Source organism: Mesoplodon mirus, assembly GCF_964341445.2.
Source record: "Mesoplodon mirus genome assembly, chromosome: 17".
NCBI lineage: Eukaryota > Metazoa > Chordata > Mammalia > Artiodactyla > Ziphiidae > Mesoplodon > Mesoplodon mirus.
Window position 1 is genome coordinate 71,144,906 of NC_138993.1, and position 288,358 is coordinate 71,433,263.

Here is a 288,358-nt window from a genome sequence, read left to right on the forward strand (position 1 = left end):
TTGGTAGATTTGTTTATTGATTTGGTTGCTCTCTTCCTTTTTTATTTTTTTTATATATAGATATATATATATATTTTTTTCCTTTTATCTCTTTTTTTGAGTGTGTATGTGTATGCTTCTGTGTGTGATTTTGTCTGTATAGCTTTGCTTTTACCATTTGTCCTAGGGTACTGTCTGTCCATTTTTTTTTCTCTTTTTATTAATTTTAATTTTTTTTATTTTTAATAATTTTTAAAATTTTTTATTTTAATATCTTTATTTTATATTCTTTCTTTCTTTCTTTTTTCTAGCTTTTCTTCTGAGTCATGTGGCTGACAGGTTCTTGGTGCTCCAGCCAGGTGTCAGGCCTGTGCCTCTCAGGTGGGAGAGCAAAGGTCAGGACATTGGTCCACCAGAGACTTCTGAGTGCCACATAATATCAAATGGCAAAAGCTCTCCCAGGGATCTCCATCTTAGTGCTAAGACCTATCTCCACTCAATGACCAGCAAGCTATAGTACTGGACACCATATGCCAAACAACTAGTGAGACAGGAACACAACCCCACCCATTAGCAGAGAGGCTGCCTAAAATCATAATTAGGTCACAGGCACCCCAAAACACACCACCAGACATGGTCCTGCCCACCAGAAAGTCAAGATCCAGCCTCATCCACCAGAACACAGGTACCAGTCCCCTCGACCAGGAAGCCTACACAACCCACTGAATCAACCTTAGCCACTGGGGACAGACACAAAAAGCAATGGGAACTATGAACCTGCAGCCTGCGAAAAGGAGACCCCAAGCACAGTAAGTTAAGCAAAATGAGAAGACAGAGAAACACACAGCAGATGAGGGAGCAAGGTAAAAAACCACCAGACCAAACATATGAAGAGGAAAGAGGCAGTCTACCTGAAAAAAAATTCAGACTAATGATAGTAAAGATGATCCAAAATCTTGGAAAGAGAATGGAGAAAATACAAGAAACATTTAACAAGGGCCTAGAAGAACTAAAGAGCAAACGAACAATGATGAACAGCACAATAAATGAAATTAAAAATTCTCTAGAAGGAAGCAATAGCAGAAAAACTGAGGCAGAAGAATGGATAAGTATCCTGGAAGATAAAATAGTCGAAATAACTGCTGCAGAGCAGAATAAAGTAAAAAGAATGAAAAGAATTGAGGACAGGCTCAGAGACCACTGGGACAACATTAAATGCACAAACATTCGAATTATAGGGGTACCAGAAGAAGAAGAGAAAAAGAAAGGGACTGAGAAAATATTTGAAGAGATTATAGGTGAATACTTCCCTAATATGGGAAAGGAAATATCAATCAAGTCCAGAAAGCACAGAGGATCCCATTCAGGATAAAACCAAGGAGAAACACACCAAGTCACATGTTAATCAAACTAACAAAAATTAAATACAAAGAAAAAATATTAAAAGCAGCAAGGGAAAAACAACAAATAAGATACAAGGGAATCCCCATAAGGTTAACAGCTGATCTTTCAGCAGAAACTCTACAAGCCAGAAGAGAGAGGCAGAACATATTTAAAGTGATGAAGGAGAAAAACCTACAACCAAGATTACTCTACTCAGCAAGGATCTCATTCAGATTCTGTAGATTCTTGTCTGTAAATTAAAACCTTTACAGACAGGCAAAAGCTAGGAGAATTCAACACCACCCAACCAGCTTTACAACAGATGTTAAGGAACTTCTCTGGGCAGGAAACACAAAAGAAGGAAAAGACCTACAGTAACAAACAAAGACAATTAAGAAAATGGCAATAGGAACATGCATAATGATAATTACCTAAAATGTAAATGGATTAAATGCTCCCACCAAAAGACATAGACTGGCTGAATGAATACAAAAACAAGACCCGTGTATATGCTGTCTACAAGAGACCCACTTCAGACCTAGGGACACATACAGGCTGAAAGTGATGGGATGGAAAAAAATATACCACACAAATGGAAATCAAAAGAAAGCTGGAGTAACAATTCTCATATCAGACAAAATAGATTTTAAAATAAAGACTATTACAAGAGACAAAGAAGGACACTACATAATAATCAAGGGGTCAATCCCAAAAGAAGATATAATAATTGTCAATATTTATGCACCCAACATAGAATCACCTCAATACATAAGGCAAATGTTAGCAGCCATAATAGGGGAAATTGATACAATCATAGTAAGGGACTACAACAACCCACTTTCACCAATGGACAGATCATCCAAAATGAAAATAAATAAGGAAACACAAGCTTTAAATGACACATTAAACAAGATGGACTTAATTGATATCTATAGGACATTCCATCCAAAAACAACAGAATACACTTTCTTCTCAAATGCTCATGGAACACTCTCCAGGATAGATCATATCTTTGGTCATAAATCAAGCCTTGGTAAATTTAAGAAAATTGAAATTGTATCAAGTATCTTTTCTGACCACAACATTCTGAGACTAAATATCAATTACAGGAAAAAATCTGTAAAAAATACAAACACATGGAGGCTAAAGAATACACTTTAAACAAACACATGAAAGGGTGGTCAACATCACTAATCATTAGAGAAATGCAAATAAAAACTACAATGAGGTATCACCTCACACCTATCAGAATGGCCATCATCAAAAAATCTACAAACAATAAATGCTGGAGAGGGTGTGGAATAAAAAGGAACCCTCTTGCACTGTTGGTGGGAATGTAAATTGATACAGCCACTATGGAGAACAGTATGGAGGTTCCTTAAGAAACTAAAAATAGAACTACCTATGACCCAGCAATCCCACTAGTGGCATATACCCTGAGAAAACCATGATTCAAAAGGAGTCACATACCACAATGTTCATTGCAGCTCTATTTACAATAGCCATGTCATGGAAACAACCTAAATGTCCATCGACAGATGAATGGATACAGATGATGTGGCACATATATACAATGGAATATTACTCAGCCATAAAAAGAAATGAAATTGTGTTATTTGTAGTGAGGTGGATGGACCTAGAGTGTGTCATACAGAGTGAAGTAAGTCAGAAAGAGAAAAACAAGTACCATATGCTAACACATATATATGGAATCTAAAAGAAAAAAAATGGTTCTGAAGAACCTAGGGGCAGGAGAGGAATAAAGATGCTGATGTAGAGAATGGACTTGAGGAGACGGGAAGTGGGAAGGGTAAGCTGGGATGAAGTGAGAGAGTGGCATGGACATATATACGCTACCAAATGTAAAATAGATAGCTAGTGGGAAGCAGCTGCATAGCACAGGGAGATCAGCTCAGTGCTTTGTGACCACCTAGAGGGGTGGGATACAGAAGGTGGGAGGGAGATATAAGAGAGGGGAGATATGGGGATATATATATATGTATAGCTGATTCACTTTTTTATAAAGCAGAAACTAACACACCATTGTAAAGCAAATATACTCCAATAAAGATGTTAAAAAAAAGACCCTATTTCCAATTAAGATCACTTTCATAAATACTGGGAGTTTAGGATTTGAATCTATCCTTTAGGGGAAATGCAGTTCAACCCACAGCACCCTGAAAGCTTTTAATTTCTACTTTATTCCTAGGTTTTCTGATATTTTGAAATTCTTTATTCTAGATGTTTTTCTGCATAATTTTATTCAGTAACATTTATGTAATTTGAAAAGGTCTATGCCATTTTAAATCTGAGAAATTCTCTCATATTTCTTTGATAATTTCTTCTACTCCATTTTGACTTTCTTCTTTCTGGAACTCACATTAATTGGATCATCAGTCTTTATGAGTTATTTCATTTGTCTTTTTTCCTCATATTTTATGTATCCTTTTTATTGAACAAATCAAAGACTATCTCTAAACTCTATATTCTAGAATGTGTCATGAAATTTTGTTTATGTTTATCTTTAGTTTTCAAGAGATTTTGTTTTTCTCTTTTTTGATACCACTCTGATTTTAATTTATGAATATGTAATCACATTTTCCATGGAAAATATTATTTTGAACACTTTTTGCTTTCATTTTTGTATCTTTTTCTTAATTATATCACTAGAAATTTATTGTTTACCTAAGACTTATGTCTCCCTATTGCAGGCTCTCTTTAAAGATATGTCCAAATTTGTTTTCCTATAGATATTGTTGATTTAAAAAAAACACACAACCTAAAATTGAGAGTTATGTTTTATTTGTTGGATTTTCTGAGTACTTCATGCCCAGCAGACAGGACTCTCAGATGGCTCTGAGGGACAGCTCCGAAGAGGGGAGGGAGGAGCTATGATGTATAGGAGTTGGTGTAACAAAAACCGTGCAGTCTAAACATCAAAAGATTACAGTTAATTAAAGAAAACCAGATATCTCAAGATAAAGAATTTAACACTTTTCTATGTAGGGAAAGATGCAAAATCTGGGCTTATCGAAATCATTCCTTTGATATGCACCTCAGCTATCTAGGGCTAGTATCCCATGCTTTTTCATCCTGAGTCCCCTCAGGGCTCACCTTTGTGGTGGAACTGTAGTGGCTGATGGCTTGATGGCCGCAACATCCTTTGTTCACTGATATGGCAGGTGGCATTCTTAGTTCACAACATTTTAAAATGTGGCCATAGAATATTGTAAGCTAGTAACTCAGTGAAGGTGGACAAGGTACATCATTGAACAGAACCAGACATTCTGCTGGAGACTACTCATATGCAAGAATAGAAAAGCTTTATTGTGGGGTGTCCAGCTACGTATTGTAATTGTCTTTTGACATTTCCTTCAATTTCTTTCCAAAGCAAACCTCCCTTTTAGCCTTGGGTGTGATCACCTGGCTATACTACTTCAGCTTAGTATTGAGAAAATGTGATCTGGTTTGAGATACTAAATGTCCTCCACACGATCCTTCATTTGCATCTTATATATGGGAGCCACACCTCACTGAGGTTCTGGCACCTTGCTGAGAGATTGGATCATATTAAGATCAGCTTACCCTCATTAATCAATGATTACCCCTCAGCTTTCCTTCTTACTAAAATTTTGGTAATTTCTTTTCTGCTGAAGTGTGCCCTGTTCTTTTGCTGATATGGGATTATATAAATTTTATTTTATTTTTAAAATTTAAACTTAGTTTCAGGAGGGAACATTATAAATATCTGTGGTAAACTTGCCATATGTCTCCTAAGAAGACTTTTAAAATTTCGAGCCGGATGCCGTCATCTTCCTGAAGAATTGTTGTCAGAAATTAGTTTCTGGGTGAAAATATTCGAAGAAGACAGTTACTCAGAAAAAGTAAAAGAAAAACTCTATGATGTCTGTCACCAAGGCAAACAATACTTTCTATGAAACTAAGAAACTATGGTCACAGAACAAAGAAGGAATAAATTTTTCAGAGATGATATTTATACACAACTATCCCTGGAAGCCAACAATATAAGTATTTTATTCTACTCTACTTTTTTCTTTATTTTTGAGTTTACTCATGTTTTCCCCTTCTCCCCTTTTCCATTTTTTTCTCTATTTTACCCTATAAGCTCTAGCATCTCACCAACTATTCTCGTTTTGTCTTTCATCTTAATTCTCCTTCAATAGGACCAGAGAACAAATTGCAACTTACTGAGATTTAGTGAAAATAGCCATGTTGGTTTTGGCTCTTCCAACTGGGTTGTCCATGACACTGCCTTATGCTAACTGGACTAAAAATAAAATCTGCCTAAAATATTGTCATGACACATTTTTGTAACATCTAGGAGATGCGCATACTTTTTAATAAATATACAACAATTATTTGATTGATTTTATGGGCAGCTAAATTTATAGATTTATAAATACTAGAGCAAAATCTACATAAAGAAAATACATATATGTATGGTCTTTGAAATATTATTTGTTCATTCTGCTTCAATATCATCTTAATTTTCACATTTTTGCTTTCCAGTTTTATTATTACACCATTTTAAAAATTTTATGTTTATGATCTGTATGTTTACTTGTGAGATACCTCAAATATTGTTTGGGGGTTGTGTTAGTTGGGGTTTCTCCAGAGAAACAGAACCAATGGGAGATATACAGAAGAGACTTATGATAAGAATTGGCTCACATAATTATGGAGACTTAGAAGTCCCACCATCTACTCTCTGCAAGCTGGAGAACAAGGAGAGCCAGTGGTGTAATTCAGTCTGAAGACCTGCAAACTGGGAGTCTAATGGTCCTCATCTGAGTCCAGAGGCTCAAGAATCAGGACCATCAATGTCTGACAGCAAGAAAAGATGAATGTCTCCACTCAAGCAGAGAGAGTAAATTTACTCTTCCTTTGCCATGTGGTTCTATTCAGGTCCTCAGTGGGCTGGATGGTCCCTACCCCACTGATGAGGGTGACCTTCTATACTCTACTGATTCAGATGCTAATCTCTTCCACAAACACCTTAACAAACATGCCCAGAAATAATATTTTATCAACTATCTGGGCATCCCTTACCTCATCAAATTGATGAATAAAATTAACTATCACAGGGGTTCAGACATAAAATAAATAGATTAAAATGTATTGAATCTTGAAGAAACATTTATTGTATAATGATTATGGAACACACCCTATTTGAATACTGAGGATAAATTTGCTAATAAGTAATCTCCCTGCATAAATAACAACTTAGTAAGGAAGATGGAAATAAACAGTCAACATGAATAGTATGTTAATGCCTTCTGAATTTGTATGTACAAATTGCAGGGTTAAATGTGGTATTCTGAAATAGCCCATCCTCCCTAAATCAAAGGCAAACAGGAATAGAATTATGGGTGGAGATGGGAGACAGACCATCTCTCATAACATTTTTCAAAGAAGAACCTAAACTTGCTATATTTAATTTCTCTGTCTGGACACCCTCCCATTTGACCATTTAAAAAAATATTGATGTATAGTTGATTTACAATGTTGTGTTAGTTTCTGCTGTACAGCAAAGTGAATCAGTTATACACATACATATCCACTCTTTTTTAGATTCTTTTCCCATATAGGTCATTAGAGAGTATTGACAAGAGTTCCCTGTGCTGTACAGTGGGTCCTTATTAGTTATCTATTTTATATATAGTAGTGTGTATATGTCAATCCCAATCTCCCAATTTATCCCTCCCCCAACATTCTCCCCTGGTAACCATAAGTTTGTTTTCTACATCTGTGACTCTATTTCTGTTTTGTAAATCAGTTTATTTGTACCATTTTTTTTTAGATTCCACACATAAGCAATATCATATGATATATGTCTTTCTCTGTTTGATTTACTTCACTCAGTAAAACAATCTCTAGGTCCATCCCTGTTGCCATAAATGGCATTATTTCATTCTTTTTATGGCTGAGTAATGTTTCATTGTATATATATATATATATATACTACATCTTCTTTATCCATTCCTCTGTTGATGGACATTTAGGTTGCTTCCATGTCTTGGCTTTTGTAAATAGTGCTGCAATGAACATTGGGGCACATGTATTGTTTTGAATTATGGTTTTCTCTGGATATATGCCCAGTAGTGGGATTGCTGGGTTGTATGGTAGTTCTATTTTTAGTTTTTTTAAGGAACTTCCATACTGTTCTCCATAGTGGCTGCATCAATTTACATTCCCACCAACAATGCAAGAGGGTTCCCTTTTCTCCACACCCTCTCCAGCATTTATTGTTTGTAGACTTTTTGATGATGGCCATTCTGACCGGTGTGAGGTGATACCTCACTGTAGTTTTGACTTGCATGTCTCTAATGATTAATGATGCTGAGCATCCTTTCATGTGCTTTTTTGCCATTTGTACGTCTTCTTTGCAGAACCAGCCCAACCCTACTCATTATTCATGGATTGGCTCAATTGCCTTCCTTCCAGGAACCACCATCATTTTTACCATCACCAACACCATTACCCACATCGTCACAAAAACACCTCTGTCGCCAAAACCAATGTGCACCCTCCTCCCTCAGGCTTGAAAAAGTATGCTTTCTATTCTGTTATAAAAGTGGGCAATTTTCTTCTATATGTAAAACATATCTGTTTTTAGTCTTATTATTTCTTTATACTACAACGGACATTTTGTATCATTGTATTCCAGGCAAGCCATAGCGCATGGTAGGCATACAGAGTATAGTTTTCCATAATAGTATCCTCCTATTTATAAAAAAAAATAAACCTTCACAAAGAGGTGAAAAACTCATTTGGCAATTAGTATGATGCAGGTTGGAACAAAATATACACATCTTACTGTCACTGTGTCTGCTTTGGATTATAATTTATACATGGCCTTGGTTTCATAGTAAGGTTGGAATATTAGCCTACTAATATCATATATATCTTTTCATACTAACTCATTATAAGAATAATAAGTTCTTATTAAATGATTAGTGGTAGTGAATGTTACAGTAGCACTGTGGAAGTGGGGAGATTCAGGAAACTTTTGATGCATATCTAAGATTTTATTTTATTTTATTTCATTTTATTTATTTTATTTTATTTTATTTTAGCATTGAAGAAACTAAATCAGCAGCATAAAAATAGTGCCTCTGAATATAGGCCTCATTTTATAGGAAAACATTTCTTATTGAAACACACACAAACACAATGTATACTCATTTGCTTATAGTAAAATCACTCTCAATTTTTTGCATAGGACTTATAATTTTCTGGATTTGAGATATAATGAGGAAACTTGGCAATGATCAAATACTGTGAGACTTACTATGCCTTATATATGTTAAATTTCATAGTTTCATCTATAAGCAAAGTGCACGACTAAAGCAACTAAAGGGTGATATAAATGTATGTAATTTAGACAAAATAGTGCATGTTGCTAGAGAAATCCTGCAGGTGCAAAGAATTTAAGCAGGAACTTTGTAGGAAAACTAATAGTTGGATTTTTCAAATCCTTTTGGAAACATCTGTGGAAAGAAATATTGGGACTTTTAATGAAACAGTATGAGTGTACATGAGAGTCCTGGCAGTCTGAGATGATGGTAGACTACTTCCCCCCCAGAAAAGAAAAATGCAGGAGCAGACACTTTTTGTAACCCATCCACTGAGCTGGAAGTGCCCAAGACTCCCAATAACCTCTGTTTGACTTGTCACTTGCAAGACAAATTTGCTCATATTTCATGACTGTCAGAATCCCTTTTTGGCAACTGTATCAGTAATTAGCTATGCCTTGTTAGTGCTCAAGGCATGTGTATCTGTCACATTGATAAAAAGTCTAGTTATTATTATTTTTTTAAATTTCAACTAACATGTTAGCCTCTCAGCATTATAATGCCAACAAAGGGCCACAATATTGATCAAACCCTCATTGATGACCTTTACAAATACTTACATTATTCAAGAAAATAAGAACTAGTGTGCTGTGCCGCCCGAAGGACTATTACAATTTGAGAAGAAAGTAATCTCGGTAGTTAATATTTCAAATCATTGGGGAGCATTTTCATAAATTCTTTGGCTAACTTTTCTAATAGAGTCAAGCAATGTGAACTATCTTCTCTAGAGTTTCCTTTGAAATTTTAGTCAATTAAATGTATTCATACCTTGTTTATTATAAAAAACTAAGGGGTAATTACACTAGTTTCAGTCCCACTCAGGGGAGGGGGAGTCAGTTCAGATGTTTGTAAGTAGACCAAGTAAAAAAGCAGACATAGAATTACATAGATCAGAGATTTTCAACATTGGATCATCAACAAAATCAAATGCAGTGTTGTCTTTATTTAATAAAAATTCTTAGGCCCAAACTGAATGAAACAAAATATCTTAAGAGAAAATATATCATAAACAAAGTTGAAAAAGCAAGAAATAGTCTCGGGTGAAGTGTTTGGAAAAAATATATAAGGTGATATTATCATGAACAGTTCAGCAATATTTAATTAAAACATAAAGACACAAGCTGCTACAAATCAATGAGACTAATATTAAAAATCAGCATGATATATGAAAAGGAAATGAACAAGAACTATTAATGGCCAATGAATATATAAAATTATATTGAACATCTTTTGTGATCAAGATAAATCAAAACAAAATAAGAATGGAATTTTCCCTTTTCTCATAGATTTATAAAATTAAGTAAAATTTTAAAAGATTGCCAGTAACTCTGGCCATGGTTCATGAAATTTAACAGCATCATCAACTATTGGTGAGATTGTTCGCTTTGTCAACTTTGAGGAGAGACGTAAAAATATCCACCAGCAAATATGGTATCATCATAAAACAAACATGCCTCCCACATCTTCTGCTATGCCTTGTACTCCTAGAATAGTGACTAACACTAACGAGCACATGGTTGATTCTCAAATATAATCAGTTCAATCAGATACTAACTATGTACATTCTCTACCCCAGGTATCGCACTTCTAAAATCAATCGCATAGAAACACATAACACGAATGGCTAAAAGTGCACTAGGATGTTCATTGAAACACTGCTTTTTGAAAAGAAAGACAATTTAAATGTGAATCAATGAAAAAGAACAAGAAAGAACTAAATCTCCTATGCTTTGGTTATACTTAGGTTATTAAATTAAAGTTAACAGAACAAAGCAAATTGTAAATTTGTGTATAGTGTATGGATTCTCTAGAATGTTTAGTTAGGTAGGAAAATAGCTAGGAGTTGGACAGGTCTGTGGATGTATTTTAGAATTTGGGGAGAATATCTAAACTCAGACACAGAATACCAGTCAGATGAAAATACGTGAATGAATGATTAAATTCAGAAAACCTAGGAAAAGAAAATAATAATAATAACACATTACTTTACTTGGCAGTACAAATATTCAAGTACTTATAGTATGTAAATATTTGCTATTTATATATTTTAAAAATGTCTTTAAAATGGATTGTTTTAGGCAGGATGTGGGGAATTTAGAAAAAAATGAGCCCTCAGCCACTGTAACAGGTGGTTAAAAGGTCTTGTCTATAATTAATTGTATCAAGAAATTGCTACCTAAGTATATTATTAAGAAAAATGCAAGTAAATAGCAAAAGAAATGTCTAAAAGAAGAGAAAGGCTCAGAACAGAAAGTATAGCCTAGACAGGTTTTAGAGAAAGAGGCTGTAAATTTAAACCTTTAGCACAACCAATTTTTAGATTCTTTTCAGTTTGAAAATAAGTACAATTTGTGTTTCTGTATTTTTTTCCTTTGCTATTTTTTTTTGTGTGTGTGGTGGGGGCTAGGGGCTAGGTGAAATATTTTTAATATTTCATTAGAAGATTTGGTAAAATTATTCAACTACCTGTCCTGCATCATCATTATTTTTTCTATGATTTTTACACATGAAAAGAGGAGTTTGTTGTATAAGCATGTCGAGGGGCATATGAAAGAAAAGATTATAGAAAAGAAGGTAAATACCATTGTGGTATAGGAGGGAATAACACACAGTGAATAATTTTTCTCTTTTGAAGTCAGGAAAATATCATTTTTAATGCCTGAGCAGTGTTACATATAATATATTTTAGATATGATTTGAGAAAATAAACTGTTCAATTTTGCCCATGAATTTTATTCTCTTATCATATCAAAATATATGCTAGCAACAGTTTGGGTAATAAGTTCACATTCTCTTATTATTTGAAAAGAAACAGAAACTATTTCCTTTAGTTCAGCACACAGTAAGAAAGCTTTCTGTGCCAAGATAGCTTTTACTTAAGGTAAATTACACTTTCAGCCAGAATACATTAAATATCTATCATCAAGTAATGTTATTTTTAGCACATATATTATGAATAATTTCTCATGAGCTATACAAACTTAGATGATTCTATTAATCAACTTGAACCTCAATTAAATGTTGATAAAATTGGAATTATACAAGGAAAATTTGAGTTGATCATTTGAACTTATGACTTCATCATAAATTAGCATGCAATGGTATCTAGATACATAAAGTATAATGTCACTAATTCATTAGAAATGCAAAAAAAACCCCACCAAAATATGATTTGGCTTTAATAACTGACTAGGTTATAAAACGAATTTTTAAATATTTTCAAATGCAGTCTAAAATAATTGTTTTCCTTTGTCTGGTAATAGTAGACAAAAATTTCTTAAACATATATTTTCTAAGATATTTGTACAATGCTAATTTTTCTTTTTGTTTCAAGTGAAAGAAACCAAAGAGACAATCCCACTCAAATCATAATCAATTCACACTGACATGATGCCCTCAACATTAGCCATGCCATATGCTTGGCTGTAAAATGGAGTAATTAGTGTGTGCCTCCTGAACAGTAGCTTGCTAATTTACTATGAACATATTAATACACATTAACAGAAAATCACAGAAATCTGCAAATATATGTATCCACTTTTTTTAACTGAGCATATTCATCACTCCTCCTAGCTTTCTCATGTCCCTTTGTGATTCTCCTTCCCACAGTTGCTCCTGCCTCCTGGCCATCCATGCAATGCACTGATTTGCATTCTTTCACTCTAGGTAGCTTGTATTTTCTAGACTTTTATTGAAATGAAATCACACAATATGTATTCTTCTTTCTGGCTTCTTTCTCTCAGCATAATTATTTTGAGACTTGCCCATGTTGTGTGTAACAACAGTGATCTTTTTATTGCTAAGTAGTACTCCACCATACTGTGTGTTTTTCAATTCACCTAATAATGGATGTTAGGGATGATACTAAAACATCTTCTAGGAACATTTGTGAACAAGTCTTTATATCGATGTAAGTTGTCATTTATCGTGGACAACAAAATGCTGGAAATGCTGGAAATGAAATGCTTGCATCAAATGTCAGGAGGATGCTAAACTTATTAAAAAATTTTAAAACTACCAAACTATATTCCTTAGTGTACCATTTTTATATTCCCATCATCATTGTATGACTGTTCTAGTTACTCAACAGCATGACAAAAACTTAAGATAGTCAGACTTTTAAATTTCAAGACATTCTAATAGGTGGATATCTCATTGTAGGTTTAATATATTTGCAAACAACTAAAGAATAATGATATTAAGCATCTTTTCATATGCTTATCTATTCTTTGGTTAAATATGTGTTCAATCCTTTTTCCATGTTTAGTTGGATTTCTTGTTTAATGATTGGGCTTGTGAGTATTTTATATACTGTGTGTGTATAAATTGTAAATATTTTATCCTAGTAAATAACTAGTCTCTTCAGTTTCTTAAGACTGTCTTTCAAAAAAGCAGTTCTTAATTTTGATGAAATTCAACATAAATAAAACTAATTAAATATGACGTGCATACTTTTAAATAAAGGAGGTCCCTGACTTATGATGGTTTGTTTGACTTAGGATTTTTTCCACTTCACAATAGTACGAAAGCCATATGCACTCAGTAGAACTGTACTTTGAATTCCAAATTTGATCTTTTCCTGGGCTAGTGATATACGGTAACAACTGTTACACTTATAACTATTCTGGTCCATACAGCCATTCTGTTTTTCACTTATATATGTTTTTCACTTTATATATATATATATATATATATATATATATATATATATATATATATATATATATATATATATGTATATGTATATAGTATAATAGTCAATAAACTACATAAGATATTCAACAGTTTATTATAAAATTGGCTTTGTGTTAGATGACTTTACCCCCCTATAAGCTCATGTAATTGTTGTGAGCACATTTAAGTTAGGCTAGGCTAAGCCATGATGTTGAGTAGATTAGGTATATTAAATACATTGTCTACATACCATGAATTTATCAGGACTTAACCCCATCTAATTTGAAGAAGATCTGTATATTCAAACTTATTTTATATCCTAGAATACTGTTTATCTTGGGAAATATGCTCTTCATTAGCGTGAAAAAAATTTGTAAATCTAATGTGTTCTGGTAGCTTCTTCTATAAATGTCAATTAGGCCAAATTGGTTAAGAGTATTTTAAGACTTTTATATTTTAAATTGTTTATCATTTGCTTATTCTATCAATTATTGAGTCTTAAAATCTTTAATAACTATGAATTTGTTTACTTCATTTATTTGATCAGTTTTTGCTTCATATATTTTTATTAGCTTTAGTAAGGTATAATTCTCATGTAAAATTTACCTATTTAAAATGTAAAGTGCAATGTTTTTAGTGTATTCCCAGAGTTGTGCAACTATTATCACATTCTAATTTTAGAATATTTTTCTCACTACAAAAGAAACACTGTAGACATTAACAATCACTCCACACTGCCCACCCTGATCCCCATAACTGCTAATTTGTCATTCTTCTCTATTTGCAAGATATTCTGGAGGTTCACCCATGTTGTATCATGCATCTATACTTCATTCTTTTTTATTATTAAATAATATTCTATGATATGGATATTTTACACTTTGTTTATCCATTCGTTAGTTAATGGATATTAAATTTCTTTCCACTTTGAGGCTATTTTGAATAATGTTGCTATGGATATCCTTGTATAAGTTTTTGTGTGGGCATATATTTTTATTGATAGATACCAAGGGATGGAATTGCTGGGTTATATGGCAACTATGTTTGTCATTTTGAGGAACTGCTAGATGTTTTCCAAAGTAGTTTCAGAATTTTATGTTCTTGACAGCATTATATAAGGTTTCTAATTTCTCCACATCTTAGTCAACACTTGTTATAGTCCATCTTTTTTAAAAAAAAATATTTATTTATTTATTTACTTATTTTTGGCTGCATTGGGTCTTAGTTGCGGCACACGGGCTTCTCTCTGGTTGTGGCACACATGGGCTCTGTAGCTGCGGCACACAGGCTTAGTTGCCCCAAGGCATGTGGGTTCTTAGTTCCGCAACCAGGGATTGAACCTACATCCCCAGCATTGGAAGGTAGATTCTTAACAACGGGACCACCAGGGAAACCCACACCTTTTTTTTTTTTTTTTAGTTATCCTATTGTATGTGAAGTGAGATCTTATTTTGGTTTTGATTTACATGTCTGTAATACCTAATGATCTTGAGAATATTTTCACGTGTCTGACAGTCATTTGTATATCTTCTTTGGGAAAATACCCAGGGAAATTGTTTACCTTATTTAAATTGGGTTATTTTGTGCTTTTCTTTCTTTCTTTCTTTCTTTCTTTCTCTCTTTCCTTTCTTTTACTGAGCTCCAAATTTTTTATATATTCTGGATACAAGTCCCTTATCAGATATATGATTTGGAAATGTTTTCCATTCTAATTCGTGTATTGTCACTTTCTTGATGTTTTAATTTCTAATACAGAAGTTTTTAGTTTTGATGAAGTTCAAATTTTTATTTTATTTTTAGTTGTTTGTGCTTTTTGCATCCTAAGAAAGCATTGCCTAACCAACGTCAAGAATATTTGCTACAATGTTTTCTTCTAAGAGTACTTGAGTTTTAATTCACACATTTAGATCTTTTAAATGAATTTTGAGTCAAAATTGTATGTTATGTAACTTAGAGATCAAACTTCATTCTTTTGCATGTGAATATCCAGTTGTCTGGCACCATTTCTGGAAAAGTTTATTCTTTCTTAATTGAATTTTCCTAGTACCCTTGTCAAAATCAATTGACCATAGACAAAATGTTTTATTACAAGACTTTCAATTCTTCTTCATTGATCTATATGCTTAGCATTATACCAATACCATATACTTTTGATTATTGCAGGTTTATATTCAGTTTAAAATCAAGAAATCTAAAACCTGAAAATTTGTTCTTTTTCTTTCAGAATTATTTTGCTATTCAGGGTCCCTAGTAATTTCATATAAATTTTAGGATTAACAAGTAAATTTCTGCAAAAGTACAAGCTGGGATTTTGAAAGGGATTGTGTTTAATCTATAGATCAATTTCAGGAGCATGTCATCTTGACGATATTAAGTGTTCCTATCCATGTACATTAAATACCTTTCTATATATTGAGATATTATTTAATATCTTTCAATAATATCTTGCAGTTTCTAATATACAAGACTTGCACATTTTTGTTAAATTTATTCCCATGTATTTTATTCTCTATAGTGTTATAATAAATGAAATGATTTTCTTAGTTTTGTTTTCAGATAGTTTATATGCAGTGTATAGAAATACAATTGATTTTTTAAAATGTTAATCTTACATCCTGAAAACTTCCTGAACTCAACTAGTAAGGTATAATACTTTTTAATGGATTCCTTAGGATTATCTTTATACAAGGTTATATATCCTGTGCAAATACTGATAATTTTACTTATTTTTTTCTCAATCTGGATGATTCCTACTTCTTTTTTAGCTTGATTTCCCTGACTAGAACCTCCAGGGCAATGCTGAATTGCAGTGTTGAGAGTGGACATCTGTCTTATTTTGATCTTAGTGGGAAAGCTTTCATATTTTTACCATTAAGTATGTGGGTTTTTCATTGTATTCTTTTTGCTATGGAGGTGGAATAACCCCACATACAAAGTTTTGGTTTTAGCTTTTCAAAAACATGATATCCTGCAATAATAAGCCATTTAAATAAATTATATATATATATATATATATATCTTATATAAAACATATATGTACATTATATATATTATAAAAATAGTAAGGAAAGACAAATTTAATTTTTGGAGCTTATAGAAATAACATTATTAAGTAGCTGCATAATTTATTGAATCAAGTGATAAGTGACTTCAAAATAAATCAAAATAAGATCTGTATTTAAAATAAACTATTATAATGAAGATCAAATCTAAAACTGAAGTGTAAATGCAAAGGGTTAGAAATAGTCATAGAAATCTTGAAGGGAACAAAAAAGCTGTAGTATGCACATTTCCAGATATTAAAAATTATTATAAATCTATGATAATTAAGAGAACGTGATATTGTAACATGAATAGAAAAAATGGTCTATGGACTAGAATAGAGGCCAGAACCAAACCTATTCATATATAATATTTATAAATATTTGCCTGGGTTTTATCTAAGATAACACTTCAATACAGTGGAGATAATATGACCTTTAAAATAAATGATATTGAGTCAATCAGATATACCTCAATCACATGCACAAAATTATTTCCAGATGGTATAAAGATATTCATGTGAAAGGTAACCTAAAATCATAAAAATGTGAGACATCTTTCAGTCCCAAAGTTGGCAAAATTTTCTTCAATAAGAGCTCAAAATCACTTACCATAAAGGAAATATGATGAATTGAATTATATTAAAATTCAAAATTTCCATCTATCCATTAGAAAATACCAATGCTAGATTGAAAACGCAACCCACAGTGAGGGAAAATATTTCCAGTGCACTCCTTCAACAAATGCATATATCTAGAATATTAAAAAATTCAAATACAAATCAGTAAGAATAAGGCAGACAACCTAACAGAAAAAATATCAAAAGACTTCAGCAGACATGTTGCCAAAAATGTAAACACATGATCAGTAAATATATGAAAGTATCAATAGATTCTTTGGATTTTGCACATGTTTATTGAGCCATGATTAGCATACAAAAAGCTTTACATATTTAATGTATACACTTTGACGAGTTTGGAGATCAGTATACATCTGTGAAACCATCACCACCACTATGTCATAAACATATTCCTCAGCTTGCGTTATATACATATATATAATAGAATAATCAGCCTTCAAAAATGAAGGAAGTCCTGCCATTTACAACGACATGGATGGATTTGGAGAACATTATACTAAGTGAAATAAGCCAAATACAGAAAGACAAACACTATATGATACTCCTTATATGAGGAATCTAAAATAGTCAAACTCACAGAAGCAGGGAGTGGATTGATGGTTGTCAGAGGCTGGGGGGGAGGGGAAAACAGGGAGGTAATGGTCAAAATAGATCCTTATTCATCAAGGAAAAGTAAATTAGACTTATAATACAATAATACCATGCACTACCAAATGACTTAAAAGAGGAAGCAACAATAAACAAAGCTAAAAATTATAAAATAAAGAATTATACAAAATGTTCACAAGACTGGAAAAACGGAAAGGTTCTGGCACTGCTGGCAGAAATATTAATTGGTAACAACTCCTTCGAACCACTTTGGAAAATTCTGGTAATGTTGCAAAGCATAGCTTATATTCCAGCAATTCTACTCGTAGATGTAAACCCACAAAAATGCATACATATGTGAACCAAAAGCACACACTAGCTCGAATGTTTGCAATGACAATATTTGTGACAGCAACAAACTGGAACCTACCCAAATGTCCATGGTCAGTGTAGAGGTTTATTCACACCATGATATTCTAGATGACAATGTGAATGCACAATGGACAACTGTCCACACCAAGGTAAATGAAACCAGACACTGTGCACACACTGTATGATTTGATGTACATAAAGAACAAAACCAAACAAAACTACTCTCTGCTGGTAAATGTCAGGAGGAGGGGTAGTGACCGGAAGAGGGCACAAAAGGAATATCTGAGCATTGAACATGTTCTTGATCTAATGGAGATGGTTATACAGGTGAGATCCCTTTGTGAGCATTCAAGATGCATAATTACAACATGTACTGTTTTCTGTATGAAATTTAATAAAAAAATAAGTACAAGAATAGAGTGTGGCAGGAAAAATGTTACTCTGGATAATGTACAAGACAGTAATTCTCCCCCCATCATGTTTAATTGCTGAAAAGAATCCTTGATGCTGCGTTTTCCTAGCCCTTTTCTTGGAACTTTCTACTACTGATATCATTATGCCTCCCAGAGGAAATCTGGCTTGTGGTTCCCTGACTTGCAGTTTTGTGGTTTTAAAGCAATGTCGTCAAATTGTCACTGGGTGGTTGAGTTTGTTTCAAGGCATTCATTTTGAATGAGAAAGAGGATTCTTATGTCAAGTAATACTGTGTTCTCAGAATTCACTAAGAGCTCTTTTGGGGGCAAGGAAGGGAACATTTTGACTTTATGTAGGGCACAGATTTTATCCATCACTCTTTTCTTAAACTCTTAAATTTTTTGTTCTCAATTTTTAAAAGGAAAAGATGTTAAAAAGTAGATAAGGTGACAAACAAATGAAAATAAGTAAAAGGATAATAAAAAGAAACTTCTGCAAGTGACATAGAAATGACTTATCTGATTTACATCTCAGTGAGAGCTGTTAGTTTCTGCATGGCGGGAGAATGAAGCATGAATTTGTTGTTGACTAGGATTAGGATTAGGATAGAGGCAATTAAAGACTAAAACAAAATTGCTGATGAGAATTCTTAAAGACTGTGTTTCCAGTCCGATCGAATCTCTTAGGGACTCTAGTCTATTTCAGATAGAAGCTGAATCTTGGTAATCAGACTCACGGCCACATCAGCTGTGTAGGCCACAACTCAGAACAAAACATGCACTCTCTCAAGGATACATTTAATCAACGTGTGGTGGGAGCTTTTTGGATAAACCTAACTAAGCGAGATTCTCCATTTGATTTTGGAAAACAGCCTTCTCGATCTAGAGGCATACTGGCATTTGGATGTTAACATTCATTTATGTATTTGTAATAAATGATCTATTTATCCAAAACCCTTTATGGAAGCTAGCATTTACTCAAATTACAGTTTTTGTATTCTTGGCAGGCATTAGTTCTTTTGCTTTTACAAAGAATTATGATTTAGTGTTTAGGAATAGATGAATACTTTCTTGACTTACCATGTCTGATGAAATAATAGGAAAGAAGAAACCAAATAAACATATATATATATATATATATATATATATATATATATATATATATATATATATATATATGTAAAACCAAATAAAGTTAATATATATACATATACAGACAAGAACAAGTTAAATTGCTCATAATGTCCATTATTTATCCAAATAGGCCTCATTTTGGAAAGATAAGGAAAGTAATAGGAGCTATTTCCAGACCATATGGAACGGCATAATTTATTGGGGCTGTTGCCAGATTCAAGGAAAGTGAGTGTGTTTCACAAGCTGGAAAGTCCCCTTCACAAGTAAGATTACAGAATGAATATATTCATCTTTATATGGTTCTGAGGGTTTTCATTGGATTTGTATATAATGACAGAACACTATGATGATGACATTTTTTCAAAGTTTTAAATACATAATGTGGTTCTGACTTTTTATTTCGATTTAAAGTAAAGCTTGTTTTGCCAGACTATGAGATATTTCCATTTGGTTGAGTCAATAAGGACATGACAATTTTTATTTTTGCAAGATGTTGTTTTCACAATTTCCAAACCTCATTTTCCAAGAGGAGTTGTTTCTTGGATGGGTTGATAGTTAATTCAGTCATGAGCAAAAAAAGTGTTTATTCTGAGACTCACCAAAAGCCTTTTGACAGTCTCTGACATTTCTTTCATGGGCTTGGTCATTCCTTTCTTCAAGTTGTCATGGACTGAATTGTGTCCTCCCGAATTCCTACATCAAAGCCCTAACCCTGCTACCTCAGCATATGACTGTATTTCGTAATGGAGCCTTTAAAAAAGAAAATTAATTTAAAATGAGGCTGATGGGGTGGGTCCTAATCCCACCTGACTGGCTCCAAAATGTTAAATCCCTTACTCCCCCGTCTCTTCTTTTTAGATCTAGAAATGCTCAAAAGTTTTACTGAATGTTTTTCTCCTGAGAACATAATTCTGAAATTCTTCTTTTTATTACATTTTAAGTCCATGGAGTATCATATATTAACAATTCTAGGTACAAACTTTATTATTCTAAGATACTCAAAATTCCATTAAACTAATTTAATTAAAAAACACACAGAGCTATACTCAAAAGAGCACTTTCTGTTTGAGTTTTCAAGTAATCAAGAGCCAATTTCTTGACGTTGAAATTATGTTGCATATTTCCACTAAAGATATTTGTGAAAGAAGTTATTATCTTCACTACCACTTGGAAAGAGTACACATGAGAAATATAGACACACATACTCAACGTTAAAAGAAAATCAATTTGCCTTTGATTGCATGGTACATTTTTTGTTATTTTATTAGCTGTGATATTACAAAGGATAGATTTACAAATAACATTGATTTCTCTCAGCTTATTCCTGTAATGGGTTCTGTGACAAAGAGCTTATGGAACTTATCATAAACTCATATTCTTGTTTCTGTTAATACTGTTCTGTATGGCCACTTTATACATTCTATGAATTGGATCTCTTAATGACTCACTGCTTTCTTCCCGGTGCATTGTAATGGTATGAATTCCTTGGGCCTCCCTAGCACAGGAGCTATAGCCTGAGGTTCCTGCCTGAGAGAATGAATTCTACCTATTTAACCCCTATGGGAAACAAAGGTGCCAAATTGAGTGAGTGCATGTTGAATAAATAATCTCCCTCAACTTCAAGATTACATTCATTGCTAAGATTACCTTGTATATTGGCTCCATGCTATAGATTACACCTTCCCCATGCATATACTTCTTATTATAATCGCTTTAACTTTTTCAACGTTTCTCTGAAAGCATAACATATAAATAATTAAACTATTCATATCCAAGAAAGTTTTGCAATGATTTTTGAGAATATGTCAATTCGCCACTGATTATGCCACTAATTTCCCCCTTGACTGTATCCTTTAAACAGTATTCTCCCAGGAATTCAGAGGATCCTGATATATGATGACGGTTATGACCTGTGGTCATATTTATGTTTTTTGGGCCAGCTCCAGACCTGTGAAACTCAATGGTTTTTACGGGACTTTCTGAAAGTGCCTGATTTTAGGTTGAGTGTTGGGAATGGAATAAAGGAATCACATGTAAGGAATTATGTCTAGCACTAACCTGATTCCCATTTGCATTCCTGGCCCATATTTGGTGGTTACACAGTCTCAAAAAAAGAAAGTGCTTCTTCTCTCCCAACTTCCTGGGAAGTAATATCCTAAAGAATGTTGACTTGGCAAATACATCTTAAATTCTTGAAGTGATTCTGATACTTGCTCCTCCAGCATCCCTCAAAATAAATATGTACAATCATAAAAACATAAATAATGGTTATAGTAACCATGTGGTTTCTGATGTGAAATGAAGACTCTCTCAATTTAACAGATGATTGCTGTATACTTAATAACACAATTTCCAGCTCTAGAATCCTCCTGATAATGTTCAGAATGGTAAAAGTATTATTCTGGAATTATCCTGGAAAAGGTTGACCTTCATAAACACTCTCTTCTTTGTATGTACATCTCTTTCTCCTTACAGAATACACATTTTAACACTTTGGCCCCAAACAAATCAAAGACCCAAAAATCAATTTTAATTTTAAAATTGAAACAAAGCCAGGCAATAAATCAATAGAATATCCAAAGTCCTTTGCATATTTTAAGATAAAAATCAATAATGATGACACATGTGGCTTCAGTTGTTTCATGTATTATTGTTTGTCTTCAAATTTTTACAACAGATAAGGTTAAAAGTTTACAGAACATTTATAATCTTTTCTTTGGAGAAAAGAAGACAATACTTCTAGAAAAATAACAATAACACAAGTTATATTGAAAGCTATTTTACAGCATCAAAGGTAAATATTTTTGACCTATTCCAACTGAGCATGTATTATACCTATAACATGCTCAGTAAAATAACAGATAATCTTAGAATATTATATCTGGCACATGGTAGGTACTGATTATTTATTGAATTACTGAATTAAATGACACACTATTCTTCCACAAGTGGGATTTTTATCTCTGCAAATATCTTTGAAATCTTTGAAATTTAAAGAAACTTAACTTATGAACTTCAAGGCTTAATAGAAGGTATAGTTCCTAGTATTCCACAGCTAAGAAATGGAAGGACATTCAAAATGTTAACTGAAATCAATAATAAATATCAAAGAGAAGCTTGAAGTATTAGCATTCACTAACAGATCCAGCAAGTTAGATATGTTTAAAAAACTTAAGTAACTAATTAATATGTTTTCTAAAGTGTTATATTTCCAAATGCTCAATCATATCTTGTGACCGAACTATCTTTAGTGTAATTAAGAGGGGATAACTATTCTGTTCACCCACATGTGAATAGTAAATAATGAGAAAGATATTTTAAAGTTACACTATAGGCAGCGAGATGGAGATGGTGGAGTAGGAAGACCCCCAACTCAACTTCTCCCACGAACACACCTAAACTACAGCTACATATAGAACAACTCTCTTGAGAACAACGTGAAGACTAGCACAATAGCTCTTTTACAAGTAAGGATAACAACGAAATGAACAAAACAAAACAAAACAGAAAACATCAGGACAGGTAGGAGGGAAAGAGAAGGGACCTAATTAGGACCCACGCCACCAGCAGGGAACTGAAAAGAGGAGGGGCGTGTCACAAACTTAGAGGTCCTCCCTAAGTAGCAAGTGGCTCGAGCCCCACAGCGGGCACCCCACTCTGGAGAACAACACTGGGAACACAACCCCCCTTCACTGGTTTTGAAAAACAATGGGGACTACAACCAGGAAAGCCAGAGGGCTCTAGCAAACTGAGACTCAGCACTAAAGTGTGTACTCTTACTCTCTCCAAGGCCCAGCACAGAGGCAGAGGATTGAAGATCAGTGGGCACTCTAGCCAACCTGCCAAGGTTGCCACCATACCTCCCATCCCACAAACAATTCCAGCTCCAACATCCCTGCCGACTCAGGGACCCCATGTGTGCCCTCAGGGAAGTCCCAGCCCATGCTGGGCTCTGACTCTAGCCCCTCCAGAACCAGCCACCCCTTCAAGATGGCAGCTTCTGATGTGCCCAGGGAAAAGCTGTGACCTGCGCTGGATTCTGGCTCCAGTGCTCCCACCTCAGGAGATGGCTTCCAGAGCACCCCAGGATAAGCTCTGGCTAGTGCTTGCTTAGCTACAGCTCTCCTGCTAAAGTTGCTGGGCTCCTATACTAGGACACTAGGATAGATAGGTAGATAGATAGATAGATAGATAGATAGATAGATAGATAGATAGATAGACTGATAGACATCTTTCTTTTCCCACTAATTTTAGCATGCATTAGTGAATCTTTCCTGTAGCTAGAATTACTGAGATTTTCTTTTTCTTTTTAAACATCTTTATTGGAGTATAATGGCTTTACAATGGTGTGTTAGTTTCTGCTGTATAGCAAAGTGAATCAGCTATACATATACATATATCCCCATATCTCCTCCCTCTTGTGTCTCCCTCCCACCCTCCCTATCCCACCCCTCTAGGTGGTCACAAAGCACCGAGCTGATCTCCCTATGCTATGCGGCTGCTTCCCACTAGCTATCTATTTTACATTTGGTAGTGTATATATGTCCATGCCACTCTCTCACTTCGTCCCAGCTTACCCTTCCCCCTCCCCGTGTCCTCAAGTCCCTTCTCTATGTCTGGTGATTTTCTAGGTTCTTTGTCCTACTGCATGTATTGATTGAAATGCTTCCATGAGGAAAGTGGTTTCTTTATTTTTCCATTTATTTATTTACTCAATAATTTATTTATATCAGCATGGGTTTAAGAATATTTATTTTATTTCAGGGAGTGTTAGTCCATGTATGTGTTTTTAAAATAGAGATAAAGATTAAAATTTTATTAACCTCAATGAGAGTTTACAATGGCACCCTCATTAGTATAAATGTCGAGTAATCTGGGACTTCCCTGGAGGTCCAGTGGTTAAGACTGCACTTCCACTGCAGAGGGAGTGGGTTTGATCCCTGGTGGAAGAACTAAGATCCCACATGCTGTGTGGTATGGCCAAAAAAAAAAAAATGTTGAGTAATCTGTTGCATAACACAAAGAGAGGTCCTGATCCCAGAAAGTTAAATGAAGACGTTGGCAGAAACATTATCATGCATTCATTAATGCATTGAATCATTAAAAAATATTCATTGTGCACTTACCACGTGTCAGACCATATTCTGGGCATGAGGATACCCACTAAACCAAACAGACTAATTTTCACCATGCATAGACTAGAGTCAAAATGAGTGTTAGATAAAGACTTAAAAGGTTACCAGGAACTACCCTGCTCGAGGTCTGCTGGTATTAAGGAACGATAATATTTTAAAAGACAAGAAATCATAGAAGCACAAAGGTGGAAGAAATGAAATGAGTTAGGAGTAAACTAAGGGAGAATAGATGGTGATTTGGACGAGGAGGATATTTACTACAGTGGTGAGATTGAGAATGTATTTGGAAGTTTAAGTCCTCACATTGGCTAATGGATTGAATATAGGATATGAAAAGGGAAGAGTCGGGGTTGATTTCACAGTATTGGAACTGAGCAACTGAGGGAATTTTTTTTTTTATTCTCTTGAGAGGGAGACTTTGGGAAAGGGAGCTTATCAGACATCCAATTGGAGAAAATTCATATATATGACTTCACGTGCAAGTCTCTATTTTAGCCATGGAGAGCCTGGAGTTGTGAACTGAGGATTCATGAATGTATAAATAGCATTTGATTCCTCTGGTAAAGAATGTTTCATGGAGTATATTGGAAGGATAAGAGTCCTGAAAACTGAGGCACTGATGTACTCTAAGCCCAGTACTGGGGAATTAGGAATGAGATCCAGAAAATCAGTTTGGGAAGGATGAGTGATGTTATTATGGGAAGCAAATCATAGAATAGTGACCGAATAAGAAACAGAATAAGATTTCAAGAAGAGAGAGGCAACTTCATCAGATGCTGTTGTCAGGTCATATAAGATGAAAATTGAGACTTGACTATTGGATTTGGCAATGCTGAAGTCAGTGTTGACTTTGACAAGAGAAGTTTCTGTAGAGCAATGAGGAAAGAGGTCAACTGGAATGAGTCTAAGAAACAATAGTAAAAAGAGTTGAAAAGATAATGAGAACCAATAATTCATATAAGGAATTTTGGTACAAAGCAAGGTAAATGAAAGGAGTAGTTGCTGATGAAGGAGTTAAATAAGGTTCTTTTTTTTATTTCCAACTTTATTGAGATATGATTGACATATGACTTTGTATAAGTTTAAGGTGTACAATGTCTTGATTTGATACCCATATACTGTATACGACTACCACTATACAGTTAGCTAACACCATCAAGTCACATAACTCCATTTCTTTTTTGTGGTGAGAATATTTAAGATCTACTTTCTTAGCAATTTTTAATATATAATATTTGTTAACTATATTCATTATATTAAATCTCCAGAAATTATTCATCTTCTACTTGGAAATGTATACCTTTTGAAAGAAGGTTCTTGATGGTAAAATAATATTTTTGATTAAGGGAAAGTGTGAATGGCTGAATTCATGAGCAAATAAGCACTTAAAAGTATTTTTCCTTTATTCTAATTATTTGTGCCAAAGGTTCATTAATAACACCATTAGGTTCAAGACCTACATTCAAATTTAGTATTTTGATTTTCTCTAATATTCTCAATATTTCAACCTTACTTCTATCTTATTCTCCCACTCTTTTATTAAAAGTTATAATAAAGTAAAATAGAGTGGTTGGTTAGGCATAGAGTGACCTTATGTCTTGAAGTAATTATACATGGAGTCCTTTTTTACTTTCAAAAATGTTCTAGTTTTGACAGTAAGGTCTGTGTTACTCTAGTTAGGCAAATGTGATGTGCTGGTAATGTGACAGCTGAAACTGTAAAGTCCAGAGGAGGGAAATTATTGTAGGGATAATTTTTTTCATATGACTTTTAACCTATGTTGGCTCAGCAGGCATCATGAAAAATAAATTTAGGTAGCAGTAATAAAGCAGTTCTACACTATAAAATTGAGATGTAAATTTATGTATACACCATCTTGTTATTAATGCTTTACCTTGCTGATGTCTGAATTGATAAAGTCTTCTTGGTATTTCAGTTACAGATAATTTATTCATGGATTGGAAGACTCTATAGATATGTTGCTTTATTTCCTACAGCCTCATAGTAAAGATAATTATTGAAAACATTTTAGTGTAGGGAAAAGGGAACTGGATCAGGAGTGAGAAAATCTGGGTTTGAATCAGAATTCCACTCCTTGGCTAGGAGACCTGGGGCAATCCACTAGCACTCTGAACCTCAGATTCCTTCCCTATGAATGGATGTGCTGTAAATAGATAGCCACTGATCAAGAGTTTTGTAAGTATCTAGATAATAAAAATAATGTTCAAACTATAAATGTAAGATATAAAAATACTCCATACTTATTTCACACCTTCCTCTATTTTAAGGATATTCACATATGTGTTGTCATTTGATCCCTCAGCAACTTTGTAGATTAGGCAGGGAAGAAACTTTTGCTGCAAATTTGCTTACAAAAAAGGAAGCAGAGGATAATAGACATTACAAGTTTTAAGCAAATCAAGTTGAAAAACTATGGCATGCGTTAAATATTATTAATTCATGTGTTTGTATATTACATGGTTCCAGATCCATAAGAGGAGTTTCACATGTACAGACTAATGCTACTGAACACTGTGAAGTCATTATTGGATTAGAATATCAGAGATAAGTAGAAATTTGGAAACCATTTCAATATCCTCCTTCAAGATGAATGAACTGAGTCATAAAAGAGTTAAGCATTTTTTTAATGTAAGAGTGAAAATATATGAAATAATCTTTGTATTTATTGAGTTCTATTATTTTCTAAGTACTTCATGCAGGTCCATTCATTGTTAATCTACACAATTAACCTCAAGCTAGACATAAGCAAGATTAAATAAGATACTCATAAGTAATGGAGCCAATTTCAATCTGAATACATACTCAGATTTGTATCATCCTGCATCACTGTTTTGGTTGTGTCATGATGAAATGTACTTATTAGTAAAAAAATCCAGAATTAGGCCTTTGGTCTCCTGAATAAGTGTGGTGTCCTCTTCTTCTTATGATTTGATCCACTTATAATTAGTTGCTGATACCTATTGCAATGTGGAAGGCATTTCTAGGTCTTGAAATATGTACATATGTTGAAACATAATCATGTGTATACAGACATTAATATAGATGACTGTGATGAGTAAGGAAAGAGAAGCATATAGTTAGTGCTTTGGAAGAGATAAGATCAGTATTCAGTTATGATTGAAGAACAGAGACTTCAAGAAGAAGTTACTTACATTGTTTTGTTTTATTTTTTTAGTCTTAAGACAGAGGTTTTTCTTAAATTCATTTTTATTGGAGTATAGTTGATTTACATTGTTGTGTTAGTTTCTGCTGTACGGCAAAGGGAATCAGTTATACAAATATATATATCCATTCATTTTTAGATTCTTTTCCCATATAGGTCATTACAGAGTATTGAGTAGAGTTCCCTGTGCTATACAGTAGGTCCTTATTAGTTATCTGTTTTATATATAGTAGTCTGTATACGTCAATCCTGATCTACCAACTTATCCCCCTACCTTCCCCCTTGTTAACCATAAGTTTGTTTTCTACATCTGTGACTGTTTTGTAAATAAGTTCATTGATATCACTTATATGGGGAATCTAAAAAAATGGTACAAATGAACTTCTTTGCATTGTCTTTAAATTTTATCCCTGGAAACAAACTAGCATAGTCAGAAATAGAGGTGTGAAAGTAGCATGTGTTCAGAGCCCAGCTATGGCCGGTAAATCAGAGTCAATGGACAGGACTTCAAGAGATGAGCTTGGAGGAGTGGAACACAGCAGACTGTGGAGGGCATTGTGTGCAATGTTGAGGTGTTTATGTTTTTCTTCTTGAAGTAATGAGGAACTATCATAGGCATATGAGATGCTGAAGCAAGGAAATGACACGATTCAATTATTAGAAGTTTTACCAATTTATTTAAAATTACATGGAAGATACGTCAAATGTGGAAAGTCTCATATTTTTCAATGCCAAGAACCATTAAAAGAATAAAGAAAATTTATTTCTTTAACTTTCTTATTAAATTTTTAAAAGTGAGAACTCATTTAGTTTGTAAGATTTTGATGATTTAATCTCATTTCTTTATTCATAAATTATGTCTTTAGGTACAGTCGGGAGCAAATCAATATTTTCCAAAGCTTATGATGCCAACATACTTTAGTGAAAGGAGGTGGGTTACTTAATTTATGAAACTGAAACATAGTAAAATATGAAATCATTTCTTAAAATATTCTTCTATTCACGTCTATGTTTATTTGTGAATTAACAAATTTGTCAAGAAAAAAAATTATTGTATAGAGAAGCTTGTTTAGTTTTCACTTGCATTCTAGGGGAAAATATTTTGCGTATATCTGAGGTGTATCTTAATATTTCATCATTTTTTACACCTAAGTTTATTTATCTCTGTTATTTCTCAAACAAATCAAGACTACTAAAAGTCCCATAATTTTGTGTTAGGTCTGTGAAATGAACGGATTTTGTGAAAATCACATAAATCTAATTAATGCAAGTGATAAGCAGTATCTACATTTTAAAATCATTGAAATAGTAGTGAGTATTCCCACATAAGGATACTTAGTTATAAATCTTAATTTTAAGGCAACGTAGGCACTTATAGATATAACTTGACTTTAAAGTTGATGGATAAAATTTTGAAATTAAAATACGTTTAGCCATAAATGATCCATTACCTCAAATGCATGACTATTACTTATCAATATACATAGTCATTTGATTTTCCACTATCATTAAATAAAAATAAATTTGACAGATTAGTTAAGTAAACTTTCCTTAAAAGAATTTTTTTCTACTCAATTATTTTTTGGTGAGTGTTCATAGACCTTTCTCCTTTTTTCCATGGTGTCTTTCTTCTCTAAAATCCACAATGTGATGGAATTACATTTTACCTATAATTTCTTCTCATAGATATAGCTTTGCAATTTTGCTATCCTTTAAGGATTTTTGGTTATGTATATTCCATCCATCCATTTACTCATTAAAATTTATATTGAGCACCATGCTAGGGTTTAGGAATATAAAGACCAAGAAGTTCATAGTTTTGTTCCTGGAGGGAGAACCAACAAAGGAATGTCTTATAAAATCCAGCCTGATGAGTGTTGATAGAGAGGGAGCAGAGAACATACAATTGGTATATTTTTTAAAATTTTTATTAGAGTATAGTTGTTTTAACAATGTTGTGTTAGTTCCTACTGTACAGAAAAGTGAATCAGCTATACATATACATATATCCCCTCTTTTCTGGATTTCCTTCCCATTTAGGTTATCACAGAGCATTGAGTAGAGTTCCCTGTGCTATACAGTAGGTTCTCATTTGTTATCTATTTTATACATAGTATCAATAGTGTATATATGTCAATCCCAATCCTCCATTTCATCCCACCACCCCTCCATTCCCCCCTGGTATCCATATATTTGTTCGCTACGTCTGTGTCTCTGTTTCTGCTTTGCAAGTAAGATCATCTATACCATTTTTCTAGATTCCACGTATATGCATTAATATATGATATTTGTTTTTCTCTTTCTGACTTACTTCACTCTGTATGACAGTCCCTAGGTCCATCCACATCTCTGCAAATGGCACTATTTCATTCCTTTTTATGGCTGGATAATATTCCATTGTATATATGTACCACATCTTCTTATCCATTCATCTGTCGATGGACAATTGATTTGTGACCTGATCCTTTGACAGGTGCAAATCACTTCCTCACTTTACTACCTTCATAGACCTCAAGCAATTGCACAGTAATGCTTAGCACACATCTCTTGCACTATAACATTTTGTCTATAAATACTCTGAAGGAAAAACCGGGACATGTCTTGGGTATATCCATATGCAAAAGCTTCTTTGTATTCTGCAGCATAATTACCCATGATGTGTAAAGGGTTCACTATAGGAGGTGAATACTTCATTTTTATGTACTTTTAGAAGCCACCTGACTGTAGACTGTTTTGTGTCCATGTCTAGAACATCTCTATGCCATCCTAACCATAACTTTCTCCCTCCTTCTCCTCTTCACCCTATCACCCTCCCTCTATTCCTGTCCATCACTCACCCAACTCCAAATCCCTTTACTTCCTTCTGGTCACGCCTTAGGTGACAAGTGAAGGTCATAGCAATTATCATACACTATATATATAATCTACTTACTTCTCTGTTTGTTGTTCTTTCTTTCTTTTTCTTTTTTTTTTTTTTGCGGTGCACGGGCTTCTCACTGTTGTGGCCTCTCCCATTGTGGAGCACAGGCTCCAGACACGCAGGCTCAGCAGCCATGGCTCATGGGCCCAGGTGCTCCACGGTATGTGGGGTCTTCCTGGATCGGGGCACGAACCCACGTCCCCTGCATCGGCAGGCAGACTCTCAACCACTGCTCCACCAGGGAAGCCCTGTTGTTCTCTTTAAGGTACTATACAGTAATTGTCCTCCAAATATTTTCTCTCTAAGTCACATTTTCAGTACTTTCTTTCATAAGATGCCTTTCTGATTGAACACATACACTTATTAATATTTTCCTAATATCCTCACTTCTCAAATTCCAGTCCAGTTACTTAATGTAATTTTCTACTTTCATAATATTTTTATATTTATCTGATAACATTCATAAGGCATATAACACTGAACCCAATAAAACGCATGAATGGAAAGTAAAAATCACATTTAATCAGCCAGCAAAGTAATGATATTTGTTGCAATTTGTTACAGTTAGTTCAGTTGTATATTCTGTTCAAATACAAAAGCACACTAATTTTAAAAGTGGACCAAATTGTTTCTTACAGCTATGTAGACTGATTTTTCTGAAAAAAACTTATTAACTTGTCCCAATGTTACTAAATATTCTAAAATTTTATTTTAATTACTGACTCTATTCCATATTCATAAATCGATGTCTTTAACAGAAGCCTTATTGTTGGTAATTATATTGCTCCCAATAGCTCACGATTAAAAATGCTGCTGCTATCAACATTCTTGTATCAAATCCTTGGACACATCTACAATAAATTCTTTGGCATACATTGCCAGAGATAAAGTTGAATTGATCAGATACCTCAGAAACTTTAAAAATAAAGGACTGATAAAAATACACACAAAAGTAAACTATTACTATTAGTACTAAAAATACAATTTTAGCAATATTAATGTAGGCAAGTTTGATTAAGTATTAATACTTTGCTATGCACTTGAATTCTTCCAAACACAATCTTATTGTTGAAGTCCCAGTTTTGAGAAGCTATTTGACTTTATAAGAACCAGAAATGATAATATGATTATAGACAAAGCACAAAATCTCAAACAGTGTTAAATAAGGAAAAGTAAGTTATTTGATTTTGACAAATATTTTATTTTAGATTTTATTACTTATACATAAATAACAAATGTATAAATATTTGTAAATATTTATAAATCATAAAGTGCAGGAACCAGTAAGTGAAAAAAAAGTTTTAAAAGAAAACAAGCATATTAATATTTTTCACTTGCTTTTCATTTAAAAATATAATGAAACTAACACATTATTGTGAAGCAATTATCAACAAAGACCTATTAAAAATATATTTATAATGATACCCACTGCTGAAAGTGACCTCCAGAATCAATACAAGCATAGAATTACTGCTCCAGGTCGAGGATTATTTTCTTTTTTCTTTCTGGAAGCAGGGTATGAAATGGTTGTAGATGTCAAGAAATAGTGTAAGGGAAATGAGATGATTACTCACTTAAGCCAGATGGAAAACTGGGTCTAACTGTCTGACTGCTTCATTGACTTCAAATAGTCTGCAGTCACAGACTCCTCAGAGGTATAATGCACTCGACATCTCCACAAGGAGCTAACAGTTCTTCTGCAGCAGTGAATGTCCATGGGAATTCAAACAGATTCCGTTTGATTCTGTGTCTCTTCATGTCCTCTCAGTGCTAATTTTTTTCTTTTAACACGCACTGAAATTTCTTGGTTCATGGTTCTCTTGGTTCTTAGGGATTGCTAGAAAAAACAAAAGCTTGGGAGTAATAATATCAAAGTAAGATAACACTATTCCTTTTTGTTATTTTACATCTAAGCAAAACACCCTTGGGTCATTTTTGGTCTCTTAACGATTCCATGGTTATTGCCAGCACTTTGGTATTTATTCAACCATTCAAAAAGATTTTCTTTTGTACAGTATTTTCCAACTTCATAACAGAGTAAGTCTTTTTACCAGCTAAGAAAATATTTCATGGGATATTTTAATATTCAATTTTTTCTTTGATGCTTAATTGATTAAAGTAAAATATTGGACACATATCCTACAGTTAATATGCCAAATGAAAGTGATTTAAATAATGGAGTTTCCTAAAGAATGTTGAAAATTGTTCATTGTTTTCACTAGCCATAGAGAAATTTTTACTTAATAAAAGCCAAAAATATCCTATCAAAAATACATAAAATCTTAAATAATTGAAATTTCTTAAGTTGTGTAACATTTTCTTATCATGATGTTCTGGAAAACTAGAAATTATAAATACTATTAATATGGTATCATATATATTTATACATATATCTAAATTATAAAACAACTAGAATAATAAAATAATAACAGCTCAATTTTCACAATATATATTAACTCTGTTTCCTATTTTCCTGTTTCTATTTCAGGAAATAGAATGGTTTCAAAGCAAACCCTTTGTATAACAGTTAATGACAGACAAAAACTTGGGCAAAATTCCAATGGAAATGTTGGATCAGATAATACCCAAATATACATACATATTATAATATTTGTTTGAAAATAATTTACAAAATTATATCTTCATCAAAAATGAGTGGCATCAGAGTTTGCCATTGGCTAAAATGAAGTAACATTTTAATAGTCTTTTTTGTTTTTTTGACACGGGGGTGGGGAAGGAGGGGTGGGATGAACTGGGAGATTGGGCTTGACATATATGTGCTACCATGTGTAAAACAGATAGCTAGTGGGAACCTGCTGTATAGCACAGGGAGCTCAGCTCGGTGCTCTGTGGTGACTAGATGGGTGGGGTTGGGGGGTGGAGGGCAGTCTAAGAGGGAGGGGATCTATGTATATATATAGCTGATTCACTTCATTGTACTGCAGAAACTAAGATGACATTGTAAAGCAACTCTACCCCAATTAAAAAAAAAAACACTTTAATAGTCTTTGAGGATGCTTTTGAGAGCCAGTATCAGAATCAGATATCATCACACTGGGATGATTGACTCAGTGAAGCACAAATTATTGTCAACAGTAGAGGTAAATAGGAGCTAAACATGAGAGGGTCATCAAAATTCATACAACTTTTGGTTTAATAAACCAAAAAGCACCAATGAATTTCACTTGCTAGCATCTTAGGGGAATGTGACTTGATTAGAATAAAAAAGACTCACATAGAAACAGAGAATATAAAAACGCCACATATTTTGCTGAATATTCTAATTTAAGACCAAGTATTTACTCTGAGAAATGATTAGAACATTGGAAATTGTAGTACAAATATGGACTATGATATGATTAGAGAATCCGAGAAGGACAATAACAATGTGGAAATTTTAGAGACCCCCTTCACCTCTAGGAAACCTAAAATATAGCACAGAGGAGAGATATAAATTATAAGAGTTTGGTAGAACTTATTTGGCTAAGACATGGCTGCAGTCCTTAATAATTGTGTGGACAGGGAGAGAGAGGCAACCTTGCAACATTATTACTTTTCTTTAAAAATAGACTTTGGGGGCTTCCCTGGTGGCACAGTCATTGAGAGTCCGCCTGCCGATGCAGGGGACATGGGTTTGTGCCCCAGTCCAGGAAGATCCCACATGCCGTGGAGGGGCTGGGCCCGTGAGCCATGGCCGCTGAGCCTGTGCGTCCAGAGCCTGTGCTCCACAATGGGAGAGGCCACAGCAGTGAGAGGCCTGCGTACCGCAAAAAAAAAAAAAAAAAAAAAAAAAAAATAGCCTTTGGTTTTCAGTATTTATCAAGTTGACGTCACACACCCTCCACCAAGTATATCTATTCTCTTCTATTCATCATATCTAGCTATCCATCAAAACCAATTAATAACCCTGCAAGGCAGAAACTACATTTCATTTATAGCCTGAGCACTTAGCATGTTTTGGTTTTTCATTTATGTAGTAGGCATGGATAATGTATTTAGAAAATGAGTAAGCTGCTCAAGAAAGTGTATAAAATTTATATTTTGTCTTGTGCTCTTAAACTATATTTAATTGTATCAGTACTATTTTCTTTTATTTTTTATATTGATTTCTATTAAATCAATAAAGCATAAAATCAATCCAACATAAATTTTTAAGTATTATCCATTATTTCAATAACAATGCAATTGAAGCCGCAGTTCTGATATTTCCAATTTCTAATGAGTGGACTTAGCTAGCAATTGAGATTAGTTCTGAAGGATTCCAAACACGAAATCATTGATATGTCTAGATTTCCATAAGAAATGTTTCCCTACTACATCCTGTCTGAATCCTAGAGCAAGTAGATCCCTTCATCCAACAAAATAAGTTACCAGCACTCCAGAGCCTCTTTAGGGAGAAAATCCTGAATTGGTATCTCACCAGGAATCTAGTTGAGAGACATGTTATAGAGATAATACAATCCATGTTATAGAGTATATATCCTCTCCTCTATATGGCCTGAGTCCTGCCTGTGGATCCATCTGTCTAACCTCTTAAACTATATTAACTTAACCCTTACAGAATATTCTTTGTATGTGTGTGTGTTTATTTTTACTATATTTTAATGTTAATGTATCTTTTATTAATGTATATATAAATAAAGAAAAGCACAAGGAAATGTATGTACAATTAGATGAATTTACATGTTACTAACACCAAGATCAATAAGATTTTTACAAGTTGCCTCAAAATATTTTTTTGCCTTTTTTTCAAGGATATGTTTCTTGGGTTCAGGATTCTTGGTTATTTCTTTTAACATTGTAAAGAACTCTACCCATTGTCCTGTGATTTTTGTGATTTCTATGGAGAAGTTACTTGTCAATCTTATGCTTGCCTATTTGAAGGAATTATGTCTGTTCTTTTTTTCTCATTTTTAAAAACTTTTTCCTTCCATTTGCATACATTCTATTAACTTAACTTCCATTTCTCCCTGTGTTCTGTGTCTAATCTTTTGTTAATATGACCTAAATAGTCCTTAATTTCAGGAGTTCTATTTTTCACCTTTAGAGATTCCATATATTTCCCTTTACGGATTCTAATTAATTCGTGAAAGTCTTTATGTTTTTGTTTAACTTGCCCACCCATCCTTAAAAAAAAAAATAAAATCATAATATTCATTTTCAAACCCTAGTCAGCTAACTTCAATTTCTGCCTCACCTATCAGTCTGCTTCATTTTCCTTTCACTTTCTTGGTTTTCAATCCTATCTCTTGGTACAACTAGCAGTTTTTGATTGAATGCCATATATTGACATTGCATATAAAAACTGTGAAGCCTTCAGCTAATGTTAGCATCCTCTAGACCTGGGGTTGGCAAACTATATAGTTCATGGGCCAAATCTGGCTAGTTTCCTGTTTTTGTAAATAATGTTTTATTGGAACATAGGCACACTCATTTATCTACATATTGTCTATGATTGCATGCACAATACATTGGCATACCTGAGAAATTGCAGGAGGATACTGCATGGCCTGCAAAGCAAAAACTATTTACTATCTGGACATTTACGGAAAAAGTATGCCCCCAGCTCTCAGCATATAAAGTAGGTTCTGATCATCTTAATCTAATCAGGGACTGGCTATATCTCAGCTGTGTTGCAGTCCTGGAAAGGCCAACTCTATCCATGATCTCCTTGGTCCTTTAGGGTTTTAAAATAAGGTCACAGTGCGTCCTCTGGGGCCTTTCTCCATAAAGCAATCTTACCTTTATCTCAGAAAACTAACAAAATGCTCTGTTTTGCTTTGCCTGGGCTTTCAACTTAGGTGTTTAGTCTCAGCCCCATAGAATCCTCGTATTCAGCAAATGTACTTAGGGAAAAACTGGCTGTATGTTTGTGGTCCCTCAAATCTCTGCACAAACATTTTCCAATTCTCTATTTCTCTCAGCAGTTGTCCTCCATGGGTATGTAAGCAGAATCATCAGCCTACTGTAATCACTCAGAATTAGAAAATGTCTCCATAGTAGATCCCTTTGGACCTAATTTTTCATTTCAAAATATTCATCTTATTATATATGTTCTGCTTTGTAAGTCACCTCAAATATTTCTTGGTAATTGGACAGCAATGAATGCATTTAGTTATTAACAGGAGTACATTAGAAATGTCTGTTCTTTGCATTTAATTATATTTAAATGCAATATATTTAAACAGAAAATAAACTGCTTGTTAATAACAGCACATTTACACTGGTGTTCTCACAGACTCTTGCAAAAGCAGTCTGACAATAAAAAAGAAGTTAGTGTTCCTTTACAAACACAACCCTTCAGGAATTTCCTTTGACCCAGAGAACAGAAAACAAAGGTACCATTCAATGTACCTACTTATTGCTCAGAGTCTGTAGGATGTTTCTTTTCTTCTCTGCAATAGAGTTGTCACTTGGTTATCTTTAGTCATATAATTTTCAATTGCAACTTATTCATAAACAACATATTCTAATTACTGCTATTGTCCCAGTCCTGCTTTTTTATCATGGTTGGTGGTTAGCATTAAATATGTTTAAATATGAACATTTCATTGTTGATTTTTAGGGACAGACTCTTGATAGATGCTCAACAAAGACTAGGCTGCTTCTTCCTATGTTTTTGTCAAAAGTGTCCTATGTTCTGATATGACCCTTCCTGATTCTGTTTCACTCATTTGTCAAATTTTTCATATCATTTGATATTATTTTAGGTAAATATTTCATTAAAATAATGAGTACAAGGGGACTAAAATTTACCAAGAAAGTAATATGACCCAGTTACTGTGCTAGTTACATTATACATTATGCACATTGTTTTCAATTTAATTCCCTACATTGTTTCTCATGTTTAATACATGAAAGAACTAAGCTGAAGGAAGTTTAACGAATCTCCGTAGGTTACACCCCAAGTTACCATTTTCACATCTTGAAAGTTACCAGTAATTATTTGATGTGTGCAAATACCCAATTTCGTTTTCCAAATTGTCCTATAACAGGGTTTCTAATGTATTCTATGTATCATAATTGATTAGTAGTTTCCTTAAGTCTGTTCCAGTTTTTTATTGCTACATAAAAAAACTTTCTAAAATTTAGTGGCTTAAAACAAAAAAAATGTATTATTTTCTTTTATGTATCTGTAGCTTGAAAAGAAAAAGTATATATTATTATCTCTTATGTGTCTTTGGGTTACTAGGCTCTGCTAGGTAATTTTCACTTAGAGTTTCCTCTGGGACTACAGTTAGATGGTGGTTGGGTTGGAGAAGGAGTATATATTGGAGCCAACTTTTACTGACTTAAGAGAGACAATGTAAAGGTCTAATTAAAATTTAATAATCTCCACATAAAACTTAAATAAAGGCCATGCTTTTCCATACTTTTTCTTTGAGGTTGATGCTCACCCATATATTCATATATTTATTTCAGTCAAAATACATGTATCTAAGGAATATAATTAAGCCAATATAAGGAGCAATTCTGTAATTACTTAACAGTATTTTTTGCACTATATAGAGGATATAACACCCTCTTATCTTCCATCTTCAAGATGAACAAAACAAACCAAATATTCCTAAAAGGAGATTTCAGAAAACTCTAGATAAATAATTTTCAAACTAGTGATAAGAGTTTGGGAGCCCTGGGAGTAAAGAGATAATATTATACTTTCATTTTACTATAATCTTACTATGACATTAATCTGCTGAAGTTTGAGATAAGACTAATTCTGGAGGTTTTTCTTTCCATTTAGTTTTTTGAACAATATCATATTGGATGGTTGAGAATTGTACTACAAGTTACTTTGACTTTTTTTTTTAACTCAGATCTATTACATATTTTAAAGTAGGTCTTTTCCTCAAACACAGACAAAAAAAAAAAGAGAGAGAGAAAAGAGAGAGAAGGGAGATAATCTATGAAACTAACTAAAGATACAATTTTAAAAAAAGAATTCTACTTTTGTGTTGGTACGCAATATCAAAAAAAATGCAAATTGAATTAATGCTACATGCTTTTTAAGGAGAATAACTCCCTGAAGAGAGGCTTCTGAAAATGGGTGAGACTATTGATTAGTAATGTTTCTCATTGGCTTAAGGGCAAACATACTCGGTTACAAAATCTAAAAAAGACTTGATGGAGTCAGTGTTTTAGAAAGAATTGGGTAATGACTTAGAGTATGTTATCCGAGTCAAACAGACTTGGATTATAATACTTCATGTAGTAGCTGAGTGAACTTGGGCAAATTTCCTCTGAAACTTGGATTTCCCACCTGTAAAATGGGGGAAATTAAAACTATCTCAAAGGGTTTTTGAAGATAGTAAATAAGGTAAAACATGCAAAACATCCAGTAAATAGCATATAGTTAGCATTCAATCAGTTATACTTATTATTGCCTGTTCATAGTGGAATTCAAAAACCTTGTGGTAATTCTCATATGGAGTTCTCTCTAAGATGATTTGGGGGTGAAAATTTTAAATTACAAAGCATGTTTATTACTGTAAAGATTAAAACACTTTTTACAGTAGTATTTATTTAAAATAAGAAAATACAGTTTTGTCATGGAGGACACAGAGACAAATCTGAAAGATTAAGGAATATGAAATCACTAGGTAACAGTATCTAAAGCATTTGTTAATGACTGCACTTCCTTCCATTTTTGTAATTGTTTTTCTTTTTAAATTTATTTATTTATTTTATTTATTTATTTTTGGCTGTGTTGGGTCTTCGTTGCTGCATGTGGGCTTTCTCTAGATGCAGAGAACGGGAGCTACAGGTTGTTGCGGTGCTCGGGCTTCTCATTGTGGTGGCTTCTCTTGTTGCAGAGCACGGGCTCTAGGCACATGGGCTTCAGTAGTTGTGGCTCGCAGGCTCTAGAGCGCAGCCTCAGTAGTTGTGGTGCACAGGCTTAGTTGCTCCGTGGCATGTGGGATCTTCCCAGACCAGGTCTTGAACCCGTGACACCTGCATTGGCAGGTGGATTCTTAACCACTGCGCCAGCAGGGAAGCACTGTAATTATGGTTTTAATATAGGATCTTGACAAAGTGTAGTGCCAAGATTTTTTATTCTTCATCTTTTTGTTTTTGTTTGGACTTACTCTAGAGTTCATTATTTAAGCTGATTTATGTGTGATTTAGCAAAAAAGTATGTAAAATCCCCTAACAAATTAAAGCTATGCTGTCATCAGACTCATATTGGATCATATCGTTTAACAAAATTTGTTTTTCATAGCAGAGACTTAATGAACTATTTCAAGGAAGAAGTTTATCTACTTTAATAAGGAGAGAAAACATTTTTTTTTGTAAAGGTATCTTAGTCTAATGACAGAGGAATAGTATTTAGCGACTACTATAGTTATAACCTAGGAAAAGAATGATTTGGTGTACAGTTCCATTCACATCTATCAGAATGAAGCATATTTGATAATTTTGTTTTAGTATTACTTGTATAGAGAAGTGAAGGGGATAGCCAATAGACTGATAGTGAATTAAATCTTATTATTTCTAGGTCACTGCTCTTTCAATTAATACTTTACAAAATACTATAGTTTTTTAATTGATATTTATTAATTAGCCAGAATGTAAGATGCAATTCAATGTACATCATAAGAAATATTTCTAGTTTTCTCAAATTATTAATTTCAACCTTATGATAAAATGTTATGTCCTGATAAAACCCTTTTGGAGTGAGCCCTTATGGCTTGTTAAGATTTAATCATAAAGATATTTTATTGTAAGTATGCAAAGCATTTTAAAATGTTTTCCATTTATACCTATCAACAAGCCGATTGGTTTGTACATTTTCTTTACAAATGTCTATATTTGTAGTCCAAAAAGGAGTTACGTCACGATGGTATAATTTGCTTTACTAGTTTCATTGGATTAAGATGCAGGTTACTCAGTTCATTCAAAATGAAAATATATACAGAGTTTATAGAATTTTACAAGAGAATATTATTATTTTGTAGTAGCCTAAGATATATGACTTTATCTTTCTCCATGTGTTTTTCTCATTTAAAAATAATATTTAACTACATTTTTGTTTGCACAAAGTATAGATTTGAAACTAGGCCAGTGATATTTTAGACACAATTTTGTGTCTTTTGTTATTAGATTTAAAAAGACATTTGGAAAAATAAATTGTGTAAATTCAAGTTTTGCTTATTGATAAAATTTAGGGTGAAAGGTGTTTTAGTAATATGTTCCAAGGAATTTTCATTTCATTCCTTCCAGAATATATTGAAAACTGGTAAAACTGAAGTCATTTAATTTCCATTCTGAAAACATAGCTTCCTTTTCCAGATCATGAAAAAATTTTGCCAAAGAATTTTAAGTGCTCTTTAATCCTCTTTTTTTGCCATGATATTCTGAAACTGTTTTACTTTACTAATCATATATTATGCAATTAAATATTTTCTTCTCTTAAATGATACTTTATGAGAAACATTCCTTATATAATTCAATATGTGTAGTTAATATTTTCTAAACATGAACATTTCAAATGCTCTGTTGTCACCAAAATATTCCTGTAAAAGTATTTTCACATCATTAAATTTCCTAAATTTAATATCACAGTTGAATAGTGATGTGTAATTGGGTTAGTTTAAAACTAATTCAATTTAAAAACAACTTCTCATCACAACAAAAACTAGTTCCACTTCTGTGATTCTACTAAGGTAATTGATTTTTTGCCTTCTATGTACTGTTGTATTTGAGCAAACTAGAAATTCAGTGGCTCAAACACTTTAATGTATCCTAAGCAGACTTTTCCCTTTCTGCGCTGGGAATTTTTTATTTATCATAAGATCTAGATGTCTAAGCTTATGGTAATTAGTATTCAAATATATTTGAGTCTCAAACATGAGAAATAGCTGACTTGTCTCCTGTTACAAAGCATAGAATATTGACTCTAATAAGATGGTTTAAATCAGATCAAAAAATGAGTATGGCGTATAAATGTCACCTTAGGTGGGTATCATTAGAGATTAATGAAAATATTTAATTTTACTAGTGAAAATTCAGAAAAGTCCATTAATATTCCTTTTAATTTTAAATGTTCCATTCATTTTTTTTTTAGAAAATAATGTAGCGTTTACAAAAGTAAGAAATAATGACCTATATATCTAGCTACCTAAGTATCTATCCATCCATCCATCCATCTGTATATCATCTATCTCTCTGTTTATTAACCACTTCAACTCAAATTCAATAAGACTTTATTTGGCAATTCACTAACAAAATTGTTTCAATATTTATGTCTAGCACTGTAGTTTATAATTTGTCTATTCAGGCCTTATAAACCTTTATACAGGCATTTTATTTGTAAATGCCATCAGGTACCAAGTTCACCCTTAAAACTTGGAAAATAAATGTGTGAAGATACAACATATTACGCTGGTATTATGGACAAGAGTACATGTATATGTGTAACATGAGACCAATAGCAGAGCTATTTCTAACCTGAACGTACATGTTGATTTGCAACTCTTACTAGTGCCTAAGAGGCACTGGAGGCACTGGAAAGGAAGCTGTGAGTTCAAATTCTGATCTTAACCATCTCGTGGGCTTAGAAAAGTTTTAACTCTCTTTTGGATATCAATATATATTACCACCTGTGCTGAGAGGGCTAATACCATACAACTGCGAAGATCTACTTTGCACACACACACAGTGCTGATCTGTGCACCTGTCCAGTTGCACATTTTATACTGTTGTTTTGTTTTCACTTGTCAACTTCTTTGCTAAAACAATCATGGATATTTCACCTCCTGGTCCACGCCACACATTTGTTAAATAGAAGGTACTGACACATGACTTTTCAGTTGCTGACCAGCTTGTCCTATTGTTGGCTGTCAATAATGATGCTTCCCAACAGTCCACAGTAATTGAGTTGCCTGAATATTTGCTTCAGAATATCTGCATGTCATCCAAAAGAAAGTAAACATGTTGACAAATGTTCAAGAGTGTCAATCAGTAGAGTGATAATTGAAAATGCTGAAAGGTGGCAGTTGTGATAAGGTATCAATGCCTGAGGGGAAAAAGACCTGATGGTCAATGAAATGTGGTCTGAAATATGGTGTCACTTGAAGTACAAGTCCTTTCTCCAACAAAGAGCACAGCGACATAAACGTAAAGATATAAAAGTCTAAATTTCAAGGAGGGAAGCTTCAAGAGAGATAATATCACACATTAATAAAAGTTTTGGCACAATTCTCTGGATTTCCTACAAAATACTGCTTTTCTGTAAATCATTTTCTATTTTGAACACCTCACAGATGACAGAGCACAGAATGGGTGTTTCCAAATATTTGATGATTTAATGAATGAAAAAGAATGAATAAATAAATATGTCACCAGAACAGAAAACTAAGGTAGAGTACCTCAGACAGCAAAATTCAGGTGATCAGATTTTAATATGACAACAAATGCATACGATTCATTTGCAAAGAAATTCAAATGAAAGAATCGCAGTTCACAAATTAATAACTAGTCATGCAGTTTGCAAAACACAGTGATTGAAAATTAAATGCTAGTAGTAATGTAATTCTTCAAGGCACTGCACTTAAAATGAATTTTGAGCAAGAATCTAAATACTTAGGGTATACACAGGTGAAGGAATCTATTCCAGAATTTTAAAAAGAGTGAGGTGCCACCAAAATGTGAAAAGTAAAAGTAAGTCAAATTGAACAAGATTCAGAAAGAACAAAATTAGTAAACTGAACTGAACACAAAGAAAATATTTTTAGAGATTGATGGGCAAATACTTATTTAGTAAATATGTTACTTGAATTTTTAATATCAGAAACTCATTATAGGTATGCTTTAGAATGCTAGATCATAAAATATATATTCAGTGCTTTAATGATACCCATGTTATTTTTAGAAACACATTTCAAATCATTTTATGGGTAGATTTTTATAGCAAATTATTCCTGCCTGACTTGTTTTGATTTGGGGGTAGAGAAAATTAAAATGAAGAAACAGCACATTTTACAGAATGTTGTCTTATCCAGACTAGCTTGTTATTCTCTCTGTTGCTCTCTTACCTATGTTATTCAGTATTCAAGTCACCATATTTGCAAAACTTCAAACAGAATTTTCTGATATATATGGCTTGCTGCATTGATGGCATTTAGCTTTGGGAACTTCTCTAAGAATATTTTGTATTATTTGTCTTCTAAAGGACCCCACAAAAGAGCTCACATTAATTACAGTCATTTTTATTTATTGTACCATTTATCAATTCTACTACTTGTTGCAACCCAAACTGGGTACTCATGAAACATAATTTTCACTACTAGGACTACGACTTCCAACTTAGTCTCATAGCTACAGTGATATACAAACACCTGAAGTTAAGAGCAGCAGTTGCAGCACTGAAAACAAATCTCAACCCAAGGTTCTTGGAGACACTGCCAATTTCCATACTTTTAGCCAAGAGATGGGATATTCAGAGAAAGCAGAGCAGAGGAAGAGCTCTAGTAAAGAAACCTATGAATTTCACATGTGCAGGACATGAAGAACTAGTTAGAATAATTTTCCAGCCATACATGCTTTTTAGTGAAATAGATAATGGAATCTCCATCATGGGACCAAAGACTTGATAACAAGGGTGTTAACAGGTTGGGTTTAAATGCCCTCTTCTGTACATTGTCTTATTTATGTTTATTATAACATATACTTTTTATGTAAAATAAATCATATTTTATAATATCTTTGGAAACTATTAAAAAGAATACATAGAAGAATAACCCCTGAAAGTATTGTTAGGAGGTGGTTGTTTTCCTTCTAATATTAATCTCTGTTTTGGTCCACATGTGTCACAAGTCTGTTCATTCCACATGTATGATTTGTAGTCCTTTAATTCATTTATAGTATAGACATTTATGAAGACATACATAATTTTACTTTAAAAAATGGGTTTTAAAATTCTCCAGTACCCTGCTGAGCTTAGGTTTACCACTTATACATTATAGCATAGGTGGCTCTAATGTTTACTGCCATATTCTGACTAGTAATATGCACCATTTGCAAAAATAGCTTTTCTTACCAGATGCTCACTGGCAATGAAGATTATAGTATCAGAGTATCATATTTTTAAAATGGTGTTTAATTTAATGTACATCTATTTGATAATCAGGTTCAACAAACATTTTATCTTGCTATTATATTATTAATGGAATTGAAGACATGTTACATTTTAAAGATTTTAATTAGAGAGCTAGAATTTTGCTTATTCATTTAAAACATGTGTTTGTACAAAGGTTAATAATTATTTTTTAGCCATATTTGTCACAAACATTTTCTTTTTATATTTTAACATTTTTTCTTTGCAGTGTGAAATGTGTTTTATGTTAACATAATATTTTACTTTGTGATTGTTTCCTCTGATTTAATACTTAGACAATTTTTCACTGTTTGAGCAAGTAAAATTTTCTACATATCTTTTGATTTTACATTTTATTAAGTCATCTATTTATTTATCTTGGGATCTGTAAAACCAATAGAGCAAGGGAAAGACCTGTCACAATCACAGAACAATTATGTTTCTCTTAGTTGATCATTGTTATTCTAACAGGGTTCTGGTTTATATATTTTGTTGCCATTCTATTTATGACAGAAGCATGCATGAGTGATTATTCATTGTGGATTGGACATTTCGTCAATTTGAACCAACCCTATTTGTCTTGGTCAAAGACTTTTCCTTTAAATCCCTCTTTGCTCACAATTAATTTGCCACAAGTGCACTGTTTTTGTGTCCTTTGTCCACATCACTTTGTCCACCTTTGTTTAGAAGTTTCACATCAAATTTCATTTTAAATGTGTCTCTTCAAAGTAGTATCTATTTGGGTTTAATATCTCTAATTAATCTGAACATCAAAATGGGGTTTAATTGGTTTACAATAGTTCTCAGAAGTGATGGATTTGGTTTTCTGTTGTGTTCGGTCAAATGGATTATTTTACACTTTTTGGTTGTTTATTTATCCACTCTTGTAAAGTGAGATTTTTCAAAGAGAGAGTTGCTGGTGGGGCTGGATTAACATTCCTGTAGCTTCTTCGAAGAGCAGCAGAGGAGATCAGGTCGTTATTACTCGCTTGTTTTCATTGTTTTGCCTTGTTTTTTGTTTGTGGTGGAGGGGCAGATATTATGACTCTCAGTTTGCGGTCAAACAGTAGAAATGTGTTTTTCTGACTTGTGTCTTGACAGTGGGATTATAGCAGTCCTAGCAAATAAAAATGGCAGGGGTTCACATTTTGTTTATCAATGGTTGCACTACACTTACAGGAGAAAATTCCTCTGTATTCTGTAAATGGCTTTATTATAAGTTCTAGCTGGTGTGGTGATGTAAGCCTTCATCATTTCTGTTTTTCTTTAGTCTAAACAGCAGTTATTTCAACTCTTCTTCCCTCTCTTCATATCTCTAACCCTGTATGCACTCCCAAACTTCTAGCAAGAGCACTTAGTATCTGCATCACAGAAATAACTTGTCATAATAAAAGTAAACCTACCTGCCTCAACTTTCCATCTTAGACTCTTCTCAATTATTTTCTCCAAGCAAAAATTTTCATTTTTCCTTTCTGTTTAGTAAACATCTGTTGCCTGTCCTCTGTGACCCACCATTTCATTCTGGACCACGTGGTCTTCAGCCTTCTCAGGGACCTTATACTCCAATCACTCTCCATCTCTGATATTTTGAAAGGTTCCTGCTTTGTTCACTCCATTTTATCAGCTTTTATATATTAAAATGTTCTCCAGTTGTAAAAACAAACAAAACACAAATTAGAATCTAAATCAAAACTCAGCTTCACAATGCCCTCCAGCTACCGCCTTCAGTCGTTCCGTGCTTTCCTGCCCAGATTTCTTGTTTTCACTGTAACTTGACAGCCCCACTTATTTTTGAGCATTGGTGGGCATTGGCCCTTTGGTTTTCCACTGCCCGTTCTTTATCCTGCATAGGTTTTCTTTCTCATTCCTGTGGAATTATTTTTCCTTAACTAAAAACATGAGTTTTTTTTTTTTTCTGGAGGAAAATGAAAAACCTAATACCCCACCTGTATCATTTGACTGTTGCCTCATAAAGGTGATGTGACAAAGAATGATCCCCAAATTCTGGAGTTTCCATTAATAACCATTTGTTCACCATGACCACAGGTTGGCCCCATGTTGCTGCTTTAGGTTGAAATGCAAACGGGAAGATCTGCTTTAGGCTGCAGTTGGGCTGGGCCTGGCTCTTCCTGCACGTGGGCTCAGGTTTGCTCTACTAACGTCCGTATTGTGGATTAGGGACAACCACTCCTCAGAAGAAACTCCTCCAGTCCTGATGGCTGGAGTGAGAGAACAAGCTGGACAAAGCTGGCACATGTCAGGGCCACTGAGAACTGTTAGCCAAGGCAAGTTTATGGCTGATGCCAAGCCAGGCAAGGCACCGCTCCACCATCACAGTCACATGGTCGAGACCACCCCAGGATGTACGGGGAGGGGTTGGAGCTTTTGGAAAGATAATGCAATCTAATACCCTCATACTCACTGGAAAGGGTTTGTCAATTTATGGGCAGACACCTAAGTAAAAGTACAGGGGTGTGGCATATGCATTCAGACCAAAACTGGGTCACTGTTCTTGCCTATTATTTTTCTAGCAAATTTTAGTTTAGTAAGAGATTCAGTCCATTGCTGATAATCTGAGTTTTGGTCAACCTCCCCTGGCTGTCATTTCTCCTAAAATTAGAGAAATCACATTGGAAAAAATAATGCTTATATACACACAAAAGTCAGGGATTATATACACACAAAAGTCAGAAAGTGTCCTCCTTAACTCCAAGACCCTGATTCCAGCTATTTCTGAAGTCCAGACAAAAGTGCACTCTATTTAATGTTAATAAATCTTTTGGTTTTGGGCTTCCCTGGTGGCGCAGTGGTTGAGAGTCCACCCATGTACTGCAAAAAAAAAAAAAAAAACTCTTGATTTGATGTAGATATTCAAACTAAGTTTCTCTCACCAACATCAGCTCAGATAAATAACAGTCACACGCTCATTTACACCATTCTGCTTTTTTTTTTAAACCACATTACATTGAAACTGAATTCTCTGATGTTAGCATGGTCCAGCTCATCAACCCTTAGTTTTTTTAGTCTCATGGAAAAAAAATCAATGACAATATAAATGACATCATCTTTAAAGCTCTCTTCCCTTGACTTCCAAAAATTTACCCATTTTTGCTTTTCCTCAGTTTCATTTGTGGGTTTTTCTATCTAATTTTGTCTAATAAACATAGATGTCCATTGGGGTTCTGCTTTAGCAAGACTTAACCCCTCATTTTAGACACTTTTCCTATGCAGTCATATCCATTCCCATATTTCTAGTACCATGTAAATGAAGGTGAGTATAGAGTCACTATTTTCAGTGCAAGCTCTTTTCTAAATATCAGATGCATATATGTAACTCATCTCTGGGCACATGTATGTAGATGCTTTGCAGGCTTTTCAACCGTACTATGCCCACAGTTAAACTTGTTTTTTTCCCTCAAACTTCCCACTTCCTGCCTGTCCTCCTTCGTGTGATAAATGTCTCCATCATTCATGGACTTGGATGTGTTTTAGACTCTTCTTTGGCCTTCATTACACCAGTAATGTTCACCAAATCTTGCATATTCCACCTCTTAAATATTACACCAGCTACTCCTTTCCTCCAAAAACCACTGCCATTTTCTGTTTCAGGTTATTCCCATTTTTTGCACATGGATCTCTGCCATAATATATTCATTGTTTTCCTCTCTTCAGTTTGATATCTGCCAAGCTATACTCCATATTTCACCCAGTATTTTGTTTCTATTGTACCAATAATATCACAATGCCTTCCACTGATGAAGATTCTCCGATGTCTCCTTTTGCTCTTGGGATCAAGTTTACACTCCTTAAGATGCTTATTGGAGCTCTTGTGGTCTGGATTCTGCTTACCTTTCTTACTCTTCTCTTATCCCTCTTCACCAGCACTCTATTCTGATACTGAGCGTGTATCAATTTCTTCAATATGCAATGCTCTATCTCGCCTCATGCCCTTCTATGGATGTTCACCTCTCATTTCAAAGCATCGATTACCTTCTTATTCTCCCCACCCCTTTGCCTTGCTAATAGTATTGTACTTCAATGTTAAAGGACTCCAGGCAAAGAAACACAAAGACTTGGCTTTTTTTTTTTTTTTTTTTTTTTGCAGTACGCGGGCCTCTCACTGTTGTGGCCTCTCCCGTTGTGGAGCACAGGCTCCGGATGTGCAGGCTCAGTGGCCATGGCTCGCGGGCCCAGCCACTCCGTGGCATGTGGGATCCCCCTGGACCGGGGCATGAACCCCTGTCCCCTGCATTGGCAGGTGGACTTTCAACCACTGCACCACCAGGGAAGCCCCGAGGTAATTTCTTAATATTAGTTATTAGTAAGTTAAGTTGTATATGTTACTTTTTAACAATTTATGTCTACCATCAGAGAATCCAGGGCCTTTATTCCTTTTCATTGTTTATGCTTTACTCAGTACCAAGGTAGAGAAAATAAATTCACTCAAATGATTGGACTTTATTAAAAAAGAAACAATATGAAGGAATGATTTAGAAAAGTGTTTGTAAACATGAAGATAGATTTAAAATTAATCTGGGTAGATATATTTTCAAAGCAGTGTTCAGTTAGTAATTCATGATGAATGTGTAAATTGCACAGTGTTGAGAGCATATGTCCCTGTTTTGGTGTGCAGCTACAACTGGAGATGTAATTTACAAGTATGTCACTGGCATCATTGTTGAAAGTGAGCCCTGTCTCTACCTGGCGTTAGAAGTCACTGACCAAAGACTCACTGAGGATATACCTGTAGTCCAAAAGTTAGGCTAATTTAGCTCACTGCAACAAGGGCAAATGCTTCCCAGAGGCATCATGGCAACACCTCAAAAAAGACTGTTTGGAGGAGCATTTTATAGAATTTATAGAATTCAGGCTTGTGCCAAATGATTCTTGCTAGAAATTCAGGAAGCTGTGGCTGGTTCTTAATTGGATATTTTCTGGAAGCAGAGGGAATTCAGACACTCTGTACCTTAAACATTTTAGCTAGGGGGAAGGAGTATCAGAGTCAGCTAGGATAGTCACTGGTTAAAAAAAAAAAAGCAGCAGCATCCATATGAATCAAATGCAAGGTTTGCTCAGTCACTGTTAGGGTGGTGGATTTGGTGTGTCATCTTGTTCCAAGCATGCTTGCAGCTTGGCCTTATTGGATATCATCTGTGTTCAGCTGGGAATACCTTGTACTGGCTGCAAGCAGCGCTGTTTTTAATTTTCTCAGAAGTGATGACGCATCTCCTCCACACTGATCAACTTGGTCTGGGTCTTATTTTGATCAGTGAGTAGAAGTGATATCTGTTATGAGGAAAAGCTCTAAGACCACCATGTTTTCTATCCCATCGTTCTCTTGCCTCTGCTCTGAAACCTGTGATATTGCTGATAGAGGCTGCATCCTGGCATGAAGACAGCACAGAGCATCAGAGCTCATGTTTAAGGACATATAAATAAATGTGCAACCAGTCTTAGCTCGAGTGAACTCCTGAGGTGTAAGGGTTGTTTGGTTCTGTAATATTACTAAGTCTGAGCTGTACGATATATAAAGTTATCAGGACAAGTTCTTGTTTACTAATAACCATTCCATGAAAAACTGCCTAATTTACATTTTCTGTTACCTTCAAAATAATTGCAAGCTAGCAACATGATTTGTCAGTATACTGATTATGGATTCATCTCTCATACACAGAATCTGTAAATAATATATAACACTAGATTTCCAGCATTTTATTCTCTCAACAACGTGTATCATTTACAGAGAAATATCACTGCTGGGATGTCAAGACTTCAAGTACTTATATCTGTGCTTATAAGCAAATCTACAAGGAAAGATAAACCATGATGAAAATACTGCCTGGAAAACATGGAATCATTATACAATGTTTTAGGAAAATCAAATGCTTATTCGCAATGAGCTAAGATGCAATCATCTCTAATATTGAATGACTTCAGCAGGTGTGGACTACTCGAAGCTGATTGGTTCTCTCTCCCCTGGACAGCTCATGGTTGGATACTCCCCTTAACATCTGCACTAATATTAGTACGATGTGACATAAATCCTCATCTATTTATTCATACATTTATATACATGTATGAAAATCTGAGGGCTCCAATCTTAACTTTCCATTCCGCACTCTAATGGCAAAATATACACTTGCACATTATTGGAAACATATTTTCCTAATTCCTTCATATATGGGTTGTTAGTTTTCTTAATGGTGGCATTAAACCCTCATACAATGATTGCATGTTTGTCACCATCTCCTTCTTTTGTACATCCATAAAGTACATCTCCTGGGACTACTGAACATGGATTCTTTGTGAAATGAAGCTTTTCAGTCAGGCAGTTAAAAAAAAAATAGTACCACACCAGCAGATGTAACATCAGTAATTTAGTACTAATCAGCTCAACTGGTTTTTACAGAATTTCTGCCTTTAATGTTCTGTGCCTTCATTGTGTATGATTTACATCTTAGCTGAGAGGAGCTTCAAAGGCTGGCTGCTATCAATAGCTGACTGATGCTATCTGCCTGTCATTACTGCTTCCACTGCCAGTGCCCTTTGGATCAGGTGACCAAGTACAGCTATAGAAAAGAGCACACTTGTAAATGGATTTTCCCTTATATGAGCCAGATTAAGACTTAGGAGAAAAAGTGGTGCCCTATATATGTTTCAGACCACCAAGTGACCTAACCATTATCCCGTCAGCCATCAAGGAGAAGTGAGACGGATAAGGATAGAATACTTGCAAATAGAGTCACTTTCATCCGGAAAGAAGATACTAGAACTTCAAAGACTGGTTCTGCCATGGTTAGGTATCTGTTAATTTTGGCATCCAGGCAATATCTAAAATTTCATATGGTAAAGACTTGATTTTGTTTCAACAGTTTTTGAAAAATTACTTAACCAACAGAAGTCATTAGAAAATAAGTTACACTGGGTTCTAGGCTTTGGGGAAAATCGCTATTTTATTATTTATTTTTTCAGAGCTTCATTTCAAGATGTTGTATTCCCCAATGTTATTACATCGAGCAGATGCTCAATAGTTTATCCAGTTTCTTTTAAATGCCTGAATGGAAACATTTTATCCACACTAAACTTCTCTAATTTCCTTTCAACTCCAAAAGTGGATTTTGCATTAAGGAGAATCCCAGAGGAATTTAGATCCTGTGATCTAATGCCATGCTGTTTTTGTTTAATTTAGCCACTGGTTTTAAAGGCATGAGAGAAGCATTTAGGATGTTGATTCATAAATGTTAAGGAGCATAGTGCTTTAACTTTTTTTCAGTTTTACTTCAACAAGTCCTCTCTAAAGGGAAATGGAGCTGAATTACTTCTAAACAAATACCAGAAATAGCTATAACTTGGTAATCTGATATCAAGCTGATACATAGAGATAAATCAGCCCCTTCATTGGATGATGGATGGAACAGAATTAATTTTAGAGTTAAAGCCATTGCAGAATGTGGCAATTATCTCAAGAAATATCAGTTGTTTCACAAGAATGGGAATAAACACTGTATGTGCAAACTGCTTACAAAATGATTTTTTTTTGCACTACTTTTCACTGTTGATTTGATGCTCATACCTAAATGTCCATCAAGGGCCAAGATTCAGCTCCCTTTTGAATCTTAAGTGTACCTATGCATAATTGGATGCCAAAATGTAGCCTTAACATTTCTTAAGAAACAGCTGCCAGGAAACCGGCTTCTATAGAAATAATAAGTATACTTGCCTTTTTTGAAGGGATGAGGGGTGGGAGAAAGTAATTCATGGAATCTGTGAAATTTGCTTTTGCTTTTTACAATGATCATGCTGAAATAATCTGAATTTCACTATGGTCATCAATACGTCACGGCTAGGTTAAGGTGTTGTCCATATGTGTATTGAGGTCAGAAAAACTGAGTTCATTTTAAATAAGTTCCGAGATCCTCTCCACTCAGATACAAATGAAACATACGTGAGTACTACATGCCAAGTGTGATTTAAAGTGTTTTAATATGAAAAACCTCCAACATGTATAAAAGTAAAAGACACAGTATAATGAACCCAGATGCACTCATTACCCTGCATCAAATATTGTATACTCCTTTCCAATATTATTTCATCTGTAACACCACCCATTCCTTGGGAACCCATATGCATTTAAAATAAATCCTGGTATCATTTCATTGTATTTAAAGCTATTTCAATGTCAATTCCTAAGAGAGAATATTTTAACAAAAATACCCATCATAGCATTATCATTATTTTAAAAAATCCCTCAAAATTATCAAATATCCAGTCAGTTTTTATTTCCCCCACTTGGCTGAATGAATGCTTGGGTTTTGAATCGGGATTCAAAAAGCTATATATTGTAATTGGTTGATAAATTGCAAGTCTCTTTTATTATGTAGTGTCCTCCTTGCTGTCTTGTTTTCCTTTTGCAATGTGTTTGTAAATGATACAGAGGGATTAGTCCCATAGAGGTTCTCATAGTCTAAAATTATTTTATTGGTGTCACGTTTCATGTTCTCTGTTCCCTGTTTTTTCTGTAGATGTTTGGTCAGAGTAAGGTTCTATTTTTTTTTTCTGTCAAGAATATTTCATCAGCGATTATTCACTTCTATGAAGAAGAAAATAATACTTATTGATGAAAACATGACTGATTTTTAAAAAATTTACACCCCCTTGATTTAGCTGACACTGACAAACCTGTGCAAACTTTGTTTTTCAGTCTTTGTAGTTTCACAACCAAAGTGACAACTATTAAAACAATTAGTTAATTCAAAATCAGTTGGGGGCATATCATTTATTAAGGACTGTTCTCTTACAAAGGGACAGGATTGGGGTAAAAGATAATCCCTGCTCTCGAGGAGCACAGTTCAGTGTATGAAGATTCATGGCATTGCTGAGAGGTATGAATTTAGACAAGATATGACTCTTAGTCTGGTGAAGACTTGGGAGCAGAGATCTAGTCTAGGGGAAAGGTCTTACTAGAAATGGGGCAAGGAGAGAGCAAGGCACGTTTGGCGTGACTCAATAATAGAGTTTACATGTCATCCACTAAATTAGGGCTTTATACTGGAGACTATAAGGAAAAATAGTAGTTTACTAAATAGGAAAAATATGATCATATGTATGTTTTAGAAAGAAAACTGTGGTATGGAAATGCCGAATGCTTAAACTGAGAGAGAACTGACAAAATAAAAAGAAGACAAGCTATTTTAAAAGCAATTCCACTCCTGTGTATATATTAAAAAAAAAACTAATTCGAAAAGATACATGCACCCCAGTGTTCATAGCAGCATTATTTATAATTGCCAGGATATGGAAGCAACCTAAGTGTCCATCAAAAGACGAATGGATAAAGAAGATGTGAGGTATATATATATATATATATATATATATATATATATATATATATATGCTCTATATGTGTGTATATATATGTATACACACACATAATGGAATAGTACTCAGACATAAAAACCAATGAAATTTTGCCATTTGCAGCAAGAGGTATGGACTTGGAGGGCATTGTGCTAAATGAAATAATTCAAACAGAGAAAGACAAATACTGTATGTTATCTCTTATAGGTGGAATCTAAAAAATACAACGAACTAGTGAATATAACAAAAAAGAAGCAGACTCACAGATATAGAGAAAAAAAGTACTGGTTACCAGTGAAAGGAGGGAGTGGGGAGGTATAAACTACTGGGTATAAGATAGGCTCAAGTGTATACTGTACCACACGGGGAATATAGCCAATCTTTTGTAATAACTGTAAATGGAAACTAACCTTTAAAAATTGTATAAAGAACTTTAAAAAAGAAAAAAAAAGCTATTCAAATTAAACTACTGATTAGATAAGCTCTAGAGGTATATAACCCAATGGAATGCAACTAGTATATCTGAATTCAAGTACATGTGGCATAAAGGTCTCAGATGGTTCCCTGTCCTACGTGATCCTAGACAAAGTACTTTACCTCTCAGCATCTGAATTTTCTTACCTGGAAACTGGGTATAAATATTACTTGAGAGGATTCGATTTTAAGTGACAAGAAACCAACTCAAACTGGCATAATGGAAAAGGGATGCATCATGTCATGTGAAATAACATCCAAGAGAATGTCTGAAGTGACTTGATTCAGGGACTCAATGTGTCACCGGAAACTGGTGTTTCTCCATTTCAGCTCTATTCACATCTCTGTAAGCGCCATCCCTGAAGAAGTAACATCTACACAGCAGGCTCCTGGAGCCCCAGGACTGCATCCTCTTCCTCAAGTCCAATAGATGAGGAAGAGATGCTGATTCCTAAGAGTGTATGTAAAAGCTCTAGTTCTGGATCCCATTGGCCTAAGTGGGATTAGTTGCACATCCCTGGACCAATCGTTTGGTTGGGAGATTGGGATTTACTAACTGACTCATACTATGACTGCCTTGAAAATTGAGATTGGGTGACTCCTTCCAACCACAAAGACTGAGAGCCAGGGAGGTGGCTGCTTTTAATTAAAAAAAAAAAAATTATAGTGCTCTTATGAGACAGATGAGAAACAAATGCTGGGCAATAAATTAACAAGTGGCCACATCACACAATGAAAATAAAGATGTCTATTGAGTTAGCAGTTTCTTATTATTCTGTCAAATGCTCTTGGCCCACATTTTTGTTCTGACCATTGCTAGGGTATCGTGGGTGTACGGTAGTCTGACAGCCCCTCATCTCAGCTGTGCTGTGTGTCTTTTACTTCCACATCAGTGATTGTGGAAGACACAAACTCATGATGTTCACATTCTCCTCAAGAAAGAATTACTGCCCAGGTTCAAAGAAAGTGGTTACTCTGACAGACCCAGGCTGTAAATTCTTTCAGAGACCACTTCAGCTTCTTAACTAAAGTCAAATTATTCTCCATGTGGCACCTGGTCAATGTTGTTTAGGATTGTTCAAACTCCAGGTATATGAGTAGAGAATTTGGAAGTTTGTATACTTTCATGCATAGGGTGTACTAAGTATGTACAGTGGAAGAACAGAAATTAGAGGTACACTTAAGATGTTGTAGAAATTATTGAAGAAATGAAACCTCAAGCCAGGTTATAAAAGTCAAAAGAGAAGTAAAGGACAGTCACTGAGATAGAGTAGATTAAAAATCTATAAGGCCGGGTATAATGTTTTTGTCTACTAATTATGACCCATATATTGGCAGTAATTCAGATAGAGTGTAGGAGATAATTAAATAAGGTTGAGAGGGACTTGGAACTTTGTAAAACTCAATGACATATATGTTTTAAGAGTAAAATTGTTAAGTAAGATGGATGTCAAAGAAGAGTTTTTGCAGGATAAATGATAAATTTAAAAGTCTGCAGTGAAAAGCTTTGAAAGCAACCTTGCCATGAACCCTCATTGGAAACATAGATAATATGAGAAAATGAGCAGATTTAACCCAAAGAGGCAATGATAGAAGCTGCAAGCTGAGGGGAGATAATAAAGTCAGCAGGGAGAGGGAAATTCATGGATGAAACTAAGAAATAGCAAGAACTAAAAACAGAGTGAAAATGTTTGGTAAGAGTATTAGCTGTAACGTTTGAGTCGATGTCAAAGAATGAGACAGTGGAATAGAAAACAATGAAGGGGGCAAGGAAAGAAAAGTTTAAAATTTTACCCACAGACGTCAAGGATAGAGGCATGGCTAGAACTACCTAGTCTTGCAATTCCAGATGGCATCTTGATGCTTTTGGCATCTCTCAGTCATGTCTTCTAATGTCTTTGTCACTCCTGAGGCTAGACTGTACTACCCATCTGTGCACTATTATGCAATCAGCAAACTTAACTGAGTACTTCCCCTGTATCAAGTGCTATCTAGGTTGAGAATATGGTATGCTTTTGCTCCTGTTTCAAGAATTTAATGGCATCTTAGGGGAGATAAACAAGTAAACAAGCTAGGAATTGTGGACTTGGAAAGTGCTATAACTGGAAAAATGTGAAACATGCTGTGGGAAAACAGAGGTGGGCCTACAGACTCAACTGTGTGCAATCGACAAAGACTCCCCTTGGAACTAAGTCTGTAGGAGTTTTGAAGGGTAAGTTGGAGCCATCAAAGTCAATGAACAGAATCTCTGAATAAAGAAAGCATTTTTATATATTTTTGAAATTTTACACAGTGAGAGACACATGTACAGTGCTTCAAAAATGAATGTGGCGTATTAGGGGATTTTAAGTAGTCAATATACCTGCAGTCCTTGTGAAAATGGGGATGTAAAGGCGAGGCTTGTGGGAAGATAGGCAAACAAAAGCAGCTCATGGAGGACCTCACTTACCAGGAGAAGGAATTTGAACTTTATTCTGCAGAAAAGAGCTATTAAGCAAGGGAAGGACATAAGAGGATTTGATTTTATACTCTGAACATTGTAAAGGATTCATTGGACGGGGAGATAGATAAAAATAGACTGATCTGAGAGATATTTGCCAGGGTTCTAGTACATTCGGAAAGAGTTGTCAGTGTGCTATTGTATTTACAACGTTTATGAAAATAAAAAGAAACAAATACAAGCAGTATGTAACCTCAGAAATATTTCTTTTAGGAATATTGACAATGCAAAGGCAATTTTAGAAGAAAATGAGCATGGGAAAATAAAACAGATGCACACATAAAACACAGTTATTTAACGTTGTAATAATTTACTGTGTCATTCTTGTCTTGAATTTTTTCCATGATTTGTTGGGAAATCCAATGTAGAACCAAATATCACATTCTCAAATATTATTTTATTTTTGTTTTGTTTACAATAAACTCTAACAAATTTGAATAAAATTGTTAGTTTTGTTAATATTATTTGTATATTTAATACACAACATATGTATGCATATATATATATATATATTAATATACATCTTATATATGTACACATATATATTATATATGTACACAAATAGATATGTCAAGTTTTAAAATATTTGTTTCTGGTAGAAACTGAAATTTAGATGAATTAATGTTTAGAAAGTTTAGTAGGCTAACACCAGGATGCAAACCCAGGATGTCTGACCTCAGAGCTCATACAAGACTGCCTCCAATTTTTTATTTTCAAGTTTTTTTTTTCCTTTTGCTATTGACTAATATCAACTATATGGTAACCTCCATTTGCTGGTATTGCTGCCAGAAAAATGCAACAGATTTTGGTTCTAATGAAGTATAACTTTCCATTTATTTTGAGAAAACTGAAGAGTCTTTACCCCAGGAGGCCTTTCAATGAATCCTCAGCAGCATCTGTGGCCACCAGTGTAAGATTGCCAATCAACATTCCCTCCAGCAATACTCAAAGGAGTTTGCAGTAAGGGTTTGGCCAGAAGCTGAGCTGCTTTTAGAATTTTACTTTCAACATCTCAGTTATTCCTCCAACTTCCAGGAAACGCTCTTCCCTTTCATATCACTCAGATTTAAAATGCACATATTTTACTTTTGGAATTGTTTATTTATGTCTGTATTCTTAACATGGATTTGTACCATTGGCTGACATTGTAAATTCCTATAGGACAAGGGCTGTTTGTATTTAAACCATCTTTTATGTCTTATAACTCAATGCAAAAAGTATATTGCTTAATAAATGGCATTGATAATTATATTTATTTGCATTCCTTAGAGATTAAAATCATTCTTATGATTACCAAATGGAAAACCACGATGGAGGAATGGGCAGAAGAAAAAGAGAAAATGTTTACTCCACTAAGTGCTATAGAGCAATACACTAAAAATAAATCTTTGCAATCATTACTCAAGTAAAAAGCACGTGACTCTTTTCTTCTAAGTTTTCTTAACTGAGACTCAGCGTCAAGCCAGATATTCATGAGTATGATCATGAATATCGATCATGTAGTCTGTCTCTTTTTTTTTATAATTTCTGTAACCATATTTTAAGACAACTTTTTACTGTTATAAAGCAAAGGGAGACCAAAACGAAAATCCCTAAGAGATAAATCTTATTTTGTCATCTGCTTCCTAATGAAGATGTTAATTTAAAGAAGTTCATCATTATCTAATTTGATCAGAAGTTATATTTCTTAAAATTATTCCCTATTATTTTAAAAGTTTGAAGACAGCTTTCTAGTAAAATTAATGTTTGAGAAGAGCATTTCACTTTGTAAATGTGGGCCCTTTGAGAATAAATTGGCTATAGACTTCTAAAAATCTTTATCAATTTTCTTATATTCAGATATATTCCTCACCACATTTACTATTACATGTAGAGACAGATCTATAGTTTCAGGGGATTCATAAAACTATGTTCAATTGCAGAAAATCTGAAAATCTGGCTGAAATTTTAAGGTGCAATCAAGTGCCTACTCTATTCCCAGAATCTAAAGAAAATGACAAAACTTGAAAGAAAGAAAAAGGGGAGGGAAGAAGGTGAAGGGAGGCATCATCTATCATCAGATATGCATATTAAAGAGAAATGCCAGAAACTATAAGAGAATAAGTAAATAGAAATAAAAGCATGTAGAGTATATCTCGTGAATTCTCTCCTTGTGAAAGCATTGATTCAAGAGCGTCTCTGGAGACTGAAAGAAACCCACTAATTCAGAGATACGAAGATAGATTTGGGTTCGATGACTTGACAAAGAGAAACCTAATGTTAGGGTGATTGCATTTTGGGGACAGGTGTCCCAAAGAAACCTTACACAAAGACTTTGGAAAGAGTAGTAAATCTGTATGGCAGGGGTATTTATCCAATGAGCAAAAAGGGGAAAAATAAAAAGAAAGGAGGTAATTTGTGAGAAAATGCTGAAATCCAAAGGAGGAACAACCCAAAGAATAAAAATAAAATAAAATAATTATATACAACTAATAAAATAAAATTAATAAATATAATAAAAAATTAAAAACTATGAAATCTATTTCAAGAAACAGGAAAATAATAAAAACAACATCTATTTTCTCAGTTCTTTTAAAGAATACATTGTCTATAAAGGTAAATACATAATCATGATAATATAAAATGGCAATACAATTAATGAAAGAGAAGGTATAATTTGTGAGTTGATATAATTCAGCAACAAGGAAGAGGAATTATAGTGTAGAAAAATTACATATGTAATCCTGAAAAGATGAGAGTTTTGTTTGATAAGAGAGAGTGTGTATGTAAGAGAGTAGCAGGGAAATGATTTGGGGCACCCCTGAGGATGGGGAAAATAGAAACTACCCACCTTGCCAATGAGTTACCTGGGTGTGTGAGAGTATAAATTAATCATATGGTGGATAATGAAATAAACACTCTATTTACTGAGAGACAAAAATGCTACCAGTAGTATGTAAGGTTTGCATATTCTAAATATAATTCTGGAGCAGAGATATTTTATTCAATATAAAGAAACTGTAGCTTATAAATATGATTAGGATGTACATTAGATTACTTACCAACATCAGGACATAAATGCAGTTCTTCATGAGTACAAATTTCATGTTCTTTCCATGAGATTTTACTCTGTACTGAGGGACTTAGGTACAAGAGAAACATTATCAAAGGATCAAAAGATAAGAGAAACACTATCTGTACAAGTACTTCTCATGTACAAGAATCAAAAACTTGAAACTTAAAAATCTATGGCGGGGAAGAAACTTAAAGTCTAAATCGTTGATTTCCTCTTTGTACTTTAGTTTTTACCTGAAGGACTTTGTGAACAAAGATCAAGGTTGAGGCATTTTGGTAAAAGCAGTTATTTAGAGCCACGATATTCAGACAGACAATGACAACATCAATATCTATGTCAGTCAATACGTTTCACAGGGACAAAGTGACTATTTCACAATAATTGGTGCCAGCATTATCCTACATGAATGTCTCTCAAATATGCACCCATGGTCATGACATCCAAGTAATCGAGAATAGCTCTGTCACCCTGTGGTCACAATTTTATTTAATCGGTCTTTGAGACATATATTCTCATTATTTTTAATATTATTGATTAATTCTCCTCTTAGGAGGCAGTAGCTAATAGTGATAACAAGTATGCCAAACCTTTCCTAATCCTAGGAAATAAATTTAATGTATATGTTTTAAGAGATTGTAAATAATTCCTTAGAGATCATAGGTAATGTATGTAAAATGGCATGTCTAAATTAAATTGCGTCAAACAAGGACCACGAGCAAGGCACTGATTGCACTGGGATCCCTGAAAGCTGCATCTGCCTATTTCTCCCCAGCTCTATCACCCTTGGTCACCACTTTAAGTCACTTGAAGTACTCTATTAACTTGCTTTACAACTTTATATGGCAACAATGATTGATACAGAGTCATTTAAGGTGTTTTTAAACATCTTACTTGAATTTGTTTTTTTCTAGGAACCCACTCCATTATACTACTATTATTTTACTTTGGCAAACGTTAGGGATTTCCCACTTCTACACAAATAAGCAAAAAGAAACCCCTCTATAATGCAAAATTTATACCAAATCACCTGTTGTTTTTATTCTGTTTTATTGTCAAATATCATTAACTTTTTTAATTTAGAAAAGAACAGGTTTACCCCCCCAAAAAACATTCCATTGCATGAAAATAATTTGTCAATTTTATCAGATTTATTCCAGGTCCTAGCATTTAAGCAAGTTATTCATCCTATCTTAAGTCATCAAGAATCTTAATAATCAACTGATTCATTTTTAATTGCCTCAGAGTGTTGTATAAATTTAATATAATAACAAAGTAAAATAACTGAACACATAGAAATCTTTAGTACTCAGTAATTTTGTGACTGTAATTATTCTTCCAAAGTCCTCTGACTTACCCCTTGTGAGTATCATTGCTTATAGTAGACTTCATAATATTTACCTTTTTAATTGAGTACATGAAAGACAATCTTTCATTCAAAGTTTTTAAATTTCTACTCTCAGTGTAAAAAATACACGTAAGTGTTGAGATTTAACAAGAGTTTGTGGTTTTAATTTCTTTAAAACAAGCTTAACCTTTTCAGGTCCAGTGTTACATCAAGTCTACTAGTGGGTCATTGTCATCTGAACTACCTACAATTGATGGTGGGTTTGGGGGGCACACTTGTGGTGGTTAAGGTGAGTCAAGGAAAACTAAGAAAAGTAATTAAGGAATGTCAAGGGTAAGTATATCTGACATAAAAATAGCCTGGCTCTCCTGCCATGCAAGTGACTGTTGTGGAATCGGGTAAAAAAAACTCATTAATGAACATAATTATCTCCTCCTGCTTTTTAACTATTGTTAATTTTTTAAAGTTCCTTTAGCAAGAGCTTGCCAAAAGTTGTAATGATACAGCAAACAAGGTCATTAAGTAGATATTGAGCATTCCGACGTGAGACACACATGAGGAATACAGTTTTAAAAAATTCAATTTATTTATTTGCTACATGAGATTGTAAACATTCCTGAAGGTAACATAGTATCTTCCCTTTTATGTCTTACCTGGATTGATGTACTGAAAGATTTAAAAGACTGCCAGAAAAGTGATCTAAATTAAAATAAAGAGAAATATTTTGGAATTTCCTCATTTTTTTTTAGTAGTTTGTGTTTGTGGATTTGAGAGAATCGAAGAGTAGAATTGTGTTGTTTCTCCTGACTTTCTGATACATCAACTTAGGTCAGTCAGTGTCTATCCTGAGTATTTACAGTATTTGGAAACAAAATTTGACATGATTAAACACTTTAGTGTTACTCCTTTGTAATTAGGAAAAGCTGTTGAATTTTATTAGGCATCCTTTCTCTTCTGAATCACTAAAATTCTATAGGGATTTTAACTAAGTGGTTTGTTGCAGTAGGTTCTAAGGATCCTCTGAGTTTTACTTTAGATCATTAATTTAAAAACATACTGGTTACTGCCATATTGTTATAGCATCTCTTCTGTGTTTATCCATATGTGTGTGTATTTTAATTTCCATTCATGGGAATTATTGCCTTATCTCTTTTGCTATATTTCTGATTTAGTCCCACATGTTTTAATCCTTGGCTATTATGTAAATAAGATACTAACTTAAGTATTCAAATTAAAATGTAACATATGGGCAGCCAGTTGTCCCTTTCTTATAAAAGAGCTTGAGGATTCAGGAAAATATTTTGAAGAGCCAACCCCTTTGATTATATATTTCACCCTTAAAATATGGGAATTAAGAGTGGTGCTTGCTAATTCCATTTGAAGGTGTATAAATCTGGTATTTCCCTCTTCTGTCCTAGAAGCAACAAGGAGAAGTAAAACAAAAATGAAACATTATTTTTATTTTCTTTCTTTTTTAAAAAAATAAAACTAATAAAAAGCTAGAGCCTCTATATGAAGACTAGTTGGAAGACCTTCTAGGATATGTGAAGGGACCAGAATATCATGAGGAATATATCAAGAAAAGAAAACCCAGTGGTCAAAAAAAGACCCAGTCAAATCCAATTCTCAAGGGCTAGGTGTGAAACCCAAACCACTGGTTTAAAACAGAGGGGAAAAGGACTTAGTATGATGATAGCAGAGAACCACTGAATTGCTGTTTGATTTCAGAAAGTGATTCTGCAGACTAATAAAGAATTGCATGAAAAAAATCCATATTTGTAGAATATAGCCTGTCCCTGTGGAGTGGAAAAATCCAGTCTTTGTATTTAAAATAAAAATATAAATGAGAAAATAAGAAAAAAACGTCCTACAGATTTCATTTCCTCTTGGTTAGGGAGAAGCAAATAAAAAACTAATTTACCCATAAATTTTGGACTACTAGGGAAAAATTCAAGGTGATCAGAAACATTTTCTTGCCCCTACTCACACACCCCCAATCCCAAAATAAAAACAAAAACAATAAATGAGAAAAGTACCAAAGACCTGTAGATATAGCTGACCTGGAAAAGCCTGCTTGTATAAAGCTAAGACAACAAAAGAAAAAAAGGAACTGATCTAATAGTTTGAACTCAAGTGTCTTCTGATTGTAAGTAGCATAGAATAGCTGATGGCAGATAGGAACTTCTGAAAAGTTGGGGAAAAAAATGGTAAATCATCTTCTGAAGCATGCAGAATGATGTGAAGACAAGTAAGGCAGAGAGCGAAGAATCTGAAGGGGAAAATCTTGTTCGGGTTAGTGACTTGGCAGAAATTTCACTCGGGCTGACTTATTGTGAGAGAAAGTGGATTAGCATCAGATGTTACGTAGAAAGAAGCTGGGGGTCAGGAGGACAAAAAAGCAATAACAAAACCCCAGAGCTTTGTCAGGGACCTGTGGGCTTCAATCATCTGGACAGTTTTCCCCTTGGACATTTACAGGTACTGGGTGGGGAGGAGATGCTGCCATGACACCAAGGTCAGCAGACTAACAGCCCAAGCAGAAAGCTTTTGAAAATCAGACTGGAGTTTTTTGCAGTCTGGTGAGACATGATTGGATGTGGCTGAGTTAAGAGGCATGCAGAATACACAAGACCCTGATAAAGACCGTTGATGCTTAGGGACAAACTGCAGAAAGAAAGTATTGTTTCTGATTGGTCAGAACTGTGGTCAACCTGACTGTAGATGTCCTTCCAAGTGAGAGTCAAAGGAGAAGCAGAAAATTGCACAATCTTAGTGAAAGACTTAATATATCTTTCTCACGAGCCAACAGAAGAAAAAGACAAAGATTCTGTACTGATATAAAAGACTTGATATCACAATTAATTAAGTTTACCTGACATAAAAAAACTGCCCCTAGCAACATTATGAAACAAGTTCTCTTCAAATACACAGTCAACATATACCAAAATGACCATAACAGGGTCAGTAGGCAAAACTGATGAAATTTCTGAAGACTCAATTCACTCAGAGTAGATTTTCTGACCATAACAGAAATAAGGTAGAAATCAATGATCAAAAGGGAGCTAAAAACAGCCCCACTATTTTGGAAAACAAGCAATATGCTTCTAAATAATAAAAATCACAATGGAAATTAGAAAATATATCAAACTGAATGATAGAAATATCAAACTGACAGGAAAGCAGATAAAACAGTGCTAGAAATATAATTTATAACCTCAAACAAATCTACTAGAAAATAAGCCTGAGAGGACTTCCCTGGTGGTGCAGTGGTGAAGAATCTGCCTGCCAATGCAGGGGACACGGGTTTGAGCCCTGGTCCAGGAAGATCCCACATGCTGCGGAGCAACTAAGCCTGTGTGCCACAATTAATGAGCCTGCACTCTAGAGCCCACAAGCCATAACTACTAAGCCCGAGTGTTACAACTACTGAAGCTCACAGGCCTAGAGCCCGTGCTCCGCAACAAGAGAAGCCACCGCAATGAGAAGCCTGTGCACCACAACGAAGAGTAGCCCCCGCTCACCACAACTAGGGAAAGCCCGCATGCAGCTACGAAGACTCAACACAGCCAAAAGTAAATAAATAAATAAAATCAAAAAAAAAAGAAAATAAGCCTGAGAATGTGGATTTTAATCCTCTAAGGCAAGCAATGAACAAGTCAAGAATTGGTTTAAAAAATGATTAAAGATAATCTCTTATTAAGACTAATAAAATGTAAAAAGGAGTGTAGGGAGAGAAAAAAGAGTAATAAAATATATCAGAATGGGAAAATATTTCACTATAGATTCTGTAGACGTTAAAAATAATAAATTATGGTGAACAGTTTTATGCTTCAAATTAACAATTTGAAATTGACCAATTCATTGAAAAATAATACTAGTTTAAAATATCACAAAAAGAAATACAGAATACAATTACTCCTAAATGTACCGAAATATTTTGAACAAATCTGCCAGTTACAAAAGGATAAATACTATATAATTCCATTATATGAGGTGTCTTAAAGTAGTCAAACTTACAGAAACAGAAAGGAGAATGGAGGTGGCCAGAGGCTGGGAGGACAGAGGCGAGGGAGATTTGATTTAATGACTATAGAGTTTCAGTTTTGCAAGATGAAAAAGTTCTAGAGTTCTGTTGCAAAACAATATGAAGATATTTAACACCGCTGAACTGTAAGGTGGTGTTAAGATGATAAGTTTTATATGTTTTTTTCTCACAATTAAAAAATTTTAAACAGCAAACCAATATTAAAACTGTTCCACAAAAACAATATAATCCAGACTTAGATGGCTTTAAGAATAAAGACGGTAGACTTCCTGACTGAATTGTTAAGCCAGCATAACTTTGATACTCAAACATGAAAAATATATTATAGAAGGAAAGTTACAGATCATCTCTGTCAGGGCTATGGATGCAAAAATCCAAGTTAAATACTATAAAATCCAACTTAATATCATAGGAAGGAACAGGACTTACTGAGGTTTAATCCAGGAAAGCAAGGTTTGTGTAACAATCAATAATCAGTGCAATTCATGATATTAGCAGAAGACACTATGATTATCTAGGTAGATGCAGGAAAAGCATTAGTCATAATTCCACACCCCTGCTGTTTCACTCAGGAGGGCATAGACTCCTTACACCATCTCTCTCACTAAATGCAAGTGAATACTTCAGATGGAATGTATGAAGCAAGTATGTTAAAACTCTGGTGAGTAAGTGGTAGCAGGAAGTTTGGATAAAGAAACCAGAACTCTAAGTACAGCTGAATTGGTAGCAAGACTCCGATTTTATTTTCCTCCAACTTTTAAATTACTGGGGGAAAATTTAGTATGTATATTGTAATCCTCCTTAGAGCAATCACAAAAAAAACTACTGAAAACAAACAAAAAACAAAAGTATTAAAAAAAAACCCAAACTCGAAAGATAACTGAAAATGAAGTGTGTTACTAAAAAAACAGAAATAATTTTTAAAAGTAGGAAGGATATAGAGGAAAAAATAATAGAAGAGAAAAACAGAAAACAATAAGATACAGATAATTGCAATCATATCAGTAATTCCATTGAATGAGTTAAACTCATCAATTAAGGCAGAGGCTGTTGAGTCTAATCTTTTTGGTGTGAAAATCCCTTTAAACATTAAATAATTACTGAGGATTTCAAAGATCATTTGTTTAAATGGGTTAGTTATACTGATATTCACTGTATTTGAAATTAAAATAAAAGTTTTTGAAATAGGTATCTATCAATTCATTTTAATAGAATAAAACCACATATGTTAACATAAATAACATATTTTATAAAAATAACCATATTTTTTTAAAAAGAAAATATTGGGATTGTTTTATATTTTGTAAATCTCCCTTAAAATTTGATTTAATTGGACCCAGTGGGTTTCCACAACTACTTTTACATTCAACTCTTGTTATATGAGTTCAGGTTGTAATATATGAAAAATATTTGGCTTCACATTCATATATGTAGCTGGAAATGGGAGGAGTATTTTAATGAACTTTTCAGATAATAGTGCACATTTGTCTTTTATGCTACACCAAAACTTGACAAGTACTATTTTCTTAAAAAGCTAGTTGCAATATAGAATCTGAAACGATAGTCATGACTTTTTCTTACTCTGTAATATTAAAATCCATTTTGTAATTTGAATGCATCTTCTATCCATACATAATTTTGTAACATCTTGCATTGGTCATTTGGAAAATTTCTGTTCAATGATTTTACCCATATTCTAATTGTTAACAGATTTCATTACACAATATCAGGTAGCTATATCTCTGATCATTGCCTTATGAATATCACATAAGTTCTATTTTCAGGATATAGATTTGATAAGTTTTACAATTATTTCTGCTTTGTTTTCCACTCAAGTATTAGTTAAAGATTTCTTAAGTTAATTGCCAGAATGAAGGTCTTTTTTCTAATATTTATTAAATTTTTTCGTATTATAATCAGATAGCATTGCTATACTAATCCCATTTTTTACTTGTTGAATTTTGATCATGACCATAAAATACGGTCAGTATTTATGAATATAACATAGACACTTGGAAAATAACTATAATGCTTTTTGTGTGTGTCAAGTGTTTGACATATTTAAGAATCAGTCCTATGTTTTTACATATATTATATACTAATGTATTTCTTAATCAGAGGCTGAGAGAAGTGAGTTGAAGCATTTGGTCACCAAATTCTCTTTTCCTCCCACCAGTACTTATTAATATGATGGACATGGCTTGATTTTCTAACAAGTTACATTATGTTTGTGTTTTTATGTTGTAATTCTAATTTGTTATATGACATTTTGTTCACTTTATTCTTTATTTACATGAACCCCTTCTGATATTTGTGGTAGTTTATGTTTCTCTTGTGCTCATCGTAATTATCCTTATACATTTATAGAATACACTTATGCCTCAAATAGCTTCATATAACCAACAAATAGAGTGGGATGTTGTCTCAGTCTCCTGCCAAGTTTTATCAGGTGCTAAGGCCATGCATGATAGGTAGAAATCTGGGCCTTTTACAAAGCGAAAGGCTCTAGAACAAGATGAAAACTAAATACAGCAATTCTGAACTAATTCTTTCATTATAAGATACTATTGGGACATGCAGTAAAACATGAATGAGGTGTAAGGATTAGATGGTAGTAATTTATCAGTGTTACTTTGCTAAATTTGTTAGTGGCAATACTGTCTTAATTAGAAAAAAGAAAGGAAAAAAGATGAGACTGGGGTCTTGGTTTGTTTGTTTGTTTGTTTGTTTGCTTAGCTGTTACATATTTGACCAAAAGGAAGGTAAAATCCATTCTAAAGAAATATAGTTTATATTGTCTTCTGGAAATCAAAGAGTCTCTTGTATTTGTTACTTCAGCATGCCCAGCAGGAGAGCATGACGTGACCTGAGATCAGTTCTTGTTGGATTGTAGTTTGTGACATATGTATCTTCAATTATAGAAATAACTGCAATAAAATAACAATTTATATAAGAGACCTTAGAAATGACATGAATGCTTTGAGCTTTGTTAAAAATGAATATATGCATTGAATCCTTTATGATATTTATATCTGAACAACAGAAGAATGTGTTCATAAGCATGCTTTGTTTTTTAGATTCTAAATTTGAAATGGGTATGCTGAACGAAAAGGGAGATTTTGAAGGGTGAGTTGGATTTTTATGGAATCCATTCCATTTCCATTTCTCCCTGCTTGTGGAAAGATGCCCTCATGATTTAGTGCCTGGGCCTGGTATGAGACTATCCCATACCTACACACCACTTGGTATTGGGACGTTTGTAAAACATGTTCTCTCTTTCCTGAAGTTTTGTTTTCTCTAAAGTGGGGCTAGTAATTGTTGCTGTTTTGTAGACTTTTGTTTCGAGGCTGGGATATAAATGACTGACTCATTCTCAGATATGATTTCATTAGGCCCAAACCTCAGTACTATAGAATTTCAATTTTAAGTATTTTCACAATGTCAGTACTTATGTTGATAGTTAAGTATTCTTCCAATGATTACCATACCATGATCCAGTACCTCGTGGAATTTATCTTTTAAAAAAGGCATACTTTTAAGAGCAAGCAGTAATTAATTGTCATTTTGTAATTGCAACTTTAGTCCTTTCTCAAGAGGGGATTTGGACTTTGCACAGAGTACACAGGGCTATGGAGCACCATGAAACTGATGATTAATAGCAGCTTTAGCAAAGAATGGATCATGGCTTTGTCCTCCTAGGACACCTTGAAATGATGAATTCGCATGTACTATATATATTACACACTCACACTGTTATATGGTTTGCTAGCTATAAATATTGATGAAGTGATAAAATAAGGAAGTAAGGGAAGTTTTTTCAGTTTTTGTTCTCCAGTGGGGAGATCTCCTTTAGCTAATATGTTTCATTTAGCTAAATTCATATCAACTGTTTATCTCTAGTTTAATTTTTGCTTAGCTTTGTGTAGCTTTGTTTGCTGTGGTTGTATAATGTAACTCTCTAAGAGTTTGGGTATATGACTCATGTGTAATAAACAATGTCCAATCCTGCTACATCTGTCACAATGCTATATAAGTGAATTCTGAAGTCAAATAAAGATTGACAGGGAAAGCCACTCTTTGTATGATATCAAGTAGTTTGGCAAACATAATGATAATCTGGCTGTAGGCAGAGATTCACCATCCTTTCCTGTCCAGTGCACTCAAGTAGAATCAGTGAAACAAACATTTGGCTTCTCTGTGCTTGCAAGGGCACCAGGATGGAAATTCTGATGAGAATAGCACAAACTGTTAGTAGTTGGAAACTGGTAGTTGCACTCACCACATTTTGGGGAAACAAAGCAGCCATTTTATATTTAACCTCCATAGAGCTGGGGATAACAGTTGCTTATCCACTAGGGTCTCGTAGTGTTGTTTACCATTATTCTCTGGGCACTGAATTCACTTGGACAATATCCCACGAAAAGACTGATTCAACAGAGAAACACCGTCCACTGGGAAAACACTTCCCCAATAGACCTTGGGACTTATTTTCTATCTCACACTTCACTTCCACACTCAGATGAAATCCACATGACACTAACTCTCTTATATGGGGTGGTTGGGTTCTAAAATCAGCATGGGAAGTGAAAGTGTATACCATCAAGATAACCTAACCAGTGGACTGAGGCCCTGGATCTGTGAGAGGCAGTCGGGAATGAAGACTGCCTGGGACGAGAGCAAATCAAATATTTCCTTTCATCATCTCATGCTTCTCTGCAGGGCTTATCGAGCTGCTATTTATATGACAGTTGATAACTTAAAAGTGCTGTTACACGGATCATTTTTTATAATTTATACGGGACCTACATGTGGCATTATCCCTATTTTAAAGATTAAAAAACATACTTGCCTAAAGACCTCCCTTAGGACTCATATTTCATAGTGGCTATATTTTGGTTCTAATTTCTTTACACTAGGATGTTGTAGTGTTTTTTTCCTCTTCTTTTCTTAGCTAGACATACCCATGTGAACACACCCTGATTGTGGAGCTCTGAGCTCATGTTCATACTCGTTTGTTTCTTTTGGATCTCTGTGTCCTTCACGGATCTTTCCTTCTTACCGATTCTAGAAATTGACCAGTCGATTCCTCAAAGTTGACCCTCCCCATTGGGTAGACAGCAGATGTTTCAGGATTATGAGTCACCATGCCCTGCTTCTGTGGCTATAAAATTGAAAAAGTTTTATGGGTTACCCATTTATTGTCAGCTTGTTTGTTGTCATCAGTTTAAATGTCTATCAGCCAGAATCAATAATGTGGGGATAAACAACACTTCTAATCTCTTCTGGTACCATCACTCTATCATTTCAGGCTTAAAACCCAGCATCATTTTTTCTTCTCATTTCTTGTACCTGAGCCCCTATGAGCATATGAGAGGCAAGAGGGTAAGAGAGGAATTTTATAAAAATGAATCTATATATTTCATGGCTATATAATTCAACAAATTTATACTTTTAACGTGAACCATGAAAAGAAACCTGCGGTATCAAAGAGCCTCAAACATGTTTCCTGAATCAAGATTGTATTATCTATAATCTACCAACAGGGGAATTTTCCATGAACCTAAAGTACCTTAAGCTCCAGGACCCTCCTCACTTTCACGGGCCTTTCTAAGACCCTGGACAAGTGACGTATTCACATGTTCATATGTCTGTAAAATCTGCAAAAGCAAGATATTTTGTTAGGACCACTCTTTCTTTCCATTGAAATTTCCACTCCATCACCTTTTCCCTAGGGTGACTGGAGTAGATAGGAGTGTATACAGGCTTTTCTGGATCCCCTTAAGGAGAAGCTGAGTGAGAATACATGTAATGGATATAGCTTTGTGGTTTATATCACTTAGGTGTACAGCTCACTTATTGCCAGCTGCTCTGGGGTGGAAATAATTTCCAATAATATTCCTACTTCTCCCTATCTTGCAATAAATACTCTGTGTCTCAACTCAAAGGTCCAGGGCCTGCAGTCAATGGATTTGAAGGTATTCTAGAACTATATCCTCAAAGTATGTAGGCCTAGGAGGAAAAACAAGGTCGACAATGTATGGATCCAAAATCTAATCTGTAGAAGAATTCTCAAAACATCATGTGTAGACTATTGTTATTATGCTCATGGGTAACTTGTCAATTGGAAGTTCTTTCTCATCAGTGACATCCTTAATAAGGCATTGAACAAAATAATATATTTGATGTACATTTTATTTTTTCTTTGATGAATATCATGCAAAATAGAATTTATCGAATTCTTACGTCTGCAGAGCATAACCTGTGGCAGCACTAGAAAAAGTGGATATATTTGGAACAGCTCAGGTACAGGAGAATCTGACTGAAATTTCCCCAAATTAGAGAAAAATCCTACAATTGTGAAGCTGAAAGCAACTTTTCTGAACTTTTTAATATCAATAATGCAAAGCAAAATTTAATTCGTTGGGCTAAAAGGAAGACTGAATTATCTTTTTCTTACCTCTACAGAAAGTAGTGCAAATATTATTCTGTCATATGAAAGGTGATCTAAATATAAGTAACTGAAAACTAAGGAAGTATTATAGAGTTTGTCAAGTAGTCAGTTAATGAAAATGCGTCATTTTTCTAGATTTTGTAATTTAGGATACTTTTCATTAAGTTTTGTTTTGATTTTTTTTCATTCTGATTGTGCTCATTTTTTAACAGCTTTATTGATATATCCTTGACATATAAAATTGTATATATCTAAGATGTGCATTTGATGTTTTGATATGTCTACACTGTGAAAAGATCAACACACTCAAGCTAAGCAATATAACCATCACCTCACATGATTACCAAGTATGTGTGTATGTGTTGAGATTTAATTTAAGAACTATCCTCTTAGCAAATTTCTGGTATACAATATGTATTGTTAGCTATCGTCATCATGCTGTACATGAGATCTGCTTTTTACACATATTTTTATTCATGAGCTTGTGTCATCTTTCTTAAAATGGGACCCTAAATTATATAAGCAGCAGACCCCACTCAACTCTGATTGTACCTGCATTTATTCTTTGATTTTCACTCTCTCTTTCTCTTTTTTATTTGTAGTTATTTTGAAGATAAGTTTTATTTTTTAACAAATAAAATTATGAAATCATAAGATTCTTATGATTTCTTAAGAATCATAACATTCTTATGTTATTGTTGCATGGTGAATAAGGACAATATATTCATTTTTTTGGAAAAAAATAATACAAAGTAACTAAAAAAGCTACTTGAGTAGAACAATGCATTAAATACTATAAAATATTTATTAAAATTATCTCATATTAATGTTTTATGAGGAGAAGCAATATATATATATTTTGTCTGTGTCCAGATAAAATGAAAATCCTCAAACAATTTTTAATACATTTTAAAGTATATCTTATCATTTAAGGAAAAGCATAATATTGGAAAAGGTACAAAAATTATAAAAAACAAATATGTCATGTATATATAATTGCATACATTACTTATTAAAACATGATTTTTATAAAACTTTCATTAAATTTAAAATAATTAAATAATGCCCACTTGACTTTTTAGTAGGTAAATAGTATTGATCACTGATTAAATATGTATTCATTGAATTGTCATGATTATCCAATTAAAATATAATAAGCTAATTTTATTTTCATGGTGTGTTTGTGTAAAATTCTAAAAACTTTAAATCATTGTCATTTCAAGGAATTCTGAATACATGCTATTATAGAACATATCTCGAGTTCCTTAACACATTTTATTAGATTACACATGATTTGTGTGCATATTCTGTGAAGGAATGAAACATGTTAAAATGAGATTATTTAGTAAAATGAATCCAAGGATTTGAAGAAAGATGAGAACATAAGAACATTTTCAGTTAAAAGAATCCAGTCTTTGTCCAGATCATTGGTTCAGATTTAAGAACCCACCACTTATTTCAACAGGGAAAGTAGTATTGGGAAAACAGGCATTGGAAAGAAATCTAACAAATTTCCATATAATTCTTACCATGTAAAAGATAGGCAAATGGTCAATTCTTTCATGTAGGTATGCTTTGTACAAATTCAACTACATTGTTGCAAAATGCCATTGGAATTATGCATAACATTTAAAAATAAAACTTGTGGAGTTCTCTGTTGAAACCATCTGAACTGTCAGTTTAGCTAACCTTTGTTTGCCTGTCACTGAGTTCCCATGATTAAATCTGAAGATTATAATCATTAACCATGCCAGGGGTTCACTGTGGGTGGAATTTGATGTGTGGATGACATTCTGTTTATATGATGAAGTCAAAATCAGACTTCATTTTTTCTAGCTTGGCACCCAGAGGTCTCTAGGTTAGCTATCAAGGGCCTGCAGCACTTACATTTCCTGACTTTATATTAAATATTGTATTCATATTGGCTGGGGAATATTCCCCTACATCCTGTAATCGCTGCCTCCCCTTTAACTGGGACACATAGCATATTTGATATCACATGAGAAACAATTTAATGATTTTCAGTCATTTTAAAATATGAACTTATAAACATTTTTTATCCAATAAGCAACTTTAATGAATACGCATTTGCAACTTGATTTCTCATGTTAGTTTATCATTATAAAGGGTAGTAATAACAAGAATGTTAAATATTGCTGAAATTATTCAGCTACAAATGAAAATAGAGCGTACATAGTTTTAATAGACTAAGTGATAAAGTGATTTTTCCAAGAGTATGCTAGTCTTTAACACCTTTCTCTAGCTGTTGTTATTCGAAATAACTCTGAATATGTTTCTTCACTATGTGTGAAAGAAATTTTACTTAACAATTAAAGTGCTTAGTGATTTGAATTCAAATAAAATAGTTTGTTTTTGTTCTTTTAAATTGACTTAAACTCTGTTGAAGAGAACAAAGCCATTCTGCATTTTGGTTAAGACTTCATATTTGAAAGAATACTAAATTGAAGGAATATAATATTTTCATATTTGTATTCTTTTACTATTTATGACTTTTACTGTTTTCTTGCTTATTTTAAATTGAGAACAGATTTGTAATTTGTAGTTCTAACTCTCTATAATAGATTAAAGCTTTATTCTAAATATCTGAATTTCCCAGTCAGCTTCCTTCAAAAGTTATACCTTTTGCAGCTGATAGAAATGGTTAAATCCATTGATTTACTGACTATCTAAATTTGTAAGCCCCAAGGTACAAAATCACTAATTTAGTCATGTTTCAAGGAGAACAAGTCAATCTTCTCTATAAGCTACCTCTCATTTAAAATCACTTTCCTAGATTCCAGTAGGTTTCAGTAATTGATACAAGAAATAGCTAAAATCAAATTACACATTAATAACTTTCCTTTTGATTGTTAATCAGTGAAAACAATTATTATTTACCATCAAATCCTAACTTATCCACAGCAAATAACATCCTAAACATTTCTGGAAATATGAATTGCATGTGAAAAGTAACCACAACTTTAGGCTATATGAATTCAAATAACTGTAGATATAGTTCTCATAAAAGAAACCTGAGACCCTTTACCACATATACTCTGATCTTTATTAAAATTCAGATGAGATGTTTTACAGTATCTGGAACGATGACTTACTAAGTCAGACTACAAGGGTGTTCAATTAAAATGCGATCTGTTTATTGTGAGTTCGGGTAGCCATCAAGGCAAAAGCCCTTGAAGAAATACTGATAATATTTGAAATTGGGTAAATTATGGCACCGCACATTAATTAAAGCCTGCAGATGAATCGCAAGATAAGACAACTTGAACACAGCATTTAGTGGGCTTATTTGCCAATGCCTCGTAGGGCTGTCCAGCTGCTAAGTCTCCTCCAACGTTCTTTGTTGTTTTCATTAATGTTATAGCGATTTTTCCATTGAACGCCTGCAGTGGGACTGCCTTCTTCCCTCCTACTCATCCACAGCGTAGGGAGGGGGGTGAGGAGGCAGGGTTGCAGGCCCCATAAGGGCTCCGCAGGTGCTCCCCAATACTGCCCTTTGGGGTAAACTCGTGAGAGGAGTTAGGGTCAAGGGAGACCAGCATATTTAAACATCTTGGTAGACAACACATAACTAAGGAGATTTAGGTCTGAAGTTTTCCTTCCTTGCTTAAGTAATGAATGTAAAAGTAATGTAGTTATATTGATAGAACACATAAAGGAAGACCTAGTGCAAAATGCCTACAACCAAGACAGGTGCTCTCTTATGAAATGAAACTCTGACCTGTGACATCATCTCATGGGGCCACGATTATTCCAACAAAACTTTGATGGACAAAGATAACACACCCTTCTCACCCCACCACCTGAATGTATATGGTACATCATAAAAGAGATCCTTGGGTACTTCAGGGACATACAAACATAGCCAAGGTCAAGTGGGAGTTACACATGGTTCTAGAGTGAAGAATGGGATAGTAATAACACTGGTAAATACAATAATAGCAGTAAACAAAAAATGAGCGTTTTGTTTTGTTTTGTATTTTCCTGCATTGAGTACCAAGCATAATTCAAATTGCTTTACATGTATTAACCAATGTAATTCCGAAACCACTCCATAACGTTTTATTTTTACCCTTATTTATAGATGATGAAACTGAAACACAGAGAGATTAAGTAACTGATCAGCATCACACAGCTAGAAATAAAAAAGAATAATCAGGACACAAATGCAAACAGGTTATCTCTGGAGCCAGCCTTCAGAGTCACTCCAACATGCTGTCACTCTAATGCATTTGAACATATTATCAAATATTACAATCAAATGTTATTTGTCTGCCCCAGGTTATTTTCATTTTATTTTTGTTATTTCTATATGATAAAGACAAAAATTGTTTGGCCTGAAAATCTAACTTTCTCAACTAATATTTTGAAATTTTCAGTGCAAAACTTCTTAGAAAGCAGACCCATCTGGTTGTTACCATTTCTTGTAGGGCCTTGGGTGTTGGTATAAGGAGTGGATGAGGGGATAACAAGGTAAATAAAAATAAAACAAGCAGAACACAGCTAATTAAAACACTTTAAACTGTGCCTGTAATGACAGCCTATGCATGATAGGTTCCCATGTTCTTGCAAGAGATATGGGGAAAGATTGTTGCAGATCAACAGTGGCTATTTCAGAATGATTGGAAGTCTGGTGGACATTTTTTAAAATATTTATCTTTACCTTGACTTTTGGTTTCTACAAAGGCCCTTAAGCCATACAAAGAGCCCATATATTAGCTTGGAAATCCTAGTCTAGATGGCTCAACTAGAAATTCTAGATCCAGATCCTGCAAAGTAGATCTGAGCAAATATTTGGGCTCGAATACTAATGGCATGGCTTCTTAGATTGGAACCACACGCCCAAGTGTAAAGAAGACTCAATACTTAATTGGCTTGGTGTGATTCCTACCCTATGTTGACTGCATAAGTCCACAGATTTCATGAATACAAATGGCTCCCTGGGGGAGGAGTAAAGTCATTCCTTACCATGAGTGTTTCCTTTGTTCTATTTAGCTGAGCTCCAAATTAAGCAAACATTTGCCAATAATTTCAGCAGGACTTGTATTAAGAGAATAACGCCTGCATGGACATATTGGTTGTCTATAGATATATATCTTTTCTCATAGGTTGGAACACCTGCCACAGAGGGTTTTCAATGTGTTGAATGTCACCCTTCACATGTCTCTTACATGTCTAGTTTCTTATTTCTGTTGATTGTAACTGCTAACTTACAACTGACCTGACTTCACAGTTGTCTGGGGTTCCCATTCATACCCTGAGGATAACTTCTACTTTTTGCTATTCATTACTTAGTCCCCCTATTTTCCTATTATATAGACCCAAATATTAAATTTAGCTCCTCCTAAATTTAATACACATACAGATACTTGGCATACAGATACATTGACGTAGTAAAACTTTCACATCAGCCTTTGTATGTAAAGCAAGCTTAACAAGAGACATCTGTGATCCTACAAATGGAACCGTCCAGTATTCCATGTTTCTGTACATTTACTCATTTTCTCCAGCTCACCCCTCTCCTCTTTGCACTGCCTCTCCATGATTTTCCTGACCATTTCTAAAGCAGAGCACACATTTCCTTTTTTTTTTTAATTCATATGCTCAGGGTCTTACTTCCCATTCAAATTCAAGTATCTTACTAAATTTTTTTCTAAAGCTCCCCCCGACCCAGACAAATTTTTATTTTTTTTCTTCAATACCCAAACATGTACACTAATCTCAGATAACATACTTGATGCAAAAAGACATTAAATCACCATATGTTTTCTTAATTCCAGTTCCCATCAAGTCTGTCCTCTCTTAATCGATTCCCTTGGTGTAATCTTGCCCCCGAACGTCAGCACTAGAATGGTCTTTCAAAACTGCCAGAGTGATCACTTTATTCCCTCCTTCAAGGGCTCCACCATCATCTAAAGAGCAAAGTTCAACCTCCTGGATATCAGACATGTAGGCTGATTTCTCAACAAAATCCAGTTCACAACTTACACAGTAGTAGTTCATCCTGAACTACTTGTATTTTTCTCAAAGATACTCCTGCCTTTTAGCCCATCCCTTTGTTTACCGTGGTGCATTCCCCTGGGATTTATCCCAACCAGCTTTTTCACATAGTAACCATCCACACTGTTCATCTCAAGCTTCATACCTTGTTTGAAGGAGTCAACCTCATTGCAAGTTGAATTGAATCTCTCTTTTTGTGTCCATTGAATCTTCTGTGCTTCTAATATACAGCTAACAATGAACCTTGATAATCTTTATCTTCATGCCTCTGTTTTCTGAGCCAAATCAGAGGCCTTTTTTAACCCTAATAACTAAAATAATATCTAGCATCTCTTAAACACTCAGTAAACATTAATAAATGAATAACTAAAACTTAGCAATAATTTAAACATGCTGAAATTCAAAATTATTAATAAATATGAAAAAGTGACATCAATTTAACAACTTTCATATAAACCATTAACTAAAAATCAATAGATTTTTGCTTTGCCCTAATACTGAACTTATATAACATCATAATGCTAGTATTAGAGCATTCTGCCTAGATTCATCAAAGTTTCTAGCAAATCAACACTATCAAAACTTAAGCTTTATACATCCAAGTATTTCATTATAGTCATATGTGTGGTCTAATCATTATCCAATATGTGAAATCAGAGGTATCCTGAAAAACGAAGGATATATAATTTCATTTTAGGGGAACTAGCACTTTCTTTTCTGAAGGCATGATTTGGGTCTGGCAAGTAGGAGACAATTCTGGTTTCAGCCTACCTTGCATAAGTCAGCACCTGAAGTGGAAAATGAGGGGTTGGGAGCAGATAATTCATAAGGCTATTTCAGTTCACATTTTGATATATATATATATATATATATATATTTGATTCCTAATTTGGCCACAGTCTGGCCATGTCTGGGCAACTTAATCCTCTGCTTCTGTCCGAGACAGCAGGTAGCCAGCCTTCCCATCAGAGACCCCCAGCAGGTGCTCTGTGATAGAGGCGGCAACTCTCTTTGTATTTCCGTACTTTCTGGCTCATTCCACGTCTGGAGTGCCCGTCATTGGTTCTGCTTATCGTCTTGTGTTGCTTCATGAGACGGTTTTAGTTTGGTGCTCTTCAAACTTTAACGTAGATGAGAATCACCTGGAGATCTTGTTACAATGCAGATTCTGCTTCTGTGGTTCTGGCGGGGGCTGTGAACCTTTCATTTCTAACAAGTTCCCACATGAAGACACTGCTGGTCCCAAGACACAGATCAGTCTGTGGAGGAAGAATTTAGTTGACAAACCACGGATTATTGAGTGAGTTTGTTTGGATTTTGGACTCCGGTTTCACTACTTACTGGCAGTGGAACCTTGGATAACCTATATAAATGCTCTCAGATTCAAGAAACGTTTCCTATAAAATGGACCATTAATACTTCATAAGGTTCATGGGAGGACATGGAATAATAAACTTTACAGTCCAGTGCCTTTCAAATGGGAGGTGGCTCTGTAATAGAAACGCTTTCCTTGACTCTCTCTCTCCCCTTGAACTTTCAACCTGGTTCACTTACTGAAAGTGTCACTCACTTTAGCCTGCCAGGTGCCCCTTTTCTGGCTTTTAGTTTCATCTCTGTGGTCTATCATTAATTAACTGATCATTCATGGCCATCTTTCACACCCACGTCTTTGCTCATAGGCAGACCCTCTTAAGATCCCAAGGATCCACAGTGGTGAAGCCTTCATCACTTTAGCACTCTGTTTGTGAAATAAAACTTTTTCCCCTAAATTTATAGTTAGCATTCCTCCAGCACATTTTCTGAAATTCATTGAAGTCGATGAAATTCAATAAGAGTCTCTATTGGGCTGTTTAATCTCAATATAGTAGGTGCTCAGTAAAGGTCAACACCTTCCTTCCCCACGTAAATTTCTTTCCTAATAAATTGGCATATAATAAAGGGCCGTTTGGCTAATGTGCTTATTACATATGTGGCTTCCCTGAATTAAGTTTGATGGAAATGTTTAATTTCAATAAAATGAGGTTTTTAAAATTATTTATATGATCCAGAATAATCAGTTTTCAGAAAGATCCATTTTAGCTGATTTAAAAAAAAATGTCAACAACTGTTTAACGTCAATTAAAAGGCGACATAGAGCACGAAACAGAAATTACCATCATCATTGTGGCATTGGGTATATAAACAATTAGATGCATTTGATCCCCAAATTAAACAAGCAGGGAAATATTAGATCAAATCTACTGCAAACCAAAATAACATGACAGATATGATTTATACATGAAGGTTATGGGAGGTGACATATTTTTAAAATTGTCTATTATTGATGCTATATTAAATAAAAATGTGTTATTTGTGGTATTTTAATCTTTTATACATTTTATTCCAACTATTGTTTTGACATTCAATTTTTTAATTTTTTAAAATTTTTGTTGAAATATAGTAGATTTAAAATATTGTGTTATCACCGGTGAATTCTATCAAACATTTAGAGAAGAGCTAACACCCATCCTTCTCAAGCTCTTCTCAAAAATTGCAGAGGAAGATACACTTCCAAACTCATTCTATGAGGCCACCATCACCCTGATACCAAAACCAGACCAAGATACTACAAAAAAAAAGAAAAGTATAGACCAATATCACTGATGAATATAGATGCAAAAATCCTCAACAAAATACTAGAAAACAGAATCCAACAGCACATTAAAAAGATCATACACCATGATCAAGTGGGGTTTATCCCAGGGATGCAAGGATTCTTCAATATATGCAAATCAATCAATGTGTTACACCATTTTAACAAATTGAAGAATAAAAACCATATGATCATCTCAATAGATGCAGAAAAAGCTTTTGACAAAATTCAACACCCATTTTTGATAAAAACTCTCCAGAAATTGGGCATAGAGGGAGCCTACATCAACATCATAAAGGCCATATATGACAAACCCACAGCAAACATCATTCTCAATGATGAAAAACTGAAAGCATTACCTCTAAGATCAGAAACGAGACAAGGATGTCCACGCTCACCACTATTATTCAACATAATTTTGGAAGTCCTAGTCACGGCAATCAGAGAAGAAAAAGAAGTAAAAGGAATACAAATTGGAAAAGAAGAAGTAAAACTCTCACTGTTTGCAGATGATGATACTATACATAGAGAATGCTAAAGATGCCACCAGAAAACTACTAGAGCTAATCAATGAATTTGGTAAAGTTGCAGGATACAATATTAATGCACAGAACTCTCTTGTGTTCCTATACACTAACAACAAAAGATCAGAAAGAGAAATTAAGGAAACAATCCCATTCACCATTGCAACAAAAAGAATAAAATGCCTAGGAATAAACCTACTTAAGGAGGTAAAAGACCTGTACTCAGAAACTATAAGACACTGATGAAAGAAATCAAAGATGACGCAAACAGATGGGAGATATATACCATGTTCTCGGATTGGAAGAATCAATATTGTGAAAATGACTATAGTACACAAAGCAATCTACAGATGCAATGTAATCCCTATCAAATTACCAATGGCATTTTTTACAGAACTAGAACAAAAAAATCTTAGAATTTGTATGATCTTTCAGATCTTACAGATCTTTCTGTATTCATTCTTATTAAATGAAATACTGTGTTTCCTTCCAGAAATTAATACTTACCTGAATTAGCCTCTGTCAAGTAACTAATCAAAGAAGAAAAACATTTGTTATGTCTTTTCTTTCTCTCTGTCCAGATTCCAGGGGTGAAATGGAAACAGAGCTGGGTATATAGGTGGGTAGATAAATGTCAGTCTTAAAATAATGAGATTAATAGTGTTACATGAATAGATTCGTTACCCCAAATTTACATTTTTTAATAATTGTTTGGAGAAATAGATCCAATCTCAATTCCTATTCTTCTTGGAATTATATATCAGCCTTTCCAATCTCAATCTATTTCCTTCTCAAGGAGAAAAAGTCACCCAAATTCAGTGACCTAACATTCTAGATATTCTAATAGCCACATTTACACTCAGTGATCTAAATAAAAGCATTCAAATTAAAATGTATTAGCAACTACCATCCCTTAATCTGGATGCGTAGGTTAAAATTTAATCACATAGAGTTAATAAGCATGTCTACTTTTGTTTCCTAACTTTGCATTTCATGGAAAAATTCAAGAACCAGCACAGTGTTTTAATTTTAATTATTTTATCCAAACTTTCAGCAATGAAATGTATCAAATATAAAATCATGGTATAATTAACACATTTTATGACCACATAAAGTATGAACAAATGTGCCACACCTATATTAAATCAATATTTTGATTAGTTACATACATATGATATTTCTATTGAATTAATGTTCACATACCATTAAATTTATATTTAACCAATACTCATGAAGCAGTCAACTCAATTAAATGCCAATTACAATATGAGTGTATAGAATAAGACAATTTTGTTGAGTGAATTAAATGTAATGTAAACTCCTAACCCATTATTTTCTCTCTAAAGATTGTCTCAGTCCAGATTTCTTGTAGTAAAGTCTCTACCCAGAAAACTTATCTAATAATGAATATACTTATCAAAATTCATAGTAGGCCTTACTGTAAAATATTTAGAACTATGACCACTAGCATTCTTATTCAATACACAAATCTGTAATGAAACAGTGTAGATATTTTATAACATAAATATCAATTCAATAATCCCTAGATTTAAAAAAATACTTAATTTCAGAGTAAGTAGTTTTCTTACTTTTCTTTATATTAAAACTATTTTTTAAGTTCTGACTTTCCAGAACAAATTCTAGAGCCTCAAATATGTTTAAATGTAGTTACTCAAAGCATACCTAAATACTGTTACTACACACACACACACACACACACACACACACACACACTTCAAGTTGAAATTAGCCCCTAATGAGCTATTGTACCTATTGTCAAAATTAAGGCAACCATCCATATTATCACACATCCGTATAGTTCCTTACCATTTTTTAAAAATAGATAAATATTTTGAACTAAATGTCTTTTTCAATGTTTTCTGCTCTTTTTAACAAATCTAATTCTTAGGATTGATATAATTATTCAATTTCTCATCTACAATAATTACTTAAAATTTCTGAACCTAGATAATGCTTTCAATAACTGCAAAACTCAATTTCAGCATCCTTAACAAGTGTGCCCCTCTCTTTCCAGGGTTATATGCCTCTTCAGAATTCACATAGCATTTTGCATTTCTAATCCATTCATAATATAAGCTATATACTATAAACTGTAAGTTATAATCAAACTTTTTCTTCCTAGATCCAAAGACCTAAACACGAATTGTCACCTGTAGACCTCACTTCCTTTGCAGCTCTCTCATTGCAGTTCTAAACCATTTATTCATTTCTTTATTCACACGTCTCAATACCATTGAAGCACCTTCCATGAGATCATTCTTGCCATTACCCGTGACAGTGAGCCTTACCTAACGACCTCCAGGTACTAGTTCTTTTGAGCTATCAGCTTTAGCACAAGGGTACTCTCCTCCTTCCTTCTTCCCTGCAGCTTTGCATCCTTCTTGGAAACCTCAACATCCACAAGGATCATCCACAAACAGCTGTCACTGGCTCATCAGTTCCTTGACCTATTTTGCTCTATCTTTTTTCTCAAATTCGCTCTAGTCATTCTACTGTATATCTTCTCATGACCACTATCTATGTCACCTTTAAATCGTGATTTGAAATGTTTGTTTTCATTAATCTGTCTCTGTTTGTTTCCCACTGACTTACTTTACTGCCCATAACAACCTCCAATGAATGCATCACACCCTACCTCATTTTTACTCTATCCTCACCCTCTTATTGTCCCAACCTCTTTCGTATTTTCCCACTTAACACTGTAATCACTCTCTTAAAAACATCATTAATTTCCTTGTCCTTCTGGGTTTTTTTTTTTTGTTGGTGGGGTGTCAGGGGGCATACTCACATGTCAAAATACCACTGCTTCAAAAGCTCCACCCACTGCACAGACCCAAGCAGCTGAACGTTGATGGAGAAAAAAATCCCACAAACTTGCTGGATAGACTCAGTTCACATTTATGATCACTGATCTCAAATAGGCTGTCAACACTGTAGGATAATGCAACTCCATTTCTCTGCTAAATGACCTTTTATACTTTCTGGGATGACAATCTCACGCCTTCTCCTCAAATCTTCAATAACTCATCCCCAACCTGACTCTCAGCATGGAGATAAAATCATTGAAACTAGTCAAAACGACTTCATTTTTCTATCATCACTTTAACCAGTATTTACCCATATGCTCAAGTGTCCCACTTGTGGATATGAAAGAATAGTCACTGTATGAAAGCCAGCCTTGATAAGCCAGACTTAATACATAGTATCTATGTCTTTGATATTATTCATCTCTGCTTTTGTACTGTGATTTCCCTTCCTTCAGAACTAATTTCTCCCCAAGTGTCCCACCCTCCTGGGCTTATATCCTCATCTCCTAGTTTTCCTCACCCTTCTCTGGTCAGACTTTCTGTGCCACCATTCCAGAGACTTCTCTTATAAAGTCTGCCAAACCTGAAGATCAATTTTCTCTCTTCAGGTTACATTACGTCTTAGCAGTGTTAGGCATCCTCTTTTTCATAAAAGTTTCTTTTCTCAGCTTTCTTGACATTTCACTAGTGACTACTAGTAATGCACTCCCATTTCCTTTGTTGGTAGTATTTTTTACACTTTATCAGTTACTGGCTAGAGAAGTGTCCTAAGGTCCCTTCCTCTCCCCTCTTCCCTATATGTGCATTCCCTCCCACAGCTAACTTATCCAATGACTGCAGAGAGCACCCAAACACTGACTTTCAAATGCACAAAAATAGCAGAGCCCTAGTCCATGACTGTCAGATTCCTATACCCAACTTTCCTACTCGCTGTCTGCACTAGGATTTGTACTCAGTTTAGACAAGACAGAGGTAATAGTTTTCGTTATTTCCTTTTGTTATTTGCACCCCTAAAAATAAAGGTAAAATAAAATAAAACCCTGATGTAAATCTGAATAGAATTCCATTAAGAGTGTGAAAGAATTTGAAAAAAAATCAATATTTCTACATCAACAAAACTTGGCTTAAAACAATGGTAATTTTTTCCCTTTTATATTGACAAGCTAGTATTTTCAGACATTAGATATTAGCAGCACTTATTCCACCTCATTTGAATTGCCTATTTCAAATCACATTTACTTCAATATGTCATTCTGACAATGAAGATCATAAGGCAGTGTTACAATAAAGTATCACAAAATAATAGGGCAAATGCTTGCCAATTTGGAAACTCATAAATAAAAAGATTTATATCAATACTTTAAATTGCAATGTGTACATACGAAAATTTAGAAATTCTGGGAAATAGACATATTTCAATCATTGAATCATTTACATATTAATCTAGAAAAAAATACTGTCATATTGCAACTTGAATCAATTGTAATGATATTTCTGTATTTTATTATCTTTATTTTACCTCTTATCATTTGTGTGTAGATACTATATGCTTAAATATATGTAACTTTAGGTATTCCAGCTAATATATGATTAATCTTCTTTGAATTATGGAAATATAATTTTTTCTTAATAATATAGAATGAATTTTACTCGTGTTAAACTGTTCAACTACAATAATGGAAATGTAAATATACAGATGCCAAAATGCCTATAATTATTATTCCATCTATTTTGCTTGTAGCTAATATGTAACATTTGGTAGGCATTGCAGGAGAAAAATTATTTTAAGAGAATTATGTCCATATGTAAAACTTTTGAAGTTAGAGATTTTTTTCTTCTAATATCCCAAGTATTATTTAAGTGCATAAAGAATTATAAAACCTATATAGATGCTAACAGAAAATGGTTTTGCAACTGACAAATTTCTTATTTGGTAAGATTTTTATTGTTATTATTACTGCTTAGTTTCAGCTTGTTCGAGGACAGTATTCTCCCACTTTTTTGATATTTGGGTATTTCATTAAATTCATTCAGATGAATTTAAGAAGACTTTCTCCAGATAGTACCTTAATCCCATGTATTTTGTTTAACTGAAATACGTTGGGAAAAGATAATTGGTTTTATTAACATATTGAGTGAAAAAGGACCTTAGGTAAATTATTTCAAGATTTAATTTAAAGTAACAGTTCTATCTAATCTGAGAATTAACCAAAAATGACTTCACAAATGTAGCTGTGCTTCATAATCATCTACTGTTATCACTGGTGGAATTTACAGTCTGAGATGTGTAACTGTGGGTTGTCATGCATATGTATGATCATGTGTGGAGTAATTTTTAAATGTATCAAGAAAAAAACAAGTTCAGATGCAAATGCAAGTTTCCAGAAATGCCCTCTTGCCTCTCATGACAGCAGAATCAGAAAGGACCAGCAGATGTAGTCATCAAAGAGATAGATCATGAAGTCAGCCAAAGATCCTGATTCCTGAAATCCTCTGAACTCCAGCTAGGAAACACATTACTCATGCCCTACCCTCTGGGAAACCCCTGAGTGTCTCCTCAACCCAAGTTTCTATTATAAATGTAACAACAAAAGTAATGAAATCATAACAACAAGTTATGAGAACTTGTTTTTTCCTATCCATGTACACCATATAAAGATTTTGGGTGACCCTGAATGCTATGACCACATCTAGAAGTGCTAAGAAAAAACATTCTTTCTTTCCTGCAGTATCAGACATCATGCAGAGGAAGAAAACCCCAACCCAACCCACACACATGTGGTCTGTGATGTACCCATAATAGAAAGATCAATCTTGTTTTTGAGGTTAAGTTATTCTATCACACTGACATTTCACAGTGACCATCAGACTAGTCCAGGCCAAGGTTATCAATTGTAAGAATCTCTAAATACTAACGACAAAACACAGGCTTTGTTCAATCTTTTTTTCAAATTTTAGAAATCTGGAACAATCCCAAACCCTCCCTGAACTGTCTGAACTTGAAAAGCTACAAAAGATGTCAAGGAAAAATAACAATTTCATGGACAATTGCTTTTGTATGTTACATTCTGTTTGGCATTAGCACATCACTCAAAGATCTGAAAAATGTCTAAGATCAGCTATTTCTATCACCTGCCCTGGGAAGGTGGCAAATAGAACTCAGAACAGAGGGTCCCTCATGTGGGTCCACCACAGACTGGTGGCTTGTGGGCCACACAGGCTGCAGAGAGACTAACACTGGCATTTTGAGGGAGGAGGTCAGGGCCAGGGAACTCTGCTTACATAAAACTTGATCTCATATCAAATCCATCTCTCCTCTATAAACTAAACTTCAACCTGTTGAATTGAGATGCAAAAAGATGCTACATGCAAATAACCGATGGCTTAAAAACCCATTGCTTCCTAACTAGTATTCTTTATATTATCCTCTTCCTAAGGTGAATTACTATCTCAAGCAAATAAGACTGCTGAAAAGGAATTAGCTTCAGGATTTCCATATAAAAACATGAGAGTAACCTTAGAAAATTCTCTAGAGTCGGAAAAAGAAAGTATAACACATTTTCATAAAAAGCAATAATGATGTATTTAAAGGTAAGCATCTTTGTGGGAATATTTGCTCAAAACTTTGAGTAAATTCCTGATAAATGTCCTGGATTTATCTTGATGGGTAAATGTATATACACACATGAATGGATCCAAGAAGTATATGAGAATTTATGCTAATATGATAGCAATCATCCTCATAAAATGATTAGTAGTTTTTTAAGACTAGTTTTCATCTGTGACAGATACTAAACAATAGTCTTAGTTATATTTACAAAGGTGGTTTTATTGAAAAAATACTTCAGAACATTTCACACATATTGTATACTTTATTGGTCATTTACCTTGCTATTTCTCACATAATAATATTTTAAAACACGCTCCAATGGTAATTTTTCATGTTTGTTAGCTGATTTGTTTAGTGTCTAGTTGGCAAGAACCTGGGTTTCAAGGTGCAAGGAAAAAAAACTGCATCCAATATGTTTAGAAATCAAATATTTATGATTGCAATCATGGTAATTTCACTCTTGCAAAAGTTTTCTCCCCTAAATTAAAATGAAACAAAGTTCCACATGTTGTTAGAAAGAATGGCAAAGCGAGAACCAGACCCCCTGAAACAATAGAGTCATCAGGCAACTTTATAGCCCGGTCTAATTCGATGTGTCAGGCCCTAATCAGCTCTGTTTCACAGCGCTTTGCTCCATAAAAGCAGATTTGTTTAACTGCAACCTGTGTATTTCAGCATGACTGGAGCCAAAGAATAACGTCTGAAAGCTGGCACATCTCATGGGTTAGATGGTGGGGGTAAAGTGAATCCATCATTTGCTGGAGAGGCAGAGAAAAAGTGACAGGCTCATTCATGCCTTCGAGACATTTTTAGGTCTACTGAAAATTTTAATCTGTGCACTCTAGATGAGCCCCTGCACTCCCTAATTTAGAACATGTAGCCATGTGGGGAATCTGTCTGTCTCAGATAGGGCAGGCGGGATGCTATAGGACAACCAGCCCTCCGAGCGGTTTTCTCCTCTAAATGCATCCTGCCTTGAACTTTACACACAACGCATAAGCTCCATTTACAGGAGGATTTCAGAGTTAATTAAACGCGGAATTTTTTCTTTAGAAATCACGTACGCCTAGGGGTTAAGTAATAGCATTTCAGCAACTACTTTAATTTAGGATTAAACCTACTGTACATTTTCCAAGGGAGTTTTATTTTTATAAGGACACATCTATAGAGATGGGGAAATTTGGCCCTTCTGTTACCATAAAAGGTTTTAAAAATAGCTTTTAAAAAAGACACCATTCACTAAGAGATGCTGCAAATCAGCAAATTCAAAATCATGCTTTGCATAAAAAGCACTGGAAACAGACAAATAAAGGACAGTGCTGGTAAAATTGTTGCTTTGCTGATAGGGCCGTCAAATGACTTCCACCAAAGGCTCCCAGGTTTGAGTTCTCTTTGCTCTGGATTTGCTCTTTGCATGCCACAGGAATAATCCCAGAAGCATAATATTTACAAATATTTGGGTCAAAGATGACAGGTCAGATTTTTATGATCAAACTAGCAAGTCAGTGCCAATATATTTCATCATTTAGTAGGAACTCTGACTAACGTTCCTACATAGAATAGGACATATCATCATTCTTAATTTTCTTAAAGCTGGAGCCTTAACAGTGGACAAAATGTGAGCAAATGAAGAACAGACCAATCCAGGAACTTAGTATCTTCCTCAGTGGATTTACTTTGGAAACACCGTGCAATAAAATCTTCACAGTAAATGTAGGACTTGAGTTCACGTTCATTGATGTTTTTGAGCATCGTTTGCAAGAATGTTGCACGTTAGCAAAATGCCCAATCTATTAGGTTGTAGATTTACAAGAAGCCAGAGAATATTTTTCAAAATAAAATTTAGAAAAATACAGAAAAATAAAGTGCATTTAAAATTTGGGAACACCCGCAACATTTTTCTATTTCTGTTTAGTTTAAATTATTTATGAGACTTCGTGTGTTCTCAGCATAGAGTGCTTCTTTCCTTTCCCGAGCTTTTGCACTGGCCATAAAGCTTGAGATGAAAATAACTGTTACCAGTTTTAAGGTAGAAGTACAATTAGGCAGCATTTGACATTTTCTGTGGTCCACTGAGCATATGGACTCTTGGAGGTAAAAAGTTCAATTCATGAGGAAGAGCAGAGACAACGGAAGGCTAGAATGACTACAGCAAAATAAAACAGCCCCAAAGCCCCACCGAAAAAGCCCCCATCCATAAATCTTGTTAATCCTCAAAATAAAGTGAGTAAGGGAGAAAAGTATGCTCTCCTTCAGACTGGCCCAGATTCTTTATTGCTTAAATGAAAGGCTTGAAAAAATGAAATGATTAGAAGAATGAAAGAGGTAATTAGATCAAGAAAAATTGAAACTTTTGTAGTTTGTAGAATATAAGCCATGGATAGTACTGTGAGGAAGTATAAATATCCTCTACTGAATGTGTCAAAGTTTGGTATTGACATCTGTGCAGATTTCTGTTGGTTGTGTGAAAGATTCTCATTTTAAAGCGATGCATCTATATGTCATGTGATCTCCATTGTTTGACCTGCTAAAATAAAAATCATACTGTTCTAAATGTATCCCCTGTCCAAATACCTTGCCCAGAGTTTTAATTCTGGTACACTTCCTGTTTCAGTTCTTATTCATTTGGACAATAATTATATATTCCTAAGTTCTAAAAATAGACATTGGAAAAGGAAGTTAAATAAAGCAAACAAAGATCATCTAATCGTGACTAAAAGCCTCATCAAGAATTGTAATTTGGAAACTTTATCTTAATGTCTATGGGGAATCTGCTATTAAAATAAACCTTTGGTCTTGAGAAAAATAATGCAGATATAATAATGCAAACATTTAAGATAACTTAATTAGCCCATTTTTGGATACAAGATAATGAATTTAATTGATTTGCATGATTATTGTTTGGTAATTATAAAACAACAATATTATAAAGCTTCAAATCTATGTTTGTAGTAAAAATGAGTTTTTAATGATTTTTACTTTCAAATAATTTGCTAATTATAAAGCGGCATAATGATTTTCTAAAAAGACAATTCTACATACATACATAGTAGAGAAGGAAAAATAATCCTATCGCAGGCTACTTATAGATCCTAACGTTTTGCTGTGTATCTTTCCGAGTTGGATTGCTCTCAATGATCCACATAGTATAGACACAGTTATATAGACAGGGATAAATACAAATGGGAGATTTTGCTGCTTATTTTTGTGAATCTGTTTTATGCTATCACATAAGATCATATCTTGAATATTTACCATGTCAGCTAGTATCTTTTGGAAAGAGAAATTTTGTTAGCTTTGTGAGTCTCCATGTTATAGATACAGCACAGTTTAGTTGATTGATTAGGGTTTTTGAGTATTTAGGTTATTTCCTTTATCCTCGTAATACAACAGCCCTAAGCTGTTTATTTATTTATTCTGTTTATAAAGTTGATGCATGGTAATTTTTTAAACTGTCCATTTCACAAAATCTAATACAAATGCCTTAAATAAAATTTCTCAAATTATAAGAAAAATGCATTTTCAATGTTTTAAATTGCATTTTTGGATGCTTCTAAGAATAACAATCATACATAAATATTTATATGATTTTTTAAGCATAAATTCTATTTTTATGTTTTTTCCAATTAAGATTAATATCTTTTATATAAGCACTCATCATATATTACCAATATTTTTCTTTTTATATTTTTAGCAAGCTTAAAAGATTCATTTTTTGCATATGTGTAATTCCAAATGTATAAAATTAAATGTAACATTCTATTATAGTTTATGCCTTTGTGTGAGTGCTTACAAAATCTCTTTAAGTTATGGAAATATCTACCTATATTTTTTGTTCTCTTACTTTGTTTTGAATATTATCTCATATTATCTATATGTAATGTGCTTGAACACATGGTAGGGTAGAAGAACTAATTTTATTTTATTTTTTTAATAAAGAGTTACCCTGGAACTATTATCAAATAATGTCTCTCTTCCATTGATTTCAGAGTGTCATCTTTAGCATGTATGTACTAAAAACTAGACACTAAAGTCTATTTCTGTTCTTTGGTTCTGTTTGATTAAATTCTGTCTTTCCAACTCAAGAGGACACAGTTTCAATCATATGGCTATTTAAAATGTATTTTAATTTTTAGCACAGCAAGTTCTCTCGTTATAATTTAATTAAATTAAAAGAAATTGACAAATTTTCTCCCGGTATTGCTTCCCAAACCATTTCATCATACTTCTGTTAAGTAGCACAAAGTAATATTGTTATTTACATTTATATCCTACTTAGGGATAAGTTGCATTTAAAAATATTTTTATGTTTATTCATACAACTTTAGAAAAATTGTCTCTCTCTCTCTAGAGATAGATACATACATACATACTTACATAGATACATAGATGCATACATAGATGCATAGATAGATAGAGATATACATACACACCAAGTTAATTTTTAGATGATGTGCATTTTTATAGTAGGTGTAAATGAAGGCTTTGAATCCATATGCTTCTTAGTTACAATTGCTAGATTTTGGAAATTTTGGAATTTGATTTCTATGATTCTTAATATATATTAATTGTATTCCCTTGGCTTATCTACATAGTAAATTAAATCTGAAAAGATAATTTTTCCACAGGCTTTTATATCAGTTAAAGAAAATCTACAATCAAAACAGAGTTTTCACTAAACTTTAATCACATCACTTTTCAAAGTGTCAGAGAGACAGCACTAAAACACCACATCCGCATCATAGAGTATATGGTCTTATTATTTATTCCTATGTTTGATAGTTCTGATTTAGTCTTTTATTTTTTAAAAAATCTATTAAATATTTTTAAAGGATGAATTTTATTGTTTATATTTTTTCAGTTTTCTATATCAATATGAGTTTTATTCTTTATTAATTTATTTTTCTGTTGTTGGGATGTTGTAGGCCTTTTCATTCTTACTTATTGATTTTACACTTAGTTTATTTTAATTCTGTCCAATTGGCTTTGCTGTACTTAGATCGAGGTCTTTCTGGGGAGGCTTCAAGATTGTGTTAAATATTATGCTTTGAATTTTAATTTTTTTCCATAACTATCTATCTATCTATCTATATTTATATCTTGTATTAATAGATATAAATTGATTTTATATAACTATATCAACATATATATAGAGATATTGGTAGATACAGATACTGATACTAGTACAGATACAGATATAGATATAGAATAAATAGATCAGAAGTAACCTGAATCTGTTTTGACGTCTTTCCTCAGACAACGCAATTAATTCCTCTCCTCCACTCCCTCCTTTTATTTATTTTTGGAGCCAGTGGCTCGAGGTCAACTTGTTAAAATAAGAAGTTAACAAGGTGTTGAATGAAGAGCCTCCAGCCTGTCCTCCCCAGGTTCCCCTACTGTCATGTGAGCAGGCTTCTGTCACGCTAAAGCCCTGGAGACCACCGTTTGGTCCCAGAACCCTGGTAAAGGATGGAGTGACATTAAGGGTCAGACATGTGAGCCTCTGGATGCAGCCAAGTGAGAAATCGGCTCCAATGGATGACCTTGAACAGAGACAATTGAGTAATCTCCTTCCAAACTGGTCTGGGAATTTGTGCTAATGAATTCTTCCAAGATTGAAAGAGGAGAGAATGGGTGCTTAAAAGGTAAGGGGCATCTTCATTCCTGTCCTGTCCCTAGGTTCTTCAGAAAGCAGAAACTAACACACCATTGTAAAACAATTATACCCCAATAAAAAATTTTTAAAGAAAAAACAAGGGAAGGGACAGAAACAAACAAACAAAAAAACCATGAAACCCCGAAACACCCAGGCATCAGATATTTCCAGTTGTGGACAAATGCTCTATTTCTGGATAACAAGTTTGATTAATTTAAACATGTTTAGATGAATTTAAGGTTGGAGTTGAGATTCCTGTCTTCCAGAGCAACATAGAGGAAAGTGGTGATCCCAGGAGCTGTACAATCTCTCATCAGGATTAGCATGGGTGTACCAACACACATTCCCACCAGCAGTGCACACCCTCTCCAGCATTTCTCCACACCCTCTCCAGCATTTATTGTTTCTAGGTTTTTTGATGATGGCCATTCTTACCGGTGTGAGATGAAATCTCATTGTAGATTTTTTTTTTTTTTTTTTTTGGTACGTGGGCCTCTCACTGTTGTGGCCTCTCCCGTTGCAGAGCACAGGCTCCGGACGCACAAGCTCAGCAGCCAGGGCTCACTGGCCTAGCCGCTCCACAGCATGTGGAATCTTACCAGACTGGGGCACGAACCCATGTCCCCTGCATCGGCAGGCAGACTCTCAACCACTGCACCACCAGGGAAGTCGCTCATTGTATTTTTGATTTTCATTTCTCTAATAACTAGTGATGTTGACCATCCTTTCATGTGTTTGTTGGCAGTCTGTATATCTTCTTTGGAGAAATGTCTATTTAGGTCATCTGCCCCTTTTTGGATTGGGTTGTTTGTTTTTTTGTTATTGAGCTGCATGAGCTGCTTGTAAATTTTGGAGATTAATCCTTTGTCAGTTGCTTCATTTGCACATACTTTCTCCCATTCTGAGGGTTGTCTTTTGGTCTTGTTTATGGTTTCCTTTGCTGTGCAAAAGCTTTTAAGTTTCATTAGGTCCCATCTGTTTATTTTTGTTTTTATTTCCATTTCTCTAGGAGGTGGGTCAAAAAGGATCTTGCTGTGATTTATGTCATAGGGTTGTGGAGAACAGTATGGAGGTTCCTTAAAAAACTACAAATAGAACAACCATATGACCCAGCAATCCCACTACTGGGCCTATACCCTGAGAAAACCATAATTCAAAAAGAGTCATGTACCAAAATGTTCATTGCAGTTCTATTTACAATAGCCAGGAGATGTAAGCAACCTAAGTGTCCATCATTGGATGAATGGATAAAGAAGATGTGGCACATATATACAATGGAATATTATTCAGCCATAAAAAGAAATGAAATTGAGTTATTTGTAGTGAGGTGGATGGACCTAGAGTCTGTCATACAGAGTGAAGTAAGTCAGAAAGAGAAAGACAAATACCATATGCTAACACATATATATGGAATCTAAGAAAAAAAGTCATGAAGAAGCTAGGGGTAAGACAGGAATAAAGACACAGACCTACTAGAGAATGGACTTGAGGGTATGGGGAGGGGTATGGGTAAGATGGGACAAAGTGAGAGAGTGGCATGGACATATATACAGTACCAAACATAAAATAGATAGCTAGTGGGAAGCAGTCGCATAGCACAGGGAGATCAGCTCGGTGGTTTGTGACCACCTAGAGGGGTGGGATAGGGAGGGTGGGAGGGAGGGAGATGCAAAAGGGAAGAGATATGGGAGCATATATATATGTATAACTGATTCACTTTGTTATAAAGCAGAAACTAACACACCATTGTAAAGCAATTATACTCCAATAAAGATGTTAAAAAAAAAAAAGAAAAGGATTAGCATGGGGCACTGTTGTCTTTGTCGCTTCAACTACCTTCTGGGAAGATGAATCTTAACCTTCAACCTTGGAATAGCTCTGTCTGCTTGGAGTTGCTGACCAAATCCACAATGGCTGGACTTCAGATCCCTGTGTTAAGGATGCACCCTATCCCCTCAGAGTCACAATAATATCAGGAGGTGAGGCAGGGAGCTGCCTCTATTTCCCTACTGGAGTTGGATGTTCTTCTGGCCTCCCCACTTAAGGGGATGTTTTAAGGGATTTTCCCATATGAACAATATTGACACAAGGGAAATGGGGTTTGAAACCATACTTGTTTCACTATGCATTCATTAGATGGACATTTCCATGGAAAAAGGTCAAGTTCAGGACAATGGGTTATAAAACCAACTACTGGAATATGGCATATTTATCTGGAACTGGAATGAATCTCTTCTTCGTGCAGGAATGCAGGGTACAGAGAAAGCATGCATCCCTGACAACATTTCTTAGCAGATCTCTGGAAGCCAGAATTCTAAGTACAGCTGGGTTATGATGTTGTCCTTTAGGGAAAAAATAAAGGTTCATCTTTATTTTGAATGTGTTGTACTTTTATAATAACAAGTTGAACTAAGCGATATTTCTGCTTCACTTACAAAACCTAACTAGTGGATTTGTTTTTTGGTGCTTCATTACTGTAGGCTAACTAAGTGGTTAAGGACATGAAAAGTTCACTCCCAGCCTGTAGTTCTTTAAGCATTTATTTCCTTGTCAGTATTATTATGTCAGCAAGTATATGGAGGTGGGGGGGGGTAAGAGGCGCCCTGGAAACTGTTCACCCAATTAAATAAAATACTGCAAAAATTATATAAATGAAGATATGAAGGTGTCATCAATGAATCCCAATATTCTGGCTCTAAAAATTAAAGGGTTTTTTTCATAAAAGAATCCAGTAATACATACATAAATGTGTATGGCCAAATTTGTCACATTTTCCACAGGGAGAGTTAAAGCAATGTAATGCCTTATCTTTTAATATGCTTTGATCTGGTGGAACCAACAGGCTAGGCTATCAAGAGAGGAAACACAGACATCTACGTCTGGCTGCCTCTTACGTGAGTAGTTGTAAGTAGCATATTAAGTGAGTTGACTCCAAAGAATGGATTGTTTTTTGTAAGCATTTGGTAAACAGAATTGGCGAAACCCATTAAAAAATAGTAATCCCTGAGAACTGGAGTGATATATGTGTCCACTCAAGAGGAATGTGGTGTCAGCCCTGTGGTTCTGGAACATCGTGACCTGTTTTCTAGGAAGCATAACTTTAGGATCAGGTTATGATTTACAAACTCATCTCCCAGGTGAAGGTTTAAGATGAATAAAACAGGACCGTTTGATGTTAATGAAATGTTTCCTGGGAAGCAAACCTAATGATGTGTTTCTGTTTGAGTGTTCTTCTGCCTTCATTCATATTTTCTAAAGAAAGCAGAACAATATGGGGAGTACATTAATCATGTTACTACTCTGGTTGGAATAATTTATTTAACAGTATCATAGTTTCCTGGAAGATTTACTAAGCCTCTTCAATTACTTAACTCTTGTAGAATAATTTTCATAGTGACAAGAGCTGATGAGAAAAAAATACATGAATGAAGTCATTAACCTAGAATGTTTCAGATGCATCTGGATGAATAAAATGTTTTCATTATTCAGTTTATCAGGAAATAATGTTTTCTATGTATCAACTTTTCAAAAAACCTTTATTTTCCTTCATCTTTTTCAATATTGTGGATAAATGGCAAATATTTACTGATGAATAAATTAAGTAAATACTTTGACATCACTTTGCTTGCTTGTGGAATAAATGTCCTACTCCAATTTTCTGAGAGGTCAGACACTAGTCAAAATTGCATGAATCTTTTTCATAATGACCTCTGTACTTCCTTTTAGTATTTTCCATTTCTTCCCAATATTCTAAGCATTACTTGTGTGTACCTGCTTGCAGAAGCCTTTAGGTCAATCCACTGAAGTATTTTCTAATACAATTTACATTGAACAAAGCTCTTAAAAGTCTAAATAATGGAATTGCAGGCTCTGTGGTAGATATAAAAAGATATTGTTTACACTCAAATCAGACAAGCCATTGACTATTAAATGCACTTAAATGTACCATTGTTTTATGTACCGCTCAGAAAGAAAATAAAATTATAAACTATAATGCATGCTTCAGAATAGTTTATACAGCATATATATTCATCACACTAGCCTTTGGAAACTTGAAAATATCTTTAATATATTTCAAGGAAGATGTCATCTTTTTCTTTTTTATTGTTTGCAGGTGATGGGCAATCATTTTGCACATAACTCACTTGCAAAATGGAACACATGGTGATCTACATGTGGGTTTTTCCCATTCTTAGGTACAATAAAGCACTTTATTTTTGCTTTGCAAGAAAATAAATGGAATTGTAGTCATTCCTCCAATGGCTAACATTTGCTGGCAGAGATTGAAAGATGCCGTCAATTCCTAGATGATGTGTCTTGAACTTAGAGCTGATATACTGGGGGAAATGTGCTTCTAGAATAGATGAAATGTAGTACTTGGGGAAGGATTCCATTCCTAAAGCCATTTAATTTGTTTGCTCAGAAGAATGAACTGTCTACCACTGCTATCCATCTATGGTTATCAATCCTAGAACTTCAGTGGCAGTAGTAGTATATTTATTAAGAGATGGACCATGTAGAGGTATACTATGAAATATAGCCTATGTTTTTGTTAACTATTTTCTGTATTAAATGTCAACAATTAGTTATTAATATCCTTAATTTACCTTAATCATCAAATTATATAAATTATAAATAAATTATAAATAAACAAATATTTATTCTTGGAAATATTACAAACTAGTTGACAGAGAATGCAAGCATATGTGAAATGAAATTAAAATCATTTCAAAATAGAGCTTTAAAAATTAGATAATTCTGTACACCCTGATGTACGTATATTACACCAAGATGTTTATTGACACATTATATGTTTAAATTTGTAATGCAATTTTCAGAACAGTTAATAGTTTCCCCCTTGATATTTTGCTAAAATTTTGAACATGCTCCTAGCAGGTAAAAAATGACCCAGCGTCTTGTCTGAATAATTAAATGCATGGGAGTGGTTACTTGAGAGTAACATATTTTTTCACTTTATTTATTGAAAACTTTTAAAACTATAGGCATACATTTCCTGTGTTATGAAGCGCTGCATTTAAGAAAATATCTGTATGCAGCAAGATAGTACAGAAACAAATACCTAGATAGTTATTTATATTTACGCAGTAATGTGCAACAGCTTTCAAATTTTTTACTTTATCACTTCAAAATTTAAAGAAATAACATTTTATTATTATTATTTGTACCATTGTTTTATGTATTAATAATTAATTATTAATAAATTAATAATTTAATTTATTATTAAATATACAGGCTTTTGGGTTTGACAGAACTAGGGAGAAAATATTTGCAAATGATGTGACTGACAAGGGGTTAATATCCAAAATATACTAATAGCTCATACAACTCAATATCAAAAACAAAAAGCCCAATCAAAAAATGGGCAGAAGAGTTAAGTAGACATTTTTCCAAAGAAAACAAACAGATGACCAAAAAAGCACATGAAAAGATGTTCAACATCACTAATTATTAGAGAAATGTAATTCAAAACTATAGTAAGGTATCACCTCAAGCCAGTCAGAATGGCCATCATCAAAATGTCTACAAATAATACATTCTGAAGAGAGTGCAGAGAAAAGGGAACCCTTGTACACTGTTGGTGAGAAGGTAAATTGGTGCAGCTTCTATAGAAAACAGTATGGAGTTTCTCAAAAACTAAAATTAGAGCTACCATATGATCCAGCAATCCTACTCTTGGATATGTATCTGGAAAAAATGAAAACTTTAATTCAAAAAGATACATGCACCACAATATCTCATATAGAGGCCTAGAGAACATTATACTTAGTGAAGTAAATCAGACAGAGAAATACAGTTATTTTATGATATCACTTATGTGTGAAATCTAAAAAATACTGCAAATGAATCTATATACAAAACAGAAACAGACTCACAGACATAAAAACCAGCTTACATTACCAAAGGGCAGAGAGGGAGGGAAAATTAGGAATATGGGATTAACAGATACAAACTACTATACATAAAATAGATAAGCAAGAAGGATTTACTATATAGCACAGGAAATTTTATTCAATACCTTGTAATAACCTACAATGGAATATAGTCTGAAAAAGTATATAATGGAATCACTTTGCTGTACACCTAAATTTAACACAATATTGTAAATCAACTATACTTCAATAAAAAATGTAGAATAAAAAAAAAAAAACTAGGTCCCAATTCCAGTGCTGACCCTGATCACATACATTTCCCATTCTGTAAAATGGGGCAATAAGACATGATTATTGTGAAATTTGCCTGGGCTGTTACGTACAGATCATGGTGCATGACTTATAAGAGATAATCAACTATTTAAGCCTCCTTAACCACAGTTATATACAATAAAGGGAAAACAATATGAAAATACTTATTAAAATATGAATAGCCACAACATTTGTACAAATTAACATATTGAATACAAATATCTGATGCCCAGAACCTTTTGTAAACTGAAAAGAAATTGAAGAAGAAGGAAAAAGAGTAGAAAAGGAAGATAAGGAGGAGTAAGGAGAGATTGACAAAAGGAGGATGGGAGGAAGGAAGGATGGAGGGAGGTAAGAGGGAAGGAGGGAGGAGGTTGGGGAGGAGGGAGAGGAGGAGGGAGGGAGGAGGGAAGAAAAGGAGAGAGGGAAGGAAGGAGGGAGGGAGGAAGGAAACAGGGAGGAGGGAAGAAAAGGAGAGAGGGAAGGAAGGAGGGAGGAAGGAAGGAAGGATGGAAGGAAGGAAGGGAGGAAGGAAGGGAGGAAGGAACTAGTCTTTTTTTCATCAAGTAAAATAGCTGATGTAGTATCAATCAGTGTTTAGGATTTTTATTCCATTTTTATTTATCATTTTGCTACATTAAGTATAATTGTCAATCTTAATGTCATTCATAAAAGAAAGGCTATTGTTATTTTATAACTATTAAAGTTATGAAATGCCTACTATGTTTCATTCCCTGAGCTATGCTTATGGACAGTGTCTTTTTCAAATATGAAGCAAACCCAATGAGTTGCCTTAACTATTTTTATTTTATTGATGAGATGACAGAAGTTGCGATTTACTGACCAAACTAAAGTTACTTGAAAACACAAACTTACTTGTTAATGTAGACCTGAACCCATATTAGAAACTATAACATTTCCTTTCAAAAATATGCAAGATACAGGTTATTTCTCAGGAGCCAAGAACCAAAAACAAAAACAGAAAATAAAACCATACTAGTTGTTAATAAATTCCCTTGAGGAAACATTGTGGAATAAGAAATACAGTGCATGAACACCTCTATTAATGCTACCAAGTCCAAGCTCATACTGCTTCTCACACAACAGGTCAATAAAGCAGGAGACAAGGTGTAGGGGCAAGGACTAGGGACTTTATTTAGAAATCCAGGAGACCAAGAACATGGCGTACTAGTGTCCTAAAGAACCATCTTGTCAAGGTCTGGATGCTAATTTATTTTACAGAACAAAGAGGAGATAATGTAAAAAGACCATAAATGGTTGCCAGTATTTCCTGATTTTGGCCAGTCTCTGGACAGGATATGTTAATTTCTTCTCTCCTGCAGCCATTCACAGGTGGGCTGGGTCAGGATGTTTCCTGTGAGCTGAACAAAGGTATTTAATATTCAGATATGGGAGGCAGGGTTCCCAGATATGGGACATTATGTACACTTGAAGTTATAGGCAACATCCCTTTAGTGATTAACTTGTAGCAAAAGCAGTAGAATACAAAGGTTAAAGTAAAAGAAACAGATCCAATATGGAGTCAGATTTGTTCTTTCCTATTACATTAATGGAGAATCCAAAACACCTGGGCTGTCCATTTGCTAGCTGGGTATAATCTTTCTCAAATCCTGTAATATCTTGAACTTAAAATTTTTCTTGTGCATAAAATGGAAATAATAATACCAAGTCATAAATTTTGTAAGGAGATAACATGAGGTAATGTGTACAGTATGTAGTCCAACTGCAAGTAAAATTGTTTTTGATTGTGATCACCAAAAGGATAACTGCTTTGATTATATAATAATTTGAAAATGTTTCTAATAACATTGCTATGTCCACAAAGAGATAATAGAACCATATTTTATTTTTTCAACTATGGAAAACTCTAAGCTGTAAGAGACTATAAAGAAATGAAAAATGTCTTAAGTGGCATATTGTTATTGAACACTTTAATTTTTTATAAATGTTGCTTAATAAAATATACACAATTATGATGTTTCAAGAGAGATTATAAAATGGCTTGTCCCAAGGAACTATTTAATATATCAGTCATGAACAAGGTGTGCAAACTTACCAAGGAAGTCATTCAAATAAGGTTAAATGGCCTGAATCCTGAAAATATATACATAATATGACATCTTTGTATAAAGAGCCAACTTTAGTGTGAATTTGCTTTAACTTTGGAGAAGCAACATATAGTCTGATTTCCCCTAAAACTGAGAGCACAGAATTGCTGCAACAGAAGAAAAGGATTCAAATATTACTTGATCATTCGTCAACAGAGACTGTGAAACTTTATTCTAAGAGTTTGAATTAAACACAATGTGAAAATGTGAACACTTTTTTTGGGGGTGGGGGACCTGGTGAATAAGGGAGAGGCAGGATGAAAATGGTGCTTAGCCTTTTGTCCTAATAGGTAGATTACACATTTGAGAAAAGCAGAAGTGAGAGCAGTTGTTTTCACGCATGTTATTACATCACAATGAGTTAGACTAGAGACTAGAAACAAAGGGAAAAAAGTTGATCCTGCAAAAGACTACATATCAGCATCAAAGGAAAAAGTGAGATTAAAAAGTAGCTCAGCTGGCCCATTAGAAGGATGTTAATACCATCAATAGTACTTTAGTACGATGTACATTTTTAATTTGGGAGGAGTGGAGAGTTGTAAAGATTCTCTTTCATCCTAAATATCCGTTTTCAACAGTTATCAAAGAGAAGGTTGATATTTCTTGGTCAGTCACACATATACTCACATTTATATTTATGACACAAAACACACTGCTGACACCTCCCCTAAAATACACCCAAATGGGCACACTATCTGTATATGTATATATTAATGACATAAATATTGTGTTATTTGGGCCCTGACTTAACCTATATAAGGAATGCAAATCTAAGGAAATGCCCCATAATACATCGTAAAATTCTATGATGTTATATTAAAAGCCTGTATTAAAAACTTATAAAAACCTATATTCAATATATTCAATAAGAATATGTTGAACCTATATTGAACTTATATTCAATAAGAAACCTATACTAAAACTTTATTTAAACTTTTCATCCTACCAACTATCTTAGAGTTAGTTTTTATCTTTATTTCTAAAACCCAATTAATTATATATATATGTGTGTGAACATAGGCATATATGTGTAGAAATATATGCATACATATACATATATTTTATATACATATATATATATATATAGAGAGAGAGAGAGAGAGACAGAGAGACAGAGAGAGACAGAGAGAGAGAGAGTGACAGAGAGACAAAAAGACAAATTTTCAATTGCATATGTGAAATTGCTTTAGGATTCTCATATAGTATCAACTCAAACATTTACTCTATTAGAGTTAAATAAAATTATAAATTGTGTGTCCTTGTGCTATGTAGATGTAATAGAAATCAGATCAGAGGAGCTTGGGAAGATGGCGGAAGAGTAAGATGCGGAGATCACCTTCCTCCCCACAGATACATCAGAAATTCATCTACACGTGGAACAACTCCTACAGAACACCTACTGAACGCTGACAGAAGACCTCAGACCCCCCAAAAGGCAAGAAACTCCCCACATATCTGGGTAGGGCAAAAGAAAAAAAGAATAAACAGAGACAATAGGATAGGGACGGGACCTGCACCAGTTGGAGGGAGCCGTGAAGGAGGAAAGGTTTCCATACACTACAAGCCCCTTCGCGGGCGGAGACTGCAGGTGGCGGAGGGGGAAAGCTTCGGAGTAGTGGAGGAGAGCACAGCAACAGGGGTGTGGAGGGCAAAGCTGAGAGATTCCGGCACAGAGGATCAGTGCCCTCAGGCACACACCAGCCCGAGAGGCTTGTCTGCTTGGCCGCCGGGGTGGGCGGGGCTGGGAGCTGAGGCTCGGGTATCGGCTTTCAGTCGGAGCGCAGGGAGAGGACTGGGGCTGGCGGCAGGAAGAGAGCCTGAAGGGGTTAGTGCACCACGGCTAGCCCGGAGGGAGTCCGGGGAAAGGGTCTGGAGCTGCTGAAGAGGCAAGAGACTTTTTTTCCCTTTTGTTTCCTGGTGTGCGAGGAGAGGGCATTAAGAGGGCTGCTTCGGGAAGCGCCGGAGACAGGCGCGAGCCGCGGGTAAGGCACGGACCTCGGAGACGGGCGTGGGACGCTGGGGCTGCTGCTGCTGCCGCCGCCGCGGGGCCTGTGTGCGAGCGCGGGTCACTGTCTGCCCCGCCTTCCGGGGGGCCTGTGCACCCCGCCACTGCCGGGGTCCCGGGACACGGGGACGGCTTTCCCGGGAAAGCGCACGGAGCGCCTCGGTCTGGTGCAACATCACGCCGGTCTCTGCCGCTGCAGGCCCGCCCCACACTGCGCGCCCCTCCCTCCCCTCTGCCTGAGTGAGCCAGAGCCCCCGAATCAGCGGCTCCTTTAAACCCGTCATGTCTGAACGAAGAACGGACGCCCTCCGGTGACCTACACGCAGAGGCAGGGCCAGGTCCAAGGCTGAGACCTGGGAGTTGTGAGAGCAGAGACAGGGAAATCTCTCTGTGCAGCCTCGGAGGCAGCGGATTAAAGCTCCATGGTCCATTTGATGTGCCCTGCGTCTGTGGAGTGCATAAATGGACAGCGAATCATCCCAAATTGAGGAAGTGGACTTTGAGGAAAACATTTAAGACTTTCCCCCCTTTTCCTCTTTTTACAACGAATTATCCCAAATTGAGGAGGTGGACTTGGAGAGCAAGATTTTTGATTTTTCCCCCTGCTCTCTTTCAGTGAATGTGTATGTGTAATCTTCAGCGTAAGATTCTCTCTGTATAGCTTTGCTTCCACCATATGTCCCAGGGTTCTATCTGTCCGTTTTTTTTTTTCAATAATTACTTTTTAATTTTAATAATTCTACTATATTTCATACTTTATTCTATTTTACTTTACCTGCTCTTTCTTTTTTTCGTATCTTCCCTTCCTCCCTCCCTCCCTCCGCCCCTCCTTTCCTTCTTTCTCTCTTTCTTTCCTTCCTCCCTCCCTCCCTCCCTTCTTCCACTCACTCTTCATTTTTCTTTCATTCCTCCCTCTCTGCCTCCTTTCTTTCTTTCTTTCTTTCTTTCAATTCTTCCTCCCTCCCTCCCTCCCTCCTTTCTCTCTTCCTTCCTTCCTTCCTATCTTTCCTTCTCCCTTTCTCTCTCTCTTTCTTTCTTCTACTAATTCTTTCTTTCTTCTTTTTCTCCCTTTTATTCTAAGCCGGGTGGATGAAAGGCTCTTGGTGCTGCAGCCAGGAGTCAGTGCTGTGCCTCTGAAGTGGGAGAGACAACTTCAGGACACGGGTCCACAAGAGACCTCCCAGCTCCACATAATATCAAGCAGCGAAAATCTCCCAGAGATCTCCATCTCAACACCAGCACCCAGCTTCAGTCAACGACCAGCAAACTACAGTGCTGGTCACCGTATGCCAAGCAACTAGCAAGGCAGGAACACAACCCCACCCATTAGCAGAAAGGCTACCTAAAAACATAATAAGGCCACAGGCACCCCAAAACACACCACCAGACGTGGACCCGTCCACCGGAAAGACAAGATCGAGCCTCAACCACCAGAACAAAGGAATTAATCCCCCCCACCAGGAAGCCCACACAACCTACTGAAAGAACCTTAGCCACTGGGGACAGACACCAAAAACAACGGGAACTACGAATCTGAAGCCTGCAATAAGGAGACCCCAAACACAGTAAGATAAGCAAAATGAGAAGACAGAAAAAAACACAGCAGGTGAAGGAGCAAGATAAAAACCTACCAGACCTAACAAATGAAGAGGTAATAGGCAGTCTACCTGAAAAAGAATTCAGAATAATGATAGTAAAGATGATCCAAGATTCTATTTCCAAGATCCAAAATCTTGGAAATAGAATAGACAAAATGCAAGAAACAGTTAACAAGGACCTAGAAGAACTAAAGATGAATCAAGCATCGATTAAAAACACAACAAATGAAATGAAAAATACTCTAGATGGGATCAATAGCAGAATAACTGAGGCAGAAGAACGGATAAGTGAGGTGGAAGATAAAATAGTGGAAATAACTGCTGCAGAGCAAAATAAAGAAAAAAGAATGAAAAGAACAGAGGACAGTCTCAGAGACCTCTGGGACAACATTAAACGCACCAACATTCGAATTATAGGGGTTCCAGAAGAAGAAGAGAAAAAGAAAGGGACTGAGAAAATATTTGAAGAGATTATAGTTGAAAACTTCCCTAATATGGGAAAGGAAATAGTTAATCAAGTCCAGGAGACACAGAGAGTCCCATACAGAATAAATCCAAGGAGAAATACGCCAAGACACATATTAATCAAACTGTCAAAAATTAAACACAAAGAAATCATATTAAAAGCAGCAAGGGAAAAACAACAAATAACACACAAGGGAATCCCCATCAGGTTAACAGCTGATCTCTCAGCAGAAACTCTGCAAGCCAGAAGGGACTGGCAGGACATAATTAAAGTGATGAAGGAGAAAAACCTGCAACCAAGATTACTCTACCCAGCAAGGATCTCATTCAGATTTGATGGAGAAATTAAAAAGTTTACAGACAAGCAAAAGCTGAGAGAGCTCAGCACCACCAAACCAGCTTTACAACAAATGCTAAAGGAACTTCTCTAGGCAAGAAACACAACAGAAGGAATATACCTACAATAACGAACCCAAAGCAATTAAGGAAATGGGAATAGGAACATACATATCAATAATTACCTTAAATGTAAATGGACTAAGTGCTCCCACCAAAAGACACAGAGTGGCTGAATGGATACAAACACAACACCCATATATATGCTGTCTACAACAGACCCACTTCAGAACTAGAGACACATACAGATTGAAAGTAAGGGGATGGAAGAAGATATTCCATGCAAATGGAAATCAAAAGAAAGCTGGAGTAGCAATTCTTATATCAGACAAAATAGACTTTAAAATAAAGACTATTAGAAGAGACAAAGAAGGACACTACATAATGATAAAGGGATCGATCCAAGAAGAAGATATAACAATTGTAAATATTTATGCACCCAACATAGGAACACCTCAATACATAATGCAAATACTAACAGCCATAAAAGGGGAAATCGACAGTAACACACTCATAGTAGGGGACTTTAACACCCAACTTTCACCAATGGACAGATCATCCAAAATGAAAATAAATAAGGAAACACAAGCTTTAAATGATACATTAAACAAGATGGACTTAGTTGATATTTATAGGACATTCCATCCAAAAACAACAGAATACACATTTTTCTCAAGTGCTCATGGAACATTCTCCAGGATAGATCATATCTTGGGTCACAAATCAAGCCTTGGTAAATTTAAGAAAATTGAAATTCTATCAAGTATCTTTTCTGACCACAATGCTATGAGACTAGACATCAATTACAGGAAAAGATCTGTAAAAAATACAAACACATGGAGGCTAAACAATACACTACTCAATAACGAAGTGATCAGTGAAGAAATCAAAGAGGAAATTAAAAAATACCTAGAAACAAATGACAATGGAGACACGACGACCCAAAACCTATGGGACGCAGCAAAAGCAGTTCTAAGGGGGAAGTTTATAGCAATACAATCCCACCCTAAGAAACAGAAAACATCTCGAGTAAACAACCTGACCCTGCACCTAAAGCAATTAGAGAAAGCAGAACAAAAAACCCCCAAAGTTAGCAGAAGGAAAGAAATCATAAAGATCAGATCAGAAATAAATGAAAAAGAAATGAAGGAAACGATAGCAAAGATCAACCAAACTAAAAGCTGGTTCTTTGAGAAGATAAACAAAATTGACAAACCATTAGCCAGACTCATCAAGAAAAGAAGGGAGAAGACCAAATCAATAGAATTAGAAATGAAAAAGGAGAAGTAACAACTGACACTGCAGAAATACAAAAGATCATGAGAGATTACTACAAGCAACGCTATGCCAATAAAATGGACAACCTGGAAGAAATGGACAAATTCTTAGAAATGCACAACCTGCCAAGACTAACTCAGGAAGAAATAGAAAATATGAACAGACCAATCACAAGCACTGAAATTGAAACTGTGATTAAAAATCTTCCAAAAAACAAAAGCCCAGGACCAGATGGCTTCACAGGCGAATTCTATCAAGCATTTAGAGAAGAGCTAACACCCATCCTTCTCAAACTCTTCCAAACAATTTCAGAGGAAGGAACACTCCCAAACTCATTCTATGAGGCCACCATCACCTTGATACCAAAACCAGGCAAGGATGTCACAAAGAAAGAAAACTACAGGCCAATATCACTGATGAACATTGATGCAAAAATCCTCAACAAAATACTAGTAAACAGAATCCAACAGCACATTAAAAGGATCATACACCATGATCAAGTGGGGTTTATTCCAGGAATGCAAGGATTCTTCAATATATGCAAATCAATCAATGTGATACACCATATTAACAAATTGAAAGAGAAAAACCTTATGATCATCTCAATAGATGCAGAGAAAGCTTTCGACAAAATTCAACACCCATTTATGATAAAAACCCTGCAGAAAGTAGGCATAGAGGGAACTTTCCTCAACATAATAAAGGCCATATATGACAAACCCACAGCCAACATTGTCCTCAATGGTGAAAAACTGAAACCATTTCCACTAAGATCAGGAACAAGACAAGGCTGCCCACTCTCACCACTCTTATTCAACATAGTTTTGGAAGTTTTAGCCACAGCAATCAGAGAAGAAAAGGAAATAAAAGGAATCCAAATCGGAAAAGAAGAAGTAAAGCTGTCACTGTTTGCAGATGACATGATACTATACATAGAGAATCCTAAAGATGCTACCAGAAAACTACTAGAGCTAATCAATGAATTTGGTAAAGTAGCAGGATACAAAATTAATGCACAGAAATCTCTGGCATTCCTGTACACTAATGATGAAAAATCTGAAAATGAAATCAAGAAAACACTCCCATTTACCATTGCAACAAAAAGAATAAAATATCTAGAAGAAACCTACCTAAGGAGACAAAAGACCTGTATGCAGAAGATTATAAGACACTGATGAAAGAAATTAAAGATGATACAAAAAGATGGAGAGATATACCATGCTCCTGGATTGGAAGAATCAATATTGTGAATATGACTCTACTACCCAAAGCAATCTACAGATTCAATGCAATCCCTATCCAACTACCACTGGCATTTTTCACAGAACTAGAACAAAAAACTTCAAAATTTGTTTGGAAAAACAAAAGACACCGGATAACCAAAGCAATCTTGAGAACGAAAAATGGAGCTGGAGGAATCAGCCTCCCTGACTTCAGACTATACTACAAAGCTACAGTAATCAAGACAGTGTGGTACTGGCATAAAAACAGAAAGATAGATCAATGGAACAGGATAGAAAGCCCAGAGATAAACCCACGCACATATGGTCAACTTATCTTTGATAAAGGAGGCAGGAATGTACAGTGGAGAAAGGACAGCCTCTTCAATAAGTGCTGCTGGGAAAACTGGACAGGGACATGTAAAAGTTTGAGATTAGATCATTCCCTAACACCATACACAAAAATAAGCTCAAAATGGATTAAAGACCTAAATGTAAGGCCAGACACTATCAAACTCTTAGAGGAAAACATAGGCAGAACACTCTATGACATAAATCACAGCAAGATCCTTTTGGACCCACTTCCTAGAGAAATGGAAATAAAAACAAAGATAAACAAATGGGACCTAATGAAACTTCAAAGCTTTTGCAAGCAAAGGAAACCATAAACAAGACCAAAAGACAACCTTCAGAATGGGAGAAAATATTTGCAAATGAAGCAACTGACAAAGGATTAATCTCCAAAATTTATAAACAGCTCATGCAGCTCAATACCAAAAAAACAAACAACCCAATCCAAAAATGGGCAGAAGACTTAAATAGGAATTTCTCCAAAGAAGATATACAGACTGCCAACAAACACATGAAAGAATGCTCAGCATCATTAATCATTAGAGAAATGCAAATCAAAACTACAATGAGATATCATCTCACACCAGTCAGAATGGCCATCATCAAGAAATCTAGAAACAATAAATGCTGGAGAGGGTGTGGAGAAAAGGGAACACTCTTGCACTGCTGGTGGGAATGTGAATTGGTACAGCCACTATGGAGAACAGTATGGAGGTTCCTTAGAAAACTAAAAATAGAACTACCACATGATCCAGCAATCCCACTACTAGGCATATACCCTGAGAAAACCATAATTCAAAAAGAGACATGTACCAAAATGTTCATTGCAGCTCTATTCACAATAGCCCGGAGCTGGATATAACCTAAGTGTCCATCATCAGATGAATGGATAAAGAAGATGTGGCACATATATACAATGGAATATTACTCAGCCATAAAAAGAAACAAAATTGAGCTATTTGTAATGAGGTGGATAGACCTAGAGTCTGTCATACAGAGTGAAGTAAGTCAGAAAGAGAAAGACAAATACCGTATGCTAACACATATATATGGAATTAAAAAAAAATGTCATGAAGAACCTAGGGGTAAAACGGGAATAAAGACACAGACCTACTTGAGAATGGACTTGAGGATATGGGGAGGGGGAAGGGTAAGCTGTGACAAAGCGGGGGAGTGGCATGGACATATATACAGTATCAAACGTAGGGTAGATAGATAGTGGGGAGCAGCCGCATAGCACAGGGAGATCAGCTCGGTGCTTTGTGACCGCCTGGAGGGGTGGGATGGGGAGGGTGGGAGGGAGGGAGATGCATGAGGGAAGGGATGTGGGAACAGAGGTATATGTATGACTGATTCACTTTGTTATAAAGCAGAAACTAATAAAAAAATAAAAAAGTAATCAGATCATATTATAATCATTATGTTATTCAGGAGACAAGAAGATGGCTCAAAGAATCTAACAAACTTACAAAAATCGTATAATCAGAGGGACATATGGACAAGACCTAGATCTTCTGGTTTTCAGATTGGGTATCTTTCTTTCTTCTTTGTAAGAGGCACAATTATCAATCTATTTGTATGAGTCTTCCAAAAATGAAGGTATTGATAATATATTCTGTGGCTTATTGTGTCATTGAAACATAAAAAAAGATATTGCTTTGTGACTTTTGAAATTGAAAACCTTTTAAAAAGTGCTTTGTTTTATATTATGCTTACCAAAATTTTAAAAAATACATTTTTTTCAAAAATCAACTTAATCTCCATACTTTCTTGAAAACTTAAAATACCGTGTAATGAATTTGAGGTTGGTTTGTTTGTTTTTTTGCGGTACGAGGGCCTCTCCCCGCTGTGGCCTCTTCTGTTGTGGAGCACAGGCTCCGGACGCGCAGGCTCAGCAGCCATGGCTCACGGGCCCAGCTGCTCCGCAGCATGTGGGATCTTCCCAGACCAGGGCACGGACCCGTGTCCCCTGCATCGGCAGGTGGACTCTCAACAGCTATGCCACCAGGGAAGCCCCAAATTTCAGCTTTTATATTAAAGAAAATACTTGTTTTATTTCACTTTGCCAAGATTTATAAGAACTGGTATTTATTACCACGAGGTTCAAAGTATATACCTTTATAACAAGTCGTACGTCTTAGGTATTTTAGGGTATTTACTTATCTCTCTCTTATTCTAGGCTATGAGATGTGATATATCTGCTCATTAAGATTACAATCTATTTGGAGAAAAAAATAGGCAGTAAGACAAGATAAGAATCATTACAAAGTTTTCGTGCATCAAAATAGCAAAACTATCAATACACTGTATGCCTAAGTATTGAGGGTGTAATATTTATTGCTATTTTATAGATTTGATGTCAGAAAATATGTACAATTGAAAATATGTTCAGAATATAAACTCATGTGATTTTATTGCCATTTTACTTGGAATAATTTTATCTTCTGCTTATTGAACATTTTCTCAGAAGAAATGATGGCCTGAATGAAGATGTCTAGTTCTACTTGATCGTATAGATTCTGCTTTGGAAATTTTGAGAAAAATCAACTGAACACGTTGTGTTTCTTTCAAAAATTAGGTTGGCAGAAATAAGTGGAACAAAATACCTGAGCATCTCTCCATTATTTCTCTGCTAAAATGTGAAAGCACATGCACTGCAATTCCTCATCTGTATCAGCTTCATGGATGCCATATTGAGTTGGGTTTCATCTGTCATATTGTGTCATGTCAAGCTGCATGGTGTCTTATAATGGATGCTGACATTGGGTAGCAAGCTGCCCTCACACCTATGAAAACACATTCAGAATGAAAGCAGATGGTAAATTGTTTGCTGCACTAACTATTGTGGCAGGTAAAATATTCTACCTCAATCATGGAAAAGGATATCATATTGCTAAACCTTACAGTCTGAACGGCATACATGTCCTGATATAAAGGATAAATGTTATTTGGCCTAATAGACGCTTTTTCTTGAGTCATGGGATAAAAGAGAAATCAGGCTAAAAAATGTTTTCTTAATATTGCACTGAATATTAAACTAGAAATTATAATGCCACCATGCTCCACGTTATCATGATTAATTAAAAAAAAATTTTCAGAAACACTATCACTGGAGCTTTGGTGGTTATATGCAGGAACACTGAAGCTAAAATGATTTATTAGTCAATTCTTGTTTTGAAGAAAGTGATAGTAACCTTTTTTTTTGTTGTTGTTGTTGTTTTTTTGCCATGATCACTTCAGCTTCCTAAACTGTGGCAAAGTGTTGCCAATGCAGATGTCAGCAAAAGTTTCAGGGCTGATAAGCATTCTAATAGGACACAGAGAGCACAACTGCTTCTAAGTAAGGCCAAATGTAGCTAAACTCTTCCTGTATTACCTTAAATTTCAGGCCAGGTCAGCGAACACTGAAAATAAAACCTAATTATTCTCAGTTGAAAAGTTCAATATCACCATTATGATCTGACCTATTTCAGAAGCTCTTGAATTTTTTTGCTACAACGAGTAGCAGGTCATCTAAACTATTTTGAAACATTCAGCTGCTGTGAGCTACATCATAGCTATGATTAGAAGCCCGATATTTTATATTATGAAATAAATTAATTATGAGAACAGAGAATTTATAATTTGGTAAATCTCTGTGTAATTGTAGGTTTAAATGTATTCTGTCACAATCAATATAATATTTCAAGAGAAATACAATTAAATAGATCAATTAACCTAATGAATTAAAATGAACACTTCACTCATTTCTTAGTTTATATAGACTTTTAAGATGTTGTTATTTCATATAAATGTTTATTTCATACTAGGCCTTATGCAAATATGTGTTTATTTTGGTTTTAATTTAAAAAATCGTTATATGAAAAATTAGTTTTATTACATAGGTCGGTTGATCAGTTCAAAATTTAAACCATAAAAATAAATGAACTGATTCAGTACGTTCAAAAACTCGTTTTCCTGGATGCTTGACTGAAATATCTCAATATTATCTTTTTTTTATAACAAAATAAATCCATATTCAAGCAGTTTTGTTTTTCTATGTGAAAATGTCCTGTAAAATGAGGGAAGAAGAAGGTGATATGTTAATGTCTTTTAGGAATACAGTAATTAAATTGAATATATGTATGTGTGTGTATATCTATATCTATATCTGTATCTATATCTATCTATCTATCTATATATATACAACACACTTATCTCAGGCACTAGTCTGTCTAGTATGAGATCACAGAAGTCCAGGTTGCATAATATTTGGTTATTTTCCTGGTTTGAATTTTAGCTATAAAAGAATATTCATTCTCAGTATATCGTTGAGGTTATTTTATTTTATTTTTTAGTTTTTTGGCCACGCCTGTGCAGCATGTGGGATCTTAGTTCCCTGACCAGGGATCGAACCCCTGCCCCCTGCATTGGGAGTGCAGAGTCCTAACCACTGTATGGCCAGGGAATTCCCAGTTTGGGTTATTTTAATTGGCTCTGTCCATGTGTATATTCTATAAATGCTTCATAAAAAGAGCAAGGAGTACTAAACTAACTATATAAATAGATGATTTGATAAATGATAGAGAGGTAAATAGATAGAGAGATAATCTTCTATTCTTGCTACAGAACTGCCAGTGCTATGCTCATTTGAGTTCTCATCTTTCAACCATGATTTCTGTCTTTATTGCTTCTTTAATAACAAACTCAGCCTGTTCTCAGTCTTCATCCTCTAGATCTCCCCTCTACATCTGAAACCCTTAACCAACTCCTTTCCCATTGAAATTCTCTTCTATCTCCTTGGGTGCCACTCAAATATCTCTCTTAGTGAACAACCTATCTTCAGGATACCTGATTGATAATTACAACTGCCTAATGGGTAATGTTGGTTCAACTAATCATTCATTTATTCATTCAACAAACATTATTCTTTCCTAGCTACACTGGCTATTGGACTAGAAAACCAAATGCAATAGAGTGTCTACCCTGTATTGAGGGAAACACCAGTGAAAACATTGAATTCAACTATGTTATGAGAAAAATATATAGGGGATGTATTCAGAGCATGCAAAATTAATTTGTGATTTGATCTTGAGGATGGGGATGCTTGGGAGAAAGAAAAAAATTAAAAACTTCAGAGTAAGAGTAAGTGACTGTTAGTGTGAATCCTGATAATTAAGTGTTCAGCCTACTTGAGGTGAGTACTTTTCTTGTAGAAGAAGCAACTTTGCAAAAGGAGATAAATAAACAAGGCAGAACATTTAGGTATGGCTAAAGGAAGTCATGAAGTTAGGCAGTTGATGTTCACAGAGAGATGAGAGTGCGGTCATATTTAGAGACTGTTAGCACATACGCTGGACTTTGAGAACAATGGAAAGATTAATAATGTTTTATTTCTGGGAAGTATGATGACCAGATATTCATTTATAAAATGGTTATTCTTCAGATCAGCCAGTATGTCCTGTAGACACTCTATCTGTCCAAAACGTGATATTTACTTTCTAACTTTGTTTCTCCTAATTTCTTCCAACATATTTCTCTCTGGCTGTCTCCACAATGGAAACACCAGTTGTCTTGGAGTTTAGCCATTACTTCTCCCCATCTACATTGCTTACCATAGTTAAGTCAGTTCTACCTCAAAATGTCTCTTTAATCTATGCCTTCCTCTCTAGCCCCAGTGAAATTTTCCTATCTCAGCCTCTCAAAATCCCTTACCCAGAAGATTGCACTATTTTTTTAACTTCACTCATGTCTTAATCCCTTCTAATTTATCACCTACCTTGTCACCAAGGTTGCTGTTTTAAATTAATTTTATCAGGACAGCTCCCTGTTGGCTCATTACTGGACAAAATCCAAACTCATCAGCATGGAGTCAAAATTTGTTTTCTATCTGACCCCAACATTCCAGTTCTTGAACTATAGTGTTGGCCTTGCTGCAAAACGTTCTGTGATACAAGCAGGTAGAAATGGGATTTGGCACTTTATTTGTGCCTGGTATATAAAAAAATTCTATGCAAGTCTATGGTATTTGCTATTATAATTATGGAAATCCACAGATGTTGAAACCCAGAGAGTAAATTAAATGGAGATTCAAACACAAAGCTAAGGTTAATGAACTGGAAAATAGATTCAGAACACATCTACAGGACTGAGGTTTCTGAAACACATAAAGACACAGGATGCATATACAAAAATTAGGAATCCCAGAAGAATGTAATGTATGGAGCAATGGATAACACAAGAATATGGCAATAATGCAATTGTTTAGAATCCTTTGCCCACAAGCAATTTGGATAGCTGAGTCTTGAAACAGGTTAAATTCCACCTAACCTACGCTTTCTCTATCTTATTGTCTTCCCCCTTTTCATGGGCAACCCATATTTAAGACTAAGTTTATTTATTGAGGTTGGTGAGAAACAGCCTACTCCCCAATAAATAGTGCAGTGATACGCCTATAGCATATTATCCTAATTAGCAATGAAAAGAGAAACCCTTGATTTACACACAAGGAAAAGTCAAACAGGTTATGTCCTCAAGATGTAATGACAATTTCACTTGTCTTAATTTTTATCTGTTGCCAGCTTATCCAATTTGAATTTCCACTCACCTGTGTCCAGTGAAGTCTTGCTTTACTAGCTCAAGCAAAAGCTGAGTGGCAGCGTTTCCCCAGCAGATGTAAGAGTCTTTAATAGAGAGCAAATACATTAAGCCTCAGATCTTCCAATTTGAGTCTGCTCAGCCACAACTAAGCACTTGGCACTGGGTTGTACTCTATCTGGGGTAAATATGGTTTGTTTTGGAACAAAATCTTATTTAGCTGTTTCCAAGTTCTGGCCAGCAAACCAGTCTTCTTCCATAATGAGATTTTATTGGTCCATGTCAAAATGTAAGAAACAAGGTTAATGCAGTGAAATTTTCCTAAAGCCAAATTTATTCATTATTAAGGATTTTATTGAGTTGAGGTTATTTCTTTCCTAATTTTTGGTACTGAAATACTGTTCCTTTCATGAAATGACATGAGAAAAAGTTCTACTTTGGGTGGTAAAATCTGGTTTTGTTTTGACTTTTTATACCCTTATTAGAAAAAAAATGACAACCCAATTACAATTCTCCTATATATATTTTGAATTTTATTGGTCTGTGAAATCCAAATATATATGAATTCTTCCAGTATACATTAACAATGACCCTGACCCTATCATTTTAGAGAAGCATTTTAACATTAACCCTAGCCTGCAGAGGACGGCAATCTCTGAACTTGGGTATCTTTCTTACCATAGCATTCTTTCTGGCCTTGATGAATGGTACATTCTCTTTGTGGCTCTAGGGAACATAATCCTCGAGTGGGTCCTCTGACATCACATAATATATCTATTCCATCATGTCCCCCTCTGTCAGCCTCTATCTACCTTCCACTACCATCTGTTACAACAACTCAGATTTGTATATCTTACTAAGCATTGGCCCCCACTTTCACCAAGCTTCTAACAGCCACGCTACCAGTGTGTCAGGCTCATCCTTAGGGTCTTCGTCAGGTTGAAAAATCCTGTGTCCTAAGAAACTGCCACCAGGTCAATGAATTGTTACTTTTCCAGTATTCAATTTCAGACCTCTTAAGCATAATCAAAATTTAACCCTAGTGATTCTCCTGCAAGTACACACTCACTAGTTCTTGTAGCTCCTTTTGTTGTAAAATTTTATTCCTCTTTTATCAGTCCCAGCATATCCCTAGCCAGATTATACTTGCTGAGGTTAAATCATGGTTATCAGCTTGTGGGCTCCTGGGGTGGGATTCCATTCCCTTGTGCATTATCTTTCATCACAGGGGAAGGATTATCTTTGCTAAGGAGAGGTGGGCCACTTCTGTAACCCATGACAACTCAGGGGGTCTGCAAAGACAAAATCCACTGGGGCATCCATCCAGATGGCCTACTCCATGTTTCCAGTTCTCAGGTTTTTCTAAGCAGGGTCCTAAACTTAGTCCAAAGACTGGCTTTGACTGAATATTTAAATATCTCTTGGAGATCTATGAATTTTAGGTCCTAAGTCTGCTCTTCATCTTCCCCCCGCTGTCTCACTAAAGGAGATAAGGGTCTCTTAATGAACTTCCAAAGAGGACTTCTAGTTTTCAAGGTTAGCCTTTAAGTACATGGTAATGGCACTCAGTTTCTCATTGTCTCTCTAGAGAGTCCTCATTCAGTCTTTTGGATGGAGTGTTTGTATATATCCCCTTGCTCAAATTCACTTGTTGAAGCCCTAATATTTGAAGGTAGGTTCTATGAGATGATGGAGGTTAAATGAGGTCATAAGGATGACACCCTAATCCAGTAGGGCTGGTACCCTTCTAAGAAGAGGAAGGGATACCAGAGCTCTCTCTAACTCTGTCATGTGATGACACAGCAAGAAGGAGGTCATTTGCAAACCAGGAAGGAAGTTTTCATCAGAAACAATATCAGCTGGCACCTTGATCTTGGACTTCCTAGCTTCCAGAGCTGTGAGCCAGAAATTTCTGTGTAAGTCACCCAATCCATGCTCTTTTGTTGTGACAGCCTGAGCTGACTAAGATAGGAGGTTAACACACTTTTTGAATAACCAGTCAACTCCTTGGGTACATCGTTTCTTGCATAGATTTCAAATGCCTAAATCACCTGTTTCTCTCCACCAAAATGTTTCCCAGGTCACTATAAGTGAAATATTCATTAATAAGGCTGCCATCATATGCCAGCAATGATCTCTTCCCGGACATTCCTCAACATGTGCTCCTCTTTGCTTACCAAGTGACCAGGTGACAGGTGTAGCACATCTTACCTCCTCTTTTATTACTCTTGATATCACCCATGTTTGTGTTATCTGAGAACACACCAAGAACGGATTAGACATTCAAAGGAAGTATGAGTGACTCATTGTCATGGCCTTCATAGGGGTTACATGGCACTTTCCTAATACTACAGAAAGATCATGGAGGGTAGGAATTATGTCTAATATTGATCTTGGATTATCAATGACACAGAGGAGCTCCAAATGAGTGAATAAAATTGTATGCTGGATTGAATTGCTCTACATTGAAAATGCCCTCATTTGTTTGGACTCTCCATGGACTATTTCAGAGGTCAATAGCACTAAGAGGTATAAAGGGGGCTACAGATATTGATCAAGAATCTCCAGTTGTCTTCCTAAGTAAAAAGGTCTAAAATCAATGTCATGTTATCTCTACTGTTTTTCCCAGATCAAATACTCTATAGTTCTCCTATATTTTCTTAAATTCACCAAACATCATTATAAGGTAATGCGTTGTGATCTCGTTTTCCTTATAATATTTTGTCTCCACTTCCCCCATTTTGTTTGCTGAATGAAAATAAATTGGTGTCATTCTGTTCAACTAATGATGGCCTTGGGGGAAGTGTGGGCAGATTAGAGAAGTGGGTGTCATCCAAGCCCTAAATATTTAGCTGAATTGGATATTTCATAAAGGTAATTGGCCACTTAGAGAAATAGAAGAGATATCAGGATCAATATCTGACACCTTGAAGCAAGGAGTCACCAGAGAGTATAATAAATTATTTCTTTTAAAACTAAAAATTTTAAATGATTAAAATTTATTTAGAGAAAATGGGAAGAAACTCACTTTGTATTGACACATATTACTTCTAATTTATTTTTTTAATCATTATATTATTTTATATTACTACTTATATATGAATTATTACATTATATACTATATTTTAATTCCAAATAAAACCAGATTTCTTTACATTAACAAAAATAGACAGTGATAAAATAATTGGTAAGCCTTTCTCCATTTTACCTAACTGTAATTCTCTTCAGTTTGTTTTTCTTTTTCTTTTTTTTCCTAAAATGGGCAAATTATTATGAGATCTTTGAAGGATTTAAAGTTTAAATTAAATATAACTTATTAGGGGAAATAGCATTAGGCTCTGCATTTCTCTGTTACAGAATTTTCAACCACTGAGAGTGCATTATGTAAATGGAAAAGTATTCCATAAATATAAATGTGTATACATGAGAGTGCTTATTTGGGACTGGTTTATATTACACTGATGTATTAGGTATAACATTTCAGGCCTCCTTACAAATTGACTGCCTGCTCTTATATGTCTTGATGTGATGCTCTATTATCTTGGTTGTGGAGAAAGAGGGAGAAGAAGCTTTCATTGAGAATAGGAGAGGGTATTATAAAATGTTGTAAAGGAATAGAGGTTTTTGTCTTCTATTTCTTATAAAATAGAAAATGTCACTTTTTGAAACTAAGACAAGGAAAAAAATAAAAGAAAACCTCCATGACCTAGCTTCCAGGATGTGGCAGGCAGAGTGAGATTAATAAAATAGTTTTTAGATACTTTTAGCAAGCCACAAAACAAGAGAGGGTAGCCGCTATTGAAAATTAGACTTTGGAAATGTCCCACAAGAATTGACATGCCACAAGTTTAGAGACAGAAAATCAGCTTGCTGAATTTTCAAAATCCAGAATAAATACTAATAGTTTGGTTTAATTGCATAAAGAAGTTCAAAGGAGAGAACTTTTTACATTGGATTTCATATGGACAAGTTAAAATAGTCTCAGTGTATAAGGAGGGAGTACTAGGAGGTAGAATAATTCTGTTATATATAAGGACTTAATGTCATGATATCCAATAATGAATGCATTTCAGATGACTTTCATTGATTTATTTTTTAATCCCCTACTATTGTTCATTTGCTCGACTGAAATTTTAGTCTTATGCTCCTTTTTTCACAGTCGAATTTAACCCCATGTTTGTCACTTATGTGACTGAAACAATAGAGGTAATCAGAAATGACATCCTCCAAGTTACTGCAGTTTCAAAAGTTCCCAGGATCCGTATTCATCTTTGCTACTTCCTGCCGGTCTCAGAGTAAGAGATGCTCCTCTTTCTGTCCATAGAAAAACCCTTAATCTTTGCTCTTGATCTGGTGCCCTCTCCCCTTCTCTCATTTACTAAGGAGGGAAGGAAGGAAGGAAGGAAGGACGGAAGGAAAGAAAAAAATCCATTCTTCTCTGGCTATTTTCCCAGGGAAAATGTGCTTCCTCCCTTTCATTCTCAGTTCACCTTCTTAATGGATGATGCTAGAATGACCCTCTTTACTTTATCATTCCTTACTTCATCAACAGTCAACTAAAATATTGCTCACAGCAAAGGTCACCAGTGATTGCCCACTAATGCTTGCCCAAATTAAAAAATAAATCCAACCAATATTTTTAAGCATTATTTTTCTGGATTCCATGAAACATTTGACAATATTGACTGTGCATGAACACATAGGACCTTATTGTCAAATCAGACTAATAGAATCAGATATTTTCCTGATAATGTTTAGCATTACCAGTAATATCAATGCTTAGTTGAAGTAGAGAGGAGTCTGGGACTTCAAGGGCAGCTCCGTGGGGTCCTGTCTTCCTGCATCAGTCATGCACCTCTGATTCAGAGTAATAGATGAGGTCTCTAATGAGGTCCATGGTCACCTAACAGAGTGGGATTATTTAAATTATAAATATCTCCATTTTATAACCAGTTAAGTGTTGTACAGCTTATGTCACATTCTCTAGGCTGCTATTCCTCCTACATACTGGATCCAATTGCCTCTAGGTTATCTTAGCCATCAACATCCTGCTAAGGGTATTTCAGAGATGAGGTCTTCCTCAGGGCAGATATCAGAGGACCAGGTGACAAAGAGAGTAGATCAGGTCACCTGCCCATCTGCATCCTTTTCTTTCTCCCAAGTTGAATCTCTGATGAAAGGAATGACTAGGTTACAAGCCAACTTTAACATTTCCCTCCCATCCATTCACTTTCCTTTGTCTCTTCCTTTGCTTCCATAGCATCATTCTCTCAGAGTTTTCCTTCTAACCTCTGGATACATCTCCAATCTCCTTTATTGAAACTTTTTCTTTACCTTTCCTCAAATGTCAATCCATAGCATCTGTTCATTCTTTTCTGTGCTTTTCTCTTCTCACTCAACGTTCTCTTCATATATGACTTTTATTTTGTCTTATGTTTTTAATTATTACCCTATATTGTGACTCAAAATACATTTTTTAAAACTAGATCCCACATGTATGTTACAACTAAAAGTTCGCATGCCCCAACGAAGGAACCTGTGAGTTGCAACTAAGACCTGGCACAACCAAATAAATAAATAAAATAAATATTAAAAAATAAATAAGTAAAAAATAAAAAGAGAGAGTCATGAGCAGGAAGATGTCAAGGCATCAAAAGTCTGGGCTCTTGAACTTCTTACAGGTCTATGTATTTTGAAAGTTTGGAGTAAGCTACAGAGAGTTATGAGGTGGAAATGTTACCAAGGTACCTTGTGACCAGGGAGAAAAACAGGCAAGATCAGTCTAGGTGACCACTCTCTAATTAATATAGTAGTTAGGGTTCAAAGTAAGAATCCTTTGGCTCTTCAAACAAAAGAAACTCAAAATCCAATGAATTAAACAAAATGGAAGTTTACTACTCTCTCAGGTTTATTCCCAAACTGTTCGGGAGGGCGGGCTTTCTCTGCCATTCTCAATATAATGGCTTTCACCTCTGGGTCCATGTTAGCAACTCCAGTTTTGCCATTTTCTAGTTAATAGGAATAAGAAAAAAAATGAAGGGCAGACAACTTTCTTTTTAAGAATATAAACAAAGAGTGCACAAATTACCTTTACTCACATGACATCTCAACAAATTTAATCACTTGTTTTTAATAAAAGGAAATAATCAACCTGGAAGTACAAACTCATTTGCTCAGACACAGTTACAGACCCAGGTGTATGGGCCACTCAAACAACATGTGTGTCCTTGACAAGCTTGCCTTTCACATCTCACCCTGAGGAAACCTACCCAGAGAACACAGACTGAACACACTACATCTCCAAACCCATAAGCAGACTTGATTCCAGGCTTACTCTTTATTGGCACGGGGTTGGTTCTGTTCATGATCACCAACTAGATCACTGCATAACAATAATGCTTAATGCACTGAGCATCCCATATGCATTTCTTCTTGAAATTTATCTGGGCATGACCCATATATGATGTGTACATGCATCTAGACATCTTGTATAAACCATGATTGTTTTAGAGATGTTGAATTTGACAGGTAATCAGGTATTTGAGACAATTTACAAGAATTGTATAAACTTCTGACCACTTGTTTACATAATACATTTCCATCCCTCTTGTATAAATTGCTGTGTAAAAAATTAACAAAACTTAGTAGCTTAAAGCAACCAACATTTATTGTCTAGTTTCTGTGGGAGAGAAGTTGGGCATATGCTCAGGGTGTCACAGGCTATAATCAAAACGTAGGTTAGGTGGCATTTGTGTTTGGGAGCCTGTCTGGTGAAGAATCAGCTTTTAAGCTTATTCTGGTTGTTAGCAGAATTTATTTCCTGAGGTTATATGACTAAAGTCTCCCCACCTTTTTTTGCTAGCTGTTGGTTAACAACTGAACTCCGCTCTTAGAAGCTGCGATATGTCCTTTCAAAACATGGTGGCTTCTCCAAGTCCAGCAGGAGAGTCTCTCTTTCTCAAGACCACTAAGACAAAGTGTTATATATAATATAATCTGTGAGTAATTATTCCATCACCTTTGCCATATAAGATAATGAAGAAAGTAACTACTCCATTACCTTTCTATACTCTATTGGCTAGGATCAAGGTTCTACCCACATTCAAGGGGAGCAGTTTATACAAGAGTGTGGGATGCAGGTCATCTTAGAATTCTGTCTAGTGTAAAGATTAAAATTTTACTTCATAAGATTTAGTATAGTGATAAAGTACATAAAACTGGGGCTTCCCTGGTGGAGCAGTGGTTGGGAGTCCGCCTGCTGATACAGGGGACACGGGTTCATGTCTCGGTCTGGGAAGATCCCACATGCTGAGGAGTGGTTGGGCCCGTGAGCCATGGTCACTGAGCCTGCACATCCGGAGCCTGTGCTCCGCAACAGGAGAGGCCACAATAGTGAGAGGCCCGCGTACCACACACACAAAAAAAAGTACATAAAACTGATTGTAATAATATGAGCTTGTGGGCATGTAAAAAAATCAGTCTTCCAAGGGAATCTGGTTATACATTCTGATACCTGTACTGAATCATATGTATGTACATATATGTACGTCTGGCATACATATGTGTGTATACTTATATACACTCTTCTTGTCCCTAAACTATATGGTTTTAATTGTTTTAGTATGCTTCATTATTCACATATGTTACATAGAATATCTAGGTATGGAATAAAATAAATGTAAATGATTAATCATTTTTGTAAGTGGAAATTAATATCAATCCAAGAACAACTGGGAACCAGATACTCCTTTTGCATATTTTTCATTCATTTCTCAGTACTTCAAGAAATTCCTTGGTCTACTGATATAAATTTTTTATGCAAAAACCAATAAATAAATACATGAGTGAAACTTGAAGCAGAAATAAGCATACAATGTCCAAAGAGAAAACTTAGAAACAAATCAAAATAATACAATTAATTCTCCTGAAGAGATATTTCATCTCTGCCTGCCTCTGTCATGTTCAGATGGTACCTGGACCGGTGTGAGTACAGCATCCTATAATATCAGTGAGAGGATCTGTCTGTGCCTGATGCACAACAGGGTGGAGGCGATGTCAACACTGGGCTGGGAACTGGCTACCTAATCCTTACCCTTTGTGGCTAGTCTATAGGTAGACATTACACTCTGACTCTTGGTTATATTCTAGACTCACTCAAAGACATGTGGATGGACAAAGACAGAGGTGTGTCATGGGCAAATCTATTTCAAGGAAGTGCTGGGATTCTGATTTGTTCATAATCTCTCTTGTGTCAGAAATGGCAGATATTTTAAAAAATACAATTAGGGAATATAGACAATATTTTGTAATAATTCCAATGGAGTTTAGCCTTTAAAATTAGATTAAAAAATTTAAAGAATACACTTACAGATTTTCTCTTGAGGCTTGAGAAGAAAGGGTGTGTGTGTGTGTGTGTCCTTCGCTTTTTATTTTTTAATAGAAACTTCAAGATACTAAGCATACAAAATTTCTGGATAGAGAAAGATATCATAGGAAATTTGCAAAGTAGTACTGGTTTCTGGTTCCTTTCCTTCTTGTCATCAGATGGAATGTTATAGCTTTGTACTACAGAACTTCGGGAAAAAATAGTGATGGTTCATCAAAGTCATCTCTTCCCAGGAGAAGAAAATATTACACATGACTGATACTATCTGGCCTCAAAGAACACTTTATTAGTCCTTACCTCCTTTTGCAACTGACTTTTTAATGAACCAATCCACATAAATTTGTGTTCATTTTCCCTTGACTTCCTTAACTTTTAAGAATTTATTTTAAAATATATATCAATTGTATAGGTACGTCATAGGGAAAGGGAAAGGAATAATGAAACCAATGAGATGAAGAGCAGTTAAAGGAGGAGAGGAGACAGGAAGGAGGGCAAAGAAGGAAAGAAGGGAGAAAGAAGAGTGAACAGTAAGAGAGGAATTCTTAGGAAGAGACAAATTAGGGGGAGGGGAGGGACATTGTTTGACTTCTCAGATTAACCCAGGACTTGAATTCAGGTTGGAGTGTTTATGCACGTGCATACAAATGAATTTTAGTCATTGACACTTCTGACATTTGTCCTTTAATACATCATCATTTGCAATATTCTCTGAGAGCAGTTGAGTTTCTCTTCTAGCCTCATCATCTTTTTCAAAATTAGTCTTAAATACAGTCTGTCCTCAGTGACTCAATTTCTGGTCTATCGTCTATGCTTTGAAATTTGACTTCTGTCCACAGCACGCTACTAAAACTGCCTTTTCTAATTTGGCCCCCTACTTGTTGGGTGCAATGGCTTTTTCAGTTTCTTTTTCTTTCTTTTTTTTCTTCAGTCTATCCTTTGTTAAAGATCTCTGGGTGGGAAGGAGATGCAAGAGGGAGGAGATGTTGGGATATATGTCATCTATCTTGTAAACTGGATTGTAAAGCTCTGTTCCTTGGGTTTACTCATAAGCGTTCTGGTCATATTTAGGACTTTATCACTGTTTCTTTCAGACTAGTTCCTGAGAGACTCCCTTTAGCTCCTTCAGGAATTCACAAGGTGGTGTCCTAATTTTCCACTCTTTCCTCCTGACCCATCATCTCTCAATCATCCCATCTGCTTATACCTTTCAAACAACCACTTTTATGCTAGAGACTAGCAAGTCTCTGTTTCCAAGCTCAAGCAGCTCATTTGAGCTTCTGAATCATGTACTTGACCACCTGTTGAATACAGCCCTTGATGTTCCATGAACATCTTGAGTTCCATATGTCAAAACCCCAATTCATCCTTTTCTTGCATAAACCTGGTCATCTTTTTTTCTCTGTCTCATACCTCCATTCAGGCATCTGCCACCTTACTCCCTACCTCCAGGCAATTTCTAAATTTTGTGTTACTTCCTAAGGTTTAACAAATTGTCTTTTATTCTCTATCCTTGTTAATGACAGCTGTAGCACCCACATTCTCTTATCATCTTATTTCTGTGCTACTGTTATAATGTACTGAACAGCCATCCTGCATCCATTGACAAGTCTCTTGAGTCAACCATTTGCACATATACTGAAGATTTATGTAAAATATAAAACTCACCCCATTAACTACTTGTAGAACACTTTCACAGCTTCTTATGACCAGGAGAACATAGTCTAAGCTTCATAAAATGACATCTTGTATCTGGGACTATCTCCCTTTCCAGAATTATTTCTAGGCACTTTTTACCTTCAGAATTTAAGTTGTAATGATCCCAATCTGTTTACGGTTCCCTTTATCACAAAATGTGGTTTCTATGTGCAGACCTTCTTCTTGGGAATTCCCCTTTTCTGGAATCCCAATTTTTCCTTTTAAAATAAATTCCTAGAGTTTTCCCTGAGTGCTGGAGACTGGGGTGAATGTCCTTCCTCTGTGCCACCATCAACCCATTCTTGCTATTAAAAGATTGTATTATAGTTGTGTACCTGTGCCTGCCACAGACTGAAAGCTTGGATATGTGAAGAGCAGGAAAATATTGCTCCTCCCGTTACCACAGGAAAAATGGGGAGACAGACTTTAAGGAATCAACAAGTTGTAATTAAGTAATTCTTAATTAAGTAATCAACTTTCCTTAAAACCAACAAAGAATTGAGATCTCAGGGCAATCAAATATCCCTAAATCTTGAGAGTCACACTCTTACAGGGAGAAGCAAGACCTGAGCATTTGCTTATCTGGGAGAGACAACCCTGAACACCATAAAAGCTGGTAAGATTCAGCTAGAAAGTTACAATGCACTGTAGAAGGCCAACTATGGGCTAGAGAGAGAGGATGAAGCCCTTGAGGGCTGCAGACCTAGGGAGATTGGCAACCTATTGTAGATTTTACCCCAGATGCTCAAAGGGAAGATCAGGGAGAATTCTGAAAGATCACACTTTGTAGTGCCTGGGGTTGGGGAACAGCTGCCTCTGCCTAAATCTGCCCAGACATATTTTCCCTATCTGCCCTATGGGGAAAAAAAAGACAAATAAAATATAAGAATAAGAAAAATTGCAGCCTAAGGACATAAACGGATTGTCACATCACTCAAGTTGATTCTGATAAAAAATGGAGAAAGAAAACATTGAGGATGCATTCCAGATATTTGTGTGTAAGAAAAAACATGGTCTCGAAAAAGCAAAGGAATTGGAATCTAAAGACTGAAACTGCAATTTACTTATAATTAATTGTATAATTTTTCGAGTTATTGCATCATAAAATGGAACACGTATTGATTATGAACCTATGTCAAATGGGTAGGTGGTTGAACATATTGCATTATTTTGAATATTGAGATCATAAAAGAAGAATTTGTTTCCCCCTAGGAACTAACTCTTCCAGAAGTGACTGAGACCAAGATAGTAGGTCAAAATTACAGTGTGTCTTTACTTCCTTTCACTCTTCATTTAGCATAAGAAAGCATTTTCCTGAATGTAGTGGGAAGTTGTTATATGGTGTCCAAGGAAGTGAACATCTAGGCAATTGCTCCAACATTGGCAGTCTTAGCTCAAATATATTCTTATTCTCACAATCTAAATGATAGTCCATAGCTGACAAAGACTAAAATTAGGAGAGCAGAAAGGAGTAACAAACTATAAATCTCTATTAGGATGGTCAAGTAGCATGGTGGCTTTGGAACTAGTTATTTCTGGTCTCCAAATGTGACTCGGCTTTGATTAATCTTGTGACTCTTTCAAAAGTAATTAATTTCCTTGAAATTTAGTCTCCTCAATTGTAAGAAGGGAAGTAATACCTACATGGAGAGTTGCCGTGAGGTTTAGTGTCTTGATGCATATGCCAGTCTTCCATTTAATGTAAGTTTCCATAAGGAGACCTGCTACTGCTACTACTACCGGTACTACTACTACTATATTTTAAAATAAATGCCACTGGGGCTTCCCTCGTGGCGCAGTGGTTGAGAGTCCGCCTGCCAGTGCAGGGGACACGGGTTCGTGCCCCGGTCCGGGAAGATCCCACATGCCGCGGAGCGGCTGGGCCCGTGAGCCATGGCCGCTGAGCCTGAGCGTCCGGAGCGGTGGGAGGGGCCACAACAGTGAGAGGCCCGCGTACCGCAAAAAAAATAAAAAAAAATAAAAAATAAAAATAAATAAATAAATAAAATAAATGCCATTGACTTTATGTTTTATTTGATTAAATGGATTTTTATATTGGATGTCTATAAATATATAAGAAGGGTTTGATATAAGTGCTACCGTTTTATTTTAATTTTCTGTGAGCTTTAAATTAGAAGAGGAAATACATTTGTTTTGACTAGGAGAGCCTTGTCCTAGGTGAAATAGTTCACAGTTTATCAAATGCTAATGCTAAAAACCCATTAAGAATTTTTTCAAAGAATAACTGTCTAGACTTGAAAACTACAGATGCAAGAGTTGATGTGCTTATAATGGACTCTCAGTATACGACATTTCATCAGGCATTCAATGAGCTATATTTAGAGCAGCAGCTAGTGTAATGGTACTATGGAGTCAAATAAAATCTGTGCTATGATGGCAACCTGCAACATTCAAAGACATTTGCAGTGTTAATGCACTTGATTTATTAATCTTTACCACTCAGCATCTTATTAGGTTTTAAATGGTCAATATTTAGCATCACATTTCTGGAGAGAAACTGAATCCCTGTTATATACTAAATTTAATATAAAAGGCTTATACTTGGTGACTAAAACTGACCCAGTTTGCATTCGTTATGGATGAAGAAAATGCAGTACAGAGACCATTTTCTCTGTCATTGAATTCACTTGAGATAGAGACATTCTTAGATGTGTTTGTGTCTGTAAAATTCAACACCACATAAATATGGTCTGGTAAGAACTAGGTAATACATGGGATAGAAAGACTGTATATTCCAGAGTCTCACCTTACACACACACACACACACACACACACACACACACACACCTCAAGTAATTACAGAGGGTTGTGCAAAGAATAACAGGAGGTATCTGGGTAAAATTAGCATGCAACTGATAATCTTACATTCCTAATTTTCCTCCTGAACTTATAGGACTTGCCTTTCACCCCTTCCCTATCCTCCCATTCCACAATTTGTATAATAGGCACCAGAACAAAAAATTACAATGCCTCTGAGGAAACTCCCTTAGTTCTGAGAAACAAGACTTGCAAATGAAAAGATCTGTATTATAATCAATTTGATATTTGACATCATCTCTCTGTGCTGTATTTTATGTATACATAAAACTAATTACTGTATTTAAGAGCTCAGACTTAGTCCTCAGAGGATCTTTAGGTAAACCACTGTCAGAACTAATATTTTTAACCTAGATGTGGAATAAATGAGTAAAAAGAAAACATCTTATTTAAGAAAATTGTTAATCTACAGTCTTTTATCACTTCTTGACTGTAGATAAAGCTGGTTTAATTGGGCATGTGAAGAAGTAAACATTAATGTCTTTTAAATTTCAAACTTTTTCATTATTACTATATTTGTTAGAGTCATCTGTGATTGGTGATCTTTGATGTTACTATTGTTGTTTTGGTGGGGGGACGTGCCAAACGAGTCCATCTAAGACAGTGAACTTAGTCAGTAAATGTGTGTGTTTTGTTTGCTCCACCAACCTGCCTTTCCCCATTTCCATCTCTCTTCTTGGGCCTCCCTATTTCCTGAAACACAACAATATTGAAATTAAGCCAATTAATAACCCTAAAATGACCTCCAAGTGTTCAAGTGAAAGGAGGAGCCCCCTGATGTGCAAACTGTATTGTTGTCTTCTTTTAAGAAATTGCTACAGTCACCCCAAGCTTCAGCAACCACCACCCTGACTAGTCAGCAGCCATTAGCAAAGAGGCAAGACCCTCCACCAGCTAAAGATCACAATGCACTGAAGTCTCAGATGATGATAAGCAGTAAAGTATTTTTAAATTAAGGTATATACATTTTTTTTTTAGAGATAATGCTATCACACATGTAATAGTCTACAGTATAATGTAAATAGAACTTTTTTATGCCCTGGGAAAACAAAAAATGCATGTGACTAATTTTATTGTGATATTTGCTTTATTGTCATGGTCTGGAACCAAGCTCAGAATATCTTCAAAATATGCCTGCCAATCCTGCTCTTCTGCAAGATTTGAATCCCGATCCACCTATTTCACCTCGTGTACCATTACCAGCTAGGCTTCGGAGGCAAGAATGGTTATTATTGGCAATACAGCCACAACACAATTATTGGACTAATAAAACATGATAGTATTTTTAGGTATTAATCCTGTAAACCAAAACTATAAATAAACTATATAGACTATTTGAACCTAGGGATGTTTTCTAAGCATGAACTTTTTGACAGGACTAAATATCAAGGACATTTGGACATGGATCAGATGTCTCAAAGGATGTTTGAACAGGACCAAATTCAACTAATCATTATATGGTTATATAGTACTTCCATATATCCTATCTCATTGAATTCTGGATATTTTACTTAGCTTTGTTTGCCTAAAGGTCACAACACATGAAGTTACTGTTGTTCCCTATGGGTCAAACAGAGTTTTATTAATGATGTATTTACATGTAGTAGATCTTGTATTTTCCAAGACAATGAATGAGTCAATAATACCAACACAAATCACAAAACACAACTGAAACATATTCATCTTCTGTTGAATGTCTTATGTTAACTCTTTCATTTTTGCCTATTAGTAAATGCTTTTTTAGTATCGGTACTGCAACATTTCATATTATCTGTATGTCAGTTGACCTCCGTCAATAGTCTCCTTTTAGGCTCAAATTGTCTCAAATTTGGCCTGTGGCAGGTTCTTGTAGATTGGCTCTTTTGTTAGCTTAATATGTACCATTAATCTTTGAAAGCTGACAATTTTCTGACTAAAGATGTTTCAGATTTAGTTTGCATATTCCTCCTCAAGATATGAAACTAGCTATTTCTCCAAGGAACTCTTCTTCGTTTTGGTGAAAAATTATATTAGAGACCAGAATTTTGTTGCAAGAATAACATTGTGTAAGTGGCATTTCTTCTGTGCATTTCAGTGGATGAGGTTAGGCTATATATTTACTCTTGAATTATAAATCTTAAATCTATATTAATGATTTTAATCTAGATTTAACATGACAGTGATCCCACTTAAATTCTTGATTCAATCATTACATTTTTTACTGTTATATAAAACATCTAGATTCCTCAAAATAAATATATGTTGCATCATAACATACTGACATATTATCAACACACAATACAGTTATTGAGTAAAGCCAACTTATTTTAGACTACATCCATCTAAGGGTATGCTGTAGAGTTAAATGGCAAAATTTAGATTATAAAATGGTATGATTCTCATATAGTAAGCCAGATGATATAGACACGATGATGGATAGATAGAAAAAAAGACAGATAGATATATAGATAGATAAGAGATAGATGATAGATAATTGATTGATAGATTAGATAGATAGATGATAGATACATAGACAGATAGATAGATAAATGATAGATAGGCAGAGAGAAGTAAAGGAATATATAGAAAATATGCCCAGATACACACTGTAGTGGGATTATGATCACAATTAAATCTTTTTGCTAATCTGCATTCTTATTTACTTTTTAGAGCTAACATATGTTGCCTTTCACATATGTAGGGATAGAATTTCTGGTGATGTCTCCATTTTGAAAATACTAAATTATTAACCATACTAAACAATCTTTGAGCAATATTGTCTTCCTTACCTACTTAAAATATCTGTTTTCTCTTTAATAAACTTTAATCCTATTCCTCTTTTTAATTTAAAAAATCTTGGAAAAATATTTAAATTATTCAAAACAATCTCCGTGCTAATTTTCTACACTTTAGTGACTTAGTCAAATAAGCACTGAAATTTAACACCATAAGACTTCGTAAGAGAAACCAAAGTTTAAGGCCCAAAGAAAAATAACAAACCATTGATCACAGGTTATTATTATTATTATTATTATTATTATTATTATTATTATTATTATTTGCCATACGCGGGCCTCTCACCGTTGTGGCCTCTCCCGTTGCAGAGCACAGGCTCCAGACGTGCAGGCTCAGTGGCCACGGCTCACGGGCCCAGCTGCTCCGTGGCATGTGGGATCTTCCCGGACCGGGGCACGAAACCGTGTCCCCTGCATAGGCAGGCGGACTCTCAACCACTGTGCCACCAGGGAAGCCCCACAGCTTATTTTTTAAATCCTATTTCTTGTTTGAAAATACAAAGCTCCTTTTTCTTCCCCACGTTCCATCATGCAGTGATTGCTTCTAATGGGCCTTCGTAAACTTCCTGCTGAGGGTTTTAGAAAAGAATAGATGACAAATTCACCGAAGCTGAATTGAAAAAATATGTACGCCACATCCGAGATTTTAAACTATTTGTTTCCTTTTTCGACTCACATCGTTTTTGATTGTTGCTTTTAGATGGGATTAAAATTATAGCAGTTGAAAGTCAGTGCTACTGAAATAAATATAAAATATTATCCACTATATGAATCTAAGAAATTGCCTCAATTTCCATAGTAATTTTACAAAGTTCAAATATGAAACACAAAATAATATATTAGAAAGAGGAAAAATAAGTTCTAATTCTTGAAAATAATTTGCATGCGTCTAATTCAAATGATCAAAACTGCATACACACTAGAACAACCACTAAAAGGAAGCTATAAACAATATAGAATTAGTGAAAGAAGGGCAAATATAATTTTATGGCATTATAAGTAAAATATTAGGATTGCTTTGGCCAGACGGATGACCATCGGCTTGCAGAAAGAGTTTAAAAGAATTCTTTTTGTTTTTATATGTGATATTTTCGTATACATGTTAAGACTGAATTTGAACGGTGTTAGAAATGGTTAATGCCGTTGAAATACCACATCTGACAGCATCATCTGTACTATTATGAGCCTTCCTAGGTAGAAAGATAGAATAGTATCTAAAGAATATAAGGAGAATTTTCATGCCATATGTATGTTATATTCTATAAGCTAAATAACAATAACTTTGATTATAGACTAAATCATTTGTTTATCCAGGGGAATGTTCCAAAGTCACTGCAATCTCAGTGTAGATTGAGAATACATTAATATTTTAGAGTAACATAATATTTATGTTCTGTTTCATATATATATGAAACATAAATATATTATATATATATATTTAATATATAAAACATATATTACATAAATATATATGATTTATGTAAGCTCACATATAATGAGAAATAAAGGAGAAAACTTTATTCACAGATGACACAGCATTGTAACAACAGCCAGCAAGCAACAGAGGGTTTCTCTAAACCAAGTTGGAGTGTGCTCCTTATTGGAGCATGGGAAGAAAATATTACACATTCTATTTATATACTTACATAATGATGAAAGAATTAATATTCAATAATAGATATTTGAATTGGTAGCAATCTATTTGTAAGTGTGTAACTAAATATACAACTATTGTTCAAATTCTTATTTACTGATAGTGCAGGGACCACGTAAATTCTGTTTATGTCCTACTGTGGTGACAGAACCAAGTTGTTTTAAGACTACTTCTCTAAACAATGGGAAGCGGCATATGTTAATATTTCAGTGAGTACCCTGTCTTCAATTTCTTTTCAATAACGTTTCTTAAGCTTGACTGCACTGTAGTACATCTCCTGCTGCCACATCTACTAGCAGAATTTTATTGCAGGAATGTTGCAGAACAAACGCTAAGAAAAAAAAAAAGCCCTTTTTTCTGCACTCAAAAGATCTACAAAATTTGTGTGTCAACAAAAACAGATAAACAAACAAAGCAACCCATAACAACAAAACAAAGGACAGTAAAAATTAAGTAATTTCAATTAAATAACAAAATATTTTGCAAAGAACCGAGTATGGTGGTGCTTGGTACATAGCGTATACAATCAATTCCCTGCCTTTTCCTGAAATTTAACATTTAAAATGCATGGTAATAGAGCACAGTGGTCAGCTTGTGTAAACTGATGTGATACAAAGAAAGTTGCTGGCAGGGGACAGAAAAAATCAATGAGGAATGTGGTGATGGAAGAAAAGATTCTGTAAACACTCAGAAGTATTTCTCCAGCCACACCCAGCAGAAAATTTTACCAGTGCTTATAACAATATAAACCTTGTGATACATACTTATATAGTAGTATGTGTTATATATAAGTAATATGTAACATATATCGCATGTTAAAATTGGTATTGGCTTGGTGGTACTGCATGGAACATCAGCTGAGACAACTCCCCTGAAGGCTGGAGGGTCCATTTCCAAGATGGCCCCTTTCTCACATGGCTGTAGAGTTTTTGCTGGCTGTTAGCCAGGAGAACAGCTAAAGATGAGGGCTGAGAATTCAGTTCCTCTCCCCATGGGTTTTTCCATATGTCTTAAACTTCACAATGAATATAAGAGACAGAGAGAAAAGTTCTATCCCATTTTATTGTCTAACTTCAATCACATAGCATCATTTCTTTCTTATTCTATTAGTTGTAGCAATCACAAAGACTCACCAAGTTCAAGAAAAGGAGACATAGATTCCACCACTTAATGGAGGAGTGACAAGGTTCTGGAAGTAAAGGAGGGATGACAGAAAATGCTGAGAACATTTAAAATATATATATTCTTTCACAACTCATTTGGGTTTGGAAGGTTTTGTTTTGTTGTGTTGTGTTTTGTTATCAGTTTTTTGTTTTCTTTCATATGTGCCACTAGGTGAGTATTTGCCTACTGAACATGTGACGAAGACTAAGTCAGCTTTTTGAATAGACAGGTGGTAAAATAAATTGACCCAATTATTTCAAGGAAGTCAAGAGTACACATAACTTAAAAGTGTTACCTAATTAATTGGTGATTTTCAGGTTTGTGGCTTTAATAAGATAAGAGTGCAATAGGAGACAAAGATTAGATCCTACCATTTTTAGATATTGGAACCATCTCTTTATAATTTCATTTAAAAAACTCAGTGATATGGCATTAAAATAGTGCATGGGAAGATTCCTCCACACATCATATTTTATTTTAAAATTATGACTGAACCTGTAAAAACTCAACAAACTACTTGAAGAGTGAAAACTGCAGTGACTCAAACTAACTGGATTTTGTTGTTGATTCATCATTAACTTCTTGAAATCTTCCTCCTTATTCCTTATTTACTCTTGGGTGTGATGATGAAGTTTGGTACCACAGTGACCCAAATCAAGGTCTTGGGAATATGTTTGTCTCTTTAAAGTCTTACCCTCAATGTATGAAGGAGCAGTGCTTACGTAAACATTAGGCGCTAATTAGTATGACTTTTACATCCCACCTTTTATAACTATAGGAACTCAGTGGCAGTGACCCTTGGTGTTTCCACATAATCTTCTCTGAGAGTTGCTGGGGATACTTCCATGTGTTTCCAGTAATTTCCACACAGTTTCATCTGCTCTGGCTTCTTCATTGAGGTACCTTCCTCTGACTCTCTTGGGAACATATATGAGCCCTCAGAGTACAGAAGTTCATGAAGCACAGTGGCAATGTTTCTGAGATGGAGAAAAGAAGCATTGACCCCCAACCTGAAATTAGATTTCACTTGTTCCTGTAATCCTGACCTAACATCTTCTGAAAAGGGTTTTCAGTTGTTAATTGCAGCCATTAGAATGACTTCTTTAGCTTCTGATTCTAACACCACTGTGGTTAACTTTATGTGTCAACATAATTAGCCATGAAGTGCACAGATTAAACATTATTTCTGGGTGTGTTTGTGAGGGATTTTTCTAGATTAGATTAGCATCTGTATCTGTGGACTCAGTATACTGCCCTCCCCAATGTGGGTGGGTATCATCTAATCTGTTGAGAATATGAATGGAATAAAATTTAGAAGAAAGATGATTTAATCCCTTTTTGCTTCCTGCCTACCTGTTTTAATTGGGACATCTTGTCTCATCTTCTCTGGTTCTTGGACTTGGATGTAAACCATTGGCTTGCCTGGCCCTTAGGACTTTGCACTCAGACTGAATCACAGCACTGGCTTCCCTGGGTCTTCATCTTGCAGACAGCAGTTCAGGGAACTTCTCAGTCTCCAAACTTGCAAGCGCCAATTCTCTGGAGAACCTTAATACATCAACTCTCACTACACAACTCTCTCAAAAGGAATCTGCCATGTGGGCAGTCAAAAGCCATTTCATCACTTTCTTCTCTCTCTGCCTCGCTCTGTCTCTGCTTGGTTATCTCTCTGTTCTCCCACCCACTCTCATCTCCATCTGTTTCTACCCCTACATCCAACAAACACTCCTAAAACCCCTGAGAAAATCACAAAGACATATGCCAGAGAGATGCACAGCCTACCAGTTTCACAAACATTCAAACGGAATCTTGGTTTGAGCTCAACTGGGATGCCCTGCCACATTGATAGAAAGTAGAGAGGAGCCTAAAATTAAAGAATCATTCTTTTGAATCAGCAATGCTTCTTTAGGGCTGTTTGAATCTATCAATGACAAATTAGGAACATGTAATGACAAGTGATCTTTAAAATATCAGAGGAGCGTACATCATTGAAAAAGTCAGAATGAAATTCAAAGATACTGAACGAATTATCCCTCTGTGCTGACTGTAGAGTTAATTCTTCAGAGGCTCTTCTCTGATCAAAGGAAGACACAGTGCATTTATCTTTCACACAGCCAAAATGTGTATGTTCTTCCAAATGTGCGATTCCCATTTGATTTGCTTCTTAAAATTTATAGATCTTCTTATAAAAACAGGACTCAATAAAGGAAACTGTGTCCATGGAGTAGTGTAGAGGTCTGAAGAAACAGCAGCTTCTAGTTACAGAATGTTCAATCGTGCCCTCTAAATGCAGGTGGGAGTGGGATATATAGAACTCTTTCTTTTCATTTTTAAATTCTGACCATCAAGTGAATGACTTGGAAGAATTTTGAATGAAGATAAGGGCATTTTGTAGTTTAGCATGTGCTCTGAAACAGAACGATTCAAGGACCTAGCATGTGGCAGGATGCTCATTTGGGTATTTATGTGGTTACTTACCTGTCACTTTCTGAGAGAGGCCTTCCCTGATTTTTGAAACTGTATTAAATGTTCTCCTTATTTCCAGCTTCATGTTCTCACTTTTGTTTGACTCAGAGTCCTTATGAAAATTAGAAATTATGTATTTGTCTATGCCCTGATTTCTTTATTTTTGTCTCTTCAATGAACTGTTATGGAAATCATATCTGTTTTGCACATTCAGCAGGGGCCTGATACAGAGTAGGCATGTCATAAATATATATAAATTGAATTAATTATCTGACGCTATTCTTCAGAAATCATGCTTATTGGGAGACATTTCTCCATGAGGGCTCTTGCCCTTACACACCTTTCATGCCAAGAATGTAAGGCCCTTATCTTGGTTTGCCCCAGCCATTTCTCAGGATTGGATTCACAGCAAAGCCAACTCAAACCAAACCACTGCTTCTTCATGGCGGCACACACATGCAGCAAGCTGAATTAGATAAAAAAAATATATATCCCTGTGCCAATTAGGTCACCATCAGCAATGAAACAAATCAGACCAACAGAGTTCAGGCTAAAATTTCAGCAATGCATGATAAATCCAAGTATAGACAAAAAAGAGTCAGTTATTGCTACGAGGAGATAATAATAAGAGTCACCATTATTTGAGGACTTACTAAGTTCTAGGCACTGTATTTTGTAGATATAATTTTATTGAGATTTAACAGAAAACTTGTAAGACAGAGTCAGTGATCAACTACATTTTCTAAAATACAATGCTAGGAACCATACTAGAAAAAGATCCATCAGTACATCAAGCAAGAGAAGCTTGTATGAGATTACTTAAGCAAACTGAAGAACATAATGAAAGACCAAAGGCAGAGATGTTAGGTAAACTAAAAGATTTTGGGAACTTGGTCCTCTGGCCTTTTGGACTCTCCACAGAGAATTTCCAGATCAAACAGGATTCCTCTACTGGCCCTTACTCCATCAATTTTGTTCAAAATCCAAATAATAACAGATAACAAAGATAACAATGGCTTTTAAAGCTGGCTTGGAAATTGTGTGCTGCTTGTGTTAGCAAGGAGAAAGGCCCTGCCAATGTTTACTGTTTAAAAACATCTTATCTCAAAGACAGGCTACCTAGTAGAGGTCAGTGCTCCCTTCTCCCCCTTGTTTTATTATCAGGGTGAAACGCAGTTCCTGATGTAATGAACCTAATCTGAGTTCCATTTTAAGGTGGTGTCTCTGCAGCTGTTGCCTTGGCTCTGGCTGTTCTTTGTCTTGTCCAGGAGAGAGCCTGCTTGTCCAGGGTCACTTCCCCAAGCTCCACAAAAACAAGCCCAGCTGGAGTCTCCTGGGACGAGCAAACCTGCTGGTCGGAGATTGCCCAACCACGATTGATGGGGTCCCCACTTGCTGTCCCCTCGCCCTGATCACACACACTGCCCAGGCTGCCCTGCATGGGCTCCAACATCTCCTGATTTCCCTACAGGAGGAATTTATAGGGAACCAGGCTTTTGCCTAATTCACACATCTAAAAAGTAATAGTTATAGAATTCAAGGTATATCTTGATCAAAAACCCATGCCCATAACCATTGCCCACTGCAGCTTCCCAGGCAGTATTTACTGTAGACCCCAACAGACAGAATCTAAAATCTGGCAAAACAGGGAGGCAACATCAATGGCTCTAGAGGTCAGAGGTGAAATTCCGTTATTTGCTGCCTGCTATGTTTAATATAAACGTAGCATTTTGCCATGCATGGCAAAATGTAGCCCTATTGGTACTAACTGTGGCCCTCTGTCTTGCCAGTCTCCACACAACTCCAACACTACTTTTTTGTCATTTCCAGTGCATGTCATTCCCCTACCTCCAGATATTCAGAGTCTTTCCATTTCTACATTGGAGGTGATTTCATCATCTGACACCTCACTCTGCATCAGGTCTTGCTTCAGTTTTATTCCAAAAAAATGTATGTACTTTCATGACTGCCACTTTGCTTGTATCGCTCACTCTGCTGAAGCCATTCCTGCCTTTGCTGCTCACCCTGCATAGCTGCCACCAGGTGCCATCTTTCCTGTGAAGTAGCCTTCACTACTATCCCCTACTTTTCTAAGCTGAGTTAGTTTCACCTGTCTTTCCAGGCTGCAGTTATCCCACTTCATTATCATTGATCAGGATATACCTCCTGGACTCTAGACTCAATTAGAATAAAAATGAGGACTAAAGTCATAATCCATGTGAAAAATCCCTGGCACATAGTATGTGCTTAAATAAACATTCCTTGTTATATAAGTGGGTGAAATATCTCTGTACCAAGAAATTAATTCCTATTGACACAGAAGATGGTCTCACATCTACTCTAGGGACATGTGAAAAGTAAAGTGAAACCTATTTAATTATAGCATTCAATTTCATGGATTTTGAATGGTTTTATATTGAGGACCAATTTTATAGTTCTAAGATAAATTATAAGCTCATATTAGATTGCTTTTTGGATTTTGTTTTATGAAAAAATTATCTGCGTATAATTTTGCATTTTTATTATATCTGGGCTCAGAAAACTATGTACGTTTTAACTATGTAAGTCAATCTTCTCATCAAACCATCTTAGGGTGGTACTTGATTCGATAATTCAAAAGGATAATTAATGTCATGAGTCATAAAAATACATAAATATATATTAAATATTTTATTTTAACTAAAAATATAAACACACAGGAGTTCTCTCATCAACTGATGTGTGAGCCAGCAAAGAATCTGAAGCATGAACTGTGGATCCTGGTGTCCTGAGTTCAAACCTCATAATAAACCATGATATTATCAGCTCTATGACTTAGAGTAATTTACTCATTTCTCTGTCTCTTAATGTTCCTCATGTGTAAAACTGGGAAGAAGAATATTAAATGAGTTAACTTTTTAAAAGTTTTCCTAGAACCCTGCCTGGCTCATGTTACATATATTTGTTAAAATAAATATGGCCACCAGTGCCACTCTGTGGCTATGAAATGGGATTTTTGTGATGGAAATGTCCTGTATCTTGATTGTGATGGTTACCACAAAAATCTACACATGTGGGTTTCCCTTGTGGTGCAGTGGTTGAGAGTCCGCCTGCCGATGCAGGGGACACGGGTTCATGCCCCGGTCTGGGAAGATCCCACATGCCACGGAGCGGCTGGGCCCGTGAGCCATGGCCGTTGAGCCTGCGCATCTGGAGCCTGTGCTCCGCAATCGGAGAGGCCACAACAGTGAGAGGCCCACGTACTGCAAAAAAAAAAAAAAAAAAAAAAAAAAAAATCTACACATGTGATAAACTTGCATACAGCTAAGTGCACATACAAACGAGCATGTCTGCTTGCTTTTGAAATGAGAGTCGGGTCAGTGAATTGTATCAATGTCATAATCCTGATTATAATCGTGTGCTATAGTTGTACAAAATGCCTGGGGGAAAAGACGTGTTGGGCGCAGGGGGATCTCTCTGTATTATTTCATATACTGCATGTAAATTCCCAATTATAACAAAACATATAGTTTTTAAAAATATATGCAGGATTTTGCTAGTGGGGGATGCAGTGCACATGTGAGTACTGGGGCTATATGGGAAATATGTACTTTCAGCTCAATTTTGCTATGAGCTTATGACTGGTAAAAACTAAACTCTATCATAAATGAATAAATAAATAACCAGATAATTTGTTGGGGGTGGGGAATGCAACCAATTTACATTTTTAATACATTTATTTCTGACTAATTTCCTAATGGTTTTAGTTGGATAAAATCTATAACACATACTCTGTAATTGTGTTTCCATTCTTTAGAGTAAGAATTTGATGACATTTGAAAAGCCATGTGTGTGTAAAACCTATTGTATTATGATTTTTCCACATTTTTTGCCGTCACCTTACATATAACTAATTCCATGGTAGCTTGTTGTTAGTTTCAGAGATGCAACTTCAAATCTCAGCAAACATTGTCAACTCTCTTTTGAAAACATCTGTTTTCTTTCCTTTCATATGTACATGTTATCAATTATTAAAGTTTTTTATATTATATAATTAAAGTGACAACTGGCACAGCCTTAAACATTTGGAAAGCATAGGTGAAAGTATTCTGGCAGTGGGAATGGGTGTACAATAGGGGGACCACCTACCAGTGAGGAACTGGTTCCTCAGCGTTCTCCAGAGCATGGTTTAGAATAGGAATGGAAAGGATGGTTAATCCAGGGGTTGGGCAAGTTGGGATAAGAGCCATCTTCATCATGCCAGCTGCAATCCGTTAAACTCAGTGACTTGATAACTCGGTATTGCTCTGACTGGTCAGACACTTTTCTGATCTCCTCTGCTCTCTGAATATATTTCTCTAGTTCTGTTTTAATAGATGTTGTACAAGCCCAAAAGACATAAAGACATAGAGTAAGAAGATACTTGTATGCATGAGAAAAGGAAAACTTGGAAGGGTTAGAAAAGCTTCAGTAACCTCATACATTTTCCTACCATAAGAGTTAACATATACATGTGATTTCCTATGTACTAAGTGCCGTTCTAATAACTTATATTCACTCACTAATCCTCACAGATACTCTTTGAAATAGGTATACTGTTACCATCGCTTCATTTTATAAATGAGGAAAGGAGGAAGTAGGCTAAATAATTTGCCCAAGGTTATGCACCTAGCGTGTGACACAACTGAGTTTGTAACACAGGTAAACTGAGTAGACAGTGCAGTTAAGCTCTCTACTATATTGCTTCGTGCTCTGTTAAATTATCAAAATACACATATAGAGTATAGGTATCAAGGGCATTATTAACCAGGGAGTTATTAAACGAATGCCAGTTCAATATCATTCAGTGTTTCCACTGTGTTAAAATAGTCAATGTATTCAGTACCCCATTTCAAAATTAAAATAAGTATCTTTTTGAAATTTCTAAACTTTTTCTTAAAATATTGTTATATGTTTTATAATTATAATTAGATTTATGACTAAGTATGTGCAGTAATTGTAATTTATAATAGCGAGTTGGATATAAGTTAAACTTGAAGCAATAAGACATTTTATAAATCATGAAGCATTTATATAAATATCATGCCACCATTAAGAATAAAGTTGAAGAACAGCCTCTGAAAACATGTGCAAATGGTCTTCATATATAGTTTCCACATACACAAGAAGTTTCAGTGTGTAACCAGTAAAGGGAAAAGACCACAAGTAGCTTTGCTAATAAGTTGTTAGAATCTCTAGATGGTGGGAAATGTTTGGAATTTTTTCTACCATTTCAAATATATTTTCCTATGGTGAGATCATATTAACTAATTAAAATGTTAACATTGCAAACATTTATGAACATTACATTTTAAAAAGAAAGAAAATTGGGCTTTATAATTTATTTATAATTATAATGATAGAGATTATCTGAGTTTGGGCAGGAAATCCTGCATTTTTTATTGTAGGTTACTGATCACCAGATCAAGTATTTATAACCTGCAACACATGTTCCGTCTCTTCTGAGTGGAATTCTAATGAAGGATGCTTAAAACAAATATGTTTTCAGAAGAATAATCAAATAGAGAAGTAAACTGAAAGAGTGAAGCTTGTATGTATTTGTGTTAGCCTATTTCTGGGCTCCATGTCTGGAGAATTAGAGTCCCTATTTAATTTTCTCCTGAAAATATCAAGTTTGAAAATATTAATAATTATCATGGGGTGTTACTCAGTGATCTTTCTTATTTTATTTAATTAAGAGATGGAATTTTTACCTGTGATATTGTTTTGCCTCAAACTGGATAACTGGTTCAAAATATTTTTAAAACAGTGAAATATAAAATTTTATATATATATATATATATAGTATTGGTTTTGGTGCCTCCAAGTATTTTGGTATTTGGTTTTCTCCCATGTTCACAAAGAATATATATAACGGAAGGTCTTCTTAGTAATCCATTGTGCAAATATTTATGCTTTGTGAGAGAATATCATGGGTTTCTCCCAAAGTTTAGGTTAAAATTAGTACCATGCCCTTTTCCCTTCACTGGTAAAACATTTTCGTTGGAATATGAAAATGTTTAATAAATCCTCTGACATTTTGGTGACTGCCTTATAGTACCAAGGGAATAATATAATAATAGAGAAATGAAAAAAAAAAACCCAGCAAAACAGCTCATCTAAAGTTTGCTTGGCTATAAAATTCATAATCCTATAAGAACATATGTCTATTGGCAATCATAGGGACTTGGGAGAAACATTTCCACAGAATGTGCCTAGTATAAGATCAATGCTTCTTTATCCACACACACACACACACACACACACACACACACACACAAATGGTTTTCTTTATAATTATAACTGTTAATAGCATTTTTCAAACTGGAGCTTATCCCAAATTGGACTTGTGGATTATACCTGCATTCACCTTCTTCTCTGGTTATGTCAATAGGAAGAACATCTTTACTTTTTTTAATGAAAAAATAAACTTAAAGCACAACTGTGTATGTTTTTTTAAATTTTTGTCCTATTTTCCAAAAACTTCAAGCCTAATTATTTTTTATTCAATATCAGGGTTATTTATTTTAGACCACTGATTCTTAGGATATGCATATATTTTTAAAAAATTCTTAATGTAGAGCACACAGCACTGTGACATACATAATTTGATGAATTGTTTTTGATAGGAAAGATAATTAACTTTATTGTCAATAAGCACATTTTGTTTCCTTTATGTTGAAAGAATGCTTTTTAAAGGTCATTGTGAGAAAGGAGATTCCTCAATATATGGGTAGATTGTTGCAGTTGCTTCAAAGATATCACATCTAAGATGAAATACCATAATGTAGAATTTTAAAAAATAAGTAATGGGAAATTAGGCATCGTACCCACATTGTGCCCTCTTAATTTGTCTGTGAATGTTGTTTCCTTATAGACAAAGTAAACAGGAAATTTCAAACATCTTTTCTTTCTTTCTTGTGTCTTTTCTTTAATATTTTATTGTTTATTCCTTTCCCGAAACATTTACTGTGTGCACTGTCCTGCATTATACACTACACTTTAAAGAATAAACTTAATGTATTTTAAATTATTATGACTTGATATCTATAGAAGCAGTGTTTGAATCTAGGCCAGGTGACAAGGAGGAAAGAAAGTTGTTATTTTAAACATTGTTCTTTGCATGTATATTGGTTTAATGTATGTCTTTAAGTTAATACCACTATTAAAATAAGAAAAATCTAGTTTGTGCGGAAGTATGTTACTTTAATAAAATATAAATGGCATACTTGACCACAAAGAAAGACTAGCTGGTAATGAGATGTAATCTGTGTCTGACCAAGCTACCTATTTCTACATTAATTGTTGTGGTTTTCCATTATTCTGAGTGCCTTTGGATGAAATCGTTTTAATTTCAAATCAAGGGAACTTGTTGGAACCTTGAAACATAGGTTTATGAAGAACTTTGTCAGTAGCAATTGTTCATATTATGTACTGTCACTAATTAGCACTTTCTCCATGTGGTGAAGATTTGAGAAAAATCTTACATTAGCTCCTGTGCTTTTCCTCGAGTGATGTAATACATGTTCTTTAAACAAGGGCATGTTTAATAAAACATGTTTTGTTTCCTTGAAAAATGACTAAAGCCTCTTTGAGAGGATTCAGGGAGTCCCTAGGGATACACAAGAAAAATCCAGTGACCATGCATTCCTCAAGGTATAACAAGTGTTGGGTAGAAACATATGACATTGCCATTTTGAAGTTCATCATAGTTTTAAGTGTATGCGATTCTTACAGTTCAAACTATTATTACTTGATGTCATAAAACCAGTCTTTTTCTAATTTGACAAAATTATTTTCCTCAAGCCTTAAGCTTCAATGTACAGCATTTTTTTTTTCAAAAAGAGCTCTTCAAGGAAGTAAAAATGATTTCAAAACAACAGTCTGTGCAAAATCATAAAAATATGTATTGGCTAAAGACACAGACCTAATAGAGAATGGACTTCAGGACATGGAGACGGGGAAGGGGAAGGTGGGACAAAGTGAGAGAGTGGCATAGACATATATACATTAACAAATGTAAAATAGAGAGCTAGTGGGAAGCAGTTGCATAGCACGGGGAGATCAGCTCGGTGCTTTCTGACCACCTAGAAGGGTGGGGTAGGGAGGCTGGGAGGGAGGGAGACGCAAGATGGTAGAGATATGGGGATATATGTATATGTATAACTGATTTACTTTGTTATAAAGCAGAAACTAACACACCATTGTGAAGCAATTATACTCCAATAAAGATGTTAAAAAAATAAAAAATAAAATACATGTTAAAATGTAACTAACCTAAAATGGTCAAAACAAATTCGAATATGAAGAATGAAGTTTGAAGAGTTGCAGGACCTGACTTCAGTACTACTATAAAGCTACAGAATCACTAGAGTGAGGTATTTGTGCCCAGAGAGGCAAATGGGTAATTGAAGTGTTTCTAGATGCAAACATATATAGTAATTTGATTTTTGACAAACATGTAAGGGCAATTCAGTGAATAGTCTTTTCAGTAAATGACACTGAAACAATGGTATATCTTATTTAAGAAAACAAAATTTTATCAATAGCATGTACCATGCATACACATGATCTCAATGAAATACAAAGAGCTAAATATAAAGCTTAAAATTCTAAAATTTCTAGTGGAAGAAATCTCTAGGACTTTTGGTTAGGCAACTATTTCTTGGACAGTTCCATCAAAAGAATGATCCATAAGACAAGATGTTGATGAATTAATCTTCATTAAAATTAAAAACTTCTGCTCCTCAGAAGACACTAATAAAATTATGGAAAGAAAATGAACAGAATGGGAGAAATTTTGCTAATAAAATATCTGATAAAGAGATTTCTTCCAGGATATATAAAGACTTCTCAAAGTGTAATCCATAAAAAAAAAAAAAAAGAAAACAAAGAATTCAATAGAAATAAGCAGGTAAAAGATCCAGACACTTCCTCAAAGGTATTTGGATGGCATATTAACAAACGAAAAAAAAGTTCTGGGGTGATGGAAATTTTCTACTTTTATATATACACATTTGTAAAACAATAATAAAAAGTGAATGTTATGGTGTGGATTGTGTGTGATGGTATAATGAAACAGGAATAACAGAATTTAAGAACACCTGTCCAAAATTGGTGTGGATCAATGAGGGATTAGTTATACTATTCTATTTAATTTGTATGCTTTTAAAAGCTTTCCTGATAAAAAGATTTAAAATATATGGGATTGGGTATGCTATCTCTGGACCACCTACTTCTTGACTGTTTATGAGAAAGACATGTACTTATATACTTTAAACCAATGCTTTTAAAAATGCTGACTTAATTTTGTTTTCTCTATCCAGCAAGAAATTATAATAATTAAATATATGTAATAATATAAAATTAAATGGAATATATTTTAAGTACACCCTCATAGTTAAACATATTTTCTATTATTTTAAACAAACACAGATCTCTGCATCAAGATAACCTTAGCACTCTCTCTCTTTGCAGATAAATTTGAGACATTAAGAAAGCCTTTTTTTCCCTCTCTTTATCCCAATCCACTTCCCAATTACAGAGATTTGTTCACCTGGTTTATTAGCTTTGGACTTTTTTGAAGTTTTCTTTTCAGAATGATGCTGTAAAAAAACTTAACTTAGCACTTACATAACAAGTTCCATTCATTCTATTCACTCTTCACTTAATATTCATGTATAATACAGAAATATTATCTGTACAAAAATATACATGATATAAGTACAGTTTCATTTCAATCTTACTTTTGTTTTGTAAATTTACTCAACTAAATACAATCAACAAAACCTGTCAATACATTTACTTTATTTGTGTGTGGTTCATAGTTTTCAATTCTATCCCTCTAGAAACATTCTCCTTGGATTAGTGATCCTTAATACTTAGAATCTATTGTTTCTACCATACGTATAAATGTTTCCTAATTTAATAACTAAACACTATATTGCTATTTCAAAAATGTTAATTGAATACTTTTAAAAAACATTCTATATTAGAACACAAAAAGGAAAATAAACTATATATAAGATATTGTAACAGTGAAAAAATTTGTATGACTTTTGTTTTGAAAATTATGCCCATAGTCTGAGTTTCTTCATTGTTTTAGAATTTCACAAGAAAAATTGATTGGTAGCAAAAATAATCTAGGCAAATGACCTTGATTATTATTTAATATGAGGGAAGACACACAGCCACTTTATGCCATGTATAGTTTCATCAGATGTCTAATGAGTTATGGAAAAAAATCATAAATGAGAAGAGAAGGAAACATAAAGTATTATAGTACAGATTTCCTGGAGTGAAAAATATTTTTTAAACTATGCTAGTAGTTTGTGAAGCAGATATTCAGTGACTGTTTATCCTTGTAGCATGCTCTTGTATAAAGAAAAAATAGACTTTTCTTGGCACTCTTCTTGCTGTATATAACTCATGTCACAATTAAATATGCTTTGATATCCTCTGTTGGAAAGATCCTATATGCAAATAAATGTTTTTTTTTAAATTTACAACTTCAAAGATGATTTTTACTAATGAGACTCTTTAAATTCATATCTGTGCCTACATGCTACACTTGGGAACTTTACAATTGCCTTTATAGAGAGTTCAAGTGTATAAAATAGAAGTCAATAGAAAATACCATTGGTTAAATTTCCTAATTTTGTAGATACATTTTATCCATATTTGTGTACATCATTTCTGTTTTATGAATATGAGTTGTTTAGAATATTCTGTCAAAAGGGTGAAAGAAAATCTATAAGATAATGTGGAAAATACAGTTCCTTTTTATGCAATAATAAACCATTTAGCTTGAAAAGTTCTAATAATGTATGACAATCACATTGCCAGAATGGTAATATATATTTCCAAGTTTTTTTTTTTTATCTTCACAAAGAAAACCTTCACAAAGGAAACATTAGAACAATGAAGTATTTTTTTAATGTGTCTCTTCTTTCCCAGTTAATTTCTTATATCACATGCACCCATAGTATAGGAAAATTATCTTTGTATCTATAATCGACTGTTAGCGGAATTCAGTGATTAAAAATCACCCAATAGAAGAACTCTAAACAGCAGAGGAAGGGCCTCCTGACTGCCACAGCACAGTCATACAATTGTTTACATCATTAAACTCCCAGGGGCCTCGCTTGTCTTATGTATAAAATGCCATAGTTGGAAAGAATGATCCTTAAGGTCATTGCCAGATCTAATATACTCTGGTTAAATCCCAGTTTGAGGGTGACAAAAACACATATGGAGGCTATAGGACTAAAGGGACTTTGTAAAGTAGTGAGAATTACTACACAGTTCCTCACTGCTGCTCATAGAACAAGAACAAGAATAATAGTATTCGTATCTTGTTTCAGTGTTGTTCAAACTTTGTTTCTCCTCTAGGTCCTAAAATTACAAAATTCCCTCATTAGCAATCTTATTATGTGGCTCTAGAAAGATTGTTTTTCCACTCTACCAGACAAATATTTCTTTCTGTCTCTTTTCTTCCCATATCTCAATAAAAACATTCTCCCATTTCTGAAAACCTTGCTTATGAATCACTAGGATATAAAAATCAATCTTATATGAACTCCATCAATATTTCACCCTTAAAACTCCAAACCTTCTGCAAACTTTGTCTGTATTCTAAGTCTTTTCTCAATGTGCAACCAAAAACACATCTCCTTTGGTAAAATGTCATCCTCCAATGTACACTCCAGATTCTTTCTTATCTGGGTTACTTAATGCTGTTTCAGTTTTTTTTTGCTATTATTTAACATATTTACCAAATGGTTATGACAGAAGCATGGATCATGAAAGTGGATGCCAAACACTGAGTATCCATCTTGCTTTTTCTTATTATCAATTTCCCTCTCTCTTTCTTTCATACCATATTATCTGTCTACAAACTCTACATGAACTCATTTTTTCTTTGCTTTCAGAAAGCCTCCATACACTGACGATTACAGAATTTACATCCCTGACATTTATCTTTCCTCTAAACTCCAAAAAGCATATATCCTTTCTGACATCTCCACTTGCGTGTTTCCCATATATGTCAAATGTAACATGTCCGAAACTGACCTCCTGTTCTCCTGCTCTGTATTTGTCCTTCCTACATTCTTTCTAATCACAGTAAGTGACACTATTATTTACCCAATTCCTCAAACCAAAAATCTTTTACTCAGACTCTCTTTTTCTCATCCTCCATATTCAATCTATCAACAAATATAGCCAAGTCTTCTTCCCATATATTTTCAAGATTCACCCACCCATCTCATTCCTCAAGGTTATGTATACTATCATTTATACCTCTCACTGGTGTACGACCTAGCTTCTTCTTACTCTACGGATCTCATCTCAAACTTCATCTTCTCAGAAGCTTTCCATGAGTACTCTGTTTACAGTAACTGCACCCCATCAAACAGCAAATCCACTCGGTTATGTACTCCTCAGAAGGTCTGGTGACCATCATTGCACTTTTCACCATCAAGATACATCAACTCTATTTGTGTGCTTGTCTATTGTCTATTTTGTGTGTGTGTGTGTGTGTGTGCTTGTCTATAATCTATTGTCTATTTTTATCCTTTAGAATGTTAGCTACTGGAAAATAAGTATCTAATCAATAAAAACAATACTTAATAAGACAATCAGTAATTATAACTCACCTCTAGAGAACTTAATGGAGTGGTGAGGAGTTGGACTTCTACCTTCCTGGTAGGTCAATTGTCAATTATTGATACTTTGTACATAGATAATGCTTTAAAGTTTTTAAATCACTGTATTATTATTATTATATCTGATCATAAAACAATCCTTCAAGGTCAGCAAGATCAGATATTACTGTACCCAATATATATAGAGACAAAACTAATATCAGAAAATTTAAGTGACTTGTCAAATATCACATAATAAATGTTTGGTTTGAACAATACCAGAACTTGTCTTCTAATCCTTCTTACTTAGTCATTGTTTACTCAAAGCACATATATACTAAAAAAAAGCCTGAAGATTGATTTATGAATCATATACTATGTTCGCAAGTAAACTTATCTTCCTCCAACTTAATATACTAAATATGATTATCTAGGGTTTATTGATAATGCTGTATTAAATATGTCTACCATTATCTTATTATCTTATTGAGTCACTCCTTAATTATTTGTGGCCTGTCTGATCATACTCCCTCTCTTTTAAAAGTAAGATATGTTCATTTAAAATAATAACATAAAATATTTCAAAGAGTGCTCAATAAATTATATTATCTAGAATATACAGGATAATGTTAGATTTATTTTTTCTAACTTCTGAAAAAGTACATTAGTTATAGATAGAGACTTTGGAGGTAGACACAGATATTTAGAAAAAGGAAACTATAAAAAGAACTATAAAATATTTCTTTAAATCATGACAGCTGAAAAAGCTATCTCTTTACCCATTTAGGAAGAAGTATTTTAAGCATCAAAGGCAACACGCACACCAAAAAAAAAATGGTTTGAAGGAAATAGTGACATAATAATAGATCATGCCTAAAAAAAGCATTCAGCAATTTTTGCAGAATTTACTTTCATTTTATTGTTAATTATATAACGAAGTGGAAAATCCTGATAGCTTCTCTTGTAAATAATGTCACAGACTATATATTTTCTAAAAATAACTGAGAGTAAAAAATAAAAACAACCCTTTTTTTAAGTTTAATTTCTCAGTACTAACCAATTGATGACCTCTATTTCTGTTTGGGAAGTAACTTGTGTTAACAAGTGGGATAATTTAAACTACTGGAGTCTAGTGTTATAGAGTTGTTGTTATTTAACACTTCCATCTTGATCCATTTTTTCATTCCTTCAATATTTATGAAGTAGCTACTATGTGCTATGTAATCTGTTAGATATCTGCCACCAAGGCAGCCTCCAAATGAAAGTTAAAGTCTGTAAGTCACTAGAAGTCTCTATGAAATGGTCTAATTATAGACAGTTTATAATTGGAGGCTAAGAAGCGTGATGCTTTTAGGCAAACAGGTCTTTGGGGAGACCTCATATCACAACAACTTGGTTGCTTTTTTGGCCTGCCTGCACGCTTAGCTAGAAATGGAATTAAAGGTCGCCAAATAGACATTCTGGTAATTCAACTCAGATTCCTGATAAACTGAGCTCTACCATATTTTAGAATAAGGGGATTAGGGTACTCTATAGAAAAGACCTGGGGACAACTTTTAATTTTTTTTTAACTTTATAGCTGAGAAATTTAAAGACTAAACAAATGAGAATCAAACTCAATGCTCCAGATTCCTACAGCAAGTCTCCTTGTTTGATGACAGCTGGTCAACCTGGACCACTTGCTAGGCCAGGAAAGCTACCAGTGTCCTGGTGTTGACTGAACACTTTCCCACTGGTGCTGCCCTCTGCCAATAAAGGTAAATATACCATCAAACTAGTTAATGAAATATTTCAGAGGAGAATATCCAATTCCTTACTAAAGAAAAACACAAGTCACAAATGTATACTTTCCTCTAAAACATCTGCTTGTCATTGTGTAGCTATGTACAAATGGCAAAATAAAATTTGGATAAAAAATTGCAGCTTTGTGCCCATAAGATTCTTATCATCTAGAAGATGAAAAAGCCACACAAAAGTAGTTTAGAAAGCACAGAATGAATGTTCTACCTCCCAAGAAATTTCAGGAAGTTAGACAATGATTTAGGAATAATATTGAAACATATTCTTAGGGTTTATAATCCTATATTTATGTAGAAAGATTTAAACAAACTACTGTATGCAACATGAGAAGACTCACAAGCCAAAAACCTTGATTATTAAGATGTATACAATATAGAATATAATATATATTACCTTTATATATGGTTACCTTTTTACCACCTTGGATATCTGAATGGCTGGAAAGAAAATTACAAATCTTTGATGACAACCATCCTAGACTAAATGTTGGGGCAAACAATTGGCTAAAACTACAAAAATCCCAATGACTTGATATTTACAAAATTAATTTCTCTTGGGTGAGAAATGATGGTATTGATGGGCTGATGTTGGTGGTGATGATGACAGTGATAAGAGCTAACCCACTTTTAGTCCTTATGATGTGCTAGGCATTGCTTTAAATGTGTGACAAGTACTTATTCATTCATTGCTCTCATCAACACAGCGAGGTCAGTGTTTTAATACCTTCATTTTCTAAATGAAAACTGAGACATAGAGAGATAAAGTGTCTTATAGTCAGGAAGCCCCAGTAAGTGTGAGAGCCAAATTAAAACACAGAGAGCTACTGAGGATCTAGATGGATGCAAATAATTGTATCATAATAATCTGAACACTGTTCAGTGATACGGGACCCTTGCCAATCCTAGACCCCATGAAGCACACCCCTGACACAGGAATTTTGCCCCAATCACTCCTTCTCCTAAGAAATGTCTTTCACTAGCTATTTTTTAACTTCCTCATTCCATTAGTCTTTTTCTTTCCTCCAATCTTAACTTTTCAATAAAACCACCCTGAAGACCTTATTTAACACTGCAAACTGCTCCTTCCCACTTGAATATGCTTGAACACTTCAGATGTTCTTTAAACTGCTCTACTTTTTATCTTCCTTTTAGTGTGGGTCAAATTCTGACATACTCAAAGATTTGTGTATTCTATTTATTTTTTATTTTCTCTCTAGAGAAAATGTCTGTTGTGCTAGAATGGAAACTCCACATGGCCAGAAATCTTTGACTCTGGTTCACTAAGAATATAGAACTGTGCCTGCCACAAGGGTGGCGCCCAAGCACAAATTTGCTTAATGAACAAATGGGTAAATGAAAAATAAGTAAAATGTAAAGGAAAATAGGACAACATATCGACCCAAGAAGTAATAGGAAAATACTAGCGTATTTCTAGTAGCTTTGAGAATAGAGTTCTCTGAGAATTACTTCACATAATAGTAGTTTAGATAGAATTAAAAGTAATTAAACTATTTCAAACCTTCAGTAATCACATATTCCCTATAAGTAAAACATTACACATTACAGAAGAATGGATATTACTGCATATTCCTAAATATTATATTTAGAAAACAGAAAAATAATACCATCAATGTCAGTAATAATATAATAATAATAATAATAAATAATAATAATAATAATGATGCCATAACCTTTGTTACCTGTTTTAGCATATATCCTGTGTTTGTATATGTGTATATATAAAACAAATTATTGCCCACAGTGTGAAATATGGAAGTTTATTTTCATATAAGCTCCTGATAGAGAAGTTTGAAAATACATCAAATTTAAATGAGCAATGAGCATACCTTTTAACCCAGCAATATTACTCTTATTATTGCAATAAGCCTATTGGACGAGGTGCATAAAGATGTTAATGCAAAGTTATTAATTATACTGTCTTTAAAAATATTGAAATATTTAGAAACCATCTATACTTCCATCATTAAGTAGCAATAAAATATATGATACACTGGTGTATGAAACTACACTATATGTTAATGACCTGAATAAAAAATATGCCTGTGAGCATATTTTTTACATACACATGTATATGTATGCATATGTGTGTGTGTGTATATTATATATATATATATATATATATATATATATATAGAGAGAGAGAGAGAGAGAGAGAGAGAGAGAGAGAGAGAGAGTTTGTACAATTACACCTGTGCAGAGATAGAGACAGACTGAAAGGTAATCAAAAGTTTTGTTTCTGGGGTTTGGGGCATTTGGAGGATATTCACTTTCTTACTCTTTTTGAATTGGATTACATTTTCTACAGCAAGTAGTAAAAACCTTTGGACAAAATTTTAAAAGCCAAATTATAAGAAAGAGAGAGGGAGGAAAGTTAGAAAAGATGGAATAAGTGGGAAATGGAAGAGGAGAGAGGAGATATCTTAGCTGCCTAGAAGAAATCTAACTTGGTTTGAAAGATTATTTCTTTAAGACAAGCAGTGCTTTCACATATTCCTGCTTTCCACTGTAATTTTACTTAAATTTATAATTTTATAATTCTGTCTTTCTGCAGAAGCCACTAGAACCAAGCTCATTTCTGATCACTTGGATTAGGGAACCCCTAGTCTACCCCACCCCAGGGAAGCATGGCAGTGACTATGGAAAAACTCCAGTATTGGTTCCTACAGCAATAACTTTAGAAACAGACAGATCTGAATTCAAATCACTGTCTTTCACTTACCAGCAATTTAAGCTTGGTTATGACTTTTAATTGCTCTGAAGTTATATCTTATCTTCAAGTAGAAAATGTAGTGCAGATTGAAAGTGTTCATGGGAGGAATAAATGGGCTATGATTCCAGAGTCACATCACAGGCACTCAACAAATACCTGTTCTGTTTACACATCATTCTTTCCTCAGCATGACTCTAATTGAACTAGAATTTAAAAGAAATGACAACATTATTCCTATTTCTCTTCCAACAGCAGTTTTTTTCTTTGTTTGTGAAATGATTCACCATGAATCTATATCCTGACACTGTAACTCTTTAATTCTACATTGTCAAAATATTTTTAATCTTCATTATACTTCTTCAACCCAAGAGCCCTATTTCAACTTGCCATCACTTTTTTTTCCCTCCTGACAACATCAGGTATTTGAACCACAACAAAAATTCCCTTTATTTTTGAATAACTAAAAGAAGTGAACATATTTTTAAAATGAAGAAAGGGAAATTAACGTAGCCAACTCATTTCAATTTGCCTGGGGATTCCCAGATGTAGTCCAGCATCTTGGGAAAACTCTCATTTGGAGCAAACCCGGATAGTTGGTCAACATTAATAGTGGCAAACATATGTGTAATACCAGAAAATACCCAATAGACAGTCTTAGGTTGTTACACATAGAGTATTTTGTGTATTATTATCTGTATATTATTTTAACCCGGAGGCTCTATATGTTCATTTACAAACTAAGTATGATTTTTGGATTCTATTTCTGATACCATGGGGTAAGTATAAACAAATAAACAAAATGATGTCCAGTGCAGAGGTGAGTATACTGTGGTAGTATAACACGAAGATTATTGGATTTTGGTCTCATAGACTCGGGGAAATGCAAGGAGAAACAAAACAAAAACAAAATCAAAACAAAAACCAGTCTCGCCTTAACTCCTCTGCAAGGCCTTTTAGGACAGCAGAGTCAAGGTCACACTGAATTGTCACCGCTGAGCTCAGTGCCGCCATCACACCCATCTGGCCTTGGAGTCCTGTTATTCCAGGTCATTCAGTAAATGGTGCCTACCTGCCACTCTTGACAACCATTGCTCTCACTTTTAGAAAGCATCCCTCTCTCCTTTGCCTGGATTTCAAGGAACTGCAAAAATTACTCCATATTCCCTTTGTTGCTGGTTTGCATTTTATTTCCCCCAAAGTGAGCAGGGTCAAATAAAATAGGGTAATTTTTGTCAGCAGTTATTCACTGTTAACATGGCTAATGAGGAGACATTTTTCTCTGTGAAAAGGGGCCACAGACCGACCAGTGTGAGTCTGCACAAGCAGAGCAGTCACGGAAAGAACTGTGAACCCAGGGATCTCAGATTGCTGAGATCAGGTTACAACTCAAACTGGGGCTAAACCTAATACTGTGATTTGTCTTATGATATCCTGACTGCTTCTGCTTAACACACATGCAATTTAGTTTTAATGGGTATTTTACTATGATTAATAAATGTCAATTCAGTGTGTTATCTCCACATTATAGCATATTCACAGACTTTATCTACGCCGAGAGTATTTTTATTGGACTTTATGTTTGAGGGAATTGTAGCACTGTTGACGATAATTTCATGGTTTATGTATTCTGTAAGGCTCATTTTTTAATGGAAATTCTTTGTGAACTTATGGACATGTTTGGTTGATAATAAAAGAGTTAAGAAATATAGAAAGGGGCTGAGCAGTGCTGGTGTCATTTACTGGTTAAATTAGTTTTCAGATTTGTTGCTAATAAAAATATCTTGATATTTTTTAATATCATGGGAGATGATTCAGGCTGCATAATTCAATCAGACTTCTTTTTTTTCAAATTCACATCCCCTTAACTTTATCCAGAAAAACTTACACACAATACTACAAAGCTTATGGCTTCTAATAAGTAGATAATATTACTTCTAATAAATGTAGGAAAAAATGGTTAATTTTTGACAAGTAGTTTTAACAATAAAAATTTCCCATGGTGGCACAAGGCTTCTGTAGCTTTCACTTTATTTCATGACTTAAAGCCAAAGATTAGAAGTCTCACTTTACTTTTGCAGAGCTATTTCAATAATCTTTAAATTATGCTTATAGAAAAACAGGGTGCAGGTGGGAGACAACAGACAGTGTTCCAAGGTACCCTCTTCACCCTCGTGTATCTTAAAATAGAGAGCTTAGTTTATATGTATACACACGCACACACACTTATGTGTATGTGTATACATATATATTTTAATACTGGGCTTCCTTTACAGCTATTATCTGAAGAAAGAGTTTCCAATTTAAGAATTGTATTGTATTTTTATTTATTCATTTATTATTTTTAAAATGAAGTATAGTTGATTTACAATGTTGTGCTGGTTTCAGGTGTACAGCAAAGTGATTCAGATATAAACATATATGTGTACATATATACATATATATATATATATTTTTTTTTTTTCAGATTCTTTTCCCTTATAGGTTATTAAAAAATATTGAGTATAGTTCCCTATACAGTAGGTCCTTTTTTGTTATCTATTTTATATATAGTAATATATATATATATATATATATATATATATATATATATATATATATATATGTCTCAGGATTATGACACTGGAGTAAAAGCATTTGAATTTTAAAACTATGAAATTTTTATAGGTGCATATGCATATGCATGGGATAAGTCTATCTATGGCCTCAGGCTTTTTAAACATGTAAATTTTCATGCATTTTTTGTCCTCCCTTATAATTACTTGTCTTAATTTATCTAGGAAATATCCTAAGATGATATAGAAACTACTTATTTAACTTGATAATGTTGCCTTCTTTTTACCTGCAGGTTTTTATATAAAAGCAACCATAACATGAAAAGAGATGACAGGTATTTATCGTAGCAAAAAGGAAAGAAAGAAATAACGAGTCTGTGTCATTGTTCTTAATCTTCTTTAACTTGCTGAGTAATACCAGCAACTTGTGTATTCATTCCATCTAAGAAGACCAGGTGTGAGCCACTAAATAATATTTTATGATGTTTTAGCATTAGTTTTTCATTCTACACATTGAGGAAGAAGCCATTATTCAAGTGCTATCTAAGAAGACCTTTACAACAAGATCTTTTTTTTTTATTAGTTTCTACTTTATAATAAAGTGAATCAGTCATACATATACATCTGTTCCCACATCCCTTCCCTCATGCATCTCCCTCCCTTCCACCCTCCCCATCCCACCACTCCAGTCGGTCACAAAGCACCGAGCTGATCTCCCTGTGCTCTGCGGCTGCTTCCCACTATCTATCTACCTTACGTTTGGTAGTGTATATATGTCCATGCCTCTCTTTCGTTTTGTCACAGCTTACCCTTCCCCCTCCCCATATCCTCAAGTCCATTCTCAAGTAGGTCTGTGTCTTTATTCCCGTTTTACCCCTAGGTTCTTCATGCCATTTTTTTTTTTAAATTCCGTATATGTGTGTTAGCATACGGTATTTGTCTTTCTCTTTCTGACTTACTTCACTCTGTATGACAGACTCTAGGTCTATCCACCTCATTACAAATAGCTCAGTTTCGTTTCTTTTTATGGCTGAGTAATATTCCATTGTATATATGTGCCACATCTTCTTTATCCATTCATCCGATGATGGACACTTAGGTTGTTTCCAGCTCCGGGCTATTGTGAATAGAGCTGCAATGAACATTTTGGTACATGACCCTTTTTGAATTATGGTTTTCTCAGGGTATATGTCTAGCAGTGGATTGCTGGATCATATGGTAGTTCTATTTTTAGTTTTTTAAGGAACCTCCATACTGTTCTCCATAGTGGCTGTACCAATTCCCATTCCCACCAGCAGTGCAAGAGTGTTCCCTTTTCTCCACACCCTCTCCAGCATTTATTGTTTCTAGATTTCTTGATGATGGCCATTCTGATTGGTGTGAGATGATATCTCATTGTAGTTTTGATTTGCATTTCTCTAATGATTAATGATGTTGAGCATTCTTTCATGTGTTTGTTGGCAGTCTGTATATCTTCTTTGGAGAAATTCCTATTTAAGTCTTCTGCCCATTTTTGGATTGGGTTGTTTGTTTTTTTGCTATTGAGCTGCATGAGCTGTATATAAATTTTGGAGATTAATCCTTTGTCAGTTGCTTCATTTGCAAATATTTTCTCCCATTCTGAGGGTTGTCTTTTGGTCTTGTTTATGGTTTCCTTTGCTGTGCAAAAGCTTTGAAGTTTCATTAGGTCCCATTTGTTTATCTTTGTTTTTATTTCCATTTCTCTAGGAAGTGGGTCCAAAAGGATCTTGCTGTGATTTATGTCATAGAGTGTTCTGCCTATGTTTTCCTCTAAGAGTTTGATAGTGTCTGGCCTTACATTTAGGTCTTTAATCCATTTTAAGCTTATTTTTTGTGTATGGTGTTAGGGAATGATCTAATCTCATACTTTTACATGTCCCTGTCCAGTTTTCCCAGCACCACTTATTGAAGAGGCTGTCCTTTCTCCACTGTACATTCCTGCCTCCTTTATCAAAGATAAGTTGACCATATGTGCTTGGGTTTATCTCTGGGCTTTCTATCCTGTTCCATTGATCTATCTTTCTGTTTTTATGCCAGTACCACACTGTCTTGATTACTGTAGTTTTGTAGTATAGTCTGAAGTCAGGGAGCCTGATTCCTCCAGCTCCGTTTTTCGTTCTCAAGATTGCTTTGGCTATTTGGGGTCTTTTGTTTTTCCAAACAAATTTTGAAATGTTTTGTTCTAGTTCTGTGAAAAATGCCAGTGGTAGTTGGATAGGGATTGCATTGAATCTGTAGATTGCTTTGGGTAGTAGAGTCATATTCACAATATTGATTCTTCCAATCCAGGAGCATGGTATATCTCTCCATCTTTTTGTATCATCTTTAATTTCTTTCATCAGTGTCTTATAATCTTCTGCATACAGGTCTTTTGTCTCCTTAGGTAGGTTTCTTCCTAGATATTTTATTCTTTTTGTTGCAATGGTAAATGGGAGTGTTTTCTTGATTTCATTTTCAGATTTTTCATCATTAGTGTGCAGGAATGCCAGAGATTTCTGTGCATTAATTTTGTATCCTGCTACTTTACCAAATTCATTGATTAGCTCTAGTAGTTTTCTGGTAGCATCTTTAGGATTCTCTATGTATAGTATCATGTCATCTGCAAACGGTGACAGCTTTACTTCTTCTTTTCCAATTTGGATTCCTTTTATTTCCTTTTCTTCTCTGATTGCTGTGGCTAAAACTTCCAAAACTAAGTTGAATAAGAGTGGTGAGAGTGGGCAGCCTTGTCTTGTTCCTGATCTTAGTGGAAATGGTTTCAGTTTTTCACCATTGAGGACAATGTTGGCTGTGGGTTTGTCATATATGGCCTTTATTATGTTGAGGAAAGTTCCCTCTATGCCTACTTTCTGCAGGGTTTTTATCATAAATGGGTGTTGAATTTTGTCGAAAGCTTTCTCTGCATCTATTGAGATGATCATATGGTTTTTCTCCTTCAACTTGTTAATATGGTGTATCACATTGATTGATTTGCATATATTGAAGAATCCTTGCATTCCTGGAATAAACCCCACTTGATCATGGTGTATGATCCTTTTAATGTGCTGTTGGATTCTGTTTGCTAGTATTTTGTTGAGGATTTTTGCATCAATGTTCATCAGTGATATTGGCCTGTAGTTTTCTTTCTTTGTGACATCCTTGCCTGGTTTTGGTATCAAGGTGATGGTGGCCTCGTAGAATGAGTTTGGGAGTGTTCCTTCCTCTGAAATTGTTTGGAAGAGTTTGAGAAGGATGGGTGTTAGCTCTTCTCTAAATGTTTGATAGAATTCGCCTGTGAAGCCATCTGGTCCTGGGCTTTTGTTTTTTGGAAGATTTTTAATCACAGTTTCAATTTCAGTGCTTGTGATTGGTCTATTCATATTTTCTATTTCTTCCTGAGTCAGTCTTGGCAGGTTGTGCATTTCTAAGAATTTGTCCATTTCTTCCAGGTTGTCCATTGTATTGGCATAGAGTTGCTTGTAGTAATCTCTCAAGATCTTTTGTATTTCTGCAGTGTCAGTTGTTACTTCTCCTTTTTCATTTCTAATTCTATTGATTTGAGTCTTCTCCCTTCTTTTCTTGATGAGTCTGGCTAATGGTTTGTCAATTTTGTTTATCTTCTCAAAGAACCAGCTTTTAGTTTGGTTGATCTTTGTTATCGTTTCCTTCATTTCTTTTTCATTTATTTCTGATCTGATCTTTATGATTTCTTTCCTTCTGCTAGCTTTGGGGTTTTTTTGTTCTTCTTTCTCTAATTGCTTTAGGTGCAGGGTCAGGTTGTTTGCTCGAGATGTTTCCTGTTTCTTAAGGTGGGATTGTATTGCTATAAACTTCCCCCTTAGAACTGCTTTTGCTGTGTCCCATAGGTTTTGGGTCGTCGTGTCTCCATTGTCATTTGTTTCTAGGTATTTTTTAATTTCCTCTTTGATTTCTTCACTGATCACTTCGTTATTGAGTAGTGTATTGTTTAGCCTCCATGTGTTTGTATTTTTTACAGATCTTTTCCTGTAATTGATGTCTAGTCTCATAGCATTGTGGTCGCAAAAGATACTTGATACAATTTCAATTTTCTTAAATTTACCAAGGCTTGATTTGTGACCCAAGATATGATCTATCCTGGAGAATGTTCCATGAGCACTTGAGAAAAATGTGTATTCTGTTGTTTTTGGATGGAATGTCCTATAAATATCAATTAAGTCCAGCTTGTTTAATGTATCATTTAAAGCTTGTGTTTCCTTATTTATTTTCATTTTGGATGATCTGTCCATTGGTGAAAGTGGGGTGTTAAAGTCCCCTACTATGAGTGTGTTACTGTCCATTTCCCCTTTTATGGCTGTTAGTATTTGCCTTGTGTATTGAGGTGCTCCTATGTTGGGTGCATAAATATTTACAATTGTTATATCTTCTTCTTGGATCGATCCCTTGATCATTATGTAGTGTCCTTCTTTGTCTCTTCTAGTAGTCTTTATTTTAAAGTCTATTTTGTCTGATATGAGAATTGCTACTCCAGCTTTCTTTTGATTTCCATTTGCATGGAATATCTTCTTCCATCCCCTTACTTTCAATCTGTATGTGTCTCTAGTTCTGAAGTGGGTCTGTTGTAGACAGCATATATATGGGTCTTGTTTTTGTATCCATTCAGCCAATCTGTGTCTTTTGGTGGGAGCATTTAGTTCATTTACATTTAAGGTAATTATTGATATGTATGTTCCTATTCTGATTTCCTTAATTTCTTTGGGTTTGTTATTGTAGGTATATTCCTTCTGTTGTGTTTCTTGCCTAGAGAAGTTCCTTTAGCATTTGTTGTAAAGCTGGTTTGGTGGTGCTTAACTCTCTCAGCTTTTGCTTGTCTGTAAACGTTTTAATTTCTCCATCAAATCTGAATGAGATCCTTGCTGGGTAGAGTAATCTTGGTTGCAGTTTTCTCTCCTTCATCACTTTAATTATGTCCTGCCACTCCCTTCTGGCTTGTAGTTTCTGCTGAGAGATCAGCTGTTAACCTGATGGGGATTCCCTTGTGTGTTATTTGTTGTTTTTCCCTTGCTGCTTTTAATATGAGTTCTTTGTGTTTAATTTTTGACAGTTTGATTAATATGTGTCTTGGCGTATTTCTCTTTGGATTTATTCTGTATGGGACTCTCTGTGCCTCCTGGACTTGATTAACTATTTCCTTTCCCATATTAGGGAAGTTTTCAACCATAATCTCTTCAAATATTTTCTCAGTCCCTTTCTTTTTCTCTTCTTCTTCTGGAACCCCTATAATTCGAATGTTGGTGCATTTAATGTTGTCCCAGAGGTCTCTGAGACTGTCCTCTGTTCTTTTCATTCTTTTTTCTTTATTTTGCTCTGCATCAGTTATTTCCACTATTTTATCTTCCACCTCACTTATCCGTTCTTCTGTCTCAGTTATTCTGCTATTTATCCCATCTAGAGTATTTTCCATTTCATTTGTTGTGTTTTTAATCGATGCTTGATTCATCTTTAGTTCTTCTAGGTCCTTGTTAACTGTTTCTTGCATTTTGTCTATTCTATTTCCAAGATTTTGGATCTTGGAAATAGAATCTTGGATCATCTTTACTATCATTATTCTGAATTCTTTTTCAGGTAGACTGCCTATTACCTCTTCATTTGTTAGGTCTGGTAGGTTTTTATCTTGCTCCTTCACCTGCTGTGTGTTTTCCTGTCTTCTCATTTTGCTTATGTTACTGTGTTTGGGGTCTCCTTTTTGCAGGCTGCAGATTCGTAGTTCCCGTTGTTTTTGGTGTCTGTCCCCAGTGGCTAAGGTTGTTTCAGTAGGTTGTGTAGGCTTCCTGGTGGGGGGGACTAGTGCCTGTGTTCTGGTGGTTGAGGCTCGATCTTGTCTTTCTGGTGGACAGGTCCACGTCTGGTGGTGTGTTTTGGGGTGCCTGTGGCCTTATTATCTTTTTAGGCAGCCTCTCTGTTAATGGGTGGGGTTGTGTTCCTGCCTTGCTAGTTGCTTGGCATAGGGTGACCAGCACTGTAGTTTGCTGGTCGTTGACTGAAGCTGGGTGCTGGTGTTGAGATGGAGATCTCTGGGAGATTTTCGCTGCTTGATATTATGTGGAGCTGGGAGGTCTCTTGTGGACCCGTGTCCTGAAGTTGGCTCTCCCACTTTAGAGGCACACCACTGACTCCTGGCTGCAGCACCAAGAGCCTTTCATCCACCCGGCTCAGAATAAAAGGGAGAAAAAGTAGAAAGAAAGAATTAGTAGAAGAAAGAGAGAGAGAAAGGGAGAAGGAAAGATAGGAAGGAAGGAAGGAAGAGAGAAAGGAGGGAGGGAGGGAGGGAGGAAGAATTGAAAGAAAGAAAGAAAGAAAGAAAGGAGGCAGAGAGGGAGGAATGAAAGAAAAAGGAAGAGTGAATGGTAGAAGGGAGGGAGGGAGGGAGGAAGGAAAGAAAGAGAGAAAGAAGGAAAGGAGGGGTGGAGGGAGGGAGGGAGGAAGGGAAGATACGAAAAAAAGAAAGAGCAGGTAAAGTAAAATAGAATAAAGTATGAAATATAGTAGAATTATTAAAATTAAAAAGTAATTATTGAAAAAAAACGGACAGATAGAACCCTGGGACATATGGTGGAAGCAAAGCTATACAGAGAGAATCTTACACAGAAGAATACACATACACATTCACAAAAAGAGAGCAGGGGGAAAAATAAAAAATCTTGCTCTCCAAGTCCACCTCCTCAATTTGGGATACTTCGTTGTAAAAAGAGGAAAAGGGCGAGAAGTCTGAAATCTTGCTCTCTAAGTCCACCTCCTTAATTTGGAATAATTCGTTGTAAAAAGAGGAAAAGGGGGGAAAGTCTTAAATCTTGTCCTCAAAGTCGACTTCCTCAATTTGGAATGATTCGCTGTCTATTCATGCACTCCACAGACGCAGGGCACATCAAGTGGACCGTGGAGCTTTAATCCGTTGCCTCCGAGGCTGCACAGAGAGATTTCCCTGTCTCTTCTCTGCTCTCACAGCTCCTGGGTCTCAGCCTTGGATCTGGCCCCACCTCTGCGCGTAGGTCGCCGGAGGGCGTCCGTTCTTCGCTCAGACAGGACGGGTTTAAAGGAGCCGCTGATTCGGGGGCTCTGGCTCACTCAGGCAGAGGGGAGGGAGGGGAGCGCAGTGTGGGGCGGGCCTGCAGCGGCAGAGACCGGCGTGATGTTGCACCAGACCGAGGCGCTCCGTGCGCTTTCCCGGGAAAGCCGTCCCTGGGTCCCGGGGCCCCGGCAGTGGCGGGGTGCACAGGCTCCCCGGAAGGCGGGGTGGACAGTGACCTGCGCTCGCACACAGGCCTTGTGGCGGCGGCAGCAGCAGCCCCAGCGTCCCACGCCCGTCCCCGGGGTCCGCGCCTTTAGCCATGGCTCGCGCCTGTCTCTGGTGCTTCTTTAAGCAGCCCTCTTAATGCCCTCTCCTCGCGCACCAGGAAACAAAAGGGAAATAAGTCTCTTGCCTCTTCGGCAGCTCCAGACCCTTTCCCCAGACTCCCTCCGGGCTAGCCGTGGTGCACTAACCCCTTCAGGCTCTCTTCCTGCCGCCAGCCCCAGTCCTCTCCCTGCGCTCTGACTGAAAGCCGATACCCGAGCCTCAGCTCCCAGCCCCGCCCACCCCGGCGGCCGAGCAGACAAGCCTCTCGGGCTGGTGTGTGCCTGAGGGCACCGGTCCTCTGTGCCGGAATCTCTCTGCTTTGCCCTCCCCACCCCTGTTGCTGTGCTCTCCTCCGCTACTCCGAAGCTTTCCCCCTCCGCCACCTGCAGTCTCCGCCCGCGAAGGGGCTTGTAGTGTGTGGAAACCTTTCCTCCTTCACGGCTCCCTCCCACTGGTGCAGGTCCCATCCCTATCCTTTTGTCTCTGTTTATTCTTTTTTCTTTTGCCCTACCCAGGTATGTGGGGAGTTTCTTGCCTTTTGGGGGGTCTGTGGTCTTCTGTCAGCGTTCAGTAGGTGTTCTGTAGGAGTTGTTCCACGTGTAGATGAATTTCTGATGTATCTGTGGGGAGGAAGGTGATCTCCGCGTCTTACTCTTCCACCATCTTCCCAGGGTCCCCTCTCTATATCCCAACAAGTTCTTATTCAAAATCTCAAGACCTAGGTAATTGGTGAGAATTTTTGTTCAGTCACTATTGGAGATCATGGCACTTCCATTCCCGTAGTACTCAGCTCTCTCCTTTATAGAAAGCTTCATACTTACAAAGTCCTTTTGCACATGTTCATGTATTATTTCCATCCCAAACATATAAGGTAGAGAATTTTTTCTCTCTTAGGGAATTTTAGGGATTCTTTCCACAGTTTTCCAACCATGAAAACGTTCTTTCTCCTTCTTTCTTCCTGTCCTTTTTCTCTCTTATTTCCTACAAATATGAATAAAAATATTTAATTCCCTTTTAACATATCTCATAATGATTCTTGCTGGACATTAGTTTAGTGTTATATACTTAAAATTCCTTAGAAGTCAAAGAGAGAAGTAAAATCAATTCAGAGTCACATAGCATAGGTCAGAAAGGGATTTGATAATAGCTGGACAGGCTCTTTTTCTTCCCACTACCAAATAAGAATGCTTCTGGTTTATGAGGACCAACTGAAAAATGCATTCTTTTTATGATTTAAATCAAAGCAATTGAAACCATATCAGTATTTTCCCAAAACATTAATGACATACAAATCACTCACAGAAAAATGAGATGGGTAGATAAAGCCCTTTTCATGAGTTCACTGGATTTCAATCCTCATCTGTTTAATCTGCTAATAAAAAAGTATTTACTATAATGATCTTTATTGCCCACCAAAAAAATGTACTTTTTTAAAAAATGTCATAAAATTCTGTAACCTGGTTAAACTATCACTGATAAACATTTTAATCAGAAAATCTTAAAATGGACCAAACAAGATAAATATGTTGATTTAAAAAGAAGAGAAAAGAAAAAAGCGCCAACTCAGAACTTTCAAAGCAACTCACAATGAATGCAGAAAAATCTTGACCTCGGTCATTACCTCAGGTGGCATTAAAACATGCAGGTCAAGGAGCTCAGGTAATGAAAGAATTGTCAATATCAGAACCACACACTTTTTCATTCCCTGGTGGCTAGTGTCACTGAGTAACAGTTAGAGAAAGGGCATTCTTTATAACCTTGTCCAGCTGATGCTTCTGCTGTGCCCCGAAATGGTACCTACAGGCCCAGTCCTAACAGCCTCCACAGGGCATCCATAAAATGAAGCTACTTCAATTGAGGAGAAATAATTCCTTTCTAATGTATGATATTCATCTCTTCCAGTAATTTGTTTGCTAATATGCCAGCAATCGATTGATGAGAGCACAGAAGAAATTTGTTTTCAAAAGCACTCTTCATTAAATCACAGTGACCATACACACTGCAACTGTAGTTAGTTTCATTACTCAAGACCACTTTCATATCCCATGTGTGTGGCTTTCATTATTACAGATCATTTTTCCTTAGGATGTGTGATTTAATTTTAATGCCTGAATCTAAATCAAAATCCTCCGCTACTTAGAAGCTCTCTGATGTAATAAGAAAGTGGGGTTTATTCTGCTTTTGTGTTTGGGAGTGTTTGGCTCTGTTTCTAAATTATGATAAAAAATCAATATGAACAAATGGACAGTGAAAATGAGGCATCAAGTTTTCATTTCCTAGATAAATATGTGATTTAATCTCCTCCTAAAACAATGCTGATACCTCTGGGTAGCTTCCTAATTCTTGGTTGATACGATCATTTAAGTGATGTTTTTAGTGTGAGAGGTATGGTTATACTTCTGAGACATTTCCTTTTGGAATATTTCACATGCTTTGCAGTTCAGAGCTAGTGTGTTATTTGTCATTGTTCTTTTAATTCCTGAATTGCCCATGCACACAGTACCGTCTTTCACTGATGATCTCTTCAGAATGCTGGCAAATATTAAGCTGGATTATTTCCAAGACAAGCCATGATCTAATCGAGCAAATTATTTTCTTTGTTTCCACTAGGAAGCCAGTCAGTTAAAAGCCATCTTCCCAGCCCACCTTCCCAGCTCCAGCAGGTGTGGGCTTTGGCAGCTGTGTCCCCACTCAAGGCCCACATGTGCCACTGGAGGGAGAGCCAATTCATTCATCTCTGAGCGAGTTTTTGAATTAGTGTTCATAAGAGGCACGATGAAAACATTTCTTATTTCACAAAATTTACATTTCAAATATGGAGCTGGAGCAGAAGTGAAAATATTAGCTTAAACCATGAGCCTCAAAATACAGTCATAAGGCAAAATAATAATAATAATGTGTTTGAAATCAAGTAAGAAATCTTTACATTTAGAAAATAGTGTTATTATGGGTTCCATGTTTCACACATAGACTCCAAAATTTACTGTTTCCCTGCTTTTAAGGAATACCTCTCACTACATGGGGGAAAATGGACATGGAGTTGTTCCATGTTGGCTCCTGGGTTGTCCAGTTAGTTGTTTCTCTACTTCGTCTGATACTCTTCTCAATCCCTCCATGGGCATCTCATCCTATCCTGGGGGCTCCCCCGAGGGGTTCTGGATACAGGTCTTGAAAAGAGGTTTCTTCCTGGCCATGGACATTAAGAGAGAGGGAGAGGGAGAGAGAGAGAGAGAGAGAGAGAGAGAGAGAAAGACAGAAAGAGAGGTCACACTTTCTCCTTCTTTTCTTTTTTGTTTCCTACAATGCCACCCACAAAACTATGTGAGTTTATGAGATTTTACTTTTCAAAGTAAAAGATTATGAAGATGAAAGGAAAGATGTTTATTCATTTACTATGGAGAACTTTTCCCACACACCATGGAGAAAGCATCTATGGAAAGACATCCTTCAAATGGAATTCTCTGGGGAAATCACCAGTTTCTGACTGGACTGCCCTCCCTAGCTCTTTGAGAAAACACTTTTTTTTTCTCTTAAAGTCAATCATATGGCATTCAACTCACCTTTTTGGAAACCCACTAGGTCACCATAATTCATTTCCTGAGTCCCCATAGGTGTGAGATGTTGTGTACAGAGGTTACCTGGCTTTGGCAAGAAGGCCTGTAAGAGCCTTCAGCACCCCAAGTTCTGGAGAAGGGCACCTCTGTTGCTGGACCCTGCAGTTCCTCAAAGAAGTCTAGTGAGTGTGGACACATTAGAAGTTCTCCATCAGTGTGTATATTGCAGACTCACTATTTTGTTATTTTGCCTGATGTGTAACTGTTGAATAAAATATGTACATGCATGCTTGTAAACACACAAACACACATACACATATCCTTACTAAAATACAAACTCTCAGATACACAATATGTACTATAAACGTAATAGGTAAACAACAAGGTCCTTCTGTAAAGCACCGGGAACTATATTCAATAACTTGTAATAACCTATAATGGAAAAGAATTCATATATATATATATATATATATATATATATATATATATATATAAACACACACGTGTATATATATATATATATACGTATGCATATGTATAACTGAATTACTTTGCTGTACACCTGGATCAATTCTACTTCATATAAGAAAATAAATGAAAAGTAAAATAAAATACAAACTCTCAGTACTAATACTGTCTAAACTGTTTGGAAAAATAGAATTTTTCCCCAATGCCATCACAATTTGAATATCTGCAGTTAACACTTCAAACATAGTTCCTTTCAACTATTCCTTCTCAAACTTTCAGGTTACACCCTTTCAGTCCTTCCAAAATGAAAAACTGGGTCCATTCTTGAGGCATAAATCTCTCAATGACTAGTTCACATTATTCAAAATGGTTCACAGTCTCTGCAAGGAAAAAATGTATTTATATAATATTATTACTTGTAAGAACATAATTTAATTATTAAGTTTTGTTGTTTTTTGGTTTGACTCACTTCTGAGAATGGTAACGAGGCATGCGAGGAACCTCCCATAGCATTAAGAAAGCCACTTTGACTTTTGAGAAACTAAAGGTGATACACAGCCAAGCTTTTCAAAATGAGTGATTTAAGAAAGGTCTTCAAAATGAACAGATATTTGTGATCCAAGATCTGAGTAGTTTAAGGAACTTCTACATGCGACCAAGAGCAGGACTTTGAAACAGCTGAATGTTTCAAAGACACATCTCGTATTGCAGGAGGAAAAATAAGCCAGACATCAGTGAATTCTGATCCATGTCAGTCAGGAGCTCTGTTTACATCTAGCTTCAATCGATAGCCATCACTTTATATCCGAGTGGGATTGGTTCCAGGACCCTCCAGGGACACCCGAATCCTTGGATGCTCAAGTTCCATATTCGGCCTTGCATATTCTGGGTTCCAAATCCATGGATTCACTCAACCTCATATCACATAGTACTGTATTTATTGGAAAAAATCCACTGATAAGTGGACCTTCACCGTTCAAACCCATGTTGTTCAAGGGTCAACTGTACTCAGACAGAGAGGTGATCCAAAGACATACAATCACCATGTAATGAGTCAGTACAGCCAGTAGTCTTTGTGGTGAAAATTTCAATTATGAGGGAGAAAAACAACATTTGATATAATAAAGATTGAAATAGATTAAAATCAATTGGCACAGAGGGCCATGGTGTCTAAGACAATATTTTCTGAAATCACTTGAAAAAATATTTAGTTGTGATATTTTAATTATTAATAATAGTGATTTTATAAGTCTATAATGCATGTTAAGTCTGCGCTCCCTCTTCTAAATTCTACATCAGTTTCATTCGAAAATGTTCAATTGTTGTGACGGCTAAATAGAGCAGGAGTTCAGTATTGTCCCAAAGGAAAGTTTAATTAGAAATATTCTAATCTGTTGAGGGTATATTTCATGTGAATTCCATTTTTCTTCAGATAAAGACACTTTACATACTCTAACTTTCTGAGATTTAGAAACAAGATTTCTAATTCAAGCATTGTATGTAGGCATTTACACACAATTTTTGTGTTTATTTTTTGCTATCATAAATGTTTTAGGTATATTAAAACTACAGATCACAACATAATAGACATGTACATTATTATATTGATTGATATCAACAGATGAGGTCCAGGTGTATCTCTCCCTCCCTCATGTGCTCTAATTTTAAGATTATTTTTCAAATAAAGTTTAGAAATGCCAAAGGTAATCTTATTATTCATGAAATTGCTTGAAGCTTCTGATTCGAAACTGTTTCCTCCCAGAGTTTTAGAGATATATTTGAATTAAATATTTGTATCCTATAATAATTAATTATTATTATAACCAAGTTATCACTTGGTGGATTTGAAGAATGAAAAGGAGATAATAAGAGAGACTAGACACCAAAAAGTTCAAATGTTTGAACTTGACATCTGCATATCTTATAATTACAGAATATGGATCTTTTTATGTTGCAACATAGAATATGGTAAAACTTTGGATATACCTAAAATTAGTATAAGCCTGGAGAGAAAGGCCTTCATTAAAACTGTAAGCTTTGAATATTCTGGAAGATTGTCACATAAGAGGCCAGCTTATGAAAATCTATACTTTCCTTTTGTTCTATTCAATTTTATTTATTTATTTATTTATTTATTTATTTATTTATTTATTTATTTATTTTTGTCTGCTTTGGGGTCTTTGTTGCTGTGCGCAGGTGTCTCATTGTGGTGGCTTCTCTTGGTGTGGAGCACAGGCTCTAGGCATGCAGGCTTCAGTAGTTGTGGCATGTGCGCTCAGTAGTTGTGGCACTCAGGCTCAGTAGTTGTGGTGCATGGGCTTAGTTGTTCCATGGCACGTGGGATCTTCTGGCACCACAGCTCAAACCGTGTCCCCTTCATCAGCAGGCAGATTCTTAAACACTGCGCCACCAGGGAAGTCCCAATCTATGCTCCTCTGTAAACGACTTTTGATTACTCTGCAAACTACTATTTCCCACTAATTAATTGGTACCTAATATAAGGACCTATAGTGACAAATTCCTTTAGGAATTTAAATCCAGGAAAACCTAATCTCTTTTGATATAAATGGCATATTTGGTATTAATTAATGATACTCTATACAGTGTGGTACTTTTGCTTTGTCTTTTTTTTACCTTGGGTAACAGAAGTCTCCACGATAAATTTGATATTCGGTTGAATAATAATTGCAGAGACAAATTGTATTTTCACTTCACCTTTGATATGCGTTTTTAATGATTGCTTTAATCTTGAGACCCCTCTATTATGCTCATATAAAGCATAAGAAATCGTTATTTCTGTTTTGAGTCCTTTTTTTCCTGTTGAGATGTTTTTGTAAATGGAGTCAGATGACAATAGACCTATAGACATCATTCAGATACACATAGCAAAATCAAAATGAAATTTGGGTCAGTGAAAGGATTCTATTCCTGAATGATTAGCTTTAATGAAATATAGTATAAAAACTTTAACATTTGAGAAAACGCATATAACCAAGGTTGACATGACAGAACACACAAAGTAAAGCCTCGCAAGAAAGATTTCTTTCATCCGTTTTTTGACAGACCCAATTCCCTAATCATTGCCTTGTTCTGTCTTTCTCTCGCTTGCGTGCTCGGTCTCATTCTCCCTGCCTCCCAGCACTTATCAGAGGAGTTATCATATAAAGTACCTCTTTACAAATCGTGTGGATTTTATAGGCTATATTGAGTTCAGTACAAGGGCATTTTACTACCTACATCTTATCGGAGGCTTTGAGGAAGGGGTCGTATGAGAGCATTGAACTCTTCATGTTTTATTTTTGCAAGCTTTTGTCAGGGCTTTCAAAATACATCATATCTGCAAGGCAACACCCTGTCTACGTTTCTCCACATTGTTTGTGTACAAGACTCAGAACTGCCATTTCACATCACAGTACATTGGTTTTTAATGCTCTTCTAATTTAGGCTAAAGATGCAGAAACCTTAGCTCAGTTAGGCTGCATGCTGACCTGTGTTTGAACTTTCTCCCAGCTGCTCCTGGGTCCCTTCAGCATTGTTTTAAGCTGTCTAATTTGGATGAAGCAATCACAACACTAAAAATGAAGAGAGATTATGATTTCTTTTTAATCCCTGAGGGCAGTTGATAATAAAGATGAAATTCGGAGATGGCTGTTACTTTGCTGGATTTAAGTATATACATACTGTTGGTCCCTGGTCTGAATGGCTTTTTGGAAATACTGCTATTATTTCTTGCCTAAGACATTGCAGTTGGTGTGTCTTTTTGGAATAGCACTGAACTTAGTGCACACTAAATTCTGAGTAGCCCACATATATGGCAAAAACGCTACTCAGGGTTTTTTATGGGATTTGATTGGTGAAATTATTGTGGAAAAGTAGGGTAATGCAGCCTCCATTGACATAGGTATGTCCAAAGAGATAATCTTGGAATTTTAAAAGAGGGGGGAAGTTTAGCAAGTTTACAGTAAGAATTTCAAGTAGAGATTGTAACAAGGGGGTAGGGAGAGATGCACTATATAGAAAGCATTTGTTGAGCATAGGAGCAAATGGATTGACAAGTATTTTGAACTTTCCTAAGTGTCTTATTTGAATTTCATAGGTGCTTTTATATTAAGCTAATGTGGCAAAATTTTTTTTCATTACTCTGCTGCTTCTCAAGCCAGTTAGTTTGGTAAGGCAAGGTAGAATAAGAACGTTCGTAAGGTAAAACAATTCTACCCAGGATATAACATTTACATTGCATGAATAAGAACTTTTAAAAATTTGTATAAAGCTGTCATTTCTTAAATTCTATTTTCATTTAGAACTTTCATTTCTTAAATTCTATTCTGTAGCTTGGAAGAGTAAAAAAAAATAACGTGTTAAGTTTTTCTATCAATTTTTGTCTTCTTTTTGGTATGCCTTGTACTGTTTGGTTCATTTCCTACAAGACATTTAAAATAACCATAGGTTAAATATGAAATATTGTGTTATGATGGCACCTAGAGCAAAAAAAAAATAATTCAAAGGAACTGTATTCACCCTTAAAGAATTAAAGTCCTATACTATACAACATGAATATTTCTCATTTTTTGGATTTTTCATTACTAAATAAACCTTAGATATGAATTCATTGGTAATGTGTAAATTTTTGGTGCTTGACTTAGACATTGAAAATATTCTTTTAAATATTATATTTTCTGTTTTAAGGTGTCATTTATATATAACAGAATCAAAATGTTCAATGAATTTTGGTAAGTGAATACTCTCTGTGTAACCACCACCCCAATCAAGATATACAACATCAACCAGAAAAGTTGCCTTGCCCTTTTTCTCCATCAGTCTCTCACTATTTATCATCTGTTCTGATTTCTATCACTCAAGGCTGGTTTTGTTTTTTCTGAGATATTATAAAAATAGAATCATGCTATATATATATATATATATATATATATATATATATATATATAATCGTACTATATTATAAAAATAGAATCATACTGTATATATAGAATCATACTATATATATAGTCATACTGTATGTATGTATATATATATATATTTGTTTGTTTGTTTGTTTATTTTGGGTTTTTTTGTGGTACGCGGGCCTCTCACTGTTGTGGCCTTTCCCGTTGTAGAGCACAGGCTCCAGACACGCAGGCTCAGTGGTCATGGCTCACGGGTCCAGCCGCTCCGTGGCATGTGGGATCTTCCTGGACCGGGGCACGAACCCGTGTCCCCTGCATCAGCAGGCGGACTCTTGTCCCCTGCATCAGCAGGCGGACTCTCAACCACTGAGCCACCAGGGAAGCCCATATTTAGAGAGTCATTTTTCTCAATATAATGCTTGTGAGATAATCCATGATTTTAGTTGGATTAGTAGCTATTTTTTAAAAAAATTCTTTAGTGGTATTTCATTGTATAAAATATAGAACAATTTGATTATTCACTTATATATTGATGGACATTTGGGTTCTTTCCAGTCTGGGGCTAATATGCACTAGGCCACCATGAACGTTCTTGTACAGACTTTAGTTTAGAACATATGTTTTCATTTTTCTTGGATAAATACCTAGTAGTGAAGTCGTAGGGTCACAGGTAGATGTATGGTTAACTTTCCGTGAAACCACATACAGTTCTCCAAGGTTGTTGTAATTTATTTTACAAACACGTCACCAGTGTCTATATCCTCACCAACATTTATTATTTTCAAACTTTTTAAGTTTAGTTATTCTAACCATTGAAAAATTATATTTTATTTTGGTTTGAACTTAGATTTCTCAGATGATAAAGATGTTGAGCATTGATTTCTTTTTGTGCGTGCTGACCATTTGTATAACTTCTTTTTTGAGGTATCTGTTTGAGTCTTTTGCCCACTTTTAATTGGACTGTTATATTTCCTTTATATATTCTGGATGTAAGGTTTGCAGATACTTTCCCCCAGCTGATGGTTTTCCTATAATATTAATGTTATTTTCTAATAAGTAGAACATATGAATTTTAATGAAGTTTAATCAATTTTTACATGGTTTGTGCTTTTTACAAACTCTAAAAAATCTTTGCCTACCTCAAGATCACAAAAATATTCTCCTATGTTTTCTTCTGGAATGTTTACAATTCTATCTTTTATATTTATGTCTGTGCTCCAGCTCAGATCAATTTATGAGTAAGGAAAGAGGTACTGTTTTTTTCATGTGGAGATGTCCAATTGTTCTAGCATCACTTGATGAAAAGACAATCCTTTTTTCCATTGAATTACTTTGGCACATTTTCAAAACTAATCGGCCATATGTGTGTGAGTCTATTCTCAGGGATATTTTATAATTTTTAGTGCAAATGTCTTACATGCCATTTGATATTTTTTCCTAAGAAAATTATGTTTTTATTGTAAGTGGTCATTTATTTTAGTGTCTCATTGTTTGCTTTCTGTATTTAGAAATGCCATTGAGTTTTCTCTATAGACCTTGGATTGAAAAACTCTAGTAAATGCACTTATTAGCTCTAGAATTATTTTCTAAGTAGGTTCTTTAGGATCTTTGCCTAAGTAATCACGTCATTTATGAAAGAGACAGTTTTATTTCTTACTTTTGATTCTTTTTTTATAGTTTTTGTATCAGTGCTGAAATTTCCCATATGTTCAAACATGTTGTTTATCTTCTACATCAGATTTTTAAATATATTTATAATTATTACTTTAAAATACTTTTATTATTATTTTAATATCTTGGTGATCTCTGACTTTGCTTGTAGTGACTTTTTTTTTTTTTTGATCATAGGTCACATTTCCTCCTTCTTCACTTGTATTGTTTTTTTTTAATTAGTACATACCAAACACTTTGGATAAAAGAACAGTAAAAGTACACAAAGTATTAAGAATCTGATATTTATACCAGAAGAGGCCCCGGGGCTCCTTCTGTTGTTATCCCAGAGGGGGAACTGAGTGAATTCATTTTCTAGATGAGCTAGTTTGGAAGTTTGTTGCAGCATTTTTAGATTCAGCTCAGTAACCACTCCAAATATTCTAAAGGCAGAATCAGGACATTCTCTTCAACACTGTTTGAAACTGAAGCCCCAGCAAAACTGGAGATGCCATTGAGATGTAGAGGGCAGCTTTTCAAACCATTTGAGAGTTTTCTTTAGAATAAGGCTGCCAGCATTTTGCATCACTGGGGAGTTCTCTTTGCTCTCTCGCTTTTTGTGCCTCAAGAAAACTCTGCTTTCCCTGCCCTCATACAGTCTTCCTTTTTTAATTAATTAATTAATTAATTAATTAATGGTTGTGTTGGGTCTTTGTTGCTGCTCACGGGTTTTCTCTAGTTGTGGCAAGCGGGAACTACTCTTCGTTGCAGTGCGTGGGTTTCTCTTTGCGGTGGCCTCTTTTTTTGTGGAGCACTGGCTCCAGGTGCACAGGCTTCAGCAGTTGTGGCACATGGGCTCAGTAGTTGTGGCGCATGGGCTTAGTTGCTCTGTGGCATGTGGGATCTTCCCGGGCCAGGGCTTGAACCCGTGTCCCCTGCATTGGCAGGTGGATTCTTAACCACTGAGCCACCAGTGAAGCCCCCTCATGCAGTCTTTGCAGTTACTCTGTGTCAACAAAGTCCTCAAAGAGATGTCCCATAGCCCCTCTTCCCTATGCCCAGGGTCAGCGGCACTGCTTTACACATAGAGCACATCCTAAGCAATCCTGACTCATCCTTAATTTTTTAGATATTTTAGAAGAGTGCCCCAAAACACTTGATGGAGGTCAGTGGTAAGATCTGGGTGTGGGTGTGAATGGATTGTGGTGGAACTAGTGCTTCTCTGGGTACTAATCTAACAAGCCAGTCTTTGCAAGGCTGATAACTCTGTATTCCCAAAGATTCTGGTTCTCCTTCCTCTCATCTATGGCACATTCCTTGTCTAGCAGTGGTGCAAACAGTGACGAGTCTTCTCTATCTGAAAAGGGCTCTTCACTGTCTGCATTATAGTTCATTTAGATTTCCTGTACTTGCTTCTCTCTGATGGGTTAAACAAACATATATATATATATATATATATATATATAAAGCCTACCTAGATTTCCTGGTCTTGGAATGATGGTGGGAACAACAGTTCTTGTGATCTCTGTACCCTAACTGCGAGTGAAAGCCATCATGACTGACTTTTCAACAAATTCTTATTGTTTGTTTTTTGTATTTTGGGCTATAGAAAATTATATTTATCTGTATCAGGTAAAATGGTGTCTTGAAGAACAAATTAATTATAACCATAGCCAGAATCTAAGAAAGATAAGTATATTTTTCAACAGATGCTATACCATATGGCTAAATTTTAAGACAGAACACAGTCAAGGATAGAAAAAAAAAGAGTTTAATGAATGCAATCTTCCGTGTTATGTTCCATAGAAAAAGAATTATATGAATATGGACTGAAAAAAGTATAGGTTCACTATAGAAGGAACCTCTTAAATTCATAATTTTGTAGTCTTCTAAAATTAAAAATCTGATTATTGCCCATATGTTTTTCCTTCTTTTCCTACATCCATTGGACTTTTAAAAACATAAAATTGGAAGTAAAACTCTAAGGACAATAATATAAAATAAAAGAGCAGAAGTCCAGAATGTAGAGATAATTAGATTTGAACCTCTAATATTTGTGCAACTATCATAGTATTTATATTATTAAATACATTGCAACTAGAAGCACAAAAACAATGTTTAAGTACTTCTGTAGCAACATAAGCATGCTACATGCCTTTTTAAGTTTTCTGATTTACTAAGGGATATCTGGAGTTCATCTGTTTTTATGGTTACCTAGAAAAAAGCTCTGTTAATAAATATCAGGCTATATTGACATACAGCACAGGGAGAATCACACCAAGTATATGAATTTCAGCAGAAGCTGAGCAAAAAAACCAATTTCCATAACTGCTTCTTTCCCTCCAGGCCTAGTCAGTAGCATGATGATCAAAATGGGAGAAAACAAGTGTGACAATAAGTTTTCTATCCAACTGCTAGAACACAAGGAGGAAACAGCAATTGCCAACTAGACTCAGTGGGACAGTAGTGGCAAAACAGTAAATCAAGTGTCCTAACCCAGCTTTGCCCATAGAGTCACATGAAGGAAGTAGCAGAACCAAAATGTGATCTTGTGTAACAAGATATATAGAAAGAAATTATATCTGATTGGGTATTCATGGAATACCAATAACTTTCCTATTAGAGTATATGAATACTCATGCAAAAGGAACTCAAAACACTTTAAAAATGGAATGTTGTTAATATGAAGCATATAAAACATCAATTTAATGATAATAGCTTGATATTAGAGCAGATTGAGCCTGTTATTCTTATATCCAATGAAGTTATTTCTTCATTTTATTTTATTTTTCAAAGAAGACAATATTTTAAAGGAAAGGAAAGAAAAAAAAAATGGACTCAGGCTTTGGAAGTCCCTATCAGGCCTATTTTTTAATTCCCTGATTGCTTCATTTTGCCTTATAACATCTCTGGGCAGGTGGAGGATAGATATCTTTATTCTGCCATACTTTATTTTATTGGTAGGATACCTTTGGCCCTGAAAAGTTGAGCAATCACAATTGTTGTAGGGTGCAGCTTGGACCCTATTTTAAACCTTTCAACCTCATAGATTCAGCTGATAGTAGTACAGAATATGGTTGCCTTCTGATATAGATTCTAAAAAGAGGCAGAAATCCTATAAATTTCCCAAAAGGAATGAACATCTACGTAAAGAAAAGTACTAATTTCCAAATGCAGTAAAGTAAAAAACATATTAACTAATTAAATTCAATAGGATACTTAAAGGCTTTTTAGTATTTGTATTTACATAGAGGAAATGATTCCTCCCTGCAAATGTCAGGACCGTCTTGCTATAAATGCCAACCACTTCCCAAACATCCTTTCCACATGGCCGACCTACTGAGATGATTTCAGCTGTATGAACGGTCATTTTCAGAGCCTCTCACTTAAGATTCTTGCAAGATCTAAATCAGTGTTTCTCCTGAATTTTACATGCCATTGTTATGGGCAGAAGAAGATCTAACCTTCTCTTCCTGCAAGATCTAATTAAAACATTAATTTTTTTCAATTAAACGTGAAATGTTTCTGAACTCCAGACTTCTCTCCATATTCATATTCTCTAGTATTTTCTTTATTCATGTGTTATAGGTCTTATCATTTTATATTGGAATTTTTTTCACATGTATTTTACTAACTAGGCTTAGAAATTCTGGTTAAACTAACTCATTAACTAAAAGCCAGCTAAATATCTGACACATAGGCACTGTTTATTTTAAGATTATTAAACAAGTGACTGAAAAAATGAATGACCCTTTTAAAGGAAGTATCTGGATACCATGAGTATGATGTAGCAAATTTGAGTATAAATGATCTCACAACTGTCTAATACTGAAATATTCTATGATGTCCAGAGTGATTTTTAATGTGGGGTCTGTTGTTTTCAACCTTTGACTCTCGACCACCAGCACTGAGGGTGACCTATATTTATTCTTTCTCTTACAAATAATCAATTTGCTCTGCTTTTGATATAGATATGGTGAGATTATTTGTACAGAGTCTTTAGTAATAAACCATCTCAGTTAAAAAAGTGCAGCTTCATGTAATATAGTGGAGGATATAATTGAATAATAAATAATGTTGTGAAACCTATATTTTTATGTCATTGAGATAAAGTAAATCATTACCACATACCAAAAAGAAGGAAAGGAATATATAATGTTTGCCAGCAAAGTCAGGAAACATAAAGGAAAGTTTCTTTTTCCACACTAGAAATAAGACAGAATTTAAAAACTGGTAAATATTAACAGTAAAATATTAAGAAACTAATAGGATCATAAGAATGTTTATATACTTAGGTATGTTAGAGATTTTGTATATTAATTACCAATATTTATACAATCTAGCTTAAGTTGACATGTGATATTTGGGTTTTGCTAAGTTAAAATGAGAATAATTAATATAAGCACTAGAGAATGCAAGTAAAAACATCAATTCATCCAAAATTAGTAAGATGAGATTATTAGAAAATTTAATATTTCTTTATAGTATTACAATATAAAAGAGGTCTTCACATTATTTTAACTTCCTAATAGCTATGAGATTAATAGTTAACAAAAATGCATAAGTAAGAAGAGTTTTGGATAGATTGACTAAGATCTCATATTTGGTAACTGCTAGTACAGAATACAAATATTTTTAATTTAGTGCTCATGTCTCCATTACATTGATTTGTAATGCACTTTTTTAGGAACAGGGAGATTAGTATCCATATGAATTACATGATTTTTTGAAGTCTATCATTAATTAAATAATAGAACTGGGGACTTCCCTGGTAGCACAGTGGTTAAGAATCCACCTGCCAACGCAGGAAACATGAGTTCGAGTCCTGGTCCAGGAAGATCCCACATGCCACGGAGCAACTAAGCCCATGTGCCACAACTACTGAGCCCATGTGCCACAACTACTGAGGCCTGCTCGCCTAGAGTTCGTGCTCCACAACGAGAGAAGCCACTGCAATGAGAAACCTGTGCACCACAACGAAGAGTAGCCCCTGCTCACCACAGCTAGAGAAAGCCCACATGCAGCAATGAAGACCTAACACAGCCAAAAACAAATAAATTAATTTAAAAAATAATAATAATGCTAAGCGTCATACTCTGGTCTTCTATATCTTATTTCAGTCTACTACATTAACCCAAGTGAGGATGTAACAGGTAATAATATTAAAATATCAAACTCCATCAGGTCAATAATCTAGTCAATCCAGTGTCTGGGAATCTTAGTGGTATCTAGAAAATTTTAGAAGAAAAAAGTGACTTTCATTGGTTAATGTATTCACTACTGTATTACTTGATATCTATATCATAAATAAGTTTGTAATTATAAGTAAAGCTCATGTTAGTTAATTTATGGGAAAATCACTTTGAAACTTACAAAGATTTGTATTAACATTAGTAATGTAATTGATGAGATGCGAGAGGTAGGTTAAGACCAGCGTCACAGGGAAATAGCTCAAGGAGGAGATGTAAAACTAAGAATCGCTCAAGCAGGATTCTGCAACATGGGGAAACAAGAAGTCCAGCATAAAGAGAGAAGGGATAGTGTGATCAGTGGGTGGTGAATGTAAAGATTTTACTTTTACTAGAGCAAACAATATTTTCATATGGGAGTGGTAGGACACAGTATTTCATGTCTTTGTTTTAAAAAAACTTAAATTGTCATACCTTAGATCTTGTCATTACTAAGGGTTGCAAACCCTCCATAACCTTAATTTTAAGGCCCCTACTCTCTGCGAACTCTCTCACAATTGCATGATGACTCTTCACGTATTTCATACCTAATAGGATCCACCATTTTTTCAGTGCTCCTTACCTCCCTCATGTCCTAACTTCCTCCCCTCTTCTACCCAACTTTAATTCAGTGGTCAATCATTATAATAACTCAGTTGCATTAGCTTTTACCCTGCTCTCACTTTGTCAAACTCCCCTGGTATTAACAACCCTGGTTAAATAAAGTTTCCACTACTTCACACTCTATACTTTGTGTTCTTCCAGCTCAACTTAACATGGCTGGAACAGGTCCTGGGGCTTGTCACCATCCTACTTGATAAACTAAGAGACATTTTTCGCTTTATAGTGTCCAACCTCAGAATGTTTCAACAGTTAATTTTTTCAGAACCCATTAGGAACCTAATATTTTTCAGGTTATAAAAGTAGTATTGTATACATAAACATACAATAACGATTATGGCAGTGAGATTCTATAGCCAGTTGTTATACTTAGAAAGTTGTTTTCCATTCTGTAAAGTTTGCCTAATGTTGATCATGTTAATCATAAAATTTTCAATGTCAAGGCAATATAAAACATGTCAAATGACAAACACTCAAGAGCAGACATATTTAACTAATAAATTATTCACATCATATATTAAACTATATTTGAAATATGTTTAGGTCTTTTGTTAACAATCTCCCAACTTGTTTTCATTGAGTATTTTCTCAAATCATAATTACCTGATAATTTCTCAAAAATGAAGGATAAATAAAAGCTGTTACTGCTCTAACTTGAAAGAGACTATTTTTCATGATGACATTATTTCAATACAAATTTTATTAAGATATTGCTTGATAACTTACACTGTACAAATGTTCCTAATATTGCTAGGCCATTGAAATTCTGTTTGAGAGTTTCTCTCTGCTACAAAGCATATGGGCACATCAGATATTTCAGAAGCCCTCAATGTGTACATGATCTTAGTCAAGATGAACATGTAAGTTGAAAAGTTCAGGGTGTGGACTAAGGTATTTAGTGACATAACGTGGAAATACCACTTCATTAGCTTAGAGGGAAAATTCACCTTTTTTTTTTAAGTTGATAACATATCAGTTATATCCAGAGACAATATAACTTTTAAAGAAAATAATCCTTGAAATATTTCTTTTATGAGTAAGTGGCTTTCTAAACACATTAATTTATAGCAGTATTGTACCAGTTTAGAGATAAGATTTCTTTTTTAAGCATTTTATAAATGTGGTTTTAAATGATGTATTATTTTAATATCCAAGTACTGAATATATATATAAATTTATTTAATAAATTTATGTATTTATATATGTATTCATTTATTCATGTTCTTTCTGCAGACTAGTATCTTCTAAATAAAAAAGGATTAAGAAGTTTTGTGAAAATATTTTAAATATTATTTAACATTATATACTTCCCAAGACACTTGTAAGTCTATGAAACATACAGTAAAGCTTTGTGTCCGATTATGTATTATTTCATCAGAACTCTGTTGCAAAGCATAGAAGATTAGATTGTAATGAGATATAATATACAAGGACCACACCAAACAGATCTAATGTAAAAAAGTATTCAGAAAAAAATTTTGTGACATGAGATAATTTTTATAATCATAAAAATTGTTTTTTTTAACCTTACAATTATTGAAACTCTGAAAAAGCCTACTGTCCATTGGAGCAATTTTTTTCTACCCCTGTATATTGTATTCCTACTAATAACTTGGAAAATGTATTTCCTTTTTTTAAAATAACAATAACAATTTTTATAAAACCTGGAGAGAGACATCTCTATATGTTCATCTAAACTAACACTGACTGCTTCCCCTTCTGCCCAATTAAAAACCCATGGAAATAATGCATTAAAAATATATTTGTAGGGCTTTCCCTGGTGGCACATTGGTTAAGAGTCCGCCTGCCAATGCAGGGGACAAGGGTTCGTGCCCCGGTCCGGGAGGATCCCACATGCTGCAGAGTGGCTGGGCCCGTGAGCCATGGCTGCTGAGCCTGTGTGTCCAGAGCCTGTGCTCTGTGGCGGGAGAGGCCGGAACAGTGAGAGGCCCATGTACTGAAAAAAAAAAAAAAAAAAAAAAAAAAATATATATATATATATATATATGTAAAGTTAAAAGAAAAAAAATCATAGTCCTTCTTGGAAACAAGTATGGAACTTAAAGTTAGATTAATAAACTATAATTGATGCCACCATAGATAGGCCAGTGGGAGTGAAGAACTGGAAAATATGTCTTCAGATGTTTCATGGTAGGGATCCTTTTTCAAAGCCTGAAATATGCAAGAATTTCTGTGTTTAGAAAAGTTCTGACCATCAGCATAGAAAAGCTGCAGAGATGCTCACTTTCTGCCTAGGGTCATGGTTAGAGAAAAGAAGAACAATAACAGTAAACAGTCAACTACAAACAATGAAAACCCAAGCCCTGTTTCATCCATGCTCAGTGATTCTATTGATGCTTTATACATGTCTGCGACCTTAAACCAAGAAATCAACATGAGCAGAGAAATCCTTTGTCAATGCAGGCAGAAACAAACAAACAAAACCACAAAAAAAACTTCTATTTAGATATTTTGACAATATAGGGCAAATGGTACACAATACTCCTTGTGGGAGAATACCACCCCACCCCCCCGCCACCACCCCTGGATAGAAAACGAAATTGCAGGAAAAAGGATACTCAAGAGGTTTAATTATAAGATGTAACAGAATATTTTGCATTCCCATAAGTGGATATAAAAAATAATAACAAGAAGAATATAAGTAAATTCAAAATTATCAAAGGGATAAAAGAAGACAAAGAAACAATAATTAAAAAACTGTATTTAGAGAAAAAAAAGAGATGCCATCATCCAATCAAAAACAGAATTTAAGGAACTGCATTTTTTGTATTACATGGTGCTTGATGCTGTGAGAAATACATACATTTATGACAACATTTAATACATTATCAAAACTTAGTATATTATCAAAACATTTTCATAAATATAAAAGGAGAAGGTTGATTTACAAACAAGATCTTCTATCAAGTTGTACTGTCTGACAAATTCAATGATGCACAGCATTCAGAAATCTTTGGTATAAGAGGAATTTCATACTTCAGAAGTCCAGTGTGTTCTTATGAAAGAGTGTGTCATTCTTCCTTAAAAATCAGATTTAATTATGTTGATACTGTTAGTTTGCTTTTACTTTATCATGGCATTAATACTATCCCAAATATCTGAACACAGATATAATCTGTAAAACCATATTATATTATCCATAGAGTAGAATTCCTGCTCTGTGACAACATTTTTTTAAAGTAAAGAAACTTAAATCCATTCTCTTGTTTTTATTGTACATGATGAAAATGATTTGGATAACACTGAAGACTTCAGTAAGTGCAAACACATTCAAAATGTAGTCTGAGAAATTTTGCCTGAAGCTTCCGTGAAATAAAATTGATTTCTTCTGAGAATAAAGTACAAAAATATTTATATAATACCGTTTTTTTTACAAAGCATTGTCTTGTGATATCCCATCTCAGTTTTACAACAAGGCTATGAGGGCAGTATTCAATGGTTCAAATTAGATGGTAAAATAATGCTATTATTGAAAATAAATGGCAGATTGTATGGAGATAAAGGGAAAGCCAGGAGGCCTGTTAGAAACTCCAGTAGCATGCATAAAATACCATGGTGGCAAATTGAGTAAGTAGAGAAGACCAGAAGTTGATAGTTAAGAAAATTTGGGTGTTAGAGTCTTAACTCTTAGAATACATTAGATATGGCAGCTAGGTGACTGAAATACTTAAAGATTACTCCAGATTTTCATCTTGAGCAGCTCATTGCCTAGTTCATGTTATTCTTTGTCCTCCCTGTTCTTTCTTCACCCATGCTACACAATACTGTGACTCACCAAAAGGAACGTGTCATCATGTCATTCAAGACAGGGGTCTCTGAGGAACCACAATATCATGAAAAGAAATGTGCACGGAAGCGTGTAGGATGTTATGCCTTGACATTCTCCCTATAACCTCATGTAGAGATTTTTTATTAACTACCAAAGGAAAATAGACACATGGGTCTAATTTCAATAGGATTAGAAAACACGAATGTCAAGTATGGAGACTCATTCTTTCTTTAGCACCATAGAGAAAGTAAAAGAAGAAAGAAGGATTATGTATAGAGTTAAAAAAAACTCTGAGTATGTGTGTATAAAGTAAATAACACATTGTGGAAATATTGATAAATCAAGGATATATGACTCGCTTGAAATTATTTTAAATTAATTTTTATTGGAGCATAGGTGATTTACAATGTTGTGTTAGTTTCAGGTGTACAACAAAGTAAATCAGTTATACATATACAAATACCAACTCTTTAGATTATTTTCCCATATAGGTCATTACAGAGTATTGAATAGAGTTACCTGTGCTCTACAGTAGGTTCTTATTGGTTATCTATTTTATATATAGTAGTGTGTATATGTCAATCCCAATCTCCCAGTTTATCTCTCCATCCCCTTCCCCTGGTAACCATGTTTGTTTTCTACATCTGTAACTCTATTTCATCTTGTAAATAAGTTCATTTGTACCACTCTTTTAGATTCCATATATAAGCAATATCATATGATATTTGTCTTTTTCTGTTTGATTTACTTCACTCAGTATGACAATCTCTAGGTCCATCCATGTTGCTGTAAATGGCATTAGACTCACTTGAAATTGACAATAAAAGTTCTTTAGTAGCTTGAACCCAACTGAATTTAAAATGAAACTCAAGCTCAAATAATTAATTGAAATAAATATTCAGGGGCTTATTTAGGTATGTTCCATGAGCAATGTTAGTGAGAGCTTACAAAAACACAGAATAATAGTCACTGTTTAATCTCTTTGCTGATGGAAATATTACACATGGGATTAAATTTTCAAATTATTGCAAAACCCAAGTTTTGAAGTGAATGGATGGAAAGTGAAAATTGGTACTTTCAGACAGCTCTAAACATTCTGATTTTCAATGAGAACAAGGACAAGAAACAGGTTCCCGCTATTTGATTATCTGCACATTTATCATCTGTCTTGTCTGCATTTTCCTCAGAGCACCCTACAGAGGACTGTATAACTAAAAGCTTTTCCACTATATGTAATTTTAAAGAGCACAAATGGTATGCAATCATATACAATGTGAGAAAAATTATGACCGTCACCATCTTGTCTCCAGAGAGATTCACACTTAGCCTCAATTTTCTCCCAGAAAGCCCGGGACAGATATTCTCGACAGTTTTCTGAGGGACATGGGTGGAGAGAGAGCAAGCTTCCCACTACTCCAACGTGAATATGTCAGTCTTCTGCTGATGGCACATGTTTCATGCCCACACATGGTAGATGTAACTGGAAGGGAAGCAAAACACCAATAATACAAAGACCTTGCTTATCTTCCTATTATATCGTCCCCTGCTTATCTTAGATTTCTAGACATTTCTGAATTTCTAGACATTTTCTGGTTTCCATTTGCAAGGAAATACATGAATGGGCTTAAAAAGTGAGCCATTCACAGGAAGGCTAGTGGTTTAGAAAAGTTTTCTGGGTGCAAGGAAGAGAGACACACTCAGGATGTTCTAAGAAAAACGTGGATGGAGGATTTAGTGTAAAGAGACAGCATTGTTTATTACCTGACTGTTGAGAAACTTGCTCTTTCTTTTGGGTTTTCTCATGGCATCTATGTCAGCCTCACAAGCAAAAATACTACCTCTTGCTGCAATATCACTGTCCCTGCTGGTCTTGTGGGTGGGGCTTCTTTTATTATTGAGCTGACATTGAGGCTGCTGTGGGCAGGAAGGTCAGTCTGGAAGGTCAGTGGGAGGAGAATTCCTGGTAAGCTCTAGACACATGGCTCTGGTCTCTGACTTTTTCTTTCAGTTTTTCTGTCCTTGTCATTTGTCTTCTCATTTCCTCCTGGGATGTAGGCAGTCCTGAAAGTTAACTTTACATGTCTCAGTCTCAAGACAGCAAACTTGTTGAGTGGATCACTTGCTTTCTAACCTGCTTTCTTCCTGTGGCTTTTGAGGTTTCAGTTAATTTCCACTCAGAAATTATTATTAGGCATAATCAATCATTGTGTATTCGTATTGGTTGTGTGCCTGTCGCTGTTTGAGGCACTGGGAAACAGTAGTGAACATGACAGATGAAACCCTGCCTTGATGGACCTACATTTCTAACAGATGATAATTAATAAGTAACATGTATCATCTCAGGCAGTAATTAATGTAAAAGGGAAAAGCACTCATGTGAGCGTAGAGAATCTATCCTGCATAGTGATGAAAAAATTCCCCTGTATGTCCAAAATATGTTTTGGTGGTATTTAATATCAGTCTAATATTTCAGTAAGCTTGAGCTTTTAGTTGGAAAATGCATATGATAACTGTCAAATATCTATGAGAGAAGATGCAAAATGCAAAGGAGTTCCTGATCAGGAAGGAGAGATGTGGCCCTGAAACCCAGACACCTCAGGCCCCAAGATAACAGAGCATTTTCTATTGGGTTTTGTGAAAAAAATTGCTAAAGCAGTTATGATGGGCTGTATTGTTTTCTATTGGTGTGAAATAATTTCCTAGAAAGCCAGTGACTTAAACAGCACCTGCTTATTATTTCATAGTTTCTGTGTATCAGCTGGACATGGCTTAGCTGGGTACTCTGCTTGGTGTCTCCCAAGGCTGCAGTCAAGTTATTGCCAGTCCACGTTCTCGTCTAGCACTAGGGTCGTCTTCTAAACTGGTTCTTTTATCAGAATTCAGTTCTACATGGCAGCTGTAAGGCTGAGGCCCTCAGCCCATGGAGGCTGCCTGCTCAGAGCTCCTGACCATGAGGGACTCTCCATGGGCAGTCACATCACGGCAGTTTGATCATGAGGTCAACAAAGGAATCTTTCATGCTAGTCCAAAGTCTGCAGTCTAAGGGGATGGAGTCATGCAAGGAGCCTCTCTTCACTGTTTCCTTATAACGTACCATACGTACGTTCCATATAACGTACCTCATCAAGGGGGTGATAACCCATCACCTTTTGCCAAGTTCTATTATAAGCAAATCACAGGTCCCACCTGCAATCCAGAAGAGGGGATGTCACAAAAGCCTGAACGCTTGGGGCGGGAATTATTGGAGATCACTCTTGCATCTTTCTGCCACATGGAGTATCTGGGAAAAATAGAGGAAAGTGATCTTTCTTTTTGTAATTATAACTCAAATGAACCCATGCAGTTAGATGCTAAAATACCACAGTTCTTCAGTCTGTGTCAAATTGTTCTAGTTCACATGTTATAGAGCAGATGCTCCATGAAAGATCCTTAACTTAGCTTGAGTGTTTGTTTCTTTTCCTTCCCTAGACCTCATTAAAAAATATGAAGTGAGGAATCATACAGCCAAGGAAAAGAGAGGGTACCTTGTGGTTAACAAAGAGATTTCAACAAACATCTGAGTGAGCTTGAGAGCTTATGGGTGGATGGTACGGATCATGAAGTGGAGGCCTGGAATGTAAAGACGTGGGCGGACATGGACCTGAGGGCTCAAAAGTGTTTCTAGGCTGTGTCTGCACAGGTCAGAGATGCCAAGGAAACACTGGGTCTATCAACTGAGGCAGGGGACTGCTGTCAATGGGAATCCTATTTATAGAGGGGTGCAAACTCCACCAGGGCGGGAATTGCTGCTTGTTTTGAATTGTTGATTGATATTATGGTAAGGTACTAGAACTGCACCCACATGATAGGTGGTCCCTCAATATTTCTGGGACACACATATGAATTTAAACACTGACAAATGATGTGTAATCGATTCACAGTTCTTTGTAATATAGGGGCTGCATGGAATATACTGTCTGTTCGGTGGTAATGGGTGCTGGAAACTTTTGTTAGTGAAGAAATGAATCTACAAGTGAATGAAGGTTTTTTGATATACCTCTGATTCCCCTGATGATGACATTCATTACCTAGACCTTTACCCTAATTACCCAAGACTATCTGGTGTTTGTTACAACAATTTCAAGTATAAGTTACCTAGAAATAATAAACTGTTTTTCCTGGCTATACGTTTCCAACTGAATAAAATGAAGAGTACCTCTAAATGTCAGAAACATAGCAGAAAAAATTAAACACTTTTTTTCACTGAAATTTCCTGACTTACATTTTCATTTAATAAACTCTCATGTCAAATGGGAAGCTTTTGCATACTCGGTTTACTATCTTTTTCATTAAAAAGAAAACATGCATACACATTTCAAAAGTGAAGTAGGAAGATGATGTCCTTGGGCTGCCGGTGGGGAGCCCTCTGGGCTATGACCATGTGCCCGCAAAGAAAGACAATTAATTTGCAGATTTGTTCCTGCAGAACCTCGAGAATTTATTTCGAGAGCTGAGCAAGCCAGCATCGCCATTCCAGCAGTTCTGTTTCCAGTTCTGACTTTCTCAAGTCAAGATTCTTCAGATTTGCTACCCCAGGATGTGCAAGTCTTATGCTACTTGGGGTTTGATGTGAAAAAGAATCCTACTGTTCAGAAGAGAAGGCCTGTCAGAACAGGACCAGCATCTTTTTCCATCTTTCTCTGTAGGATAACTTAAGTCTAGGGGGTAAAAAGCTACTTTTTCCTCATGAGGAAAAAAGCAATCAAAGCACTCAAAATTCCTGAGTGATTTTTGGAGCTCTGGCAGCACTTAGGGGATTCCACGCTGCTGCTACTTGCTTTTCTTGATCGAGGTTGCATTTCCTATGCTCTGCATTGCCGGAGCCATACCTTCTGAAAATTCAATAGAGATGGAGGAGATGATTCTTTCTAACACTTAAATAGTAAGCAGTTCAGATTGTCATCATAAAGGAACATATGTGCCTTTAGGTCATTCTCAGGAATCTTTTGTACGTCCCTGTAGTAAAGTTAGGACTCTAGGGGACTTATGAAAACTATGAGCATGCTACAGCCCTTATTTGGAGAAAGTTGCCCTCTTCTAAGACAAATTTTTCTTCCTTGGTGGCCAGCCTCTTCATGGGTGTACACACATGTGCATGTGTGTGCATGTGTGTGTGTGTGCCCAGTGGCAAAGCAATCCAATAGATCTGGTAGATACAGCAAAAAGAAAGTGTAGTTCCTCTTTAGAGTTTGACTATGCAAAATGAGGTGTAAGGCAATTATTTAAGTAATCTCAGAAACAATATAATGGGTGCCTTAAAATAGAGAGGAAACTTCTCTTTCTCATAATTTATTATAATAAGTTAGAAAAATAATAACACCTTCTATGTTTATTTCAGCTGAGTGCATATGGCCATCATAGCAAGCTATTGCCTTGAGAAAAGCTATTGGGAAAGTAGACCAGAGGCTCATCGTTCTCATGGGTTATTTGCTCTTAAAAGTGTTATTTGTGAAAAGTGAGAAAATCTCCACTTTTTGCATAGAGTGTGTTTACTTCTTTTCATAGAGAGCACTCAGAGCCCTAACAAAAGAGCCTGCGTGAGCACTCACATTTCCTGCCTAGGCTGTTCAGTGGCATCTCCAGCCGATATCCTGCCACTGAGCTCCATGGGGAACACTTCAATATTACTTTCCAGCCCTTAGTAACACTAGGCAACCACCTGGTGTGAAAAGTTTCCCAAAAATCTTACACAGGAGGAAAAATTTAAGGCTCCTTCTAGTCTTTTCTTACCTATGGATGTATTAGAAACAAATAATTTGGCAAGTATCTCTTTAAAAACTGAAATGAAAGCATCTCTGCTCTCCTTGGTTTGGGAAGCATATTTGTTTGACGATGACATTTGCTGCAAGGTTTTCCCGAAATGGATGCGAATAATCATAGATGTGGCTAAATATAGATGTTAACCAGCTTAATAGTATTTGGCGAATCTGGATTCTCACAGGATATACAGATGTAAGCTGAAATAGCATAGAATAAAAGAAAACAATCTATCTATATAAAGCATTTGCCAACATTCTATCAACTTGGTAACCCCAAGGTAAATTGACTTATAATTACTCATACGTTAAATAAAGCATTTCCTTTTTAAAGCTTCAGTGAAATTCTGCAAAGAGTAGCACTATTTCCAGGATCATTTTGTATCTTGCTTCTCTTGCTAAGGCACTTTTTTTTTTAACATCTTTATTGGAGTATAATTGCTTTACAATGGTGTGATAGTTTCTGCTTTATAAAAAAGTGAACCAGCTATACATATATATACATCCCCATTTCCCCTCCCTCTTGTGTCTCTCTCCCACCCTCCCTATTCCACCCTTCTAGGTGGTCACAAAACACCGAGCTGATCTCCCTGTGCTATGAGGCTGCTGCCCACTAGCTATCTATTTTACATTTGTTAGTGTATATATGTCCATGCCACTCTCTCACTTCGTCCCAGCTTACCCTTCCCCCTCCCCGTGTCCTCAAGTCCATTCTCTACATCTGTGTCTTTGTTCCTGTTGTTCCCCTAGGCTCTTCAGAACCTTTTTTTTTCTTTTTTAGATTCCATATATATAAGTTAGCATATGGTATTTGTTTTTCCCTTTCTGACTTACTTCACTCTGTATGACAGACTCTAGGTCCAACTGCCTCACTAAAAATACCTCAATTTCATTTCTTTTTATGGCTAAGTAATATTCCATTGTATATATGTACCACATCTTCTTTATCCATTCATCTGTTGATGGATGCTTAGATGGCTTCCATGTCCTGGCTATTGTAAATATAGCTGCAATGAACATTGAGGTACATGACTCTTTTGGAATTATGGTTTTCTCAGGGTATATGCCAAGGAGTGGGATTGCTGGGTTGTATTGTAGTTCTATTTTTAGTTTTTTAAGGAAACTCCATACTGTTCTCCATAGAGGCTGTATCAATTTACATTACCACCAACAGTGCAAGAGGGTTCTCTTTTCTCCACACACTCTCCAGCATTTATAGTTTGTAGATTTTTTTAATGATGGCCATTCTGACTGGTGTGAGGTGATGCCTCATTGTAGTTTTGATTTGCATTTCTCTAATGATTAGTGGTGTTGAGCATTCTTTCATGTGTTTGTTGGCAATCTGTATACTTTCTTCGGAAAAATGTCTATTTAGGTCTTCTGCCCATTTTTGGATTGGGTTGTTTGTTTTCTTGATATTGAGTGGCATGTGCTGCTTGTAAATTTTGGAGGTTAATCCTTTGTCAGTTGCTTAATTTGCAAATATTTTCTCCCATTCTGAGGGTTGTCTTTTCATCTTGTTAATGGTTTCCTTTGCTGTGCAAAAGCTTTGAAGTTTCATTAGGTCCCATTTGTTTATTTTTGTTTTTATTTTTGTTTCTCTAGGAAGTGGGTCAAAAAGGATCTTGCTGTGATTTACGTCAAAGAGTGTTCTGCCTGTTTTCCTCTAAGAGTTTGATAGTGTCTGGCCTTACATTTAGGTCTTTAAGCCATTTTGAGTTTATTTTTTGTACAGTGTTAGGGAGTGTTCTAATTTAATTCCTTTACATGTAGCTGTCCAGTTTTCCCAGCACCACTTATTGAAGAGGCTGTCTTTTCTCCATTGTATATTCTTGCCTCCTTTATCAAAAGTAAGGTGACCATATGTGCGTGGGTTTATCTCTGGGGTTTCTATCCTGTTCCATTGATCTATATGTCTGTTTTTGTGTCAGTACCATACTATCTTGATTACTGTAGCTTTGTAGTATAGTCTGAAGTCTGGAGCCAGATTCCTCCAGCTCCATTTTTCTTTCTCCAGATTCCTTTGGCTATTCAGGGTCTTCTGTGTTTCCATACAAATTGTTAAATTTTTTGTTTTAGTTCTGTGAAAAATGAAATTGGTAGTTTGATAGGGATTACATTGAATCTGTAGATTGCTTCGGGTAGTGCAGTCATTTTCACAATGTTGATTCTTCCAATCCAAGAACATGGTATATCTCTCCATTTGTTTTTATCATCTTTAACTTCTTTCATGAGTGTCTTAAAATTTTCTGCATACAGGACTTTTGTCTCCTTAGGTAGGTTTATTCCTAGGTATTTTGTTGTTGTTGTTGTTGCAATGATAAATGGAAGTGTTTCCTTAATTTCTCTTTCAGATTTTTCATCATTAGTGTGTAGGAATGCAAGGGAGTTCTGTGCATTAATTTTGTATCCTGCTACTTTACCAAATTCATTGATTAGCTTTAGTATTTTTCTGGTAGCTTCTTTAGCATTCTCTATGTACAGTATCATGTCATCTGCAAAGAGTGACTGCTTTACTTCTTCTTTTCCGATTTAGATTCTTTTTATTTATTTTTCTTCTCTGATTGCTATTGCTAAAACTTCCAAAACTATGTTGAATAACAGTGGTGAGAGTGGACAACCTTGTGTTGTTCCTGATCTTAGTGGAAATGCTTTCAATTTTTCACCATTGAGAATGATGTTGGCTGTGGGTTTGGCATATATGGCCTTTATTATGTTGAGGTAAGTTCCCTCTATGCCTACTTCTGGAAAGTTTTTATCATAAATGGGTGTTAAATTTTGTCAAAAGCTTTTTCAGCATCTATTTAGATGGTCATGTGGTTTTTCTCCCTCAATTTGTTCATTTGGTTTATCACATAGATCGATTTGCACATATTGAAGAATCCTTGCATTTCTGGGATAAACCCCACTTCATCATGGTGTATGATCCTTTTAATGTGCTGTTGGATTCTGTTTGCCAGTATTTTGTTGAGGATATTTACATATATGTCCATCAGTGATATTTGTCTGTAGTTTTCTTTCTTTGTGACATCTGTGTCTGGTTTTTATTTATTTTTTTTTTTTTTGCTGTACGCGGGCCTCTCACTGCTGTGGCCTCTCCCGTTGCGGAGCACAGGCTCCGGACACACAGGCTCCGTGACCATGGCTCGCGGGCCCAGCTGCTCCGCGGCATGTGGGATCTTCCGGGATCGGGGCACGAACCCGTGTCCCCTGCATCGGCAGGCGGACTCTCAACCACTGCGCCACCAGGGAAGCCCTGTGTCTGGTTTTGGTATCAGGGTGATGGTGGCCTCATAGAATGAGCTTGGGAGTATTCCTCCCTCTGCTATATTTTGGAAGAGTTTGAGAAGGATAGGTATTAACTCTTCTCTAAATGTTTGATAGAATTCACATGTGAAGCCATCTGGTCCTGGGCTTTTGTTTGTTTGAAGATTTTTAATCACAGTCTCAATTTCAGTGCTTGTGATTGGTCTGTTTATATTTTCTATTTCTTCCTGGTTCATTCTTGGAATGATGTGTTTTTCTAAGAATTTGTCCATTTCTTCCAGGTTGTCTATTTTATTGGCATAGAGTTACTTGTAATCTCTCATGATCCTTTGTATTTCTGCAGTGTCAGTTGTTACTTCTCCTTATTCATTTCTAATTCTATTGATTTGAGTCTCCTCCTTTTTTTCTTGATGAATCTGGCTAGTGGTTTATCAATTTTGTTTATCTTCTCAAAGAACCAGCTTTTAGTTTTATTGATCTTTGCTATTGTTTCCTTCATTTCTTTTTCATTTTTTTCTAATCTGATCTTTATGATTTCTTTCCTTCTGCTAACTTTGGGGTTTTTTTGTTCTTCTGTCTCTAATTGCTTTAGGTATAAGTTTTAGTTGTTTATTTGGGATGTTTCTTATGTCTTGAGGTAGGATTGTATTGCTATAAACTTTCCTCTTACAGCTGCTTTTGCTGCATCCAATAGTTTTTGGGTCATTGTGTTTTCATTGTTTTTTGTTTCTAGGTATTTTTTGATTTCCTCTTTGATTTCTTCAGTGATCTCTTGGTTATTAAGTAGTGTACTGTTTAGCCTCCCTATGTTTGTATTTTTTACAGATTTTTTCCTGTAACTGATATCTAGTCTCATAATGTTGTGGTTGGAAAAGGTACTTGATACAATTTCAGTTTTCTTAAATTTACCAAGGCTTTTTTTGTCACCCAAGATATGATCTATCCTAGAGAATGATCCATGTGCACTTGAGAAGAAAATGTATTCTGTTGTTTTTGGATGGAATATCGTATAAATATCAATGAAGTCCTTCTTGTTTAATGTATCATTTAAAGCTTGTGTTTCCTTATTTATTTTCATTTTGGATGATCTGTCCTCTGGTGAAAGTGGGGTGTTGAAGTCCCCTACTTTGTTTGTGTTACTGTTAACTTTCCTTATTATGGCTGTTAGCATTTGCCTTATGTATTGAGGTGCTCCTATGTTGGATACATAAATATTTACAATTGTTATACCATTTTCTTGGATTGATCCCTTGGTCATTATGTAGTGTCCTTCTTTGTCTCTTGTAATTGTCTTTATTTTAAAGTGTATTTTGTCTGATATGAGAATTGTTACTCCAGCTTTCTTTTGATTTCCATTTGCCTGGAATATCTTTTTCCATCCTCTAACTTTCAGTCTGTATGTGTCACTAAGTCTGAAGTTTGTCTCTTGTAGACAGCATATCCACGAGTCTTGTTTTTGTATCCATTCATCCAGTCTATGTCTTTTGATTGCATCATTTAATCCATTTACATTTAAGGTCGTTATTGATATGTATGATAACTTCCTTTAGTATTTGTTGTAAAGCTGATTTGGTGATGCTGGATGCTCTTAGCTTTGGCTTGTGTGTGAAGTTTTATTTTCTCCATCGAATCCTTGCTGGGTAGAGTAAGCTTCATTGTAGGTTTTTTCCTTTCTTCACTTTACATATGTCCTGTCACTCCCTTCTGCCTTGCGGAATTTCTGCTGCAAGATCAGCTGTTAACCTTATGGGGATTCCCTTGTTTGTTATTTGTTGTTTTTCCCTTGCTGCTTTTAATATATCTTTTCTTTGTATTTAATTTTTGATAGTTTGATTAATATGTGTCTTGACGTGTTTGTACTTGGATTTATTCTGTATGGGACTCTCTGCACTTCCTGGACTTTATTGACTATTTCCTTTCCCATATTAGGGAAGTTTTCAGATATAATCTTTTCTAATATTTTCTCAGTCCCTTTCTTTTTTCTTCTTCTTCTGGGACTGCTATAATTCAAATGTTGGTGCATTTAATGTTGTCCCAGAGGTCTCTGAGACTGTTCTCAATTCTTTTCATTCTTTTTTCCTTATTCTTCTCTGCAGTAGTTATTTCCACTATTTTATCTTCCAGGTCCCTTATCTGTTCTTCTGTCTCAGGTATTCTGCTATTGATTCCTACTAGAGAATTTTTAATTTCATTTATTGTGTTGCTCATCGTTGTTTGTTTTCTTTTTAGTTCTTCTAGCTCCTTGTTAAACGTTTCTTGTATTTTCTCCATTCTATTTCCAACATTTTGGATCATCTTTACTACTATTACTCTGAATTCTTTTTCAGGTAGACTTCCTATTTCCTGTTCATTTGTTTGGTCTGGTGGGTTTTTACCTTGCTCCTTCATCCGCTGTGTGTTTCTCTGTTTTCTCATTTTGCTTAACTTACTGTGCTTGAGGTTTCCTTTTTGCAGGCTGCAGGTTCATACCTCCCGTTGTTTTTGGTGTCTGCCCCCAGTGGGTAAGGTTGGTTCAGTGGGTTGTGTAGGCTTCCTGGTGGGTAGGACTAGTGCCTGTGTTCTGGTGGATGAGGCTGGATCTTTTCTTTTTGGTGGGCAGGACCACATCTGGTAGTGTGTTTTGGGGGTGTTTGTGACCTTATTATGATTTTAGGCAACCTCTCTGCTAATGGCTGGGGTTGTGTTCCTGTCTTGCTTGTTTTTTGGCATAGGGTGTCCAGCACTGTAGCTTGCTGGTCATTGAGTGGAGCTGGATCTTAGCGTTGAGATGGAGATCTCTGGGAGACATTTTGCCATTTGATATTACATGGAGCTGCAAGGTCTCTGGTTGACCAGTGTCCTGAACTCGGCTCTCCCTCCTCAGTGGCACATGCTTGACACCCAGCTGGAGCACCAAGACCCAGCCTGCCACATGGCTCAGAAGAAAAGGGAGAAAAAAGAAAGAAAGAAATAATAAAATAAAGTTATTAAAATAAAAAATAGTTATTAAAATTAAAAAATCAAAAGTAATAAAAAAAGAAAAAAAAAAGAAGAGAGCAACCAAACCAAAAAACGAATCCACCAATGACAACAAGTGCTAAAAACTATACTTAAAAAAAATAAATAAAACGGACAGACAGAACCCTAGGACATATGGTAAAAACAAAGCTATACAGGCAAAATCACACAAAGAAACATATACATATGCACTCACAAAAAGAGGAAAAGGATAAGAAAAATCTATATATAAAAAAAAATGAGGAAGAGAGCAACCAAATCAATAAACAAATCTACCGATGATAATAAACTCTAAATACTAAGATAAACATAAAACCAGAAACAAATTAGATGCAGAAATCAAACCCTATGTTTACAGTTGCCCCCAAGGTCCGCCACCTCAATTTTGGGATGATTTCTTGTCTATGCAGGTATTCCACAGATGCAGGGTACATAAACGTGATTGAGGAGATTTAATCCACTGCTCCTGAGGCTGCTGGGAGAAATTTCCCTTTCTCTTCTTTGTTCTCACAGCTCCTGTGGTTCAGGTTTGGATTTGGCCCCGCCTCTGTGTGTAGGTCACCTGAGGGCATCTGTTCTTCGCTCAGACAAGATGGGGTTAAAGGAGCAGCTGATTTGGGGACTCTGGCTCACTCAGGCTGGGGGAGGGAGGGACACAGATGCGGGGCAAGCCTGCGGTGGCAGAGGCCAGCAGGAGGTTGCACCAGCCTGAGGTAAGCCGTGCGTTCTCCCAGGGAAGTTGTCCCTGGATCATGGGACCCTGGCAGTGGCAGCTGCACAGGCTCCCTATAAGGGAGGTGTGGAGAGTGACCTGTACTCACACATAGGCTTCGTGGTGGCTGCAGCAGCAGCCTTAGCGTCCCATGCCTGTCTCTGGTGTCCGTTCTGTTAGCTGTGGCTCGTGCCCATCTCTGGAGCTCGTTTAGGCGGGGCTCTGAATCCCCTCTCCTCGTACACCCCAAAACAATGGTCTCTTGCCTCTTCGGCAGCTCCAGACCTTTTCCTGGACTCCCTCCCAGCCAGCCGTGGTGCACTAGCTCCCTTCAGGCTGTGTTCACACCGCCAGTACCAGTCTTCTCCCTGCGCTCCAACCGAAGCCCGAGCCTCAGCTCCCAGCCCCGCCCACCCCAGCGGGGGAGCAGACAAGCCTCTTGGGCTGGTGAGTGCCAGTCGGCACCGATCCTCTGTGCGGGAATCTCTCCACTTTGCCCTCCACACCCCTGTTGCTGCGCTCTCCTCCATGGCTCCAAAGCTCCCACCCTCCGCCACCCCTCCTGCACCCGAGAAGATGCTCCTAGTGTGTGGAAACCTTTCCTCCTTCATGGCTCCCCCACACTGGTGCAGGTCCTTTCCCTATTCTTTTGTCTCTGTTTTTTCTTTTTTCTTTTACCCTACCCAGGTACATGGGGAGTTTCTTGTCTTTTGTGAAGTCTGAGGTATTCTGCCAGCATTCAGCAGGTCTTCTGTAGGAGCTGTTCTCCATGTAGATGTATGTTTTGATGTATTTGTGGGGAGGAAGGTGATCTCCACGTCTAACTCCTCCACCATCTTGAAGATCTCCCCCAGCACTTTCTTTTAAAAGGATTGATTTCAGTTTTCTTGTAAAAGTTTAATTTTATTTTGACATTTTGGATTGAATTCAAGGGTTTTAAATGGTAATTGTTTCTTGTGTGTTATTTTTGGAAGAAATATAGAAAAAAGTAACAATTCTTACATTAATTGCAGGATGTAGTGAGAGAATTATTAATTGTAAATGTTACAAATCTGAAGAGACACATCTACTGAAGAAAGCTGGACAAAAACTATTCATGTCTGATTTAACACTTAAAATTATGTCTTAAAATTGATAGTGTTATAATTAATCACAACCTTACCTTGACATAAGGACTTCTATATTCTTAGAGGGAAAACATGTAAAAATTTAAAAAAAAAACATTATGCAAGCTAATTATTCATTTTCCTACAAAATTGGCAGTATATTTGGAGAGAACTGTAATGTTTACTCCATTATGGCTTTTAAAGAGATTATTTTATTTTTAGTCTGATCATACTAATTCTCTTCTTGTGATACCTCTCATAGATAAATCAAATTGACTATTTTATTATTAAATATTCCCATTTATGTTCCATTTTGAATTAGTTATTGGACATGGAATTAAATAATAAAATGTTGTGAATTGTGATTCTAAATTAAATCACAGTATGATGAAGACTATTAAATATTAATGAGCTATATCTGATATCAATAGGGGACATGATATCAGTAGGGGACAGCTTTGGAATGGTGTTAGTGCTTTCAGCCCAATTGGCAATATATTTCATTTTGTTGTATTACAAAGAACACTAATTAGGCATGAGTATTTAAGGCATTAGATCAATGTTTTCAATTGTTTTCCACTGCTCAGTGATTAACTTAATATGCAATTCAGATAATTGTAAAAAATCTAATATAGATTATCAAACCTCAGGAGTCAGCCAATATCATTTTAAAACTCTGCTAAAGCATTATCAAGTATTGCTCAAAGTAATTTAAAGCCCTGAAGAGGATTTTTTCAGAAATGTCATCTGCCCATAATTTTTCCCATTGATATTAAACTTAATTTTTACATGGGTACACCATGAGAGGCCTAAGTGTATATTTTTTAAATCATTGCCTATGGATAGTATGTGCAAAGGCAGCATATTCAGTAGCTTAAAGTTCAAATTTCTCTTACATGAATCTGATATACTTGTTTGCTCTTCTATGCTTCAGCCTCTTTTAGGTGGAAATCAAAAAATGTCTTCATTTTGCTCTTTCCTCTTTGTGCTGAAAGCAGATGTTAATATTTAATACACAATTTTCGTTAACCAGTAATTGGTAATAAAGACAAAATAATTAACTGTTTCAGGATTCCTCAGTGTTAACTAATTAAACCAGCCACAGACCTGGAGCACAGGACAATGGCAAACTTTCAGATGAATTAATTTTATGGGAAACCAGCTGAGTAATTGGACTCCAATTACAGGCAGTTTAGTTCCATCATCACCTTCATATATAATTAAATTCAATTGGTTGATACAGCTTCTATTTTTATGAGGCCACTTACCAGCTTTTTGAACCCCACTGTGACTTTGGATTCAGGCCAATCAATTATTAGTCATTTCTCTTTCAAATGGAAATGCTCTGGATTAGTCATATCTTCCATTATGGCCACATTTAAAATATCTCTCTTTTAATACGTTGTGGTATATTTGGATCTCTCTTTGCTTCTACACCAAAAAGATATTCATTTATGCTGAAATGTAATAAGATGAACGCCCATAGGGCACGGCCATATCAATTTGAAGCCTGGCTGACATAACATCCTGTATCATCTTGTTTGCAAATGAATCTTGTCCTTTTGGAAAACAGTAGGACAGATCTCTCTCTCTCTCTCTCTCTCTCTCTTTATATATATATATGTATATATATATTTTTTCTTTGCCAAAACTCATCTGGAAATCACTTTTGCTTAGTATTCCAGAGCTCAGGTTATTTAATTCTCTTGAAAGTGACTTTTCTTGTGTTTTAGGAAATATATACCAATGCTACAACAAAACTGTTAAACATTTCTGTAAAAAATCCATGTATATATTCTGATAGATGGATTGGTCATAAGATTTTGATCTGTGTGTGTAAATTTCTGATGTTTATGATTGTAAATGTTGAAAGTATTTTTTAGAACAATGATTCTTGAGGACATATTTATTGGCACTTATTAATTATTCTAAAAGTTTAGATTTGCTTTATTTGTCTAGAAACAAATTCTTGGTAAAATGGAAAACATTTCTTTAAAAATCAGAATTATTTATGGGGAATAGTTTTGTTCATTCTAATCTAATCTTTTAAAATGATATAATTTATTGAACGAACAAGAAATGAATTATTTCTAAGATCTTATTATCAATCATAATTAAGTACACATTACTACACTGATAAGGCAGGGTTTGTTTTGTTTTGTTTTGTTTTGTTTTTTGCAGTATGCGGGCCTCTCACTGTTGTGAGCCTCCAGATGCACAGGCTCAGTGGCCATGGCTCACGGGCCTAGCCGCTCCACGGTCTGTGGGATCTTCCCAGACCGGGGCATGAACCCGTGTCCCCTGCATCGGCAGGCGGACTCTCAACCACTGCGCCACCAGGGAAGCCCGATAAGGCAGTTTTTACTACACTATGGATAGCATATTTGTCCTTCAGTAGTGATTTTTAAACATAGTAATATATTATCAGTGGTAAAATAAAATTTAGCAGTTGTGAGGTGGTACCAGTAATAACCCTTCAAAATTAACTAAGATGACAAAATTACTTCCATTTCCATCTATGCAAAAGGAAGGCCATCACTTCACAAGAAAATAAATTGGAGAATCAAGGGAATGGTCTGAGATCAATTAAAGAAAACAATTTATGTCTACCAAACAACACAAATAATGGAAATAGAAGCACTTCATTTTGTTGCGTTGTGTTTAGTTTGAAAGATTTTGAGTATTACTTGAAGTTTCCTTTTCTACCCTCTTTTTCAGGCCCCAATTTTATGAGCAAAATGCAGAGATCATACAGGCTCTAATGACCCCAAACAGGTAGATTTATGGTTGACCTATAATAAACTTTCTGAAAACTGGAGTATCAATAACAAGGGAAATGATTAAGTATCACTCAATTTTTAATATGAAGTTAATTTTAACTTTTACTTCCTGAATTATATTGTAAATCGTGTCTTTGTTGCATTGTGTTGCATGGGTTAAACAGGGCATTAGAAGTGATATAGTTAAACTATTTTACCAATAAGAAAACTGAACACTCAAAAGATAAAGAACACATCGATATTTAGTCAGAAAACAGTCTCATATTCAGATTTTTACAAACGGTAATGTTCATTCTACCATATTTTGTGTAACTCCAAATCTCATGAGTATTTTCTGCTTTGTGTTTAAATCTGCATTGCAATGCATAATATTCATATATCTAGTTAAATATTAGCCAATTATGGTAAAGACTTTTACATAGAGTTTTAAAAAATAACTGGGAACTCCATTTTGAAGATATCCTTGTTTTCTTTAAGTCTGTCTTTTTTCATGGGGGGCATAAAATAGTGAAAATGCCAAAGGACATTTTCATGCAGTCAGCAATGCTATCTAAATTTTTCTAAAATATGTAATCAATTTCCACTTTGATATTTGGTGTTTTTTTCCTATGAGAAACAAAAATGGATGACTGGATAAATGCCCATTCAATCTAAACAAAACTAAGAGCAATATTTATCATTATGTAAGACAGGAAACACAATTAATAATGTAAATTTTCATTTGCTGTTGTTTAATCAAGGCAGGGTTGTTTTTACTTTGGGAGTCATCTTAAGTCACTAGTCACATATTATAATATATAAAAAGGGCCCATGATCATAGGGAAGCATTGACCTTTGCCTTCCCTCGGAACAGAATCAGCTTTCAGGTATCATCTGAATAAAGAGAATGTGTAATAAGATGTCTGTCTGTCTCTCTCGCTTCTCTAAGAAGAGTTTAACTGTGCTAATCAGCATCCCCCTCCAAACAGTACAACAAAAGCCTGTGTGTGCCCTGGTGTCAGCTTAACAAAGGGCTTTGAGAGCGCTGGCCTCCTGGGCAAAGAAGCACATCAATAACCCAGTGGGAAGTGGCACCGACAGAAGGTAAACATGGGTCAGTCCAGGAAAGCCTGGTGGGTGGTGGAGCACAGTTCTCCAGACACAATAAAGAGAATGACATCAGAGGGATTCGTCCTTCTTTTCAACCTGAATTCTCCGTTATTAACTACGGCATAACATCATATAGGCACAACAAAGGAAGACTCAGCCACTTTCAGCTGCACACAGATGGCAGACTCAGGGCTCCTGTGAGAACGGGTCAGTGCCCATTGTGTTGTGAGTTATTCAGCTTGGGGAAAAAAGGGACACATAAATGTTCTGGTTTAAGTAAATATTATTCAGTCATGTATACCACTAGGTTTGCCCAATTCTCTGTCATTATTTATTAGGGACATGTGAACCCCAGGCAAGATTTCCAAAATTCTGGGCATAATTTTTCTGTCAAGAGTTGGCAAAAGAAAATAATATTATGTAGACATTGCATGTATGTCAAGGCATTTTTTTTTAACAGCTTAGCAGGAAATCATTAGTTTTTACTTCAACTGGATTTAATAAGACTCTATTGCAAGATAGTTCTTTTGATATTCATATAAAGTCAAAGAAATATACATTTATTATTTTCCTATGTTATCTATAAAATAGAGGAAAACATAATTGGGAAATGATGATTCAATAGGTTGAATGAAATTCCATGACATCAGCAAAGTATCATATGGGGAATCATTTCTGTGAGAATTCCAGACTCTTTTTTTTTTTTTTTTTTTTTTTGGATTTTACTTAGCCCAAAAAGTGGCATAACTCTTTAGACATTTGTGGATAATAAACAAAAGGTTTGGGGTAATGTCATTATACACAAAGCATCATTGTACCACATAAATTGAAAGCTTCACCCTGAGTATTAATTCAAATGTTTAAAACACATAAACATTTACTTTGAAGTGTTTATTAAAATTGTATATTTTAGTAACCTAATTTAGTAACCTAATCAAATACATTTTCCTCTGTGAAATCTACAAATTTAATATATTCCATTTTTTCCAGTTCTATTCACTTAACCAACTGACCTCCTTATACATCTAATAATTTTTTTTATTTTTAAAATGTTTTATTGGCATTTACTCGCTTTACAACAACTGTACATCTAATAAATAATTTTTAAATTTTTTTTTAATTTAAAATTTTTATTGGAGTATAGTTGCTTTACAATATTGTGTTAGTTTCTACTGTACAGCAAAGTGAATCAGCTATATGTATACATATACCCCCTCTTTTTGGATTTCCTTCCCATTTAGGTCACCACAGAGCATTGAGTAGAGTTCCCTGTGTTATATAGTAGGTTTTCATTAGTTATCTATTTTATACATAGTATCAATAGTGTATATATGTCAATCCCAATCTCCCAATTCATCCCAACCACCTTCCCCCTTGGTATCCATACACTTGTTCTCTATATATTTTTAATGAAATCATGCTTGACCACATGTTTATTTTCTTTATACTGAAATAAATATCACTTTGGTTCTTATTGTATTTTTAAATATAGTGAAGTATTATAGTCATACTATGTTTTCAGGGCATCATGGCTATTATTTTATAGAACAATCTTGTCCCATCAATTTTTTTTTTTTTTTTTACTGTGGTAAGTGAATAAAATACCCCATGTTATGTTTAAATGCATATCACAGCATAAATCTTAATAACCTAGCTCTACCTTGTAAAATCTACATAGGATATTTGAAAAATAGAATTTCAGAAGTGAGAAATAAATTCACGACAGATTTTAAGGAAACTGTGAGTAGTTATCATTGTTAAATTTAAGTAATAAAGTGAAACATGGAAATGTATGAATCTGTTCAGAAGTATAGCAATATGAATATGTATTGAGATTTCCTACCAATTCAATTACTCTTTCCACCTCATCAATTAGGTAAAAGCTTAACTAAACAAATTAATATTGAGTAGTTCCCCGAAGGCCAAGGACCTTAGCTTTGTTGTGATGAAGAGGAAATGAGTTCCAGATAAGTGTGTCCTTTGGGGAAAATGGCAGAAGTTCAACTCTAAGGATCACAGACAGGAGTGCCCTATTGATCTCTTTTCTCCAAAGGTGGATATCATGAAGGTAAGTAAGTAGTCTCTGAAGTAACTAGGGATTTAACTATTTTACAAGCCAAAATCAATATCTTTGAATTCTATAGTCAAGCAAATATGAGGTTCAACAGTAATATACAGATGCAGTCAGCTCATTAAGTAGAAAAAGAAGAATTATCTTAAAGTTTCAGTGAGAGACAGGGATAAATGTTTTTTCCAATTATAATTTATGAGATATTTTGAAAACATAATTACTGTCATGTAGAAATTGTTCAAAGCAGATGTTAGACTTCAAGGTAATGAGAAAGTGTCATTCTGTATTTTTACCATTGCCTTCTTTAAAGGTCTTCTTAAAAACTAAAGCAGCACCATTAACTCACTGCTGCACTTCCCTTGCTTATTGCAACTGGAGAAAATGGTTGTCTACAATTTTGAGAAATCCAATTAGTGGAATGTTTTCAGTTTGAAAATCTTTGATACCTATTACTTTCATTTCTTTATTTGTTCATTCATTTATTCATTAAATATTTATAGGAGTGAATAATATTTGCCAAGAATTGCCCAGACATTAGGAGTACAATATTGAATAAAACAGGAAATCCTCCATTTATGTGAAGAGACAATTAGACATGATACAAGATGAGCTTTTAACACATAAACAAATACATAATGTTAGTTATTAATTAGTGCTATGAAGGAAATCTGAAGGAAGTGAGGAAGGTTACATGTATATAAGGAGGGGAAGTGGATTCCAGGCAAAGAAAACAGTGAGGGCAAAGGCCCTGTGGCAGGAATTGCCTGGAGAACTCAGAAAGCAGTGAGATGGCTGGAGTAACATGAAAACAAAGGAAGTCAGGGAAGACAGTGATTAAAGGGATGGGGTCAAAGAAATGACAACAGGCTAAGGCTAGATTTTGTAGGACTTTGAAGGTCAGGTAAGGACTTTAGCACTTACTCAGAGGCAGAAATCCTTTAGAAGGTTCAGAAGGTCTGCATCTTAAATGGATCATTCAGTTCTGTGAATAAAGCTACAGAGTGAGCTACAGAGGATGGAGGAGGTGATGAAAGATTGCTTTGAAATGTTATTGGAATGTGGAGGAGAGGAGATAATTAAGAACATATCAGGGAATTCCTTGGTGGTGCAGTGGTTAAGAATCTGCCTGCCAATGCAAGATATATGGGTTCAAGCCCTGGTATGGGAGGATCCCACATGCTGTGGAGCAACTAAGCCCATGTGCCACAACTACTGAACCTGCACTCTAGGGCCCGCAAGCCACAATTACTGAGTCCACAGGCCACAACTACTGAAGCCGGTGCACCTAGAGCCCTGTGCTCCTCAACAAGAGAAGCCACTGAAATGAGAAACCCACACACTGCAATGAAGAGTAGCCTCCACTCTCTGCAACTAGAGAGAGCCCATGCACAGCAACAAAGACCCAAGGCAGCCAAAAATGAATAAATAAATAAATAAAAAAGAGAATATCAGAAAGTGAAATTTAAAATAAATAAATAAATGAAATTAACAAAGTCAAGTTGTTTCTCTGGAAAAACTAATAGTTGGTGGGTTGGAATCTTTCATTAGTTATATAAAACATTTAGTCAATTTCTCTTTAAATATTGACAGTGGTCATCCCCTGTAATTTGTCTAGATGAATGTTTTCTTTACATTTTATCTTTTTTTTTAATTAAACATTTTAAAATTTTTTTGGCTGCACCTCATGGCATGTGGAACTTTCCTGACCAGGGAAGGAACCTGTACCCCTGCAGTAGAAGCGTGGGGTCTTAACCACTGGACCACCAGGGAAGTCCAACATTTCATCTTTAGTCCCATAACTTTTCATAATTTCTACCTATTTGACTTTCTGTCATTTTTTGGATAATTTCTTATGTTCTCTTTTCCAATTCACTAAACTTTTATCTAGCAGTATTTATCTGCTCTTAAACTGTTCCAATTTGTATATAATTATAGTTATTACATTTTTCATTTCTAGAAGTATTTATGAGTCCTCTTCTAAATTTATCTTGAAGAATAACAAATGACCAAGACATACTTTTAATCTCTTTGCTAATTGATTTAAACATGCTAAATATTCAAATGTCAATATTTTATTTTTGTTAATTCCAAATAATTTCATAATTGAGGATTAGTTTCTGCTAGATCTCACCCATGGTAACTTGTGTTTCTGCCTGACTCATAGCTTTTCTCATATTTCTTCGTTCCTCTTTGAATTATTTTTTTTATCTGAATATCTGTCAAATTCTTAGCAGGTCAATTTTACACTTTTATCCAACACGTTAAACAGGTTCAGCCAGAAGGTTTTGTTGGGTACTTATCTTCCATATTGGTCTAAATGGAAGACTTTATGTAACATCTACATTTCATTTCAGAAAATAATTAGCAAGTGTCCAATTCTGCATAATTGATAGATATTCACATAACTCTCACTAACAAACTTTGAGAAATATTTTCCTGTTAATAGAATCAACTTCAGACACATTATGGAATCAACAAAGCAAAATCTTCTTTTTCTAAATTTTCCTATCTTTTCCGTAATTTTTCTTGATTCTGGCTCAAATTTTTTTATCCAGTTCATCTTCTTGAATGGGCAATATAGTCTCTCCTGATCACACCTATGTTAAATGAACTGTTGTCATAAAAGGATTTGGTGCTTCCATTCACGTGAAGTTAAACACAGTTACTGATATTTCCATGTGTTGCTTAGTTACAGGAAGTTTAGTACAGTGGACATGTTGTACTTTGTCAAATTGAGTAACTGAGAACTACATTTCCCAGAATGCCCTTGCCTGTGATAGAGCCAAGACCTTATTAAGCTCTGGGGCTGCTTCAGGTCCTGCAGCTGCTATAGCTCATGTACTTGTTCTGTCCTGTGGCTCACCTGGTTGATGTGGGGAAGCAGCTGAGCCTCTTCTGTGATGGTTAATTTTATGTGTGAACTTGACTGCTGCTAACTTGCTAAGGGAGGCCCAGACAACTGGTAAAACATTATTTCTTGATGTGCCTGTGACAATGTTTCTGGAAGAGACTAACATTTGAATTGATAGACTAAGTAAAGAAGATCACCCTCAGCAATGCAGGGGGGCCTTGACCAGTTCATTGAGGGCCCAAAGAGAACAAAAAGGCAGAGGAAGGGAGAATTTGTTCTTTTTGCTTGAGTTGGGACATCCATGTTCTCCTGCCTGCAGACATTGGCTTTCTTGGTTCTCAGGCCATCAGACTCAAACAGGATTTATACCATTATCACCCCACTCTCATTCTTAAGCCTTTGAACTTGGACTGAGACATACCATTGACTTCCCTAGTTCTTAAGCCTTCAGACTAAGATTGAATTATACCCCTGGCTTCCCTGGTTCTCCAGCTTACAGACATGGACTCTGGACTTCTCTGCCTCCATAATCCCAAGAGTCAATTCCTATAATAAATCTCCTCTTAACTATATCTATTTCTATCCTATTGATTCTATTGCTCCTGAGAACCCTAATGTCCTCCTTCAATCTTCCGAATCCTGGAATAAGCTTGTGCCTGTATCTTCTTGTGAAGGACACCAGCTTATTCTATGGGTCATCCACATCTTCAGGGTTGAAGTCACAGAGACAGACATGGGCTCCATTTTTTCCGTGCTCTCCTTTACTTCCCTTCCTGATCTTGGTCCTGCCAACTTCAGGTCCAATGCTAGTTGCAAAAGCCACAACCATACATAGACTGTTTAACCAGCTGCCACAATATGATAAGGGCTAATTATTTTAATGTGTTCTTTATCCTGTACCACTCATAGTGATTCTACCTTGCTGATCAAACTGTAACTAATGTCAATACAATGACAAGAGAGCACCAGATTGCCAGGGTTTGAACTTTATATCTCCTCTGCTTAGCAGTTGTGTGACATTTGCCAAAATTACTTAATCTTTCTGGCCTCGAATTTCTTCATCAGGAGAGTTGAGATAAAAATAATATTTGCCTCTTTTGTTGTAAATTAGGTGCCCATATATGCATGGGTTTACCTCTGAGCCTTCTATCCTGTACCATTGACCTATATTTCTGTTTTTGTGCCAGTACCATACTGTCTTGATTACTGTAGCTTTGTGGTATAGTTTGAAGTTGGGGAATGGAATATTAATTAATTAATTAATGGAATATTAATCAGCCATAAAGAGAAATGAAATGAAAATTTTTTGTAGTGAGGTGGATGGACCTAGAGTCTGTCATACAGAGTGAAGTAAGTCAGAAAGAGAAAAACAAATACCATTTGCTAACGCATATATATGGAATCTTAAAAAAAAAAAGTTGTGCTGACAAAAGTAGTTACAGGGCAGGAATAAAGAGGTAGACATACAAAATAGACTTGAGGACATGCAGGTGGGAGGGCGAAGCTGGGGCGAAGTGAGAGTAGCATATTTTACACTACCAAATGTAAAATAGTTGGCTGGTGGGAAGCAGCAGCATAGCACAGGGAGATAGGCTCGGTACTTTGAGATGACCTAGAGAGGCGGGATAGGGAGGATGGGAGGGAGGCTCAAGAGAGAGGGGATATGGGGACATGTGTAGGCACATGGCTGATTCACTTTGTTGTGCAACAGAAACTAACACACTAATGTGAAGTAATTATACTCCAATAAAGAGCTATTAAAAAAAAAGAAGAAAAATAATACTTGCTTCCTAGGGTGTCTGTGATGATTAAATATGTTATTACATGTAAAACACTTTGACCAGTGCCTGCTTGTGATAAGGTCTCAATAAAGGATGATATTAGCATGACTAATAATTTTAAAACTAGTTGGAATAGTATTAATGGTGTACTAATGGGAGTAGTACACTTAACTGCATTTTATCTGAAGTTTAATAGGCAAAACCCTTTAAAATAAGACTTGAAAATGATGAGACATAAGAAATCAATGTTTGTTTGAAGAGAAAGCTCCACAAACATTAACAATTCTATGCTGTGTTTAAATATAGGCCTTCCCTCTTCCAAAATAAAATATCTCTTCCTGCTTGTTTTGTTTCTTTAATGGACTATAGATGTGATATTTGGAATATATATATAAGTGATATAAAATTTCAAAAATGCATGTAAATATTTATTTCCCTTCTACATGATCTCATATTAGAAACAGTGGTAAAATTTTTGGCATTTTAAGGAAAGGCTTTAAAAATGAAGGGTCATGTGGATTACCAAAACCAGTATCTCCACCAAAGATATCTATATTTCTAACACACACTAGCAATGAGCTGTTAAATATTGAAAATATTAAAAAGCAATACTTTAAAAATACTTTAGAAGCTTAATTTGTGACTATAACCAAGTTGTAGATTGTAATTCAATATTTCTTAATAATCATATTCTGTTGAAGAATGAAGGTGTAAGTGGAAATGATCTCTGTAGAAGGCAACATGAGATATTGAAAACAGAGCAAACCAATGCACAAGAACAGTAGACTCTAAATCAGGGACATTAAGTTCCATTCATACAGTCATTCATTGGTTCATTCAATGGTTGTTTCTTGAAGGCCTGTCTTGTGTTACCCCAGCTCTTTTGCTGGCTAGCCTGGACTCCTTCAAAACCTATCTCAACCCTAACTCGACCACTTGGAATCTGTTTCCTCATGTAAATTTTAGGAGTTGAATTAAATAATTCACCATGGTCCCTTTCTGCTCTAACATCTTATGATTCTACACAATCTTAAGAAGGTATCTGTAATGTTAAATTTCACATGTAGCAAACTCTTATAATGAGGTCCCAGGACAAATGCCTATAGATAAGTTTGAGTTGATAAACATGACATGCTATCTCCAAATTATATTTTAAAATAAAACTTTAGGATTCACCAAATCCCTTCAAGGAAAAGAAGGAGGGGATATTCTGCGCTGTGTATAGTCAGTGAAAACTTGACAAATTCTTAGACCTCATCAGGTTACAAAGGAACAGTGAGAGAAAACAGAGCTCCCCACTGTTCTGTTATTGGTTTTCAAATATGAGGTACTTTTCACTTTCTCTGGGTTACAATACAAAACTCTGGTGTATTTGGCAGATTCACACACACACACACACACACACACACACACACAAGGATTAAACCATATGGATTAAGAAGGACTATTCTACATCAACATTTCACTGATATGAACGCCCATGACTTTTAGTCGTTAGGTGCTTCAAGGAGACAGAAAATAACTGACTCAGGGTGGGTTTTTTCCCTTTCTTTTTTTTCAATCTTTGTGCAACAGATGGAGGGGGGTCACCAGGTGTTGGGTAACTCTTGGAACAGAAGTTAAAATTCTTTCTTATGTAACATAAAAAAAGCAGTTGGAAAAAAAGTAATTTTCTGGATATTTGAATATTTTACAAATAAGTGAGTGGGATTTCTTCTCTGTTCATTTTAAAGACACAACTAGCTTATTTGGGGGTCTTTCTACATTTATCTCTGCACTTCAGTTACTTAAATGGAGTTTGAATTTTGCCAGGGAAAGAACTTGGTTTATTTAAACAATTGTCAGATTTTACAAAAGATACTTAAGCAAAGCTGTTCTAACACTTACCATTTTCTTTAAGAAACCAGCATTGAAAGATGAGAAAACCTTTGGATCTCCAGCTGGAAATGGATACAATTTTTAATTACTTTCAAATTATGACTAATTTAATTTGAAATCTTTAACCCCCAGGTATGAATTAGGGAAAAAAGTTAACCATTATAGCTTGTTAATGGTAACCCGTACACAAGCTTTAAAAATACCATTTGGCACATAAGAATCACAGCTGAGAATTTAAGTTTTACATGAAAGCACAAGAAATAAAGTTAAATTATTAGCAGAAACTTCCTTTTTCTTTCTTTCCTTTTTAAAAGATTTATTTATTATTTATTTATTCATTTAATTTATTTTTGGCTACTTCAGGTCTTAGTTGTGGCATGTGGGATCTTTGTTGTGGTGCGCAGGGTTTTCTCTAGTGACATGCGGGTTTTCTCTCTCTAGTCGTAGCACACAGGTTCCAGGGCACATGGGCTCTGTAGTTGTGTTGCATGGGTTCTAGCTGAGGCACACGAGCTCAGTGGTTGTGTCACATGGGCTTAGTTGCCCCGTGGCATGTAGGATCTTAGTTCCCAGACCAGGGATCGAACCCATGTCCCCTGCATTGTAAGGCGGTTTCTTTACCACTGGACCACCAGGGAAGTCCCCAAACTTCCTTTTTTGAATGACTGTTTCTATGTTACTCATATAGTTTAAGTGAAAACTGTCAAACTACACACGTCCTGAAACAGTGAAAAAAATAGAGTCAACATTTTGTGGCTTATAATATAGATTTTGAGAAGGAAAATAGAGTTACACCTAAAAAATAAATTAAAATAACATTTACACATTATCATAATCATACTAAATCAGACACTAAAAGGATACTTAAACCTGTATTAGATGCTATATTCATTAAAGTTATTCCAAATATATAAATGCAATTGCCCTTAACCACAAATAAGATCATTTTGGAACAAAAGAAAGTAAAATGGATGCAGAAAACTGCTCTGAAAAAAACAATGATTTATTGACACATATTTGAAAATAGAATATGTTTTTCTTTCTATATTATTAATACCATTGTTATGTTATGCTTTTTCAGTAGTTTTTCTAAGATTTATGCAAATTAGATTTGATTGTTTTACCACATTTTTGTACACGAAAAATTCGATCTGGTGTTAAGCATATCAAATACGACTGGGTTAAACACCCTGTTGCTTGACAATTGATGTCCTTTTAAAAAATTTAATAAGCAACATCTAGTTGAAAATACACATGCCAATGAGAATGGAAAAAGCCAGCAAAAGTGAAAGATGAAGCAGACTAGATATAGAAACAGTGTTTCAAATTTAGGTAGGTAGAATTAAAATAACTACCCTGAACATTTGATTCAACCATCAATTCTGGAATTTTATGACTTGAGGAAGTTTGCTGAGAGATAAAAATATTGTTAAAACAGCAGAATTATGAAGGCATAGGTATTTTCCACATTCATTCTATGATTTTATGAATTTCAGAAAGGAAAGTTGAATTTAGGGTAGAGCTGAATCAGTCAGGGATATATATATATATATATATATATATATATATATATATATATATATATATATAGGCTACAAAGTTCGTTGGCCACAAATTTCGTTTGGGTTTTTCTGTAAGATGTAAGGGAAAAACCTGAACGAACTTTTTGGCCAACGCAATATTTTTTGTACACACACACATCCTGAGAGACAGTGATTGATTGATTTTAAGGAATTGACTTACATGATTGTGGGATGGGCAAGTCCAAAATCTTCAGGATAGGCCATGAGCCTGGAGACCCAGGGAGGAAGAGATGTTACAGCTTCAATCCAAGGCAGTCAGCTGGCAGAATCTGATCTTTTTCTGGGGAATATCAGTGTTTTTCTTAAGGTCTTCAAGCGTTTGCATGAAGACCCACATCATGGAAGATAATCTGTTTTCTCAAAGTCTAATGATTTAAATGTTAAGCTCACCTTAAAATTTCTTCACAGTGACATCCAGACATGATTGACCAAATATCTGGGTACCGTTGGCCTAGTCAAGGTGACACATAAAATTAATCACACTGGGAGCCATTTTGGAAATCTTTAGAGAAAACGTGTCATGGCTCTGATTTTTAAAGATGGTAAGACGAGTAAATGGAACGAGAATTAACAAAGTAATGTTCTTGCAAAAAGACAAACTATATACCGTAATAAAACATCTAAAAAATGCTGGGTAAGCTTTAATAAATGATCTTTTAAATGATTAACTGAGCTGACACAAAAAAATGAGGAAAATCCCTAAGGGACAAAAATGAAAAGGAAACTGTAAAAAGAGTGTTAAGATGGGTTTCTGTTTGGCTATTCTCAGGATATTTAAACATTCAAAGGTTTTTGGAATGAGAAATAGAGAAAAGGTCTTTAACCCACAAAGGAGGGAGAGTGAAGTGGTCACTGGCATTTCTAAAAAAGTCCTGCCAACTGAACAGGGACAATGAAAGTAACATGTCTTTCCTGCTCTAGGCAGAAGAGATGATATGAAATAAAATACACTTCTCAAAAATATATTTCCCCAGGCCTGACTTTGGACTTGGCGTTTATAGTATCTGAGTAGTCCAGGAAATGTCAAGCAGAGCAATTATAATAAAACTATGTAACATGTAGGAACCCAACATAAACTAACACAGATATCTCTCCAGTAAAATGCTCTTAGCTAACACAAGAGGAGAAAGAATCCATCATGAGCAAAAATCAGTGGAAAAAAATAAAAATTACTATTAAAAATTAATATAGTAGATTTTTCCATTACTGCATATAAATACATATATACACAATATTAAGTAAGTTAAAAAACAGAAATTGGAATCAAAACACTTTACCTATAAAAAATTTGAGACAATTTTAGATGCTGAATAAGATAATAATAAATATGATAATGATTAATTCTGGGAGTTAAAAAAGAATATATATATATATATATATATATATATATATATATATATATTTAAGATTATTTGACTAAAATATTAAGACAACACCTATGAGGCCAGGGAACGTTTGTGAAAATTGTATTGTTTAGGCATATAGTAGAAATATTTACCACATTCTTTAACCATAATAATATTATTACAAGTAATAAAATGTTTACTAAAGATATCTTATATAGTTGGATTTTTAAATACACAGCATAATGAACAATGAAGATCTGACAATATATTAGAATATACAATTGAACAAAAACAAAATATTGAAAAGTTTACTTTAATTGATATTCATATAAGGTATTAATGGGGAGACAATTTCTAGCAAAAAGGAGTATACTAGAAAAGAATTAGCTAATTTTATTTTATTTTATTTTTTATTGAAGTATAGTTGATTTACAATATTGTGTGAATTACTGCTGCACAACAAATACATTCTTTTTTATCTATTCTTTTTCATTATGTTTTAACATAGGATATTAGCTAATTTTAGATGAAGAAATCCTCAAAAGGACAAGAGTCACTCAAAGGATGTAGAAGAAAATAAATAATAAATACAAAATTTGTGATTACCAAAATTAATACAAGTAAATTGAAAAATATTAATGTTTCTAAGGTCATTTAAAAACTGTTATCTTGAGCAAAAAACCTACCCTTGAAATTCATCAGACTCACTTCTCATTTTGTTGGTCTAGTGTTACCTTCACATAACACCTGACAAGGACAGAACCAGAAGGAAAAATTACACACCAATAACATCAGGTAACAGTCATTAGACCTAAGTAAAATATTAATGGACCAATCCTGTTTTACTGTTAAAAAATATATATGATTATATTGGATTGAATCACTCAAGAGTAAGGAAGACTGACCCTTAGAAAAAAATCTATCAATGTAACTCACGTCATTAACTGATTAATCCAAGAAGATAAAAGATTATATCATAGATGCAGAAAGAAAGAATTTTATAAGACCTCCATACCCATTCACATAAAAAGATATTCAGCAAATAAGAATTTCTTCAATATTAAACTTTCTAGTAGCCATATTAAAAAACCTAAAAAGAGAAACAGATGAAATTAATATGACAATATATTTTATTCAATTCAAATACAAAATATTATTATTTCAACAAATTGTCAAAGAAAAATCTCTAATGAGATATTCTGCATTCTTTTTCATACTCTTTTACTTCTAGTATACTTGGTGATACACATCAGTTTGCAGCCTCCATATTTCAAGTGATCGATAACAACACCTGATTAGTGGACGGCATTGCTCCAAAGCCTTCCAATAAACATTCACAATTATCATACTGAAGGGTGAAATAAAAGGAGTGAAACATAATGCCTCTCCTTGGTACTTTTATTCAACTCTGCAATGAAGAGCCTCAGTCCAACCAGAAGTAATTGGGACTACAGCGAAGTTAATATGGGAAGCCGATTTACCAACCAGCTTGGTTATTCTCACAAAGAAATCCAGAGGCAGAATGATCCTCCAAAGTTCTTCCCTATGAGGTGGAAATGGCCAGCTCTTAATACCCGTCACACTCTAATGACCCAAACAAGGTGGCCACATGAGGACCAGCAATGAAGGGACTCATAGCCGAAGGCTCTCCACACAGTGTAATTCCAGCAACTGCAACACGTTATTCATGGCAAGACCTTGGACAATGCCTTCCAGTGTTCACTACACCAGCCCAAGCACAGGGCTGGGTCTTTTCTTCATGGTGGAAAATAAATTCAGAAGAGTAGTGACCTCTGGGTTGGGTGAGAGGCAAAGACGGAGAGAAATACCATCAGGGAGGGATAAACAAAGGATTTCTGAGATATTTATAACATTATAGTTCTTAAAATTTGTGATGAGTAATGTGCAAGTTCTACTATTTTGGATACTGTTTAATGTATGAAACATTTTATCAAAAAATAAGTGACTGATGCCTGAAGGGAAGGAGGAAGGGGGCAGTGAGAGACAGAAAGAAGGGGTAGAAAGAAAGCCAGGAATTACAGATGAGTTGCACCCTGAGGGAAGGTAAAAGAGGCTCTAACAAAGGAAGGCATATTTTCAAGAGAAAATGAGTAAACAAACCAATGTATTCTATACTTTTCTGTAGAGAAATAGAAGTATACATAGTTGAATAAACACATTTAGAACCAAGCTGGGTTAGCTACTCTGTTCTTAGCTAAGGAGTACGCTTTATCTCATAAGCTGTGTGTGTGTGTGGTCGGTGGGCGCTGAAGGAATTTTGTCCATAAAAGACCTACCTGTGGTGATCCAATCTTGAAAAAATATAGTAAATCGAATACATAAAACTTGCGTGATATGAAACCTATGGTTTTAGAATGGAAGCTCTTTTAGTGTGACTTGAGGTGTGGATTTGACATTGATCTAGCAAAAAATATTCCACAGTCCTACTACATTTTTCATAAAAAGGAAAAGCAATTCTGTGCTCCTTCAAGTGTTTTCTGAGCTTTTATACAATCAGTGATTACAATTGTCTCCATTTGAAATATAGCATCAATCTGAAGTGGAGTATCTTGTGGCAAATCATTCATGTAATGCATCTTATATGCATTAGTAAAAACAAAAAAAACAAAAAAAAAACCCAAAAACAAAAACAAACAAGTTTAAAGAAGCCATAAAGATACAAAACACTACTGTATTTTTAATATATATTAGCTCTTTGAAAAATATTTGAAGTGTGCCCTAGTACCACTGCTGAACTAACATCTGATTTGGCCTTAAGTAATCAGGATAGTCAGTCTTTAGTGGGACAAGACAGGCTTTTTATAGGGTGTCTGTTCCGTTTCTCTAACAATCATGCTTCTATAGGATGTCTGTTCTCTTCTTTTCAACCTTGATGATAATCTTAGATTCCTTCTCTCTACCATTCAAAGTTTTACCTTGGGAGTGCTATTTTTTAATGGACTATATAAGGGAATAACTATGTCAGGGTGGGTCTGCCTTCACTAAACTGCATGCCCCTACAGGTGAAGTTGTTGAAACCTGTCACTATGTGTCTCCTTTTCAGGCTCCAGAGATTGATGGGGTGTCCTGACAGGACCAAACATCAAGTAACTCATGGAGTCTATTTGTCCTCCCGTCACCGATCCTCAAGGATAGTATCAAAAATCTACTGTCCTCTGTCCTCACCAGGGTCTTTGCTCTGAGGTGGAAAAATGCTGAATAGATACAGTTTACTGTGTTCATGACTGTTAATAAGTTATCCTCTCCCCATAATACATTTATATTTTAACTCTGGTTTTTGTCAAATACTGTCTTATAAAAACATTTTTCATACTCATCATTTATTCCATCTTGGTTGCAGGTTTTTCTCCTTCATCACTTTAATTATGTCCTGCCACTCCCTTCTGGCTTGTAGAGTTTCTGCTGAGAGATCAGCTGTTATCCTAATGGGGATTCCCTTGTGTGTTATTTGTTGTTTTTGCCTTGCTGCTTTTAATATGATTTCTTTGTGTTTAATTTTTGACAGTTTGATTAATATGTGTCTTGGCGTATTTCTCCTTGGATTTATTCTGTATGGGACTCTCTGTGCCTCCTGGACTTGATTAACTATTTCCTTTCCCATATTAGGGAAGTTTTCAACTATAATCTCTTCAAATATTTTCTCAGTCCCTTTCTTTTTCTCTTCTTCTTCTGGAACCCCTATAATTCGAATGTTGGTGCGTTTAATGTTGTCCCAGAGGTCTCTGAGACTGTCCTCTGTTCTTTTCATTCTTTTTTCTTTATTTTGCTCTGCAGCAGTTATTTCCACTATTTTATCTTCCACCTCACTTATCCGTTCTTCTGCCTCAGTTATTCTGCTATTGATCCCATCTAGAGTATTTTTTATTTCATGTATTGTGTTTTTAATCGATGCTTGATTCATCTTTAGTTCTTCTAGGTCCTTGTTAACTGTTTCTTGCATTTTGTCTATTCTATTTCCAAGATTTTGGATCTGGGAAATAGAATCTTGGATCATCTTTACCATCATTATTCTGAATTCTTTTTCAGGTAGACTGCCTATTACCTCTTCATTTGTTAGATCTGGTGGGTTTTTATCTTGCTCCTTCTCCTGCTGTGTGTTTTTCTGTCTTCTCATTTTGCTTATGTTACTGTGTTTGGGGTCTCCTTTTTGCAGGCTGCAGGTTCGTAGTTCCCGTTGTTTTTGGTGTCTGTCCCCAGTGGCTAAGGTTGGTTTAGTGGGTTGTGTAGGCTTCCTGGTGGAGGGGACTAGTGCCTGTGTTCTAGTGGATGAGGCTGGATCTTGTCTTTCTGGTGGGCAGGTCCACATCTGGTGGTGTGTTTTGGGGTGTCTGCAGACTTTTTATGAGTTTAGGCCACCTCTCTGCTAATGGGTGGCGTTGTGTTCCTGTCTTGCTAGTTGTTTGGCTTAGGGTGTCCAGCACTGTAGCTTGCTGGTCGTTGAGTGAAGCTGGGTGCTGGTGTTGAGATGGAGATCTCTGGAAGATTTTCGCCGTTTGATATTATGTGGAGCTGGGAGGTCTCTTGTGGACCAGTGTCCTGAAGTTGGCTCTCCCACCTCAGAGGCACAGCACTGACTCCGGGCTCCTCAATTTGGGATGATGTGTTGTCTATTCATGTATTCCACAGATGCAGGGTACATCAAGTTGATTGTGGAGCTTTAATCCACTGCTTCTGAGGCTGCTGGGAGAGGTTTCCCTTTCTCTTCTTTGTTCTCACAGCTCCTGGGTCTCAGCTTTGGATTTGGCCCCGCCTCTGTGTGTAGGTCGCCGGAGGGCGTCTGTTCTTCGCTCAGGCAGGACAGGGTTAAAGGAGCAGCCTCTTCGGGGACTCTGGCTCACTCAGGCCGGGCGGGAGGGAGGGGCACGGAGTGCGGGGCGAGCCTGCAGCGGCAAAGGTCGGTGTGACGTTGCACCAGCCCGAGGCGCGCCGTGCGTTCTCCCAGGGAAGCCGCCCCTGGATCCCGGGACCCCGGCAGTGGCGGGCTGCACAGGCTCCCGGAAGGGCGGTGTGGGCAGTGACCTGTGCTCGCACACAGGCTTCTTGGCGGCAGCAGCAGCAGCCCCAGCGTCCCACGCCCGTCTCTGGGCTCCGCGCTTTCAGTCGCGACTCGCGCCCGTCCGTGGAGCCCCTTTAAGCAGCGCTCTTAATCCCCTCTCCTCGCGCACCAGGAAACCAAGAGGGAAGAAAAAGTCTCTTGCCTCTTCGGCAGCTCCAGAGTTTTCCCGGACTCCCTCCCGGCTAGCTGTGGCACATTAGCCCCCTTCAGGCTGAGTTCTCGCCACCAGCCCCAGTCCTCTCCCTGCGCTCTGACCGAAGCCCGAGCCTCAGCTTCCAGCGCTGCGTGCCCCGGCAGGCGAGCAGACAAGCCTCTCGGGCTGGTGAGTGCCGCTCGGCACTGATCCTGTGTGGGGATCTCTCCGCTTTGCCCTACCCAGGTATGTGGGGGGTTTCTTGCCTTTTGGGAGGTCTGGGGTCTTCTGCCAGCGTTCAGTAGGTGTTCTGTAGGAGTTGTTCCACGTGTAGCTGTATTTCTGGTGTATCCGTGGGGAGGAAGGTGATCTCCGCGTCTTACTCTTCCGCCATCTTACCCGGAAGTCTTATTCCATCTTCAGACAGAGACTGTGATGCATTATTCCCCTTGATTTTCACAATCCTGGGAGGAAGGAATTATTCAAATGGTTTTACAGATTAATGAGCTGAAGTCAAGTAACTTGATTGAGGCCACACTGATAGGAAAAGAGTGATGCTGGATTGGAACCTGGCTTCTTCAGATTCAAAAGTTTTATTTATTTAATGACTGTTAAACTTTTTTTTTTTTGTATTTGAGTGACTTTAATTCCATCACTGTAACAAGTAAATAGGATTTTTAAAAAGAAATAATGTCATTTTACTTTTTAAAATTTATGTTTTATTTTATAACTCTACACAGCATCAGCTCAGGGTTCAAGTTATTCTTTGTATTAGGTTGAGACTTAACCAAAAATAAGATTAATATGTCAGATCTTTTTATTGTAGCAGGAAAAAATATTTTATTTCTATCAAACTGAAGAATGGGGGTCATTCTTCAGGCAAGCTATTTCTCAAAAATCAATAATACATTTAATACTTAAGTTAACATATGGAGATGAGAATATAGGTTCAGATACTTGGAATTAAACAAGTATAGTCATCCCCCCTTTAAGCATAGTATCACTTTCTGCAGTTTCAGTTACCCATGGTCAACTACAGTTCAAAAGTATTAAATGGAAAATCCAAGAAATGAACAATTCATAAACTTTAAATTGTGAGCCATTCTGTGTAGTGTGATGAAATCTTGCGTGACCTTCTCCTTTTTCTACAGGATGTCAGTCAACACTTTGTCCAGCACATCCTGCCTCATAGTCACTTAGTAGTTGCTTGGTAAATCAGCGGATCCACTGTTGCAGTGCTAGTGTTCAAGTGAACTTATTTTATTACTTAATAATGGCCCCAAAGTGCAAGAGCAGTGATGCCAGCAATTCGGATATGCCAAAGAGAAGCTGTAAAATGCTTCCTTTAAGTGAAAAGTTGAAAGTTCTAGACTTCACAGGAAAAAAAAGAAGTATGTTGAGGTTGCTAATATCTACAAGTGTCTAATTTATAAATTCAACTTTACCATAGGTATGTATGTATAGGAAAAAACATAGTCTATATAGGGTTTGGTACTCTCTCTGGTTTCAGGCATCCACTGGGGGTCTTGGAACGCATGCCCCACAGATAAGGGGTGACAACTGTCCACCAAAACAAGATGGTTGACAACAAGCGCACGGGAAAAGCGCTCTGACTCACGGCAAACAAACAAATGCCTTCTAAGAAATTTGATCTGACATTTCAAAGAACAGTAAACCAAGGGGACAAGCTGTTGTTGAGATAGAAATCTGATTTCAGTTTAAAAGATTTCACAGTGAACTAGATTAAACCTTTCTTAAGACCACTTTTAGAAGATTATTTCTGTTTTCTGTGTAAAATTTCTCTTCTCTGGTTAAATCCAAATACTTTCACTTATTCATTTATTTGTCCATTCATAAATCTATACATGCATATCTGCGTAGATCCCACTGTCAACTCAAGGGAACCTTATTACCAACCCCACACTTCTTATGGAGCAACTACTAGGTGCTAATACTGTGAAATTAGAAAAGATTAACACGTGGGTTGGGGTTGAGGAGTTCCAAGTTTTATAAACAAATAAGTTATAAATGCAGTGATGAAATAATATTCTGTGTCTCGAGTTATTCATTCATAGAGAAATCAATGGGTAAGAATTAGATACATATCGTGTCCAGGTTTAAAGGGCACGGAAGTTCTCTAAAGTGATGTACGTGAAGGAAATACCATCTGGGGACCTGTGGCTTAGAGAGCAAATGTAAATGAAGAACAGGGTTGAAAATTGATCTTAAAAGCAGTGTTAGAACAGGCAAAATTAGCCAGTGTAGATTAGTAAGAAATATTTTAAATTTCATTTAAAATTTTTTAAAGAAATGTTAATCTTCATAGCTATTAGTTTTAATTGATAAATTAATAGAATATTTAGTCTCATTCTCGTGTGTGTATATATATATATATATATATATATATATATATATATATATAATTATATAATTTTTGGTAATGAAGAAATGTGCTAGGTAACAAATTTATCTGTAAGTTCTTCCACAAATAAAAGCAATTTGAAAAGACTAGTTAATAGTTTTTTAAATAAACCTAATCCAAGTGGAAAGCTAATTCTGAATAATTTAAATTACAAACAGTCTACTTTTCCCTGAACCATAACATTTATTTCTTCCCTAAATGTTACATTTTCTTATTTCTTTCAAAAATGTACTTATTTGCAAAGCAGAAATATAATCACAGATGTAGAGAACAAACTTATGGTTACCAAGGGGAGAAGAGGTAGGAGTGGGATGAATTGAGAGATTGGGATTGACATATATACGCTATTGATACTGTGTATAAAAAAGACAACTAATGAGAACCTACTGTATAGTATAGGGAACTCTACGCAATGCTCTGTGGTGACCTAAAAGGGAAGGAAATTCAAAAGAGAGGGGATATATGTATACATCTAGCTGATTCACTTTGCTGTACAGTAGAAACTAACACAGCATTGTAAAGCAACTGTACTCCAATTAAAAAACAAAAAGAAGAAGGAAAGGGAAAAAGCAGCCCGGAGAGAATATTAATTATTTCTTTAATTATTAATTAAGTAAATATTAATTATTTACTTCTCAAGTAAACATTCTTTTAAAAATAAATAAAAACAAAACAAAACAAACATGAAGCAACCAAAAAACTGACACACAATGAAAAGCCATTTTTATATTTTATATAAATTATTTTCAAAACATACTCATCAGTTTCATCAAGACCAGCCTAGTAACTGGATTGATCTTAAATCCAATATTTTCACAGCTGAACAGTGAATGAATGACCATAAATATTACACTAGCCACTAAAGAAATAAATCCTTTTTATACTTGAAAGCTTCATAGCCACAGGATTATAAAATAGGAGGAAATTGTGGACCAAAGAAGGAATTTCCATTTATTTATTGTAATGTTGAGAACTTGGAGAGAAAAAGCTTCAAATTTTCAGTCCTTAAAGGCTGTGAATAACAGCCTTATCCTGTTCCAGGATAAGGAAGTGTGAATAATAGTGAACTTAGGGGCTAAACTATAATTGTTGCTGTCCATCAAAACAGTGTGTAAAAGATTTGTCCCTTAAAATAATCATATGTTTAAATATTTTAATGCAAATAAAATGCATGCTGACTCTATAAAACATAATACATTGGAAATATTTTAAAGACTCGTGTCCTTTGTACCAATGACTAAAATAATCTTATTCATTTATCAAAAATCTTTCTTTGTTGAAGTTTAGGATGTACTTCCTTCCTTAGTTATATTATGTGAATAAGTACTTTTCAAGATATTAAATCATGAATGATAAATAAGCCGATTTTAAGTATTTTCAAAAATTGTGACCTTCTTGGAAATAATCTTTAATACTATATACATTAAACTGGGAAATTCAGTAGTCACTTTACTGAAGACCTTGACCTTACATGTTTTCTTATTAACAAATCAGCATAAAATTGAACATTTCCATCAAACATTGAATTTTTTTAAAATGTTGTTTCTGTGGCTTGGAGTCTTTTGCTACAATTTCCTATCTTAAATTCCTCTGTCTTCCTAGTGACTTGTCTCTGCTCTGGCATAGCCTATGTTTATTTTAAGGAGTGGCTTAAGGAAACAGCTCTTCTTGGGACATGGCTTGACTAAAACAGGAAGACCATTCCAGAAGGAATATTGTCCTCCTAGATATCATGATGTCTGTAGTCCAATATTGCTTAGGGAAAAAAATGCATGTTTAAAGATGTTTTACCATGACCTATGAATATTGGCTTTTATCCATAAGGATAAACACAAATTAGTATTAACACATGGCTCTTTATACCAATTTTGTGGGAACTTGACCCTCACATCTGAGCTTGACCCTCACATCAAAGTCAAGATCCCCTTATCATTCAAAAACTAACCCTGATTCAAGTCTAGCGTTAAGGTTTTCATCTGCGGGCAGGGATGAGGGTACACTGACAGCCTTTATCCTGCTGAAGCCCCTAGATCAGCTCTCTGGTTACAACTTTGGTGGCCTAGCACAGGAGTGAGTCATATTTGACCACTTGGTGTAGCAAAAAATAATTTATTTCCACTAAGAATCCACCTCCTTTTGACTCTTTAAAATAATTGCAGTAAATGTAGGGTTATCCCTAACAAAATATCAACTCATTTTCATTCTGATGTATTTTTTTCTGAAAGGAAGGGACGAGTTGCATTTAGAGCTAGTATAGAGAATTCTGCTTATACTAGAGCTAAGAGCAACTGGAGTGTGTCAAGTAGATGACATCACCTGTCATGTCTGTAATGCAGAAAACAGCTGAAATGCATCTATAATCATGCATATTTGGAGTATTGCACAGCCCAGAGACATATGGAATAGAACTAGCATTGGAAGGGAGTAGAATAAGGGAATATTTCCCTTTCCTGTCTCCTAAGGATTTGGGCACATGCACATGTTCTGTGGGCTCATAACACACTCAGAATGTCTGCTTTCCCAGTTCCTCCAAGAAATTCTCAAAATTGATATTTACACGCATTTTCCTTAAAACGTATTTACAGTGTATAATGAATTTGCTTCAAAATAGACACCTCTATGAGTTTTGAGTTCCACTTTAGTTCTTTACCATTTTTGCCTTTTGATTTGTTTACTTACCCACCCCATAATAAGTCAATCAATGTTCCTATAAAATGTGTTACACTGATTTTCTAAAACTGTCTTACTTGAATATATTTTAAAGTCTACTTGGATACACATAATTCATTATACTTGGGAAAGAAATACTGGCTACCCCCCACCAAAGGAAAGAATATAAAAGTCTTTTTGCTAACATGAAGACGAGCTGTTAGCTGTGTGTATGTTGACTTTTCACCCCTAATTTAGTGCATTTTCTCAATGCTATTCCAACTTACACTTGAAAGTAATGAATAGTTTCTTTCATTTTACAAGTTGGTCCTTCCCCGAGTGCTTTTAGCAAACTATGCCTTTAGAGAAAGTGGACTTGATTTAATATAAATTGAGGCATGGTACACAGAGAAGTTAGAGAAAAGGTTTCTGAAAAAGAGACTGCAATTTACCATTTTGATGTTTATCTGAAAAACTACTTCACTTTAGTACAAGAGGAAAGAAAACACTTAGAGAGAGGCCCTTATGGTCCAAGCATTTTAACTAATAAAATCCCATCAGTATTTTTAATTTTTAAAATTTATGGTGCCTAGCCAAATTTATAGAATCAGTAAGTCATTTAGAAAGCATGAAATATAAAATTAATGGTCTTACTAAATGTCTCAGATTGCAACCAGCCTTTCAGTGCTGGTATTCTCAGGTTTAAAAAGACTCATCCTGTTATGCTTCAATGTAATAGAGAAGTTATTTTCTTCTCTTTTCTTGTATTTCTCTCCCTTGCCCATAAAAACTTATCTATCACCTTCGTTTTTCATGGAAAGAACAGTAAGTGACACTATTTTACTTAATCTCTAAACCCAAATCTTTAAACCATTGCTCTAAGATAGGGTCTAATGTCACTGTGACAGCTTTTATGCAAGGGTTAAGCATTATCATTTTCTACCTCATTTCTTCCTCCAGGACACCTTGACATTAGAAAATAAGTTCATCCAGCAAGTTAATTCATTTAAGTACTTGGCAGACTATAGGCAATTGACTCTTCTTGGAAGGCCCATTAACGGGGAGAGGTGCTCTAAATCAGACTTTCTATGGGGACCACACTGAAGTTAGTTTATGACCCAAGATGCTGATGGTTAATACCTGTCCCTAAAATTTTCCAAGCAAGAATCAGCTCATCTATGGGCTAGGCTACAGGACTTTTTGAGTCTCAAAGACGTAAACAGGAAGGTATTTTGCAAAACTGTGAAAGCAGGGGCATTGCAACTAGGCAAATCCAGATCTGAGTCTTGATTCTGTCTGTTCCTTTCTCTGTAAAGTGTGAATCATCCTTTGACAAACTTCATTAGAAGTGTGACATGAGTTAATGTATGGAAACTTTCAGTAAAGTGTTTGACAATAAGGAACTAAGTTGTAGCTTTTATTGATGTTTTCATTACAACTACAATCATCCAACCATGGGAAAGTCACTTAATTCATCCAAGCTTCAGTTTCACATGTCCAAAATGAAATCACTACACCACATTCATAAGTTATGGTTGTGAGTGAAAGTGAAGATTAAATGAGGCAACAGTTGTACTTATATTTCCTAAGCCTCAAGAGTAGATATGTGTATTTTTAAATACTGAAAAGGACAATGATTGTAAAAGTTTAAAGAAGTTATTTAAAGGGCTGAATATTGACATTTATAACATAACAAGTTACCCTGAGAATTCATTAGCACAGGCTTGGAAATAATACAGACTTAGCTTCAAATCCCAACTCGGTTACTTTTTGCTATATGTCCCTGAGTAAAATGCTTGGTCTCTTTACACCTCAATTTTCTCATCTTGAAATGGGGGAAAATATTACTTTTCTATAGAAAATCAGTGAGAATTAATGACAGTATACATAAGGAACATGGCTTAGTGCTCAACCCATAATTATAATAAGAACAAGGATAGCTAACATGTATTAAGCACACAGTATTTCCCAGATACTAGACTAACTACTTTTCGTGAATCAAATAATTTAACCTTAACCATAACATGACTATTAACTCTATTTTATCTATGAGAAAACTGAGACCCAGAGAGGTTTGTTTTCTTGCCCAAGACCACAGAGGAAATGAATGAGTGCATACAGATTGAGAAGGTACTCAGAAAAGAAGATATTGTTATAGTACTCCCAGTGAAAATACAATTACTTCCTGGTCGATTGGGGGTGCTCCAACAACTGTGGTGTATTTTTTTCATCACTGGTTGGACTCATGTCTTGTTCCCACCACTAGTGACCTAGCTAATTGTTATTTAACCTTTTCTTTTCTTTTAAAACATTCCTGATGAGTAATGAATTGTAATGACAGTGATTGCTTATTGACATTTCATGAGCGGGATGATTTCTATGCATACATTCTCTCTGTTCTGGACAATGTCCTTACTGGGAACTGTAATGTCCTCCTTCTCCCAAATACTGATAATCAGATTCAAGGAGCCCAGGTTACTTCTCCAGATTTATATACCAAGGTATTCAAGCAGGTATGAAGAAAACTTAGGTTTTTCTGAATGTAAAGCCTAAATTTTTTCCATCGTGGTATATTTCCTTTTTGAAGGGTCTTATACACATCTACAAACTCTAGAAACTTCACAGAGCCAACAATATGCCTAAAAATTTATACTAAGAAATGTCTAAAGGACGTAGAATATTTGGTTTATATCCACAAAATATTAGTGATCCTTTAAGAAAGAACAATCATAAATAAGCAACTCTTTAGTACCATATATGACATTTATGTAAGTACTGTAAACATGCACATAGTATTCATTAGTATACTTATTAAAAACCCTTTATCATATACATTTCTGTATTCTATTTTATATATAAAATATAAGAATAAGCTGTGCCTTTACGTTGTGGTTTCAAAGATGGTTCATTTTCAGAAATTTTAGAATATGAAATAAAAATATCATTTATAGATAAAAGATAGGAAGTAAACATAGAAAATTACACAAGGAATAAATTTAACCTGATGGGGAAATAAGAGAGTAGCAGAATATAGTTTCCATAAAACAAACAGAGAAACATGTTTTTGAAAGGAGGCATTGTCAAAACTATGACATGCCTTGAGAGGTTTCATGAGAAGATGTCAATTGGATTCAAAAGATTTAAGAACAAGTGCCCTGTTTTGAGCTTGACTAGAGGATTTCAATAGAATAGTGAAGTCAGAAATCAAACTAGAATTGATTAACAATGAGTGGCATGTGAGAAAAGGGACCAACCTGGAAAGACAATCCTTCAAGAATGTTTTCATTTTCCTTTGAAGGAGAACAAAGAAATGTTAGCAGATGGAGGAGGATATATGGGGTCAACAGAGAGCTGCTGAGTTTTCTTGGTTTTTATATGTATTTTGACTCATTTTAAGAGGAAAAATATTAAAACAATGTTCCTCAATATTGTTATTCTGTTAATTCATGCTTGAAATGGAATGTCCTAAGCCCTTCTAAAATGTTGGCTCATGAGTCCAACCGTGGTTTTGTTTTTACTGAAACTGTGGGAAAGGAGGCTCAGATATCTGCAAGTGCCTCTGGAGATACACATGAATAGTGCAATATAAGAATCACCCAGTTCAACAACACAAGCATCTTCTCTATTAAAGGTGTCAGATACATAGATTTAACTGCATACTGTATATATCAAAACGATTTGAGAGTCATCATCATCAATTTATTCTTACTGAATATCTCTTCCCAAGAGATTTTAAAGGTCAATGGTTTTATCTAGTTCTAGAGTGGAAAGCTTCAATCTTTTCCACTCATGCTCTCAACCACCGGTACCAAGTGGGCAAAGATGGCACAGGGGACGGAATCTACTTCTCATCTCTGAACGTGTTCTCCTGCTAAAGAAGTTACCAGAGGAATGGCTTCATTTCCTGTTTGTTCTAGATAAGAAAACCTCCCTTATGAATATAATCTGCTTTCTTTATTTACAATACCAGACTTTTCATGGACTCAGGGTAGAGGCAAATGCTATTCTACGTACTCCTTTCTCCTAGATGGTCTCCATGCCTCCTTGTCTTGGCATTTCTAAGAAACTTCACACTTCAGTTGCAGGTGCCTCAACTCTATATGTAATCTTCTTGGATCCTCTCTTCTTGGAGTTCTCTGCCCAGCACTTCCCCATGACCTCTTATTTTTTATTACCCTAATAAAGTCCTTTAGGTTTGTGTAAGTGATTAAGACAGGTATAATCACAATGTCCTTACATCCAAATTCCACCTTTTCTTCATGAATCTGATTCTGTTACTTTGCTTTCAAAACTTCAGTTTCCTCTTCTGTAAAATGGAATCAATGACACCTATCTTGTAGTGTTAAGAGTCAATCTGGGAAGAAATAAGTATGCGATAAGCAGTCTTATTTCGCTTCTAATCCAAAACACCATCACGAAGGGGCAAACTACTGATATGTTTTTCAGTTATTGTCTCTCTTGCTTAGTGTCTCTGAGAATCTATCCTAATGAAAGTGTTTCAAAGATTTTGCTTTCCTAAAGATTTATAATTTCCTATAAGTTCAATGGCAGTAAATTAATTAAAGCTTCACTAGTCTTTTACAGTGAGACAAAAAATATTCTGCTCATCTTTCACTAATTACATACAATAATTTGGGGAGTCTGTCTATTGCCCTAAGAGGTTTCTCTTTCCTGAAATTAAGCAAAAGTATGGTGGCTGGATTTAATGATTGTTGATACTACTTCATTCTTCCTCTCAAATTAAAATAACCATAGAAGTATAAATTGTGAAGAAAGAATGTCATATGAATGCAAAAATATATTCTTATAAGTGATAATAAACAACACTGTGCATAGCATCATATTAAAGTTTCCATTAAAATTGTTTAAAAATATTTATATTGTTAGAGAGAAAAGGGAACTTAATATTATAAGTACATGCATTTAAACTTAAATAATTTTTAGCGGATAAACATATATGAATTTTCTTTAACACAGATTTTCCATATCTTATTCTGTAATAAAACACATCTGACTTTTTCAAGAATTAAAAGGTAAGAATTAACACAACATTGTAAATCAACTATACTTCAATAAAAATTTTTAAAAAGTTAGGAAGATATGAGCCGAAGATAATAATATATTCAAATACACTGAGCCCATGCCTCATCTAGGCCCTTAAAAGAAAATAAATATTTTTGAGACTCTTAAGTATATTTGTACCTCCAGAGCTTTTAAAGTTATATCAGGTAGAATGTTTCCACCTGAATCTTATAACACTAGGAATTTTTATAAATCACATGGATTGAATAGAATCACATACTTGGGTACTTATGCATTTGTGAACCATGGAATTTAAAAAAGTAATTACATTTGAAAACCAGGCTTTGAACACCGTGTAAAATTCCCAATAGGCAGAACAATATTGCTTAGCACCATCCATTTCCCCCCCTGGTTGTCATTCTTTTACTGAAAACCCAAACAATGGTACACGTACAACCAGCATTATGATGTAATTGGTAGTACTTACACATCACTGCCATACAATTAGAAATACTGGCTAAACATGTGCTTCTATAAGGAACAAACACATACTTATTAGAGATATCGACATTTTCGGGTCACTTAACTGTATCGTACTTTATTCCATAAGACATGGTACATGCATAATTTTAGATTTTTTGCTTTGTTTTGTTTTGTGGACAAAATACCATATTACAAATAGTGCAAAAGGGCGTTATCATGTTAAAGAATTATTCTTCATTTTTCCACCTGTAAACTCAAATAGCACGTTTTCTTACTCTAAAAAAATCTTGTGTAATGATCTCGCCTTGTATTATTAACACTAAGCATGTCTTGATTTCCCTACAAGCCTCCAAACTCACTGAAATCAGGGGCCGTTTCATACACCTCTATTTGTACTTCACCTTGACTAGAGAATTGCCTGCAATTTTGGAAAGGTCAACAATTTGCAAGGGATTGAATAAGTGATTGAGGGCACACCTGTGACTCCATACACGACTATGAGTGCACTGTTGGATAGAAAGTGTTCTTTCCTCCATTAAAGTACTCAACTCTAAAGGAGCTTTTTCTCTTTTCTATTTCCTACAATGCTTCTTCACTTCCCCTTTGATAGTCCTTTAATTTGGCACAGATACTAGCTCATGGAGATGCAGAATACACTTCTCCCCTTCGCAGCATTAATTTTTAAGTTTGTTTGAGTTGGGAGTGTGATCGTTGCTTCAATTCTAGCTTGGAGTCTGTACACAGGCAGTATAACATATGCGCTGTAATGGCGTGTGTCGGGTATGAAGAGCCGAGCCATTAGGCAGTGAATTAAGCAAAGCCTCTCCAGCTAGTGCACTGAGCATGGCTGGATCTTAGAGAGGCCAGACCTATGCAAACAGAGCCCTTGAGATGCATTTGCTTGCACTTTCTTTGTTTGTATTCTCTGATGTTTGTAGATGCTCTGTGTTTTGATTGATTCCATTTGTTGGTTACATGAGCACGCCCAAGTGGGTTTTGTTCTCTGTGAGTTCAGATAGCAAGGAACTATAATGAAATGTTTCCACCTGCACATAAAGATCTTATCATATGTTACAGCGAGCTTTATCACATTCAGTGCTGATGGATTTTCTGAGACTTGTTAACTATTAACAAAATGTTTTCTTAAATCCTCTACAAAGTCCATAAACGTCAAATGTCCATTGTCTAATATCTATAAATAATCTTTCCCAAACATAAAAAAATCAGTCTTTTATATCATGCATTAAATTATCCAGATGCAGCAAATATATTTTCATTAACAATTATCTGAACAGTTGTCTCATTTTTGCATGTAATTTTTATGCTGAATGGTTCATGGAGTATGACACATTTCAAAAGACTGATCAGGCTAAGGATAACTTTTACATTTTACAGATAGACTTAAACAATTTATATGGTATTTGCATGCTAATTTGCCTATTACCAGAGGAGAGTTTTCTATAATTTAAATTACAAGTGAAGTAAAAACAAAATTCCATTTCATCAATTTTATTTACTTAAAATTGTTCTCCTCTACCAAACTCTTTCCCAGTTAGATTTTCTTAATTATGTTGCTTCTTTACCTAAAATCATTTCTTCAAGATTTTTTTTAACTACTATTGAGATTTTTTTTCTAATCTATTGGTTAAACTTTCCTCAATCTAGTTTTTAGTAATTTATTATTAGAATGTCTTTAACAATCATTACAATTTTTTTTTATAAAAAGTCATTTTGTATATTTTCTTTTTAGTGGTAGTTGAATAGACAGGCACAAATATATCAGAGTTGTCCTGATTTATAGAGATGGTGCATTAAGATATTTATTGAAAAAAGTTTCTTATAGATGCTATAACTGTACAGACACTTCATCAAAGATGAAATAAAATAAGTAAACATTTGTGTGCCAAACATACAAAATTATAGTGAGAAAGTGTAAATGACCAAAGCAGTTGGCTTACTACGTTTTGCTTATTAAATTAACAAACATATAAAATATGTATGCGGCAGGTTAGACAGATCAGGAGTCTGTGAAATAATTTTTAATATGCCTGCTTAAGGGTTATACAGGAAAGATTATGTGTAAGAGCAGGTTTTCAAAGTTGGTGAGACTGGCTCGTCTTACAAGGAAATTGACAAACAAACCTATAGAACACAAATATATATATATATTTAATATGTCTTTCTCTTTTTTCATTTATATTAGAATTATATCAGTTGATTGATTTTTTAAAAAATATGTGTGTAGTAGGTTATATTAAATATCACTTTCATTCCAGGATTGTAAAGGGAATATTACAAGAAACAATTTGATCTGGTAAGATTAAGTACCACTGAGGTAGAATACTCACATATTTTAGAGAGGTCAGAAGCTTGCTAAATTATAATTAAGAATTTAAAATACAATGCTAGTGAGACAAGTAGGCCATTAGAGAAAGATTATTTAAGGAAAGATAATGGAACTACCCTTAATCATTTGGAACTAGCATACTTAAATTCCTAATATATATCTAACATCAAAATAAGTTCCACAGGAAATTGGTGTACATGTAAAATCTGAAATAATGTAACACAAAGGTAGGGATTTTTCAAAAATGTTTTTTGAGATGACAAAACTTCTAAAACCACAAAATCTCTAAAGGAAGACAGTGACTATAAAAAGTTTAAAGCTGTGACAAAAAACACTGTAAACAAAGCTGAAAGATAAAATGAGATGTGATAAGAGTTTTCATGATTAGATTAAGAAAAAGTAGATGGAGGGTTCAGGACAAGAATTGAAAAGTCAATAAGAGATTTGTACTCCTATGATGGTGGTAGAGTATGCTGTCACAGCATTTCTGAAAGAGCAGTTAGCCATTTACACCAAAAACTCTACAAATTTTCACTTCGCAATTCCACATCTAGGGATGTAACTCAAGTAAAGAATTAAGTCCATACTATACACAACCTCACCCCACCCCCCCACACACATGTTATATATATGACATCCTTTATACCTTTGTTTATTATAGTGCATTATCAGAGGCAACCTAAGCCTTTAGCAATCAAGAAGTTACTACATAAAATTATTGAAACATTTTATTTTAGGAAAGCTAAAAGAAAAGATTGAAATCTTAGCAAGGAAGAAGAAGGAGTGGAAGGAGAAGAAAAAGAAGCAGCAGCATTCGTCTGCAGTTTAGTAACCATTTAGAACAAACACTGACAGGTTTTATTAATAGGTGTAATGGAAATTGAGAAAAGAAATATAGGTAATCAATTAGTATAGTTACCTAATTCAGGAAACTTTTTTAAAAAGTAAAATTCCAGAAATTATATAAATTAATTTAATTTGTGATCCTTCTAGTATTTGACATGTAAATTATAGGTTTTCACCTTTATATGTAATTCTTTAATGAAGCTTATCCAGTAACTATTGATCTGCATTTCGATTTTAATTAGGATGCATTTCTAGATTTTTATCGCTTTTAAAAAATATAAGGCAATTATTTTTGCAACAAATATATCAAAATGCCCTTCTAAGGAGAGTGTGTAACACATTCATCTTCATCATCACTGAGTATTAACATTTTTATAAGTTGCACGTATTTAATACTCAAAATACATCTAAGTTTTGCTCTAGATTTTCAAATTAAAAAAAAAAATGAAAGTGTGTGAGTCCATGATTTTATCAAGAAAAGAAAGTGCCTTTTCAATTCCTACCAAAACCAATGATTCCTCTTTTTCCTCTTCTTTTCTTTCTATTTTTGGGGTAACGAATTTAAATCTGGGGAGCAACTAAGACACAGAGAAAATAAGTTTCAAACTATCTTGTTTTGACAGGGGTTTTATTTTTATTCTGCCTTTTCTGTGGCTCAGTGATGCTCTATTGAATCTTACATATTATTTTGTATCACTGAGAAATAAAATGTATCAGATGGCCTATAAGTGCAGTTTTATGAGGAAAAGAAACTATATGAAATTGACACTTTCATTCTCAATGTATCTGTTATTGGTGTTATTTTGCATCATTAAGTCTACACAAGAACAAGCTGTTCTGCATGACAGACTCTAGGTCCATCCACCTCACTACAATAACTCAATTTCCTTTCTTTTTATGGCTGAGTAATATTCCATTGGATACATGTGTCACATCTTCTTTATCCATAGTAGCACTGACATATATACACTACCAAATGTAAAATAGATAGCTAGTGGGAAGCAGCTGCATAGCACAGGGAGATCAGCTTGGTGCTTTGTGACCACCTAGAGGGTGGGAGGGTGATGCAAGAGGGAGGGGATATGAGGATATATGTATACATATAGCTGATTGTTATACAGCAGAAACTAACATAACATTGTAAAGCAATTATACTCCAATAAAGATGTTAAAAAAAACCCAACAAACTGTTTTTGCTGCAGCAAACCTCGAGTCAATATAGTTACAGCAGAGTAAGTTGAATTGTACACCTCTTTGCACATCATGAACTAAATTGTCAATGAAGTAATTCCTAAGAAGCTTTACTATTATTCCCTTGTGAGAAGCAGAAAGAATAGCTTGATTTTAGGGTCCCAGACTGAGTCTAGCGCTGGCAGTTATTGAAATCACCTTTTTTCTCTATACAAATGTAAAACATTACTGTAAAAATCATTGAAAAATAATAAACACAGACCCTCACAATCATATTTCCAGTGTAGTACTTTCTTGGCTCTAACTGAACTTGGTGAAATACTTCTTTTTCCTTCCTTCATACTGATATCCTGTGTGTTTCTCACGCTTTTTCTTCAGTTATTGCACTGGCACAATTGTTGAATCCTAATGGTAAGGAATCCATGTTGCAACTCCAAACGCTTTACTTTTCAAGGTAATAGATGTGGGTGTTCTCCGTCCCTCCATCCATCACATACTTTTTCAAGTAAAAAATTAGTAAAACTCTTTCAGAGTTTTTTACCAGGTTGATAATATGGAATGATTGAGTTACTGAATTTTCCTTCCATCTACTAGAAAGGGCAAAGGATTTATTCAGTCGATTCCAATCCCCTAATGGAGGCTCTTTATTTTCATGTAAATACTTAGTTTTTAAAGTTCACACTACTCTAAACATCTGTCCTTAATCATACAAAAATCTTGACTATGATTAAAATAAATTTAAATTATATTTGTGTTATTGTATTCCATAAAAATACCAATGAATATTTTGAGAAAAAATTGGATTCTCAGCGCTTTTATGATTTATCCATTAATTTAATATTCTTATTTTTAAGATTTTTATTAACTATTCCTTGAGCCATAGTCTAAGTTACATGTTGAAAATCAAGACAAAGCTATTTCTTATCTACCTGCTCATCAATTTATTTCAATTCCACTGAGCATTGTCTTCAAGTTACTGTCATTGGGAAATATTGAGTGTCTCTAATGCTTAAAAAACAATGGAGTGGAAGGAAAAGACATACATAAAATGTTATAGTTCTAAAAAAATTTGTAATAATAATAATAGAAGAGCAATGACTTCTAGCTTTATCTCCACAAGAAGATCATGACAGATAATGAACTTCTATAGAGCTAAATGCAAGGTAACCTTGGATTTGCTGGATTAGAGCTTGTAAATGTAGTAAATATGTAGTAAATATGTATATGTAGTAAATATGTATATTTACAATGTAGTAAATATGAGTGTCCTTATGCTGTGCACTACAGGAGTGCCCTGACTTGACCAGATCCAATATATACTAGTGCCAAATGTTCATGACAAATGATCTTTGTCCTTTGAATAAGTCCTTGACATAATATTCCCATCCCTTCTTCCCTCCTGCCCCAGTACCTCTGGCTTGTAATTCCAGGAGGCTACTTGCTATTCCTCAAACACACAATGAATTTTTATGCCAACATGCTGTAACTGGCACAAGATTTGGACATAAGGAATCCCCCAAGCACCAGTAAAAGAGGGAAATAAAATTGTCCTGGGAGATTGAACTGTAAAATCAACATGTAAAGAAGACAATTCAATTTAAAGAGACTGGAAGCCGTCAGGGCCAGCAGGCTTTAACTCTAAATTATTAAATATATTAGCATATCCAAAGAAAGAATATAGGAATTCAGAGAAACTGTGAGGAAATCTGAGCAAGATGGGAATTGTGGAGGCGTACTAACTAACCTGCAAATTATCAGAAAAGGATGGTCAAGGGAGATAATTATTCAGAGCACCTATCAAACAAACGATCCACTATACAAACTGCATGTATGTATATATGTATGCGTGCATAGGTATACACTCATACACACATCAATCTCTAAACATATATGTAGGTATGTATAGTGGATGAGGAAAAAAAAGACGCAAAAAGAGCTGTGAGTTGAGTTTTATTCAATGTCATACTGAGGACTGTAGTCTGGGAGATAGCCTCTCAGCTCTGAGGACTGCTCTGAAGAGGCAGGGGACCAGGCCAGTATACATGCTGTTCTGGCTAAGAAGCACATGCAATCTCAGTAGAAGGTTACTGCTAGTCAGGAGGAAAAGATACCTCAGTTAATGATTTTAGTTCTTTTGTAAGTACGGGAAGATGCTAGAATCTGGGTTCATTAAAGATTTCCCCTGAAATATATCAAACTATCTATGTTCCTGTTTTACCTTTTTTCCCAAAGCACAGAGTGCCTTATCTTGCTCCTCATCCTCAATTCCTTTTAGGGTATAACTGTAGGTCAGCAACTGCAGTGGTTAATGATTTAATCCTTATAGAACCAGATGGCAAGTGAAGTTTCTTGTTTTATAGTATGTATCATCTATCTATCTATCTATCTATCTATCTATCTATCTATCTAACCTTGTATACATGCATGTACATAAGGTTGCTAGATATTCATCTCTAAATTTATACCAGTTGCCATTCTGAAATGAGCAGAATAGAAATTAAATTTAGGTTTAAATTTTAAAATGTAAAGGTAATATTCTATTTCTAATTCATAATTTAAAAATATAAGTATATATATCCCTCAAATTTTTTAAATTTCAAATTTCTTCATTCTTTAATTCATGCATGCATGCAGACATTTATTAACATGTTTCTTAGTGTGTTTTCTCAATATTAAATGTTAAAGAAAAAGTATTATTTTTTCATTGTACCACATATATTTCACTACTGAGTTCAAGCACTGTTCAAAACACTAAAATTCCTTCATGTCCTTGCATTCATGAAAGAAGTCTGTATATAATTCTGAAATATTTTGACAAATGTAAAATTAATAAGCATCATAATATTTTGCAAAATTTGTATCACTTGCTTTCATACTAATGCATGATTATGTATATATATATATATATATATATATATATATACACACATATATATGTGAATTTTATTTTTCAATCAGGATTTCTCAAATGACAATATAGAATTTTGTGTCTTCAGTTCTGTGGTTCTTTTGTTTTTATTTGTTTTTAGTAATTGATTTTATTTCCCTGGACTAGGATTTTTTTTTTTTAATATCTTCAGGTCATCTGATATTTGTCAGAGTTTTACTACTTTAGGTCAATACCCCAGAGTCTTAGGGACTGACAAAACTTTGTCTGAGCCCAGCACTCTGGGAAAACAGCAAAGGTAAGAAATCTGCCCCCTCTATTTTGTGTTCCTGGGCTAACCATAAAAGATCACCCTCCCTTGTGTGGGATAAACCCCAAATCCACTCTTCCTCAATGACTCTCTTGTTTTATAAAATCCCAATTTTCTCCCTCTTCTTTGACTGGTTCCTCAATGTAAAATTCTCCAGCACAATGGCTTCGATAAAAATCACAGACATAGAGCAAGGGAGTCCATTTTATGGACTTGGACATTGATGAATTCATCAAAGAACTCGCATGCCTGCTCTTCCAGTATGCCTCACCTGCAAAGCCTCTGCAGATGTTAATACCTTAGTGGGATTCCTTTCCCATACATCCTTGCTGGCAACCTACTCAAATTTCACAATATTCGGCAAAATGACATCCTTTTATGAAGATTTTTCAGAACCATTCAGTTCTCATTATTTGTTTCCTTATAATATCATACATTTCTCCTAAATACTATCACAATTTGTTATAATTCATTGCTTATATGTGTGTCTCCGAAGCACACTGACAAACACACTAGAAAATCAATAAGCATTTGTTGACTGCCCAGTTTGAATGAATGATGCATACACAATGAAAGAAACATTTCTTTTTTACTACTTACCATGGCCTTTCCTTTACCTGTATAAATCCTACAAGGCAATTTAATCTACATGCAGTGACAGTAACATAATTTGGGATCAGCTCAAAATTACTCTTTCTACCATAAAACATACCCCATATTAATATACTTTTCATGACATTCATTAAATGTTCTAGTTCTCCTATCTACCACTGGAAAGACAGAAAATCAGTAATTTTGGAATGTGAGAGCTTTTTTGAAGAATAGAATCACTTCCTATGCCTGCTAGTATGTATACTACTGCCCAACGGTAACTAAGGGATGCCATTTTCCAGAGTACTTGTGTATCTTAGAGTGAACAATTTTACTAAATGAACCACAGATCACTGAAATATTTTATGGATGTCCCAAGGAGGCTAACATCCCAGACAGTAATTTATTTATGGTGAAAATTTGGGTAAATATTTACAAATTAAACAGCCAAGTTTTTATAATAATTAGACTGTAGTGTACATAGGCATTATACAAGTTGTAAAGGTAAGATCCTGAGGGAGATCCCTACCATAGATTGGCAAGATTATGTCCTGTAGTTACAGAGGAATGTGTGGTATGGAGCCCATATGAAATCATGAAATCCATGTTTTCAACTAGCTTAGACCATGCAGATTTCAAGTTGTTTTTACACCTGGTTAAAATGTTATTTCTGGATTCTTTTAAATGCCTAATTTAAAAGCTGAACAGCAATTTGACCTATAAAATAGCACTGTTACTATAACATTGTGATGAGATAAGATTAAATGAATCAGAAATGATACGCTAATTCCATATTACAATATGCATGGGTTTAGACATTAGGAGGGTGAACGTTCTTGGTCTTTAATCAAGAATTTGTTATTTCCAAACATTTAAAAAATAGCTGATGTTTTCCAGGAAAAAAACTGATGCTAGACTCACTCATCTCTATTCATTAAAGTATTCTATGAGTGCAGGGTACAAAGCTGGGCTTAAGCTTTGCCAGTTAATATGCCCACAGGACCTTGCACACTGCTTACCAGAGCCAGCCAGTGGCTGGATTGAAAGATGGATGAATTTTTATTTCTGTGATATCCAGCACACATCCCAAATATCCAGTCCATGGCAGCTCACAGCTCTCTCTTTTTAACTGCCTCTGCCCAGCCTTAGCTCATGCCTGAATTTCTAGGTATACAGCTCATGCAATCACTATTCAGACTAGCTTATTAAATTATTTGGGTTCCTATGGAAAAAAATACTAAAAATCATATAAACAATTAACATGTGGGAAATATATTTCTCCTTATTCTCAGGTAATATGATTGTCGTATATACAGGGCTTTTTAGTGATACAGTGATGAATTAATGTAAGTTAACAATTTTCAGCTTTGGAGATAAGCAGGATGGAGACTGACATGAGAGACCTTTAGCCAAAGACTTGCTCTCAGTTCTTACTGTGGCTCTTTTCCTGGTTATGTTTTCCATGAAAAAGCTTCAAAAAAATTTTTTTTGAAAAGGTTAAATTTGAAATTCATTTTTCTCATGCATTAATCCACATTATTAAAACAAATATGTAAAAATTTATATTACAACAAAAATGAAAACTTGTAAATGCATAATGATAACTAGTAAATGCTTAATGTTTATAGTACTTTCAATTACTTTGTGTTTAATTAAATCTCTTGAGTTGAAGTGAAGCATCTGTTGTGGGAATTCCCCCAATTTTTGTCAGTCTATCCCATTCCCTTCCCTACCCTACATCACTCTGAGAACCTGCTTCAGCTTGACATTGCCCACCTCTGGGATGGGGATATGACTTAGAGTAACTGAAGTAACCTATCTTTCAGGAAAGTTAATTAGTCCAGGGGCAGTTAAACTGGTCCATTCAGGGTTCTTTTTTTTTTTTAACCCTCTGTCTTCCACTCCCCACTCCCAGGCCAGATCTGTTCTCTGTGGGGAAAGAGACCTGCCAGAAAATAAAGCTGGCAAGACATGAAAGCTAAGAAAGATAAGTAGTCAATCCTGTCACATAAATGTAGATACTTTAATACCTGTTGTATCTTAGACTCACATAATGGGCCCTTCATGACCATAGCGTTAGGGGGCTGGGTAAAAAGAAAAAAAAAATAGGACGTTGAAATGTGTTGCCTACTACTTCCAGACTTAGGTGAGATTCAACGAGAAAATGAACATTAGCTCAAAGAGGGCACCAGAAATAAGAGAAGAAAGAAAATACTTCCAGGTTTCCAGAAGCACTTTTGGCTAGTAGTCAGCAACCAGTACATCTAAAAACCATAATAATATGCCTTGCAGCTTTAGAAAAGTGTGTGAAACTCTCTGCCCCAAGCAGAGTCATGGATGCAATAATCACAGGAAACAAAAGATTTCAATGTAGATGGAGACAGAAAAAAACATGGGAAGCCTGATGCCACAATTATTCTGGGTACTTCTTGCTTGATGAAGGCTAAAATTTTCTCTTCTTGAAATTCATCTCTTTTTGAAGTAAGGACTATCGAATCACTCATGTTGGATTGTCATCCATCTGACATGAAAGGTTCAATTAAGCTCATACACATCCTCAAAATGTGATTCTACTCCCACTTCAGGAAGTCTGAAGAGGGTCCTCACCATCAAATGTGTTCTCATTCAACACTGTCTCTGCTGTTTGTCCTGAACCAGTGTATCTTCACACTGGGTTTTTGTTTTATTTTCACACCATCTTGAACTAATACTTTTGTTAAATATAAGAAAAATTTGGTAAAACTGCAATTTAAAACCATGAAATATATGCCTAAACTATTTGTTATAGGATTTAACAGATGTAAATTACTCTGCCATACTACAACAAAAATTAAGATGCACTCTCAATTTCCATACGTATTTCTTTGTAGATGGGTAACAGGCAGTTTGCAGATCACATGTTAATTACACTGGTTTGTGTTACTGCTGTCCACCACCTCATAACTTAGCTGTCTTTACTCAGCTTGAGTTTCAGGCCAGCAAGCAGACTGATTGGTACCCAGTGCATCTCTGACAAATATTTTGTTAATTTCTAATAAATGATTGAATGAATATATAGGGAACTCATTAAATTAATGTGTCAGAAAGTTTTAATTCCCTATCCCAATACCCATTTTCTCTCTTCTTTTAATGCAATCCCTACATTTAATTTAATTCTCTTTTCAATTAGAGAAGTTGCAGCAGCATGAAAACAAAGAGTCTCACATAAGAAAAGCTGAGTGATATAAAACTTCATTTTTTTTTCCAGTAAAATAATCCAGAAGTGGCAACCCAGTTCTGCTATGGCTTCTTCATGGTATCCAGGAACCCCATGACAGCTTCCTACTTGGCCAAAGGTAGCATGTCATTCTCATTAGCTTCATCCAGAATTGCTCTAGAACCTCAATCAGTATCTCCATGTTCCAAACAGCAGAGTAGAAGAAAGACATAAGAAGATTGTTTGTACTTTTTTTCTGGAAACTTTACCAAAGTTCCACAATATGCTCGTCCCAACTCTGGGGAGGATCTTAGTCACTTGGCTACACAGATGTTTGGGGGAAGCTATGAAAAAATCATCCTTTAGCTGAACAGTAATGTGCTCAGTTAAAACGTTAAGGGGCTCTATTGAAAGGTATTATCATAAAAATCACAATGCCAATCTTCTCTCTAGGATCATGGTATCTTGTAAAGGAATCCACAGATGAAAATGGAAAAGTTAGGGAAGTGCGGATAAGATTCAGTTTCCCATCTCATCTCTGAGTGACTCTAAGCAGGTCACGTTTCTTGCCTTGCCTCTCACCCTTTCATTTTGAATGTGGAAATTGTATCAGGCAATCTCTTATTTCTACTGCTATTTCTAGTACCTTCCATGTAATCACATTTATTATTTGTCTCTCTTATTTACAAATACTTTCATTCACTTAATCTCAGTCATTCCTCAAAAGAACCAAGGAAAGTAGTTTCATTTTTCAATATTAAAAGTAAAAAGTCAGTAACATCCAAAGACAAGCATCTGGAAAGAGATGGAGACAGAATTGTATTCCTTTATTCTGTAATGATTCCATGAAATTGTGCTTGATATTCATAGCAAAATTAACACTGGTAAAATTATCTTAAACTTACACTCCATTTTGAATGCCTGGTTATAGCCTAATAGTTCATTTTCATGAATATTTCCAATTCAAGTTGATTTCCTGCAGGTAATTAAATAGAATATAGGCATTTAATATCTGAGTGTTTGACCAAAGTTCAGGGTTCAAGGATGTTGAAGAGCAAAAATGTACCAATATCATTTAATTAAAAAATATGTATTTTTCAAACTTTTCATATCTAGTTCCTGGCCTTTCATAGAAGTGGTTTTACACCTAAAAAAGCTTACTCTGCATTTTGTGAAATAGGAGGGCTGCTGTCTGTTGCAGTAAATGTAGGTTACAGAGAGTTAAGAATATTTTTATGATGTGACTTTTGCTGTTTTGGACTATATAATATCTTTCATATTTACATAAAACGGTGCTTTGTGACACTCACTAAAACCTTACTTTTTAAGTACAAATAATATTGTTTCATGGCTTATTTGGGAAAGAAAAAGAATGAGGCTTTAACTAATTACAGTTTCCATACAGTTTCTGATAACTAAACATTGGATTTGCTTCACATGAGAGTTTATGTTCTCCATGTGCTCCACTGAAATTGTTATTTAAATGAAACTTGGGCCTCCCTGTGAGGCCCAGTCTACATGACATTCACACACGGTTCGCATGTGATAAATGAAATACTGAGTGCTTATTATCTCTTCTTGGAAAAATCTGCCTTGGTTTCTCATTGAGGGCTTAACAGGATGCTCAGAACTCAGTATTGGGAGAAGGACATGAGCTCCCTGCTGGCTGAGGTACCAAAACACTCTATGTGTCAATGTCCCAGCCTCTTGGCTGGTGGCCCTGGTGATGCTCTGCTACAAGAGAACAATGCAGTGCTCTCTTGCCTTGGCCGTGACTCACTCCTTCAAGGCATAGCCTGGAGAACAAGAGAGTCAGCGGCCATTTGGGTCACTTGAAAAAAAAATTCCCTCTATCCCATCCCTAGAAAAGAACCATCCATTTCCACCATCGGATTCTCCACTGGATCTTCAACAAAGGACTATTGCTCTGCTTGGAATAAAGTCCTCCATGATAAACTACTATGCAAACTTGATCATAATGACAAATAACTGAAGCAAAAGATGAAAGTAAAAAACATTTGGATTTGTCCCCATTTGGGAATTGAAGTCCAGAGGTGATTCTAAGAAAGCAGTAGCTATCTGAACAGCTGCCATGCCATGGAGCTTGTCAAGGAGGGAATCAAACTGTGCCTTTCTCTCATTTAGCAATTTGTCTCATTATAAAGAAATAGGAAGAACATTTTGCTGATGACCTTCTCTATTCAATTATATTTTTATGCACAGTAAAGTATCTTTACTCATACTAGCTATAGTCTATATGAACACAAAATAATGATCATAGATTTAAATATGATACATCTTGAATACTCAAAAATTATTCAGAGGTAACACAATCTATATTTCTGAAATAAATTATAACTATGAATTACATTTTTAATTAAAAATCTGCCTGAGTTTTAAGTTTAAAATGCATCAGTTTTTTTACTTGCTTTATTAATACAATGTTAATGATAGATTTGTAGTTATAAAATGCAAGATTTTTCAGCTCAATATGTCCCTCATAGTGTTCCATTCAAATTTCTTACCCTTCTTACCAATATGTATTTATGCTTTATCAACCAAAATCTTAAATTAACAAGTATTTGCCTTAATTGTTATGTTTTCTCCAAAAAAACTCATCCCAGTCTCATGAACTTATACGTGGTAGTATGAACAAAAAATTTAATACTTCTGTCCAGGATGGAGTTCAAAGTGTATTTTTGCCCACCTTCATTGAGCTATTTCACAGTCACCCAAAATAAAGGGACATATCCATCTATATAAATAACTCATGGTATATACAAAATGTCGAGTAGATATTTTAGAAAGGATGAATGGAAGTCTAAAAGAGAGCTCATAAATATATTCCACAAACACACTAGACATAAAGCCTCACTTGATAGCCAATATTTGTTTTCTTTAAGAATTCCACTAAGATGCACATGATTGCCTTTGCCAGACTCCTGAAGGCTTTCTTCTTCACCTTCTTTATCTCCTTGTTCATCACATTCTGTTGGACTAAAGAGCTTTCAAATCTATCCAATCCTTTCTCTTCAATGTTACCACTTCAATTTTCCAGTCTTAATTTATTCTCCAAACTGATAATATATATTTTCTCTTAAAATTGTTTTCTTATTAAAAAAAAAAACCCAATGGATCCGTTGCCTGAAAAATGACTAGATTTTTTTACCTTTCCCTAGAAACATCTTTATGATCTTTCTCCTGCCTATTTTAGTGATATCACTTTTCCCCCCAAACACAAAATTTCACTTAAAATGAATAACTTGCTGTTATTTGAAAACATCATGGTCTCTTATGCCCATGTGTCATGACTCATATAATCCTGATTGCCTTGTCATACTCTACCTTCTTCAGAACTTGCATTAATCCATCTTCCACATTTCTGTTCTGATATCATCACCTCTACAATTCCCAGTTCCCTGGTCTCTGCTGGCCAAAATGCCCCCTTAATTATAGGTTGTTTTGTGATTATATGTCTATCAGTCTGCCACAAAAAAAAAAAAATGAATTTACCCAGTGTCCACCTCATTTCAGATGATCACTAAGTGGCTTTGTATGTCTAAGCTATTGTCATATCAACTTTGTAGTATCAAAGTTAAAAAAAAAACTACAAAGACTAAAACAGACTTCAAAAACACTTGTGTTATAATTTTTAAAAAAATTTAAATAGCTTTACCTTATTGCTGGCTGAAATATAGTGGCTATTTTCTGGTAATAATAGATAACTATTTCCTAGCCTTCCACATAGTGAGAACAGTTGAAGATTATTTTTCTGTGAGTAAGGCTCAGTGATAAATTGACCATAATTTCCTGAAATGCCAAGTGTTTAGGTTGTTACATATTTTTGTTGTGAATCAAATTATTCTTTTAAAATGCCAATGCAGGCTTCCCTGGTGGCGCAGTGGTTGAGAGTCTGCCTGCTAGTGTGGGGAACACGGGTTCGAGCCCTGGTCTGGGAGGATCCCACATGCCGCGGAGCAACTAGGCCCATGAGCCACAGCTACTGAGCCTGTGCGTCTGGAGCCTGTGCTCTGCAACAAGAGAGGCCGCGATAGTGAGAGGCCCGCACACCGTGGTGAAGAGTGGCCCCCACTTGCCACAAATGGAGAAAGCCCTCGCACAAAACGAAGACCCAATACAGTTAAAAGTAAATTAATTAATTAATTTTAAAAATGCCAAATGCACTTTTGAACATTGCATTTTTAATCTAATATTTTTTTATTCTTTATTCCTTATTGTTTGTGCATACAGCAAAAGGTATCCAGGTACCAATCTCTTATGCTAGAAGAGTGTTAGCTTTAGAATATCAGGGGTGAGTGGACATTCTGTCTCTCACTGCTTCTCGTCATGGGTCCACTTGCATGTTATTTAACCTTTGTGATTCTCATTTTTATTTTTATCTGACTAATTTTTATCAAGATAACAAATTGACATACTTTTGAAAAAGTTAAAATATACTAAAATCAATGTAATTATAACAACTGGAAAAAAACAGCAGCTCACTGTCTCCTTCCTCTTTTCTAAGAATTGTTTGGGGGGAATTGCCTGGCAGTCCAGTGGTTAGGACTCGGGGCTTTCACTTCCAGTTCCAGGTTCAATCCCTGGTTGGGGAACTAAGATCCTGCAAGGTTCAAGGTACAGACAAAAAAAAAGAAAAAAAGAAAAAAAAAGAATTGCGTGGTGATCAAGCTGACAGCAATGGATTCATTTGGAAACTTTCAATGTCTTCAGATCAGTCTCTTCCAAACATTTGCATGGAACAACTTTCAGTTGAGGTTCAGAAAACAGGACGGCATAGGGGGTTTCACCCTTCAGAATGTAGGGTTTCTCTAATTCCACCTCCCACTCGCTGTTTTCAATAGTGCTGACCCATCCCATTTCTTCAGCAATGACTCTTCTGGCTTCCGTGAAGGTGTAAACTTCAGTCTGTCCAGGGTGGCCATGATGACCCAACAGTCCCTTAGGTAGACTTCTGGCAAACAGCACTCTCTTTCTGTCACTTCTAGAGTAACTGGTCCTTGTCTTTTGTGGACTCTGTATTTGGTTTTAGACCTTGATTTCTTCCCCTCACTGCATAAGTCATCTTCCCTCTGCATGCTCTCTGCCTATATGATGTGTGAGATTAAAGATATCTTTTCCTGAAGATAGAAATTGCATACTGATGCTCATTCTATGCGCATTTTAAGGGATATTTGCCAGAGAATAGGGGTCAGAAAATTCTTTGTTGCACTATCTTGCAATTGGAAGTTGGCTTCATAATTTTTGACATGAGGATAACACCTGCCTCATAGCATTGCTGTGAGGCTGAATGGAAAAATGTACAAAGCTTCTAAAACTTTTAAAGTTTGAGAATGAGTTGTGATTTGGTTCATCCCCAAGACCTTTAATAATAGTTTTACTGGCTAAAATTGTATGTGCATGCAAGAGTTTCTTCTTACTCAGAGGAGGTGTGATACATTTATTTTTCCCTTTAATCTGGTGGATATTTTTGCATAGAAATACAATTATAACTCTGTATAATTTCATTGTCTATATTTTAATTATCAAAATTAAGTGGAATGTATTCAAGTTTTAATTCTTCTTTCAGAATCAATATTCAATCATAACTTTTACTGCTGGTTTGAATGAGCCTTTGAACAAGTGAAGGGAAACAATGTCTACATAACTTGGTAATATTTTAAAGCTTTCAGAGAATTAATGATATTTAAAGACATCTTACTGTTTATTTCACACTTAAGTCTATTTAAAGCTAGAACAGGATGAATAGTATTCTAGCATATTAAACAGAAGAAAGAGAAAATACTTCCTAAGCCATCAAATATCCACAATTTATTAAAGAAAATATTGAAGATATTTAAACTTGGCATTCTCCACCAAAGACCAAGATGATCTAACTTTAATATCTGAAGTCTATCAGAAATGAGTTTCTCTATTATGACAACTTCAACTAATTAGAGGAGATAAACAAAGTTTTATTTCTTTTTATCTTTTTCTCCTTACAATATAGTAACGATCAGATTTCTGCACATAAATATAGCAGTGAGTTTAATGCCTATTAAAGATGTTCATGAATAAAATAATTAAAAAATGAGTCTACCACACTATTGAAACATATGTGTAAATCATATGTGTCAGGCATAAGCTAAATGAAGTCAGTCAGAATGAAAAACAAAGGCAAACACAGGAGTTACATCTAACTGGGAAGTAAACAGAGGTAGTAGGAAAAAAGTAGTTTAAAATGAACTTCAAAACGTGTAGAAGGCAGAGCAGGGTGGTGAAGAGAAAAAGCAAATATACACTGATGGACTAGCTTTGGTTGTGTCTCTTCGTCTTTCCTTTTGCTAATACTTCTGTCCTCAGATAGTTGCACAACACACACACGCACACACAAATCAGTGTAATCAGAGACATCACACTTTTGATCTACTGCTCTGGAATTCCTGTATTTGGGTCAGATTTTTCTCTTGGCATTACAGTGAGAGAGGAAATGAAGACCAAGAGAAGAAGAAGGAGTGATGGATTCTGGGGTGAGGGGCAAATGGAGACTTTGTCCCTCAACTTGTGCCCTAGTCTTTTCTCCCTGGGTGGACTTGAGCTTAAATATATTATGGGATGCAGTTTGGAGTTTCTACATAGTAAACATTTCCATTTCTAAACAGCTGCATTTGTGTTGGCACAATTCTAAATCAATTTGATACACTATCCAATTGGGTAGAGAATGCAGAATTTTCTCCAGACGGAAAATAACATTTTCAAATGGTTCTCTGTTTTTGATATTTTTAAAATGAAATCAGTGGATTAGGTTAAACCTGCCACCAAAATGCTCTGAGTGTAGCACTATCCTGTGGCTTAATAATGCTACTGTTTTTCACATAGAAATAGTTTTGATGCTTCCATGTAGAAACAGATTTAAATATAATGAACAAAGCTAGAAATGTGAGGCTTAACAAGAATCCTAATCAGGTTAAACACAGATTCATTAAATTGGATTAGTTTAAATCGCTTATACTTTGAATCACTTATCACTGAAATTATTTCCAAAGTTTGTAAAGAAATATTTAATAAAACTGAAAGACACTTATGATTACTTTAACAAAAGTTTTTAACATATATGACTGGATTTCTGGTAATTGAATGCAGTCACACAGAGATATTATTAGAAAATACGGACATAAAAAGTTACCAGCTGTTTGAAGAATACACACAATTGAAAGTTTCTAGCTCTGTCCAATATATTGCAAACCTTATGTGTAATGTAAAAATATCTTCTTTTAAAGTCTGTTCTGAATTTCACTCTTAAATCACATCTAATTTTGGATGCTCAGTTTTCATGGGAAATACTTGATCTCTATTTAGCTTTCATTAAATTTACTGTCAGAAAGCAGATTCATATACACCAGTTATTCCAAACATACTTAAAATTTTACAAATAGCCAAATTGACCATTAGTTTTTTTAGATTCTCATTAATTAAAGTTCAATAAAATTTAAAAAATCAGTTGCTCATTTGTACTAGCCACATTTAAAATTCATAACAATGGGATTAATGGCTACTATACTCAACAGATGATTAATCTAGCACACCCCTTTCAAAAATCTATTTTCAAAGCCAAGGAGAAACAGCACTGAGGATTAGCTAGCACAAGTTTCCAAAATTAATATTTTCAAATTAGTTTTTGAGGTTAAATAAATCAAAGCACAAGTGAGTTTGGACATTGTTAGTTGGGTAGCATCATATATGAAGCTTTACAATACAAATTAATATTCTCCATTTGGTGAGAGGGAAATGCTTAAACTGAAACATTATTCAGATCAATAGAGCAAACATGTACGAAATTAAGTCTAAAGGTCTTTTTTGGTACTAATGCAAAAGTAAATCTTAGTAAAGCAAGAGAGGAAGTAATTCTAACATTAACCAAGGTGATATAAAAAGCAAAGGGCATTTGAGATTTGGGGAATAGTTGAATAAAAGTATAAGCTGTGAAGAAATAATCTTACTGGTCATCTGGTTACTCCTCCTGAATTTTGTAGGAAACTACAAGATTCTCGGTTGTCTGCAGACAGAACTGTTTTTTAACAATGTTTTTTTTGACTCACAGTCAGCCTATCTGTTAGCGGTTGAGCAACATTACATCATTCATGTAAGAAGAAAAGGGAGCTAACAAGTCAGAAATAAACCAAGTGGATTTTCTTGTCTCAGGTGCACTTTGGCCACTTTACTTTGGATACCTGGGAAGCCTTTGGGAAGTTTTCAGTAGTCTGTTGGGAAACTGTTCTTTATAAGTTTTTAACATTTCTGCATTCTTATGAACAGAGGCACTACCTGCCCTGGTATAGAGTGGCTTTTCAATGGCGTGTGTATAGTCAATACCCCTGGAGTATAGAGATGGGGTCTTCCTCTTAGCAACAGCCAGGCAATCTACTGCCCATAATAAAATATTTGGGTGCCCTAAGCTCAGGGTTCTTCTGCTTTCACATAATGCACCATGTGTGAAGGTGTTACTTGGGCCTCTCTGAATTACCTCATGGGAATTAGAGTTCAAGGAACTGGAGCAAAAATGATGATTTTTGGCTACCATGAATAATAAAATATGCTTTTTCTCTTACTCAGGAGCCTCACCTTCTGTAGCACTCATGAAACTATGGCAGGTTAAATTGTTAGCTTTCAACAAGGGTAAAATCTCACACCCTTCACAACACTTGCCAAAGTTTACTTTGACATTGGTTGTAAATAATTTGCCCAATGACCCTTTTATTTTGTAGAAATTTTATTCTCTGTTTTATCCAATGGGAAACAAAGTTTTGTAATAAAAATAAAACTATGTAGATCTAAGTTTGAATTATCTGTTCAAGATTAGAAGTTATCATAATTGGCACTTTTCCATTTTAATGTGAATTTTAAATCTATTGGCTATTTAAGGTTTTAATTACCTTTTTGTTTAGTCCTAAATATTTCTACAATTTCAAATTAGAATACCAAATAACCCAGTAAGAATAACATTTAGTCTGATTGAATAAGATATTCCACTTGATATAAATATCCTACTAGAATGAGTTACACAACTATGATATATAAGGTTTTGAAGACTGCTTTAAATAAGGAAGAAATAGATTGTCATTTGATCTTAGAGTATGTTAGACAAAATATGAGCCAACTCACTTCCTAATAGGACTTTTGAGAAGTGTTTATCATAATAATGTGGGAATACAACCTGATATTTGGTGGAAAATAATGCATAGTCACTTGTAAAATATTTTCATTTATCAATTTAGAATGAAAGGTCCAAGTTCTGAAAAATACTTCCTTTATGTATTCAAAATATTTCCTTTCCACTTTTCAGTCATGATAGATGGATTTTAATGTGAATGTAAAATTTACAAAGTATAAATAAAATAATTTAGTTCAATGTTAGCATTACAAATTTCATTTTCTTGAGCGGGACTATAGAAAAATTGTAAAATATTGTGGAAAATGTTTTTGACAACAGTTTTTTTTTCCTTTTATCTACTTAGCTAATAAACAAATATTATCAGTGCTTATGATAGACAAAAATTGGAGTGACTATCCAGCACCCATCAGTTTATCCAAAGACTCAAACAGTGCTACTTGTCCTTTTCCTCAGGCATGACTGATTGTTACCAAGACAGAAAACATGATCCAAACTAGAACGATCCTATTCAACTCCCCCATACCACAGACACTGAACATGGTTGGTGTTGTTCTGGTTTTTGTAGTTTCCCTGAGGCTGGGTTATTTAGTTCTTCTTTAAATTATATGAGGCTCAATGATCCCCATCAGTAAAGCCTACAACCCAAGTTTTTCTCATGTTAGAATTTGTTTCTGTTGCTTATAATTAAAAGTGTTATTGTTTATTATGTGTTAGGAAATGGGCATGTTAAAAAATGTGTAAGAGAGTCACTATGATCAAGGATCATGCAATTTAGTGGAGACAAGTCAATCATCATTTGCAAAAACATGAGAAAATTAATTGCTAAGGCAAGAATAAATCTTGGGTTCCCTGGGAGACATCTGGACAGACTTTTAAACCAGTCTCGTTTGACAGGAAACAAGGGTACAAGGGAACTAAATTCTTCTACTTTCCTTTATTTGTCACATCATTAAACACGATGAAATTGACCTGAAGTGTTACTCCATTTTAAACTGCACATCTAGGGACTTCCCTGGTGGTCCAGTGGTAAAGAATCGCCCTCCACTGCAGAGGATGCAGATTCGATCCCTGGTCAGGGAACTAAGATCCCACATGCTGCAGGGCAACTAAGTCCTCACACCACAACTATTGAGCTCGAGTGTCCCAACGAGAGAGCCTGAGTGTTGCAAACTACAGAGCCCATGTGCCCTGGAGCCCATGTGCCACAGCTAGAGAGAAGCCTGTGCCACAACAAAAGATCCCACATGCCACAACTAACCAACTAGCCAAAAAAAAAAAAAAAAGAAAAGAAAAGAAATAAGTAAATATTTTTAAAAATTTGAACATCTCATCTCACCACTCCTGGTTATCTCCACCATCAAATTTACCCTGAGGGAGCCAAAGCCCTCTTAGGACCATGCTTACCATAGAAAGGAGGTCCCAGGTCCCCCTTTTTTAATAATAAAAATTGTTCTGTAATGGCCCCTTTAATACCCAGAAAATAATTTTATAGATAATATCTTACATTTTTAGAAAATTTTAAAACAAAATCAATAATGCTTTGTGGTATAAAGGAGGAACTAGGTTAAATAATTTAGAAAACAGTAATATGTATATTGATATGAACATGCTGAGGTATGACTGCACTAGAACATAATAAATTTATTAGATGTTTACAAATCCACATAGAATCAAGATGAATATGGCAGCTAAAAAGAATTATACACATGCATTTTAATGGCAACTCAAAATACATTAAACAACTTCCACTGATGTGATTTTCCAAAGTGGTGACAATCTTGGTGAAAGATCCAAATAAAGCAAAGTCATATATCCCTTCAATTTACATAGTAGTTACATTCCTAGAAAAAAATGATGTTTATTTAAATCTTGCAAAAATACTGGCTTCTCTGTGAAAGAGCATTAGGTTCTAGGCTCAAATGATTTAAACAAGTTTTTAGCCAAAATAAATGTCTAATAGGATTTTACCAAGACGGAAGGGACATAGGACAATTACATGGGCTAACTCTCACACGTATTACAGAATAACTAGTGTCCTTTGACTACATCTAGTAAATGACAGTACATCTCAACCACCAAAGCTGTCATGACCGACAGGATCATCTCCGCTATTTTCCACAGTGTTCCCCTAGGGAACAGTGCCACCTTCATTGAGAACCACAGTCATAAAGACATTAGATTTTGTTTAGTTGCCTAGAACTATTGAACAAAAGCTTTTCTTTTATCCCTAATCATTGTTTAGCCTAGGTTATATAGAAATAAATCAAAGAAAGTTGGTTCGTAGGAGGTAGAGATAGCATAAAAGAATAAAGACATATTCACTTCAAACGGCGATTTGATAGAAACTGGAGATGTTTGAGAGGTGTTACAGTGAAGAAGAGTGGTCCTAAAGTGAAAATTAGTAGTACAAATTGTGCAAATAGTGAGTTAATCTCTTTACAATCAATGCTAAATAAAACGACTGGGAAAAAAGGTTGGGGCAACGGCAGTTAAGCAGAGATTGACTATGGACAATTGACAATAGACCAGATCTGGCTAGCAAACCCTTTATTGCTTGACTCATACACATAGTTTTAAAAACAATGAGGGCCAAACTTATCAAATCAGGAGATTTAACACATTTGCCAAGTTTGGATTTCTGGATTCTTTTAATAAACTGAAGATCTTGAACCAATGAACCACATTTCCACAAGGAACATCATGATGGGGCTTCCCTGGTGGCTCAGTGGTTGAGAATCTGCCTGCCGATGCAGGGGACACGGGTTCGTGCCCTGGTATGGGAAGATCCCACATGCCACAGAGCGGCTAGGCCCGTGAGCCATGGCCGCTGAGCCTGTGCGTCCGGAGGCTGTGCTCCACAACGGGAGAGGCCAAAACAGTGAGAGGCCCAAGTACCGCAAAAAAAAAAAAAAGGAACATCATGATGAAGCTGAGTAGCAGCTGCTTCCTTTACACGGAGTGTGTAACACCCATGGGGTACATTTCAGCTTTTACCCAATCTCTCTCACCCTGTGAGGAGTCTGCATTTGTGATTCTTGGTGTGCACACTTCAATAGAGGATTAAAGAAGTGAAGTTTATTTCAGTAGGCCATAGACATTTTTGGTAGTGGGTGGTAGGTAGCTTCAAGGTTCCATTATTTGTCATTTATGGAATTAATTTTAGGTTACTGGGATAGTGTATATGGGAAATAATGTTTGTGGCTGTAGTAATGATAAAATAAGGAGAGAAAAAGCAATTCAAGTATAATTCAAAGGTAATGTAGACTTATCTGGTTCTCCTATTTAGATGAGGTTGAGAGAAAATGGAAAGTTTCTAAATACCATTGATATTTTGAGCCCAAATGAGGGGAAAATGGAAGTGCTGTGAGTAGACTTTGACTATCAAAGGGGTTGCTAGTTTTGGAGGAAAGATGAAATTATATTTACACACCCAAGCTGTTGAAACATGTCAGAATATTTCCATGAAAGATTGACAGGTGTGAAATTGAGGTGATCATTGAAACAACAGAACTGAGTAAAACTGGAAATAGGATATTGTTTTGCATAATGCCTACATTTAGTGGGGAAAACAGAAAGAGAGAAGTGAGAAGAGCTGAAAAGAATGGGTCTGATTGAATAGAGAGTCCATCCAAGGAGAGGATGGTGAAGCCAATGAAGTTCAAAGATTAAATAGAATCAGATGTTACAGAGACCTGCAGGAGGATGAGCACAGAGATGCAGTGGAGGACGCAGCCACGCTTCACACAGAAATTAACATGGGATGGTCTAGCTTGAATTCAAATTGTAAGATAAGGCATAAATAGAAAGTGAGAGTGGAGACCATTAGAACAAACTACTTTTATGCATCAGGGTATGAAGGAAAGTAGTGACTTAGGACATTAGGTTGGGTCAGTAGGAGGTTTCCAGGAAGGATTTAGTGGGAAGCTCATAGGATCCAATCTTTCTTGCAACAATCCTACAGGCATAGTTTCTAATGTTCCCTCAGAGATTATGCCCAATTATTATATTCCACTACAGTCAAGGAAGCTATATCTCCCCATCAAATATTTATAGTTTATTTTTAGCTCTTTATAGGCTTCCCACTCTAAGTAATATTGCCTAGTACCATAGTTGACATATTCCATCTTATCAAGTTAGAAGGAGAACAAAACTAGGAAGTTAATCAAAAACCAAATTCTCATGCAAAAAGGCAAAAGGTCTTGTTAACTTTTGCCCACACTCTCTATGTGTGTCATGGTATCTATAATGATGTTTAGATAACGTTAACAATGGTTATACTGAGTGACTGTTTTTACTTCATTCTTTACATATTATATTCCTTTATTTATAATGAATGTAGACCTTTTTTATCAAAAGAATAAAGCATATATATATATATATATATATATATATATATATATATATATATATATATATATAACAACTCATGGAGAATCCTTGTCAGACACAATTTTCTATAAGTTCTGGCCACAGTGCTAATGCAACAAAGAGAAATACTGCATGCAGTTTTTAATGAGATACAGAAATAGTAACTATTTCCAGATGATTTATTTATATGCATAACATTGTAAACCTGCAACCTTACAATTAATAAAGCCCTGTGAATCTGACTGAGGGACTATGAGAGAGAATTTAGATTAAAAAAGAGGCCAAGAATTGAAACTTGAGCCACTGAAGGGGCAAAAATTCAGGAAACAAAGGAAGCCTCTGCAAAACTGACTAAAGTGTCCAGGCAGTTAAAATGAAAATAAGTGAAGTGGGGTTTTCACCAAGGAAGTAAAAAAAAAAAAAAAAAAAAAAAAAAAAAAAATATATATATATATATATATATATATATATATATATATATATATATATATATATATATATTTCCAAAAGGAAGGAATGATTACCTGTGTCAAAGATGAGGATGGTAAATTGATCACTGCAGTTAGCAACAGGAATGTCAGTGGTAACCTTAATGAATTCTTTTTCGTGGGATTTTAGAAGAAACAGCCTAATTCAAATAAGGTTAAAAAGTTTGGACATCTTGAGTATGGAAAATTTTTGTGAATATACACCTGGGACAAGCAGAGGGATGAGCCTTTTGGCTGTGGAGGCAGAAGAGCCAACTGATGTCCAAGAATACTCTTGAATTCCTGCATAAGGAAGAAATACCCTTTAATTTTTAGATAGCTAAAGTAGACGTTTATTTATCAATGACACAAGGCAAAAATAAAAAGCAAAATAAGATGGTAAGATTAAATTCAGATTTATAAGATTTTACAATAACGGTGTCAGGATAGATTTAAAAGATTATGCTGCCTAAAATTTGAGCTGCAACCTATCAAAGAAAATAATTGAAAATAAGTGGCTGTATATAAATGTACCAGAAAATATTAATTTAAAATGCTATATAGCAATGTTACTCTGAGACAAAATGAAATTTAAGTCAAACCATTACAAAAGAAAACAGAGCTGTTTTATTTTTTGAAAGGAAAATAACTGTTTTATTTGTATTTAAACAACCAGGAACCTCCAAATATTTAAGGCAAAAGACTGATAAAACTACCAGGAGTATTGACACATGTCTAAAAATGTTTAGAAATTTTTAATATACTTTGGAAGAAAATGGAAAGTTCCCCAGGCAGAAAATAAATAACTCTAAGGAAGAAATAAATAAAACAATTAACAAGCTTGATCTAAATGATAGATATGTGTAAAATCTATTTTAAAAAGAGTGAATATATACAGTGAACTGTTATAAAAATAACTATACAGTAAACCACAAGGGAAATTTCAGGAAATTTCTTAGTTTTATATTATTAAAACCATAATTATTGACCTCAGTTCAATTAAATTTGAAAGTAACAACAAATAACACATAGAAATTTAAAAAGCAATATTTTCATAAACATGAGGAAATAGATAAGAAACAAATTAAACTTTAAAAATAATTTGAATTGAATGAAAAGAATTAATAAGAAATACAGTAGAAATTACAAAATCCATGACCAACAAATTAGTACTGAATGTTCACTAAGAAGTCTAATAAATTAGGAACTATCACAAATACAATAATAGAGATGGACAGGAGCATAAAAAGGACATACCTAACATAATTTTTAAATTATACAAGTGTCCAGTGGTGAGCTGCTCTGATTACTGCAGGACTAGGCTGAATTACACAGGGACTCGGGAGGTGGCTTCAGCTTCTTCTCAGTCCAAAGATTCTTCCAGGCAGTGATGCCAAACCAGTAGAAAATGTGACAGATTAGATGTGCAACTACTGAATCTATTATCTGTACTGACTTTGATGAAATTCAATGGAAGGAATAATTTATTAGTACTGTGCATGTCCAAAAATATATCTAAAATCTCTTGAGTACTATACCTTTCAATGACTTATGACTTGATTCTTTTCCTACGGTAAATATATAAATAAAATAAATAAATAAAATGTAAATGTGTCCTCAAATACCTGCCAAGCTGGAGCCCCATCTCTAAATACTATTTATTGGAGTTGGGGTTATTTTTCTCATTATGGTGCTCTTTCCATTACCATAAGGTGTGGGCTCTGTGCCAGAGTGGGTGTGTTTCCACTTTTAGTGAGAGTTAGGCTCTGCTTGGCTAAACTCCCATTGTTTCAACTCCTCTCCATGTTGTGGCCCTAAGAATATAAAACATTCTTCAGCTCTGTTGAATTATTTGCTCTTTTGTTTTCACAGGATAAAGTACCAGAGATCTTTACACTCTTGTTGTTTTATGGGATTACTTCATTTTATATCTATAAATTATCCCTGGTGTCTTTCCCTCACCATACACAATTGGATAAACTCTTGCCTTATTTAACCCAATGCCTACCCAATGGATTTAGCAGTGAGGATCAAAGGGGACTTTTATTTTATCTATAATAATTATTTTATAAGACCATTAGTTTCATGTATTATTTTTGTAAAAGTAATTTAAACTACAAAGACTTGATAAATTAAAAAATTACATCTAAAAATATTAAAATACAAAGCCAATAGACACCAATGTAAATTTATATCTGTCTCAGTTTTAGAATGGGCAAAGGCTTACTTATCATAGAAACAGACAAAAACACAGTTCACCTTTGGTTAAATATAGTGTAAAATACACGGCATGTCAAAATGTCACAAATAAAATTAACAAGATACTCCCTTGTAGCAAGTCATTATTATCTTAACATATAAATAGCTCTTTTATTGGATAAGGAAATATTAATATATCAGTATAATTAGAAATGGCTCTAAAAGACAATTTATAGAAATAATATAAATTTCCAATAAATTAAAAAAGTTGAACCATGCAAAAAGTCAAATTTATAAAAATTAGAGAAATAATTTTTAAAGATTTTTATTAAATTCACAGAAAATAAGCCACACAGTTGTAAATGCTTGGGGAAGCATTGTAGAAGTGATTTTATACTCAGCTTGGGTAATGTAAAATGATAAAAGCTTTTTTGAAAGATTTTCTGGTACTTCCTAGTGTTTGAAACAATACTTTTACTTGCATAAAATTATCTTAAGGAAGAATTCAAGAGGCATTAAAATTTATATATAATGATATTAATAACTCTTTGATTACATAAAGTAAAAAACGAAGTAATCTCGTTTCCACATTCTTTTTTTTTTTTTTTTTTTTTTGCTGTATGTGGGCCTCTCACTGTTGTGGCCTCTCCCGTTGTGGAGCACAGGCTCTGGATGCACAGGTTCAGCGGCCATGGCCCATGGGCTCAGCCACTCCCGAGGCATGTGGGATCTTCCCAGACCGGGGCATGAACCCGTGTCCCCTGCATCGGCAGGTGGACTCTCAACCACTGTTCCACCAGGAAAGCCCCCTCCACATTCATTTTTCATTGAAGTTGTTATCAAGACTGATGGTAGTTTCTGGGGATAAAATTGAGACTGAATCATACATTGTCTTTCTCCACAAGAAATTTAGAAACTAATGGGAGAAACTAGTGTTTATAAATACTTCCACCAAAGTCTATATAATTATAAACCACATGTAAAAATAGTACAAGACAATTTGACAGCATACACTAGGGAGTTAGGAGAAGTAAACAGAAATGATCAGATTTCAGAGACATTTGAGAAGAAAAAAATGAAAAGTTTGGTTCCTGACTAATTACGGTGTGTGATGTATAGGAGGGCATTGTGGATGATTTTAAATTTATTTCTTACATGAGTAACTGTGTAATAATATTGTTTATTAAAATAGGACACCCTTGAAGTGCCCTTGGTATATGGGTCTAGAACTTCGAGGTGAGCTCTGGATAGAATTTTACATTTGGACTTGGTGGCCATCCAGAAGTGAGTAGTAGCATTAGTGTACAGGAAAACAGTGGGAAAGAATGTAGGACAGGCCTGCAAACTGAGATGTTTGTGGTTAATATAAACTCTTGAAGGGGTCAAGAAATAAAATTAGACACTTTAAACTTTGCATAGAGACCAGTCTTGTTACATTGGTTTTTAAAACACAGTGAGCCTAGGCTACACTGAATGTATCTGTGGACTTTATATAGCCTGGAGAAGAACCATTTTGTGAACTATGCTTAGAAAAGAGTTTAAGACTCAACCTTGATGAATTTGGGCAATATGTAAATGGAGGAATATATTTTATTCCAAATACTGAACATTTTATACTGATTAAAAATCACTTTAAAATACATTTAAACATATAATTTAGATAACTTCTCAAGATAGTTGGCCAGCAGTTAGGCTTAATAATGTCAGGGGGCTACTGGTATTTCTTTTGTCTTACCTGGAAATGTATAAAATACTAACCAGTATCTCAAACCACAAGGCAGGCAGTTGATTTTTTGTGTGTATAATTTTCTACCACCTCTGCAGCTACTTTTTGCCTTTGCTCTTCAATTCCTCAAACTCCATTTTAAAATATGAAAATAGACTTGGTATGTGTTTATGCATTATTGAAGCACCCAATCACTTAAATGTAAAACTGATTGTTTGCTATTGAGCAAATCAAACATTTAGATGGTAAATTTATCTAATATTTTGATGCCGTCTAAATATAACCATAACTCTAGAGAGGTGTATAGACTTAGAACGTAGCTATCCATGTATGGAAATGTGGCTGAAAATTCTATGTGTGAGAAGGAATTTCAAATCCACATAGCATGAGGCTTAAGAGAGTAAGTTTGGTCGTCTCATGGACCTGGCTTAAAATTTTCTACCATTTTTCAGTTCCATAGGTAAACTTAGCCTCACTGGTCTTCATGCTTTACAACTACAAAATGGGGAAAATACTATTTACCTGAGAAAGACTGACATAATTGAGTGAAAAAAAACTTGTACAAATGCCTGTCATACTCTGGTACTTGGTAGAGACAGAACTTATTTTGTTTTCCTAGTTTTCTTAGTGTAAAACAATAGGATAAGGTGTCAATAGATTTTGTGGAAACTGTGAAACTTTGAATGTTTAAGCCAGGATAAATCCTCCTGCATCGAGACGGGAAAAAAAAAAAATTTAAATACTTGCATTGGCAGAACCTAACCTAGTAAAATGATGGCAGTGAATATAAAATGGAAACATAATTACACATAAGTTATAAAGAATCCAAGCGCATTAGACAAGACAGGCCATTAGAACAATTGATGCTCCCCGTGGGTTTCAGTCTTTTAAGCTGTTCTATCAATATTGACATATACAATAGGCAGGGACAGATCAAATTTTATGAGGGCTGAAACTTTTATAATTTTATATTTTTTATGATTTGCAAAGACCTCCTATAGAAATGAATAAAATTTATAAATCCAAAATTAGGTAAGAAACTGAGTGTTTAAATTGAGAAAAAACTGGAAAATATCACAAACATAACAAAATCTAGAAAGAAAAAAAAAGCAAGCTATCTTGATTAATTAGCTGCCTGACACATTTGTATAATATATTTTTTTCAATTACTGGTTTGATTAATATTTCTGAAAAAATACACAAAAGTAAACTGAAATTAAGGCATACACAAGATCAATTCAAACACATTTTAGATCTCTGCTCTGTACATTGAGTTACATTATTATGTAATCAAATTAGTCTCATCTTACACTGATCTATTGGTTAATACATGTATCCCTAGTAGGAGGAGTTGAATTTCCATTTTGATTAAGTGTCAATGAAAAATGAATCTTCTGCTCTCAATTCACATTTACAGTGAAAGCAAGACTAGTCCTCACCTATCCCATGCCTTTTGTGGCTACTACACTTCTCTCATCAGGGCTGATGTGAGGGCTTTGATGTCAAAGTTATGGTACCTGTTCATCACGTGACACGACTTCTGGCCCTGTATCAGAATCTTCAGACTGGACAGGTCAGCACAAAAGACAGTGAATGTTTTCCTGAAAGTCTTTCCTGTTCTGTGGGCGGGCCCACAAAACCTTACCATGGAAGTGATGACAACGGATAAAATAAACCAGAATCACCAAATCCAAATGAAAATAATTCTCAAAACAACATACCTAATCACAATAGCATCTTAATGGTCAACTAAAATAAGGAGTGTTGTAACAGAAGGAAAATCAGGGCAGAGATAGTGATCTTCAAGAATCATAGTCAAAATAATTTAATTTTCCAAATTTTAAAAATACATAAAACCATGTGAACACTTTACTAACCCCCTTCCCAGGACTTTGAGGTAGTTTATTATCAATCTGCCCATGTAAAGAAGCCATTGCCCTGACATACATGACTGTGGGTTATCAATCCTTTAGCATTTCCCTTTACCACTCAATTTGAAATGTACAACCATCATATCTGTTATAGAGAAAGATGTCTGAAGTAGAATCCACTTTGAGAATGGGTTTCAGCCAGAGAGGTCCTCAAGCCTGCTAGTTATTCACTTTAACACTATCAGCAATGTCCTCAAGAAAGTCCAAAATTTGTACCTGAGCCCAAATTAGGTAATCACAGAAAGTTAAGTAACATGGATCACAAGATCATATAATATTAAAGAAACTTAGAACTCACTGCTTTCCAAAGCCAGGTTTTCAGACAAGCAGCTTAGGGCCAATGACACCTAGTGATTTTGTCTCTCCATTATCTACTAGAAGAATTAGGTACATACACCTCACCTTTTTGACTACTAAGCTTTTTAATTGCTTTGACAAGACTCTCCTATATATTCAACACAATACTCACTACACATTGAGAAAGGAAATAATATGTACAATATTTTATATAGTACATATAGGACATTAATATTTTATGTAGTATAAGCTTTTTTCTATACTGCAATTTTACATTATCTAATAGACAATATATGTTCTACTAAATCAGTTGATTTTTCTTAATGTATAATGGTTTTGAAATAAATAGTTTGGAAATAATGTACCTTCAAATGTATGCATTTTCTGCAAACTCCAAATGGGAGAGCAATGGCTTTAATTTATGTCAAACAATCTGTTTGGGAAGCAGATTTTATATTAACTCTAGGTTTAATCAATATTCAATACTTCATGTTGTATTTTTCACAACATAAAGTAAACAAAATTATTTTTGAAAAGAGCCAGAGGGGACTTGGATTGAATCATCTCCCTTTCCTTACTGTCAGTTATTTGTACAGTCTTTAAAAATTTTTTGTAGAGTTTGCTTTTTTTTAAAAAATTAATCATTATGTTTTGTGGTAAGATTACTTAGAGATCATAGGATATTACATATAACTTGTCTGATCTTTGGCTGCAGAAAATTTTATTATGTACAAAAGCAAATTAAATAATGAAAGATAGTGTTGGGATAATATAACTAAATGAAACCTTTGTTCCCATATTTTAGATAATTTAACTACATTATTTTTCAGCCAAAATCATGTGGACAGTTACCTCAGTTCTGTGGATCAATTTTATGTCTTGAGATACACGATAAGAAGATTGTCATCTTTTTAAACCTTTGTTGAAGAACACAAACTGTATAGCAGAAATGGTGTTTTCCAATATTCTGAATGTGGCTGAAACTACAAGCATTCTAAATAAAAATGATGATTTCCACTAGAAAGCAAAATCTCAGAAATCACTAATAAAAATTTAAGGTGGACTTATAGGTTGAATTAATTCATAAATTATATTTATTTTTAAACACCAAAGACATAATTTTTCTAAATTTTATATTATTAGTGTACTTTTTCTCAAATCTGTTTTTCCAATAGATGAATTCTACTTGCAAATAAAATAAGTCAGTAAAATAATAGTTAATTTTACTGAGAATTTTAAAGATCATTCTACCCTGAGTGTAGCCTTTCTTTGCCACTTCCAGTCTGCTTACTTTTTGATGCTTCTTAGATGCTAGAACAATTTAAGGACAATTGGTATCACCTTTACAAGAGACAGGAAATATCTGATTTTGTTTTTTAATCTTTCTGACAAAGTGGCATGAGGTTGTTCAAAATCAAAGAATATTCAGTAGTGTATGATTTATATTATAGTTAAACTTCAAAATAGCATATTTAGCTTTCTTTAATTAATTAACAACAAATCTCTTGTTTATTTTAAAATATTTTCCTAAAACTTCTGGAATGAGAATGTCGGGTTAGATTTCACCGCAACAACCCATTGATGATCTAGACCCATATGGGTCAAATTACGTAAAATGTTGCCATTATTGAAAAAAAAAAGTAGTTATTTGATTTTGAATGGTTTAGTTTTTTAGTTTGAAGCCATTGTTTTCCTGTTGATGTTGGATGTCCAAGTTGGATGCTGATAGAATGATTGCCCTATTTGACTTTAGAAAATGTGGTCAATGGAATAAAACTATGACACTTGTCTAAACAAAGCAACTGTCAACTCACATCACAGACTCCTTCTAAATAAAGGACTCAAGTACATTAAATTTGTTTTTCTTTAATGAAACTAAGCCTTTTCACTGTCATTACTCATTCCTTCTAAAAACAGTGGAAAATACAATACATTACTCAACTGAGACCATTTGTCTTGAGGTGCATATTTTATTGATGTAAATAAATGAGATTTTGGCCCACTCAACTACCAATGTTTTGATTTTATAGAAATTCTGTATATATATTGAAAGTTGTCATTTTTGAAATTACTCCATCCCTTTCCCAGAAACTAGTTACGATGTGCAGGAGCTTGAGGGTAAGACTGTTTGAAAATTATCAAAAAAGCTTGCTATGTGAGAAATACATGTTGATTAAGATTCTTGACTCATATGTATAATAGATATACATAATCAAGAACCATAATATTATAATATCCCTGTTGTTTGCCAGCCTCCATGTATTAAACACATTGTTCAATTTACTGCTATTGCTTTTTGTTCGATTCTCTTTTCCTTTGTGACTATTTCCAGGTTAGAGTCCAGCCTTCTCAATACAATTATATAATTATTGCTGATAAACAGCGTTTCTGATTTATGGCATTTCCACTAGCAGCTACAGTGAATTGAATCTTTATGACAGAATCATGTGTTCAAAAATTTCCCTGTCTGCAATTCAAGGCTTTTGACATTTAAACTTCCAAAATATTGCACACTATTGAAATCTTCCATCTCTTGGTATAGAGAGCAAATAAGCCACATATTAAACTTTTTGCAGAGGGATTCTTTATTACAATGGCCTATCTGCCTTGGAGATGCAATGGGCTGCTTCTCTTTGGTGGCAAAGAAATCACATGTCTAGAATACGGCACAACCCTTAAATGAATGCATAGGTTTAGAGGGAAATCTTCATGGCAGAATGAGTGTCTTTGAGTGTTACAAACTTCTCTCTTCCTAAATACTTGGTGGATACTTTCCCATAGGTTTGATATTGATATGTCTTCTGTAAACTATCCTGCATATAATTTATCTCTCCAATGAAAAAGCCAATGAAGTAGTCCATCAGTCAGTTCATAAAAACAAAAGACTAAGTAGACTTTTGCTTCTTATAGTTTAAACAAATTGTCAGACAACTTTTAGTTAAAGCAAAGTTCCCCCTAAAATACTTGACATTACTAAAGCTAAAAATATTAAAATAGACTTTTATAATATCTCATTAGAAAAAATACTGTTCTTTTCTTTGAAATTTAAAGTGACATTTTCCTTCTTTTGATTTTCTGGTATAACAATTTAGTAAAGTTAATGCACATGAAAATTAGATTTCCTTTACCATTGCCTTTAAGTGGTGAGGCATCATTATGTCACCAACATAAATTCTATTTTTAAGGTTATTGATTTAATGGAATACTATAGATGTTCATTCTTTTATTCAGGAAAATAAATTAGCTTCTATTAGGTATTCATTAGTACAAATTACACAGGACTGAAAACAGAGTAGTTAATCATATGAGAGAAAACTCATAAAAAATATTGATTTAATATTCGCTTCTGAGAAAAGAAAAATCATGCCAGTTTGAAATAAGCAATCTTAAATTAAAAAAATCAGGAAAAGATGAGAACTTAGAATCATCAATTCCTCTAATTATTTGCCACTTATATGAACAAAATAAGGACTATACTATAGCATTTATTCAATGTGTATAAATATACAACTCATCCACCTTTTCTCTGTATTATGAAATTGTTATATGCAAATCAAGATTTATATTCACACTTGCAAAACATGCTCTTTCCATTATGAAATGAGATAATCCTTACTTAGGACAGCGATTGAATTTTAAGCTTTTGAAGTGATTGTATTTCTACTAAGGGTTGATTTTCCTATGTGGTTATTAACTTCATTTCTCTCAATATGACAAGATACTTGAAATAAAGGAAAATAAGTGAAGGATTAAATTTCAAAATTAATGTTTTAGTGCTCAAATGTATCATATTTTAAATTAACTTTAGCCTAATTGATTTAGAGGAATCATAAATGTTCCTGTAGAATCTCTCTATTGAAAGACAGTATTAATACACACATGTAATAGTTTGCTACTTTATTTCAGCCTTCAAATTTGTGATTATTAAAAATAGATTGCATTTGGAATATGTGGTTTAATATTTTTATCCACTTATGTATAATACTGAGTAGTGTTATTAAAGGTAAGAAGAATTACATTGATTCACAAAATTAAATAAAATTTCTGAGTTTTAATTTTAATTTAAAGTAACTGTAATATGTCCATATCTTCTTCCAGGAAGATAATTATGTAATTATATTTTGTTTTAATTGAGCTAAGTTTTGTGAGGAGTAGGGTTAGAGTAGGAAACGGAACATATATATGAATGAAGGTTAGTTGAGTAATTTTCTTGTCATTGAAGCTTCTTGTTTAGAGAATGGATGCATGTAATCTGTAAATCTTTATTTTAGTACAGTCACCTGGCACTTAGTTTGGCCTATATTTCTGTAATAAAGTTTGCAATACTTATATTCCTGTCATGTTGATTATCATGTGGTATTTCTTTCACAAATGTATAAAAATTCACCATTAAAAAATGTTTTAACAGGTAAAAATTGGGCAGGATGTTGTAGTTATTGTTTTAATATTGCTTATTTATTCAAACAGATTGAAGTAATAATTAAATATTATGGCCATGGTATAAGATAAGATGTTTCTCAGTTACTTATTTAGGAAAATATGAAATCATTGCTAACCCTGAACAGCTATATAAAACACATGCAACATACAGGTGATTCCTGATGTTTTTCAGTTTTGTAAAAAACTATAAAGTTTATAGCTAAATTTAAAGTCTGTGGGGAAAAATAAGTGGAATATATATATAACTTGTAGTACTGTATTTTTTCTCTTATGTCATGGTAAAAAATGGTGATTTCATAAAGAGAAATTCTTAATAGCTAGAATATGGTGATATTCCCAAAGCAAGACATTTTAATGTAGCTAACTTGATATTGCCTCTCAGGAGTGGACCCACTTTTTTCTATAAAGTGGCGGATAGTAAATATTTTCGGCTTTGAGAGCCTTGGGGTCTCCATCAAATTAGTCAACAGTGTCATAATGCGAAAGCAGACAATATGTAATTAAGTGAAGGTGGCTGTGTACCAGTAAAACTAATTTGTGGGCACTGAGATTTGAATTCTATATGATTTCACATGTCAGAAAATATAATTCTTTTCTCATTTTTCCAACCTCTTAAATAGGTAAAAATTATTCTTAGCTTGCTGATCATACAAAAACAGGGGTGAACCCTAGATTGCTGACTTCTGGGGTAAAGTTTTGATAAAGCAGGGACAGAACTTGTGCACCAAATTGTAACAACACAGAGTCCCATGACCCTCTACTTTACCCTATACCTTTGCTTTAAGACAAAGGATAAGTTGTTCCTCAGTGATGGGATGGGACACGAATCTGAGATCACTGATGGGGTGATAGGTAGGCACTCAGTACCTCAAGTATGAAGTAAAGATGTCTATGGCATGCATTACTTGGTAATAATTAACCAACATGGAAAGCTTATCCTTATTATGTTTCAAAACAGCTGCTCTTCAGAATTGCATTGTCAAAATGGTCTTGTTAAATTAGGATCTGTTCATACACATTTCTTGTTTATTCAGCCCCTATGCAGGAAAGTTGAAATCAAATATATAAAAGCAACTCCATTAGGGCTTTAACAGTAGGGCTATCATTCCTTCATCTAACTCACCAGATATTGACATACTTTTCAAATAGCCTGCTAGTCTGATGGGCTGTAGTGGATGGCAACATCTGGTCTGGGGAAACTTGCCTTAGGAGTTGCTGAGAATGACAAGGGGAATTCTCCCCCTTAACAAAATCATTTCGCTTTCGTTAGTGGTCCATTTGGTTTTCCAACAAGAATCGTTTAAAGAATTGGTACACTTTGCTGGTATAGATTTTTGAAAATCGGTGCACTAGAGCTTTAGCACCTTTGTTAGAGCAACGTTTCAACTGAAATGAACAAACTCAAACTTCATTATTGTTTACTCATCAACCGAAATCTTCTCTCACCTACATGACAAGGTCATCCAGAATCTACTATCATTTTGCTTTCCAAAATTTCCCAATATCCTCCCATATTGGGCTGTACTACTCATATGTATCTGAAAACCTGAATTTTGTATGACCTTCTGTCTATGTTAATTTCCACCTATTTTAAACTCTCTTCTCAATTTTTCTACCCAATCTCAAAAAGCCAGCTTTTGTTTCCGGACTGGCATAATTTGGTTATATTTCCTAATGGTTACTTGTATAATTATTTTCCACAAATACAATTAAATTTTTGAGTGTAATTTTTTTCACTTATTATTTTTAAAAAGTATGTTCTAGATAGTTTTTAATAAAAGCCTGTATTCAATGAATATTTTCTTATGATTGCATATAATTTTTGTCATTAGAAAAATGTTAAATGTTATTAAATATGTCAAAGAAACTTCTAGAAAAGCTGGCACAACCCTCAGTGATGCTTATATATGCTGTTATATAGAATCTCTTAATTTAAGGTAACCTCTGTATTATTATTATTATTAGTTCATATTTGGTGTTTCAAAACTAGCAAAAGCAAACCAACCAAAATATTTACTTTTCTTTTGAGTTTCACAAACTTTAGGGGAAGTAGGTTATTGAAATATGCTATTTAAATTATTTCAGAACACCAAAGACAATATTTGATTTCTTCATGAAGTGCTGTATTAGTGTATTTAGATCTCAACATCTAAAAAGTGTGACATCTCCATTTTTTTTTTCTTCTTCTTAGTATAGAGTAGTAAAAACTTCATGGAGAAAATAATGCCAAGCCCATTTGCAGTAAGAACAATGAAATGAAAGCCTGGAGAACAATGGTATTCTGGATATCAGCAAGAGATACCAGTTACCCTTGAGTCATTCCAAAGGGCACAATTAATTCGTGAGTTGTGTGTGCTGCTTACATTACTTATTCAATAACATCATGGCTTGAGATTTATCTAATTAATTTACATCCGTTTCATCAATGAGAGTTGTTCAGTATGCAACAAAGTGTGTGAGCTGTCTGAAGCAAAGAGTCACTTTGCCAGGCCAGATCTGGAAGCTGGAACCTGAAGGAGCTCCTCTATGACATTTCTCCTCACCAACATCCACTGTACTGGCTTCCTGCACTCCATCAGGTAGACCACTGAACCCTTTCTTTCTACCACACCCTGGTGACTTCATGGCTCCCTCCACATCTGGAATCAGGCAGTTCATGGTTTTCTCAAGCCTCCTCACTGTAAAAGAGTGGTTGCCTTCTTCAAAGAGCTCTGAATCAGCTCATATGTCCACTCCCACTAAAACCCAAAGCCCCTACAAAGCGGGACACAGCTAATTGTGAAAATGCAACCAAGGGGGAAAGGGGGGAAGGGGTAAACTGGGAGATTGGGATTGACATATACACACTACAATATATAAAATAGATAACTACTAAGAACCTACTGTATAGCACAGGGAACTCTATTCAGTACTCTGTAATGGCCTATATGGGAAAATAATCTAAAAAAGAATGGATATATGTATATGGATAACTGATTTACTTTGCTGTACAGCAGAAACTAACACAACATTGTAAATCAGCTGTACTCTACTCGATGCTCTGTGGTGACCTAAATGAGAAGGACATACAAAAAAGAGGGGATATATGTATACGTAGAGCTGATTCACTTTGTTGTGCAGTATAAACTAATGCAGTATTGTAAATCAACTATACTCCAATAAAAATTAATATAAAATGCAAAGGAAAGATTAACTTTTTAACGACTTAATCACTAAATCCCTGCATTTTTGCCATATTCTAAAAACAAATCATGGGGTCCTTGCATTACAGAAAGTGAAGAGAGTATAGGTTGTGAACAGCAAGGAAGTGAAACCCGTGGGGCCACCCTGGGTATACCACACATTAATATTAGAGTATTAATATATCTATATGTGTGACAATCAGTGTCAAATGCTATTCATAAGTCAATACATATTTGTATATTTTATTCTATACTGTTTCTTTCCTCTCTTTTAGTTTTTAATTAAAATATCAGAGACAAAATTAGACCAAAGGTAATTTTTAGCGATTTCATTGTTGGCTTAGTTTTAATCCTTTCTCAACTGTGAAGAATAAGAAGTTCCCTCAACACTCAACACTGAAAGATGAAAACTTTAGGAGACTGGCTGATATTGCAAGTATGAGGAGTACTCAAGTATTCTGAGCACTGAGACCATAAAAAAAATCAGAAATAGAACAACATTGCTTTTTAAATCATAAGCTAATGTCATCAACTGCATAAACTAACTTTTTCTCAGAGCAGTGTACATAGAAAACACATCCGACAAAGATACATTGAAAATGTAGAAATGGTCATTGTAAGAGGTTACTGTTACTGTATGTTTCTGTAACAAACTGTAAATGATTGAAAATATTAATGCAAATCATTGTCCCATGTGTGATGTGTGTGATGATTACCATTGATCTCATTGTATACTAACTGTGCATGTGTGTGGGGGGAGGGGAGGTTGTATGAGAGAGAGAGAGAGAGAGAGAGAGAGAGAGAGAGAGAGGATAATTATCAAAGATAGCCAGTTGACAGCCAGTGGAGAGGATGGATCTTCTGAAGATAAATGAGTGTGGAAGCCACTGACCTTCACAAGATCATGACTGGAACTAGATCTGTGGCTTCTGTTCAGAACTAATTTCTTTGTTTATAGCATTTATTTGGCATGTGCAAAGCAACTTGCCTACATTCTATCTTATCTATCACCAAAGGGTCCTGTGGTCACTGCTAATATAATATCTATTTTTCTCAAAATAAGACAAAGGCTTAGAGAAATTAAGAAACTTGATAAAATCATATTGCTAGTAAATTAGTGGATCCAGAGTTAGGATAAGATATTTAACTTCAGAATCTGCACTTAGGTTACTAATTCAGGCTTTTTGATTTCAAAGGCATAATTGAGTCTAGGAAGGAGAAAATAAGAGACCCTTGGAGCTGAATTAATTTCAACTGCATTGATTAATTCCCATTATGGCACACTTATTGCCCAAATAGTCAGTGTATTTTCACTTTTTTAATGAGAAACTGCTTTTTTGATCTTTTAGAACTTTTAATAAATAGTCTCCATATCTGTATGGAAACAGCATGAGTCCTATCAAAATATATCTTGTCCCTAGGTTTCTTTTCACTGTTTACTAACTTCTCACTCTCATGTTCTCGCATGTGGTTTTTTCTTTCTTTTACATCTACATACTCTTACTTCTTTTTGTTTATACATGTTTATTATGAAAAAGTGAGACAAAACTTTTCTGTTAAGGGAAACAACATAAACATGAATGCGTTCATGTAAAAGAGGCAAATTCAAACAACCTCCTGAAGTTTTGGAAGAGTGTGGAGCTGTTCTTGACTTTGGGTATGAGCCCTGTAAGAAGAGCCATCTGGTATGGCTAGGCCACTGTGAATTAGAGGCAGGAATAAACCGCCTGCCTTCTGATCCAATTCCTGACTAATGCGATGTGATGTGTCCTGACACTAACAGTCACACGTTAGGCTGCAAGCTGTGTGCTTGTGTAGGTCTTCTCTTTTTCTCTCCCATATTCACAGCACTGGAATTCATCATCTCAACTGAGGTTTTGATGATCAGAATTTCCATAGATTTGGTGGAACCCACCAACCATCTACAATCCATTGAAGGATATATGCTCCACAGATGGTTTGCTTAGAGACAACTTTATTTACCTGAATGGATGATCCCCAAACTCACCTCAATGAAAGCTGGGAAGCTGAGGGTGAGGGGAATAATTCCACGAGGTCTTTGGACTGCATTTCTACACTGTGGTTAATGACTTCTTTGCTTTTTTCTTACTACTTAACTTGAGCAGCGTTCTAGTCTGGGTATGACTTCAGTAGAGCTTCCTTAGATCTATCAGCACAAATGATTGGATGATGACAGGGCCAGAGAGGTTAAGTGACTCAGATACTTCTGGGAGGTATATTAGTGATGGCTATTACCTCAAGGCTGCTAAAAACTCTACCTCAGAGGAATCGAGGGAGAGGTTAACTATTACCAACATATTGTAGATAAAGTAAACCATGGCTAACCACGTTGTGTCCAGTCCAGTGCTGGACTCAGTAACCCTTTAATTGCTCGTTGGGAAGAACTACTTTGGAGGAATGTAAACCCCAGAAGACCTCTTGATTCTTCTCACCACGTCTTCATTTCACTTTAACCTTTCCCTTTAGCTATTGGCAGCACTGAGCTTCAAGCTAGGAGTGAGCTGTGTAGGCAGGGAAGAGCATCCAGACTTCCTGAGGGTCTGATGGGCTAGTCTCTGTAAGTAAAATGGTGAATAAGAAGTAAACTCCATTTTGCCCCTTAGAGTCTAAAGGGTTGACAGAAATAAAAAGAGAAATATATTTGCAATGCAATGGAGCAAGCAAATGACAAAGTCTGTACAAGCTATGATGGTGGTGGGAAGCAAAGCATGCTTAACTGTCTGTGGGGCTTCAAGAGGAGTCTTGAATGAGTATATGACACTTCAATCTTTTAATATGGTTGGGAATTCAAAGCTATTGCTGATGAAAATCTATCCTACCTTTATGAATAATAGAAAAGAAGAACCTCCATCTTTGAATCTCTTTTTCTCTTTCTTGTAGAGTCATTTGACATTAGTGTCCCAAATTATAAAATTTACCAAACTGTAGAGGCAGACTTGCCCAAGAGTACTTGCTTAAGTGTATATAATATCTGCTCAGCCTCATGATGACCATTGCAAAATGCAGATACACATCGACAATGCAGATCTAATTTAGACTGAAGGGGATAACTCTGGAAAACTCTGACATTCTGTACAATTAAATGAACACTCCATGGGTTTTGTTGTTTTTAAATGAAACTTCTTGTGCTTGTCCAAGAGACCATAAAATGTGGAACAGCGCTGGAGGCCCCTGCTATTTTTATCTAAAGTGCACAGAAAGTATGACTATTTTTTTAAAGGAAATGTCATTTTGGTGATGTGTCACCAGCTACTATCACATGCACAAGGTGACTTTTAGAACAGTACTTTAAAGTGCCCAAATTCAGAAACTCAGAATTTTCAGCACCCTGAAAGAATCTTAATGATGAAGACAATATTTCTTCAGATGCTAGACCACAGAGCATTGTTTTTCACTCACAGCTGTACAATTCTAATAAATGCTCAGCAGAGCTAGCTGAGTATCTATCTTTAAGTATGTATCAATGAGACAGGGTGTATAAATTCTGAACAAGGCATGAAATGACTTAGGATCCCAAAATCTAAACATAGGAGCATAGGAAACACTGATGTCAATTGGGGGAAAAGATCGATCACTTCAGAGTTGTATAGGTTCAGCTCTATCTGTGTCAGAAGATCAAACTCAGATTATTTTTATGTTTGGAAATAGATGGGTTATTTTAGCATGGTAATTATATTTTTAGGAGTTGAAATATTAGTAAACAGCCCTTGCCAAAATTGATAAAATGTTCTTGTTTTGTTTTCTTTTAAATTCAATCTTACCTATAATGTTTGTGTGATCAATAACCTTCAAATGCAGTCATTCAAATGGGATTTTGCAATAAGAAGATTAGAATGTACCTCCTCAGATAAAGTGTTATGTATGGATTTCAAAGTCAGGGATAGCAAAAATATGGAACCTAGAAGGGCCTCCTCGTAAGACAGGTAGACTTATCCAAATTGTGACCCATAAACTGAACCTCAAAAAATGTGATTCATTGGGCTTCCCTGGTGGCGCAGTGGTTGAGAGTCCGCCTGCCGATGCAGGGGACACAGGTTCGTGCCCTGGTCCGGGAAGATCCCACATGCCGTGGAGCGGCTAAGCCTGTGAACCATGGCCACTGAGCCTGCGCATCTGGAGCCTATGCTCTGCAACGGGAGAGGCCACAACAGTGAGAGGCCCGTGTACAGCAAAAAAAAAAAAAAAAAAAAAAAAAAAAATGTGATTCATCAAAAAAACATAAATCATAGAAGTATCTCATTCTGGCATTTCTAGGTGATTTTAAAGTTGAAAAAATCCCCAGGTATTTGATACCTTATTATGTATAAGCTTATATTACTTTGTAATCCACTGCTTAATATCTGTAACCTCAAGAATGTCATATAATAGTTTTTAGTGTTTAGTGATTTCCCCACGTAAAATATAAATAAAATCTCAAAATATTTGGGGGTTAAAAAGAATATAATATATAAAATCGCTAGAGGCTTCATTTAGCTCTGGTGTCTATGATTCTATTGGGTTTTAGAACAATGGCATATAGATAATGCCGAACCTCAAACTCCAGTGAAATAATTTTTATGTTTTATAATATAAAAAGATTATAAAAATAATACTTATATAATTATAAAAAAGCACTTCAGAACTTTAAGATCATCCTGAGTTTTCAAGATTGTCTGATTGACAACAAACCTCATGTTTCTAATATGTGACCCACTTATTTTTCTTCCTCCCCTTTGTGCTGCCCTGTTACTTCTTCCCTACTTACCTGAAATTCCAACAATGGTTATTCTTAATCTTCTTGTCAGAGGCTACATAAATAATGCTAGTGCCTGTCTGGGTTGAATGTGCCCTCTGGGGTCAATGGAGAAATTTTTTTCATGTGAAAATTTGAACTTTCTCTTGGATAAAGGCCTGTATTATTTTCATAATTCACCCACAATTATGTCATCAGTGCTTTCTTTTTCAGGACTGCTAGGCATAGAGTAATTGATAACAGAACAGCTATACCGTAGAGTGACTTATCTTTATGAAAATAAACCACAGTTATAGTTTGAAACTTACATGAAAGAAAAATTAATAGGTTAGAGGAGAAAGCATTCTATAAATCACCCCAACTCACTTATCCATTACCAATTGCAGTGATTGGTGAGTGATTCTAGATATTTTATGCTTTCAGTGATCATTAAAGGACAGTATATTGAATGTATGGAACTAGTTTATTCGTTGTCTTGGTCAGTTTATTCAAGGTTCTGTACATCTTACTTCATATTAGGAGACAAAATGAAAAGTGAAGAAGGTTGCCGCAGCACCCTGACTCATTTTGATCTGCCCAAATCTCTATAACTCTCAGTGCAACCATTTCAACAACTGAAACATGGGAATTATGATCCTGGGAGATGATGTAAGATTATTTGAAAAGTGCATTGTACTATTCAGATGCACATTGCTACATAAGTAGAAAATATTTTAATTAATGCTACATAAATCACTCTGAATTTCTTGGCAAAGGGAGATATTATTTTGAAGATTAATTTGAGAATTAAGCACTTAATGAGGAGTCACCTTATGAATATAAATTGACTCTTGGGATCCGTGCATCAGCTTGAAGTTTAAGCAAAATGGAAAAGCTGTAAACAGGAGTTTATTGTTAAGAAGCAACTTGAACAACTCCTTTAATTCAATGTGTCATTTGAGTTGTTGTTAAATAGCCATAGCTTATTTTGAAATACAAATTAATTATCTATTACAAGCATGCCGTTGCTTATCGCCTTCAAACTCTCATTAGTATGCAAATGACTCTAATTAGGTCACTGTCAGACAATATTAGTGCAGAGTCACTTTCCATGGTTTAGAATGAAAGGTTTTGGCTCTTAAATATTTATAAAACTGTTTCTGAAATCAGCTTTACTTAATTGGGATTATTCTGGAAGTCTTATTTGTTCAGAGGAAATAATCTCAGACAACAGGAAAAAAATCATCCTTTAAAAAGCACCAAGTTTTAACTGATGCACATACAATTAGACTATTAAAGAAGAATATTCATGTCTGTAATATAAATGTTCTTTTAAATACTTAAATCGCTACATATGTTTCTATATATTTTTATCATCTGTTTTTTATATATCAGCATGAAAACAGAAGATTAATATGACTAACATGAACTTTAAAGAAAGTTTGGTTTATTAGGAATACTTTTAACAGTAGAATTATTATTAACAGATATAAATTAATAAAACAGGGCATCCCATAGCTCATTACTATGAGTTCCATACAGTGGATTTTGATTAAGCATAAAAGGATCTCTTTTCATGTGCTCCCCATCTTTGTGATCTACTCAGATCACAGTAGTTTTCTTTATTTGAACACCCACAGTAAAGCATGTCATTTAGTCTTCCCTTGATGCAAATAAATCATTCATGTGTTGTGTCAACGTGATTTATGTCTTATTAGCCCATAACATTAAACATAACATTATGTGTTGCAATGATGGACAATGGAATTTTGAGATAGAATTAGATAAATATGATCATCCATTTCATCAGAATATGCTTATATCCTGTTTTTCATAGATCATCATCAAAGTATAAAGCACATATTTAAATATTTGTATTTCTACACTGTGGCATGCTAGATATCCTAAAATCTCTACACTGAAAAGTCTCTAGAACTTCCCTGTAAATAACTTAGTGAGCTTCTGAGAGAATGTGGAGGTCAGAGAGCCTGCAAGGAGCATGAAACCGGCATTGTGGACAGTCACTGAAGTGTCGTGTTCTGGGCATGTGTGCCACTTGTGCTCACCCCAGTGCCAGCAGGACAATACCAGTATGGGAGGCAAGAGACAGGAGTTTATGCTCCTGCAGTTAAATCCCTCCCTCCCCAAAAGTCTGGAACGCTCACGGTACTATACCCTTGGTAAAAAGGAGCAGTAGGAAAAAAATAGGTTTTCTATTAAAAGGGGAATTTTTATCTGTAGAAGCCTAGGATCTCAAAAGGGGAAACCTCTCTACAGATACTTAGAGTGGTTAAATTTCTTTCCGATAGGTTCAGGATTTGTATCTGTATTATTTATACTCTGGTCACCATCCAGGAGATGCTAGAGTTGAGAAATTAAGATAACATATCCCAAGTTGATAGCTCTGAGCTGGGCCTGGCAGAAGCAAGTGCAGGTCTCTGCTGGAGAGATTTGGTTTTCGCCAGGCATCTCAGTGGTCCTTTTCCATGTCCAGGGTCTTTTGATCACTCATTTTATATTATACCATCTATTTTGCTGTGTTCTGTGTAACTTCTATGTCTTTTCCTCTCTCTCAAGTTTTGCCTAATCCATCTGTTGAATTTTAAACTTACAATATATATATTTTTCATCCCCAGAAGTTCCATTTGTTTTTCTCTCTCTTTGATAATCGTTCCTGCCTTCACTTTATTTGGGTACCCAGGAGGCGTGGAAAAGTGTGTCTGGGGAAACACCAATGGGAATTCATGAAGCATTTCATATATAGTTGTTGTGTGTTTTATCTGATTATTGCAGTCTAAGTTACTTGGCTATCTGAATTAGTTATTTTATTATTGCTATTCCTCACTCATGGTGACTCATTTCCTTGTGTGTGAATATTAAAGTTCTAATTTATAAAACTGTCCCCTTAGAAGAATTTATATTTGCCTTTATAATGTGCTGCTGGGAAGTAACAACCTAGAACATGCATTTAATTTCTTGCCTTTTGGGTTTCTATAACCAGGAAATATTAATTTCAACTCAAGAAAGGTAAAACAACCTTATTATAAATTCTCAGGTGTCCAGAGCTTCTTTAATGAAATTTTCTAAACTAAAAACTTCCTGACGTACTCAAATTTGTTCACTCAAATAAGGAAAAATACAAGTGTTGCACCCCTGAAACTCATACAGTGATGAATATCAATTATGTCTGAATAAAAATGACAAAAATAAATTGAACAACTAAGCTTGTGTCACTTACTACAAATATTTAGTAGAAAAAAATTAGGTTATTGCTTCAAATTGGGGCATGAAAATAATTAATATCTATTATTGCTTATACCCAATGAATCTACAAGTCTTTAAGATAAATGAGTAGCTAGATATTATACATATTTTAAAAATCAGTTATATTCCTATATGCTAGTCACAGGCTGATTTTTTACAAGTAATTAAAAGGAAGTTACTAATTATAATAGCAATAATGGGGGGGTGTGGGATGAATTGGGAGACTGGGATTGACATATATACACTAATATGTATAAAATAGATAACTAATGAGAACCTGCTGTATAAAATATAAATAAAATAAAATTCAAAGATAAAAACAAAAACAAACAAAACAAATTAGCAGTAACAAAAAATATTCAGGTACAAATCTAACAAATGATAGTCTTCTGTGTGGAGACACATAAACTTTATTAAGAGATATTAAGGATATATCACATTTGTAGGTTAAGTCTCACTAATATAAAGGTATCACTTCCCCAAAATTACTGTATGAATTTAATTTAATGTTTTCTACATAATTTACTAGAAAACTTGACTAAAATTGTGTTTAAAAGAGAGAGTTGCCAAGAATAGCTAGGACTATTAAAGATTAATGTGGGAAAAATTTTCTGACTGGATCTAAGGCCTATAAGCTATAGTTACTGATCCAGAGATAATTAAACATATTTATTCATGCAATAGCAAACAGAGTCCTGAAAAAGAACTTCACATAAGAAAATGTGCAAAATATCATAAAGTCAGCATTGGTCTTTGGTGCACCTATGGTATCAATAGGAATCATTAGTAATACATTCAGAAAAAGTAAAATGTATTTATTTTTTATTGAAGTACAGTTAATTTAGAATGTTGTGTTAATCACTGCTGTACAGCAAAATGATTCAGATATATATATATATGTAGATAGATAGATAGATATAGATATAGATATAGATATATAGATAGATAGATAGATACACTCTTTTTTTTGTATTCTTTTCCATTATGGTCTATCACAGGATACTGAATATTGTTCTCTGTGCTCTACAGGAGGACACTGCTCTCCATCCACTCCACACATAAAACCTCACATCTGCCAACCTTAACCTCCCATGCTCTCAACCCCCTTCCCCTTGGCAACCACCCGCCTGCTCTCCATGTCCGTGACTCCATTTCTACTTCATAGATAGGTTCACCTGCGTCACATTTTAGATTCCACATATAAGTGATATCCTATGATATTTGTTCTTCTCCTTCTGACCCACTTCACTCTGTATGACAACCTCTAGTTGTATCCATGTTGCTACAAATGGCATTATTCCATTCTTTTTTATGGCTGAGTAGTATTCTATTGTATATATGTACCACATCTTCTTTATCTTCTTTATTCATCTGTTGATGGGCATCTGTCTAGGTTGCTTCCATGTCCTGACCACTGTAAACAGTGCTGCAATGAACATTGGGGTGCATGCATCCCCTTGAATTAGAGTTTATTCAGGATATATGCCCAGGAGTGGCACTGCTAGATCATATGCCAACTCTACTTTTAGTTTAGAAAAAGTAAGCTTGGCTCTCTACACCAAAGGCAGAAATTAATTCCAGGTAATTTAAGAGATTTACACGTGGAGAAAAAAATAACTGTAAAAAGTTAGAAGATTATATGGAAGTGTGCAGGTTATTTGTCAAATTTCTCCCTACTGTATTCCAACCTTCTATGATTTTTCTCTGTAAGGCAGAGAGCTAGAAGTCTGAAAACTATATTTCCCAGATTTCATTACCTGCTAGTTTCCATTTTTCCTTTATCGTGTTTCTTTCTTCCATGGCAGTAGCCAGAATTCAGTAGCCTCATAGCAGCTCGTGTCCCTGGCCTCTTTCTCTGAGGGAAGTATCAGCATCAGGAGACTCCAACCTCCTGGACTCCTCCTAAGACACAAGCAGGGATACAGGCTTTGCACATCAACCATTCTAACAAGAGCTGTGGCAGCATCTTCCACGTTAAAGTGTTAAAGCTCTCGTGGCTCTGAGTTAAGAGTTGTTATCTGTTTTTAATTCCTCATCTTTCCAATATTTTGTAAATAATGCCCTGCATTACTTTCACTCCATTTGAAATACTTAAAGGAGTTCTGTTTTCCTAACATACTATTAACTGATGAAAGGGAAATACACTTATATTCTTAGATCTGCTTGGGAAAAGTGTGAAATATGAAGCAATTGTAGAACCATAAACATATGATAGTGATGATATCTAGGATGAGGAAGAAGAAATTGTGGTAATTGAGGTAAGACAGGGCAATCTTTAAAGCCAACTCCAGCTATGTTGGCTATTCTTGATTACCTAACCTAATTTGTAGGGGCATGGGTAATTTTTACAGACTGTTTTATACAATGTTGCATATCTGAAATTAACACAATAACATATATTATTATTACTTATGATATATAAAAATACATAATGTAGAGTTCTTCAGAATACATCTTCAAGCAACAAAAAATTGATGTTTTCTGACTTAAGAACCACATGGAAAACAATTTGAATCAGCCCTACTTCTGGCCTTGCTCCTTGTAGAGTCTCCTTGACACAGCAATTGGAGGAATCCTGTTAATGCTCAAGTGAAACCCTCCAATGGCTTTTATCTCATTCCCAGCAAAACCCAAAACCCCTCCTATGCCCTCTCAGACTCAACATAGTCTGGCTTCTCATTACTGCCTGTCATCTAGTATCCATTTCTTTGTTCTCTTTGGTCAGCCACACAGAGCTCTGGTGTGTTTCTTGAATACATCAGGCAGGCCCTCATCCAAGCAACAGGAAATTCCTTCTGCTAGTATCGGCTAACTTGCTCACTTCCCTCCTCACTTTATTCAAAATCCACCCTCTCTGAGGGGCTTCCCATGGATAAGCCCTCCCTCAGGCATTTTCAATCTCACTAAGCAACATTTTTTTTTCCTTTCTAGTACTTAGCATTTAGTATGCTATTTTTCTTATTTTTGTTACTACTTGCTTCTCCACTAGATCATAAAGTACATACAAGGGAAAGATTTTTTGCAGGAAACCTTGCTTGGCATTATAAAGCATTTAATACATATTTGTTGAAGGAATAAACAAACAAATTAATATATCTTCCCACTGCAGATGGGTTATATTGCAGTCAAATTTTTCTGCATCTTTTGTCAATATTCTTTAAAGATACGGAGTATTTTAAAAAGGATTGATGGAGGATTTGAAAAACTAACTGTAGAAAAACACTTTTTTGAAACATTAAACTATTATATGAAAGGTTAGGAACTGAATGTGAATTACCTTTGTACTTAGCACTGACTTGAATGATTCTCTTTTTATTTTTAAAATCAGTGTGATTGGTAATGTTAATTTTGTGTATTCATAGACTTAACCTCAGTTAAACTAATTTTTTGGTGAGTTTTTTTTTTTTTTTTATTCTGGTAGCTCAATTGCTTATAACACATACAAAAATTAGGACAAAATCTATCTCTTGGAACTTTTATGAGTGTTTTATAACTATAGAAATAGATTCTCATCTATATGAGTATCTCTAGGATGGTTTATTAGAACATATCAGAACCATTGCATTTCTGAGATATTATTTTTAACTGAGTGCTTGATGGAAAATTTCACATATCTCATAACCAAATGCTTCTAGTGGAGGTGATTTGCAGCCAAGCAGTTTCCTGATGACAAAGATTAGAATATTATCATGTCATCTATTAATAAAGTGCTATTTTTGCAATTTTTGACACATTGAAGTAGGCTATCTGTGTGCATTATTCTGGTAATCACTCATGTGTTCAGTATTTATAATCAGAACATTCATCCTAAATGAGACCCTTCACAGAATCTTACTATTCATTTTTATTTAGTTTTTTTTTCATATTAAGTATTATAAACTGAAGCTACCATAACTGGAAAATGTTAGAGTGATAAATACAAAGATATTATCATGTTTTTCTCAGCTGAATGCACAGACATTTTAATGCTATTTTCCTGAATATAGAGGAATTTTCCTCACACTTCACACATAGAGACATTTATTTTGTTGTTACTGGTGATGATGTTGATAATGACTATTGGTAATACATATTTAAAATCCCCCACTAAAGTTTTATACTCTATAGGAAGCATTTTTCTGGGTTATAAACAGATATTATTAAAGAAACTATGTATGGTCATTTCATTTTCTTTCTCCTTTCAGTGATTTTAACAAATTGTAACTATCAAGTTCTCAGTAATGAGACATTCATGTGCTGTTCCTGTTTTCTATTGTTTGTCCCAGGCTCCATCTAGAAGATGAGATAATTAAATTTCTAAATTTGAAAATGCAGCATTACTTAAATCCCAGGGATAAAAATGAACTAAAGCCCTGGCATTGCAGTCACAAGTCCCAAAGTCCAGTACTACCTACTCATAAATTAGGGTCTTGAGCCAATTATTTTTTTTTTTCCGTTTTCTTTCCTGTGAAATTCTTCCCTGAACTCTTCTGGTTCTGCAGAAGTGTCTCAAAGAAGTCAGCCCCAAATTATACAAGGAACAAACCATCTCCATTTCATCTGGAGAAGCTCTGCTTTTAATATACTTTATATCTATAGCTCCTAAGGTTTCCCCATGTTATGTTTCTATTATGTTTATATTCATAGTTCATGATGGTCAGTCAGTCAACATATACTATGCATCTGATAGTTGCTAAACACATTTTTATGATTGATTTATAAGTTTTTGTTTGATTATTTTTTGTTTGATGATTTGCTTATTCTTGTGATTTTGTTCCAACAATCATTTAAGAACGTAGCTCAATGATATGGAATTTTCTGTTTAAAAATGTTGACTTCAATAAGGCAATATAACATTAAAACTGGTCACACAGAGTTTGAGATTTCCACATATAACTCACATAAAACCTGCAAAAAAAAAAAAAGTTCATTTCACTGAATCAATAAATTCCAAACACCCTTCTGTCACAATACCTTTGAGTGATAGGCTACATTTTCATCAGTAAGAGTGGCACTTTGTAGTATTGTTTCTGAGGTAAGAAATGGTCAGATTTGCAATTCTTAATTGGTTGGATTAGTCTTCAAGACCTGCTTAACCCTAAGGTACAGAGACTTATGCAGTAGTCAACCTATGGCACATAATTCCTGACCATGGAAAGATCTATTTTCACAATTAGAAAATTTTATTTATGAAATTATAACACTGAGTTTGGTGTTAAAATGACCATATTTCTACATAATCATGAGTACTGAAGAAATGGAAGAGAAATGAAATACTTTGTTTCTTAATGCCAAGCGATATCACTCTTTTTTCCAACTATAGAGATTTGATCATCTCAGAGCATTTTTTTCTAAATCTTCAAGGAACAAAATTGTTATACGAGTCATGTAAAATATTATGGAGGTATCTAAGAACAGATATTCATAAAGAAGAGTGTTTGAGAGTACTGGATAGGAACCACTATATATCTCTTTTCTTAAGTATTTTTAATACCTCAAAAACTAACTGATAACTTATTTGGATAAGAGATTACACATTTCTCTATGTTTTACAGTGAAGATGTGTGCCAAAAATAATCAGAAAACAGACTGTGAGATGCTAAAATGTAAATTTATTGGGAGGATCACATAATATTTCCAGCATCTTCTCCATCTGATTGGAAGTGGTAATGCCCTTTATTCAACACAGTATTGCATAATCGGTTATTCAGTCTGTGTTGTTTGAATTAGGATGTTTTAAAAATATTGGATATATTGTTTTTTAAAGTTAAAAGGGGAGCAGACATCATCTAGTCCAACTCTAGGCACATAGAGTGAGCTCAGTTCTTATTTCTTAAATACAAGAGTTTATGAATAATTGGATAAGTGAATTAATGAATGAGTATTTGAGGCTGTTTAGTGGCTTAAGTCTAAAGACAAAGGACTCTGGAATGAGACCGCATGCATGACTATCCCTCAGGTTCTGAGTTCATAAAATGGAAAGTATCTGCTTAATTTATTTTCCCAAAGAGGTAGGAGCCCAGAATATTAATGGCATGAATTCGTATAACAGCACTTGGCAGGAGAGGGGAGCAAAGACTTTTGCAGGGGGCTGTCGTGCCTGAATCAAGGAAGGCAGCAACCTGTAGCAAAACTGAGTGAAAACTTGGGCATTTTGACAAAGTAAATGTCATTCTCCAGTGGCTAGGGGGAGAACAAGCTTCTCTGTAGAGTCCAATGGATGATGTGACAGAAGGCAACAGGACAACTGCAGATCTTTTAGAGCAAATTAGTTCTCATAATACCCCAAGGAAAAACTCTTCAATATTAAAAAAAAAAAAAGGTTGCATGATTACATGAAAAAAACACCCTTTTGAGTCCAGACCGAAAAGATGAAACTATTGATATAAAAGTTCTGTGTAGCCAGGAAGGCATGGCTTGTAAAAGAAAATAGAAACTCATTTTCTCCACCTCTAAGATATTTTACAGTAAATGAATTAGTTTTAAAGTACCTTGAAAGTGTAATAAAAAAAAAAGTGTAGCTAAAAAAGAATCATCATTTCTACCACATGAGGAAAAATTCTGACTGAATTTAAAATGTTTAGCTGGCACTTATGCATGCATACAATGGAAGAGGTCCACGCATAGTAAAAACTATGATGTTCATTTTTCTGTTGTTTGTAGTGTAGCCATCAATGAAATTGGGAAAAAATGAATCAAAGGAAAAAGGAGCATGTTATTTTGTTCATTTAATTATTGATTGATTCATTGATTCATTGATTCATTTATTAGTGTTGCTTATGTGTAACATATATATTTGAAATGAGGTTATGTTGCTTTGATTTGTTCCTGTTTTTGTTTTGTCTTAGAGAAAAATTGTCAGAGATAAATGCTCTGAAATGTTTCTTCCTTATTTCCCTCCTCCTTCTTTCTTCCCTTTACCCCTTCCTCCTTTTTTTCCTTCTTCCCTTCCTTTCTAGAAACATCTTCTTGTTTACTTCTTCCTTATAGAAATACGTTTTTTACTACATGCAAATAACATTAAAACAAAACCTTTGGGATTTTTTTTTTCGGAATTTTTCCCCCATTGGATTGCTCACTGTGATACTTCCTTAAACATGTAAACAAATAATTTATTTTCTTATTCTTATCCATTCTCCATTTATAAGCAGTAATTTGCATTTTTTGTGTGTGTGTGTGTGTGTATGTGTGTGTGTGGTGGCAAGTGAAAGTAGTCGTCACTGAATCCAACTGGGGTTTGGTTTCTTAAATTCCATATCTATTTCTCAGTGATATCAATAGGTGCTTGAATATTATGTTTTAAATCATGTTTGCATGTTTAATCATATTGTTTACAATAATTGTGGATTTGTATAGTTGTTTCTCAAAAAATTAACAAACTTAACAAAACTATTTTTATTATTCTTACTTCCACATATTAAAATTTTTCAGGGACTTCCCTGGTTGTCCAGTGGTTAAGACCCCACACTCCCAATGCAGGGGGCCCGGGTTCCATGCCTGATCAGGGAACTAGATCCCACATACGGCAACTAAGACCTGGCACAGCCAAAAATAAATAAATAAATATTAAAAAAAATAAATTAAAATAAAATAAAATTTGTCAGCACCTATGGATTTGATTTTTTGCATTTGCAACCCAAATCTACATATAATTTTATACTCTGAATTTAAATATATTTTAATATATATTTTTTAGAGCAGATTCACATCAAAATTGAGCAGAAGCTACATTCAGCATATATAGCATTTTTTAATATAACCATATAATTAATTTTAATTTGGGATAATTTAGTAGATAGAGCAGTGTTTTTAAGTGCATCTCAATTTTTATCTCTTTAATAATTCATTCAGAGAAACAATATTCCAAATGTTACCTTGTCTAAATAAATAAAAAAAAAAATACTGTAAAAACCAAGCAAATAAGCTATACCTTCAGAGATTTTAAAAGTAATTAAATTCTGTTTATACATAAGTGAGTCTGCTATACTCTTAAATAATACAGACATTTGTACAACACATAAGTTTAAATATCAGATGATAGCCAATGTGGAAATTGTAGTAAAGATAAAAGAGAACTAAAAATATGATGCAGGATTAACTGTGGTCTACTGAAGAGAGAAAGGAACCTTGATCTCAATAAAAGATTAATATTTACTAAAAGATTCAATACAGTTACTAAAATATTGATAATTAATTCAAATTTGCACACCATTTTCTTGACTTTTCCTTCACATTTGCCTGCTTTCCTGAATCTCTGGGTCACTTTATTATTTATTTATTTTTTAAATATATTTATTTATGTACTTATCTGGCTGTGCCGGGTCTTAGTTGCGGCATGTGAACTCTTAGTTGCAGCATGTGAGATGTAGTTTCCTGACCAGGGATCGAACCCAGGCCCCCTGCATTGGGAGCGTGGAGTCCTAGCCACTGGACCACCAGGGAAGTCCCTCTGGGTCACTTTATATTTGCTCTATCTTTGTGTACATCCTGATTTTACACACGTGGATTTTCATTAAGTGGCCTCCCAATTAACATAGAAATAGTACCATCAAGCTTAAGAAAAAATAAATCCAAAGCCTTATTTGCAACTATGTAAGAAATGCTTCAGACTAGGAAGCTCTTTTATTTTATTTTTTATTCTATTTTATTTATTTATTTATTTTGTGGTACACGGGCCTCTCACTGTTGTGGTCTCTCCCGTTGTGGAGCACAGGCTCTGGATGTGCAGGCTCAGCGGCCATGGCTCACGGGCCCAGCCTCTCCACGGCATGTGGGATCCTCCCAGACTGGGGCATGAACACATGTCCCCTGCATCGGCAGGTGGACTCTCAACCACTGCGCCACCAGGGAAGCCCTAGACTAGGAAGCTCTTTTATAATGAGTCAGTGACACAGAAACAGCTGCATAGTCATATAATTTCTTGAAGCATCATTTAAAATTTTTGCAGTGATAATTATAGTGGTAATTGAGAAAAAAAAAAAGGAGTACAGCACCGGCAATGAAAGTGACAAAGGTAACATCAGAAAAAATGGAATTGATAATCCTTAATAATTTCAGAAAAGAAAACTATTGAACTTATTTATTAGTATATATTTATTTATTAGTATATATTATAAAATTGAATGGGATCTTAAAGTATTTTACCAGAGGTTTGTTTCCTTCCCCAAGAACATTGATTCTAGAAGTCTGTTTAATTATGCAGACTTTATGAAAGATAAGAAATAACTTAAATTTTAATTATCAAAAAATATTTTTCTTGACTTTTGATAATAAAAAAATATTGACATTGATTTTCGTTGCCAATATGTTACAAAATTATTAAACAAAGCTTAAACAACAAAACCAGTCTCACAACAGGACTCAACACACCAATTAAGAAAAGACTAAACTAAAATTGATTCTTCTTGAACCTGCTCTGAGGTTCACTGAATTAATATTTTGGTGAAGTCAGGGAAAGAGAGAATTATGAGGCTCATGGAATGTTGGGTTAATGAATTCCTTTTACCATCCTGGGTTTTACATTTGGCATCATTATCCAAAATGATTCAGTTAATGTCAGGAGTTAAGAAGAGGCAAGAGAAAAAGATCATGGACGGGTGATTTAATATGGGGTTATATACCTATATTATTTGTCAAACTCTTAAGTAAATATAGAACATAGGCATGAATAATGTCTAATATCTTACTGTATCACTTTATTCTAAAGTATCAGATATGTTTATTTTTTCTCCTAGTTACATGCTCAAGCTTGATAGATTATGATGTAACTACTGTTTCAAATTTTCAAAGAAACAGTACAGGCTAACTGCTTAAGCACAAACCTAATTTGTGTGTAAAATGTTATCTTTTTCAGGGAGCCCTATAATCTACCTTGGACATTACACAACTACAGAAGGGATCGTTTAAGACAAGACAAGCATATCCAGGGATGAGATGGTAGAGAGAAGCAGATGATCAAGGACCATATCTTGGAAAGTACACATGGTTAAGAAACAAAGAGGGTAAAAGGAATGTAAGATAAATGAGTTAGAAAATTATATAGAGAAGGGAAAGAAATATAATTATTTATTCTAGTGAAGATAGGGGCAAAGAGCAGCAAAATCAGTGTACGATGCTCTTTAAGAATTGAAAGGGTTATCTAACAGAGAATGATGACTTGATATATAAGAATAAAAAGGCTCTTAGCCCTTTGAGGGCATGATTGATAGACCCACAGGATCAGGGTCACAAAGTAAGTTTCAGTGGTTATGTCACAAGGTGGAGTTTAAAAAGGTATAAGGAAGTAAACAAATCTATAGTCTTTATGGCTAAAGGCTACCAGGAACAAGACTGGATGCAAAAATGTGGAGAAATTTCAAATCGGTATAAATAAGATGGCCAACTCTATTTATTATTCTTTGTCTTCTTCCCTGTTATAAATACACATTGCAGACTCATCTTTACAGAAGATGAATTAATTGCACGACTATTTCAGATTTAAACATATCTGGGAAAATAAAAATTATCTGTAAAAAGCTTTTATAATTAATTGATATAGTATGAATTAAAAAGAAAGTCAACATTTTTTTCTATTCCTTTGATGGAGAGAGGAAAAAAATGGAAGAAGGCTTTGACAAAGAAATGCTTTTACTGTTCAAAGGGAACTTGTTTAGGAAAGGGAACACATTAGCATCTGATGCTAGAGCTTTCCTTTCAAAGTGAAATTAAGCTGAGTAATAATAACCTCCTCCCTTCTGCCTTCTTTAAATAAATACATTCGAACATAAAACCTTGCATTGTGGCATGAGGCTTACAGCTTCTTTTACCTTTAATGAGACCAGGCAAACCATGGGTTAAGAATGATATGTTAATGGGAGAAGGGAGCAGAGGCAGCCCCAGGATGTAAAGAACTTTTATTCTTCATGATTGTGTGGAGAGTTTCCTTCACTTGTTAGTCTCCATGCATTTTTGTAACACATAAAAAACCATATGGGCTTCCAATTGTAAAGGCACTTTGACTTGGGTGTTTATATTGCTTTGCCAAGAAATTACATTTCCTTAATGGTAGATTCAGCCTTCAGGGACTTCTTCCTCTTCCCTCAGCCTACAAATCCAAAGACATTCTTTGATCATCTCCTATCCATTTGTAGCATTTGTGATAAGGTATAGATGAGGGAAGGAAGGGGTTTTGACTTGGGTGGTAGCAGCAAAGGTGAAGAGAGTGGTGGGGACCTGTATTTAAATTTAATATTTAAATATAATTTGGAGGTAAAGCTAATAGGATTTGCTGCTAGATTGAATGCAAGGTAACCCTATGACAAAATTTTTACTAGTCATAGAAACAGAGTTGTTTTTTCTTTCCTGTCCTTTCTTTTCTCTTTTTTTTTGGGGGGGGTGGAGGTGAAGGTGTTGTTTTCAACATGGTGAGCTCGAAATGTAGATTAGACATCCGGGAAGAAATGTTCAACAGGAAGTTGAATCTAACACTCTGGGATTCAGAGGAAGAATTCAGACAGTAGATATAAACGGGAAGCATGCGATGAGGTGACATCATGAGGGGTTTGAGTGCGAATAGAAGACAGCCCTGGGCTTACCAGCATTTAGAGGTCAGATAGAGGAGTCAAGTTCATGAAGGCAGACTAAGAAAAAAAAAGGCTAGAACACCAGGTGTTTCCTGGAATCCAAGCAAAGAAAATGTTTCAGGGTGCAATTATGTCAAATGTTGATATTCAAGTCAGATGGAGAACAGGAACTAGTCTCCTTGTTAATGGCTTGCAAGCAGGGTGAGAATGCAGTCCTGATTGAGGAAGGTTCAAGAGAAAATGGGAAGAGTTCAGTTGAAGAGAGTGAGTCTGTTCAGACAATACTTGTTGTAGATTTGCCTTAATGGGGGTTTGGGGGGGAGGGAAGAGGAGGAGGAGTAGAGAATTCCAGAAGAAATGTGGGAACGGATGCTAAATGTATTGAGAGGGATTTTTCTTTTTGAAAATGATAGAAAAAGTGTTTGATGATAATACTGATTCAGTAGAAATGCAGGGAAGGGAGAAGAGTTACAGCAAATGCCAAGTGTGGGCCAGAAGCATGTGTCAGCAGGAGGAAAAGCAGGCAGTATTAGGAGCCCAGATGGCACATCTGTCTTTACAGGAGACGAGGTGGAGGCATGGCAGACGTGGGGTCGATGTGCCATATCTGAGAGCTGGGGGAAAGTCTCTCTCCTACTTGCGTCAATTTTCTCAGGAAAATAGAAGCAAGG